Below are 252,463 nucleotides of genomic sequence, written 5' to 3'. Positions count from 1 at the left end.
ATTTGCCTTGATTAATGGTGGCAGTGATTTTGGGGGCAGATGAGGATGAAGATTTATAGCAGAGATGTCCAATCTTTTGACTTCCTTGGGTCACGTTGGAAGAAGAAGAATTGTCTTGGGCCATGCATAAAATACACTTTAACAATAGCTGATGAGCTAAAAAAAAAATCATAATGTTTTAAGAAAGTTTAAGAATTTGTGTTGGGCGGCATTCAAAGCCAACCTGGGCTATATGCAGCCCACTGGTCTCAGGTTGCAAATAATTTAGAGTATATATCTGTGATCTTATTGTAACGTTCTTCATCAAGAATACCTGGTCTCTTTTCATTCAAGAGGCTCTGGGTCTGTGGTATAATTCAGGTCTTGGAATTGAGAATGTCTATCCCAGAGGCTCAGTCCATGCCTCTTGTTAATCAGGCCTGAGTGGGCTCCTTAATGCTCTTGGTCCTAGAAATTCCTCGGTCAATTAGCACGGTGAAAGACCCCTGCTAGGCAGAGCAGTTGGATTCTATTCTGGCCCTACTTCCTTGTGCACTAGGGGCTGGTTTGGGGATAGGCTGGAGAAATAAATACTGATTTGTATTTGCTATCTGGGGGTGGTTTGGGGATGGTGGTGGTTTCTAGTTAGCCAAGTGTAGGTCACTTATCCATACCCTTGCAACAGAAGAGCCTGGGGAGTTGTGAAACTAGGATTTTCAGTTTCAACTGCCGGAAATAGTCTGCCTTTCAGCAGAATTTATAATCTGGGGAAATAAATTCAGATTTTCATTGTAAACATAGGAAGAAGGTTCAGAGGTTGCTCAGCCAAAAATGATGACAAATGCTTTTCCACAATTCGTCTCACCTTCTTCTGTCATTTAACAACTGTAAGGTTTAGAAGATTAATCTCAGCTTCAAAGGTAGTTCATGTTTTATTCAAACCAAGTTGAATAATGCAATTGTCTTTGCCAGTAATTTGTTCAGAAAATCAGACCTAAGCTAGTTAGGCACATGGCATGCCTCTGACCTCGGGGGTTGGTTCAGGGGTTCAGGAATAGGCATCTGACACAATTTGGTCTAATGAGACGCAAGATGACATGTTCTGGGAGATTCTGGGGAAAAGTTTCTCATGTTCCAGAGAGCCAGAGAGAGACAACAGTATCTTCTGTACTTGATCCCTGCAGGCATCTTGATAGCAACATGGAGCTCCTGCAGGACAGCGGGCAGAGCTAAGAGAATCCTAGAGGAACTGAGCTGGATCTGCTGGGGTTTATTTATGTATTTTATTTTATTTTTTTAGAGACAGGGTCTCACTCTGCCCAGGCTGGAGTGTAGTGGAGCAATCGTAGCTCACTGCAGCCTCAAACTCCTGGGCTCAAGCGACCCTCTGGCTTCAGTCCCTCCCGCCTCAGCCTCCGGAGGAGATGAGAGTAACGGCGCATGCCATCACACTCTGCTAATTTTTTTATTTTTAAATTTTTTGTAGAGGTAAGTTCTCGCTTTACTGCCCAGGCTGGTCTCAAACTCCTAAGCTATCCTCCTGCCTTGGCTTCCCAAAGTGAGAGGATTTACAGGCATGAGCCACCCCGCCCAGACTGGATCTTCTGGTTTAAACCAACCCTGAAGCCTTCCTTCAAGACTGACTAGATTTACTTCTACATATTTCCTCATTGTTTAAGCCAGTTTGAGTTGGATTTTCTGGTATTTGTGATTGAAAGCATCCTAATTTGATTCCATATAAAATAGTCTGTGTTTACAGCTCCTAGTGGCATCTTCCAGAACTGGTATTCCTTTATAATAATCACTACTGTCCTGACAGATGGGAGTGGCTGGAATCTGGACTAAAGTGGCAATATAACAAATGTAAATTTTGATATGAAAGGAAATAAATATCGATTAAATGAAACAATGATTAAAATGTATAGTTTTTATAATAAAAGAAATAAGTTTTAGTTACCCAAATTTTTCTTTTTCTTTTTCTTTTTTTGAGATGGAGTCTTACTCTGTCACCCAGGCTGGAGTGCAGTGGCTCAATCTTGGCTCACTACAACCTCCCACCTCCTGGGTTCAAGAGATTCTCCTGCCTCAGCCTTCTGAGTAGCTGGGATTACAAGCGCCTGCCACCATGCCTGGCTAATTTTTGTATTTTCAGTAGAGATGGAGTTTCACCATGTTGGCCAGGCTGGTCTCGAACTCCTGACCTCAGGTAATCTGCCCACCTCGGCGTCCCAAAGTGCTGGGATTACATGCATGAACCACTGCACCTGGCCCCCAAATTTTTTAACATACGGACCATTCAATTCCATATAATACAAATAAATGAGGCACCATTAAGTGTTCAGAAAATACTTATACAAGTAAAATTATAAGCCTATTTTCGTCTCTCTCCACCCTTCCTCTCCCATTGAGCTGCTTTGTTATTCTGAGGCATTGCAAGTCAGGGGAGGTGGTTTGTAATATGTCCTTAGGCAGGTGAATCTGCTTTTCTCAATCTTAGGCTTCTAGTCTGCAAAACAATTTCTGTTAGTATCAGATTAGTTCATATGTGTGAAAAATCATCATAAAGGCCAGTGCAGAGAAGAGGCAGGTATTATTCTTGGTTCTGGAGGGATGAGATGGTCACACTGATCATTAATTAATTTTAGTTCTCATGTACATACTTTGTTTCCTATTTTGGTTGCTGATTTTCATATTTGAAAAAAATAACAAGACTGGGCACAGTGGCCCACGCTTGTAATCCCAGCACTTTGGGAGGCCGAGGCGGGTGGATCACTTGAGGTCAGGAGTTCGAGACCAGCCTGGCCAACATGGTGAAACCCTGTCTCTACTAAAAATACAAAAATTAGCTGGGCATGATGGCGGGTGCCTGTAATCCTAGCTACTCAGGAGGGTGAGGTGGGAGAATTGCTTGGAGCTGGGAGGTGGAGGTTGCAGTGAGCTGAGGTTGCCCCACTGCGTTCCAGCCTGGGCAACAGGGCAAAACTATGACTCAAAAAACAAAACAACAGCAACAAAAAACAAATCAATTGGTGTATATCTTCATCTCCCATGGCATCATAATTAGTATTCCACATATATTTGATAGACAACTGAGTATTAATAACTAACAGTTTGTGAGAGTGAACGGAAGTAACAGAGTCCTTTCAAATACACAATCACATTTGAGATATGCAGGAACTCTGCAGCTGGGAAAGAGGGCAGTGTTATGATCACAACTTTGTGTCTCGATTTGTATGGCTAGTTCGTGGTAGAAGCAGAATTTTAATCCTGTCTTCTGATAATATTTCTATGAGAGTCTAATTTCACATTTGTGTTTTTCCCTGACTACTAGCTTTGTGACCCTGGACAAGTTACTTAGCCTCTTCATGCCTTGGTTTTCTTATCTGTAAAATGGGGATAATAATAGCATAGGGCTGTTTTGAGAATTAAATGAGCAAAGTGTTTGGACTAGAACTTTGCACTTAGTAAGCATCATGAAAGTGTTTTTAAATAGTATATAAATACTGTTTTTCTTCCCCTGCTACTACATCATCACCATGGTTAATTCCCGTCTTCAAGTATTTCTCCTCAAATACTTGTGTCATCTTGATCTAGTTGGTTTTTGCCTACTATGCATGAAATAATATTTTACATTACAGTGTGTTGTTACTTTTCACACAGGGATTTAGATCAGGGTTGGCAGAATTATGGCCAAATCCAGCCCACCATCTGCTTTTATAAATAAAGTTTTATTGGAACCCAGCCACTGCCATCATTTACATATTTTCATATGCTATGATTGGCAGAGTTGTGTAGTTACAGCAAAGAACGTATGGCCTGCAAAGCCTAAAATATTATCTAGCTCTTAACACAAATAGTTTGCCAACCCCTCTTTAAGAGATATATATCTTTTTTTTTTTTTTTTTTTGAGACGGAGTTTTGCTCTTGTTGCCCAGGCTGGAGTGCGGTGGCGCGATCTTGGCTCACTGCAACCTCCGCCTCCCGGGTTCAAGGAATTCTCCTGCCTCAGCCTCTCAAGTAGCTGGGACTACAGGCGCACACCACCATGCCCAGCTAATTTTTTGTATTTTTAGTAGAGACGGAGTTTCACCATACTGGCCAGGCTGGTCTCAAACTCCTGACCTTGTGATCTGCCCAGCTTGGCCTCCCAAAGTGCCGAGATTATAGGCGTGAGTCACCGCACCTAGCCCCAAAAATATATATATATATATTTTAGACAGAGTCTCACTCCGTCACCCAGGCTGGAGTGCAGTGGCACAATCCTGGCTCACTGCAACCTCCGCCTCCTGGGTTCAAGTGATCCTCCTGCCTGAATAGCTGGGACTACAGGCGTACACCATCATGCCTGGCTAATTTTTGTATTTTTAGTAGAGACGGGGCTTCACCATGTTGGCTAGGCTGGTCTCCAACTCTTGACCTCAAGTGATCCGCCTGCCTCAGCCTCCCAGAGTGCTGGGATTGTGGACGTGAGCCACCGTGCTCAGCCCTAAGATACATATTTTTTAGAGAAATACTTGGAGTTTTAAGGTCTTCAAGAGAAAAGAAACTGTACACTTAAAAAAATTCAAAGACAATAAATATTTCCTTTCTTGTTCCTACTGAATAACAAAGGACAAATATAGATGATTCCCTGCAAAACTATTCACTTACCTTACCTACATCACAGACAAGGGGCAATTAATATTATCATTATTAATCTGTTACAATTATAACAATTGCAAATTGCTCTTGCCCAGCCCCATGCCTGCCAAGAAGCTTATGGATTCGCCTCTTTTAAAGAGGCTCATTTCCCTCCTCAAACATGACTTACAATTAGAGACTGTCCCTTGTGATCAAAGGAGTGATTTATTTCCCCCTGAGATCAGATCAAAGCCAGCTTGGGAGCGCTAGGTCTTGTGCTGTCGTCCCCCCACCAGCCCCCATCACCTCACAGATACTTCCTGGAGGAGAGCAGTTTCTTCTAAGTTTGATCCTGGGTTATACCAGGCAGATTTCTACATTTTCATGACTGCAGGTCACCCCCCTTAATCTTGGATATTTGTCTCTAAGTTGATGAGAAATTCCAGGAGAAGAATTGGGACGGATCAGACCCAATCCATTATGATTTCTTCCCTGGGAAAACATTTCAGGGCACATGACAAGTGCCCGCTGCATAAACAGGACCAGATCAAATGCCTGGCATGGGACTATATCATTGTATATTTCTACTGTTCTGATGTTTTATGTTTTAAAGTGATCTATGACACAGCGGCTGCCTCAGTTCTGTCCCATCTAGTTCTTGCAGTGGAATTGCTTTTTCTCAGGGCCTCTGCCTATACAGATCACTTTGAGCAATTTGTCATTAAAGCTTCTTGAAATGATCCTAATATTCTCCTGCAATTCTCACTGCTCTAAGAATCTGTCTCCTCTAGATATAATTCCTATCATTTTATAATGCAATGATATTGCTTAATAAATCCTTAATGTATGTTACTATTCACGTTGACAGATTGTATACTTACTATGTATGACATTTTCATTGACTTCTTTTGCGAAGTGACATTATTGCCATCCCAGCCTGGGAAAGATTTAATACCTAATTCTTCCTCCATCCATTTATCAGAGTCATTCAGAACTCCCTCCTTTTTCCCTCCCGCCTCAAAGTATAAATTCAAATATTTTTCTTTCAAACCTATTTCCTTGGATATTTTTCTCTAGTAATCACTTTGTTAAAGAGATATTACTACCTAAAGGACGGTCACTTTCCCAGTCCCTGTCTGCATCCTGATTTATCGAGATAGCTTATAGGCATTTTTTAAATTTTTTTAGACGGAGTTTCACTCTTGTTACCCAGGCTGCAGCGCAATGGCACGATCTTGGCTCACCGCAACCTCCACCTCCTGGGTTCAAGCGATTCTCCTGCCTCAGCCTCCTGAGTAGCTGGGACTACAGGCATGTGCCACCACGCCCGGCTAATTTTGTATGTTTAGTAGAGACGGGGTTTCTCCATTTTGGTCAGGCTGGTCTCGAACTCCCGAACTCAGGTGATCCACCCGCCTTGGCCTCCCAAAGTGCTGGGATTACAGGTGTGAGCCACCGCGCCTGGCCAGTTTATAGGCTTTTAAAACCAAATTTCCCTCCCCTCCCCTCCCCTTCCCTCCCCTCTACTCTCCTCTCCTCTCCTTCTCCTGCCTCAGCCTCCCAAGTAGCTGGGATTATAAGCTCCTCTCCTCTCCTCTCCCCCTTCCTTCCTTTCCTTCTTTCTTTTTCTTTCTTTCTTTTTTTACTTCAGACATGTTTGATTATAATCTTATACAGCCTACTCGTATTTATTTGGGTTCAGTTATAACATAGCATAACAAAAATAAAATACCTGGGTGATGAAATAATATGTACAAAAAATCCCCATGACATGTGTTTACTTATGTAACGAACCTTCACATGTACCCCAAACCTAAAATAAAAGTTAAGGCCGGGCGAGGTGGCTCACACCTGTAATCCCAGCGCTTTGGGAGGCTGAGGCGGGCAGGATCACTTGAGGTCGGGAGTTCGTGACCAACCTGGTCAACATGGTGAAAGCCTGTCTCTACTAAAAATATGGAAAAAATTAGCTAGGCATGGTAGTGCACACCTGTAATCCCGGCTACTCAGGAGGCTGAGGCAGGAAATATTGCTAGAACCTGGGAGGCAGAGGCTGCAGTGAGCCGAGATGGCGCCACTGCACTCCAGCCTGAGTGACAGAGACTCCGTCTCAAAAACAAACAAACAAATAAATAAAAGTAAAAAAACAAAAAACAAAAAAAAGCACTGGTCCTCTGAAATAAAGCAGGCAAACACCATTCAATAAATACACTTGATTGATTTTGTATAGAATGGCTAAGTTTACAACTAAACTTTTATAAAAAGTTTAGCATGAATAAGTACATCATTACACCTTTTGATGCAGAAATATACATCTTTGCCACCATACAAGAAAACTCTAAAGAGTTTACAAGGTTTCACTCAATAGATATATATTCATGTATAAATATATAAACAGCATTCAGTAGGCTTGTGTCGAAAAGGTAATTTCTGACCAAAATACTTCATTTAAGTGACTGAATCCTGGATCCTTCTGTTACTCGTGCTCCACTCTTGAAAAAAGGCAAAGTCTGCTTCGATTGGGCAATTCCTTGTGATTTTAACATTTTTGTTTTCATTCCCCATGATGGGAATAGTGTATAAAGAAAACCTTCCAACTGCAGAAAGGGCATTTAAATGTCTCTTTCATAAATAATGAATATCACAGTCCAAGTCAGAAAATACCCTGCAAAGATGATCATTCTTAGTTTTCCTTCCATATTTTTTCTCCCTTCCTTCCTTCCTTCCTTCCTTCCTTCCTTCCTTCCTTCCTTCCTTCCTTCCTTCCTCCCTCCCTTTCTCCCTCCCTCCTTCCCTCCCTCCCTCCCTCCCTCCCTCTCTCCCTCTCTCCCTCTCTCCCTCTTTCTCTTTCTCTCTCCCTTTCTCCCTTTCTCCCTCTTTCTCTTTCTCTCTCCCTTTCTCCCTTTCTTTCTCTCTCTCTTTCTTTCTTTCCTTTTGAGATGAGTCTCGCTCTGTCACCAAGGCTGGAGTGCAGTGGTGGAATCTCAGCTTACTGCAACCTCTGCCTCCCAGGTTCAAGTGATTCTCCTGCCTCAGCCTCCCCAGGAGCTGGGACTACAGGTGTGCACCACCAAGCCTGGCTAATTTTTGTGTTTTTAGTAGAGACGGGGTTTCACCATGTTGGCCAGGTTGGTCTTGAACTCTTGACCTCAAGTGATCCACCCGCCTCGGCCTCCCAAAGTGCTGGGATTACAGGCATGAGCCACCATGCCTGGCCACTAAACCAAACTTCTAAGGTATTATCCAAATATATTGCTGATGACAAAGGACCATTGTTTGACTAATTCCTTACAAATATTATTTATAATGTCTCTATTAGAAACATTATAAGTGGTTTCTAAGTTGCTTCTATTTAAAGTTTAATGTTTATGGAAATGTAAAACCTTAAACTCTATTTTTAAAGAGATGATTTTTAACAGCCTTGAAAACATCTTCAATTTTGATGACAAATTGTTAAACTTGAAATATTAATTTGTGTCTTAATTCAAAGGCAGTGGGATGCAGATCAGAATGGTGCAGGGTTCTTGCCCTCATGAGGTTTGCAATTTAAGATGATTGTCCGACACATTTTAAAAAATCTCGCAATGTGGGAAATGCTAAGGGAGCTACTGTTCTGGGTGGATTCTACAGGTTTTACTGGAGCAAGTATGATGGCATCATCTAGGAGGGCTTCCTGGAAGAGATAAACTAGGTCTTAAAGGAAGCATCAGATGTCACTGGCTTGGGAAAGATATTCCAGGAGGAAGGAACAGGTTGTACAAAGTAAGGTAATTTTGTTTGGGGAAGCTCCAGCAGGTCCACATGAGGACACAGTTGAGATTGTCTGACTCTATACTCATAACTGTAGGTGCTTGGGAAAAGCTGAACTAAGCCAGTGTTAACAGACTTTGTCTGGACAATGCAGTGGGTCTAGAAGCAGGTTAGAAGGACTAGAGATAAAAAAAAAAAAAAACTCTGATGTAAGAAATGAATATAGCTGCAGATAAAAGTAGTTTGGCACTATCTATATGGTTCCCATCTAGGTTTACTTTATTTTATTTTATTTATTTATTTGAAATGGAGTCTTGCTCTGTTGCCCAGGCTGGAGTGTAATAGCGCGATCTCGGCTCACTGCAACCTCCATCTCTCAGGTTCAAGCAATTCTCCTGCTTCAGCCTCCTGAGTAGCTGGGATTACAGGCATGCACCACCATGCCTGGCTAATTTTTTTTTGTATTTTTTTTTTTTTTTTTGTATTTTAGGTTGCAACACGTTGGCCAAGCGGGTCTAGAACTCCTGACCTCAGGTGATCCACCTGCCTCAGCCTCCCAAAGTGCTGGGATTACAGGTATGAGCCACGGCGCCCAGCCTCCCATCAAGGCTTCTAACAGGGCAATCAGAATTTTTTCTAATTTTCCTCTATGGTTCTATTGGGTAAGATCCTTAGTGCATAGGTCTGCAGATAGAAAGAAACAAGCCAAGGAGAACACTGCTTCCTCTGTTTCTGTGGGTTATGTCTAATTTTAGGAAGCTATGCAACAAATAATAAAAAACGGATGTTTCTAAGTAGATTTGTGTGTGTGTGTGTGTGTGTGTGTCCTTTAAAGCTTTTCCCCCCATCCTGGCCTCATGCAATGTCAAAACAAAAGTAAGTGAGCAAATTGACACTTTCTTCTTTTAGTGATTATTATTATTTGAGATAGGATCTCACTTTGTCACCCAGACTGGAGTGCAATGGTGTGATCTTGGCTCACTGCAGCCTCAACTTCCTGGGCTCAAGTGATCCTCCCATTTCAGCCTCCCAAATAGCTGGGACTACAGGTGTGCACCACCACGCCTGGCTAATTTTTTGTATTTTTAGTAGAAACAGGGTTTTGCCATGTCGCCCAGGCTGGCAGTGATATTATTTTTATCTCCAACATGCACCTATGACAGGTTGGCCTCTGCTCTCTCACCCCCAGAACCAAGTTATTTGCTCAAATTCTCTCTAATGCAGTGGCTATGAGGAGAGTCCCTGGAGCCAAGCTGCCTGGATTTGAATCCTGGCACTACTACTTAACTATTCACTGGGATGAGTTATTCAACATGGCTACGTCTCAGCTTTCTCATCCGTAAAATGGGGGTATTAATAACAGTACCAACTTCATAAGCATCTTGTGAGGATTGAATGAATTGAACATATATAGGTGCTTATAAGAGTACCTGGCACGTGTAGTACAACTTGAGTTTGGCCAGTCTCGTCTCTCAAACAGCATCTAGGGACATATGCTCAGAGCCCCAAGAGCACTAATCTTCGGTACTCTCACTCTTCCTTCTTTTCCCCACTCTCTTAATCACCGTTCAGTGTGTATGCCCCATCCTCAACCCAGTTAGCTCCTGGGGCTCACACTTAATTTGTTCAGAGAAGTGGCCTGGGCAGTGTCAGTCCCTGGTAGTAATGAGATGTGTTATGTGTTGATGCCTGGCAAAGAGGGAATAAGAAGAAATCCTAGGTCTGCAGCCATAAAAAAGGATGAGTTCATGTCCTTTGTAGGGACATGGATGAAGCTGGAAACATCATTCTGAGCAAACTATCACAAGGACAGAAAACCAAACACTGCATGTTCTCACTCATAGGTGGGAATTGAATAATGAGAACACATGGACACAGGAAGGGGAACATCACACACTGGGGCCTGTTGTGGAGTAGGGAGAGTGGGGAGGGATAGCATTAGGAGAAATACCTAATGTAAATGATGAGTTGATGGGTGCAGCAAACCAACATGGCATATGTATACATATGTAACAAACCTGCACGTTGTGCACATGTACCCTAGGACTTAAAGTATTAAAAAAAAAAAAGAAATCCCAGGTCTATTCCTCCATCACTGCTTACCAGCTTTAGGAAAATCTAAAAAGCCTACGGCCCTCAGTTTCCTCATCCTTAAAGTTGGGATGATAATAATTATCCTCATCCCCCTTGGTTCTCATAAAGGTCATGGGAGAATACTGCTTATGGAAATCTTTTGTAAACTGTAAAGTGCAAATAGATATATAGGATTGTTTTCATTCACCCAAACACTTGTCAATGAATAGCATTAGCTTTTCTTGGTCTTAATATATTATTGAGTACCCGCCATAGAATGTCAAATAGATATCTTGTCTTAGTCCTGACTTTTATGGGAGGGATTTGTAATATCTGACTTGTAAAATTATGCTTGCTTAGATTATTAACATGCTTGATTAGGTTTAAGACATTTCATTTCCTGGGTTGCTATCATGAATGGATGTTGTATTTTAGCAAATGCCTCTAAAAGATCTGTTGATACCACCAATGGTTTTTCTACTTTGAGATATATATATATATGTATATATATATATTTTTTTTTTTACAGAATCTTGCTCTGTCACCCAGGTTGGAGTGCAGTGGCATGATCTCAGCTCACTGCAATCTCCACCTCCCGAGTTCAAGCGATTCTCCTGCCTTAGCCTCCCCAGTAGCTGGGACTATATGTGTGCGCCACCAGGCCCAGCTAATTTTTGTATTATTAGCAGAGGCAGGGTTTCACCATGTTGGCCAGGCTGGTCTTGAACTCATGACCTCAAGTGATCCACCTGCTTTGGCCTGCCAAAGTGCTGGGATTATAGGTGTGAGCCGCCATGCCCAGCCTCTACTTTGAACTTTTTAATAGACTCTTAATATGGAAACATCTTAACATTTCCAGAATGATCCTTTGTACCTTTAATACACAGCTGGATATGAAATTTTGTATCTTTGTTTTTACTGATATGTAAATATATATATTTGTATACACACATATATACACCATATATATTGTGTGTATATATGTGTGTGTGTGTGTGTGTGTGTGTTTGTGTGTGTGTGCTGATTGATAGATACAGATAGATATAAGGTTGATATGGTTTGGCTGTGTCCCCACCCGAATCTTATCTTGAGCTGTAGTTCCCATAATCCCCATGTGTGGTGGGAGGGACCTGGTGGGGCAGTTTCGTCCATGCTGTTCTCATGATATTGAGTGAGTTCTCATGAGATTTGACAGTTTTATAAGGAGCTTTTCCCCTCTTCATTCTGGACTTCTTGCTGCTACCATGTGAAGAAGGACATGTTTGTGTCCCCTTCTGCCATAACTGTAAGTTTTGTGAGGCCTCCTCAGCCCTATGGAACTGTGAGTCAATTAAACCTGTTTCCTTTATAAATTACCCAGGCTTGGGTATGTCCTTATAGCAGCATGAGAATGGACTAATACAATAAGTTGGTACCAGGTAGTGGGTGCTGCTGTAAAGATACCTGAAAATGTGGAAGCAACTTTGGAAGTGGGTAATAGTCAGAGTTTGGAACAGTTTGGAGGGCTCAGAAGAAGACAGGAAAATGTGGGAAAGTTTGGAACTTCTTAGAGACTTGTTGAATGGCTTTGACCAAAAAGCTGATAGTGATATGGACAATAAAGCCCAGGCTGAAGTGGTCTCAAATGGATATGAAGAACTTGTTGGGAACTGGAATAAAGGTCACTCTTCCTATGCAAAGAGACTGGTGGCATTTTGCTTCTGCCTTAGAGATTTGTGGAACTTTGAACTTGAGAGAGATGATTTAGGGTATCTGGTAGAAGAAATTTCTAAGGGGCAAAGTGTTCAAGAGGAAGCAGAGCATAAAAGTTTGAAAAATTTGCAGCCTGACAATACAATAGAAAAAAAAATCCCATTTTCTGGGGAGAGATTCAAGCCAGCTGCAGAAATTTGCATAAGTAATGAGGAGCTGAATGTTAATCACCAAGACAACGGGGAACGTGTCTCCGGGGCATGTCAGAGACCTTCACGGCAGCCCGGAGATCTGAGAGGAAAAAATGGTTTTGTGGGCCGGGTCCAGGGCCCTCCTGCTGTGTGCAGCCAAGGGACTTGGTGCCCTGTGTCCTAGCCACTCCAGCCGTGGCTGAAAGGGGCCAAGGTACAGCTTGGGCCATGGCTTCAGGGGGTGCAAGCCCTGGGCCTTGGCAGCTTCCATGTGGTATTGAGCCTGGGGGTGCACATTAGTCAAGAATTGAGGTTTGGGAACCTCCACCTAGATTTCAGAGGATGTATGAAAATGCCTGGATGTCCAGGCAGAAGTTTGCTGCAGAGGCAGGGCCCTCATGGAGAACCTCTGCTTGGGGAGTGCAGAAGGGAAATGCGGGGTTGGAGCCTCACACAGAGTCCCCGCTGGTGCACTGCCTAGTGGAGCTGTGAGAAGAGGACCACCGACCTCCAGGCACCAGAATGGTATATCCACCAATAGCTTGCATGGTGCACCTGGAAAAGCCACAGGCACTCAATGCCAGCTGTGAAAGCAGACTGGAGGGAGGTTGTACCCTGAAAAGCCACAAGAGCAGACTGCCCAAGGGTGTAGGAACCCACCTCTTGTATCAGCATGACCTGGATGTGAGACATGGAGTCAAAGGGTATCATTTTGGAACTTTAAGGTTTAATGACTGTCCTGTTGGGTTTTGGACTTGCATGGGGCCTGTAGCTCCTTTGTTTTGGCCAATTTCTCCCATTTGGAATGGCTGTATTTACCCAATGCCTGTACTCCCATTGTATCTAGGAAGTAACTAACTTGTTTTTGATTTTACAGGCTCTTAGGCCTTGTCTCAGATGAGACTTTGGACTTGGACTTTTGAGTTAATGCTGGAATGACTTAAGACTTTGGGGAACTGTTGGAAGGGAATGATTGTGTTTTTGAAACGTGAGGACATGAGATTTGGGAGGGGCCGGAGGTAGAATTATATGATTTTGCTGTGTGTCCCCACTCAAATCTCATCTTGAACTGCAGTTCCCATAATTCTCACATGTGGTGAGAGGGACTCGGTGGGAGAATTGCATCATGGAGGCAGTTACCTCCATGCTGTTCTCGTGACAGTGAGTTCTCACAAGATCTGATGGTTGTATAAGGGGCTTCCCCCTACTCCTTTTCTCAGCATGTCTTCTTCCTGCCACCAAATATGAAGAAGGATGTGTTTGCTTCCCCTTCCATTTTGATTGTAAGTTTCCTGAGGCCTCCCCAGCCCTGCAGGTATGTCTTATAGCAGGATGAGAATGAACTAATACAAAGATATCAGTGTTTCTTTCTTTCCAGAGACAGAATCTCACTCTTATCAGCAAGGCTGGAGTGCAGCAGCATGATGGCACAATCATAGCTCACTGTAACCTTGAATTCCTAAGCTCAAATGATCCTCCCACCTCAGCCTCCTGAGTAACTAGGACTACAGGCATGCAACACACATTCATGGCTATTTGTTTTTTAATTTTTGTAGAGATAGGGGCCTTGCTTTGTTCCCCAGTCTGGTTTCAAACTCCTAGCCTCAAATGATCCTCCTGCTTCGGCCTCCTAAAGCACTGGGATTACAGGTGTGAGCCACCACACCTGGTCAGGTATCAGTGGTATACTGAACCTCTAAAATGAGAAAATGAGTTAGGTAAGCTTCCCATGTTTTCCTAGGCTCAGAGGCAGTTTATATAGAATTATCTCTTCCTTAAAGCTTTGTCAGAATCTACCTGAAAAGCCCTCTGGACTCAGTGTCCGTTTTAGGGATAGATCTTTGAGTATCTCTTTAAGTTCCTTGATAGTTATGATTCTATTCAACATTCCTAATTTTCCTTGAATGAATCTTTGTAATTAATATTTTTCTAGGATATTAGTCTCTTCATCCAGTACTTTTCAAAATGCTTGCCATGAAGGTAAACATTCTTGGTTTTTGACTTGTTATTTTTTCTTGAAAGGTAAGCCAAAGGTTTGCCTTGCTATTACTTCTCTCAAAAAACAAGTTTATTTTTATTTTTTAACTTTAATTTTAAGTTCAGGGGTACATATGCAGGTTTGTTATATAGGTAAACTTGTGTCATGGGGGTTTGTTGTACAGATTATTTCATCACCCAGGTATTAAGGCTAGTACCTATTAGTTATTTTTCCTGATCCTCTTCTCCAGCCTCTGATAGGACTCTGTGTGTATTGTTCCCCTCTATGTGTCCATGTGTTCTCATCATTTAGCTCCCACTTAAAAATGAAAACATGAGGTTTTGGTTTTCTGTTTCTTTGTTAGTTTGCTAAGGATATTGGCCTCTAGCTCCATCCATGTTCCTGCAAAAAATATGATCTCATTCTTTTTTATGGCTGCATAGTATTCCATGTGTATATGTACCACATTTTCTTTTTCCAGTGTATCATTGATGGGCATTTAGGTTGATACCGTGGCTTTGCTATTATGAATAGTGCTGCAATGAACATACACATGCATGTGTCTTTATAATAGAACAATTTATATTCCTTTGGGTATATACCCAGTAATGGGATTGCTGGGTCAATTGGTATTTCTGTTTTTAGGTCTTTGAGAAATCGCCACACTGTCTTCCACAATGGTTGAACTAATTTACACTCCCACCAACAGTGTATAAGTGTTTCGTTTTCTCTGCAACCTTGCCAGCATCTGAAAAACCAGTCACCAAATGCTATCACCTCTTTATTTTCTATTTTTATTAATTTCTACTCTTATCTTTCTTAATTCATTCCTTCAACTTTCTTCAGATTTATTTTGTCTCTCTCCATCCCCTGCCAAGCTTCTTGAGTTGAAAGCTTGGTTGATTCATTTATTTTCAACATTTCTTATTTTCTGCCACATGCACATAAGGCTATGTATTTTCCCTGTGAGTGCTGTCTTAGTGTGTCCCATGGTCCTTGATATTCATGGACAGCTCTTACTGTGATTCAGTTCTAAATGGCTTGTAATTTCTGTGCTTATTTCCTGTCAAACCTAAGACTTATTTAGTGGAGTGTTTTAAAATATCCAAGAGGATAGGTTTTTGTTGGTTATCCATTTTTTATTATTTTCTGATTTTATTCCATTATAGTTCATGAATGTATGCTGTAACAGTTTTACTATTGGGGATTTGTTGTGATTTTCTTTGTGGTTTAATACATTCAGAGAATGTCTCATGAGAGTTGGAAAAAAAATGTGTAATGTCTGTTGGATAAAAACTTGTTTCTCTCCATATGCCTACGAAGTTATAAATGTTAGTTTTGTCAGCCAGGACTTCTCGAGCCATATTCATTTGGGTAGAAGTTGATCAGCCTGTTTTTGAGAAATGTATTTAAAGCCACCCGTGATGGGGACTTACCAGTGATTCCTTGCATTTCTATCAGGGCTTGCCTTACTTACAGATTCTGAGGCCAAGGTTGTAGGTACATAAAGGTTTATGACTTATATTTTTGTGGGTTATAATGTTATAATTATGATATATTCTTTTAATGCTTTTCATTTTGAATTTTATTTTGTGTGAGATGACTACTATTAATATATACCTGGCATGCCTTTTTCTTTTCTTTTCTTTTTTTGAGACAGGGTCTTACTCTGTCATCTAGGCTGGAGTGTAGTGGCACAATCTTGGTTCACTGCAAACTTCCCGCCTCCCGGGCCCAAATGATCCTCCCACCTCAGCCTCCTGAGTAGCTGCAACCACAGGCCTGCACCAGCATGCCTGGCTAATTTTTGTATTTTTGTATGTATGTATGTATGTATGTATGTATGTATGTATGTATGTATTTATTTATTTTTGAGACAGAGCTTTGCTCTTGTTGCCCAGACTAGAGTGCAATGGCATGATCTTGGCTCACAGCAGCCTCTGCTTCCTGGGTTCAAGTGATTCTCCTGCCTCAGCCTCCCAAGTAGCTGAGATTACAGGCATGCACCACCACACCCAGCTAATTTTGTATTTTTAGTAGCGACAGGGTTTCTCCACGTTGGTCAAGCTGGTCTTGAACTCCTGACCTCAGGTGATCCGCCTGCCCCGGCCTCCCAAAGTGCTGGGATTACAGGCGTGAGCCACTGTGCCTGGCCTAATTTTTGTGCTTTTTTTTTTTTTTTTTTTGAGACGGAGTCTCGCACTGTCACCTGGGCTGGAGTGCAGTGGTGTGATCTCAGCTCATTGCAACCTCCGTCTCCCGGGTTCAAGCGATTCTCCTGCATCAGCCTCCCGAGTAGCTGGGATTACATAATTTTTGTATTTTTAATAGAGACGGGGTTTCGCCATGTTGACCTCAGGTGATCCACCCGCCTCAGCATCCCAAAGTGCTGGGATTATAGGTGTGAGCCACTGCGCCCGGCCTATCATGCCATTTTCGATGTCTTTTCCACCTTTCCTGCATTCTTTTCGTTAGGTGTTAGGATTGCTGATATGTTTGGCCTTCTTTCTGGCTGTGGCAGAAAGGTCACAATGGTCTTTCCCAAGTATATGCCATTTGGCTACGAAAAATGCATCCTCCCTTTCCTAGCATGGAAAGTGACAGCCCAGTCAAGGGCTATTTTCTCAACCCTCCTCATGCCCAGTTATGGTCATGTGATTAGTTCTCAGCAATGAAGTGTGGGCAGCAGTGATGGGAATCACTAAGGACTTAATGTTTTTCTTTGCTTTGATTGAATGCTCACTTAATTGGTGATGATTTGCAGAGAAGTGGAGAAAGCAGAGGGAACTAAGGAGTTTCTATTTGTTTACTGATTCTAAGCCCTGAAAATGCCAGGTGATCGGAGGTGATCGGAGGTGTCTGAATCACATTGGTGGTTCCAATGACTTGCTTGATGTTTGCCTTCCCCATCACTTCAGCTCCCTGAGGCCTGGGACTGTGCCTACCAAGCGCTGCATGGTCTCCCTAAAGCTTGGGTTATAGTAGACACTTTATTAACATTTATTGTATGAATAAATGAAATGCTTTACATTTACTTTACTTTCTGGTGACCTCATCAACTAATTCTTTTTTTTTTTGAGACAGAGTCTCGCTCTGCCGCCCAGGCTGGAGTGCAGTGGCACAATCTCGGCTCGCTGCAAGCTCCGCCTCCCAGGTTCACGCCATTCTCCTGCCTCAGCCTCCCAAGTAGCTGGGACTACAGGCGCCCACCACCACGTCCAACTAATTTTTTGTATTTTTAGTACAGACGGGGTTTCACGATGTTAGCCAGGATGGTCTCGATCTCCTGCCCTCATGATCTGCCTGCCTCAGCCTCCCAAAGTGCTGGGATTACAGGCGTGAGCCACCATGCCCAGCCTTCATCAACTAATTCTTTTAGTAAATGAATTTCTGCTTAAACCAGGCCAAGACCTTTCTTTATAAGAAGCCAGGCCAGTGAATCAAGGAGTGAGATCAGAGGAAAGAAAGTCTCCTTTTTGTGTCTTTAAGTCGTGTATTGTGTCGTGAGTAGCTGGAAAAGCTGCAAAATAGTATAATAGACAGAAGCTGTGTATATCAGCAATAGCAAGGATCACTTATCTGAGAACCTGGTTTGTGCCAGGCACTGACCTTGATGCTTTTCATACATTGCTTCATTGAATGCTCATAACAGCTACCACATAGGTGTGATTCTCCCTATTTTACAGATGCATCAACTGAGGCTCTGTGCTGTAAATAAGTTGTTCAATGACACAGAACAGATAAGTGGCCAAGTCAGAACTCAAATTTGTCTTCCTGACTTCAAGCTTGAATTCCCTTCTACCATACCTTATAAAAAGAATTCAGCAGCCTGAGGTTCAAGGTTCAGCTGCATGATATTGAGAATTCATTCAGTTTCTCTGAGCCGCCATCTCCTTATTTGTGGAATGGAGATAATGATGACACTGATTGATTCTCAGCTCCTCACAGGGTTATTGTAAAGACAAGTGAGAGAATGACTATGTGTTTTGCAAGCAATTAAATTCTGCAAACACAAGTCACTTTACTTACAGGATACTGGAGACACTTACATTAGACTTTTAAGCACTTATATATATATATATATGTATATATATTTGATACTCTGATGTAAGAAATGAATATAGCTGTCACCCATGCTGGGGTGCAGTGGTGTGATCATGGCTTACTGCAACTTTGACTTTTTGGGGTCAAGGGATCCTCCTGCCTTAGCCTCCCAAGTAGCTTGGACTACAGGCATGTGCCACCACGCCTAGCTAATTGAAAAAAATTTTTTTTGTAGAGACTGTGTCTTGCCATGTTGCCTAGGCTGGTCTCGAACTTCTGGGCTCAAGCTCCCACCTTGGACTCCCAGTGTTGGAATTACAGGTGTGAGCCAACGCGTTGGGCTGCGTTAAACTTTTTTTTTTTTTTTTTTTTTTGAGACGGAGTCTTGCTCTTTCACCCCGGCTGGAGTGCAGTGGCGCGATCTCGGCTCACTGCAGGCTCCGCCCCCCGGGGTTCACGCCATTCTCCTGCCTCAGCCTCCCTTGTAGCTGGGACTACAGGCGCCTGCCACCTCGCCCGGCCAATTTTTTGTATTTTTAGTAGAGACGGGGTTTCACCGTGTTAGCCAGGATGGTCTCAATCTCCTGACCTCGTGATCCGCCCGCCTCGGCCTCCCAAAGTGCTGGGATTACAGGCGTGAGCCACCGCGCCCGGCTGCGTTAAACTTTAAAGTTTCTGAGTTTGAGGATACGACTTTATGACAGGCAACCTCTCAATTTTTCAGAATAGAAATAATCCTTTCAGTCACATGAGAGACCAATGTCTTCTATTTTAAGTAGTCAACTTTCTCTTTAGTGTTGTTTGTATGTGGGCAAACCCTACCCAAGTTTCTGTTCCTGAAATCAATTTCTTAATTTGCATTAGGCAAAAGTGTTGCATAAGCTTATTTTATTATCATCCAGCTTTTTATAGATCTTTGCTGAGAGACAATACGGGCTTGTTGAAAGAGGCCCTGATTGACTGTCCCAAGCCCTGGGATGGAGTCCTAGCTCTGGCACTTAGCAGCTGTGGGACCGTGGGTGAACTACTTCACCTCCCTGCTTCTCAGGCCTCTCCATCTGCAAAGTGAGAACAAGGAGAACTCTTTCCCTAAGGGCCCTTTCACTGTACTGCTTAAAAATGATTGCAAAGAGTCTTGCGTTAAGCAAAACTGAACACCTGCTGTAAATGTCTGCACCTCAGCAACATGACCCACAGTGGAATCTATATTTAGTTGCATTTGGATAATCTTCCTTTCCCCTTTTGCTTTAGCACTTCCTACCTTCAATTATTTCTTTATTACAGCGATGGCCCCTTTTTGCTCTACTGATGTGGGTGAGATGCAAATGGGCCTTTTGAGACTCTTGCTGTGTCCCCTGGGCCCTAAATGGACAGAAGGGAGACAGAACGATTGTGGAGTACATCTTGGAGCTGACAGGTTTTGGGGGCAGGAAGTGTTAGTCAACACGCGAGAAAAATGGGGTAAACAGCTGGAAAAGGCTGAGTATTAGCTGACAGGCTCTTTAGCCAACTGTCTGAGGACTGGATCAGGGCCTTGTGCATGGTGAGAGAGGCACCTAGGACCTGTGGAAAGGACAGGAAGCCAGACCCAAGAAGCCTCAGGCTGCAACCTGGCCCTCACTTATTACCACAAAACTTACAAAGGTGTGAGTCTCGTGAATCAGCTGCAATAGATTGTTGCCTTGAGGACAAGACAGTCTAAACAACTAAAAATTAGCCAGGTGTGGTGGCTCATGCTTATTATCTCAGGGCTTTGGGAGGCTGAGGCAGGAGGATTGCTTGAGGCCAGAAGTTCAAGACCAGCCTGAGCAACACAGTGAGACCCCCGCCCCCCCACCCAACCCCACTCCTCAACTTCTACAAAAAAATTTAAAAATTAGCTGGGCATGGTGGTGCACACTTGTAGTCCCAGCTACTTGGGAGGCTGAGGTGGGAGAATTGCTTGAGCCCAGGAGTTTGAGGTTGCAGTGAGCTATGATTGTGTCACTGGACTCCAGCCTGGGCAACAGAGCAAGACTCTGACTCAAAAAAAAAAAAAACAAAAAACCCAAAAACAAAAAACAAAACCAAAAACCACACATACACAACTAAAAATTATTACAAAATAGCCTGAACTTGGTAGATCCATTTCTTACACCAGGCATGGTGGCTCACATCTTTAATCCCAACATTTTGGGAGGCTGAAATAGGCAGATTGCTTGAGCCCAGGAGTTCAAGACCAGCTTGGACAATATAGGACACCCCATCTCTATGAATTAGCCAGGAGTGATGTCATGGGTCTGTAGTCCCAGCTACTTGGGAGGCTGGGGTGGAAGGATGGCTTCATCCTGGAAGGGAGAGGCTACAGTGAGCTGAGATTGCGCCACTGCACTCCAGCCTGGGTGAGAGAGAGAGAGACACTGTATCAATCAATTAATCAATAAATAAATAAAATAAAAGAAAGAAAAGAAAAGAAAGCATTTCTTGAATACCAGGAAACCCAAGATATGATAGCTGATGCACATGAGGCCATGTGCCTTCGTGCAGTGAGGTGGCAAGGCCTGAACAGGCAGATGTGGCCTCTCAGGAAACTTGTCCATGATTTCTGCCTTCCTCCCCGGGGCAGTCCTGTTTGGTTGTGCAGGAGGCAAAGGAAACTGATGGCTTGGGAAATGTCCTGTTGATACAAAACTAACCTGTTTAAAATTTAGTGAGATTCAAGTTGTCTCTGAAAAGTAGCATTTAGGCTAGTCCCGTTGGATCGTGCTTCCACCCTGCTATATGCGTAACCTGTTCCTACTATAAGCAGCACTCAGCATTTACATCTGGTTTTACAGAGACCAAGGACCCATTACCATTAATGATCTGCCAAGCCACACAACAGTTCTGTGGAGGCAGATAGTGCTGTCCAATTTACAGACAAAGAGGATTAGATTTAAAGATGCACAGTACTTTTCCTGGGGCCAGATCCTTTTACCAGACACAGGGAAATACGTTAGAATTTTCAAGTGTATAACTCTTTGCTTTTTTGCAAGCCATGCATCCTGTTGGGTGCATTCCAAAGATTGTGGATTCTATTGGTGGATACCAACTCATACAGGAAAGAGGAACTGTAGGAGTTCTGCCCAAAAAAGAGCCCGTGTCTTGCGAGGCCCTCGGGTCTCTGTAGGGATGCACCTGTTGATGTCCTCTGGCCTCTTGTCCATCTTACCTGGTAAGGGGCTTCTCCCCTCCAATCCCCCCTGCCCCAACCTAATGGATCTTCCTTAAACCTAGCTTTTATCTGGTCAGTCCTTTGCTTGGAAGTTTCCCGAGTAAGAAATATGAATAAAGGGAACATGTGTACACAACTAGGGGGACAGTGAGTCCATTCAATCATTTCAGAAAACAATTTCAGAGAACCTAGGAAAGCTGGAGGCGCCCTGCCATCCAGAAGCTCTTGCAGGTTCGCAACAGACAACACACATAAGAATGTCCTGGCAGCATTTTTATTAGAGCAGAAATATGGAAATCAATCCAAAGTTTCATTAATCTGATGAAAAAGTATGAGATATGTTCTCTAGTGGTGCTAGAGAACAATGGAGATGAATGAACCAGAGCCAACACCTCACCATGGGTGAATCTCTAGAACACAAAGTTGAATGAAGAAGGAAAGTCATGGAAAAATATGCGCAGTATGATTCTATTTATATAAGGTTCGGAAATAGGTGAACTAAACAGTATCTGTGGGGAACAGACAAATGCAGTTAAACTATCAAAATAAACAAGAGAATGATGAGTGTCTAAATCAGACTGAGTGGTTTCCTTTGAGGGGATGGGAGGAAGAGAGACCAGGGAGGGGTCTGCAAGGGTTTACTGCTTTGGTGATGTTCAATTTCCTAAGCTGGGTAATGGGTCCCTAAGGATTCATTTTATTATTATCCTGCAAATCTTGCATATGACTACACACAAACACCTGCATACATAAGTATTCTTTAGTTTGCATGACATATTTAGTAATGAAAAAAATACACAAATAAACCACCTCTAGGAAAACTTGCCTTTTCCCATAGAACCTCTGTCTAACTGGAAGACCCTTCCCAGTCTGGCAGCTCCGGCCTTGTAACATCAGCCAATGCTAGTATTACATTGTGCCAGGAACTGTCTTACGTGCTCTGTGTTGTGTTGCCATATTCAATCCTAACAACTCTACAAGACAGGCGTTATTATTATCCACATTTTATACGTGAGGAAGCTGAGGCCCAGAGAGGTGAAGTCACCAATCCGAGTTAACGTGGTTAGTTCATGGCAGAGAGAGTATTGGAACCTATATGGTCTGATGGAAGAGTAGGAATATTGCTGATTTTTTTTCCCTCTAGCTTTCCCCTCCTCTCTGGCTTTGCCTTTCTTCTTACTATTTCATGCACATTCCCACCTTTCCCACCCTTACTCGCACGTGCCTAGTTCTCTTTGATCAGAATGGTCTTTCTCAAGTACATGCCACAAAACATCACAACCGTGAGATCCCTCTGTTTAAAAAATGGGAGTGCCACAGTCAGATAAATGGAGCAAACATTGAAAAGTAAAACCCACTCTCAGAAAATTACGATGGTCATCAGCGATTAGATCTTTTAAGATGTTCTAAGAATCACTTGAGCCTAGGAGTTAGAGGCTGCAATAAGCTATGATTGCACCACTGTACTCCAGCCTGGGTGATGAAGTGAGATCCTGTTTCAGAAAACAAACAAAAAAACAAAAGAAAAGAAAAAGGCATGCAGAATACACACACACACACCCACCCACACACACACACACACACACAGAGTATATGTGAGGAAAAGATTTTGGATTGGTGAAATATTGAATATTGTTTGCTCTCTCACCTCCTTGGATTTCTAATGTGAGGGGAAAAAAATCTTCCTTCTCGTGATGGTTAATATTGAATGTCAACTTGACTGGATTGAAGGATGGAAAGTATTATTGCTGGGTGTGTCTGTGAGGCTGTTGTCAAAGGAGATTATCATTTGAGTCAGTGGACTGGGAAAGGCAGACCCACCCTTAATCTGGGTGGGCACAATCTACTCAGCTGCCAGCATGGCTGGAATAAAAGCAGGCAGAAGAATGTGGGGAGACTAGGCTTGCTGAGGCTTCTGGCTTCCGTCTTTCTCCCATGCTGGATGCTTCCTGCCCTCAAACATCAGACTCCAGGTGTTTCAGTTTTGGGACTAGGACTGGCTTTCTTGCTCTTTAGCTTGCAGGCAGCCTATTGTGGGGCCTCACCTTGTGATCAAGTGAGTCAATGCTCCTTAATAAACTCCCCTTTTATATATACATTTACCCTATTAGTTCTGTCCCTCTAGAGAACCCTGACTAATACACTTCTTCAACTTCATTTCTTTATACCCTCTAAGAGCTTCCTATGTCTACCAAATTTATGCTCAGTGCAAAAATATAATTCATTCCTCTGTTCTTATTCCTTGTATTCATCTTCTATTGCCACTGTAACAAATTACCACAAATGTCGTGGCTTAAAACAATAACAATTTATTATCTGACAATTCTGGAGGCCAGAAGTCTGACACAGGCCTCCAGGGGCTAAAATCAAAGGGTCGGCTAAAATCAAAGGGTCGGCTTGCCTGTGTTCCTTCCAGGAGTTTCCAGGAGAGGCTCTGCTTCTTTGCTTTTTCCAGTCTCTGGAGGCTTCCTGGGGACCTTGGCTCCTGGCCCCTTTCTCTGGTTTCAAAGCCAGCAATGACCAGTCAATTCCTGATGCTGCCATCTTTCTTTAAAAACTCACGGGATTAGATTGGGCCCACCTGGATAATCTGTGATACTCTCCCCATCTCAACATCCTTCACCTTAATCACATTTGCAAAGTCCCCTTTGCAGTGTAAGGGAAAATATTCACAGGCTCTGAGGATTAGGGCATCCATATTTTTGGAGCCATTAGTCTGCTTACCACATTGCCCCAACTTTCAGGAAGACTTTGAGGAGTGAACAGAAGTTATTGGGTGACCAGGGAACATAATTTGGTGCAGAGTCAGCTGTGTTCCTCAAGCTCACTATGAGACCGTGAAAGTCCTAAGTCCAAGGAAATCCATGAGGAATGTCGGTGATCTGGTTTGGCTCTGTGTTCCCACCCAGATCTCACCCTGAATTGTAATAATCCCTACGTGTCATGGGAGTGACCTGGTGGGAGGTAATTGAATCATGGCGGCGGGTCTTTCCCATGCTGTTCTCGTGATGGTGAATAAGTCTCATGAGATCTGATTGTTTTATAAAAGGGCAATTCCCCTGCACACACCTTCTTGCCTGCTGCCACGTAAGACGTGCCTTTGCTTCCCCTTTGCCTTCTGCCATGATTGCGAGGCCTCCCCAGCTATATGGAACTGTGAGTCCATTAAACCTCTTTCCTTTATAAATTACCCAGTCTCGGGTACGTCCTTATTAGCAGCGTGAGAACAGACTAATACAGTTGGAAAGGAGAATTTTGGAGGAGCCGTGTTCTTCTTGTCTTGGTTGGTGGATGTCTCATTAAGTGTGGGAGGGTTTGTTCTTTTAGGGGAAATGTTGGTCTGTACATTCAAAGTATTAGTGTCACTTGGAAATTTGTATTGTTAACTTGTTAACTAGGAAATTTGCTTAGTTAACAGTGTCTGGGCGGAGGCAGTTCTCTGGTGGATGCCAAGGAAGGGTCTGTATTTGGGGCTGGCCAGAATGCTAAAGGATAGGGCAGAGCAGTCTGTGGTCAATGCCAGCAGATGGGTCGTGGAGTATGATATGGGGATTGGTGTAACTGATGGGCTTGAAGAGGATGGCCTCTGGGAGCACCGAGTGCCCAGCAGGTGGGCAGTCAGGCAGCAGGCCACAGGGAAGCCTGTGGAGAAGGACTCTGGTCCTTAGGACAAAGGGGAGTAAACCAAGACAGCACCCAAGACCTACAGGGATGTTGCTATAAGGCCCCTGGCTGAGACCCGAACTCGGGCACAGAGAACACAGCAGCAGCCCGTTTATCAAACTGGGATCCAGGGGGGATTGTGGCAGTGTTCCCCAATGGTAGGTCTGCTGGGTTACAGATAGTTCAATTCTGCATTGTGTGGCTATTTCCTGAATATTGCAGGATGTTTGGCATCCCTTGTTCCCACCCACTAAATGCTGGTAACCACCCTACGTCATTTTATCAATCATTTTGGGATAGTGCTCTAAGACATTTTCAAATGTCTCCCTAGCGGGTGGTAATGCTCCCAGGTGATACTGAAATATGACCAGCCTAAGGTTGGAATGGATCCCAGGACTAGGGGCAGCTATGAGCCTGGGGAATAACCCGCCAGCCCTAGGAGTGAGCAGATGTGTATATAGAGGTAGGCCTCATAAGTACGAGAGATGCTGTTGTTGTTTTGTTGTTGATACAATGAAACTTATTTTTCAAGGCTTTTTGTAGTAAGTTATGCTCTGGTTCCTCCATTCTCTCAACCATCTTCCTTTTTTTCCCTTCCTACTTGCAATATTATTATTTTTTCTTTTCGATGGTGACTACCCTAGCTGTTGACTACCCTACCCTTGTGTCCGTAGATGGTTGTAAGAGGTCCCTAAATGACTATTCTTTATCCTGTCCCTTTGTTGCATCAGCTGCTCTCCCTTTGCCTTCTGGAACATTCTTTCAAGCTCAGATCTGATCATCATTGCCCAGTTAATGAGTCTTTTGGGGTCCCTACTGCCAGCCCAGTGAAGGCCAAATTTGGCTGGCACTGAAGACCCTTAGCCAGTCTTGCTGGGTGGTCTTCCAGCTTTATGTCCCAGCTCTAGAATCTATGATTCTTTTGGTTTCAAGATCTTCATTCCCCCTGGCACACCCTTGGCCATTTGCTTCCACAACCTCTACATCATCAGTGACCTACCCCATCTTTCCCTTTATGCATCTCCATCCTTTAAGGACTGATTCAAATGCTACCCTATCCATGAACCAGTAAAGCACACTAATAGATATGATAAGGTTTCTCAATTTTTTTTTTTTTTTGAGACGGAGTCTCACTCTGTCGCCAGGCTGGAGTGCAGTGGCACGATCTCAGCCCACTGCAGCCTCCACCTCCCAGATTCAAGCAATTCTCCTGCCTCAGCCTCTCAAGTAGCTGGGACTACAGGCATGCGCCACCACGCCTGGCTAATTTTTGTATTTGTAGTAGAGATGGGGTTTCACCATGTTGACCAGGATGATCTTATCTCCTGACCTCATGATCGGCCCTTCTCAGCCTCCCAAAGTGCTTGGATTCCAGGCATGAGCCACTGCGCCTGGCCTCAAAAATTTTTTAAAAGTATTAAATTACTGATTTTATGTGGTGTTCCCATGAACAGACATTATAAAGGTTTAGATGCTTCTCACCTTCTTTTAGCCATGAAATGGCATCCACGTTGATGCAAGGACCATATCTAGATTTGGGTAGTTAGTGGTGGAAAAAAGTAAGTCTCAAACATGAAACCACTTGGTTTCTTTCTCTCAATGTTGTTTTCTTCAAAAATAAAATATTGAGTTTTCTAACACGAAGGTGATATTTTTTTCTGGTTTTTTTTTTTTTTTTTTTTTTTTGAGACAGAGTCTCACTTGGTCTGTCACCCAGGCTGAAGTGCAGTGCTGTGATCATAGCTCACTGCAGCCTCGACTGCCCGGGCTGAATTGATCCTCCCATCTCAGCCTCCTGAGTAGCCGGGACTACAGGATGTGCCACCATGCCCCGCTAATTTTTTATTTTTGTTGAGATGGGGGTCTTGCTATGTTGCCTTGGCTGGTCTCGAACTCCTGGGCTCAAGTAATCCTTCTACCTTGGCCTTCCAAAGTGTTGGGATTATAGGCATGAGCCACCATGCTGGAGGTATTTTTAATTATGACAAGTTAAACTATTTTTAAAATTGTTGCTCATTATGTAAGATATCTACCCCAAGAGCATTTTACAAAAGTTAAAGAGAAGTCTGATTCAATAACTTTCATACTGTTTAGCTGAAAAATCTCGAGTAATGGATAAACCCACTCTGAACAGCAGAGGGCTCTTATGTACACAAAAAAATCTGACTGCTTTTAAAGAGCATCAGCACAGGTGTGCAAAACATATGTTCTCATCTGTGTGCCTCTATAGGTACGAGTGTCAACAGGTGTAATGACTGCTCACGGCCACCATCACTCATACCTTTCTATTCCCCAGTGTTGTTAGAAAGAGCAAAATGAGACAAACAGCCTGTGGGAAAGTACTGTAGCAACTTTAAACCGAGATGCAAATGGGAAATATTATTATTAATCAGTAAAACTACAGAAGTAATAATTTCACAAGATTGCTGTAAGATGAATGAGCTAAGGCACACAGAGCTGTCTGTAAGCTGTAAGCTGCTGCACAAATGCTTATTTATTTTACTATTTTTTTTAACTGCAGCCTCAAACTCCTGGGCTCAAGTGATTTTCCCACCTCAGCCTCCCAAGTAGCTGGAACCACAGGCATGCGCCACCACACCTGGTACAAATGCTTGTTGTTTGTTGCCTGCTTGCCAGGGGCTCTCAGCTCTGTGTTTCCAGGCCTGGGCTCTCTCTAGAATTCCAGAGCTGCATCTATAACGTTCTGCTTGGAATCCCTTCTTAATGCCTAATAGGCATCTCAAAATTAATGGAGCTGAAGCTGAACTCTTGATCCATTCCCTACCCCACTTCAAAAAGAAAAAAAATCAATTACTCCATCCCTAGTCTTCCCCATCTCCGTCAATGGCACCCAGCTGCTCAGGACACACATCAAATTTTTAATTCTGCTGTTTTTCTCATTTTGCTGAATCCAGAGTAGGTCTTGCCCACTCTCATTCTGAGGCGCATCTCAACTCTGCCCTCCCTCTCCGTCCTCTGTGCTTCCAGCTAGCACAAGGCTCCACAGTTGCTCATCTGCACTCCTGCCAGGAGCCTCCTAATGGTTCTCTCTTCCTCCTCCAATCCATTCCTCAAATGCAGCAGGGTGATCTTTCAAAACAAATCACATCGTGCCACTCCCTTGCTTAAAACCCGCCCAAGTCTTCTCCACTGCACTTAAAATTAAAACAACTATCCTTTCTTTGGCTGAGAAGGTCCCATTTGGTCAAGACCCTTCCTACATTTGCAGACTCATCTCCCACCATGCTCTGTCCTCTACCCAACTCCAGCCTCTCTGTCCATGCTGTGGACACAGCAGGCATGGATTCCTCAACTTTTCATGGCTGATTTCTTTGATGCATCCCATTCTTGGCTTAAATATCACCTCCTCAGATAGGTTCTCCCTCACCCACCAGTCTGAAGCAGTGACCCATTCTCTCTTTCTTCATTCATCCTACCTGAACTCTCTATGAAACATTTCCCAGTAGTTGGTATTACACACCAACCACATCATGTCCTTAATAAACCATTTACGTTCATATTTCATCTAGTGACATAGTTTCATTAATGAGATCATGGAGCTGGTGTACCATACCTCTTTGGGATTACAGAATACAAGAAATGAATACAGAAAATGCTTTAAAAAATAAGCAATGACATGTGTTGTAATAGAGATAGCCACAACCTGTTAGTGTTCCCCCTCCACTCAAAGAATCAGTGACTTTAGAATGTTGGGGAAAAAGGCCAGGTGCAGTGGCTCACGTCTGTAATCCCAGCATTTTGGGAGGCCAAGGCAGGCAGATCACCCGAGGTCAGGAGTTCGAGACCAGCCTGGCCGACATGGTGAAACCCTGTCTCTACCAAAAATACAAAAAATTAGCCAGCATGGCAGCGGGCACTTGTAATCTCAGCTACTCGGGAGGCTGAGGCAGGAGAATCACTTGAACCTGGGAGGAGGAGGTTGTAGTGAGCAGAGATTGCACCATTGTACTCTAGCCTGGGCAACAAGAGTGAAACTCTGTCTCAGAAAAAAAAAAAAAAAAGAATGTTGGGGAAAAAATCCACGCAAAATATGACTACAAATGAGTTATCCATTAACATCACCAGTGTCGAATCAGACTTCTTACTTTAGGAACATTCCTGACTTATTTTATGTGCTCTTCCCTCTAGTTAACATCAAATATTTATTGAGCATCTACTCTGCCAAATGCAGAGGAAATCATGAGAAATAACAGCAGCCCACTAGGACCACTTCCCCTGCACCTTTTTCTATCCCCTCTCCATCGCTCCCCTCTTCCTTGTGTGAAAACATAATTTGTGAATACATAGAATGTTCTAAGCCTGTTCCTAAATGCGTGTTTTGGTTATTTGGGGAGGCAGCAGCAATTACTAGGCAGTTGAAACAATTATGATAATGATTTGAAGTGACTATTTTAACTAATACATGGTCTTGGGGAAGTGCTATATTCGCCTTTCAAAAAGTGAATCCATTGTAGTCCTGGAAAAATTAACCAAGTCTGTACATGCCAATGGCAGTCTCTTGGAAAATCTGCAAGGCAAATAACCCACATGTTTGGGACCTGCTCACCTTCAGACATCCTCTTCCTGACCCAGATGTGTCTGCCTTCCGGTAAGCACCTCCAACTGTAAAATCCGCTCCACCCCCACCCCCGAAACTATCCTTCTTCAGAGGCTTCTCCTCCAGTGCAACGTCTCCCTTTCCATCTTCAATGAAAACTCCTATGTATTTGCAGTAATGTTTGATTAAGGTCATTTATACACATATGTGAACGACTGATAGTCTTAACTCACCAGGTTATACTTTTTCTTTGAGAGACGACTTTAATGAAACTCTAATTAGGAAAAAGCTATTAGCAAAATATTTTAGAGCAAGGCATTGGGAGCCTCTCCTTATGAGCTGTATTACCTTGGGCAAGTGACATAACTGCTCTGTGCTTCATTTTCTTATGTGTAAATGGGGATTGTAAAACTCATAAGGTTGCAGTCAGGATTAAATAAATGTATGTAAAGCACTCAGAATAGAGCTGGGCACAGAGAAATGCTACATATATATTAGCTATTACTGCCACTGCGACCACCGCCATCACCACCTTCACCACCACCACCACCACCATCACCATCATCATCATCATCATAATCATAATCACAGCCACCACCATCATCATCGCCACCACCACCATCACCACCATCATCACCACCATCACCACCATCATCACCATTATCACCACCACCATCACCATCACCATCATTAGCAGCAATATAATCACCACCACCACCAACACCAACATCACCACTATCCCCATCACCACCACCATCACCACCACCACCATCACCACCATCATCACCATTATCACCATCACCACCACCACCATCACCATCATTAGCAGCAATATAATCACCACCACCACCACCACCAACACCAACATCACCACTATCCCCATCACCACCACCATCACCACCACCACCATCACCACCATCATCACCATTATCACCATCACCACCACCACCATCACCATCATTAGCAGCAATATAATCACCACCACCACCACCACCAACACCAGCATCACCACTATCCCCATCACCACCACCATCATCATCACTGACAACCACCATCACCACCACTATTATCATCACCACCACTACCACCACCATCATCATCATTACCAACTATTACCATCACCACCACCACCATCATCATGACCACCATCATCATCATCAACTACCACCATCACCACCACCACCATCATCCCCCCCACTACCATCACCACCACCACCACCATCATCACCCCCCAACCACCACCATTATCACCCCCCAACTACCACCACATCACCACCACCATCATCACCACCATCATCATCACCACCACCACCATCATCATCACCCCCCCAACCACCACCATTATCACCCCCCTAACTACCACCACCACCACCACCACCACCACTGTATTAGTCCATTCTCATGCTGCTAATTAAGACATACCCGAGACTGGGAAATTTATAAAGGAAAGAGGTTTAACTGACTCATAGTTCAGCATGGCTGGGGAGGCCTCAGGAAACTTACAATCATGGTGGAGGGGGAAGCAAACACGTCCTTCTTCACATGGTGGCAGGAAGAAGTGCCGAGCAAAGGGGGAAAAGCCCCTTATCAAACCATCAGATCTCGTGAGAACTCACTCATTATCATGAGAACAGCAGCATGGGGGTGACTGCCCCCATGATTCAATTACCTCTCACCAGGTCCCTCCCACAACATATGGGGATTGTGGGAACTACAATTCAAGATGAGACTTGGATTGGGACACAAAGCCAAATCGTACCAACTGCTATCATCACCCCCCACTACCACCACCACCACCACCACCACCACCACCACCACCACCATCATTACCATCATCACCACCACTACCACCATCATCATCAAAGCTTCTTTTCTCCATTACTTCAGAGGGTCTTGGGGCAGCGGCTTTATTTTCCCCTTTCCTTTGGTAAATTCAGTCTTGTGTGTCGCTGCTTATTAATATCTCCACCAGGGGGCAGGCTGTGGAAGAAAAAGGTTCAATGCAAGACTTTTACTCTGCTTTTGAATTTCGCAGCTGCCACTGTGTGAATTCTCTCCCTGACAGAAACCATAATTTATATATCTGCTAAGCAGTTCTATTTTTTAATTTCTGTATCACAGAGAGTTCTTCTTGTTCCGTGAAATATGTATGGTTTTGAATATTTGAACCCGATGTTTTCCTCTTTGCTTGAACTTCTGAAATGTTTTGCCAAATGTGGGAAAGTGGAGCTTGATATGAGTCAATTGCATTTTTTTTCTGCCAAAAAGTGATTTCAGTTTTCAGCTGCAGACATAGGCAAAAGGTGTCTAGGATAAGAGAGTTTACATTTCTGGGCCAGCAAACATGGTGGCATGCAGGCCACACTTCCCTCCTCTGTGCTCACAGATGGCATGGTTGATAGATGATGGTAATCTTCCTTGCTGAGTCCAAAGGCAGTTCTAGACACTTTCCCAACACGGCACTTCAGTCAGCTTCTAGCGATCAATGGCACTTGAGATAAAACCAACTTGGCATTTCTGAGATGTTCTACGTCACACTCCTTCCATCACTCTCCATTTGAAGCATAGTGTTTGGGTCAGGGCATTCTATTTTCAGAAGAATATTTGTGCAGTGATGCCTAACTGCTCTGTGCTTCATTTTCTTATGTGTAAATGGGGATTGTTTTGAAAATCTGTGACCATTTCTTAGTAATCACAGCCAATGGGGACACACCTGGCACATGGTAGGTGGGAGCCAGGATTGCTTATTCACCCTGCGAGATGTGAGGTTTTCTTTCATGATGAAAACTTCTCTCCCAGCCTGCGCTAATTTTGAGTATCTTGTTGGTCATTTATATAGGTGAAAAACCTGTTGATAATAATCTAATGCTAGACCTGAACTCTATTTTGTATCTAACACAAATTATTTTCCTGTGCTTTTAATACACACAGAATTTCCCAGTTGTATAACTATCACATAAATTGAAATCTTGCACTCTGTTTTGCAGAAACTTCCCCAAGAGTTGCTTACCATTTCTGAAAATTGCCTCACCAATGACAGCACTGCCCCTGGGATCTGAGTTGCCAAAGCAGCACACTGGGTTCAGCGTGCGCGGGTAGCGGTCCTGTTCACGGGGATTTTACATGCAAAGCACGCATCTGACTTTTTACTGACGTCTTCTATTGTAGTCACATTGACATGGATGTGTGGTGGTCATGCTATTTATGGATTCTATTTCAGACAATAAAATAAGTGGTTCCAATATTTGGTCTAGAAAGAGAGTCCACTAGGCCGGGTGTGGTGGCTTACGCCTGTAGTCTCAGCACTTTTCGAGGCCGAGGTGGGTGGATCACCTGAGGTCAGGAGTTTGAGACCAGCTTGGCCAACATGGTGAAACCCCGTCTCTACTAAAAATACAAAAAATTAGCCGGACGTGGTGGCAGGTGCCTGTAATCCCTTCTCCTCAGGAGGCAGAGGCAGGAGAATTGCTTGAACCTGGGAGGCAGAGGTTGCAGTGAGCCGAGATCACGCCATTACACTCCAGCCTGGGCAACAAGAGTGAAACTCGTCTCAAGAAAAAAAAAAAAAAAAAAGAGAGTCCACTAGATAGAGACGAAGGGTTACTTTTCTTATCTCTGTTGAAGAAGGGGGTGTAGGCATTATGTGCTGGCCTTCGTGTAAGATGCTAAGCTGGGGTGGATGTGCGTGAGTGAATGTGTGTGTTTGGTGTTTTAGTTTTTTTTTTTTTTTTTTTGAGACAGAGTCTTTCCCTGTTGCCCAGGCTGGAGTGCAGTGATGCAATCACAGCTCACTGCAACCTCTGCCTCCCAGGTGCAAGTGATTCTCGTGCCTCAGCCTCCTGAGTAGCTAGAATTACAGGCATGTGCCACCATGCCCGGCTAATTTTTTTTGTATGTTTAGTACAGATGGGGGTTTCTCCATGTTGGCCAGGCTGATCTCAAATTCCCGACCTCTAGTGATCTGTCGGCCTCGAACTCCCAAAGTGCTGGTATTACAGGCATGAGCCACCGTGGGTTTTTTTTTTTTTTTTTCTTAAACAGTGGCAACTGACTTAGGCTGACCCACTTCCACTCTTTCCAGATCAAAAAAATGCCAAAAGCACAGATTTTGGGGAGACACATCATTTGGAAGAGGCGTTGCCCTGGTTCATGATGGGCCATGTAAGATTCACTGATCTATGTGGGATCCAAGAAACCAATGGCTGTTCGTTTCTATCATGCTCTAAGAATATTGGGTCTTCAAATCACTTTTAAGTTTATGATTTCTAAGAATAGATTTAGAAATGACATCTTATGGCCGAGTATGGTAGTTCATGCCTGTAATCCCAGCACTTTGGAAGTCTGAGGTAGGGGGACCTCTTGAAGCCGGGAGTTCAAGACCAGCTTGGGAAACATAGCAAGACCCCATCTCTAAAATTAAAAAAAAAAACTCACTGAACATGGTGACACATGCCTGTAGTCCCAGCTACTTTGGAGGCTGAGACAGGAGGGAGGCTAAGGCAGGGGCACTGCTTGAGTCTAGGAGTTCAAGGCTACAGTGAACTATGATTGCAACACTGCAGCCTTAAGGGTATCAAAAAACAAGTCATCCCTTACAGTATCAAAAATCTGGAAATAGCATTCTTTTTTGTTACAGCAACCTCCTAGGTATTTATTCTGAAAAAAATATTGGGAAAATGTGCAAAGATGGATAAACAGTTTGCATTATCAGTAAAGAAACAGGAAGAAAAATCTAGCTGTTGAGCAATAGAGCACCGATTAAGTGAATTAGTTACATTTATTTATTTATTTATGAGATGGACTCTCGCTCTGTCGCCCAGGCTGGAGTGCAATGGCATGATCTCGGCTCACTGCAACCTCTGCCTCCTGGGTTCAAGAGATTCTCCTGCCTCAGCCTCCCAAGTAGCTGGGATTACAGGCACACGCCACCACCTGGCTAATTTTTGTATTTTTAGTAGAAACTGGGTTTCGCCACATTGGCCAGGCTGGTCTCCAACTCTTGACCTTAGGTGATCCACCTGCCTTGGCCTCCCAAAGTGCTGGGATTACAGGCATGAGTCACCGCACTCGGAAGTTACATTTATATACCGGAGAACTATCCACCATTAAAATTAAATTTATACTTACTAAAATGGAAGGACAAAACTAACATATTTAGTGATGACAGACTATATGTTTATTATTACTCAATTCAAAACTTTTATATATTTACATATAAAAAGTTCTGGAATGACATTGATCAATGGCAAGGAGAGAAATTAAGTGCCATTAAATTTCTTTTCTGTTTCCAAAAAATTTTCATAATAATTATGTATTAAGTATATAATTTCAAAATTAATATATTTTCCCCCAAACATTTAAAATAAACAAACTTAATCTATGTGCTTGCTGTATTAGTTTGCTAGGACAGCCCCCACAAAGTACCACAGACTGGGCGCTTAACCAAGAGAAGATCATTTTCTTATGATTCTGGAGGCCGAAAGTCAGAGCTCAAGGTGTCAGCATGGCTGGTTTCTTCTGAGCCTTCTCTGTTTGGCTATAGATGGCTGTCTTCCTCATGTGTCTTAATACTGTCTTCCTCTTGTGTGTTCCGATCTGTTCCTAAAATGACAACTGTAACATTGGATTAGGCCCCCCCGCGATGACCTGATGATTTCACTTAATGATCGTTTAAGACTCTATGTCCAAGTCCAGTTACCTTCGGAGGTACTCAGGGTTAGGACCTACACATATGAATTTTAGGGAGTACCCAATTCTGCCCCTACTCTTGCCTTCTAAATAAAATAAGGAAGCCTTGTAGTTTTCACAGGAAACACCTTCTGTTAATAAATATTAGCATGACATGATCATACTAATAATTATTCTATAGCAGCAGTCCCAAACCTTTTTGGCACCAGGCACTGGTTTCTTAGAAGATAATTTTTCCAGGGACTGGGGGTGGGGAGTGGTTCCAGGATGATTCCAGCACATTCTGTTTATTGTGCACTTTATTTCTATCATTATTACATTGTAACATGTAATGAAATAGTTATGCAACTCACCATAATGTAGAATCAGTGAGAGCCCCAAGCTTATTTTCGTGCAACTAGATGGTCCCATCTAGGGGTGAGGGGAGACAGTGACAGATCATCAGGCGTTAGATTTTCATAAGGAGTGGCAATCTAGATCCCTCACATGTGCAGTTCACAGTAGGATTTGTGCTCCTACGAGAATCTAATGCCACTGCTGATCTGACGGGAGGTGGAGCTCAGGTAGTAATGCGAATGATGGAGAGTGGCTGTAAATACAGATGAAACTTCTCTAGCTCTCCCTGTGCTCCCCTCCTACTCTGCAGCCCACTTCCTAACAGGCCGTGGACTGATACCAGTCTGTGCCCCTGTGGTTGAGAACTCCTGTTTTATATCTTGATGAAAGCTGTTTTATACATTTGAACATAGATTCTCAAAATGTCTCTGTTGATATGAAGAAGATTCAAATACACACCTACAAAGCAGTCTTCCTTCCCCAGCAGATTCATGGATTGCAGTATTGGAATCAAGTCATGCTTCTTTTTAAAAAATTATGATTCTTATTTTTCTTTTTGTATTCACATCTCAGCAGCAGAAGGAAGAGTCATGCCTTCTTAATTTGAGGTCAGCAGTCAGTCATTCCACATTTACTGGACACCCACAGGGTATGGCACATTTTACTAGGTGTGAGGGCAAACTAAAAATAAATAGAAGCTTAATTCATGCCCTAAAGGAGCTTTTAATTTCCTGGAGACACAGAACACTCCTGCTGAACACAAATACACTAATAATAAGGAAACATTTCATGTGAGATTTAGAGATAAGCAGTCTAACTTATTTTGTGAAGGGTGATATATTTTGTAATTAAGTGACTACAGAGTAATGGGATGGCCAGGACTGGCCCTCAGACCTCTTGACTCCCTGTGGAACTTTTCCCAGCAGGTCACCCTGCCACCAACCCTAATGAGCCGCATCAACTGCAGTACAAATTTGTGCCCTAAATATTGAGGGGGAGTTGAAGTAAAGAAAACAAAATCAGATTTTTTTTTTTTTTTGAGAAGAAGTCTCACTATTTCGTGCTGGCTAATGTGCAGTAGTGCGATCTCGACTCACTGCAACCTCCGCATCCCAGGTTCAAGTGATTCTCCTGCCTCAGCCTCCTGAGTAGCTGGGACTACAGGCATGCGTCACTACACCCAGATAATTTTTAAATTTTTAATAGAGGTGGGATTTCACCATGTTGGCCAGGGTGGTCTCGAACTCCTATCTCAAGTGATCTGCCTGCCTCGACCTCCCGAAGTGCTGGGATTGCAGGCGTGAGCCACCGTGCCCAGCAAAATCAGATCTTGGTATCATGAAAAGCATATCAAATGCATTTTGGAGAAAATAAGAAACATGGATTAAAAGGAAAGATCAGGGAGCATCAGCTAAGAATTGGTCTAAGAGTTGGTGGCGTAGAGTGGTACAGAAAGCCAGGAGTCCTCTCAAACCAACCGAGGGAGAGATGTTTAAGGCTGTGAGAGGCAGGAGAGGTTCTTCTGTGGGAAAGGATGGGTCTGTATTAGCTGAGGGAAGGGGCTGCATAGAGTCGTCACAGGACTGAGACGGGCGCAGGGAGGCAGAGGTGAGCCTGGCAGAAGTTGGGATGTCACAGCCCCCTCGACATTCCATAGCTTCTTTCATTGCAACTTGTTTCTTAGTTCAGTTAGTAGAAATTCAGTCTTTTCTTGGGGACGCTGAAAAGTCCATGGGTATTATTCCATAAAATCCAGAGCAGTGGAATGGATTTGTTTCGGCATATGTGTAATTATGTGTGTAAGTGTGTGTGAGTGACTGTGTGAGCATGTGGGTGGGTGGGAATATGCATGTATGTGAGTGCGACTACGTAGAATGTGAGAATGCACATATGTGTCTGTGTGTGTTTGTGTGTGTTGTATGTGAGAGTCAGTGTATAGGTACATTGCCCCTAGAGGTCACTGTATTTGTTTCCTATTGCCACTGTGACAAAATTACCACACATTTAGTGGCTTGAAACAACACACATTTGTTATCTTACAGTTCTGGAGGTCAGAGGCTGAAATGGCCCTCACTGGGCTAAAACCAAGGTGTGAGCAGGGCTGTGTTCTTTCTGGAGGCTCTAGAGAACCTGCACCTTGCCTTGTGGCACCTTCTCCATCTTCAAAGCCAGCCTTTCTCCTCTTGAATCCTCTGACTGGCTCCTCTGCCTCTCTCTTCTGCTTTTAAGGATCCTCGTGATTACATTGGCCCTGCCTGAATAATGCCGTATAGTCTCTTTCTCTTAAAGTCGACTGATTAGCAAACTTAATTCCATCTGCAACCCTCGTTTCCATGTAACCCAACATATGCACAGATTCTGGTGATTAGGAGGGTGACATTATTCTGCCTACCACAGTTACCATCATAATCTGCTTTCCTAAAGCAGAAATGCCTCTTTCCCCTTTCTCTAAATGTTGAAAGGCCTTGGAGGGGCAGTAGGCCCAGGCCTGGAGAAGCAGGTGTATTTTGCAAACACACCCCAGGGGATTCTGATTCGGCCTCACTCTCATTGTGATCCATTGGTTTAAATGTTAGCTTAAAACAGCATTTATCTTTTCACAAATAGCAATGACAGAAAGGACTTTTGCGATGATTTAACCCATTCATTTTTATTCATCAGGAAATGGAGAGCTCAGCTGGCGAAATGACTTCTCCAAGGTCTCCCAGGTTGTGGGGGTAGAGCTAGATCACCTACCAACATCCTCAAAACTTCATCCACTAGTTAGATTAGTCAATTTTACAAGATTATTTATTTCCCTGTCTTTTCCAACCAAGAGAGATGTGGTTTTTGTGGATAAGATGCTTACATGGTTTTGGCGCCTTTGCTGCCGGAGGCGCATAATGGGTTGAGGAGGTGAGACCCAACGTAAATATGCCTGGCATTCAATCTGGAGTCTCGTGGTATCAAGAAGATGCAGATAACTTGGAAGAGATTTACAGGAGATCAGCCAAAATGATGAAATGAGGGAAGAGTGAAGCAGATAAGGAGGGAATCCTTCACCAGGCAGCCGGTTGGCTGGAAGAAAGCAGACTGCAGGACTTCCATGAATATTTTCAAGCTGGGACAAAGAGGGGATGTAATTACTTTTGCATTCTGGTGGGTCTAAAAAAATACGCTGAGTGTAGATACAAAGAAAGAAAACTACTTTGTGCCAACACAGAGGGCAGCCAATCATTTTACCTTAACTCTGTTGACTTCAGCTTGGAGACATTCTGTTTTTCACTTTGGCTGGCAGCTAGGATGATCCACTGTCCTAGTTTGCCTGGGATTAAGGATTTTCCTGGGATGCAGGACTGTCAGTGCTAAAACCAGGACAGTCCAGGGTAAGACGGGACAGTCGGTCACCGTAGTGATCACACTGATCATTGCCTTGCATGTGAGGGTCGTCATCTAGGTTCTAGATTGGGTCCACCTCAGGGACACTAAAATATAAGAGCAAGTTTCCAGAAGTTCTACTTGCATGAGAATTCCAGATCTCCTTAGAGACACTGTAAAGAGATCCCTCGGACTCATGAGTGAGCCTCAGAACACCTAGTTGAGCAGTTCTTTTTTTTTCTTCTTTTTTTTGGGGGGTTGGGGGGACGGAGTTTCGCTCTTGTTGCCTGGGGTGGAGTGCAATGGCGTTATCTCTGCTCGCTGTAACCTCCGTCTCCCGGGTTCAAGCGACTCTCCTGTCTCAGCCTCAGCCTCCTGAGTAGCTGGGATTATAGACACATGCCACCATCTGGCTAATTTTTGTATTTTTAGTAGAAATGAGGTTTCACCATGTTGGCCAGGCTGGTCTTGAACTCCTGACCTCAGGTGATCCACCTGCCTAGGCCTCCCAAAGTGCTGGGATTACAGGTGTGAGCCACCACGCCTGGCCTAGTTGAGCAATTCTGCTCATAGAGTGGTGAAGCCTGCCATCAAGGGGCATGTGAATGTTTCAGAAGGTGAGGGAACATGGCTTGAGGTTGCCCAGAATGACTTGTCCTGGGGCTTCTTTTCAGGTGTAGTGACCAATATGTTTGATGCAGTACTAGATGGTCTTCCTCAGGTCCCCTGTGACCTACTCAAAAAGAGTGAGGCCACCTCTAGGGCCCTGACTATGGAGGGAGGACAGCGTCAGTGTTGAGGGCTGTGCAGTAGCAGTGAGAGAAGGGTTTGCACAATGGCGCTGGAAGCGGGCGGATGCCTAGTCACTTTTCAGTAGCAAAAACACCAGCCATCAAGCCAGGCCATCAGATGATGGAAAAAAAAGAATGAAAACAAAGAGGACAGCAACATCAGATGAGAAAGAATATGAGGCTTCTCTGGAAAAGGGGGACCTTCGGCGGAAACTTAGAAGCAGAGTAATAAAACCTTGCGAGTTTCCTCCAAGCCAGATCAGATCTCTAATCTTTACCCAAGCTGTAAACGTCCAAACAAGCCCTGATCTTCCAGTACAGAGATATTGGGGGCCTGGTGCCCAGGAGTTGGATGGTCCATTGGAAGGAAGAGGCAATGGTCTGTATCCGAAGCAAGAATCAAGATGGAAACAGGTTTTTAAAATATGAAAACAGAAAGAAGAGAGAGAAATTTAGTTTAAGGCAACCTAGCCTTGAATATCAGAACAGAGGTGTGGGTCAGGTTGTGGAATGGACATTTAGTTATCATTCTCACATATGCTGAGTCAGTCAGTATTTTTAGTTGTATGCAAGATAAAATGACAGGCTGGTTTAAGCAGAAAAGTAGTTTGCTACAAGTGTAACAGGTAGCTCATAGAAGCCTCTGGAGGACTGAAGAACTTGGGGCTAGAAAGCAATGGGGAAAACACCTAAGATTGCACCAGAGAGGACCGTGTGATGTTGCAGCCTGCCCTGCAGGATGCCTTGGTAGCCCATGCTGACCCAAGAACTCAGTGTCTCTACTCACACACGTCTCTGCTGGTTCTGCGGCAGCCTCAGCCTCCATTTCAATCCTCCTGCCATCACAGCACACCATGACACAATTCACTACCGTTCTGGCCTCATGGCAGCGCTTGCAAATCCAGGTGTATGTGGCTGATCCAGGGAATCTGGGTCCAATGAGGCTGGGGCAGAAAATAGTCACCATTTTCAGCCATGGATGGCTGCCTTTGCACCCCTCAGAAACTCATAATGTCGGGGGAATTGGAGGCTGGGGAATAAAAGAATGAGAGTGATTCTTTAACACGCCCCTGTGGGCAGCCCAATGTCAACATATGCTCTTATTCCCACACTTATACTTCCCATCTAACTTAAGACAACTATCATTCATGCCACCAGAATACATTTTCCCTCTTAAAGTACAGTTGAATCAGAGACTCCTCTGCTTTGTGTCCACCTTAGAGTTCAGGATCTCCATGACTTTCCTTTTCTTTCTTTTTTTTTTTTTTTTTATTATACTTTAGGGTTTTAGGGTACATGTGCACAATGTGCAGGTTTGTTACATATGTATCCATGTGCCATGTTGATTTCCTGCACCCATTAACTCGTCATTTAGCATTAGGTGTATCTCCTAATGCTGTCCCTCCCCCCTCCCCCCACCCCACAACAGTCCCCGGAGCGTGATGTTCCCCTTCCTGTGTCCATGAGTTCTCATTGTTCAATTCCCACCTATGAGTGAGAACATGCGGTGTTTGGTTTTTTGTCCTTGCAATAGCTTACTGAGAATGATGGTTTCCAGTTTCATCCATGTCCCTACAAAGGACACGAACTCATCATTTTTTATGGCTGCATAGTATTCCATGGTGTATATGTGCCACATTTTCTTAATCCAGTCTATCGTTGTTGGACATTTGGGTTGGTTCCAACTCTTTGCTATTGTGAATAGTGTCACAATAAACATATGTGTGCATGTGTCTTTATAGCAGCATGATTTATAGTCCTTTGGGTATATACCCAGTAATGGGATGGCTGGGTCAAATGGTATTTCTAGTTCTAGATCCCTGAGGAATCGCCACACTGACTTCCACAATGGTTGAACTAGTTTACAGTCCCACCAACAGTGTAAAAGTGTTCCTATTTCTCCACATCCTCTCCAGCACCTGTTGTTTCCTGCTTTTTTAATGATGGCCATTCTAACTGGTGTGAGATGGTATCTCACTGTGGTTTTGATTTGCATTTCTCTGATGGCCAGTGATGAGGAGCATTTCTTCATGTGTTTTTTGGCTGCATAAATGTCTTCTTTTGAGAAGTGTCTGTTCATGTCCTCTGCCCACTTTTTGATGGGGTTAAAAGAGCCCGCATCGCCAAGTCAATCCTAAGCCAAAAGAACAAAGCTGGAGGCATCACGCTACCTGACTTTAAACTATACTACAAGGCTACAGTAACCAAAACAGCATGGTACTGGTACCACAACAGAGACATAGATCAATGGAACAGAACAGAGCCCTCAGAAATGATGCCGCATAGCTACAACTATCTGATCTTTGACAAACCTGACAAAAACAAGAAATGGGGAAAGGATTCCCTATTTAATAAATGGTGCTGGGAAAACTGGCTAGCCATATGTAGAAAGCTGCAACTGGATCCCTTCCTTACACCTTATACAAAAATTAATTCAAGATGGATTAAAGACTTATATGTTAGACCTAAAACCATTAAAATCCTACAAGAAAACCTAGGCAATACCATTTAGGACATAGGCGTGGGCAAGGACTTCATGTCTAAAACACCAAAAGCAATGGCAACAAAAGCCAAAATCGACAAATGGGATCTCATTAAACTAAAGAGCTTCTGCACAGCAAAAGAAACTATCATCAGAGTGAACAGGCAACCTACACAATGGGAGAAAATTTTTGCAACCTACTCATCTGACAAAGGGCTAATATCCAGAATCTACAATGAACTCAAACAAATTTACAAGAAAAAAACAAACAACCCCATCTTTTTTTTTTTTGAGACGGAGTCTCGCTCTGTCGCCCAGGCTGGAGTGCAATGGCGTGACCTTGGCTCGCTGCAACCTCTGCCTCCCGGGTCCAAGCAATTCTCCTGCCTCAGTCTCCTAAGTAGCTGGGATTATAGGCTACCCCTGCCACCACTCCCAGCTAACTTTTTTTTGTATTTTTAGTAGAGATGGGGTATCACCATGTTGGCCAGGCTGGTTTTGAACTCCTGACCTCAAGTGATCTGTCCTCAGCCTCCCGAAGTGCTGAGATTACAGCCACTGCACCTGGCCCCTGAGGCATGACTTTTCATCCTCCATTCTGTCCTGATCCCCTCTTGATGTTCTATAACCTACGGGTAAATCTACAAAGGTAACTACCACCACACATCCCATATAAAACAGTGAGAGAAAGAGAGAAAAAAGGAGAAAAAATTAATTAAAGTATCAGCATATATGTTTTAGTGAGGAAGAAAATTATAGTGCTTGTATCTCTATGTGGTCTGGAAAATAACGTTGGTAGATATATCTTCCCTCCTCCAGTACCATGTTTTTTGAACTCAGCCAGCATCTCACCTGGTTGGAGTTCTGCACCTGATGGGAGGATACAAACCTTCATTCCCAAGAGTGCTGAGATCTTGTCTGGTCGTGCTTGAAGAGGGTTACTCTGGTTCTCAATGGCTTTTACCACTGGTCATGGCACGATTAGGAGACAGCCCCGGAATCCACGGGTTCCGCACTTTTCCAAGTTGCCCTGAGTTTGTAGTGGCAGCCTCATTTCCCCTTGATAGTCAGGGGACAGTCAACTAACATTGCATCTCTTTTTTTCTATTTGCCCATCTTTTTTCTGGATGACGGTGTAGAATGCAGGATCAGGGACTGACACACGCAGCAGCTCATTGGCTCGTCTCTTTTCTGTTGTGTGTGTTCTTTGGATATAAGCAGCATGTGTGGTGGATGATGATGCTGACCAAAAAATGGCAGGTGCAGAAAGCAAATCCAAATCCAGAATTAGTGTCTGTATCAGCGAGGACAAATGCTGGTGCCTCATGATAGAGGGGGCTGAATACAGTCAGTCTGCCACCAGGGGACAAGGCTGGTCCATCTGAGAAAGACACAATATTACAGGATAAGGGATGGTTCATGCTGCTTGCAAGTTGGGCCACAGCACTGGAAGTCTCCAAATTAGCCGTGGTGAAGGGACATCAATGCCTTTGAGTCCATCAGTTGGTTCTATTTCCACCTCCATGGCCACTTTGTGTATGAGCCCATCAAACAGTCAGTGAGGTGGCTGGGAAGGAAGTTGACTGATATCTACAGGGCTGATAATTTTGTCCACTGGTTTATTCATTACCTTTTCCACTGTGGAGTAAGGGTCTTTGGGAGAGAGTACACTTTTGGGAAACTTTTCTAGATGCCGATCCACATACCTCCTCAAACCTCCCTGTGGCTAATTCTCCAATCTTGTTCCTTCCATGTTCATGACCAGCTATCCAAACATTAGCCACAGCCTGAAGCCCAAGAGTCTGATAATGCTTTGCACCTGAAGTTCTCTTACTGTCCGGCAAGAGTGGCCAACAAAGTGCTCCACTCACGCTTCCATCCTCTGGGATGAGTTCCCTTTACCCACAGCCTTTAGGGCCATTCAAGACTGAGGATATAGAGCCAGTTGTTTACTTCTGGTTGGAGCACGTGGATTAAGCAGATCCATCTGAGGCCACGCTTGGCTTTAAGCTGTCATAGGGAACGCCCCATGAGGCTGGAGGTGTGAGTGGAGAGAAGGATGGCGGCATGGCAGGGGTAAGGCTGCTGCTCATGGAACAACTTGTGTCATCACAACCTGCTTAAGCACCTGCTTGACTGTCCCTCTGCCATTGATGATGGAGCTCTGTGGATCACACCAGACTTTTGTTAAGGCAGAAAAACTGACCACTTCAACCAGGGCAATCCAGATCATGTGGCCATTTAGCATTCAACAATGCCACCAACATTGTTGAACTGCTGGCTAGGATCTAGTCTTTTTTTTTTTTTTTTTTTTTTGAGACAGAGTCTCACTCTGTCACCCAGGCTGGAGTGCAGTGACGTGATCTCGGCTCACTGCAGCCTCCGACTCCTGGGTTCAAGCAATTCTCCTGTCAGCTTCCCGAGAAGCTGCGACTATAGGCACACGCCACCACGCCCAGCTAATTTTTGTATTTTTAGTAGGGATGGGGTTTCACCATATTGGTCAGGCTGGTCTCAAATTCCTGACCTCAGGTGATCCACCTGCCTCGGCCTCCCAAAGTGTTGGGATTACAGGCACGAGCCACTGCACCTGGCCCGGGATCCAGTCTTATTGCAACAGTTTGCGTCATCAGCAAGGATTCACTGTCATCCCCACTTGCCTGTATCACTTGGTCTTAAAGCAAATTGCACTATGATTATACGAGGCCCAAGCAACCTAGGATCACATGCCTATGCCTGACTGTGAGGGTAGCTGGGAAAGAAAATATCTTGTGTTTTCAGCTTCCGTAGTGGGAGGGTAGACAAGATTTATAAAAGGGATTTTCTCCAATTACAAGAAGGGGATTCAGACACTGGGCAGTCAAAATATCTCCAATATATGTTTCCTCCGCCCTTTTTGAAAAAATACAGAAAAATTTAAAGAACATAAGAATAAATGTAATCCAATAACTCAGAAATAAAAAGTTTATTAAAATTTAGATGCATTTCTTCCACATATCCTCTAATGAATATTTGTCTTATAAGAACAAATATTTCATGAGGTCAGGGATGTCATCTGTTTTATTTGCCACTGACTTCATATTAATAAATGAATGCCTAAATTAATGGTTGTTTCATAAATCTTCAACTAGTATTGCAATCATTTTTCATTATTAATAATGACCTTTATGCAATCAGTTTTAATGGCTAGGTAAGGTTTTATCCAATGAATGTAATATTACATTTCTAGTGAGCTGGGTCTGGTCTAAGAACGACACTGTTGGGAAATGAAGTGATCCTTGCCATTCCTTGCCTCTTCTGCAGGCTTTTCTTTACTTTTTTGTTTTGTTTTGTTTTGTTTTTTACAGCATCTCACTCTGTCATACAGGATGGAGTGCAGTGGCGTGATCTCGGCTCACTGCAACTTCCACCTCTGGGGTTCAAGTGATTCTCATGCCTCAGCCTCCCGAATAGCTGGGATTACAGGCATGTGCCACTATGGCCTAGCTAATTTTTCTGTTTTAGTAGAAATGGGGTTTCACCATGTTGGCCAGGCTGGTCTGGAACTCCTGGCCTCAAGTGATCTGCCCACCTCGGCCACCCAAAGTGCTAGGATTTCACACGTGAGCCACCGTCCCCAGCCATCTGTAGGCTTTTCACTATGCCTGAAAGTGACAGCATTCACTACTTGCCTCTTATCATAAATCTCGATTCTCCCCCAAACCAAAGTGGTCTGAGGAAGCAAAGGCTGATTATTTGCAATGGATCAGGGCTTGAACAGTTAAGTTTTTTGTGGCAGAAGCAGAAATTCAATTAACAAAACTGTTTTGTGGTTACTGGCTTGTTTGTGACACTCCTGAGGTTCTGGTGAAGAGGCAGGACACAGATGCAAATACAACAATGATGATGTGTTGATCAACTCGTGGATAGACATTGTTCTAAGTGCTTCACGTATGTTATCTCACTGAGTTTTCACAACAACTCTATGAAGTATTATCCCCCAAGGTACAGAGAAGGTTTCACATTGCTGGTGTCTGACAGAGTCTGCAGCAAGACGGTCTGACTCATTGACATCATTCTAGGTGTGGTCTCAAATGAGTTTATGCAAGTGCATTTTTGGCAAAGAAGGACGTGAATAAAAAGCACTGAGAAATGGGTGGGTTTCTTCCTCTTAAAATGATGGAAGGGGCTGGGCACGGTGGTGGATCAGGCCTGTAATCCCAGCACTTTGGGAGGCCGAGGCGGGCGGATCACGAGGTCAAGAAATGATCGTCCTGGCCAACATGGCGAAACCCCGTCTCTACTAAAAATACAAAAATTAGCCAGGCATGGTGGTGCGCACTGTAGTCCCAGCTACTCGGAGACTGAGGCAGGAGAATCGCTTGAACCCGGGAGGTGAGGTTGCAGTGAGCTGAGATCATGCCACTGCACTCCAGCCTAGTGACAGAGCAAGACTCCGTCTCAAAATAAATAAATAAATAAATAAATAAATAAATAAATAAATAAATAAAATGATGGCAGGATGTATAACCCCTGTTGGGAACCACAGAAGCCCCTAGTTATTTAGAACAGGTTGAAGACCTTTAATGATTTATTTGGGAGAAGAGCTTCTTGGCAATTCAGGAACACAGGTTGGTAACTTGGGGTTTACAGAGAATCTGCTTGCCCTGTTCTTTCTTCTTTGGCTCTAGAAACCCAAACAGGGCACCTCCTGAACCGGAATGAGAGAAGTACTCTCTGACTCATTCCACTGACTCTTGCCTCAATCCTCCTTTGACCTGGGCTTCTTATCTCATCAGGAGAGAGGAATATCTCATAACAAACTTCCATTTAATTGACTCCCCAAATTAATGAACACTCTTCACACCTTCCCAAGAACACACACTAACACTTACAGCAAGTTGAATGCTCATAGCTAGTCAATGACTGTCTCGTGCACCCGTGCACCCACCTGCTGATTTACCTGCTGTGCTTACCAAGAGTTAGTTACATTAGCTCCCAAACCTCTTTCTGCTATTTGTACTTATTGCTGTAACTAATTAATTTAATTATTAGGGGAACCACTTTATTCAACAAATTGAACTTCTACAATATGCAAGGCAATGTTCTTCATGCTTGGAATAAATCAGTGAACAAGAAAACAAAGATCCCCTTTTTCATGTCACTTATATTCTATGCAAAAAAACATAATCTACCTCACAGATAATTAAGTTGAATGCTTTGGTAAGATCCAACAAATGTAAGTTGCTTAAAATTTTTGCTTAATTTGGTGTGGTTGAGACAACTGTAAAAAGATTGATAAAAATATTGCAAGGCTCTGGAAGGATTCCACACTCAGGATGCTTCACAAGTGTCTTTAAATTCTCGTTCTATTTTAAAGAAATCATAACTAGAAATATACAGACATGATTTATACAAGACAAACAACGAAGAAATCCAATGAGCAAATCCAAAGGAAGGCCTTGGACTTACATCAAAAAATTTTTACTTGTTTTACAGTAAAATGAAATGTTTAAGGTTAAATATTTATCTTTTTTTCTTTTTAAAAATGAATTTTCACTGTAAGTGGCTTTTTCGATTGACAGTCGACAACTAGTCCCAACAGAGCTGGATGAAAGAGTTTCTACTCTATTTTTCTTTTCTCTTTTTCTATTTTACTTCTGAGACAGGGTCTTGCTCTTTTGCCCAGGCCGGAGTGCGGTTGCGTGATCACGGTTTACCGTAGCCTCCGCCTCCTGGGCTCAACTGATCCTCCTACCTCAGCATCCCAAATACTGGGACTACAGCCATGCCCTGGCTAATTAAATTTTTTTTTTATGAAGACGGGGTCTCACTACGTTGCCTCAGTTGGTTTTGAACTCTTGGCCTCAAGGGATATTCTCACCTTGGCTTTTTGAAGTGCTGGGATTACAAGCATGCACTACTGTGCCTGGACTTACTCTTATTTTTCAAGGACTGCTTGAATCGGAATCACTAGGGAGCTGCAGCCCTGAATTGGAAGTTCTAGGGCGGGCCCAGAACAAACTCTCTAGGGATCAACTCAGAAGAGTTGGCTAGCGAGGGCTCTTCTGTCAATTAGGGCAAACTTCCTGAGTCCTTGGTTTGGACCTTCAACCTGGAGGATTAAGGCTCAAGGTACCATTTGGTGGGAAGGCCCTATCCTGTCTCCAGATGGAAAAACCTTTTAGGGGTCTTATTTTGACTTGTGTCATAGCAGAAACCTGGTATTACAAGAAAGGAAGTTGGCTGGGTGCCATGGCCCACGCCTGTAATCCCAGCACTTTGGGAGGCCGAGGTGGGCAGATCACGAGGTTAGGAGTTCGAGACCAGCCTGGGCAAAATGGCGAAACCCCATCTCTGCTAAAAATACAAAAATTAGCCGGGCATGCCTGTAATCCCAGCTACTCGGAAGGCTGAGGCAGGAGAATGAATTGAACCCAGGAGGCGGAGGTTGCAGTGAGCTGAGATTGTGCCACTGCGCTGCAGTCTGGGTGACAGAGCAAGGCTCTGTCTCAAAAAAAAAAAAAAAAAAAAGAGAAAAAAAAAAAAGAAATGAAGTCAACATGTAATTCTTTGTGCCCAAATTAGATATTCCAAGGAGATGACGAAAGAACCTTGTTCTTGAGCAGTTTATAATCTTGAGACAAACTCATTACAAATCACTAGGTTATATTACTAGGCAGCAGACAGTATTATTAGTAGCAAAATCATATGCAATGCATCCATTAGAATGGTGAGAGTCTTGTGGTCCCAGGTTGCCCAGGACTAAAGGGTTGGCTGCTACACAGGGCTTTCAGTATTAAACTGAGATAGTCCCAGGCAAACATGATGGCTGGTCACCATGGAGAAGGATCGATTTGCGTGCAAGCACAGCTGGGGAAGGCTTCGTAGAGGAGGGAGACATCTGAGTGGGCGTTAAAGTCTAGAAGAATGTACAGCAGCCAGGAGCTAGGAGGGGAGAGGGAGAACTGTAATTGGAATGCATGAGCAGCCTCAGAGATTCCCAGCACTATTCATTTAAATCCAGGTATTTAAAACCCAGTGTGTTTTTAGCAATCACTTGGCATGTTGCTACAAGAAGTGTGACAGAGCTAAGTGGTTCTGCAAGCAGAAGTGGTAACAGTTCATATGCACACCCACCTCTGAGTACAGGTTAATTAGCTTATGTTGGCAGAGCCTTTGAGTGTGTGCAGCACGCCCCAAAACCCAGATATTATTAGCCAGTTAGCAACACCTTAAAAATACCACATTGCTGCAGTCCCTTCAGCTCTTGTTTCTTCCCAGTTTCTTTGAAATAGCTGGATTCCTGCAGATTTCAGCATAAGCCTCTCACTGGTACTGAAGTGGACACAGTGCCTGACACCTGCGTGAATGTGATTACAAACTGACCCTGGGCCTGGGCTGCATTATTGCTCCACTGCGGCGCCAATTTCCAAACAGTATGCTGTTGCATTTATCCTTTCTGCCTCTTCTCTTGCTGGCCTGTTCGTAGACATGGTTTCTACACACACACACACACACACACACACACACACACACACACACATCTTTTATATGCCATACATGTGATATCATAGACCATATGATATTACGTCATACATCTTATAATGAGAGATATGCTAATGTCACCGAACGACCACAAACCCTGGATGACAGCCTGCTCTTGCCTGAGCTCAGGCTGAGTCCTGTGTCCCTTGGGTGGGGCAGAAGAGGGAAGGGCTTCAGCACAGGTGACTTCCTCCCTGTCCAGAGCTGCTGTCGCAGGAGTTGGGGGGTGAGTTGCGCCCCACCGTGGAGCCTGTTTCCTATTCATAGGCAGCTTCAAGCTTAGCCAGGCAAAACTACCGTGGTAATGGCTGAACTCTCAAAAGCATGTAAGTATGGATATGTGTGTGTGTGTGTGTGTGTGTGTGTGTGTGTGTGTGTGGAATGGGTGTATATGTGTATACATGTATGCATAGGAGTCTGGAGGCATGTGTGCTATATGTATGTGTTTGGAGAGGGTGTGTGTGCGCGTATAGGTGTGTGGGGGGGATTGGAATGGTATGTGTATGACGTGTTCACGTGATCCCAAGAGTTGACAGTTGTGCTCTGAGCCCCAGCAGATGCACAAGTTTGCCAGCCCTCAGATGTGGGTGCAGAAGACATTCCTGGCTCCCTGTTCTGGCAAGAGAGTCGGTGACAGCCCTGCAGGGGGACTTGAGAACGGGGAGTCGGGGAGTCCCAGGTATGGAGCACAGGAAGGGCGGGAGGCCGGTTTCCAGGCCTGAGCGAGCCTCCCGTCCTCACCCCTCTCCCAGTTAGAGTGAGAGGCAGAGGGAGTGAGAGGCTGATTTTGCTGCTAGCAGTAATCAGTCTTGGACCTGCTGCCAATCTGCGGAGCTGCTATAAGCAGCTCCCCGGCTATTGTCACTGAGCAGTGACACACAGATCGGATGGGATCCTGTGCTTTGCGGTTCCACCCTCGGCTGGGGTCTCCTGAATAAGAAAGTGCACCCCCAGACAGGTCCGCCTCAGTCCTGCTCATGGGCGGCCTGCCAATTCCAGAGCTTCCCTGGATCAGGCTGCCCCTCTGCCAGCCCACCACGCAGGTGGGATGGAGTGAGCAGTCAGCAGAGCCGATTTTCCTCAGAGCTCTTGTAAAGCCTGAGTAAAAACAAGCTCAAAGTGTTATTTCTATTCTCTCACTCCACAACAGTCAACATAGAAGACTTCTGAGACCAAATGTGCGTGGGTTTCCCCCACACTCCAAGCAAGCAATCAGTCTGCAGTGGACACCAGCTGGCTGTACTCCAGTTCAATGCCATCTACCTGGAGCTAGTGTCAGATCCCACAGGGGCAGGGGCTCAGCCCCCAAGGCTGCCCCCCTCTTCTGATGCCAATCATAAGCCCCTGGTTATTTTGCCTGTGCTTGTGACCCACCAGCTCTAAATTGGTGTTCCCACAACCTACTCCTTTGGTTCGATTACTTTGCTAGAGCTGCTCACAGACCTCAGGAAATCCTTACGTTTACCAGTTTATTACAAAGGATATTTTAAAAGACACAAATGAGGCTGGGTGCGGTGGCTCACACCTGTAATCCCAGCACTTTGGGATGCCGAGGGGGGCGGATTACCTGAGGTCAGGAGTTCGAGACCAACCTGGCTAACATGGTGAAACCCTGTCTCTACTGAAAACACAAAAATTAGCCGGATGTGATGGCAGGCGCTTGTAATCCCAGCTACTAGGGAGGCTGAGGCAGGAGAATCACTTGAACCCCAGGAGGCAGAGGTTGCAGTGAGCCAAGATTGAGCCACTGCACTCCAGCCTGGGTGACAGATTGATACTCCTCTCAAACAACAACAACAAAAAGATACAAATAAACACTCAGATGAAGAGATACACAGGGGGAGGTCTGGAGGAGTCCTGAGCCCAGAGCTTCGGTCCCCATGGAGCTGAGGTGCGCCACAGTCCAGGCACGTGGTTGTGTAAGCGCCTGTGTGTTTGGCTATCTGCTGGCTCTCTGAACCCAGGCCTTTCGGTTTTTTATGTAGGCTTCATTATGCAGGCATGATTGATGACATCAATGGGCATTGGTGAACAACTTAACCTTCAACCCCTCTCCCCTCCACTGAGGTTGGGGAGGGGGCTGAAAGTCCCAACCCTCTAATCCCGCCTTGGTCTTTCTGGTGACCAGCCCCCATCCCGAAGTTACCTAGGGGTTGCCAGTCATCAGTCAAATCATTTACATAGAGAAGACATCACTTTGGAGACTCTGAGGATTTTAGGAATTATATGTCAGGAAACAAGATGAAAACCAGACATGTTTCACAATATCGTAGAATTCCAGAAATGGAGGCTACTCTTGCAGGACTGCTATACATGAGCCTTGAAAAATCAATATGGCAGCACAATACACACTAGCCATTTACTGTTTGGTAGTGGAGGGAGGGGTGGAGTCTTACCAGGCAAAGCAGTGGTTTAAAAACACAGACAGATGGAGACATTTGAGACCTGGAGTCTGAATATCAAAGATTCCTGGAAATTACAGATTCTTGGGGTTTCTCTCCTGACAGGTTTAGACAAGAGTTCCTTGGCCTCTGGGTGTCCCCCCAACCCCCATCCCAACAGTGGCGCCCTCATAAATTATTGCACAACTGACCCAGTGTGGTCTTAAGAAAAGGGAAAGATGTGTAAATAGGGGTTAAGGGCTATTTAAAGGGAACAATCTCCTCCCTCATATTACGTTTTTAAAATTGACTCACCAAAGGCCAGCATGGCCTGTGACCCTGTGCCTGCAGGCTCACATTTTCTAAATGACAAAATGCTTCCTGCCTCCCGACAGGATTTCAGACAAGTCAACCTCGGGTCATTTTTTTTTTTTTAACCCCCTTAGAAATGATGGGTTCCCTTGGTCTTCGGTGAGCCCCTTTAGTGCTGATAACCATCTGGTTATTCTTCCTTTTTTCTCTCGGTCTTTCATTCCTTTCTTTCACTTGTGTTGACAAAGCACCTAGGAATAATCCTTTTGAAAAAATTGTTTTACTGTAGTCAGCAAAGTTCACTTTATATTTTCTCAATGTTCATTTTAAAAGTAGAAATTTCTCCGTGCACAGTGGCTCCCACCTGTAATCTCAGCACTTTGGGAGGCGGAGGTGGGTGGAGCACTTAAGGTCAGGAGTTTGAGACCAGCCTGGCCGACAGGGTGAAGCCCCATGTCTTCTAAAAATACAAAACTTAGCCAGGCATGGTAGTGGGCGCCTGTAGTCACAGGTACTTGGGAGGCTGAGGCAGGAGAATTGTTTCAACCTGGTAGGCGGAGGTTGCAGTGAGCCGAGATGGCACAACTGCACTCCAGCCTGGGTGACAGAGTGAGACTTGGTCTCAGAAAAAAAAAAAAAAAGAAAAGAAATTTCACTTATCGGTCTTTCTTATAAGCATTACTTACATTATAGATCAGAGCAATGCACTAGAACTTTTCAAAATGATGGGAATGTTGTGTATCTGCACCGTCCTATTAAACTAGCCACCAGCCACCTGTAGCGCTTGAACACTTCAAATGTGGCTAGTGTGATTGAGAAACCACATTTTCAATTTTACTTAATTCTAATCAATTAAAATGTAAATAGCCGCATGTGGCTAGGGGCTGCAGTAGCTAACCGTGTAGGTAGGGAACAAGTACGGATCTCCAAGGTGCTCCTCCTCCAAATCCCAGCAAATTCAGATTGCTTTTTCCTTGAGCAATCCAGGCACACTCCTTCATCCCTCTCTTGGCCCCCTTGGCATGAGAGGAAGTAGGCAAACACTCAGCTTTTTGCCCTGCTGTTTCTATAGCTCTCAGAGTTCTTCACATGGTGAGTAAGGGGTTGGGTTCGGAAAAGCTTGCTGAAATGTCATTAATATGGGTGAGAATATTTCAGTTCTTCGCCAAGCATTTTCTTTCTTGACACAACAGGTTTACCTGCTTACGCATAAAGGAAAGCAATGGCTAAACCCTGAAATGAAATGCCTGGGTCCCAGGTGGCTCATAGTTCTATTTCAATTTAATGCATGTTTAAACAAACGTAAGTTATTAGAGTTATGTACGCTTGAAGGTACTGTATGACGAACATTTTGGGAGAAAGCCTATGGGAATTACAGTTACATAACTGGAGAAGAATTTGAAGAGTCCCAAGTTTGCATGGAGGAAAGAAGCTCAAGGCTGCATTTAAGCTTCCAACTGAGGCACTGTCTCGCTAAGACATTACTGGAATCTGACTGTAATTGGGTGATTGTTGGCAAAGACCTAGGATGAGGGAGACGATTAGGAAGCATCCATGTATACAAAGAGGACAAAGGGACAAGGCATTTCCAGGGTGGGAAAAAATCTCAGACTTTTTAGCAAAAGTCAAAGGCAATGGTGAAACCCTGAAAGGAGGAAGTGGCTGGAAATGTAGTGCAGACAATGGTTTGCACCTGGAAAGGATCTAAGAACCCGAGAGAGCTCATCAGTGTCAGAAAACAAGATCGATGAGGCCTACCTGAGCGTGGGTGTCAGACAGAGACTATGTATGGGAACGATTCCCAGATTTGGAGGAGTTCTTGATTAAAACAACAGGAGGTAGCCCTTTTTCTTTCTTTCTTCCTTCCTTTCTTTCTTTCTTTCTTTCTTTCTTTCTTTCTTTCTTTCTTTCTTTCTTTCTTTCTTTCCTTCCTTTTCTTTCTTTCTTTCTTTTTTTCTTTCTTTCCTTTCTTTCTTTCTTTCTTTTCTTTCTTTCTTGAAAGAGTCTCGCGCTGTTGCCTAGGCTGGAGTGCAGTGGTGTGATCTTGGCTCACTGCAACCTCTGTCTCCTGGGTTCCAGTGATTCTCCTGCCTCAGCCTCCTGAGTAGCTGGGACTGCAGGCGTGCCATCATGCCCGGCTAATTTTTGTATTTTTAGTAGAGACAGGGTTTCACCATATTGGTCAGGCTGGGATTGAACTCCTGACCTCATGATCCACCTGCCTTGACCTCCCAAAGTGCTGGGATTAAAGCATGAGCCACTGCTCCCGGCCTTCTTCTTCTTTTTTAAATTAAGACAGAGTCTTGTTCTGTCACCTGGGCTGGAGTTCAGTGGCACCATCTCAGCTCACAGCAACCTCCACCTCCCAGGTTCAAGCAATTCTCCTGCCTCAGCCTCCCAAGTAGCTGGGATAACAGGTGTGTGCCACCATGCCTGGCTAATTTTTGTATTTTTAGTAGAGATGGGGTTTCATCATTTTGGCCAGGCCGATCTAGAACTCCTGACTTCAAGTGATCCACCAGCCTTGGCCTCCCAAAGTGCTGGGATTACAGGCGTGAGCACCCAGCCCCCTTTGTTTCTTTTTCTATCCAGCTGTGTTCATCTGCTTGGGCTACCATAACAAAATAGCATACACTGGGCGGCTTAAACAACAACAGAAATTTATTTTCAAATAGCTCTGGTGGCTGATAAGTCCAAGATCAAGGTGCCAGCTGATTCAGTTCCTGATGAGGGCCCACTTCCTGTCTTGCAGAGGGCTGCCTTCTAACCATGTCCTTAAATTGTGGAGAGGGAGAGAGGGTGAGCTCTGGTCTCCTCTTCTTCCCACCCTCATCACCTCATCTAAACCTAATTACCTCCCAAAGACCCCACCATTTCCAAACACCATCACACTGGGGGTTAGGGCTTCAACATGTGAATTTGGATGGGAAACAGACATTCAGTCTACAATACCAACAATGCAATAAATATTTATTGAGCACCTACTACGTGCTAGGGTTGTATCAGAGTAAAACACCTTTTCTTCCTCTAGAAACTCATTGCAAACAATCACAACTCAAAGAAATAAGCACTAAAGTTCTGGAGTGCACAGAGGATGGGGGCAAACACTGCGTGGAGGTATAGAGAAGACTTCATGGGGAGGTGACATTTGAATGGGGTCTGGAAGGACAAGGGAAACACAGAGGGGGTGAGTCCAAGACAGAAATGACAGTAGGTACTAAATCAGGGAGAGGGTCAAGGCGATGTGTGTTGAGGTCAGTGTTGATACATTGGGTTGTGGGATTAGAAATGATGGACGGGGTAGGGTAGGTAGGCAGGAGATGACATACAGAAGCAGGCTGGGGGTGGAAGCAGGGCTAAATGTGTCATATTAAGGAATTTGAACCTGATCCCAAAGGAAATGGGGAGTCTGAGGGCTCTGGAAATGTTTTAACCAGGAAAGTGTGCCGATTTATATGTAGGAAGCTAGTGGGCATTGCATTCGTTTGCTGGGGCTACCATTAAAAATTACCACAGATTGGCTGGGTGTGGTGGCTCATGCCTGTAATCCCAGCACTTTGGGAGGCCAAGGCGAGAGGATCACAAGGTCAGGAGATTGAGACCATCCTGGCCAACATGGTGAAACCCCATCTCTACTAAAAATACATAACAAAATCAGCTGGGTGTGGTGGCACACGCCTGTAGTCCCAGCTACTCGGGAGGCTGAGGCAGGAGAATGTCTTGATCCTGGGAGGTGGAGCTTGCAGTGAGCCAAGATTGTGCCACTACACTCCAGTCTGGGCGACAGAGCGAGACTCTGTTTCAACAACAACAACAACAACAACAACAACAACAACAACAACAACAACAAAAGTACCACAGACTGGGTGGCTTAACAGAAACTTATTTTCTCAGTCCTGGAAGTTACAGGTATGAGATCGAGGTGTCAGCAGGGTTGGTTTCTTTTGAGGCCTCTGTCCCGGGCTGGTAGATGGCCGCCTTCTCACTGTGTCCTCATGTGTTCTTTCTTGTATGTACGTTCCTGTTTGCTGGGGATTAGGACTTCAACATATGAATTTTGGGAGAATGAAATTCAGCCTTGTCAGGCATCTGTGTTGGAGGTGGACTGGGTAGGAAGGACTGGTATGTGGTGAGCCAGTGATAAAGCTCTTTTGTGCAAGTCCACTTGTTGAGTGATGGTGGAGACCTGATTGGGAGCCGTCATGGAGATAATCAGGAGGCAGCAGATGGGGAAGGTATTCGGAAGGTGGATTCCATGTCAATAATGTGGAGAGGAGAGGTTGTGATTTTGGGCCATTTCTAGCATGGACCTTTTAAGAGGAGGCTGGTGGCTTAAACAAATGGCAGGAATTTAGTAGAGGGAATAAGTTTGGAGGTCTTAACTAAGAATTCTTAGCTACTGTCAATGAATTATTGACAAATAAATGAGTATAGGTAAAATCCTACGAGTTTAGAATGTAACAGACACTCTCATTGCAAAGTAATGAGCTCCAGCTCTATGTAGCACCCAGCGTGTGTTGCTTACACAACAGTCTGACATTTTTAAATAGTAATTTCTTATCCCAGAACTCTTCATCCTGCTAATAAATGGATGCTTCTCTATGTGCCTGAGACCTTCAGCACATGCTTTAACCAGGCCAAAATAAAGGGACCAATACATTTCCTAATATCCTAAAGAAGACATTGGTGATAGATCTGATTTCAGAAACAGGGACATGTAGGAAAATAACTGAAAGGATTTAGATGCAGTGAGAGTGACCCTTTTCCCCTCTTAAACCTCAATATTGCTATCAGTGCATTCTCAGCATTGTAAGGCCAGCGTCTATAACATCACTTGTGTTATATACACTTGTTCTTGAGTCAATGCCAGGGGAAAATGGACCTGGGAGAGCTCGCTTTCATAGCTCCCAAGCCTGATTAGCTTCTAACATGAGCCCTCTAAAGCTTCCCCTTTGAGTCATCACGGCAGAATCAAAGTCTTTCTCTTTTTCCTCTTCCATCTTCCTTTATGATGCTGGGTCATCACCAGTGCTATTTTCCTCTAAAATGCCTACTGGCATCTTGAGCATGGCACCACTAAACACTAGGTAAGAGGGGCAAAGGCAATTAAGATGGGCATGGCAGAGTTTCTGCCTTTCAGGAGCCTACAATTATGTGAAGGGATAAGACAAGGATAGGAGGCTACAATGAAACTCTTGTCTCAGTTTTGGCTGAGGCCTCAAGTCAATAGGTGGCAAAAACAATGGTGTTCCAAAGTCAGGGTGTGGTTTCCGATGTAGGACTTGGAGGTGGTTGAAAACCAGCTTTGAGGGCCCCCAGTTGACCACCCAGCTGCAACCTATATACCACATGGAGAGGCTGGGAGAGGGGTTGGAGATTAAATAAATGATTTCTTGGAATAGAAATAATCCATGTGTAATAAGTTTTGTCCCTTCATGGAGGCAGGTTGCATGCTACTTTCCTGCTTCATGTCTGTGAGCATGGGTTCAAAGACACCTTTCAGAGAGCATATTAGGTGTCCCCAGAAACTTAGGTAACTTGGGGTACTGGAGGCTGATTTCACAGGTACAGTCTCAAGGGGCAGAGGCTGGCCAAAGTCACAGAGAAGAGAGTTATGTGCCTGCCCTTCCACTGGCCACACGCCAAAGATACAAGTTCACTGTGGACCAGAGGTGGGTCATATGAGACAGAGAATCCTGCTAGGTTATCAGATAATTCCCAGAGCAGAAGGAAGCTAGTGGTATTGCTAGATAGCCAGGGACCAAGGGAGAGCTCTTAAGTGGCTATGTCGTTGGAATGATTTTGCCTGAGTCAAGAGCAGGACAGATGAGAAATATTCCCAGTGATGGGGGACAGGAGGGAGAGCTGAGGGAAAGAGTTGGTGTTCTACATGAGCCATGGCCTGGGGAAAACCAACATCAGATGTGTGTTTACCTCTGCCCCTCCCCCTGTCTAACCGTGGAGAGGGCAGGAGGTGCAGCTAGTGAGGTGAGGGAAAGAGACAAGAAGCCAACCACGATTCCCAAGGCACCATCCAGAAAGAGGCCTAGGTTGACCCAGGGAGGGGCGTGGACTTGAAAATAGAGATTTGGTGATTCTATGGGCTAGATGTCATGAATGCATTTTTGTGAGAGTGAGCAGTAAGCCACAGGGACCACCCATGATTTCTTCCCAGAATGGTGAAGGACTCAGTCTCACAGAGCAGGTGGAACAGGCCCTTTCAGGGGAAAGAAAACATCATTTTCTGATTGTATCTTGCTATGATTTGAACATGTCCCCACGTGTTGGAAGCTTAATCTTCAATGCAATAGTGTTAGATACGGTGCCTAATGGCAGATGTTTAGGTCATGAGGGCTTCATCCTCATGAATGGATTAATGCTGATTATAAAAGGGCTTGAGTTATTCTCTCTCTGTCTTTCACCCTCTCCTTGCCCTTCTGCCATGTGATGCCTTCTGCCATGTTATGACACAGCAAGAAGGCCCTCACAAGGTGCCGGCCCCTTGATCTTGGACTTTCCAGCCTCCAGAACTGTGAGAAATAAATCTCTGATTCTTATAAATTACCCAGTCTCAGGTATTCCCTTACAGAAGCACAAAATGGACTAAGACACACCTAGTTAATTCCTCACATTCAAGTTCTAGTTATGTGCACAAGCAGTGATAATCTCAGGCAGAATAATGTGCATGGTCCTCATCCTCTCAATGCATACCTACCAGATATCTGCTATGTGCCAGGCACTGACCAGGCTCTGGAGAACAGCAGGGAATAAAACCAGGCAAGTTACGGACCCTTCACAGAGCCGACAGTTTAGTAGAGAAGACACTAGGCCTCCTGAGACAAAGTTATACTGTCTTTTGAGAATTTGATAGGGGAAAAATTACAGGGGGGTAGAGTGAAAAGAGAAAAGCTAAGTAGAAGAGTGATGCTTGGGGCTGGATCACACAGAAGCTGTCAGACCTGGGTAGGCAGTGATGGCTAGGGTGGGGAGGCGATTCTAGACAGAATGGCTGGTGTTCCGTGCCTGGGGAAAGAGAGTGGTCAGTTTCATGACAGCACACAGTATATAGAATGAGTATGATTCCTCTTATATGAAATAGAACAGAAGAGGCAAATCTATAGACATGAAGTAGATTAGTGGTTGCCTAGGGTTAAGGGGTGGGGAGAAATGGGAAGTAACCACCAATGAGTACAGGGCTTCTTTTTGCAGTGATAATATTTTTCTAACTTCAGATTGTGGTGATGGTTGCAGTTAATATACTAAAGCTACTGAATTGTAGACTTTCAGTGAGAGAATTGCTGTCTGAATTATATCTCAAATAGGCTGAGAAACAGGGGAAGGAGAATCTAGTCGCAGCAAAATAAATGTGGAATGACACAGTCAATAGAAAATTCAGAATTTGGCAACACTGAGCAAATATATCATTTAGAACTACGTGGTAGGACTCTAAGCAAATCAAGGCAATGATTATGAACATGTCAGGGGTGGGTTGGCTCGAGGAGGTGGGAGGGGAATACGCTAAGTGAGGGAGCAGAGGGGAATGGCTAACAAGCTCGACATATTTGATGATTTACTGTGAGAGGTGGTTTTGCAGGTGTGGTCTTTAGAACAATAATTTGTACAACTCTTAGGAACACACTTTTGAATGTATGACAGGTTTTAAAATAAAGAAAAAATGGGGAGGATGGTCAGAAATATATATAGAGAGGGTGTGCAGAGTTCAGAGTTCCAAGCGAGACATTTGTGTTTAACGAAGGAGACAGGGATCCAGCGAAGATAATTGAGCAGGCAGCCGAGGGAATGAGAGCAGCAGGCTAGGAAGGGATCCAGGCTCTGTATGCAACATGCATAGGGGCAGGGAGGGGCCAGTGGTGGGAAGCCCGAGGAGACTGGTGATAGGATCTGGGTATCTCGTAGGGTAGCAGGGATGGGAGTGCCTTGTGGGAAGTCTGAGGACCATCAGCAGAAGCGTAAAGTTGAAGATGAAAGATCAATTATGGCACCTTGGGCAGAGATACGGGTTCAGGAGGAGCAGCTGGAATAAACAGAAGATGAATAGTTTAGTCTTAGACATGTAAGAAGCATAAGAAACTATGGGGAGATTGTAACTATAATTTGGTAAATTGTAGGTTCCCGGATAATTATGGGGCCTTTATAAATTCTTTCTGTGCTTGGTTCCTTGAGAAATCTGCTCTTTATTGGTAGTCCCATCTCGAGAACTCCATATCCCCCTCTGATCTGCAGTCCTGGCTCCCACAACTTTCCAGATAGAAGAACAAGATGAGTCCTGTCACATTTCTTTCTTTCTTTTTCTTCTTCTTCTTTTTTTTTTTTTTTTTGAGACGGAGTCTTGCTCTGTTGCCCAGGCTGGAATGCAATGGCGTGATCTAGGCTCACTGCAACCTCCACCTCCCAGGTTCAAGTGATTCTCCTGCCTCAGCCTCCTGAATAGGTGGGATTACAGGCACCCGCCACCATGCCCAGCTAGGTTTTGTATTTTTACTAGAGACAGGGTTTCACCAGGCTAGTCTCGAACTCCTGACCTCCGGTGATCCACTCGCCTTGGCCTCCCAAAGTGCTGGGATTACAGGCATGAGACACCGCGCCAGCCATCCTGTTGCATTTCTCAGGGGCTTCGCCTGGGGCCCTGGCAGTGCAGACTTGAGAGAATGCTTTCCTGTTTCCCAACTCCAAAAATTCTCCCTGAATACATTCTTCCTGAATGCTTTGGCTCCTCACTTCTTGTCTCCCTGGGAAACTAGCCTGGCTAGTGTCTGAGAAGAACTGAGGCAAAGGCCTGTAGGGGAAAGAGATTCTTAGATAGGACATGAAGGATGAATGGAAGATGTCATCCATACTGGGTGGGAGGAGCAAGTGTACAGCTGCCCAAGGGAGAGACAGCATGATTGAAGCAACAAGGGAGAATCCCAAGAGGTAGGAAAAGGCCATGTTGTTCAGTGTGGACTTGAACCTTCACCCTAAGTGTAACTGAAGCAATTGAAGGCTTTGAAGCAGGGTGGTGATGTGATCTGTTTCTACCTGCATCTAATGAGCATTTACTGTGTGCCAGGAGTCATTTGGTCTTTCATATACATTATCTCTCTCTCTCTTTTTTTTTTTTTTTTTGAGACGGAGTCTCGCTCTGTCACCAGGCTGGAGTGCAGTGGTGCAATCTCGCTTCACTGCAACCTCCGCCTCCTGGGTTCAAGTGATTCTCCTGCCTCACCCTCCCAAATAACTGGGACTACAGGTGTGTACCACCATGCCCGGCTAATTTTTGTATTTTTAGTAGAGACAGGGTATCACCATGTTGGTCAGGATGGTCTTGATCTCTTGACCTTGTGATCCGCCTGCCTCGGCCTCGTAAAGTGCTGGGATTACAGGCGTGGGCCACCGCGCCCAGCTCATATACATTATCTCATTTAATATTTTCAGTGGTTCCATGGGGGTAGGTGTCATCCTTCTGTCCATCCATCTGACAATTTTTAAAATTAAGGGACCACTTTGTGCCAGTCACTATATTTATGTTCATTGGACAGATGAGGAAACTGAAGAGTTCTCACTCCCAGAGGGTCAAATCAATTCCTAAAAGGCTGTAACCAGAAAGAGGCACAGCCAGGATTCAAACCCATGAAAGCAGATTCCAGGGCTTGTCCACTGGGCCTGAGGCATGGTTCAGCCAAGCACCCTCCCTGGGGTGGAGGTGCAAGTCCTGGGTGGATCTTAAAGGCAGCAAGGTCAGCGAGAGCCAGGGTCCTGAAGTATGAACTGATCTTGGGTAAAAAGCGGGGGTCAGTGAGGCCACTACAGGTGACGTGAAGAGGATAAAAGGCACTTGGGAATGAACTTGGAAAACCTGGGCACCTGCTATTTCTCTGCTTTCTTTCTTGCTAACGGATCTCTGATTTTCTTTTTCTTGGTGGTTGGGTTGAGGGGATGGGAGGGTGGGTAGCCATGTGTCCAGCTCCTATGAATGAATTGTGATTGGTTTTAAGCCAGTCATTGCTATGCTAATACCATTTGCCAGGTATTCACTTTGCCGCCCTCTCCTCTTATAGCTAATGGGAGCCATTTGACCAAATTTCACTCAATGAGACAAAAAGGAAGTCTGTTGAGGGCTTGTGAAAAATATTTTTGATCCCTGCCATAGAAGGCAGAAAAGAGGAGGTCCTATGTTATCTGGCTGCCTCACTGTATGCTGACTTTGAATGCAGTCATGATTCTTGAAGCTGTGGCAGCCATCTTGTGACCGTGAAGCAATAATCACAAAGACAAAAAACCAACAGATTAATGGTGGAGACTGGAAAAAGCTAGACACCTAATGAGCCTGAGAAGCTGAACTCATGGCAGCAAATTTTCCTTCCAGACTTCTTAGTATGTGAAAAAGGTAAACTTCTAGGAGTTTATGTGTTTTCGTTACTTCTAGCTGACCATGTGCCAGCTGCTATAATCAGCACAGTGGAGAGGTGGTAGGAAGGAAAGGTGAACCTATCTGGAGTGCAGGGTGATGTGTTAGGAACATTGCTTTGTTTTCTAATTTTTTTTTTTTTTTGAGACAGAGTCTTCCTGTGTTGTCCAGGCTGGAGTGCAGTGGTGCGATCTTGGCTCACAGCAACCTCTGCCTCCCAGGTTCAAGCGATTCTCCCGCCTCAGCCTCCTGAGTAGCTAGGATTATAGGTGCCTGCCACCATGCCCAGCTAATTTTTTTTTGTATTTTTAGTAGAGATGGGGTTTCGCCATGTTGGCCAGGCTGATCTCGAACTCCTGACCTCAGGTGATGTGCCTGCCTCAGCCTCCCAAAATGTTGAGGTTACAGTGGTGAGCCACCGGCGCCCCGCCTTCTAATTGTTTTATGTGTTGCACATCTTGAAGACAGAGTCACCTTTTCTTTTCTGTTTTCCCCTTCCCACTTGTACTCTCCTCACCTCTTCTTTTCCTCTAACCCATGTTAAGCCCATATGCTCAATAATCATTTTTTTGAATAAAGAAATTTCTCCTCTTTAATTCTCATTGTACTTCTATGAAGCTATCAAAGATATTCAAGGGCAGAGACCTAAACTTTTCCACTGTGCTCATGAGGTCATTACAGATGCTTTGCTTATGTTATTTAGTGCCTTGAAAGGAAGCTGGTAATTTAGAAACTTCGATGGTTCTTTGATGAGAAAAATACCTAAAGAAGAAAATGTCATAAAAGACTTTGGGGTGGAGAGGAGGGCAGGTATAAAAATAAAATGACAAAGACAATGGAAGAACAGGAAAGGGAGAATGAAAAGAAGGCTTTTGTATCACTGGCATTTCAGGGTTTTACACCAGCAGTCTCTTCTATCAATGAAGACATATTTTTGAGGTCTCTAATTATAATGGTTTCCTATGGCAGACATGGTTAGTTACCCTGCAAACAGCTATCTCCCTTATTTTACTTGAATAGAATCCCATTTTTCTTTTTTTTTCTTTCTTTTTTTTTTTTTTTTTTTTTTTTGAGATGGAGTCTCGCTCCGTCGCCCAGGCTGGAGTGCAGTGGCGCGATCTCGGCTCACTGCAAGCTCTGCCTCCCGGGTTCACGCCATTCTCCTGCCTCAGCCTCTCCGAGTAGCTGGGACTACAGGCGCCCGCCACCACGCCCGGCTAATTTTTTGTATTTTTAGTAGAGACGGGGTTTCACCGTGGTCTCGATCTCCTGACCTTGTGATCCGCCTGCCTCCGCCTCCCAAAGTGCTGGGATTACAAGCATGAGCCACCGTGCGCGGCCTAGAATCCCATTTTTAATTATCCTCTAGAGTGTGGCAATGTTACTCACGTTAGGATGGGCCTTACAGTGGCCCCAGACCCAGTGTAGGGAATCTTATCCTTCCCCACCCAGGGATTGGTTTATGAATGGTCATGTGACAGAATTTTGGCCAATGAAATGAGAAGGGAATCCCATGGGGTCTTATGGGAAATTTTCCTTTGCTTTTCAAAGAGGGCAGCAAGCTCTTTTTCAGCTTCTGGTGTGCATAGGTGAGGAGGTGATGCCTGGAACTATGGCAGCATTTATTTATTTATTTATTTATTTATTTATTTATTTATTTATTATTTAAGTTCTAGGGTACATGTGCACAACATGCAGGTTTGTTACATATGTATACATGCCATGTTGGTGTGCTGCACCCGTTAACTCGTCATTTACATATAGGTATATCTCCTAATGCTTTCACTCCCCCCTCCCCCCACCCCATGACAGGCCCCAGTGTGCGATGTTCTCCTTTCTGTGTCCAAGTGTTCTCATTGTTCAATTCCCACCTATGAGTGAGAACATGCGGTGTTTGGTTTTTTGTTCTTGAGATAGTTTGCTGAGAATGGTTTCCAGCTTCATCCATGTCCCTACAAAGGACATGAACTCATCCTTTTTTATGGCTGCATAGTATTCCATGGTGTATATGTGCCACATTTTCTTAATCCAGTCTATCATGGATGGACATTTGGGTTGGTTCCAAGTCTTTGCTATTGTGAATAGTGCCGCAATAAACATATGTGTGCATGTGTCTTTATAGCAGCATGATTTATAATCCTTTGGGTATATACCCAGTAAAGGGATGGCTGGGTCAAATGGTATTTCTAGTTGTAGATCCTTGAGGAATCGCCACACTGTCTTCCACAATGGTTGAACTAGTTTACAGTCCCACTAACAGTGTAAAAGTGTTCCTATTTCTCCACATCCTCTCCAGCACCTGTTGTTTCCTGACTTTTTAATGATGGCCATTCTAACTGGTGTGAGATGGTATCTCACTGTGGTTTTGATTTGCATTTCTCTGATGGCCAATGATGATGAGCATTTTTTCATGTGTCTGTTGGCTGCATAAATGTCTTCTTTTGAGAAGCGTCTGTTCATATCGTTTGCCCACTTTCTGATGGGGTTGTTTTTTTCTTGTAAATTTGTTTGAGTTCTTTGTAGATTCTGGATATTAGCCCTTTGGCTAAGTAGACTGGATAAGTAGATTGGATAAGCCCTGGATAAGTAGATTGCAAAAATTTTCTCCCATTCTGTAGGTTGCCTGTTCACTCTGATGGTAGTTTCTTTTGCTGTGCAGAAGCTCTTTAGTTTAATTAGATCCAATTTGTCAATTTTGGCTTTTGCTGCCATTGCTTTTGGTGTTTTAGACATGAAGTCCTTGCCCATGCCTATGTACTGAATTGTATTGCCTAAGTTTTCTTCTAGGGTTTTTATGGTTTTAGGTCTAACATATAAGTCTTTAATCCATCTTGAATTAAATTTTGTATAAGGTGTAAGGAAGGGATCCAGTTTCAGCTTTCTACATATGGCTAGCCAGTTTTCCCAGCACCATTTATTAAATAGGGAATCCTTTCCCCATTTCTTGTTTTTGTCAGGTTTGTCAAAGATCAGATGGTTGTAGATGTGTGGTATTATTTCTGAGGGCTCTGTTCTGTTCCGTTGGTCTATATCTCTGTTTTGGTACCAGTACCATGCTGTTTTGGTTACTGTAGCTTTGTAGTGTAGTTTGAAGTTGTAGCATGATGCCTCCAGCATTGTTCTTTTGGCTTAGGATTGTCTTGGCAATGTGGGCTCTTTTTTGGTTCCATATGAACTTTAAAGTAGTTTTTCCCAATTCTGTGAAGAAAGTCATTGGTAGCTTGATGGGGATGGCATTGAATCTATACATTACCTTGGGCGGTATGGCCATTTTCACGATATTGATTCTTCCTATCCATGAGCATGGAATGTTCTTCCATTTGTTTGTGTCCTCTTTTATTTCATTGAGCAGTGGTTTGTAGTTCTCCTTGAAGAGGTTCTTCACATCCCTTGTAAGTTGGATTCCTAGGTATTTTATTCTCTTTGAAGCAATTGTGAGTGGGAGTTCACTCATAATTTGGCTCTCTGTTTGTCTGTTATTGGTGTATAAGAATGCTTGTGATTTTTGTACATTAATTTTGTACCCTGAGAATTTGCTGAAGTTGCTTATCAGCTTAAGGAGATTTTGAGCTGAGATGATGGGGTTTTCTAAATATACAATCATGTCATCTGCAAACAGGGACAATTTGACTTCCTCTTTTCCTAATTGAATACCCTTTATTTCTTTCTTCTGCCTGATTGCCCTGGCCAGAACTTCCAACACTATGTTGAATAGGAGTGGTGAGAAAGGGGATCCCTGTCTTGTGCCAGTTTTCAAAGGGAATGCTTTTTGCCCATTCAGTATGATATTGGCTATGGGTTTGTCATAAATAGTTCTTATTATTTTGAGATACGTCCCATCAATACCAAATTTATTGAGAGTTTTTAGCATGAAGGGCTGTTGAATTTTGTCAAAGGCCTTTTCTGCATCTATTAAGATAATCATGTGGTTTTTGTCTTTGGTTCTGTTTATATGCTGGATTACATTTATTGATTTGCGTATGTTGAACCAGCCTTGCATCCCAGGGATGAAGCCCACTTGATCATGGTGTATAAGCTTTTTGATGTGCTGCTGCTGGATTCGGTTTGCCAGTATTTTATTGAAGATTTTTGCATCAATGTTCAGCAGGGATATTGGTCCAAAATTCTCTTTTTTTGTTGTGTCTCTGCCCGGCTTTGGTATCAGGATGATGCTGGCCTCATAAAATGAGTTAGGGAGGATTCCCTCTTTTTCTATTGATTGGAAAAGTTTCAGAAGGAATGGTACCAGCTCCTCCTTGTACCTCTGGTAGAATTCAGCTGTGAATCCGTCTGGTCCTGGACTTTTTTTCGTTGGTAGGCTATTAATTATTACCTCAATTTCAGAGCCTGTTATTGGTCTATTCAGGGATTCAACTTCTTCCTGGTTTAGTGTTGGGAGGGTGTATGTGTCCAGGAATTTATCCATTTCTTCTAGATTTTCTAGTTTATTTGCAAAGCAGTGTTTCTAGTATTCTCTGATGGTAGTTTGTATTTCTATGGGATTGGTGGTGATATCCCCTTTATCATTTTTTATTGCATCTATTTGATTCTTCTCTCTTTTCTTCTTTATTAGTCTTGCTAGTAGTCTATCAATTTTGTTGATCTTTTCAAAAAACCAGCTCCTGGATTCATTGATTTTTTGAAGGGTTTTTTGTGTCTTTATCTCCTTCAGTTCTGCTCTGATCTTAGTTATTTCTTGCCTTCTGCTAGCTTTTGAATGTGTTTGCTCTTGCTTCTTTAGTTCTTTTAATTGTGGTGTTGGGGTGTCAATTTTAGATCTTTCCTGCTTTCTCTTGTGGGCACTTAGTGCTATAAATTTCCCTCTACACACTGCTTTAAATGTGCCCCAGAGATTCTGGTATGATGTGTCTTTGTTCTCATTGGTTTCAAAGAACATCTTTATTTCTGCCTTCATTTTGTTATGTACCCAGTAGTCAGCAGGTTGTTCAGTTTCCATGTAGTTGAGTGGTTTTGAGTGAGTTTCTTAATCCTGAGTTCCAGTTTGATTGCACTGTGGTCTGAGAGACAGTTTGTTATAATTTCTGTTTTTTACATTTGCTGAGGAGTGCTTTACTTCGAACTATGTGGTCAGTTTTGGAATAAGTGCGATGTGCTGAGAAGAATGTATATTCTGTTGATTTGGGGCAAAGAGTTCTGTCGATGTCTATTAGGTCCGCTTAGTGCAGAGCTGAGTTCAATTCCTGGATATCCTTGTTAACTTTCTGTCTTGTTGATCTGTCTAATGTTGACAGTGGGGTGTTAAAGTCTCCCATTAGTATTGCGTGGGAGTCTAAGTCTCTTTGTAGATCTTTAAGGACTTGCTTTATGAATCTGGGTGCTCCTGTATTGGGTGCATATATATTTAAGATAGTTAGCTCTTCTTGTTGAATTGATCCCTTTATCATTATGTAATGGCCTTGTCTCTTTTGATCTTTGTTGGTTTAAAGTCTGTTTTATCAGAGACTAGGATTGCAACCCCTGCCTTTTTTTGTTTTCCATTTGCTTGGTAGATCTTGCGCCACCCCTTTATTTTAAGCCTATGTGCGTCTCTGCACGTGAGATGGGTCTCCTGAATACAGCACGCTGTTGGGTCTTGACTCTTTATCCAATTTGCCAGTCTGTGTCTTTTAATTGGAGCATTTAGTCCATTTACATTTAAGGTTAATATTGTTATATGTGAATTTGATCCTGTCATTATGATGTTAGCTGGTTATTTTGCTTGTTAGTTGATGCAGTTTCTTCCTAGCATCGATGGTCTTTACAATTTGGCATGTTTTTGCAGTGGCTGGTACTGGTTGTTCCTTTCCATGTTTAGTGCTTCCTTCAGGAGCTCTTGTAGGGCAGGGCTGGTGGTGACAAAATCTCTCAGCATTTGCTTGTCTCTAAAAGATTTTATTTCTCCTTCACTTATGAAGCTTAGTTTGGCTGGATATGAAATTCTGGGTTGAAAATTCTTTTCTTTAAGAATGTTGAATATTGGCCCCCACTCTCTTCTGGCTTGTAGAGTTTCTGCTGAGAGATCAGCTGTTAGTCTGATGGGCTTCCCTTTGTGGGTAACCCGACCTTTCTCTCTGGCCGCCCTTAAGATTTTTTCCTTTATTTCAACTTTGGTGAATCTGACAATTAAGTGTCTTGGAGTTGCTCTTCTCGAGGAGTATCTTTGTGGCATTCTCTGTATTTCCTGAATTTGAATGTTGGCCTGCCTTGCTAGGTTGGGGAAGTTCTCCTGGATAATATCCTACAGAGTGATTTCCAACTTGGTTCCATTCTCCCCGTCACTGTCAGGTACACCAATCTGACATAGATTTGGTGTTTTCACATAGTCCCATATTTCTTGGAGGCTTTGTTCATTTCTTTTTACTCTTTTTTCTCTAAATTTCTCTTCTCGCTTCATTTCATTCGTTTGATCTTCAATCACTGATACCCTTTCTTCCAGTTGATCGAATCAGCTACTGAAGCTTGTGCATTTGTCACGTAGTTCTCATGCCGTGGTTTTCAGCTCCATCAGGTCATTTAAGGACTTCTCTACACTGGTTATTCTAGTTAGCCATTTATCTAATCTTTTTTCAAGGTTTTTAGCTTCTTTGTGTTGGGTTTGAACTTCCTCCTTTAGCTCAGAGAAGTTTGATCGTCTGAAAGCTTCTTCTCTCAACTCGTCAAAGGCATTCTCCATCCAGCTTTGTTCTGTTGCTGGAGAGGAGCTGCATTCCTTTGGAGGGGGAGAGGTGCTCCGATTTTTAGAATTTTCAGCTTTTCTGCTCTGTTTTTTCCCCATCTTTGTGGTTTTATCTACCTTTGGTCTTTGATGATGGTGACGTACAGATGGGGTTTTGATGTGGATGTCCTTTCTGTTTTTTCATTTTCCTTCTAACAGTCAAGACCCTCAGCTGCAGGTCTGTTGGAGTTTGCCGGAGGTCCACTTCAGACCCTGTTTGCCTGGGTATCAGCAGTGGAGGCTGCAGAACAGCGAATATTGCTGAACAGCAAATGTTGCTGCCTGATCGTTCCTCTGGAAGCTTCGTCTCAGAGGGGTACCCGGCTGTGTGAGGTGTCAGTCTGCCCCTACTGGGGGGTGCCTCCCAGTTAGGCTACTCGGGGGTCAGGGACCCACTTGAGGAGACAGTCTGTCCATTCTCAGATCTCAAACTCTGTGCCAGGATAACCACTACTCTCTTCAAAGCTGTCAGACAGGGACATTTAAGTCTGCAGAGGTTTCTGCTGCCTTTTGTTCAGCTATGCCCTGCCCCCAGCTATGGAGTCTACAGAGGCAGGCAGGCCTCCCTGAGCTGTGGTGGGCTCCACCCAGTTCGAGCTTCCTGGCTGCTTTGTTTACCTATTCAAGCCTCAGCAATGGCAGGCACCCCTCCTCCACCCTCACTGCTGCCTTGCAGTTCAATCTCAGACTGCTGTGCTAGCAGTGAGCGAGGCTCCGTGGGCGTGGAACCCTCTGAGCCAGGTGTGGGATATACTCTCCTGGTGTGCTGTTTGCTAAGACCATTGGAAAAGTGCAGTATTAGGGTGGGAGTGACCCGATTTTCCAGGTGCCATCTGCCACAGCTTCCCTTGGCTAGGAAAGGGAATTCCCTGACCCCTTGCGCTTCCCGGGTGAGGCATGCCTCGCCCTGCTTCGGCTCACACTCGGTGTGCTGCACCCACTGTCCTGCCCTGACTGTCTAATGAGCCCCAGTGAGATGAACCCGGTACCTCAGTTGGAAATGCAGAAGTCACCCGTCTTCTGCATCGCTCACGCTGGGAGCTGTAGACTGGAGCTGTTCCTATTCGACCATCTTGGAACCCGCCACCTATGGCAGCCTTTTAGGGGCCATGAGAGAAGCCCACCCAAAAGGATAAGCCAACACACTGAAGCTAGTGAAAAAGAAAAATAATCTTGAACCTTAACTTCGTTTAACCTCCGTATTAACAAACTCTGGTTATATCTGTTAATACTGATGTAAATAAATGATTAAATAAATAGATGAAAAATAAAAAAAATCTCCTGTGCAGAATAATCTCAAATAATTTATATAGCTACTCTGTCCTAAAGGAGATAGAATGTACCCCCACACTCCTGAAGCGTGGGCTACACATAGTGGCTTCTTTCTGATAAGTACACTGGGTGGAGAGAAGGGTCACTGTACAGTAGAGAAGGCTGACAAACACTGCCTCAGTCGGTGATCACAGTTAATGTCAACAGCGATAAGTCATGTCGATAGCATGTACCTCTGACATAACATAACGAGCATGGCACTTTCTCTCTGGTCTTGTCTGATCTTTCCCAAACCCACAACTCTGTCTAATTCATGAGACAAACATCAGACAAGCCCAAGCTGAAATATGTTCTAAACAAAATTTCTTGACAATATTCCTCAAAACTATCAAGGTCTTCCAAAACAAGGAAAATTTGAGAAACTGTGACAAGAGGCACACAAGGAGAAATGGTTACTAACTGCAATGTGGCATCCTAGATGAAATCCTGGAGAAATAGGACATAAGGTAAAAAGAAAGAAAATCTGAATAAAGTGTGGACTTTAATGAACAATAGTGGATCAATACTGATGCATTAATTATTAACAAATTTACCATTCTAATGTAAGATGTTAATGGGGCAAAGTGGGCCTGGGATTTATAAGAATTTTCTGTAAATCTAAAACTATTTTAATATTAAAAGTTTATTTTAAAAATAGAGACACCGATATCAAGAATGAAAGGTCCAATTCTAATGAAAGGTCCAACTCCGGATTCTATAGACCTTAAAAGGATAATATTATTAACAACTTTGTGCCAACATATTTGATAGCAAATGAAAAAAAAAAACAAAATTGTTAAAAGACACAAAGCTCACTGAGGAATAAATAGGTAACTTAAAAATTCCCGTATCTCTTAAGAGCATTAATATCTAGTTAAAAATTTTCACTGGGCACGGTGGCTCACGCCTGTAATCCCAGCACTTTAGGAGGCCGAGGCGGGTGGATCACAAGTTCAGGAGATCAAGACCATCCTGGCTAACATGGTGAAACCCCGTCTCTACTAAAAAAAAAAAAAAAAAAAAAAAAAAAAATACAAAAGATTAGCCAAGCGTGGTGGCGGGTGCGTGTAGGCCCAGCTACTCGGGAGGCTGAGATAGGAGAATGGCATGAACTCGGGAGGCAGAGCTTGCAGGGAGCCGAGATCTCCACTGCACTCCAGCCTGGGTGACAAAGCGAGACTCTGTCTCAAAAAAAAAAAAAAAAAAATTCCCACAAAGAAAACTCAAGGCCCAGTTAGTTCTATTGGGAAATTCTGCCAAACAATTAAGGGAAAAATTAAACCAATTCTACACAAAATCTTCCTAAAAATGGAAGAGAAAGGTATTCTTCCTGACTGTCTTTGTTATGCAATAGAATACTATTTAGCCGTAAAAAGAGTGAATTTCTGTCATTTGCAGCAGCATGGATAGAACTGGAGATCATTATGTTAAGTAAATAAACCAGGCACAGAAAGACAATTATTGCATATTCTCACTCATAAATGGGAGCTAAAAAAGTAGACCTCATGGATGTAGGCTGTAGAATGATGGTTACCAGAAGCTGGGAAGCGTCAGTGGGAAGGGTCAGAGGCATGCAGAGAGGTTGGTTATTGGGTACAAACATAACAGTTAGATAGGAGGAATAAGTTCTATTGTTTGATAGCACAGTAGGGTGACTACAATTAACAATGATTTATTGTATATTTCAAAATAGCTGGAGGAGTTGAAATGCTGTCAGCACAAAGAAATGATAAATGTGTAAGGTGATGAATATCCTAATTACTCTGATTTGATTATTATAGACAGTATGCACATATCTAAGTATCACATGTACTCAATAAATATGTACAATTATTATATATCAATTAAAAAATAGAACTACTATATGATCCAGCGATCCTATTTCTGGATATATACCCAAAGACATAAAAATATCAAAGAGATATCTGCACTCCCATATTCATAATTGACAAGATATGGAATCAATTTGTGTCCATCGATGGATGAATGATAAAGGCAATGTGGATAGAATACTATTCAGCCTTAAAAAAGAAGAAACTCCTGTCATTTGTAACAATATGCATGGACCTGGAGAACCTTATGCCAGGAAAAATAAGCCAGGCATAGAAAAACAAATGTTTCCTGATCTCACTTATACGTGGGATCTAAACATGTTGAACTCATAGAAGCAAAGAATGGAGTGTGGTTTTCAGTGGCCTGGCAGGTGTTGGGAGATGGGAATGGGGAGATGTTGGTCAAAGTGTCCAAGGTTCAGTTAGACAGAATGAATAAGCTCTGCTACTATATACTATGATGATTACAGTTAATAATAATGTATTGCATACGTGAAAATTCCTATGAGAGTGTATCTTAATGTTCTTACCACAAAAAATGTTAAGTATATGAGGTGATGGATCTGTTAATTAGCTCAATTTAATAATTTTGCAATGTATACATATATCAAAACATCACATTGTACACCACAAATATATATAATTTTATTTGTCAGTTGTAGCTCATAAAAATAAAGATTCTAGAACTAACATATAGGGCTAGCAAGGTTGCAAGATTTAAGATTAAAAATCAATAGTATTTTTATATACTAGCAACAAACAATCAGACATTGAAACTTTAAAATACACCATTTACATTTTATCAAAAATGTGAAATACTTTGAGGTAAAGATGTGAAAGACCTGTTATTGAAAACTGCATAACATTGCCAAAACAAATTAAAGAAGACCTAAGTAAATGGGGAGATATACCATGTTTATGGATTGAAAGACTCAATATTGTTAGGATGCTAATTATCTCCAAATTAATCTACGGTTTCAATGCAATTTTAATCAAAATTGCAGCAGGCTTTTGCGGGGGGTGGGGGGGGGGTAAAAATTGATAAACTGTGTTAAAATTCATATGGAAATGCAAAGACCCCAGAACAACAACTTTGAAAAATAAGAACAAAGTTGGAGGACTTACACCACCTGACTTCCAACTTATAAAGTTATAGTAACAAAGACACAGTGCAGTATTAGCACAAAGAGAGACAAATAGATAAATGGAATACACTTGGGTCCAGAAATAGTCTGCATGTATATAGGCAAAGATTTTTGACAAAGGTACGAAGGCAATTCAGTCAAGAAAGGATAGTCTTTTCAACAGATGATGTTGGAATAATTGAACATACACCTGCAAAAAGTTACCTTCAACCAATACCTCATAACATGTACAAAAATAACTCAAAGTGGGTTATAGACCTGAATATAAAATGTAAAATTATAAAACTTTTAGACTAAAACATAGGAGAAAATCTTTGTGACATTAAGTAAAAATTTGTTAGATACAAACCAAAAGTATAATCCATAAAAGAAAAATATTGTTAAATTGGACTGCATCAAAATTAAGAACTTTTGCTCTTTGTAAGTCCCTGTAAGAAAATAAAAAAACAAACCAAAGACAGAGAAAAATTATTATTTTCCAATCACATATCTGATAATGGACTTGTGTATGGAATATATAAATAATGCTCAAAATTCAATAATAAGAAAATAATCCTAATTTTTATTTTGAACTTTTAAATTTTTATTTTTGAGACAGAGTCTAGCTCTGTTGCCCAGGCTGGAGTGCAGTGGTGTGTTTTCACTGCAACCTCTGCCTCCTGAGTTCAATCAATTCTCCTGCCTCAGCCTTCCGAGTAGCTGGGATTACAGTCACTTGCCATCATGCCTGGTTAATTTTTGTATTTTTGTAGAGATGGGGTTTCACTATGTTGGCCAGGCTGGTCTTGAACTTCTGACCTCAGGTGATCTGCCTGCCTCAGTCTTCCAAATTGCTGGGATTACAGGCGTGAGCCACAATCCTAATTTTTAAATGGGCAAAAGATTTGAACAGACAGTTCACCCAAAAGATATATGGATATATGGATAAGCAATGAGAAGATGCTCAACATCTTTAGTCATTAAGGAAATGCAAATTAAAACCACCATGAGGTACCATTACACACTTACTGCAATGGCTAAAATTAAAAAGACCTGTCATGCCAAGTGACAATGTTGTGAAGCAGCTGAAACTCACATGCACTGCTGTGGAAATGTCAAATGGTACAACTACTTTGGAAAACAGTTTGGCAGTTTCTTAAAAGTTAAGAGTATCTCTACCACCAGTCATTCCAGCCTTACACATTTACCCAAAAGAGATGAAAGCATATGTCCATACAAAGACTTGAATATGAATATTAATGTCAGCTGTGTTTGCAATAGCCCTAAACTCTAAACAACTGAAAGGTCCATGAACAGATAAATGGATAAACAAATTGTGTATAGTCATACATTAGAATATTACTGCACAATAAAACGAAAAGGAAAGGAGTATTGAATTGATGCATGCAACAACATGGATGAATCTCTAAATAACTATGTAAGTGACAGAAGCCAGCTGAAATAGTACATACTGCATGCTACTAATTTTTATAAAATTCTAGAAAGGCTAATCTATGCTGACAGAAGGCTGTTTAATGGATTGAGTGGGATGGGATGAAGAGAGGAAAGGAGGCACACGGAAAATTTGGAGGTAATGAATGTATTCATTATCCATTATTGCTTCTGGTGCTATTTTCGTACATGGTTACATATGTCAACATGTCAAATTACACAATTTAAATATATACAGTGCATTGTATTATAACTCAGTACCATTCTATTATTGGGAAATAACCACAGATACCATAAAAATTTACTTGTAAGGATGGTCATGGCAGAAATATTTATACTAGCATGAAAAAAATCAGAGGCAGATCAAACATCCAGTAATAAAAGGATATAAAGTATTTGTCTATCATAAAAATAAGTATTACGCATTTAGATAATATGAGATTTGTGATGAACTTCTGTGGACACAGGAGAAGGCACACAACATGTTAATGAAGAAAAGCAGGTTATAAAACCTTGAAATGGAATCCCAATTTAACCACCTTCTCCCCCTCACACCCACTTGTAGATAAAATTCTTGAAGGAAATGTACTAAATTGTCTATAGGCAGTAATATTACGAGTGGCTTTTATATTCTTATTTGTTCTTTTATCTCCTCCTATTTTCCAAATCTTTAAAAAAAAAAACACACAATTAACATTTTTACCCAGGAAATAACACTTTTTTTTTTAAAGACAAAGAATTACCCAGATTGGTGACAATATTGACTCAAAAACCATCAACTGGATGTTTGCTCCCGTGTACGTCTGGGTTCCTGCTTGTTCATTATGTCTGCAGTAGGTTACATTTTTGGTCACAGTGATTTGTTCCCTCTCTGTAGGTGGAGGATGTAGGCATTCTTAGCCATGTGACTTGCTTTAGCTAGCACAATGTTAGCAAACATGATGGCGGCCACACTGGAGCAAAATGCTTCAGATGTAGTTGTCTGGTTTGGCTTGGCCACTTGTGCTCCTGCCTTCTGCAAGAGAAAGGCAAGATGTCTTCTCGGAATTGCTAACTTAAAAATTACACAATCTGGCCAGGCGTGGTGGCTCATGCCTGTAATCCCAGCACTCTGGGAGGCTGAGGCAGTCAGATCACCTGAAGTCAGCAGTTCGAGACCAGCCTGGCCAACATGGTGAAACCCCCATCTCTATTAAAGATACAAAAAATTAGATGGGAGTGGTGGCACATTCCTGTAATCCCAGCTATTTGGGAGGCTGAGGCAGGAGGATCGTTTGAACCCAGAAGGCAGAGGTTGCAGTGAGCTGAGATTGCACCACTGCACTCCAGCCTGGGCAACAGAGTGAGACTATCTCAAAACAAACAAACAAAACAAAATAATTACACAATTTGTATATTTAGAAAAAGGAGAGCTTTATTTCATATCAAGGTCATATCCTACAAGGTGGCCGTTCTCACAGGTTGGAGAGAGGAGTCTCCTGTTGAAGCTATTAGCAGGAACTTCAAGGAAAGGAGAGGAAAGACAGGAGTTTAAGCTGAATAGGTTGGGCTTATATACATATTCAACAGGATATAGGAGGAGCTATGAATATTCATGAAAGGGGGTTGTACACATGCATGACAAGCACATGTGTGTTCCAGGTGACCCATGTTCACTTTGGGGTGGAAACTCAACATTTTCATGTAGACTGTTAGGCCCTGTATGTCAAAAGGTGAAGTGGGCACTCAGTGTGCAGCCTCGGTAAACTGGCTGGAACCAGTCCATACGCAGCGGTCGTCTTATCAGGAGAAAGTTATTGAAATCTGTCTCTTGTCCACTCAAAGCTGTAGTTATGGCTTGTGAAACAGGGGGTTATTTAGTCAGCATCTGGAGGTGGATGCACTGTAATTGTTTTAATATTGCTTATCTAAATAAGCCAGTGCTTATTTAACTGTGAAAGACAAAGAAAAACCTTGTGGTGGTTAGAACATGCTGTATTCTTTAAGTGGAGGCTATGTGACTTAACCTTGCCTCTCATGGCCTTAGGTTCTGTTTACAAATTGGCATCCCACTGCCACAAATAGTCTGTTCTTATGTCTTATCATCTATATTTTTAACATTAATGAAGGTCAGTGTTGTGTCTAAACTGAAAAAGGGGCTGGGTGTGGTGGCTCATGCCTATAATCCCCCAGCATGTCGGGAGGCTGAGGCAGGGGAATTGCTTGAGCTCAGGAACTTGAGACCAGCCCGAGCAACATAGCAAGACCCCATCTCTACAAAAAAATTTAAAAATTAGCTGGGCATGGTGGTGCACACCTGTAGTCCAGCTACTTGGAAGGCTGAGAGAGGAGAATTGCTTGAGCCCAAGAGCTGGAGGCTGCAGTGAGCTATGATTGTGCCACTGCAGTCCAGCCTGGATGGAAGAGCGAGACCCTGTTTCAAACCACAAGAACAACGACAACAAAACTGTAAAAGGGAAGGGGCATCATGAGGCATGTCTGGCCTCCCATCCCATCATGGCTAAGAACTCAGTTTTTAAGGTTTCTTGGCCAAGGGGGGATCCATTAAGTTGGTTGGAAGGCTTTATTTTTGGCTTACAGAATGAAGGGGCTGTTTCTTCACCTTGGGGCCCAAGGTGAAACGATATACAGAGCCAACCTGAAGACATTCTGACCCCTGGAGCAAAGCCACAGCTGACCTGCTGCCTTCATGTAACCAAAACGAGAAATTGAGGTTTGATGTGGAAGCCTCTGAGATTTTAGAATTGCTTGTAATCCAGCAATACATTTTTCTATTATAGGTGATAACATCTCATAAGGCATAGCACAGCAGTGTGTTTACTACAAAATCTTGAATCTGGGTTAAGAGCATGCCCTAGATTCCACACCGTGGGGTAAAGGTGAATGGGTGAATGGGTGAGGACTTAGGGGTGGTGTTAAAAAATTCAGGAAGATGCCTCTAAAAGGCACTATTATGGGAGAAGGCAAATAGAACTTTGGAAATGGGGTGGTGGGATGAGAGAATGGGGTGAGATGGTAGAGATGGAAAAAAGTGCATGGGAAAGGCATAATGCAAACTTGCATGCAGGCCTGGACAAGATGGAGAAAGGGGAAGATGCAGAGGAAGGAAGGCCCATGTAGTTCAAGAATAGTGCAGAAATGCTTTTCTCAGCCACCACTGGTGTCCTTTCTCTTCTTAAAAATGATGCTGGCATTACTTCTTCCTCAAGTGCACTTCTCACCTCATTTCCTTAGCCAGGAAGTGGAAAGTCCTCCAATGTGGGTTTTGATGAAAGTGTCTGCGGCCCCAGCTGCTGGATGCACCATGCTGCCCATATTTCTTCCTTTCCAAACAAGGGCTTTCTTTTAGATTGTGATATGGTTTGGCTGTGTCCCCACCCAAAACTCATCTTGACTTGTAGCTCCCATAATTCCCACGTGTTGTGGGAGGGACCAAGTGGGAGGTAATTAAATCATGGGGGCGGGTCATTCCTATGCTGTTCTCATGATAGTGAATAAGTCTCTCGAGATCTGATGGTTTTATAAGGGGAAACCTCTTTCACTTGGCTCTCATTCTGTCTTGTCTGCTGCCATGTAAGACGTGCCTTTCGCCTTTCACCTTCCACCATGATTGTGAGGCCTCCCCTGTCACATGGAACTGTGAGTCCGTTAAACCTCTTTTTACTTACAAATTACCCAGCCTTGGGTATGCCTTTATCAGCAGTGTGAAAACAAACTAATACAGGTTGTCTTGTGTACATGGCTTTTTCTGGGCACTTGCATTTGAATTTTCCTTTTTTCTTAACCTAGGGGTTTCCAAATCTTGGGTCTACTCTTTCCTCTTCTGTGTACATAATTTCTCACAGGGAATACACCAGCATCTTCAGCTTTGTATACAACACCTTTCTCCTTCCTTGGAGAGTGAATAATTTGATGTCATCAACCCAAGACACTTCACTGAACATGGAGATGTAGGTGGCAAGAATTTAAATTCATACCTAATAACCAGCTTGCCTTTTTTATACTTTAAAGACTTTTTTTCCAAAAGAAAAAAATCTAATTATGCACAAGAGCAATTCACTCAGAATTAATTCACTAGGAATTAAATTGAAAAAAAAAGGTAAGGATGTTAACAATCCTTTAAAAATAATTTAAATTAGAAACACTAATTATAGGAACTTCTTTATATAACATGAAACACAGTTCTCTGAGGCATGGTGAAGAGGGCTGCCTGTAAAGCAAACTCTCAGAGAACAAAGTTTCTGATTTATGGAGAAATTTGTTTGAACAAGGAATACAATTTCCTTTGAGGAGTTACTGCTCAGATCTGTGATCACTGTCTGATTGTTTCTGGGGAGACCACAGGACATAGCATGACCGACATTTAATTCTGGGATCAGAGCCTAAGGGCTCACCATCTTGAACTTAGGAAGTCAGAAAGGAAAGAAGTCAAATGTTTGGGTGGCCCCTCTAATCGCAGCCTTCAGCTTTCTCACAGAACAGGAGCACGCAATGGGTGATAAGAGTGAGATTTCTGTGTGGGGGTGTCTCACCCAAAGCTTTTGTTCTTTGCATTTCAGCAAGTTTTCTTGAGGACAGGCAAGGATTGGGATCCGAGGGCCATTTTTCTGACTCTTTATTAAGGTTTTATTTGGGCCTGGTGCAGTGGCTCGTGCCTGTAACCCCAGCACTTTAGGAGGATCACCTGAGGTCAGGAGTTCAAGACCAGCTTGGGCAACATGGTGAAACCCCATCTTCACTAAAAATACAAAAATTAGCTGGGTGTGGTGGTGCACATCTGTAATCTCAGCTACTTGAGAGGCTGAGGCATGAGAATCGCTTGAACCTGGGAGGTGGAAGTTGCAGTGAGCTGAGATCACACCACTGCCCTCCAGCCTGGGTGATAGAGCGAGACTCCATCTCAGAAACAAAAGAGGTTATATTTGCCGATTACTAAGCCAAAGGGCACAATCAAAGTGATAAATAGTGCTTTTCAAACTGTTGGGTTGTGTCCCAGTTTTTGGATTGTGAAATCAAATTAGCACAACTCAATATGTAATTTTGAAAAACAGAATAGAATAGAAAATGCCAGACTGCATTGGATACATGCATAAGGAGTGTTATGGGCTGAATTATATCCCCACAAATTCATAGTTGGAGTCCTAACCCCCGGTAGCTCAGAATATGACCTTATTTGGAGACAGAGTTTTTTAAAGAGGTGATTAAGGTCAAATAATGTTATTAGGGTGGACCCTATTCCAATGTAATTGGTATCTTTATAAGAAAGGGAGATTAAGACACAAACGCCCACTGAGAGAAGACCATGTGAGGACACAGGGAGAACACGACCATCTACAATCCAAGGAAAGAGGCTTCAGAAGGAACCACCCTTGCTGACACCTTGATCTTGGACTTCTGGCCTCCAGAACTGTGAGACAATAACTTTCTGTTGCCTGAGCCACCTGGTCTGTGATGCTTTGTTATGGAAGCCTGAGCAAACTAATACAAGGGGTAAGTATTATTTTGTAGAATTTTAATTTTGATTTTACATACACACATATACACACATGCATGCACACACACACATTCTTAAGATTTGTAGCCTAAAATGGTTGAAAAATACTAGGTTAGAATGAGCCCACAATGTTTCCATATTCAGGGAGCAGCCAGAGAGATGGTTTGCACTCATCCAGGTGAGGACAGTGAAGACAGGAAGTAAACTCTCACCATCAGAGCAAGCAAGGGCTACCTATTTCTCCCTCAGTAGAAAAAGAAGCCTTGACTTGGCAGAGGGAAATCTCCTATCCCCGTATGTGAAATTCAGCGTTTCCTGTTTCACCAGGGCCAAAAAAAAAAAAAAAAAAAAAAAATTGTGTGTTAGAACAGAGCAACAATCTCTAAATGAAAATTATTCATATTGATTTTTTTAAAGGGAGCAACTTATTACACAGTGAATTCCAGTTCCATTTGGAATTCACCCAAGAGCCTAGAAGAAAGCAAGAAAGTTTACGAGTCAGTGAGCCTAAGTGTCTTAAAATCCATGCCCTGAAGTTCACCTTTATTCGCAGGAAAACTCCTCTGGCCCTTATTCGGTCTCTTTATTCTTATTTTAGACCCTGATCGTTTAAAAAGAAGTATTATTTTAAATTTAAAACATGTGAAAAGCTATTGTATTTGTTGGCCAAAATCCGGGGTGGAGTCTTTCCTTTAGTTCTAGCGAATTCTTGGGGATGAGATAAATGTTGTAGGATGTCTGCAGACATAGATTCCTCAAAGAGTCATTTTGCTGTCTCTTTATTTTCATTCAGAAATTATAATACATCTTTTAGGCTGGGCGCGGTGGCTCACGCCTGTTATCCCAGCACTTTGGGAGGCTCAGGCGGGCAGATCACTTGAGGTCGGGAGTTCGAGACCAGCCTGGCCAACATGGTGAAACCCCGCTTCTAGCAAAAATGCAAAAATTAGCAGGGCGTGGTGGCATGTGCCTGTAATCCCAGCTATTCAGAAGGCTGAGGAAGGAGAATTGCCTGAACCAGAGAGGCGGAGGTTGTAGTGAGTTGAGATTGTGACATTGCCCTCCAGCCTGGGCAGCAAGAGTGAAATTCTATCTCAAAAAAATACATCTTTTAGCTATAATCACACAGATCTCTGCTCTGTTGGTGAGATCTTTTATGCTTGCATGAGTCTAAGCAACACAAGAGCCACCAACTTGTAGGGGACCCTGAAACTGGGATCTGCTCAGAAGGAGGGGAAAGTGCTGGAACTTTCAGGGCCTCTCTTGGGGCAAATGTGACTGACAGCTACAGCATTTAATCACATCTCCATGACTAGGCCTGCCTCTTTTTGGTCTTTGGGATAGATTTCTTGCACAGGCTTTGCAGGGATCTATGTGTTGAATTTCTTGCAGTGCTGTGGAATTTCTATCTCTGAACCAGGTACCTGCGGTTCTTATTCCTTAAATACAACATCTTTCTGTGTTAATTTGTTCTTTTTTCCCCCCAGAATGAGAAGAGAGAATTATAAATGGTGAGGAGAAGTAGCACTAGGCTTTTAAAGGGGAATTGGGCCCAGCGTCTCTCAGAATAAACAACCAGAATTCTAGCATCCTCATTCTACCATGCTAATTTGACATATTTCACACATACCCAGCAGTCTGATTCTCTAGTTCACAGCAGACTGGAACAGTAAATTGGAAAATCGAGCATGCTGACAAGAGTAAAGACAACAGCTAATGGAATAATCAGAAGAGTGACAACCAAAATATTACAGCCAGACTTAACCTGGGAAGGCATCTCCTGGGGCCATTTAGTGCAGGAAGAACACACCCTGCATACCTCAGTAGCCACTGAGGGCACGATGGTGTTTCAGACCCAATGACACCTTTGAGTAATCAAGAAGGAAAGCTATGATGCCACTGAGTAATGCCAAAGACTCTCTACTTGGCCAAACTTTAGTCAGGCTCCTCCAAGCCCTCTTTTCAACTAGGCTTCGGCCTGGGCCACTGTTCTTGCCAGGTCTGCCTAGCCCAGTTGTAGCGAGAATCCTGCTAAGTCCGTTTAGACAGAGTCCCCCTACCCTTGCTATCTGATCACCTTGGGCTGCCTTCAGCAAGCATCCTGTTTAGTCAGTTTAGAGAGTCCTCATACCCTTGATGTCTCCTCATAGTAATTTCACTTCCACTGACCTTCTCCCCTGCTCACTGGCTATAAATCCCCAGATGTCTTTGCTATATTTGGTGATGAGCCTAATCTCCTTCCTCTATTGCAGTAGTTTTGACACAAATTGCAATAATCCCAAATAAAGTCTTCCTTACCATTTTAACAAGTGTCAGAATAATTTTTTTCTTCAGTAGTAATCAAGAACATAAACTCATTGCAGCAGCTTCAATGCAGATGTTTCAGCTATTTGCTGTCCCAGTTCCAGGAAATTTAGGCACTAGCTCCTGCCCATTTTCCTCAGGATAGCACAAACCTGAAAGAAGAGCTAAGATAATTATTATTTTACTTGGTTTTTCCAAAGGCAAGGGTGTGTAAGTTGTTGACAAGAGTCCCCAGCTGAACCTAGCCCACACCTGTTTGGCTTGTGTCTTGCTCTTGTGTAGAACTGTGTCCCCAGAAGGGATGCCTTTTGTTCAATCTTTGCAGAAGTGCTATCAGTTCACCGAAGTGTGCACCTGTTGGGTCCATTCCCCTGGAGGGTTGCATTTAAATACCGGTTCAAGATGTGTTTTGGAAAAATAGTCAGAACACAAGTAAAGGAATGGGTAAGACAGGGCAAAAGATTAATTCGCTCAAACACATTCAGTATCAAATCACCTGTAACTAAAAGAACAATAACTATCTGCAAGTTGAGTCATCTACCTACAGGGCAGTTCTTCTCAAATCTCAGTGTGCATCAGAATCACCCAGAGGAGCAGCTTCCTAGGTTAAACCTCAGCTTTCACTGAATTCAGTTGCACTAGACTGGGGCCCCGGGATCTGTGTTTTAAATAAGTACTTATGTGATTTAGGTGCTCGAGGCTCTTGGACCACACTTTGGAAATCACTGTCTGGAAAGACTGTAGGATCCACTTAGGGGGAAAAAAAACCTGCTGTTTTGGTCTATGGGAACACCCTAGTAGGCAGATTTTGGTTGTCCACCTCTGTGGCTAGAGTTTGGAAGAAGCGACGTGAGCAAAGACAGTACTGCATTGTTGTGTGTGATCAAACAATAAGAATCTAGAATTGCTAGAAACTTGTTCTTCTTTTTCCTCTTCTTCTCCTCCTTCTTCTTTCTTTGACAAGGTCTTGCTCTGCTACCCAGGCTGGAGGCAGTGGCATGATCATAGCTCACTGCAGCCTTGAACTCCTGGGCTCAAGTGATTCTCCTGCCCTGGTCTCTCTAAGTGTTGGGATTATAGGCATGAGCCATTATGCCCAGCCTAGAAGTTTCTTAAAAGTGGAAGAGGCTCTCTCATGAGAGAGGAGGAGCCCAGTGACCTGGTAGGAAGCCAGAGCCGGGGGAAAAGACGGCCTGAGCAAAGTTCCCAGTGGTGGGAGTAAACAAGAAACTTTTCAGAACTGTGATGTTGCCTATTTAAGTTTTTTACCATTATAAATCATAATGCCCTTCAATGGCCCTCCAATCCCCAGTAAATTTGTTATACAAACTGGTCTTGGACCAGAAGTGGGTGAGGCGGTGATGGGTCTGCAGAGAGGGTGCACAGAGAGGGAACTGAGAGCCTTGGTTGGGAGGCCGGAAGGCAGGGAAGCTGCCTGAAGCAAGCCCCAGTCAAAGTGGGGAGCAACACACCCTCTTTCTTGCCAGAGGTACTAAAGCAGTGGTGTCTTACCATTTCTGCTCAGGTGCCTCTATCAGTAAAGAACAATTTTGGACATGGACACTCTATTCCATTTTATGGAACTGATCGATTCTACATGAAGTCTGCTCAGTGTGAGGATCATGAGGATGGAGACCTTTATGATGACCCACTTCCACTTGGTGAATAGTAAATATATTTTCTCTTTCTTATGATTTCCATCACATTTTCTTTTCTCTAACTTATTTTATTGTAAGAATACAGTGTCTAATACATAGAACATACAAAATTAGTATTAACCAACTGTTTATTTTATTGGTAAGGCTTTCAGTCAACATAGGCTACTGGTGATGAAGTTTTTGGGGAGTGAAAGTTATACACAGATTTTAGACTGCACGAAGGGGTCAGCCCTCCTAACCTCCACATTATTCAAGGATGAACCATATAACTATATAACACATATAATAGGCATGCTACTGTACTAATATATTATTGACATTACAACAAATATGTAAAAATAGAGGGTAAAAATAAGAAATCAGTATAAAAGTTCTAATAATGTACTTTTGTACCCCAGTCAACTGAGTTGAGTAGCCATAGAGCACATGGGCTCTATATAGGAAAGCCTGATCTTATCCTAAGCGAACTAACACAGCCACAGAAAACCAAATACTGCATATTCTCAGCTGTAAGTGGGAGCTAAACATTGAGAACACGTGGACACAAAGAAGGGAACAACAGACACTGGGGCCTGTTTGAGGGTGGAAAGTGGGAGGACAGAGAAGATCAAAAAACTACCTACTTGGTACTATGCGTCTTACCAGGTGATGCAATAATCTGTACACAAAACCCCAGTGATACGCAATTTACCTATACGGCAAACCTGCACCTACTAGGCACATGTACCCCTGAACCTAAAATAAAAGTTAAAAAGAAAACCATACACACATTAATTAATTAATGAAGAAGAAAGTAGGGAAAGGACAGCCCTTACTGTTATATGAATAGGGCCTGTTTAGTTAGCAGACACTTGGATTACTCAGCTATCCAAATTGAGAAGGGTTCCATGATTAGACTCAATTTTGGGGTCAAACCATAGTGCTTTTTGTGCTTCTCAAACATTGATCTGTAAATCTCCTGTCAGAAAGAAAGCCCAGGAGAAAAATACCTCAATGATAACTAATCATGATCATGAATTAAAAGGGAGGGAAAAACCCCAGTAACTTCCTCAGGGCAGCAACCTTAAGACACTCCGTTCTCGTAGCTAAGCATTAGCTTGGAGCTCTTGATCAGAAATCTTTGGATTCTCATGAAGACGGGAGCAGGACATCAAGAGAGGTGGCTGATATGGTTAGGCTTTGTGTTCCCAGCCAAATCTCATCTTGAATTGTAATCCCCAGGTGTTGAGAGACCTGGTGGGAAGTGGCTGGATCATGGAGGTGGTTTCCACGCTGCTGTTCTCATGATAGTGAGGGAGTTCTCACGAAATCTGATGGTTTTATAAATGCCAGTTTCCCCTGGGCTCTTCTGTCTTTCCTGCTACCTTGTGAAGAAGTTACTTGCTTCTCCTTTGCCTTCCGCCATGATTGTAAGTTTCATGAGGTCTCCCCAGCCATGTGGAACTGTGAGTCAATTAAACCTCTTTTGTTTATAAATCACCCAGTTTCAGATACTATCTCTATAGCAGTGCAATAATGGACTAATACAGTGCCCACACCGAAAGGTTGGAGGTGATACCTTTTACCAGGGCTCTGGGTCCCAGCTTTTGGGCACCTTGCTTTTGTTTGTTTGCTTATATTTATTTTATTGTGGTAAAATACATATAACATAAAATTATCCATTTTAACCATTTTAAAGTGTCGTTAAGTGCATTCACAATGTTGTGCAACTGTTACACTATCTATCTGGTTCTAAAACTTTTTCATCACCTTAAACAGAACTTCCGTATCCATTACATAGTAACTTCCCATTCTCTCTCCTGTGATCCCAATAACCTCTAATCTACTTTCTGTCTTTATGAATTTGCATACTCTAGGGACCTCAAGTAAATGGAGTTATATGATATTTGTCTTTTTATGTCTGGCTTATTTCACTCAGCGTAATGTTTTCAAGGTTCGATTATGTTGTAGCATGTGTCAGAACTTCATTCCTTTCTTTGGCTCAATAATATTTCATTGTATGGATAAACCATATCGTGTTTATCCATTCGTCTGTTGATGAACATGGGTTGTTTCTTCTACCTTTTGACTATTATGAATAATGCTGCAATGACCACTGGTGTACACGTATCTGGTTGAGTCACTGTTTCCACTTCTTTTGTGTAAGGAATGGGATTGCTGTGTCATATGGTAATTCTATGTTTAGTTTTTTGAGGAACCACTAAACTGTTTTCCACAAAGGCTGCACCATTTTACATCTCTACCAGCAAGTATGAAAGTTCCAGTTTCTTTACATGCTCTACAATATTTGTTCATTTCAATTTTAAAAAATGGCAGCCATCCTAGTAGGTGTGAAGTGGTATCTCATTGTGGTTTTAGTGTGCATTTCCCTAATGACTAATGACATTGAGCATCTTTTATGTGCTTATTAACCATTTATGTAACTTCTTTGGAGAAATGTATATTCAAGTCCTTTGCACATTTTTTAATTGAGTTGTTTGTCTTTTTGTTGTTGACTTACAGGAGTTCTTTACATAATCTGGATACTAAACCCTTGTGAGATAAGTAATTTGCAAATATTTTCTCCCATTCTTTAGGCTGTCTTTTCACTTTCTTGATAATGTTCTTTGATGAACAAAAGTTTCAAATTTTGATCAAGTCTAGTTTATTTATATTTTCTTTTGTGGCTTGTGTTTTTGGTGCCATATCTAAGATGCCATTGCCAAATTCAAGGGCTGAGAAATTTACCTTTATATTTCCTTTGAGGAGTTTTATTGTTTTAGCTGTTATATTTAGGTCATTGATCTATTTTGAGTTAGCTTTTTTATATGGTGTAAGATAAGGGTCCAACTTCAATTCATTCTTTTACATGTGAAAATTCAGTTGTCCCAGCACCATCTGTTGAAGAGACTGTTATTTTCCTATTGAATGGTCTTGGCATCCTTGTCAAAATCAATTGGCCATATATGCATGGATTTATTTTTGGACTCTTAATTCTTTTCCATTGGTCTATATGTCTATCCTTATGCCAGTACCACATTGCTTTGATTACTTTTGTTTTATAAGTAAGTTTTCAAATTGGGACTTGAACCCTCTGATTTTGTTCTTTTTTTTTTTCAAGATTATTTTAGCTATTCAGAGCCCCCTTGCAATTCCATGTAAATGTGAGGATCAGTTTTTCTATTTCTGCAAAACAGTTTATTGCAATTTTGACAGGGACTGCTTGGAATCTGTAGATCACTTTGGGTACAGCTCTGTTTTTTTTTTCCTGGACTATTAGAATTATTGGGAAGGCTTCTTACCTGGTTCCAGAGGTGCCAACCTTGAATCTCCTTAGCCAGGAGGCTTAATAACTTCTCAACACTCTGTACATGGTAAGGTTGGAGCAGGGAAACCAGTCAGAATGTTCATTGCCTATCTTTTCTCCCAGAGCTGGCTGAACACATCATTCAAAATACCAACACATCTCTCTTGCAATTGTTCCAGCCTGGAGACCACACTTTAGAACCCACTGTCTTAGTGGGTTGATGAATCAGCATCCAATTGAGGAACTGAAATTGGACCAGCTGGGTGTTTAGAGGCTCAATTGGAAAGCAGACATTGAACTAGCTCTTAGATTTCCAGTAAGTTTTCCCCTTTTGTTAATGTACTTTATCACTTTTGTAGTTAAATGTATTTTGCAGCTCATATATATACACATATATATAGCCTATATATATATGCATATATATACATATGTGTATATATGTGTGTATATATGTGTGTGTGTGTATATATGTATATATATATAGGATAGGAATGAATTCAGTTGCATGTAACAGAAGATTTATTTTTTCACACGATGAGAAGTCCAAAGGTAGGTGGCTCTTGGCATTAGTTCAGGCACTCAAAGATCTCGGGGCTGGCATCCTTGCAGTACTTTTTGTCTTTCTCTCACGATCTCAAGATGGCTTCACCACTCCAAATATCACATCTACATTCGTAACAAGAAAGGGTGGGAGAAGCACCCCAGAGCTTATGTCGAGAAGACAGAAGCTTTCCAGGAAGCCCTAGAAGACTTTCCATTATCTTTTGCGAATTAGGATTGTATCCCATGGCTCTCTGTAGGTGAAAAGGAACTGGAACCTTAGGGAATAGGATTGTCATGATTGGCTTTAACCAATCCTGATCCATTGCCTGAAGCTGAGCACATTACCTTCCTAAATAAAATTGGAATTTTGTCGGTAAGGAATAAGGAGGAGCAAGATATCAGTGTACTGCTTAGGCATATACACTTATATGGTTATTTTATTATCTATTTTCTTAAGCACTTTCTACCTCTGAGGGCCTGTTCTCATCCCTGCTATTTTAAGAATATAGAATAACCAGAAATTGTCTCGTCCTGTCTATTTTCCATTTGGGCCTGGATGGTGGCTTGGTGCCTAGTGAAGTAGAGACGGTAGCATGTGGCCTTAGGCTGTAAGCAAATGTGAGCAGGCTTACAGGCGCTGTGTCTTTAAGGCCCCAAGTTCACACTGTTCATGATATGTTTCCTAATTACTTCCTTTAAATGTTGAAAGCACTTTCTTTTCTTGCCCTTTAGGGGAAAAAACCAAGTTTCAAAAAAGCATCTCATCAATGATTCAATCAAAGAAATGTCATTAATGAGAAGACAGAAAAAAAAATCCTCCAACATTGTATTTGGGTAGATTTCAACAGTTAATTTGTATTTCAAAATGTGAATGTAAATTAAAAGGATAAATACTTGAAAGTCAAAAGTATTCCTTATTTGACATTAAAGTCAGTGAATTGATCACATTTGCTGAATGTAGATAGTAAAAAGTGCTAATTTATGGCTAAGTAATTAAACAGGGAGACAGATGGAGAATCAAATGAGTTTTCTTCACATTCAAATTTGCATACTGTTTCTGATGGTGCATACGCTTATTGCTCTGTGTGGTGCCCTCCAGTATTAGAAGAACATAGAGAGCTATTTATGTCAGCTTTGCTCAAGCAACCCTAAAGAAAGAAAAGGGGAATTATATCAAGTCCTAGACTTAGATAAAATACAGAGCTCAGTTAGATGTTCTCTTCTGTTTCTCGCTCATTCATCATTTTTGCTTCCATGTCATAGTGGGTAGAATAGGCAACTGTCAAATATTGGAATTTTCTCCTTTCTCCATTGTATCATGGAAAATGCCATGGCGTGGGAATCAGAAGATGGTCTAATTTTAGCTTTCTCAGTAACTAGTTGTGTGACATTGGACAATTCTGTTCTCTCAAGTCTTAGTTGCCTCATTTGACATTTGAATTTAATGTTGCCTAGATTATTTCTAGGCAGTATGGCACAGTGGAGAAAGCAAGGACTCTAATTTTGATCTTGGATCAGCCACCTACCAGCTGAGTGATCTTGGATAACTTAGTTTAGCCACTGTGTGCTACAGGATCTTATTAGCAAAATGAGGATGTTTGGTGATCATTTTATGCAAAGCCCTTAGAACAGTGCCTGGAATATAAGCACCCCTCGATGTTAGCTGTTTTGTTTGTTATCTCTAAGATTCCTTCGTGTGCTAAGATTCCTCGAGTCTGTGTTAAAACATGAAGGAAGGTGACTTAATGACAGCTAATCTAGCTTGCTTGCACCCTGTGTCAGACTTGTAATTGCTAGAAATTACCATCAGAGATAATTTAACTATCAGGACCCTATTTGCACTCCCTTGATGATACAATGTCACCAGAGGGAAAGATTTCAATGCCTTCCAGGCCATGCCAGTGCTCATACCCACTAGGGTGGTACTAGCTGGGGGAAGTGGTCCATCAGCCAATGCTGTGCTCAGAGTTGTTTTTATAGTTGCTGGTGGAACTTGCAGAAAGGAACTGTGACTCTCTCCTCCATCTCCCATGCCTTCAATTCAACAGAGAGGACCTGGAAGTCAATATCCCTGGCACTGGCATTAAGAGATACAACTCTGGCTTTGCCACCTGCTCTCCACTTCCGCCTGAGCACTGCTCCAGCTGCACAGAGCTCGCTCCGAGCTCCAGGCTCCTGCTAAGCTAGCACCACCGTCAACTCCCTCCAACTGCCTTCATGATTACCTACTGAGATCTCATCAGCCACAAAGAGGTATCCTCTGACTTTTACAAAGATCCTGGAGATCACGGACAAGCTGTGCCTTGAGGTGGAGGGGAAAAAGTTCAGTAGGACAGAGGGTAACATGGAAGACTTGCCCATTAGTGAGAATGCCTCCACTGAAGACCCCTAGGGTAAAGGTACAGAAAGCACAGTATTTGATGCTGTTGTTATCATCATGAAACATCACTTGCCAGAAACCAGCTCCACAAAAGAAGCCTACAGGAAGTATATCAAAAATTACATGAGAAGAGTCAAAGGCAAACGTGAAGAACAGAGACTGTAAAAAGTAAAATCTTTTATGACAGACTGCAGAACAAATCAAGCACATCCTTGCTAATTTCAAAAACTACCAGTTCATTATTTTTGAGGACATGAATCCAGATGGCATGCTGGCTCTACTGGACTACCATGAAGATGACGTGACCCCATAGATGATTTTCTTTAAGGATGATTTAGAAATGGAAAAATGTTAACAGATTTGGCAATTGCTTTGGATCTATCACTTGTCATTATAACTGGCTGCCACTTGTCATCCACACACCATTGAAGACAAATAGGACTGATGTCACCTTGAGCACTTTATTTTGACCATGATTTATCTGGAGGGGAGGCATTGTTTTTGAGGAAAAAAAAAACCATAGCATATATAGGTGTCTAAAAATAAAATACATTTAAAATTAAAAAAATACAACTCTGTGACCTAGACTGGAGCTGTCAGCTACCCCTCCTCAACCCACATATATACTCACATGGAGCTCCACGAAAGAGAGAAGCAAAATTTCTTTAGAATTTTTTAGAGGCTTATTTATTTATTTATTTATTTACCTTTCACTGGATTTTTTTTTTTTTTTTTTTTTTTGACAGAGTCTTGCTCTGTCACCAGGCTGGAGTGCAGTGGCACGATCTGGGCTCATTGCAACCTCTGCCTCCCGGGTTCAAGTGATTCTCCTGCCTCAGCCTCCCAAGTAGCTGGGACTACAGGCACATGCCTCCATGCCCAGCTAATTTTTGTATTTTTAGTAGAGACAGGGTTTCACCATGTTGGCCAGGATGGTCTCGATCTCTTGACCTCATGATCTGCCCCCCATATTTAACCAGTCATGGATAGGGAAGACTCAATGATAGGGTGCAAGTGGTTTTACAATCCATTTCATTTTCATTTTTGTGGCATAGCCAGTTGTTTGGGATTACAACAGTACTAAAATCTTTAAAAATAAAGCTCTTCTCATGCCTGTAATCCCAGCACTTTGGGAGGCCGAGGCGGGCAGATCACTTGAGGCCAGGAGTTTGAGACCAGCCTGGCCATCATGCAAAACCCTATCTCTACTAAAAATTAAAAAATTAACCAGGTGTGGTGGTGCGTGCCTATAATCCCAGCTACTTGGTAGGCTGAGGCACAAGAATCACTTGAACCCAGGAAATGAAGGTTGTGGTGAGCTGAGACCATGCCACTGCACTACAGCCTGGGTGACAGAGCGAGACTGTCTCAAAAGAAAAAAAAAAGTCTCTAAAAGATGTCCATGATGGACATCACTGTCTGGCAATCAGGACCCTTGTTTTTCTAAAAGTACCCTGATGTACTTCTTATTGTTTTAATGTAATGGCAGATCAAGGTGCTCTGCCCTTCCCTACCCAAGACTTGCGAACTGGTTCCCAATTAGGCAACTCGGCTTCTACCCTGACTTTAAATCTCATGCAAAGTGACATAAGAATGGGTGTTGGGCATTCTTCATTTGTGTCTCTATCTGCGCTCTCCAGCTCTCCACGTTACTCGGTGTTCTGTAAGGTTCATCTTTACAGACTACATCAGAAGCCTTCCTTAACCTCTGCTTCCATTTGAGTTTGGCCAGTGGAAGGCACTGGCTGAAGATGAGAAGGTAGAAGAGTGAATTTGGGGTGATTTTCACCTTCTGCCCTCTCTGCTGGGCACAGTAGGTTGGGTCTTTCCCTCTCCTAATGCCTCAGCTCCATATGGCAACCCTAAAAATTAATAATAAATCCTTTTCCAGTTTGGTACTATCATAGAGCAGCAGGCTTGATTATCGCTCTTTGAAAATCAGTGTCAATGTGAGTTGAAAACTGTCTAGGGGAAAAAAAAACCCAAAAATAATATTTTAAAAGCTTTGCATTCAGAAATCAGGTTGGGAGCTAAAAAAATAAAAATTAAAAAAATTAAAATAAAAATAAAAATTAAAAAAAAGTTTAAAGGCTGGGCGTGGTGGCTCACAGCACTTTGAGAGGCCACAGTACTTTGAGAGGCCAAGATAGATGGATTACTTGATGTCAGGAGTTCAAGACCAGCTGGCCAACATGGTGAAACCCTGTCTCTACTAAAAATACAAAAATTAGCTGGACATGGTGGTACATGCCTGTAATCCCAGCTACTTGGGAGGCTGAGGCAGAAAAGTTGCTTGAAGCCAGGAGACGGAGGTTGCAGTGAGCCGAGATCATGCCACTGCATTCCAGCCTGGGTAACAGAGCAAGACTCTGTCTCAAAAAGAAAAAAAAATTTAAGAGCTCTGCAGTTGCTTTTTAAAAAAACGTGATAATTCATTTATAAATTTATAATAAATCAATAAATTTATTAATATCTTTTCTTGGTAGATATTTTCATTTATCTAAAAGTATCTTGTGTGATTTCTTCTTTGACTCATTGGTTCTTTAGTTGTATTAATTTTCATATTTATGTAAATTTCCCAAATTGCCTTCTGTAACTGATTTTTAATTTCATTGCATTGTGGTCAGAAAATAGGCATTTCTTATTTCAGCCCTTTTAAACACATCAAGGTCTTATTTTATGGCTTAACGTATAGTCTTTCCTGAATAATTTTCCACGTGTACTTTAGAAGAATGTGTGTTGTTCTCTCTTTGGGTGCAGTGTTCTATAGATGTCTGTTAGATCTAGTTGTGTTATAATGTTGTTCAAGTTTTCTGTTTCCTCATGGATTATGTATAGTTGTTCTATCTATTTTGAAGTCTCCAACTATTATTGTTGACTTATCTATTTCTCCTTTAATATCTGTTCATTTTTTCTGATTTTGCTTCATGTATTTTGAGGCTCCGTTGTTAGGTGTACATATGTTTATAATTGTTATGTTTTCTTTATGGATTGTTGCAAACCTTTGCCTAATTTCTAGAGTTCTGAAAAAGTTGATACTATTGTTGCTAGTCGTTCTTTCTTTCTTTCTTTCTTTCTTTCTTTCTTTCTTTCTTTCTTTCTTTTTTCTTTCTTTCTCTCTCTCTCTCTTCCTTCCTTCCTTTCTTTCTTTCTTTCTTTCTTTCTTTCTTTCTTTCTTTCTTTCTTTCTTTCTTTCTTTCTTTCTTTCTTTCCCCTTCCTTCCCTCCTTCCTTCCTTCCCTCCTTCCTTCCTTCCCTCCTTCTTTCCTTCCCCCCCTTCCTCCCTCCCTCCCTCCCTCCTTCCTTCCTTCCTCCCTTCCTTCCTTCCTTCTTTCCTTCCTTCCTTCCTTCCTCCCTCCCTCCCTTCCTTCCTTCCTTCTTTCTTTTTCTTTTTTTTTTTTGTGTGTGTTCTTGTTGTTTTTGTGGAGGAGCAGGTTTTTGGAGATCCTTACTCTGCCATTCCTGGTGATGTTTCTCCGCAGTTTCTAATAAGAGAAAGTCTCTGAGAGTTTCAAATAGAAGTATACATTTATGTTGTGTGTTCTTGGAAAGACCTTTTTTTTGGACTCGCTTTTACATAAAATAAGAAAACAATTAGTAAACACTGGGGTATAAAATAAGCTTTAACATAATTAACAACTACTAAACTGGCCATTTTTACATGAGCATAGGAGGTGCGACATGAATCTGAAAACTGATCCAACTGGTAGGCATCATTTCAATGTCACTAGAAGAGTCAATCTGATGGGTCTCTGTCAATGTTGACAGTCTTGACCATCATTACATTTTGGGTGCTATTTATTGATCTGTGGTTCTTTGGATTCATCTCACAGAGTACAGATGTTAAGTATAGAGACTTTCTCTTTCTTTAAATATGAATGGTTATGCTCTTATCCCTTTCAACAGTAGAGATATTTGATGAAGATTTGTATCTACCATGTGTTATTCATATAAACATTCTGCATAAGTGGAGGTTCACTGGAGGGTCACTTTGATTTTTTTCCAAGACCATTTATATACTCTAAAGATGAATAATGAATTAATAGAGAACAATTATTGACTAAAATATTAAACAAATAAAACTGGACATGAAAAAGGAAGTCCATGTGAAATCCAAGGTGTTGCCAATAAAATTAAGAAATGCTGAAAACAATCAGCAACTTCGTAATAGCAATGTTAGCTTTTCTTCCAGAATAACTAGTAGGTACTTAGATTTTCTTTTTAAGTATTGGCTAAAAAGCCCAAATTACCTGAATTTCCTTTGAATGTTTTGTCTTTCATACATGGACCTTGCCATGTTTTTGGTCATATCATAATTATTTTAGTTGCTTTTATTTTCTCTGCTAAGTTGCATTGGCTTCAGTTGTATGGCCTGTGCCAGTCATCTATGATTCTCCAAGGACACCAAGCACAACATCTTGCACACAATTGGTGTATTAAAAAATCGGATCTTGCATTCAGGAAATTACACACTAAAAAGAAGAAGGGTTTATGGGAAAAATAGGGCTAGGAGCAGACTACTCAAACCTAAAGTACTTTATAACAAGAGCGTGAGTAAAGACAGACTTAGGAGTGAAAAAGACATGTTAAATTGGTAACAACAACAGAAATGTTAAAGTAAATAGTTCTCTCCTTTTAAAAGGTGATGGTATGAGCTTCCTTTCTTAAATACTCACTGAGCTGATAGATGAATGTTTTCTGGCCCACCAGTTAGGGAATGAAGACTTTTGTCTCCCTAAAATTCATATGTTGAAATATAATCACCATTGTGATAGACTGGGAAGTGGGGCGTTTAGGAGGTAATGGGTGGAGCCCTCATGAGTGGGACTAGGACCCTTATAAAATGGATCCCAGAGAGGTAGCTTACCCTCTTCTGCCACGTGAGGCTCCGATGAGAAGGTGGCTGTCTGCGACCCAGAAGAGCGCCCTCACCAGAATCTGACCATACTGGCCCCCTGATCTCAGACCAGTAGCCTCCAGAACTGTGAGAAATACATTTCTGTTGCTTATAAGCCACTCAGTTGATGGTAATTTGTTATGGTAGCCTGAGCTGAGATGCCATCCATTTTCTGAGGTTGCAGCTCTTTGACAATTCAGATCCACACAGGGGCTTTAGTTCCCCCCTCTTCATCTTGCCCAATGCCTCAGCAACTATTCCCACATGAACACTGAAACCCAAGTACCTTGGTTATTTAAACCAACTACCAGGCCCCTGCACATCTACAGTGCCAGCTTACATAGCACTTTTCAGTTCTCTCCTCCATGTGGCCACTAGAGTTTCTTCTTTCCTTCTTCCTTGTGAGCTAAACTATAAATTTTAAAAGGGTTTTAAAGATCCTTGTGTGTTAGGCAGCATAGAAGGCGTCCGTTGTGGGAGCTTTTTGCTGTTATCTAGTATCTTAGTCGGCCATCTTCCCAGCAGATCTCCCACCCCCATTATTCTTTTCACAGAATCCTTTGCTAACAGATCACTGTTACTAGAATAATATGAGCATTGGGTTCATTGTGTATAGCAGGCTCCACTTCTGGGAAGAGAGAGAAGGAGAAACAGAGATTTAGTAAGAAGAGGAATTCATTTTATATTTAAAGTATAATTTTGAGGACAGGTGCAGTGGCTCATGCCTGTAATCCCACAACTTTGGGAGGCCAAGGTGGGAGGATTGCTTGAGCGAAGGAATTTGAGACCAGCCTGGGCAAGAGTAACACTCCATATCTACAAAATATTAAAAAACTATGTAGGTGCAGTGTCACGTGGCTGTCCTCCCAACTACTCGAAGTGGGAGGATCTCTTGAGCCCAGGAGATGGAGGCTGCAGTGAGCCATGATCATGCCATTGCCCTCTAGCCTTGGCAACAGAGCAAGACTCTGTCTCAAAGAACAAAAAATAGAAAGTGTAATTTTGAGCCAATTCTCTAGAGTTTATCAGGTTTTCTTCCCAGCATTTTCTCTAATGTACACTGTCCACACAGGAGGTTGAATGGTTGCTTTAGGGCTAATTACTCGATGTGTGAATTGTTAGACCTTTTGTCTTCGTCCCTCTTCTCTGTTTATTAGCATGTCTGCAGTTGGCTGGACCATGAAAAAGATGCTATAGGAAACACTTAACAAAACTATTTAATAACAATCATGAACGTCTCTTACAGAACCATGACTGGAAAGATAGAACCGCTGGTTGAAATAAGATCTGAATCCTTACTGTCTCTGCTCTTGTTCTCTTCTTCTATACATATAAATTTGACAACTGCATCTGAAACGACCTGTAGGGTCCTGTTGCTAAAGGGAATTTTGAATTTTCTTCCATGGAACACTCGGTTTCCAGAGAGTCTTTAATGAATTCTGCAGGAAATAGTATATCTGTTTATTTATTCAACAAATATTCACTGAGTGTTGGCCAGATATCTGACATGGGGTTGGGCTTGGTCTTTGGGGAGACAGAACTGCCAAGTTTCTGGCCCTCACTCCTTCAACTAGAGCAGCTCTGCTGGTGTCTGCTTTGTAGTTGACAATCTGTGTATGTGGGGGAGGAGGTTCTGCTGCCTAAAGAAAATTTGAAGGCTCTTGTGGTGTAGGGAATGCCCTTATTTAATAGAAGTTCTTATTAAGCAAAGCTATTTTGGGGCCATGGCCTAATAGTTGTAGGTATATGCATCTGTACAATGAGGAGCACATAGTGAGTATGTGTGTGGTTCAGGGTAGTCTATATTAAGCTGCTGTAACAAATGTCCCCTAAATCTCAGTGACTTACAACAGGAGTCGTTTATTTCTTGCTCATATTATACGTTCATTGTGCCTTGTCTCTGTCTCCAGTTTGAGTCTGACCTGACTTTTGGACTCCAGCTAACAGAGCAGCCTCTTTCTGGAGCATCACTTGTCCATAGTGGGGGCGAATTAAAAACACAGTGAAGTTAACATTTGTTCTTACAGCTTCCACCTGGGAGTTAGACAGGTCTCTGCTATTGACATCTCCTGGGCTAAACAAGTTAAATGGCTTCACTGGATGTCATTGGCACAGGGAAATATGATCTTTCCATAGGGAGTGATAGCAAATATTCGGTAACAATAATGCAAAGTGCTCTAGTGCTCAGTAAATATGTGCTGATTAAACAACTATATACAATCAACAACCAGGTATCAATGCATTCTCAGCTCCCAACCCTGTAAACCAGTTTTTCTGAGTAGGAATCCCTGAGATGTTGTGCTTTTTGTGTTATGGGGAGAGCTGAAATGAGCTGAAAATAATCTCAAGATTTTTACTGTCACAACTAAGTCACAACTGGGCTTCAACACTCCCCACCAATTGGGTAAGGAAACCACAACATCCAGTCCCCAAACCCACATCTATTTTGCCTTTTCAAAATGTGTTGTAAAATATTAGAAGGAAAACGGTCTGGAACTTCCAAGGATTAAGAAGAAATTCACATCAGCAGAAAGGAAGGCTGTAAACCCCCCAGGAGTTGAAGAGCTTAGTTCCAGAGCCAGATTGTATAAGACGGGGCTTAAAAACTAATCTGGAGCCATCTTATGTAAAACAAATTGTCCGCCAACAGGAAGCCTCAAAACAGGGTGCAGAGTATGAAGGAATGAAATGGATTCCAGGCTGCCATGAGGATTTTCTTGATTGAAACAAGACCAACCTATGGAATCATGCTCTGTGTGAGTCCACAATTTCCCCCTTTTCTGCAAAAACATGAAAGAAAGCATGTAGAATTTTTGTTGTGGCTGGATTTCGTAAGGGGAAGATGCTTCTCTGTGTAAAAAGATATACAAGAGAAAGGTGTGGTTGGACTCTGCAGTGTAAGTGACAAAAATCTCAACTCAAAGTTGCCTTTGCAAAAGGAAATGATTCTGCTTCTCAAAGTTGAAAAGTCCAGAGATGGATTTTGCCTTTAGATATGACTGGATCCAGGAGCTCATGCAATATTACCAGGACTCTCTGTCTTTCGCCTTGCTTTTGTTTGGCTTTATTCTGCAGACTGGGTTGCATCCATCCGGGTTTGCCTCATCAGGGCCTTGCCTGTTGCCTGCCACTCTTGCCTTGGCTGAGCTTTTAAACATCTCCAGAGCTATCTGCAACAGAATTGCATCTTTAGCCAGCTGCTGGCCTGTGTCAGTTCTTCCTTTGCAGCGATAGGGCCTCTTTGTGGGCTGCCACCCAGGTCCTCTGGCTCTCATCCTTGGCCATTTACTGCTGGTAATCAACCCTCAGTCTCTCATCATCTTTCTGCAGGGTGGCAGTGTGACTTAGCATTACTCAACCAACACTGTTGTCTTTATAGTCTTTGTTCTCCCAGATTTTTCAAAGCCCACATCATTGCACCTGCCACAGGCTTCTCTGCCACTGGACATTTGGCCAGGCCACCGCTGGTGAAATCTGTCACATTAGAGCCATACCTTGTAACAGGGGTTATCCTTGCCCTACTTACCAACCCAGACCTTATGCTCTTGGCCTGCCAGGCAGTAAGTGAGGAAGTCAGAAATTCTTGTCTTTCCACCTGTATTGTCTGACCTCTTTAGTTACTGCTTAAGCTTCTAGGTCCTCCAAGAAACAGACGTTAACATTGGATTAAGTGCGTGGGAATTTTATTAGGGCAAATGCCTGTGAGAAAATGGGAAGGGGATACCCCTCACCCTCAGACCCTTTTTTTTTTTTTGATAGAGTCTCGCTCTGTTGCCCAGGCTGGAGTGCAGTGGCATGATCTCAGCTCACCGCAACCTCCGTCTCCTGGGTTCAAGTGATTCTCCTGCCTCAGGCTCCTGAGTAGCTGGGACTATAGGACTATGCGCATGCCACCATTCCTGGCTAATTGTTATATATATATATATATATATATATATATATATTTTTTTTTTTAGTAGAGATGGGTTTTCACTATATTGGCCAGGCTGGTCTTGAACTCCTGACCTTGTGATCCATCTGTCTCATCCTCCTAAAGTGCTGGGATTACAGGTGTGAACCACCACACCTGGCCTCACCCTCTAACCTTGAGAGATGAAAGGAGGGAAGGGTGAGTGGAAGTTTCCTCTACTGATAGGAAGTTTAAAGAAGGTTCCACAAGAATGCCATGTGGCCCTTGAGCCAACATTGGCCATCAGAGGATTCCTGTCTCCAGGCAGGATTAGCCACATAATTTGACGGTCCAGTGCAAAATTAATGTGCAGGACTCAGTGTTAAAAATGTATTAAGAATTTTGGGCTGGGCGCAGTGGCTCCTGTCTGTAATCCCAGCACTTTGGGGGGCCAAGGTGGGTGGATTGCTTGAGCCTAGGAGTTTGAGACCAGCCTGGGCAACATGGTGAAACCCTATCTCTTTTAAAAATACAAAAAATTAGCCAGACATGGTGGCACGCACCTGTAGTCCCAGTTACTTAGGAGGCTGAGGTGGGAGGACCACCTGAGCCCAGGAAGTCAAGGCTACAGTGAGCCGTGATTGGGTCACTGAACTCTAGCCTGGGTGATGGAGTAAAACCCTGTCTCAGGAAAAAAAAAAAAAAAAAAGAGAGAGAGAGAGAGAATTTCAAGACAAAATAGCAGAGTGCTCAACTGAGCGCAGGGTCCTTCTGAGTTCAGGACCCTGAGTGAGTGCACGGGTCTCACAGCCATGAAACCAAGTGTGGTCTATCTTAGTATATCCCTACTGTGCTTAGTAATTAGCAGCCAAGCCTTTGGACAATTATGGCTCTCTGTAGCTAGAGACCTTCTAGGCATGTTCTCATGGTTCCTACAGATGAACAAATTTATTATTTTTTTGTATGGTTTTTGCTTTTTGTCTCTTAAGAAAGCTGAGGATAAACATGTTACCCTCTATTTCTAGCTAATACTTTAAAAATGTTTTGGGGCTTTAATCCTGATGGAATTAATTTGTATTATTGGCATGAAGTAGGGGTTAATTTTTTTTTCCTTCAGTTGATAACCACATGTCACATCATCACGTACTGAATGGCTGGTCTTTTCCCTTCTGATTTAAACGTCCACTGTTTTCAAATATTATTTTCCCATATACAAGGCATGACAGGAAGTGATAATGGAGCTGTTTTTATCGTATTTTTGCTGAATCCCCAAGAGTGCAGACGCCTTGTCTCACATTTCATGTGGAAGCATCTAAAGGATTGAAAAAGGGATGTCTCAAGACAGTTTTTTTGGGCCGGGTGCGGTGGCTCATGCCTGTAATCCCAGCAGTTTGGGAGGCTGAGGCGAGTGGATCACCTGAGGTCAGGAGTTCAAGACTAGCCTGGTCAATATGGTGAAACCCCATCTCTACTAAAAATACAAAAAATCAGCTGGGCGTGGTGGTTCGTGCCTGTAATCCCAGCTACTCAGGAGGCTGAGGCAGGAGAATTGCTTGAACCTGGGGGACGGAGGTTGCAGTGAATCAAGATCATGCCACTCCACTCCAGCCTGGGGGACAGAGCGAGATTCTGTCTCAAAAAAAAAAAAAAAAAGATAGACCCTTAACCTGTCAATAATATAAGGTGCATAAAATAATTAAGATTGAAGTTAGAGGAGGATTATCCTTAGAGTTATTGGTGAATCTTGAGTCTCTCCCACCTCTCTCCTTGCCCCCTAGGTTCTCCTTGGGTTTGGCCATTGCAAGGCCCCAGGCAGAGCTGCGAGTGGACAAGGAGAGATGTGGGAGCACTGCCTGCCTGGCTGCTTCCCTGCTGGGTGCTGTTTGTGGAATCGCTGCAGTTCCCTGCCTTTGGCCACAACATGTGCTGGACTTAAACACCCCTCCCTCCTCTGCTCCTCCAAGTCCAGGGGTGAGATGTGCTCCCGGCTTTTGCTCCCCTCAGAGGATCTTCCCTCCTTTGTCTGTTTCCCTCAACTCTGCCAACGCTGTTATTCAGAATCCTTGCTTCATTCCGTCATCTTCCATTTTCCCTTCCAAATGCACCATCTGTTTCCAATGGAAAGGAACATCAGTGTGATGCCCTCTCATCTTTTAGAAGATGATATTTCTTCATTTTTCTCCTAATTCAAGCCTTAACATAAGAGGTTTTGTCCATTTTGTGCTGCTGTAACAAAAGGCCTGAGACCGGGTACTTTATAAAGAACAGAAATGTATTTTTTCACAGTTCTGGGGGCTGGGAAGTCCAAGATCAGGGGCCTTATCTGGTGAGGGCCTTTGTGCTGTGTTATCCCATGACAGAGGAGAAATTGTGAAGAGAGAGCTAGAGGTAGAGATAGAGATGGAGATAGACAAAGGGGGCTGAACCTGTCTTTTCATAAGGAACCTACTCCTGTGAAAATGGCATTAATCCATTCAGTAGAGCCCTCGTGACCTAAAGACTTCTTAAAGGTCCACTTCCCAACACCTCCACACTGGGGATCAAGTTTTGGAGCACACATCTGAACCACAGCAATATGATTATTGAAGGGAATTGGAGGCACAGTGCAGAAAAGTTGCAGGCTGTATCCCCAGTGTTCTTCTTTTCTCTGTTCTATCCCCCATCCCTAGGTAGTCCCATCTAGGCCCAGAGTTTCAAATCCATCTATTAATATATGCTGCAAGCCAGGCGCGGTGGCTCACGCTTGTAATCCCAATGCTTTGGGAGGCTGAGGCAGGCAGATCACGAGGTAAGGAGACCAAGACCATCCTGGCTAACATGGTGAAACCCTGTCTCTACTAAAAATACAAAAATTAGCGTGGTGGTGGGCACCTGTAGTCCCAGCTACTCAGGAGGCTGAGGCAGGAGAATTGCTTGAACCTGGGAGGCAGAGGTTGCGGTGGGCTGACATCGCACCACTGCATTCCAGCCTAGCGACAGAGTGAGACTCCAACTAAAAAAAAATAAGAATATGCTGCAGACTCTCAAATTTGTCTTCAGCCAGTCTTCTCTTCTAAGTTCCATGGTTGTATGTCCAAAGCCTATTTACTATGTCCACCTGGTGTCTAACTGAGCTCCTGATCTTTCTCCACCTCCATGACGCCAAGCCACCCTCCATCTGATACACCTTCCTCCTTCAGACCGGACTGTCTCAGTCATGGCACGTCACACACCCAGATGCTGAGACTCCAATTTGGAGTTACGGATAATGATTTCCCTATTACTCTCTGCTATGGACTGTTTCTGTCTCCTCAAAATTCCCATGTTGGAATCCTAGCCCCTAATGTGATAGTATTAGGAGGTGGGGCCCTTGGAGGGTGATTGCGCCATGAATATGGTTAGTGCCCTTATGAAGGAGGTTGATATGGTCTGACTGTGTCCTCACCCAAATCTCATCTTGAATCATAGTTCTCACAATCCCCATGTGTTGTGGGAGGGACCTGGTGGGAGGTAATTGAATCATGAGGGCTGTTACCCCATGCTGCTGTTCTCTTGACAGTGAGTGAGTTTTCATGAGATCCGATGGCTTTATAAGGGGCTTTTCCCTCTTTCACTTGGCACTTCTCTTGCCTGCCACCATGTAAGACATGTCTTTGCTCCTCCTTCGCCTTCCACCATGATTGTGAGGCCTCCACAGCCATGTAGAACTGTGAGTTCATTAAACCTCTTTCCCTTATAAATTACCCAGTCTCGGGTATGTCTTTATTAGCAGTGTGAGAATGGACTAACACAGAGGTCACAGAGAGCTTTTGCTCTGCCAAGTGATGATACAGTGAGAAGCCACCATCTATCAATAGGCAAGGAGGTCTCCGGTTCATAGATGGGTTGTCCTTTACCAGATACTGAATCTGTTTGCACCTTGAACTTGGACTTTGCAGCGTCCAGAACTGTGAGAAGTAAATATTTGTTGTTTAAGCCGCCAGTCTATGGTATTTTCGTTATAGCAGCTCAGGTGAAAGCACTCCTGCTTCCCCTTTTCTTTACCTCTCACAATGAATCCGTCATAAGCAGCATTAGTCTGTCTCTCCATGCTGCTGCCATGACCCTTGCCCAAGGAGCCTTTATCACTTCTCCATGAAGGAGCCTTTTTATGGCCTTCCTCCTTCTGTCCTTTTCCAATGAGTCAGACTTTTGTCACTGGGTAAATCGAGCCACCTGTGTTTTTCCAGGGTGCATGGCCCAGGTGGCCAAGGGGCTGACATCCAACTTGATTCTGGTCTTGTGTCCTTCCATGGGGTGACCTCTGCTCTGAGGAAAGGGTGCCTGTCTCTAATTGTGCAAAGAGGTCCTGGCTGCAATGCTTGCTCTAAAGGCCTGGCTGCTGCTATCTCTTCACCAACATCCCTCATTGATTGCTCTGTATATTAAAATAAATCTCTCTAGGTATACATACATGCATATACATGCATGCACATATGCATGTGTATACTTCCATATGCATGCATATACATAATGCATGTACACATACATGTGTGCATATACATGCATATGGATGTATGTATACACGAATGTAATGTATGTAAACATGCATGTACATTCACACATATGTATGCATATGTAGATGATGTACATACATGTACATCTCTTTCCATGTATATGTGTATAACTATATCTGTTTTACTTATTTAAGTTTATTGGTTTAATCAGAGTTCTCCAGAGAAACAAAACCAATAGGCGGTATTATATATATACATATACCAACAGGAGGTTGCAATGCTACAAAGGCCTGGCTGCTGCTGTCTCTTCACCATCATCCCTCATTGATTGCTCCATACGTTGTATCCAGCACTCTTGCCGTACTGACCTCCTTCCTTATATATATATCCCAACAGGGGGCATGTGTGTGTATATATATATATATATATTCTGTCACTCAGGCTGGAGTGCAGTGGTGTAATCATAGCTCACTGCAGCCTCAAACTCCAGGGCCCAAGCAATCTTCCTGCCTCAGGCTCCAGCAGCTGGGACTACAGGAACATACCACCACAACCAGACAATTTCTAAAATTTTTTGTAGAGATGGGGTCTCGCTATGTTGCTGAGGCTTGTCTCAAATTCCTGCCCTGAAGCGATCCTCCTATCTCAGCCTTCCAAAGTGCAGGGATTACAGGCATGAACCACCATAACCAGCCTCTAGGAATTCTTTTAAGAATAAATTCCTAGAAGTAAACTTGCTGGGCCAAAAAGTATGTGCATTTCCAAGATCACTGGTATATATTCATATAATATAATTTTCTCATTTTGGAGGAACCAAAACTGAACATCCAACAAAATCCTTTTTGCATATTTTAAATTAGATGTCTTTTATTTTAAAACAATAAAGCTATCTAAACACATATTTCGGTCAAAAACAATAAAAATAAAAGCAATAAAACATAAGGGTATTCTCCTTTATTCTAAGTATTTACTTCTATGGTTTTTGCTTGGTTACAGTTGGTATTTCAATCAAATCAGTAGTGCTTCTGAAAGGAAATATCAGGAGGCTTTCTAAAAATATCACATCTTTGCCAAAATGTTCAGATTTGAAAATGAAATGTGTCCCTAGTAATTGAATTCCACTGCAAACCTATTCATCTCAGTTCTTAGGAGCAAAGAAAATTGCACCTCGAGAGTCGTGACTATAGCACATTACCCATGACTTGCAAACTTGCTTGAACAAAGATCTGGAGCCTAGATATACATAAAGAGGAAATTCAGGTTTTATTGCACGATAGTGATACAGTGCTTCATCTCTTAGAACATGATAGCGTTCTATGAGTTTTAATCTTGTTAGGGACCATCCTGTCTCATTTTTCACAACTTTAGTCATATTAATGATGGGTGTTGTACCAAGGCATACTCTAATTTTTATAGTCTTTAATTTTTATAGTAAAGAAACATGATACTTTACTATACTGTACTGTAGTATAAGATAGCTGTATTTAAAATTTATGATCTTTGTATAATCAAGCTCTCCCTATATACATATATTAAGTTCTACTTGCTTTAAAACTGCACATTCTATGTTTGGCTTTATGGTATCTAACATTTATTTATTGAGAGAGGATCTCACTCTGTAACCCGAGCTGGAGTGCAGTGGTGTGAGCATGGCTCACTGCGACCTCATTGAGCCTCCTAGGCTCAAGTGATCCTCCCACCTCAGCCTCCTGAGTAGCTAGGACCACAGGCGTGTGCCACCACGCCCAACTAGTTTTTGTACTTTTTGTAGAGAGAGGGTTTCACCATGTTGCCCAGGCTCATCTTGAGCTCCTGGGCTCAAGTGATCCTCCTGTCTTGGTCTCCCAAAGTGCTGGGACTACAGGCAGGAGACACCACACCTGGTCAACTGTCTAATATTTAGTCTGGGCAGTGTGATGTCAAATCACTTCAACAATATCAGGAAGATGACTTATAAAACATCTCTCTCTCTCTCTCTCTCTATATATATATATATATATATATCTCACATAAAATAGACATTTCTATCACATATATATATAATATACATATTTTATATATAAACATATATCTATACATCACATAAAAATATATATCTCTATATATAACAAAATATCACATCTTTGCAAAATGTTCAGTGCAAATATATATATGTGTGTGTGTATATATATATATCTTCTTTAGAGCAAATGATAGTGGAATAAAAGAATAAAGGCTCCAAGTTCTTAGATTGAAAATAAAATGATTTATAGTTGTTTTCTCTGGTAGTGTTATAGCAGCATCAGCTTGACAGCCTGTGGTGACATTATCACTACTACTGACACCAGCCTCTAATGAATACTTATAAGATCTCTGTTCAGCAGAGGTTTCCCACTATGTCTTCCAACTTCCTGCTCTTTTACCGTGTCTTCTTTCTGTGTAAGTGAAGTGAGCACTGGCGTTAGGAGGAATTCCTTGCAATAGTTGGAATCATGTTCCAGACACATGCTAGAGTATGTGACTATAGGCTCAAACTTTGCTTCCTTCTTTTCCCTCACAGCAACATAGGAATGTTGGCATTTTTTGCTAGCTGTTTCACTGGGTTCTGGGAAGAATATGAAAATTTGCACATAAAGAGATTTTTTTTTTTTTTTTTTGAGACAGAGTCTTGCTCTGTCACCCAGGCTGGAGTGCAGTCATGCTATCTCGGCTCACTGCAAGCTCCGCCTCCCAGGTTCACGCCATTCTCCCGCCTCAGCCTCCCGAGTAGCTGGGATTACAGGCACCCGCCACCACGCCTGGCTAATTTTTTGTATTTTTTAGTAGCGAAGGGTTTCACCGTGTTAGCCAGGATGGTCTTGATCTCCTGACCTCATGATCCACCTGCCTCGGCCTCTCGAGTAGCTGGGATTACAGGCGACTGCCACCACGCCCAGCTAATTTTTGCATTTTTAGTAGAGACGGGGTTTCTGCCGTGTTGGCCAGGCTGGTCTTGAACTCCTGACCTCAGGTGATCTGCCTGCTTCAGCCTCCCAAAGTGCTGGGATTACAGGTGTGAGCCACTGCACCCAGCCAAGACTTTTTTTGTTGTTGTTACGCTAAGGAAATTTCTGTTATAACAACATACTGGTACTTTATATCGGCTGGGACTTTGGCAGCTTGACTTATTCAAGGATTATGCGCTTGCAACACGGTGGTCCTGGCTGGGTTAGGTTAACAGGGTTCCTGGGACCTGAAAGACAATACTGGGTACTTAGAAGTGTCTGTATTGTTTCCCGTCATTCTTAAGGGACTCAGAAGTCCCTTGGGAAGGAAGTTGATTCCTGGTGATGATGGGTTATATTCATAGCTTATGACACCATGATACATCATAAATCTCATCTCACCTGAGACACTGCATCTCAGTCTTTCTCCTGCCACCTGTGAAGAATTCCAGATGTTTCCATAGGCCCCACACAAAGACTTAAGTTCACATCAGAACTGTCTGATTATTCTTAGTTTACACATCAGAACTGTCTGATTATTCTTAGAGTTTACAGAAATTGTAAAAAATATTTTGGGATATTTGAATTCTTAATTAAAATTTCAGGAAGCCCAGAGGTTCATTGCATAAATAAATAAAAATAGAAATAGAAATATTCTACTATCTCAATTCACAAATGATATCTCCTTTCCACATTTTTTTCCCCTGAGGAATAACTGGCAAAAAAGCCTAATGGTTCCTCTTATCATACTTCCATGGAAGTATTACATGTTGTTTTTACTTTGGTTCCTGGGTTTTTCTTCCTTATCAGTCTTCAGCACTTTTTTTGGAAGTGAATGCACACCATTGGCCAGTCACCAAGTCACCAAAGCTTGAATTTTTTTTTTTTTTTTTTGAGACACAGTCTCGCTGTGTTATCCAGGCTGGAGCGCAATGGGGCAATCTCGGCTCACTACAACCTCCGACTCCCGGGTTCAAGTGATTCTCCCGCCTCAGCCTCCACAGTAGCTAGGACTACAGGCGTGTGCCATCACTCCTGGCTAATTTTTTTTTTTTTTTTTTTTTGAGACAAAGTCTCACTCTGTCACTCAGGCGGGAGTGTATGATCTCGGCTCACTGCAACCTCTGCTTCCTGGGTTCAAGCAATTCTCCTCAGCCTCCCGAGTAGCTGGGACTACAGGTGCCCACCACCACACCTGGCTAATTTTTGTATTTTTAGTAGAGGCGGGGTTTCACCATATTGGCCAGGCTAATCTCGAACTCTGGACCTCAAGTGATTGGCCCACCTCGGCCTCCCAAAGTGCTGGGATTACAGGCGTGAGCCACTGCGCCCTGCCCAAAGCTTGAATTTTACACCTGTTTTCTTTTGTGCTATGTACTGTATCACTAAAAAGCTAGAATTTTTTTAATTTATTTTATTTTTTTTTAATTTTTCATTTCCATAAGTTTTGGGGGAACAGGTGGTATTTGGTTGTATGAGTAAGTTCTTTAGTGGTGATTTGTGAAATTTTGGTGCACCTATTACCTGAACACTATACACTGAACCCAATTTGTAGTCTTTTATTCCTCACCCCCTGCCCCCCCTTTCCCCCTGAGCCTCCAAAGTCCACTGTATCATTACTATGCCTTTGCATCTTCATAGCTTAGCTCCCACTTATGAGTGAGAACATACAATGTTTGGTCTTCCATTCCTGAGTTACTTCACTTAGAATAATAGTCTCCAATCCCATCCAGGTTGCTGTGAATGCCATTAAATCATCTCTTTTTATGGCTGAGTAGTATTCCATAATACATATGTATACCACAGTTTCTTTATCCACTCATTGACTGATGGGCATTTGGGCTGGTTCCACATTTTTGCAATTGCTAATTGTGCTGCTATAACCATGTGTGTGCAAGCATCTTTTTCGTATAATGACTTCTTTTCCTCTGGGTAGATACCTAGTAGTGGGATTGTTGAATCAAATGGTAGTTCTACTTTTAGTTCAAAAAGCTAGGTTTTTTACTTTAATTAAGGTAGACCTCATTAAAATCTTTTATTACATTTTTTTGAGGGCAAGTCTGGACCCTGAATTTTCTATTATGCATCTAGATTTCTGTTTGTATAAGCTTAAATGTATTAATTCTCTTTTGAGATTGGTTCCTATTTTGGATATTAGGCTTTTGATCTCAAAAGAGCATTTGGTTTCCACACTTCTTCTACTTTTCATGTCTACGTTGACCCTGGAGCACTCATTTATCTTCACTATTTGTCTTAGTCCATTTGTGTTGCTATAAAGGAATACTGAGGCTGGGTGATTGACAAAGAAAAGAGATCTATTTGGCTCATGCTGGGATAATATTTGTAAATTTTAATTGCAATGAATGATATTTATGTTTACATCTCTAGCATATTTTACTGTGTGCATTTTAGCCATTGTAATTCATTTTATTATTTATTTTATAGTAATATTTATTATGGATTGACTAATGCTGTATAAAAAGCCTGGCAACAGCATCTGCTTTGGGTGAGGCCTCAGGCTGCTTCCACTCAAGGTGGAAGGTGAAGTGGACCAGCGTGTGCAGAGATCACATGGTGAGGGAGGAAGGAAAAGGGCTGGACGAGGTGCCAGGCTCTTTGTAACAACCAGCTTTCATGAGAACGAATAGAGCAAGAATTCAATCACTTCTTCCCAGCCCAGAAAGGGCACTAATCTATTCATGGGGGATCTGCCCCCATGGCCCAAACACCTCCCATTAACATTGTAGATCAAATTACATCTTGAGATTTGGAATGGTCAGACATCCAAACTAAAGCACTATTGTAGTCTCATCTCCCTGTTAAGGGCAGTCCCTTCCTTTTCCTTGGAGATGATGCAGAGACCCTAATCCTACTTCCCTTCCTGGCCAAGAGGCCAACAAGTAGAGTTAAGTCACAACATGGCACAGCTGGTGAACTGAATAAGGGAGCAATGCAACCCTATGTTGAAGGAGCAGGAGGATTTACCCAATGTGTGCTGGCAGAAGAATGAAAGAGACTGGATTCTCAGGTGCTGGATCAAGGGGAGTGAAACATGAAGTTGGGTAAGGGAGAACTTATCAATTTGGGAGCATCCTGCTGGGATCTAGAATTTAATATGCTGGCAAGAGCCCTGGAAGTGACTCGCTACTGGGATGGCTCTTAGAGCCTGGGAAAAGCACTGGACTACACTAAGTGAAACAGAAATGCCAGAAATGCCAGAACTGCCATGGCAGACAGAGAAGGCCTCAGAGAAGCGGGCATCTAGAACTCATACACGCACAAGGCTAGAAACCTCACCAATTGATTGTATTGCACACAAAGGCACAGAGGACCTTCCGTTGTCCTAAGCAATAAGAAATGCACTAGTGAGAGGGGTGCTGGAAGCAGTGAGAAGCTCAGTGGTGGTTCTCCCAGGGCTGTAGTAGGAGATGCCACTGCAGAATTTGGTTTATTGATATAAATTGATATGATAGGACATTGAAATAACGGAGGCCAGGTGGCAGCACTCAATTACCAGAAGCCAGGCAGGTGCAGTTATGATAAAGAGCATTAAAGTTGGATGGCAGTCAGGGAGGATTCACCCACAGGGAGCGGTGAAAACAGTTAAACAGTGTGATGTCCCCAGGAGTAAGACAGATGGCAAACAAGTGAGGATATTATTTACTTTATACAACTAGAAGAAATCAAGGGTGGATGCTCAGGAAGCTGAGGGCAGCTGCCCAATAAACAAATCATGATCCTTTGCTCAGTTTTCAAACTTGAGCCAATTTTCTAACCTGGAGTCCATTGACTGAAGAGAAGTCTGGATATTTGGGAGACAGGACTTTGCTATATTACAGCAAACATGCCAGCAATGATTCGGCCAATCCGTCCCTTAAGGCCACTTGCTTGGGTAACCACATGCAAGAGGAAGGGGCATGGCAGCTAGCTCCCAAGGTCAGCTCCTAGCTCACCTCCTAGTCTTCATGCCTCTATGTGGTCCTCTTGCATGTTGAATGGGGCTGACCTGTAACAAATAGGACATTGTGCAAATGATGGAGTGTGACTTCTGAAGTTAAGGCATAAATACACCGTGGCTTCTGCCTTGCTCTTAAACATCACTGCATTTGGGAGGAGCCAACTGCCATTTCATAAGGACACTCAAACCAATCTTTGGAGAGGTTCAAGTAGCAAGGAACTAAGGCTTCCTGGGAACAGCCCCCAAGAACAACAGACGTGCGTCATAGAACTGGATCTTCCAGTTCCAGTGAAGCTTTCAGTTGACTGTAGCTCCAACCCACTTCTTTTTTTTTTTTTTTTTTTTTTTTTTGAGTGGAGTCTTGCCCTGTTGCCAGACTGGAGTGCAGGGGAGTGATCTCGGCTCACTGCAACCTCTGCCTCCCGAGTTCAAGTGATTCCTGAGCCTCAGCCTCCCAAGTAGCTAGGACTGTAGTGGTGACAAGACTCCTGGAAGAGACACACACAAAAACTATTTTTTTTGTATTTTAATAGAGACGGGGTTTCACCATGTTGGCCAGGATGGTCTCAATCTCCTGACTTCATGATTCGCCTGCCTCGGCCTCCCAAAGTGCTGGGATTACAGGCATGAGCCACCACGCCCGGCCTCCAACCCACATCTTGACTGCAACCTCGTGAAAGTCCTTATGCCATAACCTCACAGGTCAGCCATTCCCAAATTCCAGACCCACAGAAACTCTGTGAGATAATAAATGTTTATTGCTGTTTTAAGCTACTAAATTTTAGTGTAATTTGTTACACCGTAATAAATAATTAATATAGAGACCAGACACTTCAATGACTATTTAGGTCTGAATTGATACCCAGAGAATTAAAGCCTCATTGTAGACTCCCTGTCAGGGTGGGGGCCGATAGGTACAAGATGATTCATTCAGTCTAGGCCTGGGTCAAGCCGCAGTGGGTCCACTCTCTCCATGGACTTAGGTGGTGGTTGTTTCCACAGCTGCCAACTGTACAGTTGGAATGGATACACTTGGTACCTGCCATAACTGCTGCATTATTTGGCCTGTGAGGTAAGAGATGTTGTAACAGAAGGCTGAGTGGAAGGCCCTAAAACTGAAAGACAATTGTGCATCCCAAGAGTGCTGGAGATGAGTGTCAGCCTTAAGGACTTAGAAGATGCAGGTGTGATGGCCCCAGCCCATCTCTATTTAATTCACCAGCCTGGCCCCTGCAGAAACCACTGGATTCTGGATAATGATAGTGCACTACTGCAAACTCCATCAGAAGGAGCCCAGATTGCAGCTGCTGGGCTTGGTATGGTACTTTTTTTTTTTTTTTTTTTTTGAGACAGAGTCTTGCTCTGTCGCCTAGGCTGGAGTCCAGTGGCATGATCTTGGCTCACTGCAACCTCCGCCTCCTGAGTTCAAGCAATTCTCTGCCTCAGCCTCTTGAGTAGCTGGGATTATAGGCACCCACCACCATGCTTGGAAAATTTTTGTATTTTTAGTAGAGACAGGGTTTCACCATCTTGGCCAGGCTGGTCTTGAACTTCTGACCTTGTGACCCACCCACCTCGGCCTCCCAAAGTGCTGGGATTTCAGGCGTGAGCCACTGTGCCCAGCCTGGCCTGGTATGGTATTTTTTACTAAAACAGATGAATGTAGCCTTTAGGGGATGATATGTGGCCATTGTTCTGGTGAATGAGTTATTTTCCATCACTCTTGAAAGGAAAAAAAAACTGTTTGCATTCCCTTCACCAGACAATCGTATGTATTTAGTCTTCCCTCAGGTGGTGCTAACTCTCCTACCGTCTGTCATGTGTGATATATAGTCTGAAGAGAACTGGACCTCCTAGGCATCCTGCAGAACGGCACCCTGGTCCACTGTATCATGCCTCATGTGAATCAGATATCAGATAGATGAGCAGGATGCAGCAAGTGTACTGAAGGCCTTGGAAAGACACATGGGCTTCACATCATGGGAGACAAACCCTAAGTTTCAGAGTCCATCACATCAGTTGTAGAAGTCTGCTGTTCCGAGGCGCACTGGGGATCAATGTAAAGGATAAATTATTGCATCTCACATCTCCCACCATGAAGAAGGAAGCACAGTGCTGGTAGGTTCCATGGTTTCTGGAGGCGGCATATTCCATATCTGGGAATACTCTTCCTACCCATAGACTGGATTACATGGAAGGCTGCCTCCTGTACGTAAGGCCCAGAGGAGGGCTCTGGAGTAGACTCAGGCTGCAGTGCAAACAGCCCTTCTGCTTGGGCTGAACAATCCAGCATGCCTTAGGTTACTAGTGATCTCAGAGGTGGGGAAAGGCCACCATGTTCAGTTTGCGGAAAGTGCCACGGGGGAATCATGAAGGACCCCTAGGGCTCCGGAGCAAGGCCATGCCATCTGCAGTGGAAAATTTTACACTCTTCATTAAAGAGCTCCGGGTGTGCTGCTGCTGGACCACAGTAGAGATGAAGCACCTGGACATGGGACACCAAGTGACCATACGCACCTCTAGAGCTGCCCCACACAGGCTCATCAGGTTCTAAGGCTGGGTGGGCCCTGCAGTATCCAAGGCAAGACAGAAGTTCTGCATCCATGATCAAATGTATCAGCAGGGCCTGAAGGCCCAAGCCAGCTACACTGGCAGTTAGCTCAGACTTCCAGAGCCCCCACCACTGTTGCACCAAGGGTACTCCCTCAACTCACACCTACGGCCACATTTGGAAGGGGAAATCCTTATGACCCACAGATGGAGGAAGAAAAAGTGAGCTTGGATCTTGGATGGTGAATGTGGACAAAAATGGACAGTGACTGCACTACAGCTGTACTCAGGATGGGTCAGAAAGACAACATCAAGGGGAAACCCTGATGGGTGGAGCTTCATTGGTGCACCAGGTCATCTACTTGGTTTAGATAAAGAATACCTATCTTCCCCCTTCCCTTCCTCCTTCCTCCCTCCCTCCCTGCCTTGTTTCCCCTTCCTTCCTTCCTTCCTTCCTTCTTTGCTCCCTCCCTCCCTCCCTCCCATCCTTCCTTCCTTCCCTTCTCCTCCTCCTTCTTCTTGTTCATCATCTACTGATCAATGTCTATTGATCTATTTTCTATTAATCACCTATCTATCTAGGTATCATCTGTCTCTCTATCTCTTTATCTGTATCTATTAATTATCTATCATCCATTGGTCATTCATTATGTATCTGTCATGTATCATCCTTCTATCTATTGAATCTATCATCTATTTCTATCAATTATCTATCTATCATCTATTTATTGGTCTATCTCTTTACTAATTATCTATTATTTGTCGGGCACAGTGACTCACGCCTGTAATCCCAGCACTTTGGGAGGCTGAGGAGGGAGGATGGCTTGAGCTCAGCAGTTTGAGACTAGCCTGAGCAACATGGCGAAACCCCGCCTCTACAAAAAAATACAAAAAAAATTAGCCAGGCGTTGTGGTGCATGCCTATAGTCCCAGCTGTTTGGGAGGCTGAGATGGGAGGATCACTTGAGCCCAGGAGATTGAGGCTGCTGCAGTGAGCTGTGATAGCACCACTGCACTCTAGCCTGGGCAACAGAGTGGGACCCTATCTAAAAAATCTGTCTGTCTGTCTATCTGTCTGTCTGTCTATCTATCTATCTATCTATCTATCCATCTATCATCACTATCTTTCTACACACATGGACCTATTGGCAGTAGCAAATGGCTTGGGCAGTTGATCAGGGGCCTGGAAGGAGGGAAACTGGAAGGTGAGGGTTGGGGAGCAGGCCTAGGATGGTGGCATGCTCTGCATGGCAGTGGGCCTAAAGCCTGCAGATGTATGTATCGCATGTGAATGCTCAGCAGAAAGCCTCCGCCACGGAATGGAAAAGCCCCGGACAAACAGGTCTTTTCACCCATTCACTCTTTGCTTTATTTTAAATGTATCGTTTTCAGATTTATGTCCCAGACACTTTTCACTCTGATTTAAGAATGCCGTGCTAAGAACGATAACCAAAATAGCTTCTATTTTCGTAGCATATGCCCATAATTTGCCTCATTTTACCCTGGCAGCAGTCCTGGGACTTAGGAATGACAGGGAGAAGTTCTTCCTTTCCAGATGGAGAAAGCGGATGCTCAGAGACAGTAAGTGCCCTGCCCAGGGCCACGGAGGCAGCTCTGGCCTCCAGCGCTGCATTCTCTTCCCGGTTTCTTGGGCCCCTCTGGGCTGCGGAGGGAAACCAGAGCCGAGTTGACCAGCAGGGGGCGCCGGCCTCTTTTTGTCTGCATGTGTCCACCTGGCTGTGCCAGGCAGGCTTCTGCAATCAGCTCGCGTGCCCAGTCCTGTGATTGGTGAGTGGGCTCAGTTCCAGGGTGCCCTCCGCCTCACTGCATCTCCACCTGCTGGCCACACCGTAGACCATGCTCTGTTGTACGTGCTCACTTTTAAGTACCCCCAGACCCCTCGCTGCTGCAGGCTGTACTCAATCCCTACTAAGAAATGGACAGGAGTCAGCACCCAGCCAGAGTCTGTAAGTAAGCCTCAGTGCTAACAATAGCCTTTCCCTCCCTGCCATAATACAAATGTGGAGCTTGTCATGGAGGCTCCTCTTTGAGGCATGAATATTGATCTTTTGCCATATGTCTTTATGATGTGTGCTTTCTCCAGCAGGACCTGGTTTTGTTGCGTTTCCCCTTTCTGCCTTCTCATTTATTATGGTCGTCCGCTTCTGCAACGAGAGACCCTGTGAATTACAAATTTAGTCAACCACAACGAATTTGTGCTGAGCACTCCCCAGGGGCCAGGCACCATGTATAGTGGACTTAACAAAAGTCCCAGCCCTCATGGAGCAGACATTCTAGGGAAGGAGCCAGACAACAAGCAAAACAAAGAGGGAAATGATGTAATTTGTCAGATGGCAATAAGTGCTGTGAAGGAAAATAAAGCAGGGAAGGGGATACGGAGGTGGGGTGCAGGGGGGTGGGGCGTAGCCCAGGGGAAATTTGCATCAGAGAGAAAAGGTCAGAGAAAAGGCCCATAGAGAAGGTGACATTTGAGCAAAGACCGGAAGATGGTGAGGAAGCCAGCTCTGTAGATATTTCTTGGAATAATATTCCAAAAAAGTAAAAAGAGCCTGCTGGGGGAGTGGGTCCCACACACAGGTCAGTGTGGCTGGAAGGCAGTGAATAGGAGGAGGTGACATCAGAGACATAATGGGATGAGGGAAGAGAGATGAGCCCTGGAGGGTGGGATGCAGATTGTGCTGGGCCTGGTAGGGCCATGGGGATGATGTTGGTGTCATTGTAAGATGGGAAGCCACTTTTGAATGAGACATGCATACAAGGGGAAATGGTCCAGCTCAGTATGTGTGATGGCCTCTTCCTATAGAATACTTAAAATTCCATTCCTTCTCAATAGCCTTCATCTGGGATTTAGAGGAAGAGACCACACATCAAGACATCCTGAAGCCCTGGGCCCATCTGTAGTTGGGAGGTGGCAGGTACATTTTTCTTACTGAAATAGCCATTACATTCAGCTTTTGGAGACCAATGGAGGTACAACTGTGATGAGTCTTGAGAGAAGCCATCAGCCTCTTGTTTGAAGAATGCACCTTTTTCTTCTTGAGTATCAGCTCAGTGGCTACTGGGAAGCAGCTGCAGGAGGTTGGCCTGGTGTCACCATCCGTACACCATCATCCTACAGCGCCACAACCACACAAAGCTCAGCAACTCCTTCCTCTCCCACATGGACAGATTAAGAGTTGAGATGAAGCTCCGCATTGCCATTGCTGAACATGTACAGTGTACCAGGCATGCATGGGTGTTGGGATACAAAGTCCCTCGCTTCATGGACATTAAATATGAGAGAGAGAGAGAATAAACACATAAACAAGTGAATGTACATTCTTCTGTTAGCTAATGATGATGACATGAAAAGTTGAGTGTGGCGATTAGGGACCCTGGGACAGTCTGCCTGATTTCTGATTTTCCGATTGAGAGAGCAGAGCCCTGAATTAAGCGAGAAACTTCAGCGATGTTGAAGAAGTGTATTGTTGGCAGAGTGTCATGAACTGAATATTCGTATCCCCCCGGCTCAAGTTCATACGTTGCAGCTGTGACCTCTGATGTGATGGTATTTGGAGGTGAGACCTTCAGAAGGCATTTAGGCTTAATTGAGGGCATGAGAGTGGGACCCTCATGATCCGATTGGTGTCCTTATAAAAAGAAGAAGAGACCAGGGCGGTGTGTCTTTCTGCCATGAGAGCACTTGGCGAGAGCACTCGTCTGTCAGCCAGGAAGAGAGCCTTCATCAGGAACTGAATCTGCTAGCACTTTCATTCTGGACTTCTCAGTTTCCATCATCATGTGAGTCAGTTCCTTAGAGTAAATCTCTATATATGTATATCTGCTGGAACCTAAATCTTGGATTCCTCAGAACAATGAGAAAGAAATGTCTGGTGTTTAAGCCACCCAGTCTAGGTGTTTTGTTATGGCGGTCTGAGCAGACCAAGACACAGAGGTAAAGGCTTTGATGCAGGGAAGAGCTTGGTGTCTGGCTCCCAGGAGGTGACAGTGAAGAGGGAGGCAGGGCCACATCATGATAAAGTGCTTGGGGAATCTTTTCTGCAGGGGTCTGTTGAACAGCTTTCAAGTGCAGGTAAGTGATATGATCTGATTCATATTTTTTGTTTTTTTGAGATAGAGTCTTGTTCTGTCACCTAGGCTAGAGTGCAATGGCATGATCTTGGCTCACTGCAACCTCCACCTCCAGGGTTCAAGCGATTCTCCCTGCCTTAGCCTCCTGAGTAGCTGGGATTACAGGTGCCTGCCAACATGCCTGGTTGATTTTTGTATTTTTAGTAGAGATGGGGTTCCGCCATGTTGGCCAGGCTGGTCTTGAACTCCTGACCTCAGGTGATCTTCCCTCCTTGGCCTCCTTAAGTGCTGGGATTACTGATTCCCATTTTGAAGAACTGGTTTTGGCTTTGGCGTGGAAGCAAAGGATGCCACTTAGGAAGTGAGAGAAAGGGTCACAGGCGGGTATAGGATTTGCTGATGGGTTGGATATGAGGATCAAGAAGCAGAGGAAGCAAAGGATGACTGCTAAATTTTGGGGTGAATTTGGGTGAAGCCTTAGGAAAGAAGTACAGAGGGGTGTGTTTGTGTGTATGTGTATGTGTATCCCAAGTTAAATGTGAGTGAGATCCTATCAGACAGCCTGGCAGAGTTGAAGAGGGTTGACATAGTACTCTAGTTTCAGGGAAGAGATCCAACCCGCAGATTATGCTTTTGGATTCATCAGTTACCGGGGCAATTGTGCTGGTGGACCTCTGGGGCATTCTTGAGTCACTTCTCTTAGTTTATGATGATGATCGTCGTACTGACGGAAGGTGTGAAAGTCAAAATTCACCTTGTACTTATAATGTGCCACGCACTGATTTGAGTGCTTTGTGTGCATAATCTGATTGACTCCATACAATTCCTTAATATCCCATTTTTGTAGCTTAAGGAAACTGAAGCACCAAAAGGTAAGTGTCACGACTCATTTTTAGAGAAGCATTTCATTGTGGGGATGCTGGCAGCAGCCTGCTCTGCACCAGCACACTGGGCTGCCTTTGCACCCGAGTCTTTATGCCCAAGGAACCCTTTCTTCCTCAGCTGTTGCATTGTGCACTTTCAACAGCTGGGTGTTGTGAAAGAATAATGCTGGACATGAACTCTGGGGACACAGGTTCAAGTCCAGTCTGTTATTTACGGGAAGCTTTGTTTGGGGAACATGAACATACAGAGTTCACAGGATGTCTTCCAGGCAAAGTTGATCCATGTCTGCCGTCTTTGCTTTGCCATCCGTTCCTTCGCCGGTTACCAGCCGGCTTCTGCCAGCCTAACCCCTTCTAGCCAACTCTCATTTCCTGGCTGTGCCAGCCTGATTACTTCTAATTGTCTTTGACTGCTTCCAGCTGGGTCTAGAAGCTGGCGTTCTGTGGGAGCACAGAGGCAGTCTCCTAGCCATATGGGGCGAGGAGATGGGGAAGGAAAAGGGATGGAAGGAAGCAGCTGGTACGAGTCAACTGAGAAAGCTTCCCGAGGCTTCACAGCGCACTGGGATTGGTCCTGTTTCTGAAAGGGTTAACTCATCCAAGTTAGAGAATGACCCATCTTCGACAAGACAAACAATTATATTTGTTGATCCCCAAAGGCAACCAACAATGCACCTAAAAATGCTTTTAGAAAGTCACTGGTAACTTGTCTCCCCCAGGACTAGATGGGGTCTTGCTCTCAGGAGCAGTAAACCCCCACTTGAGAATCAGTGAATGATTACTTTCATTCATTTATTCAACAGATATTTACTGAACAATGATCATGTCTCAGACACTGTGCTAGGTACTGTAGGGCAAATAATGAAATTAGACACAGCTCCTGTCCTCAATGAGTCTAAAAGAGAAGAAAGCTATAGATAATAAGTACTACAGGACATAAGAGGAATGTGAAATGACTGAACTAAGAGACAACAGAGGGAGGTGGGGGCTTCTTGCAGCTTATTGGTTGGGGAGGGCTTCATGGGAAAGGGAACACCTGTGCTAGCTGGAAATGAGTCGGAGACAGCATATTGGGGGCGGGCAAGGCACAGGCAAAGGTGTGGCAGTAGGGAGGCCGGATCCCAGCCAGCACCGCCCCCCACCCGGGAACTCCGCAGGAGGATAAGGCTAGAAATTTAGTTTGGGCTAATTAGCAGAGAATTTTCAATGCTGCATTACTGTCGCATTGAATAATCAGATGCTTTCTGCACACTGAATATGAGGGCAATATATTGTGTACTAATTTGTTTTACATAAAGACATTTCTGGGGTGATTTCTTGTTAAACAGGCCATTTCAGAGACTAGGACTTGTAGTTCAAAAACCAGTTACAAAGGGAACGCACGGGTAGGATTTGGACTTCTCTTTGGCATCCATCCCAGCTTATGGAATTAGCAGTGAACTTGAATCAAACCCAGGCAGCAGGCTTGAAAAAGATTTAATGGGCCTGGATTTTCTCTCTCCTTCACCCCTTTCCTGACCTCTGCCCTGAGAGGATAATTAAAAGGAAAGAAAATCTCTATTTCATTGTAAATGTCATCCACCATTTTTATGAAACTTTTTTTTTAGATCATAAAAATACTTTGGGGAACAGTCTCTGAAATTTGCCTTAAACCTTAATAAATAAATCTCTAAATTTTCATAAAGAGTGCATGTCCTAACATTAAAAAAAATCATACTCTATTAACACAACATTGGGTGGACTCCCAAACTGTTTCTGATGGAAGATTCAGAGCGGTTTGTTTTTTTTTTTTTTTTTGAGAAGGAGTCTTGCTCTGTCGCCCAGGCTGGAGTGCAGTGGCAAGATTTCGGCTCACTGCAACCTCCGCCTCCTGGATTCAAGCAATTCTCTGCCTCAGCCTCCAGAGTAGCTGGGATTACAGGCGTCCGCCACCACGCCTGGCTAATTTTTGTATTTTTAGTAGAGACAGGGTTTCACCATCTTGGCCAGGCTAGTCTTGAACTCCTGACCTCGTGATCTACCCGCCTCAGCCTCCCAAAGTGCTAGGATTACAGGCATGAGCCACCGCGCCCGGCCTCAGAGTGGTTTTTACCCCAAAGTGAGCTCCATATTCCTCATTCTTTAGACAGTTGCTGGACATCTATTCTGCTGGCACCATGCTAGTCACCATTCCCCTCCCATGCAACTGTCCTGTTAAGATTTGATTACTGAATTAGAGACATTAAAAGGATTGAATGAACCTTACTGAAATAGTCAAGGCCGGTGGGAGCAAAGAAGTCCCTTAAGCACAGCAAGAAAAATATTTTAAGCTGTATCTTTAATATTGGTAAACGGGAACAATGAGACAGAACAACAGAAAACGCAGTATGTTCAGTCATAATAACAGGCTGGTGACTTGTAACAGATAGGTGGATGAATACAGTAGCGTATTTAAAATTAGATGTATTGAAAGCAGGCGTTTCTCTCCGTCCTTCTTCAGATGGGTCAGCGAGCCCCCCAGACACTGGATTGATGACAGCTGTTGTTCCCTCCACCCTCCACCCCCAATCTCAAAGCATTGCTATGGGTCGATGCCATACTTGTTTACTCAGGAATAAACAATGAAAGGAACTTTGTTAGGACCAAATCCTTCCTTCAGCTCTGATGTTGCATGATCGGGGTGAAGTTTCCATCAAATGCGGGCACCTCAACAGGTAGCATTTTGTAAATGCCTCCTCCTACCTACCCTCCTGCTCCTCCCTCACAAGATTCTTCATTTTCGGTTTGAGAAGACGTTGGGGATCCTGGGAGAGGGTCCAGTGTCGTCAGGGCAGTTGCAATTGTTTATGCGATGAGCACAGTCACAGCGCTTGCAGAACAAAAGCATCGAAGAGAGGCGAGCGCCGGTCCACCTCCTGCAATCACAGGCATCATTTCAATGGAAGGCAAAGAAGGTGTAAGCTACAAGCAGAGGCAGCAAACGCCGTGGTTCCTGCGTTGCTGCTGCTACTATTACTGCTGTGGCTGCGCCTCCTCCAACACAGCCAACCAGGCTGCGTGCGAGCCGGGGCAGACGCCTGGCCACCTCCCCACTCTTTCTTCCAGCCATCCATCTATCCTAACACCCCAGATCCAGGGGGCCCTACTGTGTGCCGGACTCAGGGCCGGGCACGCAACCCAACCCACAGTCTGCGGAGTTCGAGAGCCTTCCCTCTTCCCCCCGCCCCGGGTGGGTGCGGCCAGTGGGGGATTTCACTGCCGAAAGGTCCAGAAAACCCAAGCCCAGAATCCGGGCGAGAGGCGCAGCCGGAGGCGGCCCGACCTGGGCGGCCCGGGAGCGCGCGCCTCCGAGACCGCGCAGGGTCTCCCTGTCTGGCGCTCAGGTGGCTCCTCCGTCCACTCAGCAGCTCCCCTCCCCGGGCCCTCCCCTCTCCAGCGAGGGTCGAGTTTGACTGTGGCGCGCGGGGAAGGAGGGGCTACTAGGGATTTGAAAGTGCACGAGCTGCGGAGTGGAGCTCGCATCTGTTCCCGCCGCCCGCGAGCGGATTAAATTTCTGCAAATTCAAACTGAATGGGGCTTTCTTCTGCTGCCTTCCAGAGGGCGCCTGCAGCCCGCCGCGCGCTTCTCTCCGGCGGGAGCGGCCGCCCAGCGCACGGCTAGGAGCGATCGCTGGAGCCGGACCCAAGCCCGTGCGGGCCAGACGGCGGCGGCGAGGCGGAGGCTGCAGAGGCGCCCGGGATCCCGGACCCAGGCACCCGGACCCCGGGACCCAGGCACCGCCGGACCGCGCCCCACCCCGCACGCCCGAGCGGGGCGACTGTCATTAGCTTCCTGGACGGGACCCGGGGCGGGATCCTGGTGTCCTGAAAGGGGCCCGGGCGACCCTCCGAGGAAGAACTTTTGGGGGCGGGGTCCCTGGTACCGCGTCCCCTGGGCGGCCGCTATTGTCTGCGCGCCTCGCTTGGCGGCGCGGGGGGCGTGATCGCGGCGGCCCCGGGCGCTGGGTGCGGAGACGCGGGCGGGGCGGGGCTGGGCCCAGGGCGGCGGCGGGAGAAGCCGAAGGAGCCGGGGAAGCCGAGGCGCCTGGGGAGGAGGAGCTGCGAGCGCGGGAGCCGAGAAGGAGCCGCGCGGGCCGCGGGCGAGCGCGATGCCGGCGGCGGCGGGGGACGGGCTCCTAGGGGAGCCGGCGGCGCCTGGGGGCGGCGGCGGCGGCGCGGAGGACGCGGCCAGGCCCGCGGCGGCCTGCGAGGGAAGTTTCCTGCCTGCCTGGGTGAGCGGCGTGCCCCGCGAGCGGCTCCGCGACTTCCAGCACCACAAGCGCGTGGGCAACTACCTCATCGGCAGCAGGAAGCTGGGCGAGGGCTCCTTCGCCAAGGTGCGCGAGGGGCTGCACGTGCTGACCGGGGAGAAGGTGAGTCTCCTGGGCGCCGTGGGACTGGGGCACAGGGGCGGGAGTCGGCGGCCAGGACCCCGCGGGGAGCACTGCACTGGGAGTCCCAGTGTGCAGTCCCGGGCCAAGCGCCTTCCCCCTCCGCCCGGCTTTCCTGTTGGGTTAAAACGCGCGCTCAGCCTCTCGCAGCCTTTCCCGAAGGGCGGCCTGGGGTCCGCTGCCTGGGGGCTAGGGGCTTGGGAGGGGACGGCCTTGCCCCGGGAAGCGTCCCGCGCGGCCGTTCTGCTCGTGGAAGGGCGCCGCCTGGCGGACACTAGCGCGGGGGGCGGGATGGGGCCCCTCTGCCCTTCAGGCCGGCAGGGGCTGCGGATCCGTGGCGAGGCGGGAACCAGGGCTAGAGGAGGTGGGCTCTTATGTCGGGGGGCGGGGGGAGCAGGAAAGCTAACAGCCAGCCTCTGGGGGAGCTTAGAGTCTGATCCCCGTCCTGGGCTCTGGGAGGAGGTGGGGGAAGGCTGAGATCCTGCGTTCCTTCCCACCTGTGGGCTCCGGCAGCTGGGGAATTTTTCGTGCACAGAAGAGGGTTTTTGCCTCCGCCCTCCACCTGTCCATCCCTCAACCTGTGCTCCTCTCCATCCACTCAACCCTCCCACCCCTGCCCCCCATCACCCACCATTCTCATCCCCGCCATTCTCATCCCCTTCTCTCCGTCTCATCCCCTTCTCTCCGTTCCCCCAGCTCCTCTGTGCCCTCCAGCCTCAGGGTGGGAGCTGCAGAGAAGACCCTGCTACTGGCAGGAACAGAACTACAAATACCTCCCCCCAGAGATTGGGAGATGCCTTCTTATCTTTCTAGAAGAGGGGAAAGGAAAGGGGACCTCCGCGAGACCGAAAGGGTCACCTCTCCAGCCTTGCTGGAAGTTAGATGGTTGTGAACCCTTGCCAGGTGAGGGGCAGGTAGATGGAAGGTGTAACTTAGAGCTGTGAGAAGAAACCCAAGAGCTGGTGACTCGCTTTTGAGGCCAGGTCACCCCAGGCTGGAGCTGCCCGAGCTCAGAGCCAATCCAGGCTGGAGCTGCCCCAAGCTCCTGTCATCTCGGGCTCAAGACTGCCCCCAGGCTGGGGGTGGCTCAAACCTGAGGGGGACCAGCTCCTTTGTGTGGTCCGTGGGTCAGGGAGGTGTCAGCCGCAAGGAGGGAAGGCGGAGTTCACTTCCCAACCGAGCAGGTGGCCTGGGAGCCAAGCCCTCTGCCTTCTGACCTGGGGGCCTCTGCCCAGCCTGGGGCTGCCCTGTGAAACCCCTGGTCACAGGGCCAACCTGCCCTTCCTGCCTGTCTCCAGCCTCACCCCACCTTTAATTTCCCCCCCACCCCATTTCCCCACTTTGACTTGGAGCCTCTTGCCTGTGAATGCAGGTCTCCGTCACCCTTGTCATTTTCCCTGTGTTCCCTACAGCCGTTTTGAGTGAGGCACTCCTTTATTATGGGTACGTGGGGTTAGAGTGAGTAGTTTTTAGAAGTGCCTCCTGCCTGAATTCCCATGCAAAAAGGAGTGTTCAGTATGAACTTGAGTAACTTTTCAAAGAAAAAGGAAAAACCTCCAAACCTCGTTCTAGTCCGCAGGGATCGAGGCACACTTACACTCCTCGATTTGATTCGATTCGATTCGTAGTGAGCTGTCTGACTTCCACACTGCGAGTCCGTTCAGGGCGCGAGGATGCTGCGAGGCCACACAGTTGGCTAATTAGAGTGAGCTCTCTTCTCCTGGCCCTGTGTAAATTCCTGTTGGCAGTGGCGATGGAAGTTTATTTTCATTGGAAACGTATAGGATTCAGTCTGGTCGTGCATATTTCCTCTCTAAACATAACGGAAAGAGGCGAGTCTTTATGCTCACAACGTAATGGCAAACACTGCAAGTACATTCTTCTCGCCTGCCCTGGTGCACAGACTTCTGGCTTCTCTCCACCTTGCTGTGTTGTGCTGTGCCTCTGGATCTGTAGCAGCGCATTTTTGCACTGTAGAACTCTTGGCTTTGGCTGAACTGCCTGGGGGTGGATTCAGAGCTCAGCCAGCGCTTGGGTTCTGGAGCTGTGTGCTGGGCCCACTGGGAACCGCGACATGCAGGCAATTCCTGCCCAAATAGGATTCACATGAAGAGACTCGCTGCTCCCCCAGGTGCCCACTCCCCTTTTCCTCCCATCTTATCTTTCTTAAATGATGAATCTCACTTCATTGTTGCAATGACAGGAGATGTTAATTGGATGTAAAATTATTCCCCCGGACCCATTGGTGGACTGCGGTTAAGGATGGTGGTTCTTTGGGTGGAGAAGGAGGCAGGGGAGAAATATCTGTGTTGAAAAACTTGGTTTTCCCGGGATGCTCCACCCCAGCAGGGAGAATCAGTGCTCCAGGGATTGCCGGCATGGGGAGAAATCTGGATTTTAGTTCACTCAATTGCTGGCTTTAAAGAAACAATGGTGTCATTCATAGCATTTGTCTCCCAAATCCAGCACCTTTAATGCTTAACTAATAGATTTGGGTTTTAGCAAATAGTAGGGATTAAAATGGGTGTGTGTGTGTGTGTGTATGTGTGTGTGTGTGTTGTATGCTTGACTCTGAGAAGGATTGCTAAATTAAAATGAGTCCTCATCCCCACTCTAGTTTTGGGTATTGCCTAACTAAGGCCAAAACAAAGATGACGACAGCCTCAGGCTATTTGCAACCTGAAGTTGTTTTAAAAGGTGAGCTACTAAGATGGTTTTGGCCTGGGGAAAGTTTCCTCCAGTGAGCAGAGCTGAGGAAAAGGAGGTCATTAAACCTCCAGTGTCCCCCACTGTGGGTGACCCAGGGAGGCCTCTTTCCCTCATTAATTCCTCTTTTCTTGGGGTGTGTACATTTTGGATTTAGAACTTCACTTTTCTCCTGTCCTATCTTTTTATTTTTTTAATTTTTTGTAAAGACAGGGGTCTCACTGTGTTGCTCAGGCTGATCTCCAACTCCTGGCCTCAAGCGATCCTCCCACTTCGGCCTCCCAAAGTGCTACGATTACAGACGTGAGCCACTGCACCTGGCCCATCCTTTTATAAAGGATACATTCCACATTAGGAGGGGAATGCAGTCATTAATACTCTAGTGAGAAGTACTCCCAGCCCACATGGAGCGAAAGGATTCAGGGCAGCTTGTCTTGGGAAATCAGTCCATGAAAAAGCTGAAAGAGGGCATAGGGAAACAGAAGTTTAGAGGGCACCCCAAGTTTGGCCTGCTTCATAGCTGCATTCTCAAACTGTGAGAATTAGTTTTGGGTGATTTGTGCTAAACTCTAGGGTATTGCTGGTGGAAGGCATTTGGTATGGGCGGGGGTGTGTGTGTGTAGTGTGTTGTGTTTCGACTTGGTTACATTTCCAAAAAGCTTTGGGTGAAATCCTTCATGGTTTGCTGGGAATCACTGTCTGCGTCCAGATGACAAAGGGAGCCAGTTTTTCCCGACTTTCCTTTTAGGTTTCAATTCGATCTCATCAAGAGGCTCCTTTTGCCACCACTGCCTGTAGGACAATCTTTTGCCTGCTTTTCCTCTGAAGTTGTTTGTTTAGAAGCCATTTGAATCTAGATAGCTCTTTTACTGCTTGTAAAGAAAAGATGGTGTGTGGCCGAGACCTAATTTTGTCCTCCTTTGAGTTAATGCAATCTCTGTTAATCTGGCTTTAAAAATAAATAGTTCACTTGGCCATGTGAAACTCTTAATAGGTACCTTCACAGTCAGGGCTGAGTGTGTTTGACCAAAGTTGATGATTAGACCAGGGAAAATGATCAGAAAAGCAGATTCTGAAAAGTACCATTCTCTGGCTTTGAGACGAAGAGCAAAGCTGCTGAGCAACAGTGTGGGGTAATGACTTTGAAACACCTGGAGTGGTTGTGCTTGCAGAGCCTGGTATTGGTTTGTGATACTTAGGAGAGGCGTGGTCTCTGGCACATAACAGGTGCCCCCCGCCCTGGCCCCCAACCAGACAGAGTGACTTGGGGGCTGCTGCATGATCAGATAATATCATCTATCAACAGAAGAAGGAAAGTGACTCACAGAAAATTGAAGTGAGGTCCAGAAACAGGACAGACGTGGTGGCTCATGCCTGTAATCCTAGCACTTTGGGAGGCCAAGGTGGGTGGATCACTTGAGGTCAGAAGTTCTAGATCAGCCTGGCCAACATGGAGAAACCCTGTCTCTACTAAAAATACAAAAATTAGTTGGGTGTGGTGGTGCACACCTGTAGTCCCAGCTACTTGGGTGGCTGACACATGAGAGTTGCTTGAACCCTGGTGTTGGCTCATGATACCTATGAGAGGCATGGTCTCTGGCACATGACAGGTTATTATGTTTTGTAAAAAATTGATAAAAGTTGAAAAAATATAGTTGGAAAAGCTGAACTGAGGAAAGAGTAGTTGTTTCTCAGGTATTGAGCCAGTGTTGTAGGCAGGCAAACTACAGAACAAGAACAGACAGTCCATGCCACTGTTACCTTCTTTTGTGATTGAGTCTCACTGAGATACAAAGTTGAGTACATAAAATGATTGGTTAAGATGTTGAAATATCTTGTTCTAACCCTTGGTTAAAAAATAATAAGCCTGCTTGTCACTTCCATCGGAACTATTTTTAGGCTAAGAATAAGGGTTGCCTGCTTACTAAGTTGCCAATAATCGTGCTTAGAGCATGACAGTGCCAGATACCTGGAGTGAAGGAGTTACTAAAAATACGATATACTATGTTTTGCAGAGCAGGAAATATGACTAATTTTAGAGGTGGCCTTTTGGCAGATCTGTTTTCAGCAAGTATTTCTGAAACAAACAGGTGCTAAATCCTGTATTTTTGAAGTGCTAGAAATTTAGGGGTAATCGCTCTTAGGAACAAGAAATGCTTAGAGAACTGGAAATTCCTATTAATCCTTGGCAGGGACTTCTTGGCAAGAAGGAGGCATTTGCAAAGCACCTGCTTGGTGAGCCCTGTGTGACAAGGCAGTGTCTGTAATTTCGAGGATTGCATTCTGCAGTTGCGGGCGGATTCTTTTGAACTTCCTGCCCTGCCTCATCTTTTTGAAGTACTTGTGAATGATGGAAATTGGCACGTAGGGCCTGGTTCCTAGTGTTCATTGATACAGGTCCCACGGACTTCAAAGGGTGCTTTGAGTCAGCGCAACAGTGCAGAAACGGTGCCCACAGAGAGGAGTACAACCCTACATTTTCTCTGCAGGTGTTGAGTCACGGCTATAGCTACCCGTGCATACCAATCCGACTCAGGTCTGTGAGACTATAGAATTCTGCATGCTGCCAGCTATTGGAGGTCAGCGTGGCAATCATCCATCCCAGGGTTTATCTGCCCAGAAGGGGTGGGGAGTAGCAGCCGTGTGCCCCCGAAGAGAGGAACAGGTTGGGGTGTTCTCCGTGGGAAGGAGGCTTGGGCACAGGGTTATCATTTTTGCCTTGGGACATATATTCCCTCTCGATTATTTATGGTAAGGGAGAGACCTGGTCTCTTGGCTAATTGAAACCCATAGATAATCCCCAGGCCTTATGTTAGCTGATGGGGGAAACTTCTTTCTCTACTCAGCCCTGGTCTAAGTGCTGACCTGAATTGAATTTCACGCTTTCTGATAGGAGGTGCCACTGGGTGGTAAGATGGCCAGCAGGAAAGAGCTAGAAACATAGGGCCTGAATAGTCCCCGAGCAGGGGGATGCCTCTGTGAACTGGAGAGAGCTGTTCCCTCTCCTCCATCACCAGCACCAGCCCAGTGCTACAGTGTTTTATGGTTTTTTTCAGGGTGCCCCTCCCGTGCACATTCTTGTTAGATGCCTGCAGCAGCCCTGGGGGGTAACAACAAGCTTGCTGGTGTTCTTGCCTGCCTTGATTACATAGAAGGGTGCCCTGAGTAGATCTTCTCTCTGACATTCTCTATGAGTTTGCTAGGATGGTTCTAACAAATTACCACACACTGTGTGGCTTCAACAACAGAAATTTATTCTGTCACAGTTCTGGAGGCTGGAAATCCAAAACCACGGTGTTGGCAGGGCCATGCTCCCTCTGCAGCCATAGGGAGGATCCTTCCTTGCCTCTTTCTAGCTTCCGGTGGTGGCCAGCACTCTTGGGCATTTTCTGGCTTATGACTGCAGCACTCTGTCTCTGTGTCTGTCTTCACACACTCTTCCTCCCTCTGAGTGTCTCTTCTGTCTCTTAATCTCTTCCTATGTCTCTTTATAAGGACACCAGTCATGGGATGTAGGTATACCCTAATCCAGTATTGCCTCATTTTAACTCGATGACATCTACAAAGTCCCTATATCCAAAGAAGATCATATCCACGGGTACCAAGGGGACTTGAAGGTATCTTTTTGGGGAGCATAGTTCAAGCCCCAGCACCTTTTTAGACTGTCAGTATTGGGTTGTGGCAAGCGGATCTTGGGAAGGAGATGAACGTGCTTTTAGGGATCACTCTCAGAACTGACCTCTGCAAGGGGAGGGGCAAAGCAGCACTGGGCAGAGGGAGAAGCTGGGCTCCAATACCGCTCTCAGCCAAAGCCCCCGCCCATGCCGTGGTGAGCGCTGGAGCTGAGCTGGCCCTTCAGAGCTGGCCAACTTGGGATGAGAGGACTGGGATTTATATTTCTGCATGGGCCAGTTCTTGATGGGGGCTGCCCAGGCAAGGGGCATGGCCTTGGACAGGACAGTTGCTGAGGGCGGTTCCTGGGGAGAGCTCACAGCTGAGAGCCTGCGGCTGGGGGAGTCAATTCGTCAGCACTGATGGGGAATCTGGGGGTGCAGCCCAGCATTTGCTGTTTACTGAAAGAGACAGGGTCAGAGTCCAGGGCTTTTCATCTGAGTCCATACCATATGGACTACAGACAACGCGGGCATCTTTTCCATGCCCACTTTGGATATGAGTAGTCATCATTTCCATGTGTTGGTATCAAGTCTTCTCATCTTGTTACCTTGAAATATACAAAGTATGGCCAGGCGTGGTGGCTCACGTGTGTAATCCCAGCACTTTGGGAGGCCGAGGAGGGCTGATCACCTGAAGTCAGGAGTTTGAGACCAGCCTGGCCAACATGGTGAAACCCTGTCTCTACTAAAAATACAAAAAAATTAGCCAAGTGTGTGTGCCCGTAATCCCAGCTACTCGGGAGGCTGAGGCAGGGGAGTCGCTTGAACCAAGGAGATGGAGGTTGCAGTGAGCCGAGATTGTGCCACTGCACTCCAGCCTGGGTAACAAGAGCAAAAACTCCATAACAACAGCAACAACAACAACAAAGAAATATACATATTGCTGCTAAGTATAGTCCCCATAGCAAACATTAGCATTTAGTCCCTCTATCTATGTATGTTTGTACCCATGAACCAGCTTCTCTCCAGCCTGCCCTACCTTGCTGCTCGATTGTGGTCTCTCTCCCTGCAATGAGGGAGCAGCCGGTGTGGCATCTCATTAGCAGATTCTATGTGCCACACGCTGGGAAATTTTCTGGCTTCACATTTCTCTTAGGTTAGAATCATCAGGACTCCGTAGTGTTTCTCAGTACTTACAAGGTTGAAAGCTCACTTTATATGCTCTATGGGTTTTTTCCTGAGAACTCTGGGGCAACTGAGAGTTGGTCCAAGTTGTGGGCCAGCATGCCTACTTCAGAGACAGGCACTTTCCTGGGAAGAGACCTTCCCTGCCCCATCACTCGTGAATGGTGGGAAAAGTTGTTGAAGGAGTTGTGGGAATTTGGATTTTTGATGAGTAGGGTAACAGTTTGGGACATTCTCATGGACAAAAAAAACTACTCAGGGTAGAGCCACCTGTTAACATCCTCTTAGCACTCTTACGGTGGCCACTCTGCCCTAGCTCTGCAACTTCTAATCACTGGGTTCTTTTTGGTTTTTAATCATCTTTGTGTTTTCAAGATGCATTTGATTAAGTTTTGGAATTGGTAATACAGACACATGGTCTGAAATTCAAAGTTTCTGAGAGGGTTTGCAGTGAGAGGTAACTGCTTCTTATCTGGGCTCTTCAGTTCCTGGATCTTCTCGTGAGAGGTCACTCCTCCTTCTAGTCCTTGTGTATCCCTCCAGAGATACCCTATACACATAGAGACCCACATACATATTTGTAAATGCGTAGGTAGGGGCAGATTTTTCTTCTTTATTGATACATAATATTTTACATATTTATGGGGTACATGTGAGTGTTCCATGCATGGAGCGTGTAACGATCAAGCCAGAGTATCGGCGTGTCCATCACCTGAGTATTCATTTCCATGGGTTGGTATCATATCAAGTCCTCTGTTCTAGTTACCTTGAAATATACAAAGTATTGCTGCTAAGTATAGTCACCCTAACAAACATTAGAATTTAGTTCTTCTATCTATGTATGTTTGTACCCATGAACCAGCTTCTCTTCATCCATCCTTCCCACCCACCAGGGCAGATGTATTTTTAAACTGAACATGCTGTTCATTATCTTGCTTTTTCACTTAGCAATATGTCTTGAGCATTCTTCCCCATGACTACTACAGAATTGCCTCATTCTTTATGTTAATTAATTATTGCATAGTAGTCATTGTGTGGAGGTATCATGTTGACTTAACCATCTCTTGTTGATGGACATTTAGGTAGTACATAATTTTTTTTTCGTTATTCCTAAACCATACTTCAGTAAATTTCCATGACCATTTGTCACTTTGTAAATGTGACCCCTCAGTGTGTCTGAGGGGTAAATTCCTAGTCTTAGGCCAAAAGGTATGTCTGTTTTAACTGTTGATAAGTATTTCCAAATTGCCTGCCATAGAGGTTGGCAATTTATAGTCACATTTATAACCCTTATAATTTATAAGGGTTCCCAACTTATAATCACATCCATCTGGTATGGGAGTGTTTGCTTTTCCACATGTCAGCCAACAGGGTACTCATTTTGATCTTTGCCAATCGAGTGTATTAAACATGGTATCTTGTCTTATTTATTGTTTCTCTTATTTACATGGGAGTTGAGTATATTTTCATAGCTTCTCAACTGTTTGTACTTCATTTCTATTCATTGTTCATGTCCATTCCCCAATTTTCTTTTGGAGTTTTGGCCTTTTTCTTATTGATTTATAGGAGCTCTTTTTATATTAAGGAAATTAGTCTTCTTTGAGTGATATGTTTTCAGTGTCTACCATCTTCCCTCGCTCCTCATTATTCTTTCTCTTTTTCTTTGTGGTTCTTGCCATTTGCAGAAGTTATTTCTTGGGAGTTCATGAACTAGAGAAGGATAATCGATAAGTTTTGGAGGTCTGTGGAGCCCTATCAATTGTGTGCATGTAAACATATTTCTGAGGAGAGGGTCCATGGGTTTTATCATATTCTAAATGGAGTTATTTACTTCTAAAATATTAAGAGCCACTGCTTTGTTGCCCATCCTTGTTGGCTCTGCTGACAAAATGGAGGTCTGCAGATTACTGAGCTGAGGGTTTGGGTCACCTTGGTTTGTTAACACCAGTGCCAGTTGGGCTAAAGTTGCAGATTATACACACTCAGGCTAGGCAGGTTGGTTCTGCAACCATGACCCTGGACTAAGCACCCTTGATTCTGCCCCCACCTTTACAATGCCTGGATTGCAAGGGAGAGGCATGATACTGTGTGGGATGGTCTTTGGAAATCTTTGACTCTTGCTGGTTTAAGTAAGACAAGTGTGAATCCATGTCCCATCATCTCTTCATGGGAAAGGTGGTACCATTTATGGTGGATGGTTGCTATGATCAGAATGTTTGTGTCCCCCAAAATTCTTTTGTTGAAATTCCAACCTCCAGTGTGATGGTATTTGGAGATGGGGCCTTTGGGGGGTGATGAGATCTACCCTCATGAATGGGATTAGTGCCCTTATAAAAGGTGCCTGACTGAGATTGTAGTGAAAAAATACAAAAATAAAAAAGTCCAGGCATGGTGGCTCACACCTGTAATCCCAGACTTTGGGAGGCCGAGGTGGGTGGATCACTTGAGGTAAGGAGCTTGACACCAGCCTGATCAACATGGCGAAACCCCGTCTCTACTGAAAATACAAAAATTAGCCAGATGTGGTGGTGGGCACCTGTAATCCCAGCTACTTGGGAGGCTGAGGCAGGAGAATCACTTGAACCTCGGAGGCGGAGGTTGCAGTGGGCCAAGATCATGACATTGCACTGTAGCCTGGGTGACAAGAGCAAAACTGTGTCTCAAAAAATAATAAATAAATAAAGGGTGCCTAAAGGAGCTTGTTTGCCCTTCCACCATATGAGGACTCAGTGAAAAGGTGCCATTTCTCTGAGCCAGAAAACAGGCCCTCATCAGCCACTGGATCTGCCGGTGTGTTAGGCTTATACTTCCCAGGTTCCAGAATTGTGAGAAATACATGTCTGTTCTTTTTTTTTTTTTCTTTTTTTTTGGTGGAATGTCACTCTTTGTCGGCCAGGCTAGAGTGTGATGGCGCCATCTTGGCTCACTGCAACCTCCACCTTCTGGGTCAAGTGATTCTCCTGTCTCAGCTTCCCGAGTAGCTGGGACTACAGGTGCGTGCCACCACGCCCGGCTAATTTTTGTATTTTTAGTAGAGACGGGGTTTTGCCTTGTTGGTCAGGCTGGTCTCGAACTCGTGACCTGAGGTGATCCACCCACCTCGGCATCCCAAAGTGCTAGGATTACAGGCACGAGTCACCGTGCCTGGCCAAATTGTCTGTTCTTTATAAGGCATCCAGTCTATGGTATTATGGTATTATGTTACACCAGCCCAAGCTGACTAACACAGTGGTTGAGAAGAAAGAGGGGGAATATCGAGGGAAATGAAAACCTTTCAAGGAGCAAGAGTCACTATGTAACTTGGACATAAAATGCACTAAGACAGGTATGAATACATTAATGCGTGTGACAGTGCATGCACTTTGGCACTCTTCGAGGGGCTCTGTCTACTTGAGAAGCCCTCTGAGGAGCAGCCTTGGTGGGGCCGACAGGGGGCCCTGCTGTTGGAATTCCTGTGGCCTCGGCCTGACGACCGTCTCTGAATGCCCTGTCCCCTGTCACTCTCTGCCCCTTCAGTCTGCTTTGTCCCTCCTCACCACCTGGACTGGTTTGCTAGAGCTGCCATAAGAGAGCACCACAGACCTGGGGGCTGGAATAGCAAGGCCTTACTGTCTCTCATTCTGGAGGCTGGAAGTCCAAAATCAAGGCGTTGGCAGGGTGGGTGCTTCTGAGGCTGTGCGGAAAGGATCTGTTCCATGCCCTGCTCCTCAGCTTATCCATGGCTGTCTTCTTCCTGTGCCTCTTTATATCGTCTGGCCTCCACGTGTGTCTGTCTCTCTGTCCAAATGTTCCCTTTTGTATTTTATTTATTTATTTATTTTTGAGACAGAGACTTGCTCTGTTGCCCAGACTGTTGTGTAGTGGCACAATCTTGGCTCACTGCAATCTCCGCCTCCTGGGTTCAAGCGATTTTCCTGCCTCAGCCTCCTGAGTAGCTGGGATGACAGGCGCGCACCACCATACCCAGCTAATTTTTGTATTTTTAGTAAAGACCATTTCACCACGTTGGTCAAGCTGGTCTTGAACTCCTGACCTCGTGATCCACCCACCTCAGCCTCCCAAAATGCTGGGATTACAGACTACAGACGTGAGCCACCACGCTTGGCCTATGTTCTCTTTTGATAAGGACACCAGTTTAAATTGGATCAGGGCCCACCTTAATGACCTCACTTTAACTTGATTACTTCTCTAAAGACCTCATATTCAGGGGGCTAGGCGCAGTGGCTCACGCCTATAATCTTAGCTCTTTGGGAAGCTGAGGCAGGCAGATCACCTGAGGTCAGGAGTTTGAGACCAGTCTGGCCAACACGGTGAAACCCTGTCTCTACGAAAAATACAAAAATTATCTGGGCGTGGTGGTGCACACCTGTAAACCCAGCTACTCAGGAAGCTGAGGCATGAGAATCACATGAACCTGGCTGGGAGGCGGAGGTTGCAGTGAGCCGAGATTGCTCCATTGTACTCCAAACTGGGAGACAGAATGAGACTGTCTCAAAAAAAAAAAAAAAAGACCCCTCATATTCAAATAAAGTACTGAGATACTGGGGTTAGGACTCCAACAGATGAATTCTGGGGGGACATAATTAAACCTTTAACATCACCTGATCCCGTGGCATATATTTAGAGTTGATGTGTTTGTCTCCCCACTAGAGTGTAAGCCCTGTGAGGAAGAGACCACTGCTGTATCCCCAGTGCCAAGAATAGTTTCTGGTACAGAGAATATGCTCAGAAAATATTTTTTTTTTCTTTTGAGACAGTTTGCTCTTATTGCCCAGGCTGGATTTTGGCTCACTGCAACCTCCGCCTCCCGGGTTCAAGCGATTCTCCTGCTTCAGCCTCTCAAGTAGCTGAGATTACAGGTGCACACCACCACGCCCAGCTAATTTTTGTATTTTTAGTAGAGACGGAGTCAGGCTGGTCAGGCTGGTCTTGAACTCCTGACCTCAGGTGATCCACCTGCCTTGGCCTCCCAAAGTGCTGGGTGGCATGAGCCACCGCACCCGGCCAGAAAATATTTTATGAATGGATCCAAGCATGGTTTGATCTTCCCAAGACATGTGGACAGCCTCCTAGGGGGTAATGTCCAAGTTGGCAGGCTCTGGTTCTGCAAGCGCTGTATGTTTCTGTCATTCCTTGCTGCTCTGGGTGTGCCTGTCTGGGTGATGACTATGTTGAACGGGTTGTCTGGCTGGTGCTCTGTAGAAAAATCCTGGCCCCTGAACAGCTGTGCTTTCTGCAGGGATTTAGTTAGGCACCTAGGTATCTGAGTGACAGGTGACCAACCAGAACGAGACAGTATTTTGCAGTGTCAGGGGACTGTTAATGGACCCTCGCTCTTTCCTGAGAAAATGTAGCAACACTGCAACAGATGGGAGAAGTTGCTATTTGCAAACATACATTTTATTTTGGATGTTTCCCATGGAGATATATGTAGGTTTGGAGTCTGTCTCTTTGACTGTAATTTTTTTTTTATAAGTTTATTAGTCTCCTAAGCCATATTCCTGCCAAAACATTTTGCAATCCTGCTTGCTTCTCTTGCCCATTTTCTGAGCCATTTAATTCATTCTGGGCTCCCTCCCTGCATCACCACTGCCATTTTAATCCTCTATTTGAGTTCTTGTTGTCTTACGTTCAACCCCAAGGCTTTTGGTAAGTTGTCAGGCCATCTTTCTGCCTTTCTTCAGACGCTGTCGTATGTGAAGCTCCTCTCTTTGTCACCATCGGCTCTTTGCCGGAGCTCTGTGTGTAGCAACTTGAAAGCGTGCAGCAGTAGTGGGTGACCCGTGAGCATAGAGCGTGGTGCTAAGAGATAAAGGAACAGTGGATGTTGTAACCACCTTCGGGGAGCCTCGCCAGCTCTGTTTAGGGATGATAGAGTCAAGTTTGGATTCTTAGTGATTCCCTTGTCTACCTGCAGCAGAACACAGGTAGACAGGTTATGACTGCATAACCTTCCAAATCAGTAAAAACCTGCAGGAAAGAAATGGGTACTTTGATCATGAGGAGGGCATACTGATCACGAAAATAATGAACATCTGTGGATCTTGTACCATCTGCTGGGCCATGTCTTGGATGCTTTGCTGCATAAGACAACTTACTGTTCATAGTAGCCTTTTGTGGTAGGTACTTGTTGTCCTGATTTTGCAGATTAAGATGACCAGAATCTTGGTTTGCCCAGGACTCTCTCAAGCTTAATGTAGGAAGTCTTGGATTTGAGGAAGCCCCTCAGATAATGCCAAAACCATATTCACCCAGGAAAACATTTCGTCAGAGTGTTTGGAGTCCAAACTGCAGGTTTCCAAATAACAGTGTTAATAAGCAGCCAATCAGGTCATGAATCAGTGATGAAGTAAAGCCCAAAGCCCTGGGCATTACTGGGATGCTTTTGTGAGTAATAATAACATCCATGTGTGCTCGCAGGGACTGAGGGGTGCTTTTCTCACATATGTAGTACAGGTCTACCATCTTTATGGAGTCACATGAGATGAGGAGCTTGAGCTATTAATAATATGTGTGTTAGGCTGGAGGCAGTGGCTCACGCCTGTATTCCCAGCACTTTGGGAGGCCGAGGCGGGCAGATCACTTGAGGTCGGGAGTTTGAGACCAGCCTGACCAACATGGTGAAACCCTGTCTCTACTAAAAATACAAAATTAGCCGGACGTGGTGGCGCATGCCTGTAATCCCAGCCACTTGGGAGGCTGAGGCAGGAGAATAACTTGAACCTAGGAGGCAGAGGTTGTGGTGAGCTGAGATTGTGCCATTGTACTCCAGCCTGGGCAACAGGAGTGAAACTCCATCTCAAAACAAAAACAAAAACAAACAAAAAAACGCAAAAAAAAAAAATGGGTGTTGTATGTACACACACAAATGTGTATGTGTATATATATATATAAATACATGCATATACACAGAAGTATATGTGTATAATATATAACATTAAATATTATATATTATACACATAAATTATATAATACTATGCTAAATAGTAAATTATATAATACTATGCTAAATATAAACACACACATATACCTTTTTGTTAGCAGACTTCCTCAATGAAGGAAACAGTGGGGACTGGTAGCTCTCTCAGTAGCTCTGGTTAGCATCAGTCTAACTCTAGTACTTCTCTTTTGCACTGGCGGTTGAAAAATCTACTGGAGGGGAGAGAGGTTTTTGAATCACATCGTGAAGCTGGAAGCGCATTCTTATGTCGCACAGTGAACAGTCCCTTCCAGTCTCCTCGTTAAACCATCCTCCTACGAGAATGAACACAGATTACTTTTTAAAAACAAAACAAAATACCCAACGCTTTTGCCTTATTATGCGGACGATTTGGAGCCAGACCAGCTCTCCCAAGCCATTGCTTAGTCCTCAGTTGGGCTGAGAAAGGACATGAGAAGCAAATGGAATGAGGAAGTGCCCTAGGTGAAAAGGAATCTTAGGGAAAGTTAGCTGTGGAGTCTGAGATCAGAATATTTTAACATTTTATCTGAGCCCTACTGTAGTGAAACCAAATGGATAAAGATAAGTGTTATCACTTATATAATCTGGTTTTTAGTTGGAATTGCTGCTGCTCTGATGTAGCTTTCTCAGTGCATTCTTGATTCCAGGTTAAAAATTTAATTAGAGAAACTAGTCGATGACTCAGTTCTCAGTTGAACATTTACATTTAATAATACTAATAAAGAAAACTTGTTTTGAAAACACGTCTCTAGGTTTGTATAGTGTCATTCCCATAGGGTGACATTTTATTCTATTAAAAGCTAACATTTGTGAGAAGTAGTTGCAATTTCAAGGCCTATTTGACATAATAAAACTTGAATTTCTCTCTGGAGGGAAGGTGCTGGATGGCTGTTGTACTCCCACCTAATTTATTACTCTGAGATGCTTTTTCCAAGATCAGGAATGAGCTTTTTATCATAAAGGCCATTAAAGCAGCTGAGAAAGTACCTGAGAACGTGTGGGGTAGCAGATAGTTTCTTTCAAGTGTTCAGACTTAGAATTATCTCCTCCAGATTTCAAAGGGACATATTACTCAACAGTGCATTCATTTTTAAAAAGTCTAATATAAATCAGTGTTTTTTCTATGATCAACTATACATACTTTTTAAATAATATATTTTTAAGTATTTTTGACCAAGCATTAAGAATTTTAAAATTCTTTAAATCAGTTAAGTCACAGGTATATTCCAGAATATTTGAGATTTTTAACAGATCAAAAGAAATCTTGGGCTCATATTTGATAGTTGCCATCTAAATCATGGCCACTTATACATGCTTTTTTATTGTCAACTTTGCCACTTGTTACTATACTAATCACATTGCATTATCCACTCTCTCTGTTTTAGATACCTTTTTTTTTTTTTTTTTTTTTTTGAGACAGTCTCACTGTGTTGCTCAGGCTGGAGTGCAATGGCACAGTCTCGGCTCGCTGCAACCTCCGTCTCCCGGGTTCAAGTGATTCTCCTGCGTCAGCCTTCCAAGTAGCTGGTATTACAGGCACCCACCACTGTGCCCAGCTAATTTTTGTTATCTTTAGTAGAGACGGGATTTCACCATGTTGGTCAGGCTGGTCTCGAACTCCTGACCTCAGGTGATCTACCTGCCTTGGCCTCCCAAAGTAATGCTGGGATTACAGGCATGAGCCCCCGCGCCTGGCTGGTAAATATTCTTTTAAAGTTTGATTTCTGGTGATGCATAGCATTCCATTATTTGGAGTTGCTGTACTTTTTAAATCCAGTTCCCAATTGTTGGACATTGAGGTTGTTTCAAAATTTTCCCTGGATACATGATACTGCTATTGCTATCCTTGTATGTTCATCTCTGAGTCATTCCTTAAGATAAATACTTGGAAGGCTTTTGACATATTGCCACATTGCACTTCAGAAAGATTATACCAAGTGACATAACAGATATGAAAGTGACTTTTTAACTGAGCATTTTGATAATTAGTAAGGCTAATCATAATTTGTGTATTTGATTGAAAATGTGTTTCTTCTTTTATGAACTGTTACTAATAATTTTCCTCTATCTTTCTCCTGTTTATCTTATTGGTTTATGGAAACTCTTTTCATATTACAGATATTAGCTTTTTAATCTTTTGTTTAAAAAGAAACTTTCGACAAATTAAATTTGACAATTTAATTGAGGAAAGAATGATTTGAGAACTGAGCAGCCCCCGGCCCTGGCTCCCAACCAGACAAAATGGAAGTGAGGTGTACAGAAACAGGCTGGATGTGGTGGCTCATGCCTGTAATCCCAGCACTTTGGGAGGCCGAGGTGGGTGGATCACTTGAGGTCAGGAGTTTGAGACCAGCCTGGCCAATGTGGTGAAACCCTGTCTCTACTAAAAATACAAAAATTAGCTGGGCGTGGTGGCCCACCTCTGCAATCCCAGCTACTCGGGTGGCTGAGGCACGAGAATAGCTTGAACCCAGGAGGTGGAGGTTGCAGTGAGCGGAGATTGCGCCACTGCACACCAGCCTGGGTGACAGAGTGAGACTGTGTCTCAAACAAACAAACAAACAAAAAGAAAAGAAAAGAAAGAAACAGCTGGATTGTTTATAGCTTGGCATTTGCCTTATTTGAACATGTGAACACACCTGTGATTGGCCCAGACTCTGTGACTGGTACGAGAGTAGGTTCCATTTAATAATACTATTAAATGTATTATTACACATCTGTTTACACATCCTGTTAGAATTCTGTTTACACATACAAGTTAGGTTACAGTTCACTATGTACAGAGAAACCATTAGGCTGAACTTGAAATATGTAAGGAAGCATCTTTAGCTAAACTCTATTTAACACTTTGTTATGTTGCAAATATTTTCTCCCAGGTGATCGTTTGCCTTTTGATTCATCTTATGGTGCTTTTATTTTAGGAAGGGGGCAGAGGCACATAGAAATTTTGCGTTTTGTCTAACCAATCCAGTAGTCTTTTATCTTTAGTTTTCTCTTATTGCTTTTATGCATAAGTAAACTAGAGGGCTTGTTGTTGGTTTTGTTTTATAAACGATCAGTGGGTCCAGTGTTTCACAGTTGTCTGCAGAAAAATCTTTGCATTGGGTAGGGATATTTGACTATATATTCTAATCCGTTACATAATGGTTTAACCTGTCGGTGTTACGTACTAAAGCACAGGCTGTGGGGGCTGACAGCTTGGGACTCCCATCTGCTTTCTGCTACTTGGTGTCCGTGTGATCTTGGGCACAGTGTTCAAAAACTCTAAACTTCAGCTTCTGTATCTGCAAAATGGTGACAACCATACTTCATGGTATTCAATGAGAATTTGGTTTAAAAAAAAAAAAAATATATATATATATATATATATATATATATATAGAGAGAGAGAGAGAGTGTGTGTGTGTGTGTGTGTGTGTGTGTGTGTGTAAAGCACATAGCCTGAAAATACAGTCATTATTGTGTTAGTCAAGAAACAGTGGCCAGACGCGGTGGCTCACGCCTGTAATCCCAGCACTTTGGGAGGCCGAGGTGGGCGGATCACCTGAGATCAGGAGTTCAAGACCAGCCTGGCCAACATGGTGAGACCTCTGCCTCTGTAAGAAAATAACCACAAAATTAGCCATGCCTGGTAGCGCACGCCTTTAGTCCCAGCTACTTGGGAGGCTGAGGCAGGAAAATCGCTTGAACCCAGGAGGCGGAGGTTGCAGTGAGCCGAGATTGCGCCACTGCACTTTAACCTGGGCAACAGAGCCAGACTCTCTCTGAAAAAATAAAAAAAAAAGGAAAGAAATAAAAAAAAAAAGAAATGGTAGTTGGTTATTCTCTTCATTTAGACTTTCATAGTTATATTTACGCCTTAAAAGTATGTATTATTTAGGGTCTTTTAGATAGTAAGAAACAGATACCCACTCAGTTTATCATAGATAATGGCATTTTATTTTAAGGATAAAGGGAGATGAGGAAAAAGATGATGGGGGCGCCTCTTCCGTCAACACCTCCCTGAGGACCAGAATGCCTCTCCGGAGGTCTGCATTCCTGGGATTCCACTTCCCTCTTGCCCACCTCTGCCGCGGACCTCCCTTTCTTGGCAGCTTCTGTGGTTCCTAGGGAGCATCCTGCCTCAAGGCTTCTCACTATTCCTGGCTTCTCTGCCTCCTCCTGTGTTTCACTTTTTGCTCTTCCTGGATGTAGGGGAGGGAAAAATGTCTTCCCTCTACCCATCTACTTATTTGGTTGGGCTACGAATTAAATCGACATAAGACAGAGTAGCAGGAGGAAAACCATATTTAAGGACATCGTATGCATGGGAGTCCCACAGAATATGAGACTCCAAGAAAGGCCAGGCCATGGAACCTTCTACAGCAACCTGAGCTACAGAAAAGAATAGGGGCTTGGGGCTTTGGGGCTGGTGGCGATACTTGGAGATGAGGGGAAGGAATGTACGGTGGTGAATAAAGGTTGTCTTGTTATGCGGATAAAAGTCTTCCAGGTAATAAAAAGTTACCTGGAGCAACTCTCTTCCCGATAACATGAATTTTCTTTATAGACATTATTATTATTATCATTTGCAAAAGGACAGCTTTTCGGAGCTACTTCTATGTTTGCAGTTTCTCAGGATAACCAGCTCAAACTATGCCAAAGAACTCTAATTGGAGTGTCATGTTCTGGTCTTTTATAGTCATGTTTCGGGGTGGTTGGTGTGTCCTGAGCCCCAACATGGGTATTACTGGGTTGTCTTGTATTTCTGGGATTGATGACATCATGGTAGAAGTGTGATACTGGAATCCTTACTGGCCTCACCTCCTTGTCACCTTTTTGCCACTGAGCGTCCTTTAACAGCAGAGAATCCTTTTCACAGTGGAAGAAAGAATGCTATTTATAGATGATCCTGCATGAGTTACCAGATTAGTATGGTTTGAGAAAGTTTGTGGGCCAATTTAATTCTCCATGTTTTTGATCGGGTAGGCAACTCTTGCCTCAACACTCAGGAAAACATGTTACTGCCTTTAAGGGTTATACTTTCTCCAATGTTTGTAGTTTTAGGGATAGCTTGCTGCATTTTTTTCACTGACCCTTTGCTAGAAGTTCTGTCATTTCCAATGTGATCTAAGGCCTCTTTAGCTTCCGGGACTGGGCTGAGAATTTTGTCTTGGATTCTTATTGCCAAAATTTCTGGGTTTCCAATTCCTGTGGTTTCTCCCTTCTTCCCCAAGGCTGCGTTATTCTCGTACCTTTTCAGCTGCTTTTGGCTGCCAGTTGTCCTCTGGTGTGAGAATAGAGTATTGATTGCTTCCTGTTGCCTGTGGGACAGGAATGCTTCTTGAATTAGAGCTAATTTTGGAGTTTAAAGTATTAAATGTCAAATCTGAAAGAAAGCACGTCTAAGACCTCTTTGTTGTGGAAGGGGAGGTCATCCCAGGGCCTAGGGGAAGGGAAAGGAAGAAAGAAAAGAGAAAGGAGAAAATAGCTGATGACTTCTCCCTTTTCCAGATCATTCCCTCTACACTCATGGAACGCTCTTTCCATTTTCGTAAAATCCATTTTTAGACTCAGAATTCTGCATCTCAAGCCATTTGCCAGGTGTACTGTGATGTCAGAATACTCACTGCTGGGGAAATTTCCCAGTTGTAACTAGCTTAAAAAGTAAAACAAACATTACCTTTACTTGGAGATGATCGTTTGTTTTTTCATTCAAACACTTAATGGTGGGCCCTTTTTATGCAGAGCTGCTGATAACCTGTATGGGCTTTTGTACACATTGGAAAAGCTGTGCCTTGCCAGACCAATTAGAAAAAGACATCCCCTCTGGGTGAACCAATTAAAAAAAAGCACATCCTCAAGTGGGCCAATTAGAAAAGGCGTCCCCTCTGGGCAGCCCAGTTGGACAAAGCCTTCCTGTTTGAATAGATGCAGCTGCAAGGTGCATGGTTTAGCAAGCAGACAGCATTTCGGGAGGAAAATATACCCTTTGCTCTAGGGCACAGAGTTGGCAAGCCAAGTGGGGTCTGGATTTCTCCCCCAAAATGGCCCCCTCCATTGGGTGCTTTTGTCTGAGGCACCAAGTGGCACTGTGAACAGGCTCAAGAATCAAATCTGCCCTCAGTGGAGCCTGCCTTCTGGAGTTGGAGCTAAGCTGTGAATCACAAACACGGAACTCATGTTATTACAGTGGAAAGGCCATGGTTCTTCCAACAATGACTGATTAAGTATCCCAGGATTTTAGCGAATCTCAGGTAAAAATCTGCAGAATCAGTCCTGGTCTCTTTCTTTGGCAAAGCCTGCTTTGTTGCTTGTTCTGTAAGAGAAAGAGAAGCAAGGTGAAGAATTTGGATGATAAATAAATTCAGTGTGTTTATGTCACTCAAGGCCCAGGAGACACAAGACATGCTCTGGCATATGTAACAATTAGGGTCTTGGGGGAATGCCCTTCATGAGACCTGTGAACTTTGTGTCTCCTGAGTCATCATTCAACCTGCTTCAGGGGCCCAGGGCTCTCAGACTTCCTGTGTGTTAAGAGCTGAAGCAGCTGTTGAACTAGGGTCTCAGAGATTCCAGTCTGCAAATTCGAAGAGAAAAATTCCCCCCAGAGTGTTGATTACTTATCAGCCCAGTTCCTTTCTTGGATGGGGAAATGGTGTGACAATTTAATAACGGGCCTGTGACAATTACGTGCAAGTGGAGAGAATGAAAAACCAGCCTCGAAACAGAGATTTTTCTTTTCTGGGAATGGTACGTGGTGGTACACGTGTGTGTAATCGGAGAGGCCCATCCATCTCTGTGTGACAGAGGAAAATTTCAGCATTAGGAGAGTAACTTCTGATTTATCACAAACAGCTGGGTGGGCCGTGCGTCACTGGTGCCCAGGCTTAAGCAACCTTTGAAATAGAGTTGCTCAGTGTGGCTTCTGCATCTGAAAGGGCCACTGAGCTGCTGTGTGTTTCGCAGTGGTTCCTGAGCTCTTGTCATCCTGATCACCCCTGGTAGAGGGTCAGTGTGAAGGAGGGCATTACCTTGAACCTGACAAGTCTTGTATCTGTCCAGGTGTTTGCTATGGGCTGAATTATGACCCCCAACCCCAAATTCATATGTTGAAGTCCTAACCCCCAGTATCTCAGAAGGTGACTGCATTTGGAGATAGGATCATAAAGAGGTAATTAAGGTGAAATGAGGTTATCTGGATAGGCCTTAATTCAATATAGCTGGTGTCCCTAGAAGAAGAGGAAATTTGGACACAGACGTGCGCACACACAGAGAGAGACTGCGCAAAGGCACAGTGAGAAGGTGGCCATCTACACGCCAAGGAGAAGGGCCTCAGGAGGAAGCAACCCTGCTGACACTTTGATCTCAGACTTTGGGCCTCCAGAACTGTGAGAAAATACAGTTCTGTTGCTGGAGCTGCCCAGTCTATAATCCTTTGTTACGGCAGCACTGGCCAACTAATAACACTCTTCATATACCTCCATTTGCTGAGTGTCCCAGAAGCTAAGGTCAGCTTCAGGAATCATGCTGGGAAACTTTGCCTGATTCATGAGACCACTTTCCAATGGGATCCTCCTCTTCAGTAACTTTTTCCTCTGGGAAGGAACCTGGGGTTTCTCTCTCTCACTTCTTGCCTCACTAAACTCTGTTCTGTAACAAATCACATTCTGTCCAGATACCACGATACCTGGAAACAATCTCCTCCTTGAGTTAGGAAATCAATAATACTCATTGGATTCCTGACTCGTATGGTGTTGTGTGCTGTCTCATTCCATGTTGGGTCAAGAAAAAAACAAACAAACAAAAACAAGAAAACGTTGTTCCTGGTTTCTTGGTTTGCCTGGCATATTTCTACAAAACACCATCAAAAGAAGAAGGTGTTCGAGGTTGCTATTAGAATTTCTTCATGGACACATACAGATGTATGAAATTATTAGGATGGTCCATAAAGCTCTTTATATTGTTTGTAGGATATTGACACATGACTTGTGATTACTTTGCATATGATTTATGTGAACCCAAAAGATTATTCTCTGTGGATCTTAAAATGTTCACCCTTTAGGAACACTCTTAAAGTGATCAACTAAAAAATGTTGTTGCTAGTAGCATGATGTCATGTGGATTAGTTGCCTGTGGCTGCCATAACAAAGTACTATAAACTGTGTGGCTTAGGGCCAGGCGCGGTGGCTCACAACTATAACCCTAGCACTTTGGGAGGCCAAGGCAGGCGATTGCTTGAGCTCAGGGGTTTGAGACAAGCCCGGGCAACCTGGGGAGACCCTGTGTCTACAAAATACAAAAACTACCCAGAAGTGGTGGTGAAGGCCTGTAGTCCCAGCTACTTTTGGGAGGCTGAAGTGGGAGGATCGCTTGAGCCTAGGAGGTGGAGGCTGCAGTGAGCTGAGATCGCACCACTCACTCCAGCTGGGGTGACAGAGCAAGACCCTGTCTCAAAGAAACCAAAACAAAAAAAAATAGCAACAACAACAAAAAGCTGTGTGGCTTCAACAATGAAAATTTATTGTCTCATTCTGGAGGTCAGAAATCTAAGATCGAGGTGAGTTGGTTCCCTCCGAGGGCTGCAAGGAAAGGCTCTTTCCAGGCCTGTCTTCCAGCCTCTGATAGCCCCAGGCATTCCTGGCTTGAAGGGCATCCTCCCTGCGTCTTCACATCATCTTCCCTCTGTGCATGTCTGCCTCTTGTTCAAATTTTCCATTTAATAAAGACACAGTCATGTTGGATTAGGGCCCACCGTAATGACCTCATCTTAACTGGGTCATCTGCAAAGACTCTATTTCCAAATAAGGTCACATTCACGGATGCTGGGAGTTAGGACTCCAGCATCTTTTGGGGGGACAGAATTGACCCATGACACCATGTTATTGTTTTTCTTATCCCATCTCATTAGCCACAAAAAGGTATTTGGAGTCTGGAAGCAAAGAGCAAGAGACAGGCAAAGGCCAAGAGGACAGGGAAGGAGGTGGGGTGGTCAGGGCTAAAAGGTAGACTGCCCCGGGCATTGATGTTCCTTGGGCTTTGGGTGGAGGGTGCTGCCTGGACCTTCTAGGTAGCTTCATTGCCTCTGTTCCACCGTGTTCTACCTTTCCGAGATGCTCACCTCCTCCCCTGCCCCAGGATGCTCATCATTGTTAAGTGCACTTGGGCTTATGGTTCATTGACAGTTCTCTTGGAGAGAGAGAGAGAGGGAGGCTACGTGGAGTAGGGATGCATTGCAGAGATGCGACAGTTATGCTGACATTCTGGTAAGGAAGACCTTAGACTCTGGAAACAGACTTGAGGTACAAGACCCCCAGCTGGTCTGGCTTCCAGGAGAAGGCCGAGAGGTGAGTCACACAGGGCAGTATTTCTCAGTCTTATTTTTTAATCTGTATGCTCTGTAGTGAAACCCCACCTGGCAAAACCATTTTATGTTTTGTGGTTACCATTAGGACAAGCTTTATACTTTGTGGGTATTTATCTATTTTTTGAGACGTAGTTTCGCTCTTGTTGCCTAGGCTGAAGTGCAATGGCATGATCTCGGCTCACTGCAACCTCCACCTCCCAGATTCAAGTGATTCTCTTGCCTCAGCCTCCCAAGTAGCTGGGACTATAGGCGCCCGCCACGACACCTGGCTAATTTTTTGTATTTTTAGTAGAGACGGTTTTACCATGTTGGCCAGGCTGGTCTCAAACTCCTGGCATCAAGTGATCTGCCCGCCTCAGCCTCCCAAACTGCTGGGATTACAAGCGTGAGCCACCACGCCCGGCCGTGGGTTTTTTATTAGGGCAAAAATAGGTGGACTGAATGTGCCTTTTGCAGCTCACTTTTCTTCTCGACCCTGGAGGACTCTCCCGTCTTTTGGTCACCCCTATGGAGAGGCCCTGCATTGAGCTTTGTTGTGGGGTGGGGTGGAACAGGGCAGGAGTGGGGTCCAAGCTTCTGGAAATGTAAGGAGAGAGGATGATTAATGTCAGGCCAGCTCTGCTTGGAATGAGTTTGAGAAGTTTGAGAGAAAGAGCAGTGTCTATTGATGCTAGAAGGAAGACTGATATGAAAGCAAAGCTTTTAATATCCACAAAGCATCCGATCAATATGCCTAAATAGTTTGTTAGGCTCCTCTTAAGGAATACCATCTATGAGCTTATTCTCTTTTATGGTTTAACGTTACAAACACTTGTAATGTATGTTATCGTGGAAACTGAATGACGATAAGCTGCTCTTAAGTTCCCACCCTGTTCCCTTGTTCTCGGTAGGTTTATGAGTATAAAAGGGGAAAAGCTCATTCTGCACTTGGTGCCGTGGAGGAAATGATTTAAAAAGTCGAGGCTGGCAACGACTTCCTGCTGCACTAATTTTACTTAGATCTTCCCTTTTTACATTCTGTATTAGTTTCCTGGGCTGCCATAACAAAGTACCATAAACTGGGTGGCGTCAAACAACAGAAATTTATTGTCTCACGGTTCTGGAGGCCAGAAGTATGAAATCAAGGCATTGGCAGAGACATGCTCTTCCCTGAATGCTGTAGGGGAGGAGAATCTTCTTTTTTTCCTAGCTCTGGTGGTTGCCTGCAGTCTTTGGCCTGCTTTGGCTTGTAGATGCATCACTCCAGTCTCTGCCTGCAAATTCGCATGACCTTTGCTCTGTGTGTGTGTCTGTGTTTCCTCTTCTTGTAAAGACACCAAGCTCCATGGGATTAGGGACCCATCCTACTCCACTATGATCTTATCTTGACTAATTACATCTGCAATGACCCCATCTTCAAATAAGGTCACATTCCGAGGTACTGGTGGTTAGGACTTCAACGTATCCTTATGGGAAACACAATTTAACGTATAATGTGTTCTAAACCAAACTCCTTGCCTTTGCCACTGACCACTCTGCCTCTTCTTCATTCCCTGCTACTCCTGCTCAGCACCATCTTGGTTCCTCCATCTTCTTAGTCCCTTTTGGGTTATTCAGTTCCTATAAGTTACACCTCTGGCTGCTGTGTGTTTTTTTTTTTAGACGGAGTTTCACTCTTGTCGCCCAGGCTGGAGTGCAGTGGCGCGATCTTGGCTCACTACAACCTCTGCCTCCCAGGTTCAAGCAATTCTCCTGCCTCAGCCTCCCACATAGCTGGGATTACAGGTGCCTATTACCACGCCTAGCTAATTTCTTTTTAAGTGGAAATGGAGTTTCACCATGTTGGCCAGGCTGGTCTTGAACTCCTGACCTCAAGTGATCCACCCTCCTTGGCCTCCCAAAATGCTGGGATTACAGGCATGAGCCACTGCTCCCAGCCTCTGGCTGCTTTTTGATTTTTATCTCCTACTGAGTCCCTTTGACACAGTCTAGTTTAATCCTCGTTCATTCTCCCCATCCCCTATTCCTTGCAGCATAATCCATCCTAATTGTCTAGAAATGAACTCTAATGAGTCCACAGACTCTCCAGGCCCACCCTCCTAGCTCCTTCCAGCCCCACTGAAATGCCACGTTAGTTCTTCGTGGAGCCTGCCCTCCTCTGCCCAGCTGGAGGTAGCTTCTCCCCGCTCTTTGTTCTGTCTCCATGTCACCTCTCTTACTCCATGCAACATCTTGAGCACAAGCAAGCGTGTGTTAGCTGCCTCCCAGGTTGCAGGATTATTTAGGCTAGAACCGGGTCTTAGTTACTGAAACACACACACACACACACACACACACACACACACAAACTCTACTGTGCTCGTCATGATTTTTCACAAATAGTGGGTACTTTGACAGAGTCGGTAGAATGCAGGTCTCCATGTGGAAGCTCTGGCTACAATTCTGAGGTTTTGTCATGGTCCAAAGGTCTCCTTTTTGAGTCTGGCGCTCTTAACAACAGCACTCTACTACAGAGCCCTGTGTGCGCAGTGATACCTGAGTTAATCAGTACTCTGGAAGTAAGCCTTTATCCAGAGTCAGCCTTGGGTTTATCGTGATTATTGTTTAACTTTCTGATGGACTGGACACGGAGTGGTTGGGAAGAATTTCCCAGGGTGGTTTCAGTATGGATCAGATGCCTGTAGCCCTTGAGTACTACATTCGTTTCCTGGGGCTGCCATGACAATGTGTCCACAGACCTTAGAACAACGGAAACCGTCTCACAGTAAGCTGGAAGGAGCCGGAAGTCCAAAATCAAGGTGCACCGTCTGAGGGCTTTGGGGAAGGGTCTCTTCCAGGCCCCTCTCCCAGCTTCTGGCACTTCCATGGCTCCTGGCAGCGCGACTCCAGCCTTCCCATGGCATTCTCTGTCTCTGTGTCCAAATTTCCCCTTTTTATAAGGACGCCAGTCATATTGGATTAGGGTACACACAAATAATGTCGTCTTAATTAATTACATCTGCGATGACCTGATTTCCAAACAAGGTCACCTTCTGAGCTGCTAGGGGTTAGGATTTCAGCATGAAATTTGTTGGGGGACACATAACACATAACAGGTTCTCAGCTTGAGTTCTTCTGTAGAGTCTGGGGTGTGTCTGCTGGGTGACTTGGTTGGTCGCTGAAGTTTGCAGAGGGGAGAGATGCACCCTCAGAGGTGAGTAGAAGGGTGTGACCATCTCCGCCTGTACTGTCCGCCTCTAGGCCCTGGGAAAACAACTCCCGGTTTGTACACCTGGCGTTTAATGCATTGCCAGGAGTTCTCTGATGTGGAGGCATCAGGCTGGTGGCACGAGTGATGAACTTGGGCTGAGCAGGCAGCCTGTGTCACCTCTGCTTGACAGGCCGCAGAGATTGGCAGGCCGCCTCAGAGGGAGCTTTGAAGTCTCAAAGTTAAGGACCCACGGTCGGTCACATCTGTATTTAGCTAATATTTAAACTTGTGGCTCACCTGTTCTGTTTCTCACCTATACTGTTTCTCCCTCTGCAAACTAAGCTATGATGCTCAGGTGTAGTAAGGCTACTTCTGTATGCTAAGAGAGCATAGGTTGTCTTGCTAGGATGTAGAGATACGGGAATTATGCTTTTAAAGTAACAAATTTGGAGAGTAAGATGTTTTTGTTTTTCTTTGGTCACATTGCATTGAACTACTACCTGATTTAGGTGTTCACAATGATCAAATAACCCATTGGGTTATTTCAGTCCCAGCTCAGGCCTCAACCAGGTCATACCACCCCTCTAGATGGCAAGGGGCTACTTAGCTGTCGGTTGAGAGTCACGTCCATGCCTGACCATGTCCCAGCTGGACAGCCTGTGGGCAAGTTTCTATTTTTTTTTTTTTTTTGAGATAGAGTTTTGCTTTTGTTGCCCAGGCTGGAGTGCAATGGCACGATCTTGGCTCACCGCAACCTCCGCCTCCCAGGTTCAAGCGATTCTCCTGCCTCAGCCTCCTGAGTAGCTAGGATTCCAGGCATGCGCCACCACGCCTGGCTAATTTTGTATGTTTAGTAGAGATGGGGTTTCTCCATGTTGGTCAGGCTGGTCTCGAACTCCCAACCTCAGGTGATCCACCTGCCTCGGCCTCCCAAAGTGCTGGGATTACAGGTGTGAGCCACTGTGCCCAGCCGTGGGCAAGTTTATTAATGTGTGTGAACCAAAAGTTTCCCCTCTGTAAAAAGGGGAAATAATGGCATCTTCTTCCTTGTAGGGCTTGTGGGAGTTACATGAAACATGTACAGTGTTTTGCAGGGTCTTGCTTGTCAAGTGCTTATTCAATGAAACTAGTCCCAGTTGGAGGTTTATATGGCTTGATGACTGTAGTCTACACCTATGCCTTTTTGTTTTCACACCATGCAATTTACAGAGAAACGGCGATTGTCCAAATAGCTCATCAATTGCATGCTTATCGACAGCTAAACTAGTTAATTTAGACCACTAAATGGATCTCCCAGCCACTTGGAATATTTACTAAGCTTAAGTTAATCAGACAGTTGCCTACTTATTGATTTTCTAGACCATGGAGATCCACCCTGTGTGCTGCTTAATTATAAGCTCTCACACTATTAATCTTTTCTTTACGTAATGATAAAATGTGTTTAATATAATGAGATTAACACTACTGATCCACTTTTGAAAATATGATCATGATCAAAGTGTCTAATTTTACTTTTTTTTTCTTGGTGCAGGAGAGAGGTGGAATTTGCGACCAATAAATCTTGATTCGATGAAAGCCACATTAAACTCTTTCTAACATGATTTTAACATTACAAAGCTCCATTAATGTTGATGAAAGCAATGGATAACTGATGCTTGACCCAAATTCAGAGTATGGGCCCAGTGGGATAGGAAATCATACACTGAGAATAATAACTCCAATCACAGCTACCCCTGCACCACGAATCAAAAAAGATATCTCAGAATTTGAAATGTATTTTCATGATTATGTTCTTGCAAGTGGAAAACATCCCTTTGAAGTCGATGATATTCTGCTCTCTAGAAATAATTTTTTTATTGAACTTGACTGTATAAATATTCATGTTGCTGTGTGTGTATATTTCATATTGTTTCATTAGTTACTTTTTAGTCATTGGAATAGTAAAAAATGTTCGCTAGGTACTAAGAATACTGTGGAGTTGAAAATAATTTTCATTCTTGGCCACACAGATTAATTTACTCATGCCAAAAAAAAAATTACCTTTACAGCTAGGCTGTTGACTAAATGATGAATAAGAAGTCTATATTTTAAAATAATTTTGAAAGTTAGTGTCCTGGATAGAATAGAAATGTTTGTGTCTCAGTCTTGGAATTGTCTGTGTGACTCTAGGCAAGTCCCCAAACCTCTATTAAATAAAATTTACCCCTCCGTTAACGGAAACAAAAGTAAAACCCCCAATTGTTCCTTCAGTGATCACAGTTTCAGAAGGACTGTGCTATTTCTGCATGTTCACAAGATGAGACCCAGAAGATTTTGGAGAAAGTAAGAGGAATGTTTTAAGTTAGTTTTTCTAAAACATCCTCAGGTTGTATCTAATGGGATCAACAGTATTGGTTGAAAGTCATTGATTTCTTCTTTTTGTCTTCTGATAGCTGATTTAGATGATGTTACTCTTAAGTCGTGATGCTGTTTAAAGAAAACTAAACAAAATCAACTAAAGAAATAGCCCGCTCGCGGGTAGCTGTGAATTTCTCATCCAGTAGTTACAGTTACTGCAAGAGTTTAAGTACCTCTTTATGGAGGTATTTTGAGTTCCCCTGTTCTCGGTTCTCCATCTAGTATACAAATCATGGCTATTCACCACAAAAGATTGGCCTTTTATGTTCAAATATTGAAATCCCGGGAGATTTCAACATGTATCTTGCTTCAGGAAATCTTTTTGGGTCTACTCTTCGGGCCCCTTCTGTCTCTGTTTACATGTTGCTAAACTTTAAATGGTTGAACAAATGGTAAAGAGTAGAAACTACATTTATCTGATGTTTCCTAAACTTTATGCCTCACTGAAAGCAGCTGTGAAAATGAAAATCCAAGGTGACTAATGCAAATAAAAAGATGGTGACCTCTTTTTGCAAAGATAAGCAAGACGTAGAGATGTCTCCAAAGATGCCAACGATAGGCTTATTTGCAGAAAAGTTAATAGCTTAAAATAGTATTGAGAAAGTCATAAGCTGGGAAAACATGCGACAGAGAGAAAAGGAACTCAAAGTATCAAGTTTGCTTGGAGATGTCTTGGGATTGTTGGCATTTCGTCGAGTCATGTTGCTTCCTCTCCGGAGTTTCCGTGGGTCTTCCCTGTTTTAGATCTATTTCTTTTTTCCTTAGCACTAGAATTTGTGATAAATTTTACTGGTGTTATGGCCTGAATTGTGTCCCACCCCCACATTCACATGTTGAAGCCTTAACTCCTAGTGCCATAGAATGTGATTCGATTTGGAGATAGTCTTTAAAGAGATAGTTGAGCGGGATGTGGTGGCTCATGCCTCTAATCCTAGCACTTTGGGAGGCCAAGGTGGGCAGATCACCTGAGGTCAGGAGTTTGAGGCCAGCCTGGCCTCAAACCCTGTCTCTACTAAAAATAGTAGCCAGCACGGTGGTGCACACCTGTAATCCCAGCTACCCGGGAGGCTGAGATGGGAGAATTGCTTGAACCCGGGAGGCAGAGGTTGCAGTGAGCCAAGATTGCACCACTGCACTCCAGCCTGGGCAACAGAGTGAGACTGTGTCTCAAAAAAAAAAAAAAAAAAAAAAAAAAAAAAAAAAAAGAGGTAGTTGAGTTAAAGTGAGGTCCTGTGGGTGGGCCTTGATCCAATCTGATTGATGTCTTTATAAGAAGAGGAAATTTGGACACAGACACATAGGGAAGACCACATGAAGACACAAGGAGACGATAAATGGGGTAATAGGAAATAGATTATTAGTTTATTTCACCTGTTACTTTTTAAAGCCATCTACAAGCCTAGGAGAGAGGCCCCAGAAGTAAACAGTCCTGCTCACACCTTGACCTCAGACTCGTATCCTTTCAAAATTGTGAGACAGTAAGCCACACAGTCTGTGATACTTTGTTGTGACAACCCTAGCAAACAAACACATTGGGAGATACTAATTAAAATGATTGAAAGAGCAAAATGTACTGAAAAAAGAAAAAGGAGTCAAGGCCGGCATCTTATGATCTCCATGTCGTTCTTCCCACCCTGCGCACACGGGTGTGCAAACCTGCGCCCACCTCCCACTGAGCTCCCTGTTATCTGCTTGTGGATTCCTGGCCCTTCCTGAGAGCCATTATCTGCTGTCAGTGGAAGCAGAGCATTCATTATTCCTAGCCAGTGCAGGGAGGCCAGGAGGATTTATTGAGTCATTGCAGGAACACAAATTCTGCTTTGTACAGACTGACACCGTAAACGCACATGAATAAATCAGGGCAGAGTGGAAAAAAGCCCTACTTTTCCCTTTCTCATGAACACAGGCACGGGGGCTGGCCCCGATGTTTAGTGTGTGATTTAGGCGGGGAGGAAGGAAGCCTCGTGTTCTCACAGCATAGAGAAGCCATCTGCAGAGGTTTATTGAGGACCTCCTGTGAATGGGTCACCAGCGGTCCTGGGGCTGGGAGGAGCTGTGATAAGGATTCCTGTGTTCAGTTTAGTGTACAACTGTTATTTATTTATTTTTTTTTGGAGCTGCTGTGTCTCTCCCTCCCCTGGGTTTTTGCACCCCTGCCCCTGCCATGCACTGGCTTGCTTTGATATTTCCCCTTAGCATCATCTGCATCTATTAGCTATATCTTAATTCCACTGTGTTGTTATTATTGTTGGCTCAGTTTTAGCTACAATTAATGGATGGTCACTACGTGCAGGCACTTTCCATGTTTACCTTGGCCACCATTATTACCCCTGGCTTACTGATGAATAATCGAGGCCTACTGAGGTTAAGTTTCTTGCCATAGGATTTCTCAGTGCTGGGACTCTGACCTCAGCTGGGTTCCAAAAGGCATGATTTAATTCTCATCACAAATGTGGGTGACTGGTAATCTCATATGCACTTTGCAGATGAGAAAACAGAGCATTTCTTCCTTCCTTCCTTCATTCATTCTACAGATTTTGTGGTTGCTGTTGTTTGTTTAATTGTTTTTTTTTGTTGTTTTTTTTTTTTTTTTTTTTTGAGACGGAGTCTCGCTCTCTCACCCAGGCTGGAGTGCAGTGGCGCGATCTCGGCTCACTGCAAGCTCCGCCTCCCAGGTTCACGCCATTCTCCTGCCTCAGCCTCTCCGAGTAGCTGGGACTACAGACACCCGCCACCACGCCCGGCTAATTTTTTGTAATTTTAGTAGAGACGGGGTTTCACCTTGGTCTCGATCTCCTGACCTCGTGATCCACCCGCCTCGGCCTCCCAAAGTGCTGGGATTATAAGCGTGAGCCACCGCGCCGGCCTGTTTAATTGTTTTTGAGAGAGAATCTTGCTCTGTCGCCCAGGCTGGAATGCAGTGGCACGATCTCGGCTCACTGCAACCTCTGCCTCCCGGGCTCAGGCTCCTGCATCAGCGTCCCAAGTAGCTGGGACCACAGATGTGTGCCATCACACATGGCTAATGTTTGTATTTTTTGTAGAGATGGAGCTTCACCATGTTGCCCAGGCTGGTCTCAAACTCCTGGGCTCAAGCGATCTGCCTACCTCAGCCTCCTAAAGTGCTGGGATTACAGGTGTAAGCCACTGCACCCGGCCCAGACTTTGTGTTTTGAATGCTAGGTCTCAGGCAGGCAGTCAGCTGGTCCCTGGGCTCAGAGGGTGTATGGTTTGCCCAAAGCCAGGCAGCCAGAACTTCCCTGTCTCATACAGTTGCCTTTCACCACATGTAGCTGTTGAACACTTGAAATGTGCCTGGTCTGGCCCAGTGTGGTGGCTCACACCTGTAATCCCAGCACTTTGGGAGGCCAAGGTGGGTGGATCACCTGAGGTCAGGAGTTTGAGACCAGCCTGGCCAACATGGTGAAACTCTGGCTCTACTAAAAATAGAAAAATTAGCCAGGCATGGTGGCGGGCACCTGTTATCCCAGCTACTTGGGAGGCTGAGGCAGGAGAATTTCTTGAACCCAGGAGGCTGAGGTTGAAGTGAGCTGAGATCTCGTCATTGCACTCCAGCCTGGGCAACAAGAGCAAAACTGCATCTCAAAAAAAAAAAAAGAAACGTGCCTTGTCCTAACTGAGATGTGCTCAAATTGTAAAACACACACCAGATCCCAAAACATCATAGTATGAAAAAAAAGAATGCAAAATATCTCCTTAAGAATTTCAAAATATTGGTCACATGCTGAGATGATAATATTTTAGATAAATGGGGTTATAGGAAATAGGGTGTTAGTTAATTTCACCTGTATCCTTTTACGTACTGTGGCTACTAGGAAATGTAACATTACTTATGTGGCTTACAGATCTTGGTTGGATGGCACTGGACATGTGGCTGAGGCGAGGATGTCTCCTGTGGATTCTCTTGTGCCATTCCGAGGTTGCTCAGAGGTACCGGTTGTTCCCTCTGAACCAAGAGTGATAGTGCCCAGGTGGGGACCATTGATGGGTTGGACATGTGAGAAGCAGGGAGGCAGCACGGGGCACACTTGGAAGATATAAAAAGTAGAGAGGAGACACAACCACGTGAATATATTTCACACCTCTGACCTGTGCACTTAAAAGTGGTGAGGACGGGCCGGGAGTGCTGGCTCACACCTGTAATCCCAGCACTCTGGGAGGCTGAGGCAGGTGGATCACTTGAGGTCAGGAGTTTGAGACCGGCCTGGCCAACATGGAGAAACCTTGTCTGTATTAAAAATACAAAAATTAGTCAGGCATGGTGGCGGCCACCTGTCATCCCAGCTACTAGGGAGGCTGCAGTGGGGGGATCACTTGGACCCGGGAGATGGAGATTGCAGTGAGCTGAGATCCTGCCATTGCACTCCAGCCTGGGTGACAGAGCAAGTCTCCATCTCAAAAGAAAAAAAAAATGGTGAGGACAGTAACTTTTATTTAGGTGTTTTTACCACAATAAAAAAATTTTTTTTTAAATGAACAAAAACTTAAAGAGTATGTGTCTCACTATGACTATTGTGTAAAAGCATTTAAAGAATGAAAATTTTATTTGACCATAGGCAACTGGGCTAAACAAAAATTGATAGAATGTAAGCTAGTCAAAATAAACTTTGTTCCAAGAAAAAAAAAAAAGTGGAGAGGGAGGTGTGGGTGGGAGTGGGGGGCGTGCTGGCAGCAGATCATGAAGGACTTTCAATATCTCATTGAGAAATCTGGACTTTATTTAGACGATGACTGTACTGTCCTTAGAAAGAAGACTCTGGGGCCTCAGTGCGAGAAAGGGCTGAAAGCCGGGAGGGTGCAGGAGAGCTACCGGCCTGTCAGGAGGCTGGCCAGAGCAGGGGGGGTGGCCAGGAGGGAACCTTTCGGAGGAGACTTGGCAGTCCATCGTGGGGAGGGGCAAGGGGAAAGGGGATGAACCGGTCGGGCAACAGGTGGGGAGAAGGCAGGCCTCAGCAAGGAGGAACGGTTGTGAATATGTGACTTTTGAAAGGCAGGGAGGGAGAGTGGGGTGCAGGCTGCCCACCACGTCAGGGTGTCCAGCTGGGATTCTCAGCAAGTTCCCCGTCATGGCTGGCGAGGGGTGGTCCTGCATAACCAGCCCATTGTTTTTTTGGATCCTGTGGATCTGTTTGCTTTTAGATTATGTCATTTGAGGCTTCCTCTCTGTTGTTGTGGAGTTACACTCTGGATGATTAAAAATGGGGCAGAGTTGGAAGAGACTGGGAACAGACAGGGCTACTGGGGAATGGGAGTTTCTGAGGATTTAAGACCATTGGGTGTTCAGGATTTTTTTTGCCAATATATTTATCAATTGTATTTCAGGGGTCAAACATCTTGGGGCATACCAAGATGAATCACACATGGTCTCAAAAAACTTGTAAACTGGGCCCTTTTGACTCTTTTCCAAACCATCGAGACAGGATGCTAGCATTACCTGTTTTAACAATACTCATCTCCCCTTAAGATTCCTGAGTTTTGTGCACTGCAAGTGGGCAGCACTCCGGAGGGACTGAGGGTTAATTTTATCCTTGTGGATAATAAATGCATCTTGGACAAAGGAAGAACACATATTTTAACTAAGTAGCAGCCTTCTGATAAGAATTCCAGCAATTGCACAAGCCCCACAGTTGTCTGTACAGCCCAGCCATTCTACCTTTGCTATCTCATAATTCTCCGTTTTGCATTCCTCTCTTGCAGGAACCAGTTTCTAGTTTCTCACCAGCAGGATACGTTTCCAGGGTGATCTGCTTACTGAATTGGGGCTGGAGCCCGGGCGCAGAGGATCCCCGGGAAAGTGGCTTCAGAACGCCCCTGGGTGGGCGTGGGAGGGTTTCCCAGCCCTGCGTTGGGAGCTGACATTGTTTTTTCCTTAGAGACTTGCTTTTTGCCTTTGCCCAGCACCTGGTTCTGTTAGCATCGCCAAGATCAGTCCTAATGAGCTTTTTTGTTTAAACTGGGGAAGGAAACTTTTTCCCTCATTTACAAAAAGGCGAATTTTAGCTCAGCAGCAGGAGGGTGGCCAGCGGGGAGCCAGGGGTCAGAGGCAGTTGAGCGCTGCTACATAAATAGCAGCAATTAATGGGCCCCTGTAAAAGACAGGGATGTGTGTGTTTGCTGTCTAGCATGGTTTCTCTGTGAATCGGAGCAACACTGAAATTAATTATAAAGCCAGCAAAGGATATTTTCTGCTGTTAAATAAGTATCATCCACACAGGAGCACGTTCCACTCGGATGCATTTACACACATCGTTTCTTTGGAAGACGATGTGAAACCAATTTATTTTCAAAACTCCCCACTGGGTCATACTAATCACCACAGTTTTCAGCCCTTTTCTGCGGAATTCAGGCTTGGGCCGGAGCCGGGAACCCTCAGGCTCTCGTCATTTCCTTCATTGCTCTGGGGGCTTTCCCTTTGCCCACCCTGCCCAAATCATTTCCTCCAGTGCTGTCAACCAGGTTTGAATTTTTATGATGAGATTTACAAAGCGAGCCATTCTGTTATTACTAATAACCATCATAAAGTTTTCATAAAGGTTCTGCTTTGGTTTGCTGGGGCTAGTACAGTAAATAACACAGACCTGGGGGGCCTTCAACAACAGACATTGATTTTCTCTGAGTTCTGCAGGCTGGAAGCCTGAGATCAAGGGGTCAGTAGGTTTGGTTTCTCCTGAGGCCTCCTCTCCTTGGCTGTCTGAAGGCTGCCTTCCCACTGTGTCTTCACACAGACATCCTCTGTGCTGTCATCCCTGGTGTCTCTCTCTCTCTCCGTATCAAGACACCAGTCCTGTTGGATTAGGGCATCACCCTCATGTCCTCATTTAACCTTATTTCCCTTTTTAAAGGCCCTGTTTCCAAATACAGCCATCTTTCTGTATCTGCAGGGGTTGGTTTCAGGATATCCTTTTTTTTTTTTTGAGACCGAGTCTCACTCAATCACTCAGGTTGGAGTACAGTGGCACGATCTCGGCTCACCACAACTTCTGCCTCTGGGGTTCAAGTGATTCTCGTGCCTCAGCCTCCCGAGTAGCTGGGATTACAGGCATGTGCCACCATGTCTGACTAATTTTTGTATTTTTAGTAGAAATGGGGTTTTGCCATGTTGGCCAGGCTGGTCTCAAACCCCCAACCTCAGGTGATCCGCCCGCCTTGGCCTCCCAAAGTGCTGGGCAGGATCTCCTTCTGATACCAGAATCCAAGGATGCTCAAGTTCCTGATAACAAATAGTGTCGTATTTGCATATATCCTATGCCTATCCTCCTGTATATTTTAAATCATCCCCACCTTACTTAGAATACCTCATGCAGTGCCTACACATCACTTCATTCACATGGATTCAACTTAGCACTTGGCATGAGGCAAATTCAAGTTTTGCCTGTTGGAACTTTGTGAATTATTTTCCCCAACATTTCTGATCTGAGGTTGGAACCCATGGAGGGTCAACTGTACAATCACACTGGGGCTGGAATTTTGGGGGCGGACACAACTTAGCCCATAACAGGTTCTGAAATAGTTAATAGCTTCTTCTTCTTCCAACTGCACGTGGATTCATTCATTCAAGAAATACTCATTGAGCGCCGCCTGTGTGCGGGGGCTGTTCTGGATGTGGTAAGCATGTCAGTGAGGGACCATCTCTTCCCTTCTGGGGCTTCTAAGCATCAGGCAGATTCCATGCTCACTCAGTTCTGTGGGACTTCAGAGGTGATAAGTGCTACGGAACAAATAGCCTCGGGGCACAGGGGTTGTGAGCTCCAGATGATGTGGTTATAAGTGGGTGAGTCAGGGAAGCTTCTCTAAGAGCTGACATTTCGGTAGGATCTTAGAGATTAAGGGAGTGCTATGTGGCCAAGGTCCCCAGGAGAGAACAAACACCCCTGTTTCTGCTGCTGAGGAACAACGAGGAGGCGGGTCAAGCCGCGGGAGCCGTGGGCTGCCTGATGGGAGTGGCGCAGGCATCCTCATGACGTGGATTCTTTCCTTTGGGAGCCATGTGGAGCCTAGGTGTGCTTCCATGGTCCTCACTTTTGGGGAGCCTTCCTGTCCCTTTAGATTAGCTGATCTGGAGAAGGTGACTGCTCAGACAAGTTTGGAAGAGAGATGGGGTGCCCACCAAGGGAACCACCCAGAATTAGACGTTGGCATGTCAGGAATTTTAGGGGGACACGTGGGGGCTGGTGGTGAAGAATGAGGGTCCTCCTGTCATGGATCGCCTGCTGTAATGCTGCACCTGTGAGGTCTCCCCAGCACCCCTTCTCCCCATGTCCTGTCCCCAATTCTTAGTCACACTTTTAGGAAGTGAGAAACCATTTTCTGCAGCAGGAAAGGCTGGATGGCAAGCAGGGATGATAGTCCACTGCCTTGGGCTCAGCGCGGATCCTAAATTTCTGTTTCTGTTGGGACTTTCCCAGAGCTGCTCGGTCTCCTCATACCTACTTTCTAGCATTGGCATTTGGCGTCAGTTGTACGGCTGCTGTCCACCCCAAATTGGAATCTGGAAGGCACACCTGGGATTGGGGCTGGCCATGGCCATGCATCTGTCCTTCCCCCCCGCCCCCCCATCCCTCTCTCCCCATCTTCTTTCCAGGTCCATGCTGGCCTTGTTGTTATCCAGGGCATGCTGATGGAGCTCCTTCCAGGTTCCTGACGCTGTGCTGGACACTGGACACACCAGGTTCAGTCATTTTTGAAATGACCGAGGGTTTGGTGCCTGGAAGGGGGTTCTGGAAGTGTTCTAGGAAAAGAATGGGCCTGGCCTTGAAAAAGGGTGAGAAGGAGCCAAAAGGGCTGATCCCAGCAGGGGTCTGGAGATGGGAGAATTTCTTATGGTGACGAAGGAAAACCTATTGTAGCCTAGTGAGTTACGGGGGAAAATAGGGTTAGGAGATTGTGAGTGCCTCGGTCGGGGGAGAGAGGGGTAGAGTTGTGATTAGGCTGGTTGGGGAAGCCTCTCTGAGAAGGGGTCATTTCTCTTTTTTTGTTTGAGATAGGTCCTCACTCTGTCTCCCAGGCTGAAGTGCAGTGGTGTGATCACGGCTCGCTGCAGCGTCAACCTCCCAGGGTTAAGCCCTTTTCCCACGTCAGCCTCTCAGGGAGCTGGGAACACAGGCCTGCACCACCACGCCTGGTCAAGTTTTTGTATTTGTTTGGTAGAGACGGGGTTTCACCGTGTGGCCCAGGCTGGTTTGGAACTCCAGGCCTCAAGCCGTCTGCCTGGGGGACATTTCTCACACAGAGTTCTGTGGACTCTCTGCATCACGATCGCACACAAGCTGAAACGGTGTCCACAGATAGCACTCACATTTGATTTAAATGATTTTAATGTTTGAAGGGAAGGCACTGGTCTGCCTACATTGTAATTGGGAAATCTGAGGGCTGAAGTCGTGGGACTTCCCAAGGCAGTAGTAGAGATGACCAAGAACTTATACTGACCTCCTGTAGTGCCCTGGTGGGATTTTCCACACATGCATTCATTTATTCATTGATTCCCTCTTTCCCTTGCTCCCATGAGCCCAGCACTGTGCCAGGGTGCTGGGAGGTCAGACATCATTCCTACTTTCGTGGAAAGTACAGTGGAGGGTATCATATCAGCTAAGCGTATGTGTGATGGGTGTGACAGCTGGGGAGGCCCAGAGTGACCCCAGCCAGTCTGGATGGGGAAGCAAACTGTAACCTGAGGCCAGTGGTGGGTGGGAATTGGGGTTGACCTGGCCAAGAGTGTGTGGGAGGGAATACCAGGCCGAGCTGGGTGGGGGTGGGAGACAGGAGGCAGAGAGATTAGCAGGGAGGCCCAACTCTGCCAGAGGGATGATGGTGGGGCTGCAGTAGGGGAGTACGGGAAGGAAGGGGAAGGGGAGGGAGATTGTCCAAGGTGGAGGTGACAGACTCTTGGTGATGAATGAGGTGTGGGAATAGGGGCAGGGTGGCTGGAGGAGGATGTTACAGTGGGGCCACCTGTGGATGGTGGTGCTGTAGGCTGAGCTGGGAGCCCCACAGAGGAGTTGGGGCAGGGGGAGGTGACAGGCTTGGAGGCCCACAGATTATCCAGGTGGAGATGGCCAGAGGCACATCAGAGCTCAGGAAGAGGTGTGAGCAGGACAGGCATTGGCAATCATGGGCAGATGGACAGTCATGAGCGTGCTGGAAGTGGAGGGGTGGACGCGTGCCTCCCCAGCAGAGGAAGGCCTGAGACAGAACCTCAGGGAGGCTACAGGGGGAGAAGCAGGAGGTGTGGGACCTGGGAGGGCAAGGAGAGTGTGAGAGGTCAGCAGGGAGAGTAGCCTCCGGGTACCGGGGACCTTGGTGAGGCAGTCACAGGGAGTGGTGGGAGTGGCAGTCCGGGGCAGGGGCTGTCTGCGCTTCCGTGTCTACCCACTCCTCTGAACCAAACATGCAGAGCCTACCGACCACCACTTATTGAGGACTCTGAGGAATGCTCTCAGAGCCAGGGTTTGCAGCTTCAGAGCCTGTGTGCCCAGCTGCTGTTGCTATGACGTCCCCAGACTGGGGAACGCAGGAGGAGAGTGGAAGAGGAACGGTAAGACCTGGCCCTAGGCTGGGCGTGGTGGCTCATGTCTGTAATCCTAGCACTTTGGGAGGCCAAGGTGGGCGGATCACCTGTGGTCAGGAGTTCAAGACCAGCCTGACCAACATGGAGAAACCCCGTCTCTACTAAAAATACAAAATTAGCCGGGCATGGTGGTTCATGCCTGTAATCCCAGCTACTCAGAAGGCTGAGGCAGGAGAATCACTTGAACCCAGGAGGCGGAGGTTGCAGTGAGCTGAGATCTCGCCATTGCCCTCCAACCTGGGCAACAAGAGTGAAACTCTGTCTCAAAAAAAAAAAAAAAAAAAAAAGACCTGTCCCTAGCCCGCAGTGAATGAATGCTTCCCTTTGTTCTTACAGTTTTACTCTTCTGCAGGGAATCCCGTAGAATTGTAGGATGCTCAGATGGTCTGTTAGCCTGCTCAGGCTGCCACAACAAAATACCATGGAGTAGGAGGCTTAAAACAACAGAAATTCATGTTTCACAGTCCTGGAGTCTGGAATTCCGAGATCAAGGTGCCAGTGGGGTTGGTTTCTCCCAAGACCCTCCCCTTGGCTTCTAGATGACTGCGTTCTCTCTGTGTCCTCACATGACCTTTCTGTGCAGGCTCAGAGACAGAGAGAGTTCTGGTGTCTCTTCCCCTTCTTATAAGGACATCAGTCCTATTGGATGAGAGCCCCACTCTAATGACCTCATTTAACGTTAATAACCTCTTTAAAGTCTCTCTCTTCAAATACAGTCACGTTGGGGGTTAGGGCTTCAACATACGCGATTCAGTCTATTGCAGATGGCAATCTTGAACCATTTCAAAGAATCTGAATTATCCTCCCCTCCCCGACAAATGGACCTAAAGATCCAGGACTCTTTTACAGTACAGGTTAATTATCCCTTATCTGCTTGGGACCAGAAGCGTTTTAGATTTGGGATTTTTTTTTTTTTTTATATTTGCTTTCTACCCAGTGGAGCACCCTTAATTCCAAATACTCCAGTGAGCATTTTCTATAGGTGTCATGTTGATGCTGAACAAGTTTCAGATTTTGGAACATGTTGGATTTTGGATTTTCAGGTTAGAGATTAGAGATGTTCAACCTGCATACACTTATACCTAGAACCCTGGCAGGTATATTTTAGGTGTTTAATAAATGTTTGTTGAAGAAGGAAAGATTCATTTGAGTTTAGTATACAGTATTCATTAAGAAACCAAAGTGTTCTGGGAAGAAAGCTTTTTTGGGGATAATTTCCATGTGAAAAGAAAACTCAGTTGATCAGGGCTTCCCATTCCCTGTGCGTTTTGATTATTTAAAACGTAGTGTAAAAGTGCTTTGATTAAGGAAAGGCTATGAACTTTCTAAAATACAGCACATTGTGTAATGTGTAAAACACGTATGTATGTTTCTGCGATATTAAAGAGGAGTCTCTTTGATCAGTATTTTTTTTTCTTCCTCTAAGTCGTACAGAAGATCCATTTTACATCTGACTTCTCATTTTGGAGATTGGATACATCAATACTTGATGTGTTTCAGAGTAATGAATTTTAAAGGCAGTGAAGGGTGATACAGGAGGAAGGGATGAATTTAAAATCCTGTTAACTCTGATCCTATGTTGACAGTCTCAGCTAAGTCAATATTTAAAGAAGATGAGAGACTCGCCTGATAGGAAGTCACTGACTTGGGATTTAAAAGCAACTCTATTCCAGAGAGTTCAAAACACTGAGATAGAGTTCAGCCGTCTTTTTTAATATGCTGAAGCCACCGGTCAAGGAAATGCACATTGTTTTCCTTAGCTGAACTGAGCTTGAATGCTTTTTCACCCTCTCTACGGGTTGATTCATTGAAAGTAAATTGGTAATGATAATAACAGCATCAATTTAAGGAACATTTGATATGTGCCAGACATTGTACTAAGTGCTTTCTTTTTTTTTTTTTTTTTTTGAGACGGAGTCTTGCTCTGTCGCTCAGGCTGGAGTGCAGTGGCGCGATCTCGGCTCACTGCAAGCTCCGCCTCCCAGGTTCACGCCATTCACCTGCCTCAGCCTCCCGAGTACCTGGGACTACAGGCGCCCGCCACCACGCCCGGCTAATTTTTTGTAGTTTTAGTAGAGACGGGGTTTTACTGTGTTAGCCAGGATGGTCTTGATCTCCTGGCTTCATGATCCGCCGGCCTCGGCCTCCCAAAGTGCTGGGATTACAGATGCGAGCCAGTGCGCCCGGCCCTAAGTGCTTTCTTTATGTACATTATCTTAGGGACCTATTGGTAGATGGAAGTGTGTGTCATTACTGGGTGCATTACTGAGCCTGGGTGATTTTGTGCTCCCTTATTCTAAGTAAAATTCTACATTGGATTTTTTCCTCCTAATACCTAACAAAGGCCGTCAAGCATGAATTCCTTGGCAGTTAGCAAGTGATCTCTCTCTTGATGGGTTGGGATCCACACACATGGCCTCTTCCTCCTGTCCTGTGTTGCGGAGAGCAGTGCTTCCCTTTCGTGCAGGGCAAACTCTTCCTCCTTTTCCTCTCCTTCCTTAAGGTTTCCTCTCTCTTTCTTTTCTTTTCTTTCTTTTTTTTTTTTTGAGATGGAGTCTTGCTCTGTCACCCAGGCTGGAGTGCAATGGAGCTTTCTTGGTTTGCTGCAGGCTCTGCCTCCCAGGTTCAAGTGATTCTCCTGCCTCAGCCTCCCAAGTAGCTGAGACTACAGGTGTGCACCACCATGCCCAGCTAATTTTTGTATTTTTAGTAGAGATGGGGTTTCACCATGTTGCCCAGGCTGGTCTCGAACTCCTGACCTCAAGTTATCGCCAGCCTCAGCCTCCCAAAGTGCTGGGGTGACAGGTGTGAGCCACCACACCCGGCTCGGTTTCCTCTCTTTCTGTCTCTCCTGCATCTTGTATTTCGTTGTCTCTGTAGCTGCTGCTAGTGATTTTTTGGCCTTGGGGGATTTCCGTTGCTTTCTTATGAGCTTAGCTATTTATTTAAAAGTGGTTTGCTGATTTTATCTATCATCATTGATTGGTGGTGTTTGTTTGGCAGGGAAGGAAGAGGGTGGAGTTACCGTGTTGTGAGAAATGCTTTCTGTTTTTCCTTTTTCTGAGACAGGGTCTCACTCTGTCACCTAGGCTTGAGTGCAGTGGTGAGATCATAGATCACTACAGCCTGGAACTCCCGGACTCAAGTGATCGTCTCACCTCAGCCTCCCGAGCAGCTGGGACTACTGGCACGAGCCACCACGCCTGGTTAATTTTTGTGAGATGAGGTTTCACCATGTTGCACAAGCTATTTCTTAATTAATAAAAGAAGTTGATGAATAATCTCTTTCAACTGTCATATATTGGAACCGTGCTCTTCTCTTTCTACTAATTTTCCACCACTGCAGGACTTTGCTACTAATCTTGGAAATATGGGGGGAATCTTTGGAAAACTGATTCCTTTGTAAACTTTTGAAAAGCCTTGCAACTTGGATCTATTGATGAGCCTCGGTTCTACTGATCTTTGACAGAAAGTTGTTTTTCTTGTGCTCATGATGACATCCAGGCTTAGATACCCTCCTGAAACTCCCATTCCCAAACATACACACACACACACACACACACACACACACACACACCCCTGGACTGAATTGGGAGTTCCCTGGCAGCATTGGCTGGGGGCCTCATCCTTAAGTGAATCGGGGAACCTGCAGCGTTGGTAAGAGCCATTGATTGGTGTGGTGCTATCACTCCTGTTGCCTGGAGCATGCCAAACTTGCTTACTTTACTGCCATTTGATAGCAGAGATTTAATTTCACTCTGTAAAACTCTCCTGACTCAGGTAGTTTATTTTGCAGCTAGAGATCCATTATTGCATTGGGCTTTACCCAGTTAGAGTCAGTGTCAGCTTTGTTTTGCCTGCAAACCTCTGATTACTGTCAAATTGAATTAGATGTCTCCCTTTGCTGATCACTGATTGACTTTTCCTTAATTTCCCATTCATTTTTTTCCCCATTTCAGTTGTTATAGATGAAGTCGATTAAATGGTTTTGTGTAATCAAGAATGGCATTGCATTTCAGTATTATCAGCGTGGAGCTTGTAAGTCAGGGGGTGGATGAAAACAAGCTGGTAATGAGCTGGTATTTGAAAATCGAGTGGGAGCTTAATAGGAAACCTTCTCCAAGGTGAGGTAGCTTAAGGGCTCAGGGTTTTCATGGAGGGACCCTTGACTGGCAGAACTTGGGAATCAAGGTGTCAGATGATGGTAGGGCACACACCAGGGGTGTTAGTTTCCTGTAGCTGCTGTAACAAATGACCACAAACTTGGTGGCTTTAAACAACAGAAAGTGATTCCCTCACAGTCTGGAGGCTGGAAGTCCAAACAGTCTCATTGGAGATCAAGGTGTCAGTAGGGCCATGCTTCCTCCAGAGACCCAAGGGGAGACTTGGATTTTGCTTCTCCCAGCCCCTGGTGGCTACTGGCATCTCCTGGGCTTGTGGCCACGTTATTCTCTTGTCTCCATCTTCACTTTGCTTTCTTCTCTGCTTGTCTATCTGATCCCCTCATCTTTTAAAGACACTTTTGATGGCATTTAGGACTCACCCAGTTAATCCAGGACAGCCTCCCCATCTCAAGACCATTAACTTCATCATGTCTGCAGAGTCCCATCCCCCTAAAGATGACATTTTCAGGTTCCAGGGATTAGGATGTGGGCCTATCTTTGGGAGGCCATTTTTCGACTCACCACACTGGGCCTGCTTCACGGAAGGCCTTGGTACGATGGCCCAAGGCCTGGGCTGGACCGAGTGGTATGAGGAGGAGGGGCTGGACCGAGTGGTATGAGGATGAGGGGCTGGATGGGGTTTCCAGGGGGTATTTCCCCAGCACCATAGATCACCTCATTGCCTTGTCCTTTCACCTTCAGGAAAGGGAGGAGGATGGGCTACAGAAACAGCAAGAAGTGAGAGAGTGGGGAGAAGTGCTTGGAAATACTGCATTTGCACAGAAGTCGGAAGGTACAGGAAGAACCGCCCAAAGAAGAGCCTAGCGTGCACTCCTAAGCCTGGCATGTGGGAACCAACACTAATTGTTAGGATGACTGTAATCGCACCGCTGTGATAATGAGGTCCAGACTCATGGAAAGAGCCACCTGGGCTGTCCTTTCTGTTCAGAGGGGTCTGCAGTGTAGACACTTGCTAACCAATTACGGAGCTTCATAGGGTCCTACTCTGACATAGCTCGTGGAGGTGCAAAACCCTGATATGGGCTGGTTCAGTCCTGGGAGTGGAGCCTGAGAGGGAGTTTGTGAAGACTCTGCTCTCTGTGGGTCTCATGGACGTGGGGGAGCAGAGGGGACGGTGGAGTCAACGAGGAATTGTCAGAGGTTCCTGAGACTACACTGAAGGGCTAGAGTGAGGAGGAGAGAGAGGCTGCCGGTGAAAGGTGGCATCATTCCCCACTGCCAAGGAGGGTCTCTCAGTGCCTGGAAATGCATCCCAAAGGGCATCAGATAGATTCCTTTCTTATTTTTTCAGGGAAGCTATTTGTTTCTTGTGGCTGCTATAACGAATTACTACTCTGGTGGCTTAAAGTAACAAATTGATTATCTCACAGTTCTGGAGGCCAGAAGTCTTAAAAAGTATTGGCAGGGCCACGCTCCCTCCAGAGACTCTAGGTGAGGGTCCTTCCCTGCCTCTTCCGGTTTCCAGCGGCAGCCAGCATTCCTTGGCTTGTGGCCCCTCACCCCAATGTCTGCCTCCTTCCTCCTGTGGCTGCCCCCTCTGCTTATTTGTGTGAAAACTCCTTCTTTCTCTATTTTATAAGGACACTTATGAGGACATTTAGGGCCTACCCAGGTAATCTAGGTTAATCTCATCTCAGAATTCTTCACTTAATCACTTCTGCAAAGACCCTTTTTCCAAATAAAGTCACATGATCCAGAGATTAGGCCATTATTCAACCTGGTACAGGCAATTAAAGAGCTCAATAAGGTATCTTAATAGTATACTCTGTTAAAAAGGCAGATTGTATTACTGCTGGGCCTTTAGACTTGTTTGTTCACAGTACTTTTAAGAATTTCATTGCCAGAGGGTGTAATTTTTTAAATACTGCAACACGGAGTGGAGCAAAGACAATGCCTAATTGTACTTTTCAGCATTCCTTTTTCTCCACCTCCCCAAGAGGATGGATATGAAATATGTGTGTGTCTGTGTGTTTTTGGAGGGTAACAGTTAACAAAGCTGTTAGTTTAGCATCCCTTGAACTACTTGGGGCCAGACACAGCCAGAGTGTAACTTTACCTCCTGTGGGCTGAGGGCATCGGCCCCAGCTGACTTGGGGTAGTGCAGGCCCCATGCTGTGAGGTGTGGATGGCAGGGCTCTTCTAGCCTGTCTGGTCCCCTTGGGGGCTGATTGACTCTTTGTCACTCCCATCTTTGGATTAAGGGCCTGAACCTCCCTATTAAAATGAGACTGGGCTGGGCACGGTGGCTCATTCCTATAATCCCCGCACTTTGGGAGGCCGAGGTGGGTGGATCACTTGAGGCCAGGAGTTTGAGACTAGCCTGGCCAACATGGCCAAACCCTGTGTCTACTAAAAACACAAAAATTAGCTGGGTGTGGTGGAGGGTGCCTGTAATCCCAGCTACTCAGGAGGCTGAGGCAGGAGAATTGCTTGAACCCGGGAGGCAGAGGTTGCAGGGAGCCAAGATTGTGCCACTGCACTCCAGCCTAGGCCACAGAGAGAGACTCCATCTCAAAAAAAAAAAAAAAAAAGGAGACACTGCTTTATAGAGGAGATAATACATTATGCTCTTTACAGCCGTCTTTGCTTTGGTGATTCCATTGGTTAGTCACTATTAGTCACTTGCTGTTTATGAAGCGCTGTGTGTCGTGCAGGGGGTGTGGTCCCTGTGTTAAGCCATGACTTCCTTACGTCTTACCGCAGATGCTGTTGTGTAGGGACATAGGGAAGGAAGATGCAGGGGAATCTCTCTGGAAGGGAGGTTAGCCTCTGAAGGACCTGGGGTTGGGGGCTTGAGTGGGGGAAGGGGGTGGCTGGAGTACCTGGAGAGTGATAGAATGCATGTCCCAGAGAGTGACGAGACATGCCGGAGGGAAAGCTGGGAGGAGTTGGGGCCGGGTGGTGGTGGGGCTGATGGAGAAGATGCTTGGGTGCTCCCATAGGCAGCAGTGAGACCTCAAGAGCTTCTGCAAGAAATCAGAGTTCCAGACCCTCTGATTTGGAGGCAGAGTGTAGAATGAATTCAAGAGGCCAGGAGGAGCCTCAGGAAGAGGTGACATCCATGCCTTAGTCCACGCTGGGGGTGGCCAGACTTTTATTGATTCATTCACTATTTTGTTTAATTTAAAGTTTGCCTTTAGTTTGGACTTTTTCCCTTTTTTGTTTTCTTTTTGTTTTTGAAGGTTTTCTTCAGCTTTATTGAGGTTTAACTGACAGATGACTGCGTGTGCTTACAGTATACAGGGTGGGGCTTCGATGACTGAGCGCGTTGTGAAATGGTTACCACGGTCAAGCTCATGGACATGTCCATCACCTGACGGGGTTATCATTTTTGTGTGTGTGTTGAGAACATTAAAAATATCTCTCTTAGCAGTTTTCTTTCTTCTTTTTTTTGAGATGGAGTTTTGTTCTTGTCGCCCAGGCTGGAATGCAATGGCACAATCTCTGCTCACTGCAACCTCTACCTCCCGGGTTCAAGCGATTCTCCTGCCTCCTGCCTCAGCCTCCTGAGTAGCTGGGATTCCAGGTGTCCACCACCACGCCCAGCTAATTTTTGTATTTTTCGTAGAGACAGGGTTTCACCATGTTGGCCAGACTGGTCTCGAACTCCTGACCTCAAGTGATCCACCCGCCTTGGCCTCCCAAAGTGCTGAGATTACAGGCACGAGCCACTGTGCCCGGCCTCTTAGCAGTTTTCTTTCTTTTTTTTTGAGATGGAGTTTTGTTTTTGGTTGCCCAGTCTGGAGTGCAATGGCACAATCTTGGCTCACTGCAACCTCTACCTCCTGGGTTCAAGTGATTCTCCTCCCTAAGCCTCCCAAGTAGCTGGGATTCCAGGCGTCCACCACCACGCCGATCTAATTTTTGTATTTTTAGTAGAGACAGGGTTTCACCGTGTTGGCCGGGCTGGTCTTGAACTCCTGACCTCAAGTAATTCACCCGCCTCGGCCTCCCAAAGTGTTGGGATTACAGGCATGAGCCACTACGCCCGGCCTCTTAGCAGTTTTCAAGTGTGCAATACGTTATTGTTAACCCTGGTCACCACACTCTACATTAGATCTCAGACTTCTGTTTTTTTCTTTATTATGAACTATGTCCACAAAATAATATTTGAGCCCCTCACTGAAAACATGTATTCATCTGTATTTTTTTACTTATTATTTATTTCTGTACTTGTACCTCTGTGTATGGCATATTGCATATAATGCATATTGAGTGCATTGTGAAACAGGTACAAAATGTAATTACAAAAAAGAGAAATAACAAGAAATGGAAGGTCCACTGACTTCATCCTGCACCCGGAGGCTCCATAGCTGTGTATGAAGCTGTTCCTGGGGTGCTCACGTCTCAGTTCATGACAGGGTGTCTGGGCACTGGGGCAGTGGTTGGAATGAACCAGACGGGTGGTGTAGGGGAACGGAGAGGAAGGACAGGTGGCGAGGCAGCTAGAAGAAGACATTGACATCATGTGTTGACGTCAGTGGCTGATCACATTAGACAGGGGAGTGAAGACAAAAGAAGGAACAGGGCAGCCAGGCATGGTGACTCACGCCTTTGACACCAGCGCTTTGGGAGGCTGAGGGGGAGAATCACTGGAGGCCAGGAGTTCAAGACCAGCCTGGGCCACATGGGGAGATCCGTCTCTACAAAAAGAAAAAGATTAGCCAGTCGTAGTGGCGTGTGCTTATAGTCCCAGCTCCTGGGAGGCTGAGGTGGGAGGATCACTTAAGCCCAGGAGTTTGAGGCTTCAGTGAGCCATGACTGCACCATGTACTCCAGCCTGGGCAACAGAGAGACTCTGTCAAGAAAGAAAGAAAGAGAAAAAGAGAGAGAGAAGAAGGAAGGGAAGAGGAAGGGGAGGGAGAGAGGGAAGGAGGGAGGGAAGGGAGGGAGGAAGGAAGGAAAGAAGGAAGGAAGGGAGGGAGGGAAGGGAAGGGAAGGAAAAGGGTGAATACAATGGAGAGGCGACTTCCCCTAAAGGAAAGAGGACTGGGGACAGATGTGGATTTGGGTAGAATAGACAATCTTCCCTTCCCTCTGTTCCTCCATCCTTCCTTCTGTTCTTCCCTCCCTCCCACCCTACGTCTTATGACAAGTTGATTATAGGGGGATTGGCCCAGAAGGAGCTTCCTGGGGGTAGTAGAAATGTGATCCTGTGTAACAACAAAGGTTGGGGCCTGACAATGGGGGCCAAGTTTCCCTAGGAGGCAATTCATCAAGGGAAGGAGGTGGACCCTGAGGCTTGAGGGCCTGTGCAGGGCAGAGAGAGGAGGGGGCAAGGCTAGGGGTGCTGCATCTTTGGGCAGTATCCCCCAACCATGCCTTGGAACTAAGATTGGGGGAAGATTTAGCTGTTTCTGAAGTGGCTGGGGGTCCTCAGACCTGGAGGGAGATGATGGTGAGTCCTGAGCGGGACTGGGACAAGCCCTTTGCTGGAAGAGAAATTGTTATTTCATCTTCCCATCCTGTAGAAAAATAAATTTGACATTAATCCTGCACTGCGCCTTCCAGACAACCATTCAGGTTTTCTTAGGTAAATTCCATTGTCTTCCTTAATAATTGGACCTTTTGATTTTTCCTAATGTTATACCTATATGTGTCTGTGTGTGTGTATATATGGTATATGCATAAATATAAATGTGTATATATACATTTTCTGTTGATGCTGTTTTAGATAAGGTGTTTCTCCTCTGCAGAGACATAGCTAGCATTTTTCTTGGGTTCCTGTGAGTAGCCAAGGCATCGCTATTGTCTGTAATGTCTGATAACAGGCATGTTCTTGTTTTCTCCTTAGGTGGCCATAAAAGTCATCGATAAGAAGAGAGCCAAAAAGGACACCTATGTCACCAAAAACCTGCGGCGAGAGGGTCAGATCCAGCAGATGATCCGCCACCCCAATATCACTCAGCTCCTTGATATTTTAGAGACGGAAAACAGCTACTACCTGGTCATGGAGCTGTGCCCTGGGGGCAACCTGATGCACAAGATCTATGAGAAGAAGCGGCTGGAGGAGTCTGAAGCCCGCAGATACATCCGGCAGCTCATCTCCGCCGTAGAGCACCTGCACCGGGCTGGAGTGGTCCACAGGTAAGGGCCAGGCCACGCTGGTGATCGCTGACTGTGTGCTCCGTGGGTGGCACCGGGCTATAGTACCCTCTAAGCCTCTGAGAAAGGCTGAGCAATTGCAGCCTGTTTTACGATTTTTCTATATTTTTATTTTATTTTATTTATTTGTTCATTTTTTTGAGACGGAGTTTTGTTCTTGTTGCCCAGGCCGGAGTGCAATGACACAGTCATGGCTCACTGCAACCTCCGCCTCGTGGGTTCAAGCAATTCTCCTGCCTCAGCCTCCCAAGTAGCTGGGATTACAGGCACCTGCCACCACGCCCAGCTAATTTTTTTGTATTTTTAATAGAGACGGGGTTTCTACCATGTTGGCCAGGCTGGGAATTTTTGTGTATTTTTGTTCCATGGAATTGTTTTTTGAATTGGGTTAATGCCAGTGTGAGGGTTAGAAGAGTAGAATCTGAAGCCAGAGTGACTGGGCTTGCAACCTGGCTCTGCCCTGTAACAGTTCTGTGACCCTGGGCAAGTTACTTAACCTCTCTGAGCCTTGGTCTCTTAATCTGTAAAATGGGAATAATAATAACACTTCTCTCTCAGTTGGAGTAAGGGTCAATGAGTTAATATATGGGAAGAGCTTGGGACAGTGTTTGGTACCTAGTAGGCATCAGGTAAGTGTTAGCTGCTTTTCTTCTTGTTTGCATAGTCATGAGACCAGTTGTTTAGGTGCCTGAAAGAGCCAGTGTTAAAATGGCATGAGATTAGTGCTAGGGATGATGGTGCTTTCATTGTCTTTGCTTTACATATCGTAGCCACTCAATAGCTGTTTTATTCAATGAAATTGAATCACCATTCGAATTTTGAACTTGCCCTTGAAATCAAGGAGTGTTTTCCACAAACCAAACCAGTCTTGCAAATAGTTAGGAAAATCAAGCTTGTTTTTAATAGCTTGTTGTTTCCTAGGTGGGGGCTCTACAAAGAAAGTGAATGGAAACAGCGTTCTTAGCAATGTTGCCGTTGGTGGTGGGTGCCTGCTTTTAGTACTGTGTGAAAATAAAATCCAATGAATTTAAAGAAATAAAAGCTCCCTCTTTTCCTCCAAGGGAGTGTTGGCTTCATCAATAAATGCATGGTTCTTCCTTTGTGGAATTATGATCAATAATTACTCTGCGTTATTGAGAACAACAAGAAATCTTTTTTTTTTTTTTTTTTTTTTTGAGACTGAGTCTTGCTTTGTCACCCAGGCTGGAGTGCAGTGGTGCAATCTTGGCTCACTGCAACCTCCACTTCCCAAGTTCAAGTGATTCTCCTGCGTCACCCTTCCTAGTAGCTGGGATTACAGGCGTGTGCCACCATGCCCGGCTAATTTTGTATTTTTAGTAGAGACGGGGTTTCTCCATGTTGGTCAGGCTGGTCTCGAACTCCTGACCTCAGGTGATCCGCCCTCCTCGGCCTCCCGAAGTGTTTGGATTACACGCATGAGCCACCGCGCCAGGCCTAGAAATCATTTTTAATTGCTGCTTATTTTAAAAAGCAAGATTGAGGCATGATATATTTATGTGTGTGTATATATATAAACATGCACACACGTGTGCACATGTATGTTAAAATATTTTTAAATCAATAAATTTATGCACTATAAAAGTCACCATTTAAAAGTGTATAATCTAGTGTTTTTTAGTGTATTCACAGAGTTGTGCAACCATCACTACCTTCTAATTTTAGAATATTTTTATTACTCCCCCAAAAGAAACCCTTTACCCATTAGCAGTCACTCCCCATTTCCTTCTTCCCTCAGCCCTGGCAACTACTAATTTACTTTCTGTGTCTATGGATTTGCCTATTCTGGACATTTCATATAAATGGAATTATATAATACACGGTCTTTGTGATTGATTTCTTTATGTAACATTATGTTTTTTAGGTCTGTCTAAGTTATAGCATGTGTCAGTGTCTCCTTCCTTTTTATGACTGCATAATACCCCATGTATGCATATGCCACAGTTGGCTGATCCATTTGAGTTGTTCTCACACTTTGGCTGGTAATACTGGTATGAGCACAGTTTTCTCAGAAAACTCCACTCTTAGGAGTGGAATTGCTGGGTCATATGTCAGCTTTCTTTATCCTTTTGAGGAAACACGTATTTAAAAAAAATTCGACATTTAATGATAAATCTAATTTTAATTTTAATAATGATAATCTAGCTCTATCTGTTTGAAAGCCTTTCTTTCTCTTTCTTTCTTTCTTTCTTTCTTTCTTTCTTTCTTTCTTTCTTTTCTTTCTTTTCTTTCTTTTCTTTCTTTCGATGGAGTCTCGCTCTGTTGCCCAGGCTGGAGTGCAGTGGCGCAATCTCGGCTCACTGCAGTTTCCGCCTCCCGGGTTCAAGAGATTCTCCTGCCTCAGCCTCCCGAGTAGCTGGGCTTATAGGCACATGCCACCATGCCCATCTATTTTTTGTATTTTTAGTAGAGATGGGGTTTCGCCATGTTGTTACTCAGGCTGGTCTCAAACTCCTGATCTCAAATGATCCACCCTCCTCGGCCACACCCCCAGTCCTGGGATTACAGGTGTGAGCCACCGTGTCCAGCCATGAAAGCCATTTATTTTCTGATCAGTGATGAAAGCAGCTCCAGCCTTTGCGTAATAGAACTTAGACTTCCAAGGTGGAGAGAGCTGTCTCCTTACTAATGGGATTGGTGCCGTGGGATGCTCTGCCCTCTCATGTCTAAACCCAGGGGAGGACCATTGTCCAGGCCTTTTCTAGAGCCAGCCTTGGGTAGGCACCATTCAGGCCAATCATTTCCGCCTCACTGAGGTGAGAGCACCTCTTCACATACGTATTCTTAGTCATGCATGTCGTCATGAGATCACCCTTCATTAGAACTCTTTGGGCTTAGATTAGCAACGAAGAGAATGTTCAGAAATGGTAAGTGAATCATGCTATTTTTGGCTCTTCTCAACAATACCCTTGGGTAGCCTGAGGTGTCATAGTGCTGCCGTTATTAGGAAAATGATAGTCGTAAGTGTGCCTGGCTCTGTCTTTGTTTATTAAGATGACAAAGGCAGAAACCTCACAAGTGAATCAGCTTGGATTACCGACTCCGCAGGTCACAGTGGAAAATAGAACCAGGGACTGCGAGCGGCAGAGCTTTTTGTGGTTCTCGGGATGTTTTTTCCAGGGTTTTGTGCTGTCAAAAAGAAGATGAGCACCGAGCTTCTCAGGATTGCGAGAACAACAAAGAAAACCAAGTGGAAGCTGCGCCTTGTACACTGGCCTCTCCTGCAGGCAATTCTCAACAGCCCTTTTAAAGTAATTTTAACAAAATCCAATCCCTCTCAGCGCAATTACTGTCAGAATGTCAAAGCAATGAATTTAATAATGTTTTGATAGCAAAGATGGTATACTTTTTCTTTCTCTGATCTCCAGCTTTTTCTACTTTTGCCTCTCTCTCCTCAGGAATATATTTATAATCCAATAATGGCAAGGGCTCAGATCTTTTAAAGTTAGAGGAGATTGGAAATACAGGGACGATTTAGGAAGATTTTTTTCACTTTTCCCTCTAAAAATCATGTTAATGTGTGTCACCGCACACGGACGTAGGTGATTAGGTGGTTGAGACCTCACATTAAAATGCTTGTTTAGAATATATTCATAGTGGCTTTAATGGAATGTCTTGACTTTCAAAGACTCTATACCACTAATTTTGGGTGTTCGTATTTCAGCTGACCACTGGTATGTTCTTCACTGGAGCCCTTTCTCATAAAGAATTTTCTCCTTTATGCTGCAAAGGTGGAATGAATTTCATAAATTATTTTGAGGTTAGATTTTTCAAATGAATAAGAGAGTATTGCATTTCAGAGAGGCCCTGGAGTCCCTGGTGGGAAGATTTCTGAGTAAATACATTGGATGACGCAAAAGGATTCAGGATGATTTTTTTGTGGCTATATGTGTGCAGTGATTTAAGGGGCTTTTGGGTGTGTGTGTGTGTGTGTGTGTGTGTGTGTGTGTTGGGGGACGCTTTAAAAATGCAGTTCCTGATTAGGCTGATATTATGTTGTTATGTCATAATCAACTTAATGCTAGCAGAGCCCTCATTTCCTGTGGCATTAAATCGAAATATTTATTTATCTTTCCAGAACTGTTTAAACATCATTTAAAAGAAACAATAAATATGACAAGTAGATTTTTTTTTTTTTTTTAACAAAGGAAACTAAGCATGTATAAAGCAGATTCACTTTGCTGGCAGAGAGCTTCCTATTAGATTGGACTTTCCACAGTCTCTGTGTCTAGGGCTGTTGTTCGTTTTTACAAAGGTAGACTGTGTTCTAACTTCTTTACTATTCTATTTTAGAATTGTCTAAGCTTGTCTAAAATATAACGAGTTGTTTTTCCTTCCCCTAAACGTGCTCACCCAGCAGGATGCCAAAATCTGATGATTTGCCTATTGTATATAGAGCATCAACTCTTAACGTGAATCACCAAGAATGCCGATTCTGCTGAGAGGCTAATCTGAGATTCGTGTGTTCATTCAAAATAACAAAGTCCAATCAAACTATACAGATAAAACACAACTGGGTAATACAATACCACCATCCCTAAGCAGGAAGAGAAAAGCCACAGGGCTGCAGGACCAGGAGAAAGAGACACATGATCAAAGGGAGTCCGAGCCTGAGCTCGAATGTGTGTCAACACCGTGGCTCCCAGGGCCACGACCTTATCCATTCATCAATGTGGAGAAAAGGGCTCTCTGCGCTTCAGAGGAAGGCGGTGGAAGAGAGGAGGCCCTTCTTTGTTCTTTTGGGCCTGACAAGAAGCAGGCACAACCTGTGCTTGTTGGGGGGTTAAGAAGTTCTGTTAACTTTCAGGTTTTCTTGGAGAGGAGAGGGAGGGGACAGCAGATGAGAAGGAACGATTTCTGCTCACATCTAGAAGCTGGGTGGAATCCCAGGGCCTTCTGCTGAGAGCGAGCACATATCTGGAGGCACCAGTTACAGCAAAAGTTTTGTGTTTAATTGGGTTTAAAAAAATAGCATTGGAAATGTGAGCTCTTGCAGAGCTCCAGCCCAACAGCTTCATAGATTGGGATGTACAGTGGTCTGCAGCTCTGATGCGAAAGCCTGACCCCCTTGTCCACATGTTGGTTTGACCACTCGAAAGTGGTGCTGGGCAAATCACTCAGGCTTTTGTGGCTCTCTTTCCACAGCTACACAACAGGGAAAATGGATTATCCACTTCACATGGCTGTTGTGAGGATTAAATAAGTCAATCTGCATAAAGTACTAAAAACCGAGACACTGTGTAAGGACTGAATCCATGTTCTCTGTAATTACTACTCAATCCAGCCCATTCATTTTATCCACGGGAAGCTGAGACCCACAGTTCTCCGTGCTCAGGGTCCCACAGCTGTTCTCTGCTTGCACTGCCCTTGTTGGCTTTGGCTGAATTCTACTCATCCTTCAGGTCCCAGCTCCAGGCTCACCTTCTCTGGGAAGCCCTCCAGGCTTGGTTCCCTGACCATAGACTCTCAGCACCCTCTACTTTTCTTTCTGGGCGTGTATCCCGTGGTTACTTTTCTCTGTCTGCCTTCTGCACAGGCCATAGCTTAGCCCAGTGCTCAGCCCAGTGGGCACACAGTAAGACTTTGTTGAATGAAGGAAGGAAAATTGAATGAATACAGCTAGTGTCAGAGTTTGCACTGGGATGGAAGCTTTCTGGTAGCCAGTCCTATGTTCTGGAATAGTCCATATTCTCCCTGGAATGTCAAAGGAGTTTCTTCATTGACTTAGTGTCAATGTGTTTATTTTTTAGGTCACAATTTGTAGAGTGGCATCTTTCTAGTGAATGGGTCTTTCAGTTTTATAAACAGAATTTGTTTCTGGAACATTACGGGAACTCAATAAAGGTTTCCTTTTGAATAAATAAATCAGGTTCATGGATAACACATTATTTTTGTATTTTACCAAAATACCCATATTGTAAATAAATCAAGAATTTGCACATCATTTGCTTTTAATACAGTGCTTTTGAAGATAAGACCTAATTAAAAAAAAAAAATCATGTTCCCTGCAAAATGCCTGTTACCTTGGAGAGTTATGTGCTTGGGGAGTTTGGGATGCTTTATTCTTAGTTTATTATTAAAATCCATCTTGTGACCATCCCTGTAGGCAAAACTTTTTCCATCCAACTTAATCCTGTCTGAGTTGGGTCTATCCTTCCCTGGACCCCTTCTCTCTTACCTTTCATTGAGCTGGGGGGCACGTCCCCCAATACTGTTTGCTTATGGCCAAATTAATCGCCTCTTTTAAGTATTTTCTGGAGTCTTTCCTCTTCACCTTGTCTTAGAATCTTTCACTTTATTGTCCTCACCTCCAGCCTCTCACCTCATAAATGGAGTGGCCTGCAAAGTCCTCAGGAATCCATTGTGGCATTTCCCTCTGCCAGTGGCCCTGCTGGGTAACCCTTCTCATGATGGCCGGGTTCCCGGGGAGAATCAGAAGATCCGGGAGTTTAAATGACTTGCCCGGGCCTGGTTGGCGGGTCCATTAGAGAGAGCCAGACCCCAGTACCTGTCCTTACTCCCTTCCCCAGGCCCCCTTGCTTGGCTCCCTGTCTTTGCTCAGCCTCCCCACTCAGGGCGTTCACTGGTTCTGCCACGTCTCACGCTCTCCTCCCCTTCCCTCCTCTCCTGATGCCTCAGTGCTACACCATTCAGTTCTTTGGACTCAACCCTGAGCGGCTCCCCCAGGCTGTTTCCTGAGTTCCTGCCCCTCAGCCTAGACCTCCTGGGCTGGGCATGGCCTGTGGAGGCCCAGGGGAGAGACTGCCTTTTCCCATCTGTCTTCTTCCATCCCACGACCCTGGATGCATGTGCACGCACACACACACACACACGCCCACAGCCATATACACAGGGTGCACGCTGACACATGAGAGCTCACACACATGTGTGTATGCAACACACGTACACTCATGCTCTCCCCCACGTGCATGCACATACATGCACATAGTCACATGAACATGTGCTCACACTTGCAGTGTGCCCACACAAACTCGTGTACTTACACACTCAGGCATAAACACACACACGCACTCCTGATTTCCACTTCCCCAGCACTGCTCCTGTCTGCCTCTTTGCTCCACAGGGTTGGAGCAGCTGCCTTTCTGCCCCCAGGGGTGGGGGAGCACCTGTATGTTTGTCATGGCAACAGGACCCTCCCTGACTCTCCTCCCTCGCACCCTCTGTCCTGGAGGGCAGTGACTCAGTTTATGGCGGCCAGTCTCAGAACCTTCCAACTGACTGTCTTGAAAGTGATGCAAGGAGAGTCTGGATGGGTGGCTGGAGGGGAGGGGAAGGGGTTGCTTGGTAGGCTGTGGGGGCCTGTTTGCCTGCTTGTGCTTTTGAAAGAACTTCAAACAAAGGGCTGTGATTAGGTGATACCTAGAGGGTGTGGAGGAGTCTTCTCCCCTTAGGTCCTTTCCAGATCTCTGTAAAAACACCCTGCACTTATCTCAACATCTGGTCTGTCTGCTGTGACGGGTCCCCTTTGAGCATTTCTCCCTGGAACTGCCTAATGAGCAGAGAAGGGTCCTGAAGCCTTCTGAACCCACACCACTGTCTCTCTAGTGGCCTCTTCTCTGCTGAGCTCCCTGCTCCTGCTTCACCGTGGCTTCTGGTTGGTGTATCGGTGCTGTCTGTTGTTCCCAAGACATCCCCTGCACCCCTGCATCCTTACCCCTAGCACTGTCCTCACCAACCCATCCTCCTGCGCTGCCTTCTTCTTCTTCTTTTTTTTTTTTTGATACAGAGTCTCGCTCTATCCCCCAGGCTGGAGTGCAGTGGTGCAATCTCGGCTCTCTGCAACCTCCACCTGCCAGGTTCAAGCGATGCTCATGCCTCAGCCTCTCCAGCCTGTAGCTGAGACTACAGGCGCCCATCACCACACCCGGCTAATTTTTGTATTTTTAGTAGAGACGGGGTTTCACCATGTTGACCAGGCTGGCCTTGAACTCCTGACCTCAGGTGATCCACCTGCCTCAGCTTCCCAAAGAGGTGAGATTACAGGTGTGGGCCACCATGCCTGGCCCTGCACTACCTTCTGTACCTTGAGCCACACCCCTTTGTTGCTTCTCCTAGCTCCTCTTTGAAGGCCCATTGGCCAAGAAAAAGCAACTTCCCATCTATCCCAGGGCCATTCTCTTCTCCTTCACATTTGTTCTCAGTTAAAAGTTAACACTGGGCCAGGTGCAGTGGCTCGCGCCTGTAATCCCAGCACTTTGGGAGGCTGAGGCGGGCGAATCACGAGGTCAAGAGATTGAGACCATCCTGGCCAATATGGTGAAACCCCGTCTCTACTAAAAATACAAAAAATTAGCTGGGCATGGTGGTGCGCACTTGTACTCCCAGCTACTCGGGAGGCTGAGGCAAGAGAATCGCTTGAACCCAGGAGGCAGAGGCTGCAGTGAGCTGAGATTGTGCCACTGCACTCCAGCCTGGGGAACAGAGCAAGACTCCTTCTCAAAAAAAAAAAAAAAAAAAAGTTAACACTGAATTTCCAGTTTATATGCCACAGGGGGAACTCTTCAGATGGCAGGACTGAAGGAACATCCTCCCGCTTCCCTCTCCCCTCACTGAAAGAAGTTAATCAGATCAAGGACCATTCACATGAAGTGGGCATTCTACTTCCCTCACCCCATTGTCATGTGCCGACCAGCCTGCCCTTCACCTTCCTTCCCATAAAGCATGTCTCACACTTAGCAGAGCCAAACGTTTTGCTCTTGGGATGGAGCTAGAGTAAACATCAGGCTTTTCACATGGGCCACAAGGAGTTTTTCTGATAGAGCCAGTATTCTGGATAATAGAGGCTTCCTCGTATTTTTTTTTAAAGGTCCATTATAATACATGAACACTGAAACCTTATGAAGAAATTCACCCTTTTTAAAACTTTCAACTTTTATTTTAGCTTCAGGGTGTACCTGTGCAGGTTTGTTACATGGGTATATTGCGTGATGCTGAGGTTTGGGGTATAGATTCCATCACCCAGGTACTGTGCATAGTACCCAATAGGTAGTTTTTCAACCCTCGTCCTCCTCTTTCCCACCCTCCTCTGGTAGTCCTCAGTATCTGTTCCTGTCTTCGTGTCCGTATGTACCCAATGTTCAGCTCCCACTTATAAGGAAGAACATGCAGTATTTGATTTTTTGTTTCTATGTTAATTTGCTCAGGATAATGACTTTCAGCAGCATCCATGTGGCTGCAGAGGGCATGATTTCATTCTTTTTTATGGCTGCATAGTATTCCATGGTACATATGTACCCCGTTTTCTTTACCCAGTCCACCTTCGATAGGCAGCTAGGTTGATTCCGTGTCTTTGCTGTTGTGAATAGCACTGTTGTGTCTTTTGGGTAGAATGATTTATTTTCACCCTTCCTTTTTTATTCCAGGTGTCTCTCAATTTTTCTGCCTCTTTGGATCATTTGTGTCCTCTTTGATCACTGTTGAGTAGCTGAGCAGAGGGTCTGGGTTGCCCACTGTTCTGAATGGACTCAGGGACATAACTTCAGGGGGCTAAGGATGTCCCACAGTGAACTGCCTGAGTGAGGCACTTGGTTGTAGTCGTACCATTCTTAGTATGGATTGCCTCGGGAAGGGAAATGTATCCAAAAGCTGCTTTTACAAAAATTTATAGACAATGTTTTTTAGAGCAGTTATAGATTTACAGAAGACTTGCAGAGAAACTACGAGAGAGTTCCCGCATACCTTCCCCCCACTCACATTTTCCCTGTTACCAATATCTTGTGTTCCCCTGGCACATTTGTTACAATGGATGAACCAGTATGGACACAGTCTTATTAACTAAGGTCTGAGTTTACCTTAGGGTTCACTCTGTGATGTCCAGTTCTATGGATTTTGATAAATGCACAGTATCATGTAACACCACTACACTATCATAAAGAATAATTTTAACACCCTAAAACCCCTCTATACTCCACCTATTAATCTCTCCTTTCTTCCCTCCCACACCCCAACCCCTGGCAGCCACTGCTCTTTTTACCATCACCATAGATTCCCAGAATGTCATACCGTTGGAGTCAAACAGTATGTAGCCATTTCTGACTAGCTTCTTTCAATTAAAAGCATGCATTTGACGTTCCTCCATGTCTTCGAGTGAATCACACCATTTTTGGCTCAATATCCTATTTGTTTTTATCACTGAAGATAAAAAGATATTCTGTAATATCTTATTTTTTTTCTTTTTCTTTTTTATTTTTTGAGACGGAGTCTCACTCTGTTGCCCTAGGCTGGAGTGCAGTGGCGCAATCTTGGCTCACTGCAACCTCCGCCTCCCGAGTTCAAGCGAGTAGCTGGGATTACAGGTGTGTGCCACCACGCCTGGCTGATTTTTGTATTTTTAGTAGAGACGGGGTTTCACCATTTTGGCCCGGCTGGTCTTGAACTGACTTCAGGTGATCAACCTGCCTCAGCTTCCCAAAGTGCTGGGATTACGGGTGTGAGCCACCGCGCCCGACCTTATTTCTTTTTATCACTGAATATGCCATTGCTTGGATATGCCAAAGTTTTTTATCCATTCTGCTACTGAAGGACATCTTGGGTGCTTCCAGTTTGGGGAAAGAATGATGGAAACTGCTATAAACATTTATGTCCATAAGTTATCCACTCATTTGGGTAAATACCTAGGTAAAAGCTATTTTAAAAAATGAGATTTTAATGCCTTTTGTCCTAAAGTCTGGAGGAAAGTGTTCTTCCTCTTCCTATTGGATAAGTTACAAAGGACAGAGCAGGAAGTGGAAGTAAATAAAGCCAAAGGCTATTCAGTGTTCTTTTCTTTTGCATGGGTAAGTACGCTGATCTTTTGGACAGAGACAGAAGTAGCTCACCCTCCCATTAACTAGCCATGGAACCTTTAAGCAGTTGGATTGGTTGTCACTGAACCCTTTTAGAAATCTGGACAAATAACCCAGGTTAACCAGGTTTATTCTGTGCATTTTTCTTAGGGGATGGGAGTTGGTTATAATGGGATGCTATGGGTGGGAAGATAGTGACTTTGAACTGATTTTATTTTTTTCTCAGTTTGCCTAATAATTATTTTTAATACATCCTGCCCTAGTTTTAGGACATTTCCTAGATTTTAAAAGCGGGTATTTTTTTTTTCTTTTGCATTTTCTCTTATTTTTGGTCTTTCGTTTATATCATTCTTCTAATCATTGTGGTTGTTCTCTAGGCTTTTGTGGCCCCAGAATTACCCAACTTAGTTTTATTGTTCTTGGCAGTTGCTATCTTTTACCTCGCCTCTTTAGGTTGTTTTTCCCCACAGTATTTCTTCTGAACCAAATTTCTCCTTTAATGCCTTAGCGTGGCTTCCATTCTTCCCAGGCAAAGAGGCTTAATTTCGTTTGAAACAAACCGTGGCCTTCCTTTAGATTTAGAGAGTGCTGCTGTTTATAATCATGGTTCAGGGAATCACAGTGTGGGATATTGTTGGCATACTATTTTGTGTATGCATGTGTGTGTTTCGGAATTACCATATATGCTTGAATAGAAGTCAGGCTGATATTACATCTTCAGTATCTTCAGAAAAGAGGAAGTGCCTTACAGAGTCCTTGCAAATCTCTCGTATGATAAAGACACAATTTCAATCATAGTATTTTATTTTCAATAACAAAGTACTAGTTAGAGAAGACACATAAACCTTTATTTGGCTCACTGATGACTTTGGGTGCTCTAGAAATCACTCGAGGAACCCAGTAGGAAGGAAGGTAAAAGCATTTATGTGGCTTTAATAATAACTTCTAGAGATATGGCCTCTTGATTGTGAGAGTTTGAGAGACCAGTCTCAAAACAGTTCACTGAGTGGTTAATTTATGGAGATTTTAAATGGGTGCGTATGATTTGGGATAAGATTTCCAGCAAGTGCATCATATGCAAATTTAAAAAATACTTTATCTCAAATATCCAGTCACTTGAAAGATCATGTTACATTGAACCACTGCAGAATGACTCAGAAAGTCATCCTGGTTCTGCCTGTGACTAGTTTGAATAAAATTGTTTCATGAAATATGACAGTGTGGAAACAGTATTTCTTAAATTAACTATGTTAACCTTTTAATGTATGGTCTTAAATAGGAGGATGCAGCTTCAAAGATAAGTAGTATCAACAGTCACTTAATAATTCTATTGCATTCCTAAAAATTATACATTTGTTTGTTCCAAAAACCTTTTACTGAGGGACAAAGTCTTCCTGTTGGAAAAGCAAGGATGTCACCGTATATTTGGAGTCACCGTTTATTTGGACACATGTGATATCTTTAAAAGGCAGACACAGTTTTGAAGTATTCTGTGTATTGTTTCATTTGGAGTGAAGGAAAAGTATGTAATTTTTCCTCCCCATTGGTAGGCGCATTGGATTGGGGAATGTCTGTTTATATCCCCAGTTTGAACATAGATCTTCCTTCTCAGCCAGCACTCAGCCTTAAAGCTATTGGCAACTTTGAATCTGTTGGACACTTTTTAGAGTTCACCTTTTTTTCTGCATTTGACTCCTTAATTCTTACCATCTTGTAGTCCTGCCCTTCCTGTGACAACAGCCTGGCCGACATAACCCCTGCCCACCCCGGCAACTGTTCTTTCCCAGTTTGCTGTGAATGCCAGTGTTCCCCACCAGCCTGTTGGTCTTTCCCCCGCACCAGTTCTCTGCCCTCACCTTCACAATCTCATGTCCTTTCAAGGCTTCAGCGTCTGCCTATATTGAGGTTGAAAACTGGTAGCCTGCAAGGTTGGGGTTATGGTTGTTTTAAATATGAGTTTGTTGCCAACATTTAAAAATTGAGATCAAATCCAGACCTTTGGCTTCTTCTGTAGAATGAGGTGAGCTGGCAGTGCTGGGACTGAGCTGTGAGCAGCTGTCCCCGTTAAGTGGGGCACTGCTGTCCTGTTTGCCACAGCCAGTCCTAGCTACCGCTCCTTTTTGTTTCAGACATTGACATAGTGTATCAGTTGCCGTTTTTGTTTTAGCATGATTACACCATTCAATTCCCTATGACAGTGATAAGAGGAAAAAGAAACATTTCTCTTGCCTATCTCTCTATTCAAAAGTGAGAAAATAAAAGCTGGACCAAGAATGGTATGTTTAAAAACAGTGGAAGAGAACGTGTGTGTGTGTGTGTTTGTGTGTGTCTGTGTGTATGTGTGTAAGAGTGTTTTTACGTAGTTAACATTCAAGGTATGCCTGCATTGGCAGGCTACAATTTAAGATGCTAGAGCTGATAATAATTGACCTAGATGGTTTTGATGTCCAAGTACATCCTTTTGCCCACATAAATACTTCTGCTTCTGAAATCTCAAATGATCTCATTGGTAATCTGGATTCATTGGTATTTACTGAGTACCTGGAATGTGCAAAGGTACTGGGGTGCAATGGGAAGCAGGGCAGACATGTTTCCTGCCTTCTAGGAGCTTACAGTTGCAGGCACAGACACCAGAGACACCTCACACTCAACATGACCCTGGGTTCATTTCTCCCTTCCACCTCCTCCCATCACCTCAGTGTCAATGCATGGCATCACCCATTATCTGATTATCAATCTTCATTCCATCTGGAACTTAATTCCCTTTAGCTCTGTAAAGTTAACATATTCTCGGGCGTGACACCAGGAATTAGGACACCAACATCTTTGGAGTCCATTATTTTGCCCATTATAATATCTGCCTGCTAGATAGATTAACTTATCATCACCTGCCAGTTTGTTATGACCCTTGGGCTCCAAACATGGAGGTCACTGGACTCATCATTTAAGTTGGCTTTCACGTGTGTGGTTTTTTTTTTTTTCTTTTTTTGAGATGCAGTTTTGTTCTTATTGCTCAGGCTGGAGTGCAATGGTGCCATCTCGGCTCACCGCAAACTCTGCCTCCCGGGTACAAGCGATTCTCCTGCCTCAGCCTCCTGAGTTGCTGGAATTACAGGCATGCGCCGCCATGCCCAGCTAATTTTGTATTTTTAGTAGACATGGGGTTTCTCCATGTTAGGCTGGTCTGGAACTCACGACCTCAGGTGATCTGTCCACCTTGGCCTCCCAAAGTGCTGGGATTATAGGCGTGAGCCACCGCGCCCGGCCTAATGTGTGTTTTGTTTTTTTTTTTAATTGCTTCCCCAAATCTGATGTTGCTCATAGTGTCACCAACCCAGGGCCACATTCGTATGAACTATTTGCCTGGCCGCTCCAGCTGTGCCATCTTGAGTGATGTGTTCCTCTCTCCCCACACCCTGGTTCTGCTTAACTTCCAGGTTCCAGTTTAGGTCTTGCTTTTTCCAGAAACTTTTTATGATCCCTTCTGTCCTGTTTGCTGTCTGTTGTCTCTGAAATTCTTCAGCTTTTATAGTCTACAGCAATTAATTATTAATATATCATGTCTTTTAAATATTTACTTGTTGATTGAGTTTTGGCAGAAAGCTTTATGGGTTGGTTAGAAGTGGCTCTAAAAACAGTTCATTTCCTTTCAGAAGCAAAATGTAATTCCATTATTTCGAATGCTTATCTGAAATGTTGTGTGGTTTTGTTTATTTCAGAGACTTGAAGATAGAGAATTTGCTACTAGATGAAGACAATAATATCAAGCTGATTGGTATGACTTTTTTTTTTTAAAGCAAAATTATCTTTTAAGTGTTGTGTTGTCAGTTCTCAACTTTGAAAATTATCCATGGTCTATCTCTAATACCCAGACAATATTCTAGATTATCTTCTTTTACCTCCAATATTTAATAATGGTTTTAAAAATGGGTCATGTGTTTCCTTGTCTTATTCAAACTATAGCTTCTCCATAAATTCAGATGGAGCTGACCTTTTGTAGAATTTATTTTTATTTGGATTAACCGGAAAACTTCTTAAAAATAGTGAAAGATAGTTTGGCTTAGAAATGCTTCCCATAGCTTCGCCATATCTCATTCCACTTCTCGGTAAATGCAGGGATGCCTAAAATAAGGGAGAATGCAATTGACCTTCTCTTTTTAATATAATCTTTATTCAGGCTTGTTGATACAATGGGAGCTGTGCAGAGAAGTCCCGACAAAGGGATAATTAGAAGTCTGAACCAATCAGAAGGAAGATACAAGATGGAGCATCACGATTGGTTCATAATTCAGGGACCATAGCAAATTCACTGCATGACTCATTTTCTAGACGAATTCAGGTGGTTCTGTTGTTATTGTCTCCCTCTGTGGTCACTCTGGGCAGAATTCAGGGCATCGTTTTTATAGCCAGATATTAGATGGCACCATCTTTTATTCCTCTCTTTTCTTTTTTCTCCTGCCTCAAATGCAAGTAATTTCTTTTACCTCAATGGCTTGAAAAGACTTTATATGAGGGGAAAAGAGAAGGATCAACAGGACTTTGTGAATTAACTTTTATGCCCAAGAAGGAACTTTTGTTTGACGAATGCTGAAAGTCATTACAAGATTCTCCAAAACACATCATTAAAATGACTTATTAGATATTTTGCGATTACCGTCAGCTCCCAATTCAGTACTGGGCAAGAGGACGCACAGACTCTGGATAATTAAACACCACTGATAGGTGTTGATGGATACACTTATTACTAGAAAGTTAATCGTGAAGAGGAAACCAATTTTTCCCCAAAAGCATTTACAAGAATCTATTCTTAGAAGATTCTTAGATAATTCAAAGGATTTATTTTCTTTTTCTTTTCTTTTCTCTCTCTCTTTTTTTTTTTTTTTTTTTTTCCAGAGATGGAGTCTCCCTCTGTTGCCCAGGCTGGAGTGCAGTGGTGCAATCTCGGCTCACTGCAGCCTCCTCCTCCCTTGTTCAAGCGATTCTCCTTTCTCAGCCTCCTGAGTAGCTGGGATTACAGGCATCCACCACCACACCTGGCTAATTTTTGTATTTTTAGTAGAGATGGGGTTTCACCATGTTGGCCAGGCTGGTCTCGAACTCCTGATTTCAGGTGATCTGCCCGCCTTGGCCTCCCAAAGTGCTGGGATTACAGGCATGAGCCACCATGCCTGGCTGATTTTCTTTTTGTTAAGTTGTTTTACTATTGCATTTTAGTTGTCTTGAGGGGCCAAGTGCAGAAGCTGGAAAACAAGGCACTCGTGTTGAAATGCTTGCAGGAAGTCTCTCTCTGGTCCTCATTTCCGAGATCTGGAGTGTTAAACAATGGGGCCTCCTGGTGTGGGGTAGGGAATGGAAGAAAGGAGTTTTTTGCTTTAGGTTCCCTGTAACTGTTCTTTGGAAAATGTGGAGGTGACAGTGATAGAGTTGTCCTAACAGCGCCAGAGACTGTAAGAACAGACTTTGTAACAGCAGTATTTATATGACAGTAAAAGTTAGAATCGGCCAGGTGCGGTGGCTCACACCTCTAATCCCACTTTGGGAGGCCGAGGCGGGTGGATCACAAGGTCAGCCTGACTAACACGTGAAAGACCAGCCTGACTAACATGTGAAACCCCCGTCTCTATTAAAAATGCAAAAATTAGCCAGGCATGGTAGCGTGCACCCGTAATCCCAGCTACTCAGGAGGCTGAGGCAGGAGAATCTCTTGAACCTGGGAGGCAGAGGTTGCAGTGAGCCAAGATCGTGACACTGCACTCCAGCCTGGGCGACAGAGCAAGACTCTGTCTCAAAAAGACTGACGCTGGTGAGTCATGTAAGGTGCAGACGGAGTTTCCACATCTCAGGTGGGCATTGCCCATCCTGTTTCTTCCTTTCCCTCTTGCCCCTCTGTCTCCTCTGTGCTTGGTCTCTCTGCTTTCTCCTTAAGTGGTAGCCCTAGGTGACCACTGACAGAACTATCTTGTGGAATAAGCAATGGTGAAATGTACAGACCTTTTTATTGGTTGGATGTTTGCTCAGGAGATTCTAGGAAAACCAATCATTTCACTGCTGCAATCAGTGGATGCATTTATAAGGAGCTCACGGATTGGTTGAATAATAGAACCTCTTAGAGGAGACCTGTCCAGTCAAGTGAGGAAATTATACACCTAAATCAGAGCTCGCCCCTTCCCCCCTTGCTGCATGTTATGGTCACTCTTTGGGTACCAGGAAACATTTTATTCAAATCCCTCAGAGTCATCACTTCTCTGCTGGCAATGGCTGAATGGGTACTACAAAGACATTTTAGGTATTTGGGACAAAATCGGCCCCTTCAGAAAGCAGGATGCCCGCACCTGCTAGAAAGGAGGCAGTGACCATTGGATTTCCCTTTGTTAAAGATGCCAGTTTGGTTGCCAGTTCTCTCCTGAGCAGTGGAAACTGAGGAACCCTACCTCACGCCTGCCCCAAGAGAGACCTTAGACCACCCCTGAGGGCTGGTGGGAACTGCATTTTGTTGAGAAAGAACTGAATTTCCGGAAGGCATGGAGGGAGAGATGAAGGCCCAGTGTGTTGTGAGGTTTCTTGCCCCTGGGTTGGGCAATTTAGATCAAAGGTCTTCCAACTCCTGTCTTTTTTTGTAACTTGAAAGCTCTTTGAACCTTCTTTTCTTCAAAGGCATTACCTACTTTTTTTTTTCAAAGGTGATTATAGCTATTATGATTGCCTCTTAATAGTTTCTCTTTCTTTGAAAGAATTTGGTTTAAATAAATCTACTTAAGCCATGTTTCAAATTAACTAGAATTACCAGGAGTAAGATTTGATTTAATCAGGAAGTTTTTTTCCCTTTCAAAAAAAGCAGTCTGATGTTTGGTAAGTTTCATCTTAAAATGGAAGAGCTGCAACTTAGGAGAGTTTTGCACTTCAGTATTCCAAAGCAGGTTCACTTGGGCATTTTGTGAGATTCATTCTGTAGCTCTCAGAAAATTGAGTGGTCGTTGGCTGATATATTTACCAAACCTAATTGAGACAGACCCATGTGACATTGCTGGGAGGTGGCCTTCTCTCAAATTCCACAATTCCAATTATAGGCAGATGTGTACAGTTTTAATAGTTACAATTATGAATGTGAAGCAAACTGGTTGTTTCTCTACAAATGTATTTTAAATCAAACCCTTTTGGCTAGATCAACCTAAGTTGCTTAACATGCAGATTCTATCTCTTTCACCTCCCAACTCCTCTGCTATGTTATCTTCTTGAAACTGTGCTCAAGATAAGGCCAGACTGTTCCCAAACTTGCCTGGGATGGTGGAGGGTGATCTGGCCTCTTATCTCTCTCTCTGCCCTCTTCTGAGAACAAGTCCTTCTTTCTGGACCTCAGGTCTCAGGGAGGTGAGGAAGTGAACAGATCGAGGCAGCCCTTTGCTATGAAGGGACCGCTGTTGAGATTAGGAACAGAGTCTTTTGCTTTGATCTCAGAAGTTTAGAGATAACAATTTCTAGGACTCTGATGAAATTGGGCCTCCCCAGCTATTATTGTCTTTATCTGATGGTGCTGTCTCTCACAGTAGCTACTCCTCACACATTTGTTTATTCGTTAACATTCTTTTGGGTTCATTTTCAAACTGAAAGCAGTCAAACAACCCTCCAGTTTAAAGCACAATACTATTTTTCTTCTCCCTCCCACCTTTCTTTTTGAGATGGAGTCTCGTTCTGTCTCCCGGGCTGGAGTGCAGTGGTGCAGTCTTGGCTCACTGCAACTTTTGCCTTCCGGGTTCAAGCAATTCTCCTGCCTCAGCCTCCCGAGTAGCTGGGACAACAGGTTTGCGCCTCCACGCCTGGCTAATTTTGTATTTTTAGTAGAGACAGGGTTTCACCATGTTGCCCAGGCTGGTTTTGAACTATTGGCCTCAGGTGATCTGCCCACCTTGGCCTCCCAAAGTGCTGGGATTACAGGCATGGGCCACTGCCCCGGCAGATTTTTCTTCTTAAAAAAATATTCACCCCCTTTTCTTCCCGTTTCAGTGATCCTGAGGGGTGGGGTCTGAGAACAGGGTTTCTCAGGTTCTTTTTAACTGAGATCTCCTCCTAAGATGGGAATCCAGAGACAGTCCCACACCCATGACTCCTGAAGGACTTATCTTGGACAGGGTTTGTGAGGTCTATGGGTGCTGGCTGGGTCGATGGGAAAGGAAATGGGGTGTAGGGGGAGGGTTGGGGAGGGAAGAGTAAGGGAGTCAAGGAGGAGAAGGGGAGGGAGGTTAAGAGAGAAAAATGGAATCATAAAAAAACAAAAGAAGAGTTCAGTGTTCGGACATGCAGCGTGCCTGGTTGGTTTGCTTGCCATTCCCTCTTGTAGTTTGGGCTGAAGAGTCTGGGTGATGTTTAGAGCCTTCAAGAGTTTTCTGAGCTCTGCTTAGATGAGATTCTCTTTAAAAAAGCTTAATGCAATGACTTTTGGAAAACGTTTTGGCTGTGACATCTTGATCCATGGTGTGCGATTAACTTCACAGACTGGACTGTATTTCTCCTCCCCTGAGATTTCCTACAACGTTCCTAATGGTCATGTGCCTTGCAGGTGGAGACATGTTAGAGTGAGGTGAGAATACATTCATGAAACTAGACATAAATACTGCCGATTGAGAAAGTGCGAGAGTTTTGTTCAAGACTGGAAGCCTGTCTCTGCCTGAGCCCTGCAGCCTGAGTCTTACTGTTTAGGGGGGATGGACCATAATATTTACATTGAAGTTCAAAGGATGAACTGTGATCTTAATTCTGAGATCAACAAAGATTAAGGAAAGATTCAGATGAGGGCATAACAGTAACAGCCCTCTAATTACCTGTCAGTTTCAGTATCTTTAAGATCAAAAGATAAACATGGCGCAGAAGGCATAATAGACCCAAAGTCACTCAATGCAGTGGGCTTTCTCCCCCCTCTTCCTGGGCATGTTAATCATCCAGGAACAAAGCAGTGCCATGAGGTCGCTTAGTCTAGTTTGCATTGCCATCTTTCTGGTGCTACTTTTCCAGCCAGCATTCAGGGTTGTTTAAACTGTTGGGTGTATTTTTCCCCTCTTCAAGTCACTATATGTGCTGCATAGCTTAGGGGGAATTTTTAAAAGACTTTCATGAAGCGAAAACATTCAGCTGAAAAAGTCAACTGTAAGTGGCTGGATTGCATGTCACTGAGGGTGACACAGGCAGCCAGAGAGAATCAATCTTCCCTCATCTTTTCCCTACTTGGCGGCTTGGGAGCTAACTCAAATCCCCTCTGCCTGTTCTTTCTTCCTGCCTTCATCCTAGAAAGCGAATTCTCTCTTTTTTTCCTGGTTGACTCATTTACAAGATTGGATGGAAATAGGTTTTAGTTCAGCATACTGTTTGCTGTAACTGGCTTTAACAGTGAGGCCGGATGTAAAATGCTCTCAGCTAAGCCAGGGAATTCTTTTGCCTTGAGTCTTGTATCCAGACGTTATGGTTTGCAGCTGCTACGATTTTCTTTAGGATGCTAAATGATGTGTTAGCCTGAGAGAATGTTTCCTTTCCTGCCGCCCTTTATCCTTTTTTTTCCTCCCTCTTCATTTCCGCAGTTTTCTAATTCGGAGCTTGTTTTGTTCACCTCTCTTTGCAGACTTTGGTTTGAGCAACTGCGCAGGGATCCTGGGTTACTCGGATCCGTTCAGCACACAGTGTGGCAGCCCTGCCTATGCTGCACCTGAACTGCTTGCCAGGAAGAAATACGGCCCCAAAATCGATGTCTGGTCCATGTGAGTTATCAAGCTTCTGAAAGTCACTGTTCCTCCTGCTGTCTCCACCGTGCCTTCCTTATGAAATCATGCCTGAGTCCTGGATGGCATGCATAGGTGACAGGCTCAGGAGCATGTCCTCAGGGATTCTTTGGGGCCAGGCTTTCCATCTCTGTTCCTTCTGTTTTTTTCTGCACAAACTGTCAGAGTGGCCTTTACCAAAATTCACTGCGGTGCTGAGGAGAGAAGAAAACCACGTCCTGCCCTCACAGAGCTCACATTCTGGCTCTGTGACTCATTTATGTCCCTTCCTCCTGCCCTTAGCTTCCCATCGCCCTCTGTGTGAAGCTCCATCCTGCAGCCTGGCCCGTGCTCCTTGCGGGACTTGCTCGCCCATCTCTCCTACCCCCTGCCCTGCTCACAGTTCTTCAGACATATTGACCTCCCTTTTGTCTCTCCCACCTCTGGGCTTGTTTTTTTTTGAGGCAGAGTCTTTCTCTGTTGCCCGGGCTAGAGTGCAGTCGTGTGATCTCAGCTCACTGCAACCTCCCCTTCCCAGGTTCAAGTGATTCCCCTGCCTCGGCCTCCCAAGTAGCTGAGATTACAGGCATGCACCACCATGCCCAGCCAATTTTTGTATTTTTAGTGGAGACGAAGTTTCACTATGTTGGCCAGGCTGGTCTCGAACTCCTGGCCTCAGGTGAACCGCCTGCCTCGGCCTCCCAAAGTGCAGGGATTACGGGCATGAGCCACGCGCCCGGCCGTTCACTTGTGATGCCTGGAATATCCTTTCCCAGCTCTTTGGATGGCCTGCGCATTCCCACATCCCATTGTCAAGCCAGTGGCGCCTGCGCATTCCCACATCCCATTCTCAAGCCAATGGCGCCTGCGCATTCCCACATCCCATTCTCAAGCCAATGGCGCCTGCGCATTCCCACATCCCAGGCTCAAGCCAATGGCGCCTGCGCATTCCCACATCCCATGCTCAAGCCACTGGCGCCTGCGCATTCCCACATCCCAGGCTCAAGCCAATGGCGCCTGCGCATTCCCACATCCCAGTCTCAAGCCACTGGCGCCACTGCCGAGATCATCTCTGAGCTCCCTGCCAGAGAGTCCCCCATACTCTCTCCTCACCCTTTTAATTTCCTCCTCGGCACCTCTCAATGCCTGTCCTTTTCCTGTTTTAAATCCATTCCTCTCCTGTCTCCCCAGCTAGCAAGGACTCTGCACGAGGGGAGGGAATTGGTTGGTCTGGTTCACCATTTTGTTCCCAGGGTCTGGTACAGGAAGGGCCACCGGGGGTAAGCACAATAAATATTCGAAGGATGAATCCTCAGTTGCACCAAAGGTAGAGCCTGGGTCCCCCATGGTCCCAGTGAGTCACCCCCTCCACCATCCCCTGTCAGTGATGGTACAGGGTCAGTTCAGAGTCTTGGATTCTGGGGTAGGACTAATCTATGCCATAGGGAAATGGGCTGTAGACAGAGTGAGGTTCTGATTAAGATATAGACGAGAAAGGCTCGTTTGCATGAAGGGTGTGTTGATCCGGAGTATTTCTGGAATTCCCCTGCCTCTCTTCATATTCACTGTAACCCCCTTGTCCAGGTTGTCAGAAAAGCTAACGCTTACATAGTGCTTGATGTGTGCCAGACACCAACCATGTCACTTAGTTTCACGATGACCCAGTGCAATCATTACTCTCTATTACCCTATTTTATGGAAGAAGAAACCCATCATAAGAGAAATGAATAAAATCGCCCAAGGTCATAGAGCTGCTAAGTGGTGGAGTGGGATTTGAACCAAGCAGTGTCCTTTCAGGGTCTCAAGATACAGCCCCAGCTCTCCAACGTGGCGTGTGGGGACGCTTGCTTGCCCTGTGGCCTCGTCGAAGGCATGCTCCCTCCCCTTCTCCCCCCACCCATTCTCTGGCTAACCCGGCGTTGTTTCCTATTCCCTGAACACAGCCTGCTCCTGCCACATTCCAGCCCTTACATGCACAGTTCCTTCGGCCTGGAACCCCCTCTTTTTCCCTCTCGTGGTGTTGGGTCTGGAATCCCCTCTTTTTCCCTCTCGTGGTGTTGGGTCTGGAACCCCCTCTTTTTCCCTCTCGTGATGTTGGGTGCCGGTTCCTCTGGGCAGCCCTCTGTGTCTCCAGCTGGCTGGCTTTGAGGCCCTCCCATGTACCCTCCAGCCCCTGGCTATCTGTGTTCCTGGGCCTCACCGTGAGGTCTCTGTCCACCTGCTGGAACCCTCTGGGCTGTAGTTGAGGGGGCAGGGACCACTTGGCTCACTCCCAGGATTTCCTCAGCACCTGGTGGAACCTGGAGGAGGGGAGGGAGGAGAAAAAGGAGGTGGGAAGGAGGGGAGAGGAAGGAGAAAGGAAAGAAGGAAAGGAAGGAGGGAGGGAGGGAGGAAGGAAGAGAAAAGGGAAAGAGGGACAGGAGGAAGGAGCAGGCATTTCATCCAGGGAAACAGAAGCTGGAAGGTCAGGGCTGAAGCTGGCTGAGAAAGCAAACAGAGAAATGTGGGTTAGCTCAAGGCTCTAGAAGCGAGAGGAGCTCAGGATGTTCCGGTTGGAGATTGAGAAGAAACAGACCAGAACGAGATGTGGAGAGATAAAGAATTCCTGTAACTTTCCCAGAAGGGGCCGACTCTTCTGGAACCCTGGCTAAGAGGACCTGCTTGTCAGCGAGGAGGTGAAACAGGTCAGGAATCAGCTTCTGCTCCTGAGCGGGCTAGGTGCCGTGGTTAGTCACCCCTGAACCTCAGGACAGTCCTGTGAGACACATCTCTTGCCCCCAGTTTGCACAGATAGAAGAGAGTGGTGAGCACTGCCTAGAGGCACACATGAGCCCGAATGTAGTGGAGCCGCACTTTGCCGAAGGCTGGGCTCCCAGTTACTTCGGAGGTGTGGTCTGGTGTGCAGGCTGCATATGGGGTGTGTGTGGTGTGCTGATGACGGGCCAAGGTGGGCTGGGGTCATGTGGAGCTAGTGGAATGGAGCAGGGAGCAGCAGAGGATGCCTTCCCTTCTAGGGCATTGCTAGTCATGGACTTCACTTCTGAGAACGCCTCTGAATCCCCCTCAACACAGCGCCTCCCAGCAGCTAATACCAGTGGATCAGAGTTGTATATGGGAGGAAATCCATTATGGATTTCTTCCAATGCTTAAGAACTCTCACAGGTGTCTGGCACACTGTCTTCCCTCAATAAATATGTATTGAGTGCATGAATATGAACATGTGGGTCTATAATCACTTTCTTAACAGTTAGAGAACTCATTTATGCTAAATGAGAAGCTATGAGAGGAAGAATTTGTGCACACACACACACACACAAAAGCACAAAAGCACAAAAGGCTATGGGAGCCTGAAAGACCAAGAGGTCCCCTATCTTAGTCTGTCTTTTGTTGATGCAAAGGAACACCTGAGGCTGGGTCATTCACACGGAAAAGAGCTCTATTTGGCTCATGGTTCTGCAGGCTGTACAAGAAGCATGGTGGCAGCATCTGCTTCTGGTGAGGCCCCAGGCTGCTTCCACTCATGGTGGCAGGTGCAGGGGACCAGTGTGTGCAGAGATCACATGGCGGGAGAGGAAGCAAGAGAGAGGGGAGGTGCCAGGCTCTTCGTAATGATCAGCATGTATTGACTCATCCTATCCGCCTAACAACCCTTCAAGGTAGTGCTGTATTACTCTCCATTTAAAGGTGTGGAAACTGAGGCATGAAGGGCCTCAGCCACTTGCCCACATGACACAGCCAGTGTGTGACAGAGCCACGATTGACCTGCGTGTTTTGCCTCTAGGCCTCTGAATCACCACCCTCTACTGCGTCTGTGATGTTCTTCCTCTGGTGGGGTTTACATGCCAGTGGGACAAACAGCCGGTGTTTTAAAACGCTATAAACTGAGTGTGGTAATGGCTGTGGAGGAAGTGAGAGGGATTCAGGGAACAAGATGGAGTGGCCTCTTGAGGAGATGACTTCAAAACCAGATCCTAAGAATGAGAAGGAACCAGCTGTGGGAAGAGGAAGGTGTCAGGGAAGAAGGCCAGGAAAGGTCAAAAGTAAACTGGTGAGAAAAAGAACCAGATTCTTTTGTTATGGCAGCCCTAGCACATATGGCTGCACAGCTGGGTTAAGTCAGGAAGGCATCTGTAGGCAAGTTTGATGTGTTCCTCAAAGATGAGTGGAGATGGCCAGGTGGAGAGCAGGTGGGGAGACGTTCCAGGCAGAGGGAACAGCATATGCAAAAGGCTGGTAGGTGGGACACGTCTGATTTCTCTTCCTCTTAATTTTGGCAAAAACATAAAACTTCAGCACCTTTTAAGAGATGAATGTCCTACTGCTTTGAGGTCTGAGCAAACTTTCTATCTGTGTAAACTTGGGGTCTGATTTTGTGTCTGAGATAGAAGTTAGGTTTCTGTTTGGTGCCCATGACTTTGCTGGCAGAAGTGGAAATGGAAAACCAAAAGTGAATTTAATGTAGAAGCCTGTTTAAAATGAGAGTGAAAATGGAACCGATTTTCTCGGTGGGTTAGACACTGTTACTATGAAATGGCTTCTCTCTTTATGGCTCTGAAACAAAAACAGAATGAAGAGTTCACTTCCAAAAAAGCAAACTCCCCTCCCTGGAGGCTTTGGACCTGATGGATGGCCGGGACTTTATCCACAACTTCTGAGATAGGTTTAGGAAGAAAATCAGCCTGTCATTGAAAGAAACCTTGGGAAAGAAAGCTCTTCCCTACAAACAGGGCCCCCAGGACCCACCGCTAGTGAAGCCATAATTAACAATGCGCTTTCTTGGGGGTTTTCCATTATTTTCAATGGTCATTATTTTCAAGACCATAAAAAATAGCTGTAAAGTAATTCACTTCTTTCCTTTACCCCAGATATATGTGTGTGTGTGTGTGTGTGTGTGTGTGTGTGTGTGTATATATATAAACATATAGATGTGTGTGTGTCTCCAATGAACTTTGAGGTTTCAGACACAAAAACCAAAAATATTCATTCTGGTGCATTGAACTTTTATTACTGTGAATTGACTTTTCCTCAGAGTGACATATATGCTAATTTAAAACAACTTTAATGCAGATGTGCTTTTTAATTGAAAAGAATCAAAATTAACTTTATCTTCAGAATATTACAATACTCATGTGCAACCTTCAGTGAATTCCTACTGGTAAGGAAAACAGAAATTGAGAATTCTATCCCGAGAAGACTGAGAACGCAACATTTTTGGACTAAAGCTGTCCTTTGCTCTCATGGGGGCCCCTGGGATGGATGGGTGAAGTATTTGCATGAGGGCCTGGTGCCTCCTGGAGAGTCACGCACAATATACTCAGTCCACCTTCCTAGCTCATTGAATCTGTTTTCACTTAGTGGAAAAAAAATCCCCATCTCCAGTGCTGTACCTTTGGGTGGACAACTCGGCCAAGAGGCACCATGTCTCCAAATAGCTCTCCTGTCTCCATATAGAACTGGATGTTCAGGAGGGAGAGTGAGAGAATTTGTTCTAGTCCTCAGACTCAGTGTTTTGTAAAAGCACTGCCAGATATCATCAGCTACTGGCAGGGGTCAAATATAGAAAGATGGTACTAGTGTTTTCTCTCTGTTGAGACCCTCTCAAAATGAAGGCTAGCAGGAGGCGGTGGGAAGAGGAAAGCTATGACTCCTTTGGGGAACCTTAGGGCTTTTGACTTTTAAGAGAGAGGTTTCCCTTAGCTTCTGAGATTATTCAGTTATAAAGTATGAGATTTTTTTTTTTTTTTGTGGCTAGCATGTATATTTAACATAGAAGAAAGGAAGGAAGGAAAGGAAAAGAAACAACCATTTTGAAATCCACAAGAAAATAATTTCTTGCTAAACATAGACCATTTAATGGAACAGTGGTGAAATCTGAGATTTTCCAAATGGATGAATTGGTTCCTAGTCTACTTTCAAGACCTTAAATTGGAAGTTGTATTATTAAAAGTTGATACTGAAAGATGGAAAGATATTGCTTTCAGGTGGAAGTTATTTTTAATTTTTCCAAGGGAATTCCTTTCTTGGAGAGCCACACAGAAGCAAGGTGCATCTCCCGAAGGTCCTCTTGGCTGCACTGTTTGTAAACTGGTCAGTTTCCGAGGCTCCTGTCCGCATGCCCCTTAAGAGCAAGTAATCAGACCCTCCCTTCACCTGCTAGGGTGACTCTGTCCATTGCTTTGTCCCTTGCATCTTGTTAAAATTGCCAGCGACTTCTCCAGGGAGCAGTGACTCCATGTCTTTCCTCTTTGGCATGGCAGGTGATACCACGGCTTTTCCTCCAGGGAATACTTTTTTGTGTACCAGATTAAATATCAGGATGGCCATTTGGCTTTTGACTTAACTCCAAAGCTTTCCCGTTTGTATTTCATAAGTAAGGGCCCTTTTCCTCTTCTTTCAGCTGCCCCCCCAGTGTCTGCCTTTCTTCCTCTTTTGAGATCAGAGTATTCTATGCTGACTAGTATCTTTGGGTTTTCTTCTGTCCTGCGATAGCTCATCCTTATTTCATTCTGCTGGAAAAACCCCCAGTCGTATTTGATTGTTGCCCTCTCTTGTCCCAGTCTCTCATCCCTCTCATTTGTTAAGACTGTCTTTGATTCTTGGGAATCCCATGTCTGCCACAGAGAATCCAGAAAGCCCCTGGGCCATATTTCAAAAGACCCGTCAGGAAATTCTGAACATGTTTTGAAACTCCTACTAATTCTATGGGATTACAGAGGTTTATAAACTGCATTCCACATTTTTCCCTTGGTATCCTCACATACTTCTGAAATGTCAGAGGGACTAGGTTTCTCTTTATCCAGATATTAAACATGTATGGAAACTCCGGGGGAGAGGAATTAAGATGCTCAATCTGGTTTCCCTTTTTAAAATCTCCTAGCTAGGACTGTATGACTGTTCACATAGGTTTCCATTATTTTTTTTTTTTTCTTTTGAGATGGAGTTTTGCTCTTGTTGCCCAGGGAATGGCGCAATCTCTGCTCACCACAACTTCCAACTCCCGGGTTCAAGAGATTCTCCTGCCTCAGCCTCCCAAGTAGCTGGGATTATAGGCATGCACCACCAAGCCCACCTCATTATGTATTTTTAGTAGAGACGGGGTTTCTCCATGTTGGTCAGGCTGGTCTCGAACTCCTGACCTCTGGTGATCCACCTGCCTCAGCCTCCTGAAATGCTGGGATTACAGGTGTGAGCCATTGTGCCCAGCCAGGTTTCCATTCTTATTTGGCAATACAGTACAAATAAAACTGTAGCTTTTTCCCTCTTATTTTAAGAAAGGTTTTTTGATGAAACAATAGATCACAATTTATCAAGCTTAATTTATTCCAACTACAGAATTCAGGTCTTTCTGTGGCTTAGTTGATGTGACCCTCATACCATCTGAGAGGTAGGTACTGTTATTATCCACATCTTATGGATGAGAGACCCTAGCATGAGAGAAGTGGGTCCTCTTTAAGGATTTGTGACAGTTTTTTTTTTTTTCATCAATGATAAATTCCTCCAAAAGAAATAGAATTCTGGAATCAGTTGATAAAGTCATCAATTAAAGTTACTATAAAAACTGCTTGCTCAACCCTGGCCAGACCTGCCACCCGGATGGCTCTGGCGCCATCTTGAAGACAAGCATCTGTTAATCTTATCTGTGGTCCCAGCCAGATGATGGAGAGAGGCAAAGACCAGTGTAATATGCAGTGACTTGAGGAGATTTTTGGCGTCTGTTGAAGCCAGTCAGTGACAAGAAGGCAAGCAGTTTGGTGTCTCAGGGTCTCCTTCCAGAAAGAAACATTCATAAAGGCTTTAGAGTTGCACCTCTGGCCTCATAGGCTCTCCAAACCCCTTTAGTGGGGTTGTCCTCCCATTATCATGATGTCCTGCCTCCTAGAGGCATCTGCACTATACGACACCCCAACCTGGGACAGGAAGCTAGGTGTGCCCTAAAGATTAAAGGGAACATAAAAGGTCATAGAGCAGTGTTCTGCACACTTGAGTATTATACACTGTCTTTTTAAAGGAAGAACATTCTTGATAACTGTGTGTGTTGATGTGAGTTATTTTTATTTAAATGTTACTTATAAGTACATGAGCCCCAAATTAAACTCCTTTTATTTATGGCCGTGTACAACTGAAAAACCAAAACTCATTTACAAGTTAAATAGAACCAAGAGTAAAAGAACCCCAGAATATTCAAATTGGCAATGTTAATGCAATGGCTAATGTTTTGTGGGAAGGGAATGGCTGTACACAGCATGAGTGCAGTTCTCACTGCTGGGCACAGGTTCTCTGAGCTTGTCAGGCCCATCTTGTGATGTCTCGCCTCCCCTAAAACTTTTCATTCTTCCAAGGCTTTCCAATTTTTTGAGTACGCATCAGAAGCACCTGGAGAGCTTGCAAAAACACTGCAGAGTTTCTGATTCTGGAGATGTGCAGTGGCATCCAGGAATGTGCATTTCCTTCCTTCCTTCCTTCCTTCCTTCCTTCCTTCCTTCCTTCCTTTCTCTCTCTCTCTTTTCTTTCTTTCTTTTTCTCCTTCCTTCCTTCCTTCCTTCCTTCCTTCCTTCCTTCCTTCCTTCCTTCCTTCCTTCCTTTCTTTTTTCTCTTTCTTTCTTTCTTTTTTTTTTTGGGTCAGGGTCTTGCTGTGTCGCCCAAGCTGCAGTGCAGTGGCACACTTACATCTCACTGCAGCCCTGACCTTCTGGGCTCAAGCGATCCTCACACCTCAGCCCCCCAAGTAGCTGGGACTTACAGGCGCATGCCACCATGCCTGACTAATTTTGGTATTTTTTGTAGAAATGAGGTCTCACCATATTGCCCGCCCAGGCTGATCTCACACTCCTGAGCTCAAGAGAGCCACCCGCCTCAGCCTCCCAAATTGCTGGAATTACAGGTGTGAGCCATTGCACCTGACTGAATGTGCATTTTCAACAAGTTCTCAGGTAGTGCTGATGTCACTGGTCTGAGGACGAACCACACACTATTCCAGTCACCAGGAGACGTTCCTTTCCACTGACAGACACACAGACGCATCACTGACACATTAAGTCCACCTCTGCTTCCTTCTCATTAGGCTATGACAATAAAAGTGATTTTTTTTTTTTGACAAAAATAGTGCATTGGTAAAGAAATACTAAAGCAGGGCCGGGCACGGTGGCTCATGCCTGTAATCCCAGTACTTTGGGAGGCCGAGACGGGCAGATCACGAGATCAGGAGATTGAGACCATCCTGGCTAACACAGTGAAACCCCATCTCTACTAAAAATACAAAAAAAATTAGCTGGGCGTGGTGGTGGACGCCTGTAGTCCCAGCTACTCGGGAGGCTGAGGCAGGAGAATGGCGAGAACCCGGGGGGCGGAGCTTGCAGTGAGCTGTGATCGCGCCACTGCACTCCAGGCTGGGCGACAGAGCGAGACTCCATTTCAAAAAAAAAAAGAAATACCAAAGCAGGCACTGAAATTGGGTGTGTGCGATGGAGGGTGTTCTTAGTTATATGGTGGTCATCCAGTGTCCCTGGTTATGCTTTGTGAAATGTTTTAGTCTATTGCCAAAAAGAAAATAAAAATTAGAACTGCTGCACCCCGAGGATGTTTCTGTGTACCTCAGTTTGAGAAACACTGCATGAGTTAGGCATTATGAAGCACTTACTGCAGAAAAAAATGATATTGTATAAGTAGCAGGCTCTTCAGCTTTAGGTGTGAATGTTAGAGCCAAGATTAGGCACTCAGAGGTGGTGAGCAGGGACAGAATCTTGGTTTTGTTTTTTCCTCCTCTTAACTCAGTTCGCTCCAACTCTGTTGAAATATGAGGTCTTTACTATGTAGCATGGAAACATTGAAGCTCATTAACTGCATGAACCTGCTGGTGTGTATTCAGGGCAGAGGACTGGGTTGTTGAGGAGACTCTCAATCGTGTCAAATAAAGCACAGGCAAAAGGCCTGAGGTCCCAGCCTGGGGAAGACCCAGAAGGGTGGGAAGATCCTGGTTCCAGTTTTCAAAGATGTGAAGTGCTGATCATGCAAGAGCAACTGGTCTTCTTCCACAAGCAATGAATAGAAGATGTAGACGTTGGCTTAGTCTTGGAAAGCTTTATTGTTGCATAGAATCGCCCTGGATGGAACAGGCTGGCTCAGAAGCATTGGGAACAGCTTGTCTCGGAGGCTGTTCAGTGGTCCCCGCAACAACTTTGTGGGATGTGCCAGAAGGTTTCCATCCATAAAAGCCATGTGTCCAAGTCCTCTTTGTATGCAAAACTCTACAATTTTGGGACCCTTTTAGCATTCCCTCTTACCGATCTCCAAGAATTTTTTGAAGCAAGAATGTTTAGCTCTACCTCAAACATACTCAAAAATGCAGCACTGCATAGTATGTTCTCAAACATATCACTAGCTCTGATACTCCTTCCCTGCACCCCTAACCTGTCTCTCCTCCTCAGCCTCCTCAGTACCATTCTGTTACCACCATTGGTCCTGCTTTCTGAGTTTGCCACCTGGCACGTGCCCTTCAAATGTCTCCACTGCGTCTTTGCCTTTCCCTTTCTGTTGCATGCCATCATTCCCATTCCGATTTTAACAGCAACCTGCTGATTTCCTGCCATAGTTTCCTACTTTCCATTCTGAGCCACTTTAATCCACTTACACGATATTACTACTCCCTGAATTATTTGGTCATACCACTTGTATCTGCCTAACCCCTATTACTCCCCTGGGGTACATGTTCCACTAAACACACACAGGGAAATGGCGCCCAAATAGCTCTGTGTGTGCCTTGTTCATTCTTGTTTCCATTTCTTTGTTTATGCACTTTTTATCTCTCCATCCATACAACCAGCCAGCCAAAGACACATGAGCTCACACACATGCAGTCACTACCTGTGCGGCACGTTCCCTCTTCATGTACCTGTTTCTAAGTTCTCATTCTCCCTTCATTGAACTCCTCTTGTGGTCAAAAGTGGTGCAATTCAGCATTTTCTTATTCCTTTTGCACTGATCACCGCTTGAAAGGACTGTGCTCATCTATTTGTTTGCACGTTGCTTGCCTGTCTTCTTCCTCACTCAAAACCAAGAGGGCAGGTCTTTCTCTGGTCCCCAGTACCCAGCACCTATAGTCTTGCCTGGGGCAGAGAGCCATCCAGCAAGTATTTGTGGAATGAATGTTTATGCATCTGTCCCCCTAACTCCACTGTGAGTGGGAACCAGGTCTTACTATATGTCTGAAATTTGCGAATGATTTCTAGCGGGAGCCGTGGGCTCCAGTACCTGTCATTATCTGAAATGCCTTAATTCAGAGGTGCCTCCGTGGAATTGGGCCTCGAGGGTCTTAATTTCAATCAGTCTCATTGGATTTGTTTTGACTGGAAATCTTAGTACCTGTTTTTAAAGTATATTCCCTTGGGCGCTTTTGAACACTTGAGACCTCTTGGTAGGCAGGCATTTCATCCCCATCAGGAAATCTCATCAAAATGATATTAGATTTGCACATCAGGAAAATAAAGATCCTCTAAGAAGATGTTTCTGTTCTCTAGATTGGCTTTGGATACGTGCAGTTAAGCTTCCTTAGAAGGTATTTCAACCACATCTGAGATGTTGGGTTGGGGCCAGGTGGCAGAATCTTACAATAAACAATAAAAAAATCAGGGCAGGAAGGAAGGGAACCTCCCCAGAAATTTCTCTAGTTACAAGCCAAGGCAAAATTTAAGAGTAGAGCAAAACGCCAGGTTTTGTTATGAGCCTTCGTTTCTGAGGGCTGAGTTGTAACCTGGCTCACAGTTTGGCTGTGACTGGAGCTTCCAGTGTAGGGGGCTTTTCCTGTATTTTTTGGTCAGCCTTTTCCAGGTACCACCTTGTAAGCCATCCTTGGAAAGCCACATAATGGCAGTACTACTCTTAATTGAAGTCCCTGACGTCTCCCAGGTGTTTCTCACATTGCTTGGTCTGGACCTCCTTGCTGTTGACTTCTTCCTGCCATAACATTCGGAGAGAGCAGAGAGCCATGGTTCCCCTCCTCAGGAGGTGGCTCCTGATGCTCTTGAAACTCCTGCTTTTCTCTGTGGTCCCCTTCCGGGTCTTCACATTCAAGTGCTCTCACCCAAGCCTTTCTTTCTTTCTTTCTTTTTTTTTTTTTGAGACGGAATTTCACTCTTGACGCTCAGGCTGGAGTGCAATGGCGTGATCTTGGCTCAGTGCAACCTCCGCCTCCTGGGTTCAAGTGATCCTCCTGCTTCAGCCTCCCCAGTAGCTGGGATTACAGGTGTCCACCACCACGCCTGGCTAATTTTTGTATTTTTAGTAGAGATGGGCACCAGGGTGTGCGGGGGCTTCATGCACAGCTTGTAGCACAGCAGCGAGAGGATGAGCAGGTAGTGGTCCAGGCCGATGAGGCAGAGGTTGAGGATGGAGGTGCTACACAGGCTGGTCTCGAACTCCTGACCTTAGGTGATCCACCTCCCAAAGTGCTGGGATTACAGGCATGAGCCACTGCGTCCGACCTCACCCAACTCTTTCAACGTGACACTGAGTGTTCTACAAAGATGACTTTGAAGAGGGCCTGTTGAGGTTGGCATGGAAGCAGCAGCTCCCACGCTTTGGTGAAGCCCGTGTCCCCAGTGTCTTCCCCTCTCCAGGGGACCTGACTCCGCTTTCATGTGTATGTCTCTCTTTTCAGAGGTGTGAACATGTATGCCATGTTGACCGGGACGCTGCCTTTCACGGTGGAGCCTTTCAGCCTGAGGGCTTTGTACCAGAAGATGGTGGACAAAGAAATGAACCCCCTCCCCACTCAGCTCTCCACAGGTAATGTACCTGTTGCTCTAGATCACGGTTCAGGACTGCTGTTGTGACCAGTTTGGGTCCACCTGTGAAACAGTATTTATTCTGCAGTAATGGTGTTATGTCTATCCCATTGTTATAAGTTTCTTTCTAGTGTTAAATAGAAGTGTCAAGGGGTGGTTGGGTTTCCCATCTCTCAATGGCCACTTGTGCCTTTCACCTGTATCCTTTCCTGTTCTGTTAAAATTCTGAACCCCTAACTTCTCCTTCCTCCTTCTGCACAAAACACGTAGATCCAAAGGATCTGATATTCTCCATTTAAAAAATAATTGCAGTCTTGATTGTTTTAAAACTCACCATCTTATGATGTTGACTTGGAAAAGAGGGTTTATGGTCGCATTTCCAATATGGCTTCTTTCTGCAATTACTGTCAAGAAATGTTTGTTGCATTCAAGTTGGGGCTGTGATTTGTTTTGTGAGTTGTGGTTTTGAGCCCATTCAAAAGCTTTTAAATATATAGAGGTTAAGTTACTTGATTGCACTGAATCATCAGGTGTGTTTGAAAAGTTCTCTCAAGCTTTAGCTGGTTCACATTTCAGTAAACAGTTTGTATTAAGGTTTGGTTTCAGATCCAGTAAATCAGTACAATTTGTTCTTTTGTTTGGTTCACAATTCAAGTTCCTGGCCTTGGTTTGGCTTTGATGAGCATTTAATTGGCTCCTTAGAATAAACTCAGCTTCACTAAGATAAGGCTTTTGACCAAAGAAGAAAGCAATTATTTAACTGCAACTTATGATACTTATGATAGTTAAAATATAGCATTTTATTTTACTACTGTTATGCATTTTTCTTCTGAGTTTAAAAGCATGCATGAAGCTGACGCTGAATTTATCTTGCCAAGTGGAATCCGAGTGGAGACACGTTCTTGTTTGCAATTATCTAATTCAGCCCATACTGTCACCTCAAGGGAGGGGAGAATCTCTGGAGGCTTGAAAGCAAAGGAGGCATTAAGTCCTTGGGAAGATGAGTTACAGCTCTGTCATTATAAAAGAAATATTTCTGCACTGAGAGTCATAACTCTTGGAGTTAGAAAATGTGCAAAATGTCAAACCAGTTGTCATATTTAAGTTTTAGAGCTTTCAGAAATGTTGAAAGCGCAGCAGAGCATTCCGAGGTGTGCCCATTCATTCATTCATTCCGTATTTCATACTCATTAGCTTATTCCATGGATATGTATTGTGCACCAATTATGTGCTAGGTGTGTTCCAGATTAAGGAAGACAGAGAACAAACTAGTCTGTACCCTTATAAAGCTTATATATCAGCAGAGGAGGCTAAAAATAAATAAATGGGTAATAAACGTGTGGTATTTGGTATGTTAAGTGCTCTAAAGAAAATAAAATAAATTGGGACAAGGGTACAGAGAGTAAAAAGGTTTTTTTTTTTTAACAAATAAGATTATTTTAAAAACTTTTCATTGTGACATAATTGTAGATGCACACACAATTGCTAGAAATAATACAAAGAGATCCAAATAGCCTTCATCCAGTGTATTAGTCCGTTCTCATGCTGCTAATAAAGACTTACCTGAGACTGGGTAATTTATAAAGGAAATAGGTTTAATTGACTCACAGTTCCACATGGCTGGGGAGGCCTCACAATCATGGTGGAAGATGAAGGAAGAGCAAAGGGACATCTTAGATGGTGGCAGGCAAGAGAGCTTGTGCAGGGGAAATCCTATTTATAAAACCATCAGATCTCGTGAGACTTACTCACTACCATGAGAACAGCAATGAACTGCCCCTATGATTCAGTGATCTCCACCTGGCCCCACCCTTGACATGTGGGGATTATTACAATTCAAGGTGAGATTTGGGTCAAGGCACAGCCAAACCATATCACCCAGTTTCCCCCAATAGTAATATATTGTATAACTGTGGTATAATATCACCACTGGGAAATTAACATTGATAAAACACATTGACTTTGTTCAGATTTCACAAGTTTTATGTACACTCATGTGTGTTGGTGTATATTAGTTCTATGGAGTTTTATCACATGAGTAATTTGTGTGACAGCCACCACAGTCAAGATGCAAGACAGTTCCCTCACAAGGATCCCTCGTGCTGCTCCTCTGTAGCCACAGTTACCTCCCTTCCTCCTGCTCTCCCTAAGCCCTGTCAGCCACACCCTGTATCATCTATAATTTTGTCATTTCGAAAATGCTATATGTAAATCACTTTTTTTCCCACTCAGCATAATTCCCTTGAGATAATCTGAGCTGTTTCTTTTTATTGGTGAGTAGTATCTCCTGGTGTGGGTATACCGCAGTTTGTTTCACCATTCACTCACTGAAGGACTGTTGAGTTGTTTCCAGTTTGGGGCTATTATGAATAAAGATGCTGTGAACATTCATGTTTAAGTTTTTCTGAGAATATGGTTTCATTTCTCTGGGACAGATGCCTAAGAGTGAAACTGCTGGGTTGGGTAGTAAGCACGTATTTAGTTTTGTAAGAAACTGCCAAGCCTCTTGTTCAGAGTGGCTGGACCATTTTGCATTCCCACTAGCAATATGTGCATAATCTCTGCATCCTTGCCAGCATTTGATGCTATTATTATTTTTTATTTTAGTTATTCTGATAGGGGTCTAATAATATCTCATTGCAGTACAAATAAGATGTGATGTTTCCAAATAAATGCAGTCTTTCAAAGCAGTCTCTGTAGGGGTTATATAGTCATAAATATTGCCATCTCTCAGAGTGATTCCAAAGTTTCTTTGAGGGTTCAGAGCCTATTTTATTCAAGTGACCCATAACAAAGGACAAAAGGAGGATGAATGTACCCCCACAGTTGGGAAAGGCAGATAGTGCTGTCTTTGAACCCGATGAGAGCCTGAGGAGCTGGAGAACTGCTGATCTGCTGCCATTTCATTGTATTAGTCAGAATAGACCAGGTTATGCTGCATTAACAATCAGCCCCCAAGTCTTAGTGGCTCAGGACCACAAAGGTTTATTTCTCAGTCATGCTACATCTCAATTGAGAATTGGATCAAACAGTGAAATGTTCTGCCCAGCCAAGGGCCCAAGGCTGATGGAGCAGCCACCACTTCCAACATTTCTGGTTCATGCAGAGGAGAAAGGGAAAGAGAAAGAGAAGCTCTTTCATCAGCAATTAAATCTTCCACCAATCTTCCAGTTGTAAGTGGAAGCTTTCTAAAACATGGCACGTGGCTTCACCCAACTAAAGAGAATGGGGCAGTGCAACCTTACCATGTGCGTTGAAAGTGAAAAGCCAGAAGTATTTGTTGATTAGCATTAGCATGAGCCCCACACAGCTGTGGGAAAAGGAGCAGACAAGTGCAGGTAGGTTAATAACACAAGAAAATCAATCTCATTGCTTCAGAACCATACCTTGTTTTTACTTTCAATAATATTACACAATCTTAGCAGGCTGGGCTCTAAGTGTTTTTTGTGAAAATTAAATTTAACCTTAAAGAAGCAAGAGTTGCAGTTCTGAAGATGTTAAAAAATGGTCCAAAGTTAGTCCCAAAGAAGACATATTAAAAATGTTCCCGGCAATTTCAGCATCACTGGAATTGCTGTCCAACCTCACATAGCTCCTGCTTTGAGTGGACAGCTTTGCCTTGGCCTTAAGCTCTTTGTGTGCTTGTTAAAGATCTTCACATTCCTACAGGACTTTGTTGTCTTGACTTGTCAAGCATGAATTGCATTTCTATATCTGATTTTCTAATTAAGAAATCTGATGCTCTCCCCATCTCCTCCTTTTTAAAATAACTATTGGGATATAGAAATATCTTTTTTCAACTAGGATTGAAATCCTTTGAGCCAGGTGTCAAGTGAGGTGTTTGCAAATGATAGACACTCAGGGAATCTAGGTTGCTGACTCTGGTGTTAATGTGTCTGTGTGACCTGGAAAGGTGGCCCATAGATTATTTTGATGACTCAGGATTGGGAATTGTCCTGACCCAGTAGGGCCCAGAGCACTGCACCAGCTGCTGAGGCAGCCCAGGGCATCTTACCTTGTTCATAGAGTGAATGTCTTCAGGTTTGAGGATCAGCTGCTGCCTTTCTGACAGCCTCCCATTTTTTCAATCCTTTGCACCCCACTAAGTTTATCTCCTCTCCCTTCCAACCAGCCTGGCCCTGCTTATATCCAAAAATACTAGTTTACCAGTAACATGAGTAGCTGCCATTTATTGAATAATCCTTTGTAGATGTTTTCCATGTGGTGTTGTTTTTATACAATCCTGCAAGGTAAGTCCCTGTTTACCAGTGAGGAAATTGAGTCTTAGAGAGATTAAGTCTGCTTGACTGAAAACCTAGATTTTCCTACCATGCTGTGTTATTTCACTCTTCTCTGATTTTATTTAGTATAAGACGCACCCCCACCTACAAAAAGTTGGAGGTATTATCTATTGTCTCTATGACCTTATGTTTTGAGTAATGTCAATCCAAATAGAAAATATGCCAGTTTTGTGTCTCACTAATGCACATCTTTATTAATTGGATGACTCTGTCATTCATATTTGTTTCTGTTTTTGTCTAAGACGAGGTTTCACTGTGTCATCCTGGCTGGAGTGCAGTGGCACAATCATGGCTCACTGCAGCCTCAGCCTCCGAAACCAAACAGTCTTCCCGCCTTAGCCTCCCAAGTAGCTGGGACTGCAGGCGCAAGCCACCATGCCCAGCTAATTTTTTTTGCCGGGGGGGAGGGTGCGGTGTATTTTTTATAGAGAGAGGGTCTCCCTATGTTGCTCAGGCTGGTCTTGAACTTCTGGGCTCAAGCAATCCTACTGCGTCGGACTCTCAAACCTGCTGGGGTTACAAGCATGAGCTACTGCACCTGGCCCTGTCACTCGTATATGTAATGATCATATCTATTAATTCTTCTGCTCTTTTTAAAGATTAAGTTGGAAGAATTTTTACCAAACTTGAGTTGAAAACAGCATTATTGCCCTTGTGAATCCACAGAACACACTTCCAAAGAACTGCCCTTCATTCATCTCTGTCATGCCGTTTGCAAACTTAAGCTTCGAGGGCCTTTCTAAGTCTCTCTTCTACACACTTTCTTTTTGCTTGTTGGCACTTGTATGTCACAGAGTAGCAAACGCCTTTTATGGCTGAGCAATTTTTCAGACTGCTTACCTTTTCATCACTACACCTCAACGCTAGCATTTGTAATACATTCCAAGCAGTCACTTCAGGTTATGATGGTTTTGTGCCGTGAATTCTCCAAAGTCAAACTGGAGGAGAAGTGTTAGCTTTTATGAGGGTTGAGTCAGTGCTAATTACGATGTCCAAGAAGGCATGATGATCAGATTATCAAATAATTCTTTAGCTTGGGAAGTGATGAAGAGGGAGCTTCAAGCGGGGAGGGGTCTCTGTTTGCATCTATCAGGCTACACTAATGTGAAAAGTCTGATGACAGACCTGCAGCCCTTTCACTTGGTACAGTGTTCAGATGCTCACACAAGCCAGTCCAGACTTTGGAAAGCTGATGGCTCATGAAAGAAAGTGGGGTTTGCGATGGAGGAAGGTGTGCTGTGTGTTAAGTTGAGCAGGGTAGTACTATTTTTCCAGGCGTAAGCGGAGAACCTAAGTGTTATGTCAGAGGGGTGGAGGGTGGCGTGTGGCCTGTGGCCATGCCTGGCATGGCTTTCCAGGATGGTGAGGAATATTTTAATCTATTTTGCTTATAAGGCATAGGGGTTTTCAGGACCCTAAAACAAACTTCAAAGAGCTCTAAGGATATTCTCAAAGTCCTTTTGGGATAGTAATGCAATGTCTGTGACGTCCAAAGGAAGAAAATTCGTCAGCGGAGATTTGAACTAAAATTACTTGTGCTCATCAGCAGTTTTTGAAGATGCAGAGCGCTCGGTTATGAAAATAGAACAAAAATGCACATCCAGTTTGTCCTTAGCACTTCTGGTTCATCATACTTTGAAAAAGCCTGGCCTGTTGCCCAAGTCCTTTGAGGCAACCCTGGGTTGTTGCCCAAGTCCTTTGAGGGTAAGCAACAGCAATGTCTCAGAAAACATTAACTCAACAGCCCACCCGCTCCGACTCATTACGCCCTCATCTTTTTTATCTGACCAATAGCTGCCCCCAGTTAAAATCTAAATGACTCTTCCAATGCAGGGGTGTTAAGGGAAGGGAGATAGACATTCTGAAAAGCAGAGATCTGTTTGATTTTCAGGTTATTATAGAACATGGATGGAGCTGGAGGCCATCATCCTTAGCAAACTAACACAGGAACAGAAAACCAAATACCGTATGTTCTCACTTATAAGTGGGAGCTAAGTAATGAGAACTCATGGACACAAAGAGGGAAACAATAGGCACTGGGGTCTACTTGAGGGTGGAGGGTGGAAGGAGAGAGAGGAGCAGAAAAATAACTATTGGGTACTAGGATTAGTATCTGGGTGATGAAATAATCTGTACAACAAACTCCCATGACACGAGTTTACCTATATAGCAAACCTGCACATGTACCCCCGAACCTAAAGTAAAAGTTAAAAAAAAAATTTTTTTTTAAAGTATGTTGTTGGAAAGTTTTAGCTGAGTATCCAGCGATAACAATTACAGTGGTAAATGTACCTCATGGCCTCCACACCCCACTGTTCTTTTTTTTTTTTTAAATTTTGTGACAGATTCTCTCTCTGTTACCCAGGCTGGAGTGCAGTGGTGTGATCTCAGCTTACTGCAACCTCTGCCTCCTGAGTTCAAGCAATTCTACCACTTTAGCCTCCCGAGTAGCTGGGATTACAGGCATGCACCACCACGCCCAGCTAATTTTTGTATTTTTAGTAGAGACGGAGTTTCACCATGTTGGTCAGGCTGGTCTTGAACTCCTGACCTCAGGTGATCCACGCACCTCGGCCTCCCAAAGTGCTGGGATTACAGTTGTGAGCCACCGCTCCTGGCAATATTTCCTTTTTTCAAAATTCCAGTACGTATTTCAGGAACAGGTGGTGTTTGGTTACATGGATAAGTTCCTTAGTGGTGATTTCTGAGATTTTGGTGCATGCGTCGCCTGTGCAGTGTACACTGTACCCAGTGTGTAGTCTATTATCCCTCGCCCCCCTCCTGCCCTCCCCTCCAAGTCCCCAAAGTCCATTGTATCATTCTTATGCCTTTGCATCTTCATAGCTTAGCTCCCACTTACAAGTGAGAATACACAATGTTTGGTTTTTCCATTCCTGGGTTACTTCACTTAGAATAATGGTCTCCAACTCCTTCCAGGTTGCTGCAAATGCCATTACTTTGTTCCTTTTTATGACTGAGTAGTATTCCTTGGTGTTTATATATATGACATATGTATATATATGTCACATTTTCTTTATCCACTTGTTAAGTGATGGGTATTTGGGCTGGTTCCTTACTTTTGCAATTGTGAATTGTGCTGCTATAAACATGTGTGCAAGTGTCTTTTTCATGTAATGACCTATTTTCCTTTGGGTAGATACCCAGTAGAGACTACCCACTGTTGAAAGGGAGATGATCTGGTAACCTCTTCAACAGTATGGGAACCCACCCTGGTGGTGGGTTGACCATGGAGGTTGACCTGGCTGCATGACCTAGCAAAGATTGTTTCTCTTGAGTTGATTCTGGCATCACAACTAGCCCCTTTTTTGATGGCCTCATTTTTACCCTGCAGAAAATGACTTGACAAAAGGCTCAGCATTTCCTCAAGAACAATGTTAAAATGACAACTTAAAGCTTTTGAGAAAGTAAGACATTTTATGACTTCTCCTTGCAAAGAAGATTACCTTAGAAAACTGAAAAAATAACTTTGAAGAGAAGGATAGAAAAATTGGGGGACCAAGCACATTATTATTTTCTGGGATCTATTATTTGGTATGTTGGAAATCAAGTACAAAGCTACATCAAAGAATTCTTTATATTGCAAAAACATTACAGCAATACTTTGTAAAATAAGGGCTATAGCATAAGAAAATATCACAGTCCCACAACTCAAGCAAGACAGACCGTCTGCATTTTGAAGTCATCCGTGACATTCTTTGCCCATCTGTGGGTATGCTGTATATTCTCCTGCTGAACAATTTTGTAGCCTTAGAAGAGCCTTCATGGGCTGGGTGTGGTGGCTGACACACTTAATCCGAACACTTTGGGAGGCCGAGGCAGGAGGATCGCTTGAGCTCAGGGGTTTGAGACCAGCCTGGGCAACATGGCAAAACTCCATCTCTACCAAAAAAATAAAAAAATTATCCAGGCGTGATGGTGCGTGCCTGTAGTCTCACCTACTTGGAAGACTGAGGTGGGAGGGTCACCTGAGCCAGAGAGATCAAGGCAGCAGTGAGCCATGGTGGTGCCACTGCACTCCAGCCTGGGCGACAGTGTGAGACTCTGTCTCCAAAATATAAAAAATAATGAATAAAATAAATACAAAATAAAAGGCTTCCTGTGCATTATAAATGCATTTTTACCTCTCATACAGTTGTTTCCATTGTTATAATCTTAAAGGATGCAAATATTCTGCTTAGAGATGAATTAGCTTCTTATCTCCAGTGCTTGAATGGACAACAAGTGCTCTGTAAATATTTGTGAAATGAAAGGAAACCCAGGGCATTTAAAGCATTATTTTTGGCCAGGCGCGGTGGCTTACACCTATAATCCCAGCACTTTGGGAGGCCAAAGCAGGGAGGTGGGCGGCCGTGCAGAATGGCTTTAAAGGAAATGATCAGAAAGCAGGACCTCTCTGGCCCCTTGAGACTCTCAGTGTCCTGTGGTCCCCACTTGGGAGGTCTAACTTAGGATGGCTGTACACTTCTGGCTTCTCCCTGAGTGCTCGAAAACCCTACCTTGCGAGCAGGCATTTTCTGTTTATTTTCTTTCGTTCCTACAAGCCTGTGAATAGAACATCTCTTTGGCTCACCTATAAGCAACAAGAAAAGACCACAGTTTGTCTTGGGAAACACAGGGAATGGGGAGACCCAAACTGGTTCTTGCTTTATCATGTACCAGTTGCTCCCCTTGGACAGAGAAATTAAATTCTTTGGATATGTGGTGTGTCTTTTTTAAAGAGGGAGAGGGGGAAATGGGATTTTCCACACCCCTTCAGTCTGAAGGGAGGCGGGGCTGAAACTAAGCTCCACGAATCATTGAATCAGCACCCTGCCCAGAGACCCAGAGAAGAGATCACCCCAGCAGTGGCTCGGGATGGGCAGGCGAGGTGGCGAGTCCCCTGTGATGGCGGCTTTCACTGGTGTCTGCGTTCAGCCTGTAACATGCGTGCGTTCTTTCCCGAATGTCTCCCAGGTGCCATCAGTTTCCTGCGCTCTCTCCTGGAACCGGATCCTGTGAAGAGGCCAAATATTCAGCAGGCACTGGCGAATCGCTGGCTTAATGAGAATTACACGGGCAAAGTGCCCTGTAATGTCACCTATCCCAACAGGTAATTTTGTGCACCCAGAGGGACTCCTCGGGAGAGATGCGGCCTGTCCTGCGACCCCTGAGCAGTTCCGGACAGAAAGCTGCCCGTGATTGAAGGAAAAGCCGCACTCTCTCTCGGCTATCTCCCCTTCCCCCTAACACCCACACCCGCACATCCACAAGAGGAAGCGTAGACAGGGCCACCGTGTGCTGTTATGCCGTGTGCCCTGCAGGGGCACCTGGAGGAAAGGTGAGTGGAGGCTGATATCCAGGCTTTGAGGGTCTGTATCTTCCCAGGGGGTGCCTCTTTCTAGTTCACACAAAGGGACCTTTGAGACTAGCTGTGGCCCGAGTGTGTGTGTGTGTGAGAGTGTCTATGTCTGCTTGGGTCTCCATATGCACGGGTGTTGTGTCTGTGTGTGTGTATGTGTTGTGTGTCTGTGTTTCTGTGTGTAAATTTCTGTGTGTGTCTGGGTGTGTGTGTGTGTGTGTCTTTGTTTTGTTTTTTTGATACATAGTCTGGCTCTGTCACCCAGGCTGGAGTGCAGTGGCGTAATCTCAGCTCACTGCAACCTCTGCCTCCTGGGTTCAAGCAATTCTTATGCCTCAGCCTCCCAAGTAGCTGGGATTACAGGCACGTGCCACCACACCAGGCTAATTTTATATTTTTAGTAGACGGGGTTTCGCCATATTGCCCAGGCTGGTCTTGAACTCCTGACTTCAAGTGATCTGCCTGCCTCGGCCTCCCAAAGTGCTGGGATTTCATGTGTGAGCCAACATGCCCGGCCAGTCTTTGTGTGAGTGTGCTTGTGTGTGTGAGATCAGCTCACAAGCCCACTTGCCAACATCAGAGAGAAACATGGGATCGCCCCGCCCTTTCCAAACCACCCTTAGATGCCTTCTTCTGCCTTGTTCTTGATGTTTATTTCAGCCCTAAGACCCCTGCCTTAAAATGTGGGAGGCAGGAAGGAAAGGCATAGGAGTCATTCGTTGTAGGCCGGGTGTCCCTGTGGACTTTCCGTGAAGGCTTCACTTTATCAGTTTCCATGAAGAGGGTTCTTTAAGCAAAGCTTGCAGACAGGAACCCACAGCATAGGAGCACTGATGGGCTCCCTGTGGCAGCCCACGCTTCTCCATGTTGGTGCACTAACTACAGATTCAAAAACATTTCTCTTTTTTCTTTTTTTTTGAGACAGAACCTCACTCTGTCACCTAGGCTAGAGTGTAGCAGCATGATCATGGCTCGCTACAGCCTCCACCTCCTGAGCTCAAGTGATTCTCCCACCTCAGCCTCCTGAGTAGCTGCGATCACAGGTGTGAGCCACCATGTCAGGCAGATTTTTCTATTTTTCTTCAGAGATAGGGTTTTGCCATGTTGCCCAGGCTGATCTCAAACTCCTGGGCTCAAGCAATCCTCCTGCCTCTCAAGGTGCTGAGATTACAGGCTTGAGCCACTGCGCCTGGTCAAAAACATTTCATTGTGTATTTTTTTCTACTCATTTGTCCTATTTCTAACTAACCTGAGCAAGGGAATGAGGACCCTTATTTTGGCTGTTTTCGAGCAAACAAGGAGACCACATGGGTTCAGTACCTTCCGAAACTGGAACCCACTTTCCTTCTTCCTTCAGACCTAGGGTGGCTTGCACATTTGACCAGGCTTGGACGAAGACAAGAGAACCGCCTACCCAGAGGGGCAGATGGGAGACTGAAAGGGCAGAGAAAGGGGTGTCTTGTGTGGTCATAGGTTCAATGCCTCTAGAAACACCCACCAAGTCTTATGAAAGCAGAAGTGCTGAGTCCTTCAAAGAAGATGGCCAGGGAGGGCTCTGCTTGGGATGGAAGCTCTAGAAAAACTTTAAAGGGGCGTGGGAGTCTGCATCCACACTTCAGTGCCGAATTTACACTCACTGTGCCCAGAGAGGAGGTGGTTTCACTCCGCTGCCATCTAAAATTCTAGCATTTGGCTCATGGGAGGTAATTTAAACAAAGTCTAGGTGACTTAGGTTACCAAGGGAACCTGGAAATAGATTGCTGTTTTCCAATAACAGCTCGATGTGGGCCAGGATCTGAAACAGACACCAGAAATACTACTCCAAAGCGAGGCAGGGAGCAAAGCTGAAAGGACCTTGCCTCATTATCCGTACTCATGATGGAGAGCAGCACACAGGTATGCTTTCTGTTAAAGGAGGGGGCCTTGCTGGTGGCCACATGAGTCATTAAGCTCATGTAATCACCGCCTAAATGAGCATAATCAATCCACTCAATGCAGCAGCTGTTGAAGGAAGTGGAGTTGGTGTTAGAAAGACGGTATTTCCCCTCCTTGTTGGCCGCATCTTCATTCACAAAGAATTACGAGGTGACATCTCATTTTGTAGCTTTCTCATGGTTTGCAGACAGGCTTTGATAGAGTAAAACTTAAATTCAAACTCCTATCCTGTTGTTGCCAGATGAACGTAATGGTTTTTGCATTTGGACTTGGTCAGAAGCATAATGGCTGCACATGAAACTGGTTAAGTGGATTGTAAAACTGGCTGAGATCTCACATGCTAAGGAAAACAGCACTCAGTGTCTTCTGTGTAAGGCCCATTGCTGATTTTATACTAGAGGCAAATCAGTGTTTGGTTTTTAAGTAGTGGAACCAGAATTATTCTTCTTTATTTTGAGACAGAGTCTTGATCTGTCACCCAGGCTGGAGTGTAGTGGTGCAATCTTGGCTCACTGCAATCTCCGCCTCCCGGGATCAAGCGATTCTCCTGCCTCAGCCTCCTGAGTAGCTGGGATTAGTGCCACCACGCCTGGCTAATTTTTGTATTTTTAGTAGAGACGGGGTTTCACCATGTTGCCCAGGCTGGTCATAAACTCCTGGTCTCAAGTGATCCGCCTGCTGCAGCCTCCCAAAGTGCTGGGATTACAGGTATGAGCCACCACCGTGTCTGGCCTGGAACCAGAATTCTAAGCTGTTGGGAGAGGTACATGTTATTTACAGTGTTTATGTTGAAAAACATTTATCTTTAAGACAAAAAAATATATTTTTTGTATTTCTTTTTCTGGTTTTACTGGCATGTAAAGGGAGTGAGAACATACAAGCAGAGAAAGGGATATTTTCTTTATAAAGTATGTTTTATAGTTTCCCAACATACCTAGCCCCAGCTGTATTTTAAATGTTGTCAGTATTTTCCTTTTGAGAAAGTAAGGAAAATAAAGGTCTCGTATTTTACATTACTCTTCTATAAAGCCTTCTCCTATGAAGTCATTTCAGCCTCCAAGTTGATCTCTAAAAGCAAAGAGGGTAATGTCTTTGGAAGTAAATTTTTTATAAATAAATGTTTGTGTCAGTCAGTCAACAGATGTTTGCTAGGTGCCCAGCTCCCGTCCTGATCCAGGTGCAGCCTTTTTTTTTATTTTTATTTTTTATTTTATTTTATTTTTTTGCGACAGGTCTTCCCTCGTAGCCCAGATTGGAGTTCAGTGGCGCAATCACAGCTCACTGTGACCTAGAACTCCTGGGCTCGAGTGACCCTCATGCCTCAGCTTCTATAGTAGAGGGACAACAGGCATGTGCTACCATCCCCAGCTAAGTGTTTCTATTTTTGTTGTAGAGATGGGGCTTTTGCTCTGTTGCCCAGACTGGTCTTAAACTCTTGGCCCCAAGCAATCTCCGTGCCTCAGTCTCCTAAAGTGCTAGGTTTCAGACATTTGTACAGAGCCAGCCTTGCTGCCTCTTTCTGTCTCCCTGCAGGGGCCTGGACAGTCTCTCCACCCCTCCAGTTAGCTTTTGAACAGGTGGGAGGGGAGGAGGTTGCAGGCAATACAGGACAGAATTAGACCAAATTAGATCCATGGTATCAAAATGGATTGCATGTGAATTTGCTCAATTCAGATTATATCTAGTATTCTGGAACATTGTACCATTCTCTGTGTCATCCAAACATGCAGCCATATACAGATTCGATAAGTGATACTGGAGAGCACCAGGTTTATGCATTGTTTATGGGAAAATGTTTAAACTATTCCTCTCAGTCCAGAGTCAGTTGACCATTTACATTTTGGCAGAGCTCGTTTTTGAAGATACTGGACATAAAAGGCAAAGATGGGGTGTCTACCCCTGTGCACACCCCTCCTTTCCACGCTGCTGACCTTTCTTCCAGAACACCCCATGCCCTCTGGGGGTGCCCTGCTCTTGGGATTCCCAGGTATTTCCAGACCACTGTTCCCTCTGCATTGTTTTGGTAGACCTCAAGTAGTTACTTTAAAAAACAAACATGTTATTAATGTACTTTTTAAACCAGTAATCGTGCCAATCCCTCTCCCATGTGTTATCTGGAATGTGTAATTTTGCGACAAACAGGAATGAGGAAGGCTGATCTCATTGTTTGTTGGGTGTGTTTTCATTTGCTTGTTTTTTGGGACAGCACTTAGGCAAAAGTAGTGGAGGGAGAACTGATGTAGGTTACACCGACCGGTGGCAGGCAATGGTCAGGAGACCTCGTTCTGCTCTCGGTGCCCCTGCCAACCGGCCGTGTGAACTGGGCAAGTTCTCTTCTTACAGGAGAACTTGCAAAGTCTCCTCTTCTTTATAATTGTGGGGCTACCTCTCTGGGCATTGTGGTTCTGAGGTTCCATCCAAAATGTCTTCAGACCCCTCGACATGGAGGCTAGTGGCTCTCCAGCCAGATAAGCTTGCCTTCTGCTCCCATTGCCCTCTTTGTATCACTCCTTTTATTTATTTATTTATTATGCTTTTATTATACTTTTTTATTTTTTTATTATACTTTTAAGTTCTAGGGTACATGTGCACAACGTGCAGGTTTGTTACATATATATACATGTGCCATGTTGGTTTGCTGCACCCATTAACTCATCATTTACATTAGGTGTATCTCCTAATGCTATCTCTCCCCCTTCCCCACCACAGGCCCTGGTGTGTGATGTTCCCAACCCTGCGTCCAAGTGTTCTCATTGTTCAATTCCCACCATGAGTGAGAACATGCGGTGTTTGGTTTTCTGTCCTTGTGATAGTTTGCTCAGAATGCATCATTCTTTGTATCACTCTTAAGGGATTTAGAATGTTCTTTTGACACAGCCCCACTACCAACACACACTCCCTTAGAGCCCTCCCCCTGATTTCTTGGTCTCCGTAGCCATTGGATGATGGTGATGGTGGTGGTGATGATGATGATAATGATGATGGATGTGTCTGTTTATTTGGGAAGCAGTGAGCATCTAGACACTGAACCCGGCTGCCAGTTCTTAATTCTAGGGCTGTCACTTCCTGCCTGTGTGACCCTGGGCAAGGTACTGCATTGCTGTGGGCTTTGGTTTTGTTATCTGTAAAGTTGGGGTAATGATAGTACCTACTTATAGGACTATCAGGATGACTAAGTGAATTTACATTCTTCTTCCCCACTGGGAGGGTGAACAAATGAATGAGTAGATGAATGAAGCCCGGTATTTCTTTGCCATTTTATCCCAAGGAGTTTATCTTCACAGTACCCCTGTGAAGCAGCTTTAACTCTCTTCCTCTGAGAGCACCCCACTTTGCAGCTGAGCCCTGAACCCCCCATGTAAGAATTTATGAGCTCTTTCTGTTCCCCTAAACATGATCTGGCTAGTTCCAGAATATCTTCCTTTTCTACCCCAAAATCCAGAGTCAGGGTGGCTTCTGCTATGGCAACAAATACATTTTAAGGAAAGAATGTGTGATCATAAGGAAATCTGGGGGACAGTTGGGAAATTTGAGTATAATCTGGGTATTAGATGCTATTAAGTGATTATTAAAATTGTATTGGGTATGTTGATGGTGTTGTGGTTCTGCGGGGGACATCTTTGGTTTTTGAAGGTGCACACAAGGGTTAAGGGGTAAAATGTCATGATGTTTGTAATTTAAAATACTTCAGCAAAAAAAAAAAAAATGCAAGGATAGCAAAGTGATCACTGGTACATCTAGATGATGGTATACATAAAGTGATTGTACTATTCCCTCCACTTTTCTGAATATGTGAACATTTTCAAAATAAAAACTCAAGTCAGTGAATGAATGAGTGAATGAATGAAGCTGATTGTGCCCAGGGAGTCTGTGTGGGGCTCTCTGTGAAGTGCAGGGGTGACTGGTCCTCTCTCTGTGCGCCTCGCAGGATTTCTCTGGAAGACCTGAGCCCGAGCGTCGTGCTGCACATGACCGAGAAGCTGGGTTACAAGAACAGCGACGTGATCAACACCGTGCTCTCCAACCGCGCCTGCCACATCCTGGCCATCTACTTCCTCTTAAACAAGAAACTGGAGCGCTATTTGTCAGGGGTAAGTGTGACCCTAGAGGTGATCATCTCTGCTGCCTGTGGAAAAAAGAGCTCCTACACCCGAAGTGTTTCTCAGTTGCTGACACTTGATCCAAGCTGCTAATTTAATCTAATGTGAGGCTGAGTTTTCTGAATGTGGGATAAAGTCGTAGCTAAACCTGCTTCTCAGGGAGTGCCTTTTATCCGCAATGTTTTTCAAATACTCTCCCACCGAGTTAAGTCTTGGGCAGAATTGGGATGGGTTCAAGCCTCTTTTTCCTTCAACAGCTCTGTTGCCTTTTTTTTGTTCTGCTCCCTCTTAGCTCTTTGGGTTCTCCATGTTGGAGGCATCGGAGGGTTCTCTGGTCATAAAACTTAGGTGGCAGTGCCTCCCGGGCATTTGTCTCTGAACTGTGGTACTATATATGAGAAAGCCACTATTTAGGTTTAACTTCTCCAGAAAATAAGAACAAAACTGGACTTCCCTGGCCTGACTCTGGCACCTTCCCTCAGTCTGAGTGTCAGAAAGTCCAAGTGTCCGGTGTCACCTGCGAGGTACCTTTGGGGTTTCCACAGCGTGGGGTGGATGGTGGGACCCTGACACCCTGTCCTCTTCATCATTTTTGCCACAGGCAGTTTCTGTGTGCCTGAGTAAGAGAATTTATGTGCCTTAAATTGGCTCTCTCCAAATGGACAATGGCTTAAAAAGAATTCTGCAAATTGGATCCAAGACAATATGGAGTCTGCATACAGCAGCTCGTGCTTTTACTCAGAATGGTGGGTGCTGACCAGCTCTAACAGGGAGTCACCCAAAGAAATTCAGAATTGCCAGGAAGCCTATCTGAAATTTGACTGAGTGTTCACTTTCACGAAGGACCACCTTCACCCTGGGCCTCTTGCGCCTTGACATCTGATGGCGTGGAGTTGTCACTGTTAGGAAGACATTTACCATCCAGAACATGTGCTATTTGAAGTCACGTGATAGCCCAATATGTCACCAAATTTCACTAGACAATAGGCTTAGAAACCTTTTTGAGGTTTCTATATGAGAGCTAAAGATGAAAATCTACCTGCAGTTGGGGAAATGATATTCTCGCTGGCATGGTGGAGATGACCAAATTAATACCCAGAGGACAAGGTGGTCAGTGTGTATCTTTTGTTAGCAAATCGATTTGGGAGCCGTCTAGAAAGCATTGCTGAACAGATGAAGATGCTCCACGGGAGGTTGGTTAAACATTTGGATGAAAGTACAGATGTTTCTAAGCTGATTTAGCTCAGAATATTGGCTAGATTGTGCTTCCACAGGAAATTATCCACAGAACTACTTTTTTTTTTTTTTTTTTTTTTTTGTGAACCACCAAAGGAAAGATCTACATGAGAAGAAATACTCTCAACAGTAAAAAGCTTTAACAGTGTTTTATGGGGGGAAAAAACGTGCTCTGTATGATGGGGTGGCACCTCTCTGATGGGGACAGAGTCAACGCTTTGAGTTAGATTTCACAGATGGTGTCACTGTGGCTGCCTTGCTCATAGAAAGCTACTGGAGAAGAGATATCAAATCCAGAAAGGCAGGACTTTCAACATATAGTATACTATTTATTTTATTTTATTATATGATGAGAGATTCAGAAAATCTCTTGCATCACACAGCAGTTCTCTGTTCTTTCATTACGAGGAACATAAAAGACATACTGGACTTGAAGCTGTTTCTCTCTCATTTCTCTTGTTTTAATTGTTTTTTTGAGACTTTTTTTTTTTTTTTTTGAGACAGTCTCGCTCTGTCACCTAGGCTGGTGTGCAGTGGGACAATCTCGGCTCACTGCAACTTCTGCCTCCCAGGTTCAAGTGATTCTCCTGCCTCAGCCTCCTGAGTAGCTGGGACCACAGGCACGTGCCACCACGCTTGGCTAATTTTTGTATTTTTAGTAGAGATGGAGTTTTGCCATATTGGCCAGGCTGGTCTCAAACTCCTGACTTCAAGTGATTCTCCTACCTCAGCTTCCCAAAGTGCTGGGATTATAGGCATGAACCAAAGCACCTGGCCCTCTTTCTTTTTTATTTTGAGTTGAGGTCTCACTGTGTCACCCAGGCTAGAGTGCAGTGGCGTGATCTCGGCTCACTGCAACATCTACTTCCTGGGTTCAAGCGATTCTCCCACCTCAGTGTCCTGAGTAGCTGGGACTACAGGCACGCACCACCATGACCAACTAATTTTTGTATTTTTGGTAAAGACGGGGTTTTGCCATGTTGCCCAGGCTGGTCTTGAATTCCTGAGCTCAAGCAATCTGCCCACCTTGGCCTCCCAAAGTGCTAGGAATACAGCTGTGAGCCACTATGCCCGGCCTCATTTCTCTTTTGTAAAAAGACTGTATTCCCCAAACTTCTTTCTCATACTTTAAAATTTCTATTTATTATGTATCTTATAGCATACATGATATATTTGTACAATGTTACATGCTTATAATTTATAAATATGCATATATTGTAGGTGCCTGCTTAACAAGTTTGTCACACATAAGGGATTAGGGTCATACCATTTGGACACCACCATGCTACAGAGGATAAAAGTTAAGAATTTAAATAGTCTTCAGATAAAAGGAAGAAAAGAGGGTTAAGGCACTGATTTTCTTTTTCAGGTGATGAATGCTATTCAAAACTTTGTTATTCAAATGTGTTTTCACGAAACTGACTATATTATAAAATTCATGATTTCACTTATTAGAGAATGACATTGCTACTTTCCCAAGTAAGTTAACAGTTCCAAACATTCTTCTTTTGGTGGAACTAGTTCTTCAGGTGCTGACCAAGTAAGATGGAGGGGTCTTAGGTTTTAAAAAACTTTCCTATGTTTGCTTCCACATTTAGAGATACAAGCTTTTGTCATTCACGCTCTTCTTAAACAATTACATAGCTAATGCTAAGCAAGAGAGACATTTTGTCTGAAGCTTTTTTGTCTTTTAAAACCAAAACAAAACAAAAAGAGTCTCACTCTGTTGCCCAGGCTGGAGTGCAGTGGCACAATCATGGATCACTGGAGCCTCGACTTCCCGGGTTCAAGCCATCCTCCTATAGTCCCAGCTATTCAGGAGGCTGGGGCAGGAGGATCGCTTGAGCCTGGGAAGTGGAGGCTAATTGTATTTTTTGTAGAGATGGGGTTTCACCCTGTTGCCCAGGCTGGTCTCGAACTCCTGGGCTCAAGCAGTCCGCCCGCCTAGGCCTCCCAAAGTGCTGGGATTACAGGCGTGAGCCACTGCGCCTGGCCTGAAGCTCTTAGACTGTGTCCTGATGTGCCTGGGTGTGTTGCCAGCTGCTGCATTTCTGCCTGTCTGCTTTGCCCAGCATCCAGGTTGCAAGTGTTGCAAAGCAGAGTGTGGCTTTGTCATCTGAGAACATTATCTGGAAACTCAGCTGGTGTCATTCTAACTGGAAAAGGTTTGGGGGTCGTTTTCAATTAAATTTATTTAATTGACCAAAAAAATGGTATATATTTATCCTGTACAACATGATGCTTTGAAATATATATACATTGTGGAATGGCTAAATCAAGCTAAATAATATATGTATAACCACACAAATTTATCATTTATTTGTGGTGAGACCATTGAAAATCTACTCTCTTAGCAATTTACAATAATAAATACACTGTTATTAACTATAGTCACCACATTGTTCAATCATGTCTTGAATTTTTTTCCTCCTGTTTAACTGAAATTTTGTATCTTTTGACCAATATCGCTTCTGCCCACTTTCCCTCATCCCCTTCAGCCCCTGGTAACCATCATTCTACTCTACTTCTATGACCTACAGTAAGTGAGATCATACACTATTTGTCTTTCTGTGCCTAGCTTATTTCACTTAGCATAATGTCCTCTAGGTTCATCCAGATTGTCAAAAATGACAGAATTTCTGTCTTTTTAAAGGTTGAATAGTATTCCATTATATATATGTACCACACACTTTCTTTATTCATTCATCTGTTGATGGACACAATAGCCATTTCCTGGCTATTGTAAATAATGCTGCATTGAACATGGGGTGGGGGTGCATATGTGTCTTCAGCATATTGATTTCATCTCCTTTGGATATAGACCCAGAAGTGGAATTGCTGGATCACATGGTAGTTTTACTTTTACTTTTTTGAGGAACCATACTGATTTCCATAATGGTTGTACTGATTTACATTCCCACCGACAGTGTGCAAAGGTTCTTTCTTCTCCACATCCTCTCCAGCATGTGGTACCTTCCATCTTTATGATAAAAGCTATTCTTCCAGATGTGAGGCAGTATCTCATTGTAGCTTTAATTTGCATTTCTCTTATGATTGGTGATGTTGAGCATACCTATTGGCCATTTCTTTTTTTTTCTTTTTTTTTTTTTTTAAGAGAGAGTCTTACTCTGTCACCAGGCTGGAGTGCAGTGGCATGATCTCGGCTCACTGCAACCTCTATTCACTGCAACCTCTGCCTCCCGGGTTCAAGCGATTCTCCTGCCTCAGTCTCCTGAGTAGCTGGGACTACAGGTGCACACCACCACGCCCAGCTAATTTTTGTATTTTTAGTAGAGACAGGGTTTCACCATGTTGGCCAGGATGGTCTCGATCTCTTGACCTTGTGATCCACCCACCTCAGCCTCCCAAAGTGCTGGGATTACAGGTGTGAGCCACTGCGCCGAGCCCCTATTGACCATTTCTATGTCTTCTTTTGAGAAATGTCTTCAGATCCTGTGTGCACTTTTTAATTGGATTGTTTCCTGGCTATTGAGTTGTTTGCATTGTTTATATGTTGTCAGATGTATGGTTTATACAAATATTTTATCCGATTCCATAGGTCTCTTTACTCTGTTGATTATTTCCTTTGTTGTGCAGAGCTTTTGAGTTTGATGTAATTACATTTGTCTATTTGTGCTTTTGTTGCCTGTGCTTTGGGAGTCATGTCCAAAAAAATCATTGTCCAGACCAATGTAATGGAGCTTTTTCCGTAGGTTGTCTTCTAGCAGTTTTATAGTTTCGAATCTTGTTTGTTTGTTTATTTATTTATTTATTTTTTGAGATGAAGTCTCACTCTGTCACCCAAGCTGGAGTGCAGTAGCGTGATCTCAGCTCACTGCAACCTCTGCCTCCCGGGTTCAAGCGATTCTCCCGCCTTAGCCTCCTGAGTAGCTGGGATTACACGTGTGCGCCACCATCCCTGGCAAATTTTTGTACTTTTAGTGGAGACGGGGGTTTCACTATGTTGGCCAGGCTGGTCTCAAACTCCTGACCTTGTGGTCCACCCGCCTCGGCCTCCCAAAGTGCTGGGATTATAGGTGTGAGCCACCGCACTGGGCCTAAGTCGTCGTCGTCGTCTTTTTATTTTTTTTTTTGAGACGGAGTCTTGCTCTGTCGCCAGGCTGGAGTGCAGTGGCACGATCTCGGCTCACTGCAACCTCCACCTCCCAGCTTCAAGCAATTCTCCTGCCTCAGCCTTCTGAGTAGCTGGGATTACAGGCACCTGCCTTCCACCACACCCAGCTAATTTTTGTATTTTTAGTAGAGATGGGGTTTCACCAAGTTGGCCAGACTGGTCTCGATCTCTTGACCTTGTGATCCGCCTGCCTCTGCCTCCCAAAGTGCTGGGATTACAGGTGTGAGCCACTGTACCCGGCCCGGTCCTAAGTCTTTTTTTTTTTTTTTTTTTTTTTTTTTGAGATGGAGTTTCTTTCTTGTTACCCAGGCTGGAGTGCAATGGTAAGATCTCCACTCACTGCAACCTCCGCCTCCCAGGTTCAAGAGATTCTCCTGCCTTAGCCTCCCAAGTAGCTGTGATTACAGGCATGCGCCACCACGCCCAGCTAATTTTGTATTTTTAGTAGAGATGGGGTTTCTCCATGTTGGTCAGGCTGGTCTTGAACTCCTGACCTCAGGTGATCCGCCCACCTCAGCCTCTCAAAGTGCTGGGATTACAGGCGTGAGCCACTGTGGCCTGGGCCTAAGTCTTTAACTCATTTTGAGTTGACTTTTGCAGATGATGTGAGATGGGGTCTGATTTCATTCTCTGTGGATGTCAAGTTTTCCAACACCATTTATTTAAGAGGATCTCCTTTCCCCATTCTGTGTTCTTGGCAGCTTTGTCAAAAAGTAATTGACCATAAGTGCATGGATTCATTTTTGGACTCTCTTTTCTATTCCATTGGTCTATGTGTCTCTGTTTTTATGCCAGTATCATGCTGTTTTGGTTTCTATAGCTTTGTGATATGTTTTGAAGTCAGGTGGTGTGATACCTAAGCTTTGATCTTATTGTTCAAAATGACTTTGGCTATTCAGGGTCTTTTGTGGTTCCATACAAATGTTAGGATTTTTTTTTCTGTTTCTGTGAAAAACGTCATTGGAATTTTGACAGGGATTCCATTAAATCCGTAGATTGATTAGTATAGTATGGACATTTTAATCACATTAATTATTCCAATCTATGAACATGGAATCTTTTCATTTACTTGTGTCTTCTTCAATTTCTTTCATCAATGTCTTATAGTTTTCAGTGTACAGATCTTTCACTTTCTTGGTTACATTTATTCCTAAGCATTTGATTTTTTTATGGCTATTGTAAGTGGCATTGATTTCATTTTTGAATAGTTTGTTGTTAGTGTATGAAAACACTATTGATTTTTGTATATTGATTTTGCATTCTACAACTTTACTAAATTCATTTAGTAGTTCAAACAGTTTTTTGGTAGTCTTTAGGGTTTTCTATATATAAGATTGTGTATCTGCAAACAGGGACAGTTGAACTTCCTTTCCAATTTTGATTCCTTTTATTTATTTATTTACTTATTTATTTATTTTAACAATTTCCCAAATATTTTTATTTTTTCTTCAACTTTTATTTTAAGTTCCGGGGTACATGTTTAGGATGTGCAGGTTTGTTACATAAGTAAACATGTGCCATGGTGGTTTGCTGCACAGATCAACCCATCACCTAGGTATTAATCCCAGCATTCCTTAGCTATTCTTCCTGAGGGTGCCTTTGATTTCTTTCTCTTGCCTAAGTGCTCTGGCTAGGACATGCAGTACTATGTTGAATAGAAGTGGTGAGAGTGGGCTTCTTTGTCTTATTCCTGAACAAGTTGTCTGTGGGGATTAATTCAATCTAGTTAGAAACACCTGCTTGCCTAGAGTGTGGATTCTCAGACCAGTTGTGAGTTTTATGATGTCTGTTTCACATTTAATTCTTAAATCATAGGGCGTACCTAGTCTGAGAATCCATACTCTAGGCAAGTGGCTGTTTTTAACTAGAGTGAATTAATCCCTACAGACAACTCAACTGCTCAGTAATTTCTGCATATGGCTAATTTAATTGTACTGTATGCACTGTCCCGGTTATTAATTTTATCAACCAATTATTTATACCCTGTGTATAATTTTGAAGCCCAATCTAGTGAACTAAAAAGTAAAATGTTATCTCTTAATTGTCGTCTCTTCCCATCTCTTTTGGTTTCCTCTTTTTAAAACCACGAAGCTTGTATTTTAAGATAGAGAGCCTGTAAGGGCATTTATTAACTATTTGTTGGTTGATTAATTAATTCATGTTTTTATTTTACCCATCTCCAGACGGGATTGCACCTGCCTCAGCTTAGGTGCAGCTGTTTATCTTCTTCTTTGAGCTATGTTATGAATTGTTGTGGCTTTCATTTGGGTGGTGGTAGTGGGGAGCAGTGTGTACGTGTGTTTGTGTGTGTGTGTGTGTGTGCACTGTTTTTTGTTTTTTGTTTATTTTTATTTTTATTTTTTTGAGAGACAGAGTCTCACTCTGTCACCCAGGCTGGAGTGCAGTGGCGTGATCTTGGCTCACTGCAACCTCCACCTCCCAGATTCAAGTGATTCTCCTGCCTCAACCACCCGAGTAGCTGGGACTACAGGCGTGTGCCACCACGCTCGGCTATTTTTGTATTTTTACTAGAGACAGGGTTTTGCCATGTTGGCCAGGCTGGTCTCGAACTCCTGACCTCAGGTGATCCACCCGCCTCGGCCTCCCAAAGTGCTGGGATTACAGGTAAGAGCCACTGCGCCCAGCCCTGTGCTGTTTTAAAATAAAGCAAACAAGCAAGATCTATGTTCTATGTAGTGGTTCAATAAAATAAGTTATTCTTTCCAGCTCATTTTCTTGGTTTCTACGTTCATGTTTTTGAGTAGTCTTATTGCACAGATAAAAGAACTGAGGCCCTGCAGGGGGCAGTGATCTACTCAGGGTCACCTGGCCCTTTGCTGGAAGCAATAGTAACGCAAGTAGGTGACCCGACTCTGCGCCCAGGGCTCTCCCCACGCTGCATCCTGCCTGCAGGCCATCCTGGGGTCAGACTTGATGCTGCAATTTACTGGCCTGCCAAACATTTCCAGTGTTCTCTCAGCCAAGCACTGGTTTAAAAATTAATGACTGCTTAATGGGCATTTCTATTTCTGAGAGTTGAACTGTGCTTTTTCTTTTCTCCTCTGGTAGAAATCTGACATCCAGGACAGCCTCTGCTACAAGACCCGGCTTTACCAGATAGAAAAGTACAGGGCCCCCAAGGAGTCCTATGAGGTGAGTGACCCCTGAAGCAAACCTCAGGGTCTCTTAGGAAGGGTGGATTTCCATTTGCAGTAATTGGAAAAGAAACCAATTACTGTGGGACACTGAAGTAGCAAAAGACACATACTTACACTCATAACTGAGCCCTTGAGAAATGGTTTACAGTGGAACTGGCTTCGTGGTGTCTAAACCATGGTTCTCAGCTGTGGCTGCATGTTAAAGTCACGGGGAGCGTTTAAACATCTGGATGCCCAGGCCGCACCTCAGACCCGTTCCATTGAATCTTGGGAGGTGAGACTCAGGTATCAGGAGTTTTTAAAGCTCCCTGGATGTTCCAATGAGCAGCCAAAGTTGAAAACTATTGTCAGGATCTCCCAAAATGAAAAAGATGTTTCAGTGTTTCACCCATATGTGAGTGAAAGTAGCAAAAATTGATCTCATAGAAGTACAGAGTAAAACTGTGGTTATTAGAGGCTTGGAATGGCAGGGGGAAGGGAGGGTAGAGAGAGGTTGCTTAACGAACATGAAATTACGGCTAGACAGAAGGAGTAAGTTCTGGTGTTCTGTGGCACTGTAGGGTGACTATAGTTAACAATAACTTATTATGTATATTCAAAAAGCTAAAAGAGAATTTTGAATGTTCCCGATAAAAAGAAATGATAAATATTTGAGGTAATAAATATGCTGATCACCCTGATTTGATCATTACATGTTGAATACATAGATGGAAATATCACTCTCTGTCCCATAAAAAAGATGTATAATGATTATGCGTCAACTAAAAATAAAAGGAAAAAAATGCAAATGCTAGAAAAAAATGAGATGCTTAAAAATAGAGCTGAGTGTAGCACGTGGCATCAGAAGAAAGTGAGATGAGGAACGGGAAAGTTTGGGATCAGGCAGGCTTTCCTGGCCAGCTGTCCCTGGTGACCTGATGTAGCCTGGGACGTACCTAGAGAAAAAGAACACAACTGTTTGATTTCAGAATAAAAACTAGGCTCCTGTAGCAAACATCCCACATCCATGTTTGTTGGGAAACTGTGCCTGTGAATTCCAGATCCAGGGAGGGGGCCAGGGGTGGGGTGTGGCCTCAGGGCCCCTCATCCACTTTTTGCCACACAAGCTCTTCTTTCCCTCAGTGATTTTCCTGGGAACCTCCTTCCCTTTTCCCTCTGGAGCCTGTTTATGTCCCCTGAGTGTCCTTGCCACAGGAACCTCTCTCCTGGGACACCCAGGTCTATTAGTCTGTTCTCACGCTGCTAATAAAGACATACCCGAGACTGGGTAATTTATAAAGGAAAGAGGTTTAATGGACTCACAGTTTCACATGGCTGGGGAGGCCTCACAATCATGGCGGAAGGTAAATGAGGAGCAAAGTCACGTCTTACATGGCGGCAGGCAAGAGAGCTTGTGTAGGGGAACTCCCCTTTATAAAACCATCAGATCTTGTGAGACTTATTCACTACCATGAGAACAGTATGGGAGAAACTGCCCCCATGATTCAGTGATCTCCACCTGTCCCCACCCTTGACACATGAGGATTATTACAATTCAAGGGGAGATTTGGGTGGGGACAAATCATGTCACCCACCCAGAAGTTCCTTCATTTGAGAAGGGATCAAAAAGGGACCCTTTGTCTATGCCCCGGCGAGGTCACTGAGCCTGGCCTCTCCCCTCTTTCCATTTCCGACGTAAAGTTTTCATCCTGATCCCATGAGCGGTGCACATCACCCTAGAAGATTCTTTTCTGGGCTTGTCTTGCACGCAGGGCTACAGTGGAGCCTGGTGGTTACCGGGGCCCACACTGGGCTCTTAGGCAGCCAGTGAAGCAGGTGTCCAGAGACACTGATGACAGGGAGTGCCCAGATGCAGGGCTCTGTTGTGAATGTGAGGGGAGCTCAGGAGAGGGACTTGCCCCCAGCATCGAGGTGGGCAATGGCACAGGTCTCCATTTCAGACAGACCCTGGGGCAGAGAGAGAGGAGAAACTGGCAAAGACAGGGCTGGGGGTGGCCGGCAGGGGGCGGGGCAGCCAGAAGGCAGTGATGCTGGGGTGGGGCCCTTGGGAACAGAGGAAAGGTCACACGTGAAATGGTCAGCATTGTCTACTGGGCAGCTAGTTGTCCTGAGGAGGTTAGAAAGAACAGCTTCGTGAAGTGCCAAAGGCAGAAGAGAGGTTGCATGGATTTGGGGGGTGGGAGAGGGGAACTGAAGTCAGTGAGCATCTGCCTCTCCGTCAGTGACACTGCAGTGAAGGGAGAGAACATGACCTCGATAGAAGGATGCTCGAGGCCAGGCAGGAATGGTGGGCCTTAGCCTTGACCCCAGGCTGGATGCCCCCTTCCTCAAGACAGGCTGTGGGGCTCGGGGAAGATGAGGATGGAGACAAGCCCTTTGGAGGTGGGCTGCAGCTGCAGCTGCAGAAACGAAGCCACAAGCCCAGGTGTGGCTTTCAGGCTTAAAGCCAGAGAGCCAGGTGGTAGGGACCCAGATGCCCCCTGAACTCTAGACCCCTCTGGCCAGTTGCTTACTAAATGTTAACCCCCTCTTGCATGAATGAAGGCGTCTTGAATCTAGCACGCTCTGAACCAGACTCTCCCCCCACCCACTCCGTCCCCCACCACAGTAGCAGCCCCATCCTCCCAGCAGTGCAGGGAAGAAACCCAAGAGTCCTTGACTTTGACCCTCCCCTTACCCCCAGAGCCAACCCACCGCCACATTCTGCCAATTTGACTGCTAAACCCCTCCAACCCCTGCACTCTTTCTGTCTCCATCCCCACACCTGGTCCCAGCCACATCACCTCTGTCCTGGACTTCTGCTATGCCCTCCTAACTGACTCTCTTGCTTCCGGGATGGTGGCCCGCCACTCTCTCTTGCCTGGCCGTCAGAGCGAGCTTTTCACCATCACACCGCATCATGTCACTTTCCTGCTTGAGACCTTCGGAGGCTTCCTTCATTTGCCAGGCAGACTCCGTGCATGGTCGCCCTGTGTGGTTCAGCCCCAGCTTGCTTCTCCTGCCTTGTCTCCTAGCCACATGGCCCACACACAGCGCTGCATCCCGCCCTGTGCTCAGTCCACAGCCTTCAGGCTTGCTGTGATCTCTCTGCCTGCGGGGGCTGTGCACATGCCACTCCCTCTTCCAGAATGTTTTCCCTGCTCCTCTTTGCTAAACCTAAGTGTCTTCAGACCCCAGAGCAAGATCACCTCCCCATGGGCCCCTGCTGTTCCCTGACCTCTGCCATCCAGTCTTATGCTATCGATCCTATCTGCCTACCACGTTCTACATCCTGGGGCCTGTCCCATTTGCAGCTGTTTATTTGTTTTGGGGTTGTTTGATTAACATTTCTCCCTCTGGGCTGTGAGTTCCAGAAGAGTGGGCTCTGCGTCCCTTTTGCTCCTCACAATATTCCCAGAGGCCACATGATGCCTGGCATGTAGTAGGTGCTCAATAAATATTTGCTCAATAAACAAATGAAAAGATCAAGTGGGCCCTGATCAGAGTCTCAGAAAATGGATAGGACTGGAATAAGCAACCGGCATAGGTAGGACATTCCAGGTGGGATACCTGGCTGGATTAAAGGCAGGGGGATACCTGCAGCCTAGCACACATATGACGTTATCATCAGCAAATGGCCATGCCTTATGGCAGGGAGGGACCTCTTATGGTCACCTGCATTGAGGGTGGTCTCCCCAGCCAGAGTCCAGGGGATGCAGAATTCACTGTTAGACTTCCTCCCTTGTGCTTTGCATGTCACTCATGAGGGCCTCAAATAACAATGCAAATTTAGGTGCATGGAGAGCCCAATGTGTGTGCTCTAGGTGGCCCCTAAGCCACCTTGCCGATACCCTGGTCCACGCTGACCTCACACCCGCCCCACTGCGAGTGTGTGTCGGAAGGCCAGAAATAGAGTGGGAAAGTGGCCCTTCTTTCATCCCGATTCCTTTTCTGTATTATTTCCTCTGTCCTGAAGACACACGGCGAGCGTTTTAAACATTTGTTGAAATATTTAACGGTTAGGATTTAAACAGGAACACTAATGGGCAAACAGCATTCCATTTTCTATGATCCATTTGTTTCCTCTAAACTGCAGCGATACTTCTCTAATTAAATGACAGCTATTACCAGATGATCCAGCTTGTCTCCCGAGGAACCTAGAAAGTGGAGTGGGGCTAGTTCAGGAAAGGGAAGGGCCCAGGCCTCACAGGGAAGGTCCACTCAGAGCCAGAGGACCTTCCAGTCGTCCTCCGCACCACATGGCAGGGGGTGGCGCTGGATGGGGAGAGGGAGTGGTGGAGAGGTTTCAGACTGTGAGCAAACCAGGGTGTGGCCCAGGGCTCGTGTCCCCCAGGGCTGTCATCAAGCCGTGTCCCGGGCACTGAGTGCAAGCAGTGGCCTCTTTGTTCCTTTTGATTCCGGTTCGTTTTCTCCTAGGAGACAAAGGAGCTGAATTAAGTTGCAAAAACTTCCCTCTTGGGGTTACCGTGCAGTGATTTTACAACTTTACCATTTTCTCTACCTCTTTTTCCTGTCAAAGGCAGAGACCGTTTCTATAAAAGTGGGGTGCATTTCTCATCTGAGGACGCCTATCGTGTGTGCCCGACAGACTCCTTTTTCTGAAAAAGATAACCCCCCGGACTTTGGGGGTCGAGGTGGGGAGGTTATCATTTTTAAATTGGCTTATCAAAGCCATAGAGAGCCCAGAGCGAGTTTTGTTCAAGTCTTTTGAAAAATAATGTTAATGTATGGGAAAATGTCAAATCCAGCTAGGAGGTCTCCTCTGCAATGACAAAGTAATGTTGGAGTTTTGGAAGAAAACTGACAGAGAGGGTGGCGGGGAACTGGATTCGTCTGCTTGGCTGCTCTAACAAGCACTACAAAATGGGTAGAAATTTAACTTTTCACAGTTCTGGAGGCCAGGTTCAGGGCTTATGGATGCATCACTACAATCTCTGCCTTCATCTTCACACAGCATTCTCCTGTGTGTGTATCTGTGTCCCAATTTCCCTGTTCTTTTCTCTCCTCCCTCCCTCATTTTTCTCTCTTTTCTTTCTTTCTCTCTTTTCTTTTTTTTCTTTCTTTCTTTCTTTCTTTTTTCTTTCTTTCTCTTTCTTTCTTTCTCTCTCTCTTTCTCTTTTTCTTCCTCTTCTTTCTTCCTTTTTTCCTTCCCTCCCTCCCTCCCTCCCTCCTTTCTTTCTCTCTCTCTCTCTTTTTCTCCCTTCCCCATCCTCTCTCTTCCCCTCCCTTCCCCTCCCCTCCTTCCTTTTTCTTTCTTTGTTTCCAGGCCAAGCTAGAGTGCAATGACACAATCATATTTCATTTCAGCCTTGACCTCCCCGGCTCAGGTGATCCTCCCACCTCAGCCTCCCTAGTAGCTGGGACTATAGGCATGCACCATTATGCTTGGCTAATTTTTCGTAGAGAGGGTGTTTCAACATGTTGCCCAGCTGGTCTTGAACTCCTGAGCTTAAGCCATCTGCTCATCTCAGACTCCCATGTGGCTGGGATTACAGATGTGAGTCACCGTGCCTGGCCCAAATTTCCACATTTTTAAAGGACACCAGTCATACTGCATTAGGGCTCACCCTAATAGCCTCATTTAAACTTGATTACCTCTGTAAAGACTCTCTCTCCAAATAAGGTCAAATTCTGAGGTCCTGGGGTTAGACTTTAACCTATGAATTTTAGGAGAATACAGTTCAACCCAAACAGGAATGAAACATTTAAAAGCAGTTTTAAGTATTTTTTGTTGAATCAGAATCAGATCCAGCAATCTGAGCTGTTAGAAATCAGAAGTGTAGTTACTTGGCCGGGCTCAGTGCTCATGCCTGTAATCCCAGAACTTTGGGAGACCAAGACCGGTGGATCACTTGAGGTCAGGAGTTCAAGGCCAGCCTGGCCAACATGATGAAACCCCGTATCTACTAAAAATACAAAAATTAGCCGGGTGTGGTGGTGCACACCTGTAATCCCAGCTACTCGGGTGGCTGAGGCAGGAGAATTGCTTGAACCTGGGAGGCAGAGGTTGCAGTGAGCCAAGGTCGTGCTACTGCACTCTAACCTGGGTGACAGAGCAAGACTCGGTCTCAAAAAAAAAAAAAAAAAAAGAAATGTGGTTACTTTGAGGGACAGAATGCCTGGGAGAGGACATGGGGATGGCAGGGAGGACCTTCCAGATGCTGGCTGTGTTCTGTTTCTTGATCCAAGTGCCATTTCTGTGGGTGTCTTTGCTGTTTGAGAAAACATTGAGCCGCTGACTTATCATTAGAGTACTCCTCCATACGGCATCTTAGATTTTAATAAAAAGTTTACCTAGAAAATCCATTCAGCACACAAGTTAGGACATCTGCTGTCTACTTCCATGGCAATTTTAGGATTTGCTTTCTGTCTATGAAAACTGAAATGAATAATTCTCAACCAGAGCTGCAGGGCCATAGGGGAAGCATTTAGGGAATAAATAGCAGGTGCAGATTCTGGAATTGTTGAAGGATGTTCCTTTTCACAGGCCTCTCTGGACACCTGGACAAGAGATCTTGAATTCCATGCCGTGCAGGTAAGAACTTGGGGGATTATTATGTGTTAGTCAGGGTTCTCCAGAGAAACAGAACCAATAGAGAATGGAGAGAGAGAGAGAGATTGAGACTGAGATTTATGTTAAGGAGTTGGCTCAAACAATTGTGGGGGTTGGCAAGTCTGAAATCTGCAGGGCAGACCAGTAGGTTGGATGAGTTGATGTTGCAGCTTCAAGTCCAAAGGCCATCTAGAGGCAGAATTTCTTTTGCCAGAAGACCTCATTCTTTTTATTTTAAGGCTGTTGACTGATTGGATGAGACCCACCCACATTATGGAGGATAATCTACTTAAAGTCTACTAATTTAAATGTTAATCACTTTGTTTATTTATTTATTTATTTATTTATTTATTGAGTCTTGCTCTGTCGCCCAGGCTGGAGTGCAATGGTATGATCTTGGCTCACTGCAACCTCAGCCTGCCGGGTTCAAGCAATTCTCCTGCCTCAGCCTCCCAAGTAGCTGGGATTACAGGTGCCCACCATCATGCCTGGCTAGCTTTTGTATTTTTAGTAGAGATGGAGTTTCACCATGTTGGCCAGGCTGATCTCGAACTCCTGACCTCAAGTAATCCACCTGCCTCAGCCTCCCAAAGTGCTAGGATTATAGGCGTGAGCCACTGTGCCTGGCCTGTTAATCACATCTTTAAAACCACCTTCACAGAACCATCTAGACTGGTGTTTGGCCAAACAACTGGGTACTAATGGCCTAGGCAAATTGACATATGAAATTAACCATCACATATGATCCTAAGGGTTGGTCAGTCTCTGCCCAGGGCAGCAGGCTCTGCCAGCCCCATCCTTACCCAGAATTAAAACATGCAGAATCCTGTTGTGAGTGAGTTTATCAGAATCCCTTTAGATCACATTGGTTCTTGCTATGTGGAATTGACTGTTTTTTATTGTCTTGTTACAACTCTACACCTGGCTGTGCATTTCTGTTCCCACCTGTATGAGAAATGGAGTTTGCAGCTATCTAGAGCTTCCTGGCTCAATGGCCTAATTTATGAACAAACCCCCCCCCCTTTTTTTTTTTGAGGTGGAGTCTTGCTGTGTCACCCAGGCTGGAGTGCAGTGGTATGATCTTGGCTCACTGTAACCTCTGCCTTCCAAGCTCAAGTGATTCTCCTGTCTCAACTCTCAAGTAGCTGGGACTACAGACGCTCTCCACCATGCCAGGCTAATTTTTGTATTTTTAGTAGAGACAGGATTTCATCATCTTGGCCAGGCTGGTCTCAAACTCCTGACCTCAAGTGATCTGCCCGCCTCGGCCTCCCAAAGTGCTAGGATTACAAGCATGAGCCACTGCGCCCAGCCCAAAGCCCTCTTTTTATCCACTCACTTGTAGGTTTTTCTGCAGCAAAATCAGGTTTCTTCTTATGTGATGGGCAACAAGGAACCAAAACCAACCAGCCAACGACATCTGGGCCCTGGGCCATCCCAGGTGGCAGTGGTCAGCACTTGGTTCTGACACACCAAACAGCCTGGTGAGGCTTATTAATCATCAGAGGGAAGGAAAGCTCCAGAAAAGCCTGTGTTGAGCTGGACTTGATAGAGCTACTGAAAGAAAACTCGCCTCAGCTCCCAGCGCTCCTCTGCCACATGTGGAAAGAGGCAGATTTCCCAGGCAGCCATCCATCCTCCGGCCTGGGGTGATTAGGATGCAAAGCAAGCATCCGTCCCTGTTAAATGGATGCATTTGCTGTTCAGGCGATAAAGCAGGTGTGATGTGTGTTCATTGTTATCCTCCCAGAGCTGGGAAGGATCCACACTTTTGGTTACACGTGGGAAAACACCTCCCTCGGGGAGAAGTGAATTGCCCAAGGTCACCCAACAGATTATGGAGACAGCGAGGAATGGACTCCAGACTTGGGTACTGCCAAGCTGTGACCATGGCTGGGGTCCTCAGGTGAAGCACCCGCAGCAGCCACGCCGGGAAAGAAGGGGGTGGTGTGGGTCTTTGGAACACAGAAGCCTGGGGTCATTCTTCAGTGGCCATCACACCCCCAGTTGCGCAGCCATCAGGGAAGACTCTGAAGGGAACCAGCTCTCTGGAGCTTGGACCTCAGAGGCTAAGGATGGGTTTCCTCCTCCTGTAGGCATCTCTGTCTCCTCCACGGGACAATACACAACATGAAGGATCCTGGGTAAATGATTGTTCATGGGGCCGCGTTTTCAAAATGTCCCACTTTGCAAATGTCTGTGCACATCTGCAGTGGGTGGAAATAGTTGATAGAGAACAAGAAGCTGTTTAGTGTATGGCTTGCCTCTGGGGCCTCATGTGGTCTTTTCTCTGATCTGCCTTGGGAGATCTGGAACTGTGTCATGAATGTGCGAGAGGGTGGGCTTCAAACCGAGAGCTTGAATTCCATCGCCCACCCTCAAGTCCACGTGGGTGCTGGAGCCCATCGGAGGGAAGCCAGGAGTCTCTGCAGGCGGCAGCCTTGCCGTGTGAGGAGCTTGCAATGTGGAGGGGGAGGTGATAGTCCCTCTGAAGATCTGTTTCTGTTATGTAAGGCAATTTAGCATCCTGCTCCCTAGGAAATTTCTTTTGGAGAAAACAGGCCATGCAAATGAAAAAGTCTAATTGGGTGATTGGTTGCATTTGGTAACATGTGCTTGGAGGGCAGGGAGATTGGCTAGTTGTAAATAAACACGCTTTCTCTGGGCTGTTGACCCTTCTGCGTGGACTGACTCTGAGGTTTGTCCCCGACAGGGAGCAGGTGGGGTGAATTTCTTGATTTCTCCTTAGAAACCGGTTACTATGAAATCACTGATTCTTTTCAGCTGGAGAAGGATATTCTCGGGGTTCTTGGAGGACATACCAGGGTGTAGGATGTTGGGATGAAGTTCGTGGCCTTGGCAGGGTTTCCTGGAATTTTCTGCCTGGGGGTGCATTTTTCCTCTTTTCTGCCCGATAGCAGCTTTCTGCTCATTTCCAACTAGCCCCCTTGTCAGCGACAGGAGAAATTTGGTCTTACAGGCCAAACTTGGTCTCTTTCCACAGCAAACCCCCACGCATTACACACCACTAGGTGCCCATAGACCCTAACTGGGTGGTGATACTGGTCCGCAGAAGTATTGCATCTTGATTGTTAAGCTTTTGAGAACCCAAGGAGAGTTAGAAAGCAATGAAAAGAAACCTAGACAGCCACCGGCAGCTCTCAAGGCTATGGGCCACAGAGCAGCCTGAAAAAAAATGTTTGCTGATCGATTTAAAAAGCAATCCTAAAACAGAAGGAACTGCAGTGTTGTCTTTTCTGCCAAATATTGTTTGGAAATGTATGACAAAGGTGCATTTGATTACTTTTTCCTGTAGAAGGTGTTAGCAGGTAGAGCTGGTGACTTTTGCATAAAAATAGAGAAAGGGAACCAAGTAAAAGGAGATTGTGCCAGATTTTTCAGGAAAGCCGGTAACATTGCCTTTGCTGCTGGATGGGTGTGTGTCTGTCTCTGTGTGTGTAAGTGTGTGTGCAAAAGCTTGTTCTCCTTTGCCTTGGAGAAGGTGGCCTGTTGGTGTGTCATGCACACAAAGGGAGAGGAAAGCCGTGGAAAATGGTGATTGTCCTTTGCTGGCTTCAACCAAGGTGACCTGGAGGACACATTCCCCTTCATGGCATCCCAGATAACGCCCTGGAGCACAGAACCTTCTCTGGAACATTCGGATCCCACTGCAGGAGCCTAGGACTGTGGCATGCTCCTGCCTCTGGGCCTTTCCATCCCTGGAACCGCCTGACCCTGCCCCCGGCTCTGAGAGTGTGGTGTCAAGTCAAGGGTTGACAACATCAACTTCAGGGCTGGGAAAATCCGCGTTTCCATCGGGCTCATGGGTGGATTACATAAGCGCTGCAGGCTGTTTCTTCACATGTAAAGGAGGTAGCAGAATTTGCCTTGTGGTAGGTCACGCCCTCAGTGCAGCGTCTGGCACCCTGCATGTTCTCAAAAAAGGCTGGTGGCAGCTGTGAAGGTGCCGAGGAGGGAGTTTGAGGAAGCTTTGCCTCTCCTGTCTTCCCATGTCACCTCTTTGTTGGGGAGGAGCCACATCAGCTACAGGCCAGGGCCCCAGGGAGCTGTAGCCCCTCACAGTGGCACTTGCCACGAGGCTCAGCATCCCCACTTCCCACATCTACCCTGTCGTCTTTCCCATTCAAAAACTGGACATCGTGAACTCTAATCTGCAGACTTTGAACATCCTTATTAGAAAGGGCTGTGAAAGTGTAAAGAGATATTTCCCTGAGAAGCTTCTCAACAACATGAATGAAAAAATAGATGAGCTCTCTTGGTTTGCAAATGCTCTTAAAGTTGAGGGCAAAAATGTGAAAAAGAAAAGTCTTTTTTTCCTCCTCACCCACGGTGAGGTCAGAGGTGGAGTCGCTTTAATAGTAAACACCAAACACAGGCTTTAGGGCTGGAAAAAGAACTGCTGCTGCTTCTTAGTGACATCACCCTTCCCAGAAGCTTGAACTGAGTTAGTTTTAATTCAGTTCAGTTTCTACCAGCCCTTTTAAAAAACATTTTAATAACTATTTATTAAGCTTTCTGTAAGCATCTGGCTTTATGCCAGAGGCTGTGGACTTGAAGGTATATAAAATAGTCAAATTCATTCCTATCAGATGGATTATAATCTAGTACAACGAAGGCAAGATTTAAACCAAAAGAATGGCCACGGCTGGGCACGGTGGCTCACGCTTGTAATCCCAGCACTTTGGGAGGCCGAGGCGGGCGGATCACGAGGTCAGGAGATTGAGACCACGGTGAAACCCCGTCTCTACTAAAAATACAAAAAATTGGCCGGGCGTGGTGGCGGGCGCCTGTAGTCCCAGCTACTCGGAGAGGCTGAGGCAGGAGAATGGCGTGAACCCGGGAGGCGGAGCTTGCGGTGAGCCGAGATTGCGCCACTGCACAATCCACACTGCCTGGGCAACAGAGCGAGACTCCGTCTCAAAAAAAAAAAAAAAAAAAAAAAAGAATGGCCACTGCCAAGTGTTTTGGCTCACATCTGTAGTCCCAGCATTTTGGGAAGCTGAGACAGGAGGGTTGCTTGAGGCAGGAGTTCAAAACCAGCCTGGATAACATAACGAGACCCCATCTGTAGAAGAAATCTTTTTTTTTAAAAATAGCTGGGCATGGTGGTGCACACCTGTAGTCCCAGCTACTCAGGAGGCTGAGGTGGGAGGATCACTTGAGCCCAGGAGCTCGAGTTGCAGTGAGATATGATGATACCACTGCACCCCAGCCTGGGTGATAGCACAAGACCCTGCCTCAAAACAAAAAAGTTTCATATGTATGAAACCTTCAGATGCCGCCAGCCTTTTTTGAGAACATGCAGGCTGCCAGACACTGCACTAAGGACATGACCCACCACGAGGCAAATTCTGCTACCTCCTTCACACGTGCATACACAGGAGTCCTAAGCACGCAAGTAAGTGCTCACACAATTAGGGTAGAAAGGGCTGGAAGCCCATCAGGACCGCTCAGGGCTCTCTGGATTTGTTGTATGTGTTGTGTTGGCTTGACTGCCCCAAATAGAACCTGATGTGAAGGTGGAAGCAGTTATGTTTCCAGTTGCCTTTGCAAAGCCATTACTGTAGGCACAATCTTTAAATGCAGACAGTAGGTTTCCAGAAGTCCTGCTCTGCTTCATCTTAGTTTGTTGGGCTTGTTCCAGAAGAATTGACCTCCTAGGAATGCCCTGCCCTTGCTGGAATGCCTTGAAAGAGCACAGTGAAAGGGAGCTGGGGTCCTTTGAAGGCCACTCACTGCCCAGGCAGAGGGAGATGGGCTTCCTGGAGCATTGGCTGGGCCACAGCTCCTCCCTCATTCAACACACAGTTGAGAGCATAGAGTATTGAAAAGCTGGAGTTTCTCTAATCGGTTTGGATGACTTTTCAAAGAGGAATCTCATTGTATCTTCTAGTGTGTGTCTAAGTGCGTATGTTTGCTTCTGATTTGCAGGATAAAAAGCCCAAAGAACAAGAAAAAAGAGGGGATTTTCTTCATCGACCATTCTCTAAGAAGTTGGACAAGAACCTTCCCTCGCACAAACAGCCCTCAGGCTCGCTCATGACACAGATTCAGAACACCAAAGCCCTCCTGAAGGACCGGAAGGCCTCCAAGTCCAGCTTCCCCGACAAAGGTGGGTCAGCGCTGGGGACTCTCTCAGGCCATTTGTGTTGGGCTGTGTGTCCGCTGTGTAGCCCTCACAGGGGATGATCGAATGGGCCCTAGAGCAGAGATGATTCCTGTGCCCACAGAAAAGCAGGATTAATGGACCTGAGGTTGCCTGAGCACAGTCCGGGACCAAGCTGTGTGGCATTAGCCACCTGTGCAGGAAGGATTTGAGAAAACAGAGATGGGGTGCAAAGTATTATGGAAACAGAAATTGGGGTGGATGATATTGTCAGAACAGAGGTTGGGAGGCACAGTATTGCAGGAGCAGAGGTCAGGGTGTGTGGTACTGCAGGGGCAGAGATGAGGCTGTAAGGAATTGTGGGAGTAGAGATGGGGTGCAGAGTATCTCCCTGAGTTCAAATCCCAGCTCTACTGCCAGCCGAGGTCCGAGTTCCTTTACTGCTGAGGATCTTCACTGGATTATTTGTAAGGGCTCCCACCTGTCAGAGCTGTTGGGTAGATGAGATGAGATGCATATATAAGCTCCCTCACCTGAGTCAGAATCCAGCCCATGCCAGAGAACTGACAAACGTGGGTTTCCCTCCTTTGGGATGAGTGCTAAAAGATGCCAAAAGCAGACCTTACTGGGCACAGGCTTAACACATGGTAGAAACACCAAGAGGGGACACAGGAGCCGAGGGCATCCTGAAGCAGAGCCGTGAGGTAGAGGAGAGCTTCTTATTACTGAGGGGGATGAGACACTTCTTGGAGCTCAATCTCCTTAAATATGAAGAACCAGGTTCAGAGAGGGCCATGGCTGGCTGAGATACACTTAGGCGTAGTGGGCAGTTAGTCCCTGAGCGGGACTTGAATCTGCCTCCTGTCCTTCTACCTCCCATGCTGCTCCCGGAGAGAGGCCACTGTCCCCACATTGCCCAAAGCAACCTGCTTTCCCTGGGGCAGAGCATGCAGTGGATCGGGGAGGGGCAGCAGTGTCCATGTGGCAGCTGGAACACTGGAGACCTTGGCCATTAATGAAGTTTTACTTCTTTCTGCTGATGCATCTCAGGTGCCTGTGCCGGCCTGTTTCATTTCGGTGCCTGTGTGTTTATTTCTGCAAGGCAGGGAGGCTTCCCAGTGCCCTCAGCTGCTCCCAAAATTGATCCCAGTGGGCAGGAGCTTGCTCCTGCAACTGGGCCTCCACAGAGCCTATAAAACGTTATGGGTGAAGAAAGAAGCTAAGACAGAGCTTATTCCGCATGAACCTGGCTTTAACCCGCAAATCTGTAGGGGGTTTCCCCTTTCTTTTCTGGCCCAGTTTGCAAATCTGGATTCTAGTCTATGCCAACCAGAGACAGAAACCATGGGGATCTGGCAGGTTGCCTTAACTGTATGGATGGATGATGTTCTACCCCCATTCGGAATTGGATGAGGCTCCATCCAGATCAGAAGTCACGAGGGAGCCTTAAAAGGGAAGGAAATCCTGACACATGCTCCAACACAGATGAACCTGGAGGACATTATGCTAAGTGAATCACGCCAGTCACTGAAGGCGGATACTGTGTGATTCCACTTATACGAGGTCCCTAGAGTGGTTAGATTCATAGAGACAGGCAGTAAAATGGTGGTTGCTGGGGGTTTCCGAGAGTGGGGGTGTATATGGAGTGTTAGATTTGCAACAGGAAGACAGTTCTGGAGATTGATTCTACAACAGCGTGAATATACTTATTACTGTTGAACTGTACACTTAAAAATGGTTCAGATGATAACGTTTCTGTTGCGTGTTTTTTACCACAATAAATAAATTTTTTAAAAGTCACGAGGGAAACACGCCTTCCACTGTGGGCTGTCCAAGGACCAGATTGGCAGCAGTTCAGTCAGGGGACCTTGGTGTGCTTCTGGGAGTTTTGTAGATGTGCTGTTGAGTGCATGTACCTTTTTTATTCCAAGATCCTTCGGCAAGGTCCAGAATTTTTTTTTTCTTTTTTCTTTTTTTTTTTTTTGAGACAGAGTCTCATTCTGTCACCCAGGCTGCAGTGCAGTAGTGCCATCACGGCTCACTGCAGCCTCCACTTCCCAGGCTCAGGTGATCCTCCTACCTCAGTCTCCCAAGTAGCTAGGACCACAGGTGGATGCACTACACCCGGCTAATTTTTAAAAATTTCTTTAGAGACTGGGGTCTTGCCATATTGCCCACGCTGGTCTTGAACTCCTGGGCTCAAGCAGTCCTCCCACCTTGGCCTCCCAAAGTGCTAGGATTACAGGCGTGAGCCACTGCTGCCTAGGGTCCAGAATTTTAAGCAACCAAAAGCAGGGACGATGTTAGGCTGGGGCCATGAGGCAAATTGGAATCCAGGAGACCTCCTGTCGCCAGCCCTCTGTCCCTCCGTCCTAGAAAGACTGCCTGCCCTCTGTGGGGAGAGTGACATGCTGCTGGTGACTTTTGCAAAGTAGCCAAGGCTGTTTGCTGGTTGGTTTCTTCTGACCTTGGCAGGGAACTGTGTCAGTTAAGCTGGAGGTCACAGCAGGCAGGAGGAGGGTCGTGAGCACTGTCCAGGCACCCTCATGATTGTTTACGCTTTCTTGGTGTGCAGATTCCTTTGGCTGCCGCAATATTTTCCGCAAAACCTCGGATTCCAATTGTGTGGCTTCTTCTTCCATGGAGTTCATCCCTGTGCCACCGTCCAGGACCCCAAGGATTGTGAAGAAACCGGAGCCCCATCAGCCAGGGCCCGGAAGCACTGGCATCCCCCACAAGGAAGACCCCCTGATGCTGGACATGGTGTGCTCCTTCGAGTCTGTGGATCGCGACGACCACATAGAAGTGCTGTCTCCCTCTCATCACTACAGGGTTCTGAACTCCCCGGTCAGCTTGGCTCGCAGAAATTCCAGCGAGAGGACGCTGTCCCCAGGTCTGCCATCCGGAAGCATGTCGCCTCTCCATACTCCTTTGCATCCAACTCTGGTCTCTTTTGCTCACGAAGATAAGAACAGCTCCCCAAAAGAGGAGGGCCTGTGTTCCCCACCTCCGGTTCCCAGCAATGGCCCCATGCAGCCTCTGGGGAGCCCGAATTGTGTGAAAAGCCGAGGCCGGTTCCCCATGATGGGCATCGGACAGATGTTGAGGAAGCGCCATCAGAGTCTGCAGCCATCTGCAGATAGGCCTCTGGAGGCCAGCCTGCCCCCACTGCAGCCCCTAGCCCCCGTGAACCTTGCCTTTGACATGGCCGATGGGGTCAAGACCCAGTGCTAACTTGGGCCAGCGGGATTTGGGGTATCTATCTCTAGCAAACAGCAACGGAACAGAGCTCCACACATCTGTGAGGGTATGAACATTCCAAGACCCCGCGTGGAGCATCCTTAGTTGCCCCATTGGTTCCTGCCATGCAGTGTCCCACCTGTAGCTGAATCCACAGACCCAAAGCCTGCACAACCCAACCTCGCTTAGGGACCCTCAGAGATGCTGGAATCGCTAGGAGGGTTGGCTCCAGGGGCAGCCAATTCCTATCATTCAGATCTTCCCTCCTCCCAAGCACTCACCAACCCTTTCCAGTTCCCACTTCCCCCAGGCTTGGGGGGAGAACGGGGCATGAGCCTTCTGGGGCACTCAGATTATGGACTGTTACCACATCTTTCTTCACGCTGTGCTACATGTGTGCCTCTCACAGCAGTCGGCCACAGTCACAGGGAGAGAACAATATCACAGTCATTCATCCAGGCCACGTTTCCCCTGCGGAGTGTAGCAGCCCTGCCTTTCATAGCAGGGATTACCCCGAAGGCCAGCAGGAGCCGGGGACAGGCCCGGGATCCTCAGAGGAAGACGGAGAAGAGCTTCAGACCAAGATCAAACCAAACAGTGGGGACCCCGACAGAAGAGAAAGACTGAAGGAGACACTCATTTCCCAAGCAAGATTTTGACAGATTGTTGTTGAAACATGCTAATAATTGAATGATCTTTTCCAAAGATATTTTTTTTTAAATGTGATGTCGGTAAATGGAAATAACATAATTTTTAAAACTTGGATGGAGAGATGAGAAGCAATTCCATCGAACTCATGTTTTCACAGGAGGGTTCAGGGTGGAGAGCAAACAAGCTGACTGTGGTGATGTGCTGAGTGCTGTGGCCCACGGGCAGGGCAAGTCTCGGTGGTCCTGTGTTCATCCTGTTGTTTAAGGCATAGCCCTGATCCTTCTGGAAGGCATAGAACATGGTTACAGCTGGTTCTGTAGAAAGAGAGAAAAGATGATTGTGACAATTCAGAGCATAATTCAGATGGCGAGAAGGCAGCATTACCTCTGTGTGATGTGGATTTCAAGCTGCCCACAGAACTAGTGTGGGTCAGAGCTCAGTGAGTTTGCTAGGAGCTGGGAGCAGGCTTGAGAACCTGTTCAGATACAGGCCGGTTTCTTCTTCGAGGAAAGCCGAGCTCCTCAAACAGGGTTCAGTCCACGTTGTGTTTTCACACCTTTCTCCAAGGATCGAACCAAAGATGTGTCTCCAGTATTGTGTCTGTGCCCCCTGTGTGTGTTTTGTGAACCCCTGTGTTGTCTGACTGTATCCAGCTGGCACTTGAGAGGGTGCAATCATTGGTGAGAAGAATCAGAAAAAGAAGACTCATCAGCACAGGTTGGATAGGGGTTAGTTTAGGAGACTGGTTACAGAATGGCCTGGAGTCTTCGACTTTTGACCGGTGCAGGTGTGACCAGAGACCACCTCTGTGGCCACCTCATATAGTTATCTCAGTCCATGGATCCCAAAACCCAAATCTAGAATTGCAAAGCCAGCCTTTGTTTCCCTGGCAGGCAGCCTTGCCAGAGGGCAGAGAGGTAGTTCTGAGTCATTCTCTCATTCACCAGTGGTAACATCCTTCAGTCCCTCACGTCTCTGACAGAGCAGGAGAGAATGGATATTTGGCCGACCTTGGCGAGACCTGGAGCTGCCTCTTTCTTCCCTAGGGGATCACTGCAGCTCTAGGGCATTCTAGGATGAGGTCAGGACCCCTTGGCCATTGGTGTTATTTTTCGTATAGCTTCAGACTGGGTTCCAGAACTTACCATTGAAAACAGAGCTTTTAGGCCAGGCGTGGTGACTCAGGCCTGTAATCCCAGCACTTTGGGAGGCTGAGGCAGGTGGATTGCTTGAGCTCAGGAGTTTGAGAGCAGCCTGGGCAACATGGCAAAAGCCCATCTCTACTAAAAAATACAAAAAAATTAGCTGGGTGTGGTGGCATGTGCCTGTAGTCCCAGCTACTTCGGGGACTGAGGTGGGAGGATCACTTGAACCTAGGAGGTCGAGGCTGCAGTGAGCCAAGATCATGCTACTGCATTCCAGCCTAGGTGGCAAAGTGAGACCCTGTCTCCAAAAAAAGAAAATAAATAGAACTTTATAAGCAGAGAGAGGAAAATAATCATCTAAGACCGTCTTTCCATTTGACATGAAGTGTACCTTTTCTAAGGACGGTTTCCAGCTGCAATGGCTCCACTTTGCAGGCTTGCAGGGTGTATACCTGTGCATTTGGAACTTTCTGGAGCCCCTGATACCTTTTCCTTGAGAACAGGATTGCTTCTGCCTTGCCGTTAGCTTGTGGAGAACGTGCTTCTCATTCCTGGCATGCTTCAAGAACAGCTGCAGATGTGCCGCTAACTGACCGCGTTGCCGTTGGTGACCTGGACTCTGAACTCAGGTTTATTCTAAACCCGGTGAGAGCTGAGGGGGAGTGAGGAAAGGGGATCAACTGTATTTTTGTGTGTGTGTGAGCACCCAACGAATCTATGAAACTGAGTGAAAGGAGAAATGTTAGATTCTTTATTATTTTATTATATTTATATGGAAAGCTTGACTCTCCCTTTGGTAAGTCCGAAGCGTGTTGTCTGTTTGACCGTGACTGTCTGTCTTCCTCAGTCTGTGCCTGTGATCCCAGTCACCCTGTAGTTACTGACAGAAACTGACTGGACTGTCATTGTGTGAAGTCCAGGAGGAAATGTCCATTTTAATCGTATGATTTGGTCATAAGTAAGGACTATATTTATGTCACCATTATTAGATATATGTACTTTTGTAATGACTGTGAAATACACTTTTCCCTCACTATGACTGCTTCTTTATTTGCTGATAAATCTTAAAACATCTAAGTACATTGCAAATAATAGTACAGGTACCATCTTTTATGTGAAGTTTTTTTTTTTTTTTTTTTTTTTGAGACAGGGTCTTGCTCTGTCACCCAGGCTGGAGTGCAGTGGCACAATCACAGTTCACTGCAGCCTCAACCTCTCCAGATTCAAGCGATCCTCCCATCTCAGCCTCCCAAGTAGCTGGGACTACAGTTGTGCACCACAATGCCTAGCTAATTAATTATTTTTTTTGTATTTTGTAGAAACGGGGTTTTGCCATGTTGCTCAGGCTGATCTCAAACTCCTGGGCTCCAGCGATCTGCCCACCTTGGCCTCCCAAAGTGCTGAGATTACAGGCGTGAGCCACTGCACCTGGCCTTACGTAAAGCTCTTGACCTAGCATCTGACAGGAAACAAGCGGGAATTGCATTGGGGGGCATTTTCTGGGCCAGTTTCCCTGCCTTATTTTTCCTGCAACAGGTGTGCCTACAAGAGTCTTTCTGCCATACACACTGCAGGTGGCAGTTCGAGAAGAATCAACCTTTTTCATTTGGGGAGATTAGGATCTTCCTTGGAGACTCTGAAAATGGCACATGAAGAATGACAGGTCTGAACATGACTTCTAGATTTTGTCTTTGTAGGAGGACTTGGTCACGGATAGGGGAAGAGGGATGTTGGGATGGAATGGGAGGGTGGGATCTAGATGACCTCTTGAAATTGTCCCAGTTACTGCTTCCTTCATAACTGTTCACAAAACGTTTTTCATATATACCACCTTGTTTTAACCCGTGTTTCCCCCTGGACAGTGAGGGGACGAAGCCTTAGAGGGTCACATAGTTAGAAAGTGGAGAAGCCCACTGTTCACTGCATGAAGCCCTCAATAGTTGGATTCTGGGGGAAAAGAACAAGTATCTAGTTTTGATGACAATGTTTTCTTGTAAGAATCACAACACTTTAGAATAGAAAAGGATCTAAGATTCTCTGGCTCAGCCCTAGCCTTTCTGAAGAAGGGAAAACTACGGCCCCAGATGGTTTAAGGACACCCCAGAATCCCCAGATGAGCTAGCATTAGAGCTGGCCTGGAACAGAGTTTCTCCCTCAAAGAACACGGAGAAATCAGAGAGTGGCTGCCATGGTCAGAGGGGGATGTCAACAACAGATCAAGCTGTCATTGCAACAGGTATTTTTGAAGTTCCTGCAGGGACCAGGTCTTGCATTTTTAAGACCTTTTCAAAACTGTGCAGCTTCCTGAGCCTTACGCTCTTTGTCCCATCCACTCTTGACGCTGGAGAAAGACAGCTTTCTTTGGGAACTCTGTCTTTCTCAATTGACTTCCCAAGTAAACAGCAAACCCCTGGATAGCCTTGTTATCTACTTTAGCTATTAAGAGGCTATTGGGTTTTACTAGATTAAATCAATAAAACATTTCCTATAGAGCCATATCATACACTGAAGCAAATTTAGAAAGAATGCAAAACTGCTATCTTTTAGGGGGAGTCTGGAAGCCTGTTGGTTATTGTATTTATTTTCTTTGTAGGGTCTTCTGTGAGCTACAGGCACAGTAAGAATAATTCAGAGCGGTACTGGGAGTTGGTTCAATTTCATGTCATCACTTTTCAATGAAGGGAGTGTATTTCCTGAGTAGTAAATGAGTATATTATTTGTGGCAGCTTTTCTGTCAAGGGAGCTTTCCAGACATCTGGTTGCAAAGACAAATGGGGTATATATTTGTACTTCTTCTCTGTGGACATGTTTTTGTGACACACAGTTATCTCTAGGAGTTGATGTCTGTGGGCACTAAGGGACTGGGGTTGGGGGAGAAAGCTGAGGAGGCTTTGGAAGAGAAGGTGAGGAACATTCCAGAATTTGCAGTCCCCCTCCACACGTATCCACATCTGAGCTGGTGGTGTTCCAATAATGAGGCATTTGGGGCAAACAATTTTGGAAGGATAGAATAGCTTTATGTGGAGCAAACTTGAGGATCAATTGGAGTTGAGTGGTTTAAAACTTAAAGATGGCACAGGAAGCTGTATCATTTACAGGTGAAAAAAATAAACGGGTCTGACTTCAGGGCCTCAGCTCTTTGTATTTCCTACTTGGAAGATGGGCCATTAGCAATTTTGAAAGCAAAGGCTTTGGTTTACATTTAAACTCTATATATTTTTTTAAAAATGTGTTCTTTCTAGTCTTGTGACTATAGCCAGCTGGAAAGGGCAAATTACAAGCCTATATTGGGAACAAGTCTTCTTGCCGAAAGTAGGGCAGTGAAGTTCTTGGCAGATCTGAGATGAGAAAGCCTTCCCCTGACTCCTTCATCAGTGTTCAGTGCTCACCTCATCTGGCAACCAGTATGCTAGACAGATTAGGCTTTGCTATGATCACAAATTAAATTCCAAATCTCTGTGACTTGCCCAATAAAGGTTTATTTCTTAAAATATTTTTATGAGGCTGGGCTGACTACAAAACGGTTGTCTTCCATATGGTGACTCAGGGATCCAGGCTACATCCAGCTTGTGGCTCTGTCTCCTCAAAATGAAACGTCTTTGGCTGCTCCAGCACAGGAAGGCACAGCTGGAGAGTTTTCCACCAGCGCTTAAATGCTCTATGAGGGGGCTCATCACTTCTCCCACAG

General features: G+C 44.7%; 1 protein-coding gene and 1 pseudogene across 2 annotated transcripts; both read left to right on the top strand.

Annotated features, from left to right (window-relative positions):
* The first annotated feature begins 90,959 nt into the window (after positions 1–90,959).
* Positions 90,960–91,524, top strand: LOC129482921 (translationally-controlled tumor protein-like; annotated as a pseudogene).
* A 21,159-nt stretch (positions 91,525–112,683) lies between these two features.
* On the top strand, positions 112,684–249,811 carry HUNK (hormonally up-regulated Neu-associated kinase). Of its 2 annotated transcripts, XM_055279480.2 has the most exons (12): positions 112,684–114,206; positions 116,708–117,654; positions 173,180–173,472; positions 188,033–188,088; positions 193,921–194,056; positions 206,709–206,836; positions 216,111–216,246; positions 222,359–222,521; positions 230,971–231,054; positions 237,547–237,594; positions 243,565–243,745; positions 246,315–249,811. In XM_055279480.2, the coding sequence occupies exons 3-12, from the start codon at positions 173,267–173,269 to the stop codon at positions 246,971–246,973; spliced, it is 1,797 nt and encodes a 598-aa protein (XP_055135455.1). In that variant the 5' UTR covers positions 112,684–114,206; positions 116,708–117,654; positions 173,180–173,266; the 3' UTR covers positions 246,974–249,811. The 2 variants fall into 2 exon arrangements, with proteins under 2 accessions (XP_055135455.1, XP_055135454.1); XM_055279479.2 differs by lacking the exons at positions 112,684–114,206; positions 116,708–117,654 and adding an exon at positions 122,495–123,220.
* The last annotated feature ends 2,652 nt before the right edge of the window (positions 249,812–252,463 follow it).

Source organism: Symphalangus syndactylus, chromosome 5, assembly GCF_028878055.3.
Source record: "Symphalangus syndactylus isolate Jambi chromosome 5, NHGRI_mSymSyn1-v2.1_pri, whole genome shotgun sequence".
In the NCBI taxonomy this organism is placed as follows: domain Eukaryota; kingdom Metazoa; phylum Chordata; class Mammalia; order Primates; family Hylobatidae; genus Symphalangus; species Symphalangus syndactylus.
Note: the sequence above shows the minus strand (reverse complement) of the source record. Positions and strands in the feature narration are given on the sequence as shown.

Bases quoted from the DNA above. Each gene is read 5' to 3' on its own strand.
- HUNK (XM_055279479.2), top strand. From the start codon at position 122,957: ATGCCGGCGGCGGCGGGGGACGGGCTCCTAGGGGAGCCGGCGGCGCCT. The intron at 173,473-188,032 runs GTAAGGGCCAGG...TGTTTATTTCAG, and splicing joins CGGGCTGGAGTGGTCCACAG to AGACTTGAAGATAGAGAATT. The intron at 194,057-206,708 runs GTGAGTTATCAA...CTCTCTTTTCAG, and splicing joins AAAATCGATGTCTGGTCCAT to AGGTGTGAACATGTATGCCA.